Source organism: Lissotriton helveticus, chromosome 1_1, assembly GCF_964261635.1.
Source record: "Lissotriton helveticus chromosome 1_1, aLisHel1.1, whole genome shotgun sequence".
Classification (NCBI taxonomy): Eukaryota; Metazoa; Chordata; class Amphibia; order Caudata; family Salamandridae; genus Lissotriton; species Lissotriton helveticus.
The window spans coordinates 1,394,166,492-1,394,451,405 of record NC_136057.1 but is presented as its reverse complement, the minus strand read 5'-3'; the positions used below and the strand labels follow the sequence as shown (position 1 = coordinate 1,394,451,405).

Sequence of the window (284,914 nt, the reverse complement as noted above, 5' to 3'; positions counted from 1 at the left end):
GGTGACATTTATTCTGTTATGCACCCCTCTCGTGACGTGACAGGTGCTCCTTCTGCGTCCCGCCGTGCTTCTGCTAAGCATTTTTCTGATTGGTCCTCCGCCCTGGGACTCTGCGACACGTGGAGGGTATGGAATCCCCGGCAGGAACAGTACACTCACACCTCTGCTGCCCACCACACTCATTTGCGTATTGACCTGCTCCTAATACCTGCCCCTGACTGTTCGTTGATATCCGGAGCCACTATTTTGACCTGGGGCATTTCGGATCATTCTCTTGTCTCCCTCCGGCTTGGGAATGCCCCAGGGAGCATTCGTATGACTTGGAGACTGAACGCCTGGTTTTTACAAGACGAGGAATTCGTTGAGTCGCTCAGACAGGAACTGAAGCACTATCTCATGCTCAATACAGGGTCGGTCCCCTCGCCGGGCACTTTATGGGAGGCCGGTAAGGCCACCATCAGGGGTGTAGCCAGAGGTTTAGTCCATGCGAAGCGCACGGCTCGGGACACCCGTCTTGTGCAGCTGGAGTCTCACGCTGCCCGGCGGGAGTCAACTCAGGGTACTGCTGGGGGTACGGAATCTTCCCGACAGCTCGCGCTAATTCGGGATGAGATCTGTCAGATATCCCTAGAGGCTGCCAAATTGCTCTGTCGTTCTTCGGTGGCTCGGGTATATGGCTGGGGAGATAAAAACGTCAAATTACTACACAACTTAATTTCATACCCCAAGGCCACCTGCATCATTCCAGAGGTCTGCGACGGGAATGGTGTCCTCCATTGCACCTCTCCGACTGTCGCTCGAGACTTTGCGGAGTACTGCGCCAATCTCTATAAGGACCGCCCCCGAGGCCCCCTAACTGCACTCTTGTCGGAGGCGGGGACCTATCTGCCGCGCCTTTCCCAAACGGTCTCTGAGACTCTTGATCTCCCGTTCTCTCCAGAAGAAATGAATGAGGCCATTTCTCACTTACACTCTGGTAAGACGCCGGGATTAGATGGCTATCCACAAGAATTCTACGCGACATTCCGCGAATTGCTGGTCCCGATTATAGTGGATCTGTTTCACCACGTGGTGGAGAAGAGGTCCTTTCCCCACTAAACGGATGTGGTCACTATTGTGGTGCTCCCGAAGACGCAACCACCCTCTATTGACTGTGCAGACTACCACCCATCAATACAGAGGTGAAAATCTTCGCTACTGCGTTAGCCCAATGCCTCCGTCCTCTCTTACGGGATTTGGTCCATCTGGACCGATGCGGTTTTATGCCTTCCCGGGGTACGCGGCACTGTATTCGCCATCTCCATCTCGCACTTGCACACCGCCACCATCTCAATCCATACTTAGCCCTGCTTTTCATTGATTTTGAAAAAGCCTTTGATACGGTGGTCTGGGCCTACTTGGACGAGGTGCTGGAGGTGATGGGGCTCGGCCTGCCTTTCCGGCGCCTTATTCACGTTATGTACTCCTGCCCTACAGCGAGGGTCCTGGTCAACGGTGTGCTGTCTGGGGCGTTTCCTATACGGAGGGGCACTCACCAGGGGTGTCTGCTCTCGCCGCTCTCATTTGCGCTATCGATGGAGCCTCTGGCATTCCTAATATGCCAAGACAACTGCATCTGGGGCTGGGAGTGGGACCCGGGACGGGTCGATAAGATCGCCCTTTAAGTCTGGTGGACCCTGAGAAGTCTGGCCCACGCTGCTTGGAGGTCCTCTCCAATTTCGAACGGGTGTCGGGCCTTCGGCTCAACCCGGCGAAGACCACTCTGGTCCCTCTCCACTCATCCCGTGCCTGTTTTGACTGGCAGACAACCATCCCCCTGCGCAGACAATCTTTCAATTACCTGGAGATCTGGGTTGCCCTGCTTCCAGAGCTCGAATGGGTCTTGAACATAACACCCCTACTCACCAAAACCAAGGCGGATCTTAGAAAATAGCAATCTCTTCCTCTTAACCCCCTGGGTAGAAGTGCCCCCTTTAAAGTGATGGTTCTCCCCCGGTTCCTGTATATTCTGCAGAATCTTTCCTTTCACCTCCCGGCGAGCTGGTTTCGGGTGTTTAACAGCTTTTTGACCCGGTTTTTATAGGGGGCAAGAGGTCGCAGATGTCTTTGGCGCACTGTCGCATATTTCCTTATGATGGGGGTATGGGAGCCACCAACCTTCATCTCTATTATCTTGCCACAGAACTTATCGTGATCCACGATTGGTTCACAGGCAGCTGATCCAACCCAGCATACCAGGTGGAACTCCAAGCAATAGATTCTCCGCAGCTTCAGGCCTACTTATACGGAATCTCCGTTCCGAGGGACTTACCCCCACCCCCCCATCGCTCGGTCAGTCCTCTTGGTTTGGGGAACACCTCTGCGGCATATGAGATGGGACCGGAGACTTACCAGGCAGACGCCCCTGTGGTGTGGCACGTGGCTGCAGGAGACCTCATCCCTCCAGGACTTCCAGTGGTGGGACCACATAGGGATCTCGCTTTTCTGGGATGTTTGGGTGTGGGACCATATCAGATCCTTTGCTGACCTGCAGCAGCGCTATTCCCTCCACTCTTCCCAATTTTACAAATACTTGCAGCTTAGGCGTGCCCTGGGAGTGCACCTCTCCTCCCCACCTCCCGTTCCGAGTTTAGCCCTCTGGAAGCCCAGGTAATGATGGGGGATTCGGGTAGGGGGGGGTTCCCAGATATACCGCTCCCTTGTGAATAATAGTCCTGCATCCTTGGACGCGCTGCGAATCCGTTGGGAAGGTTGGGTGGGCCCCTTGGAGGCGGCAGATTGGAGGGACGCCCTCATGGCCCCCAAGACCCTGACGACGTCATCCAAACTGCGTTTAGTCCAACTCTATTATTTGCACGTGGCTTATCTTACCCCGACGCGCTTATATAAAGCCCAGCTGTGGCCTGCCCTGACCTGCACTTCTTGCGACCATGCCCCCGCGGATTTCTACCATATGGTCTGGCAGTGCCCTGTCCTTACTCCATTCTGGGTGGGTGTGGAACTGGAGCTCTCCCAGACCCTGGGGTGGACCGTCCCCCATGACCCAGTGCGCCTGCTTTTTGGTGTATTTGACGGCCTAGATGGCTCTCCGGCTGACAAGCGTTTCCTCGGGATAGCGGTGGGGAAGCCAGATATAGCGGCACTATGGTCCCAGGCAAAGTCCCCATCTGTGAGGAGGTAGAGATGGGTGTAGACTGGTGTGGGATGCAGGAGGAACCCCTCTTTGAAGCCCGGGGATGCCCCAAACTCTTTAGAAAGATATTTGGCAAATGGTTCAACTTGTTGTCATGAGGGGTGGGTGCATGTTGTCCCCGTTTCTGGACCATCCTATGTATGATGTTCCCCCTGCAAAGTGATTCGTAAATCTTGTTGCTGTATATCTGGATGAACAGTGTGATATTATGCTTGATTTTGATGCCAATATGAATTTGTGGTTTGCTCAAGTTTTAATAAAGTTGATTATAAAAAAAATAGATCTGTTGCGAAATAGGGGAGCGCCGGACTGAGCTCGAAGCAAGAGTTAATAATGTGGAAACAGACGTGGTTGACAATCTCACGCAGACTAAAGCACAAGAAAAGCAGATTGTTTATAGTCAGTGGAAACTGGAGGAATAGGAAAACGGCCAGCGACATAATAACCTGGGTTCTGGGTATTCCTGAAGGAAAGGAAAGATCAGACATTAAGGGCTATATGTTATATCTTTTTTGCCAAGCTTTCCCGGAACTTGCTGACTGGGAACAAGAGGTTCAGCAAATCCACAGGACACTTTTTTTCTTGAGACAGCCGGTCAGAGAAAGTTCCAAACCAAGGGCTTTCTTGGTTTTCTTTGGGAACTTCCTTCTAAGGTAGTTAATATTTGAATAAGCCGGACCTGAGGCTAAGCGAAATGTTGGAGATGTTGCGTTCTTTGTCAGACCAGGCTGCTTCACGTCACAGCCCAAAGGCGGTGGCAACTACGTCAACTGGTTAATTCCTTTCAGGATAAGGGGGCCCAAGCTTTTCTAAACAACCTGGTGTATCTGAAGGTGGTCTGGCAGGGCGAGACCAAATTCTTTACCTCGGAAATAAAAGCCAAAGAATTTGACGGGGCTTAAACCATAAAACCACAGTGGGTTAGGCCGAGCTAAGAAGACCCTAATATATTTAGTTAATCTTTTGTTTTCCTTTTTTCTTTTTCCTTTCTCTGCCTGTTTGTTCCAATATAGAGGTTTGAGAAGAGATAAACTATGGGAGCAAGTTTGAGGGCCTTTAGGAATCTTTTGGAGTTAGAATAAAGAATCCCCTTACTCTTGTAATTAAACTACAATGTTCACAGAATACTTACGGTTTATGTAAATCGCGCTCCATCTGCACACAGACAGATGTGCGGTACAGATACTTCCCAGAGATTGGGAGGAGGGAGGGGTTAGGGGAGGCGGTGGGTCGTGAGGGGGATGGGTAGCGTTGGGCACAGGGGAGGCTGGGGGGCACTGGTGTATCCTTGGGGGATTAGGGTAGAACACTAAAATGATGCTCAGAGAAGGAACCAACAAAAAAAAAGTGAGTTGATTGGAATAAGGTTAAAAGACGGTATGGAAAGTCTTTAACAATCAACACTAAAAATGGGAGGAAAAATTGAGCTGGCCAGCTTATTAGGCCCAAATGGGTAGGATTACTATCTGCTTAGTCAATTTAGGGGGTTTAATTAATAGAAGTAAGCATTTAAGGGTCATGGAGATCATAAGAACTATAGCTACTGATATAATCTGCCTTCAAGAGACACATATCTCATGGGGTGAAAGGGGGTTAATTGCGGTTAAGGGCTATACACTATTGGCTTGCTCCTCCCAGAGCACTAACGTAAGAGGGGTCGCTATTTTAGTCGGAAATAAACTAGGGCTGGCGAAATGAAAACTTGTTGATGCATGTGGAAGATCGGCCTTGGTGGAGCTAGAGGTTGGGATAACAATAAGCACTGTATATGGCTCAAATCAAGACGATCCGAAAGTACTGGAAGACTTGGAACTGGAATTAGCATCCTGGCCTACTCCCTTGATTATGTGTGGAGATTTAAACCTTCATCAAGCAGTAGGGCGGACCGCGACTAGTGGATATCAAGGAAGGAAACCTAGAGTTTATAGGGCTCTATCCTTACTCATTTCTAGCCATGGACTGACTGATGTTTGGGATTTTAAGTTTACATCGGATCCTGCTTACACATATTATTTGTGCCCTCATAAAAAAATATGTCCGCTTGGACTATTTCTTGATATCACAGCAGATTCTTGCTGAGGCAGGAATAAAAAAAAATTCGAAACTGATGTCTGACTACAATCCCCTGATTCTCAAGGTAATGATCTAACCGAATTTAAAGCAATGATGTCAATGGTTGTTTGATGGGAAAAATTGGTAGACCCGAATTCCATTGATCGTATTAAGAATTGGATAAATGACTATTTTAATACTAAACGATATAGCACATTGCTTATCATGGTATTGGACGCCTTTCAGGCAGGGCTAAGGGTGGGGAGATCTTTTTGTCTCGCACATTAGGAAACGACAGCATTTGGAGAACAGGAGGTTATTAGCAAAACTGACTGAGCTTGAGAAGGAACATTTGGTAAAGCTAATGCAAGGGGGGGACATAACCCAAACCCAGCTACAAATTACGCTGACCAAGGCAGAAATAAATGCATACTACACCCGCAAAATTGCAGCAGAATACCAGACCCGTAGGACTGAGAGTTATGAGTTCGGGGAAGCAGCTGGGAAGCTCTTAGCTCTACGGATAAGACAAAAGACGCATAAGAGCCAGATATTTTCAATAAAAAAGAAGATGACATACAGATCCGGACAATGTAATAAAAGTTTTTAATAAGTTTGATCAGGATGTTTATAATGTGGGTGGTAAGGGGCCATTAGGTGTTCCCCAGGAGTGGTACCGATATGAAGAAAGAAGTAAGCTAGATTCTGTTGCCTGGGAGGAGCTAGAATCTAACTTCTTATTGGAAGAGGTGCAAAATGCTATACAACAGCTCCCCTCGGGAAAAGCAGCCGGCCCAAACAAGATCCCAATGGAGTTTTTTACAAAACATTTCAAGTAGTATTAGCCCCCTTGCTATTGGATCCATTCTTAGGGGTACAATATACTGGCCGCCCACCTGAGTCCTGGAAGGGCACTAATATTAACGTCTTTCCTAAAAAAGACAAGCCTCCTGATAATCATACCTCTTATCGACCTACCTCCCTAATAAATACAGAAGCAAAAATGTATTCTAGAACTTGGCAATCAGTCTATGGAGGGTCATAGCCCATTTGGTCATGCCATGACAAGATGATTTTTATACCGGTAAGGGTACAACAGACCACATGAGACGAACTGTGGCACTGTTTGACATCGCTAGAGAAACAGATGGGCAGCTGGCTATGATCTTTCCTCAAAACTGAAAAAGCATTTCATCAGGTGGCATGGGAGTACTTATGGGGGCCCTGGCAGCTAAAGGGGTTGCCCCAGTGCGATAACGGCCGTTAAGGCAATGTATGCAGATCCGTATGCCAGACTTCAGTTAATGGGCAAAGAACCAGATACTATAATAGTGGCTAGAGGCACAAGGCAGGGGTGTCCATGCTACCCTGTATTATTTGCTCTTTACATTGACCCGTTTATCGAGCAGATATTACATAATCAAGTAATCACCCCGGTTGTTACCAGGGGGTAGAAAACCAAAGTATTAACATATGCTGACGATATTGCCTTAATAACATCTAACCCCGAGACAGCTGTAAAAGAATTCGACATTTTGGCAGAAATATATGGTCGTGAGTCAGGATATTCAATGAATAAAATGAAGACACAGATAATATGTACAGACAATATTTCCTTTCAGGACGCTCAGAGAGTAGCCACTGCCACATATTTGGGGGTAAAGATAAATCCAAAGGTAGAGACGATAATCCAGATTAATTTTGACCCATTGACTAGTAAAATGGCATCCGATCTGAGGTTTATGAATACACTACATTTGACTATCATTGGTGTCCTTAACATGGTAATGTTACCTAAGCTTCTATATTTGTTTACGTCCCTGACCGTGGAAATTGAAGGATCTATACTGAAGACACTGGACTCTATTTTTAGCAATTTTATCTTGCAGTATGGCAAGATTAGAAAATCCCTGACATTTCTTACTCTCCCTCAAACCCGAACTGGGTGGGCTGCCCCATATCTTACTTTTTACTGCTGAGCCGCATTACTACAACAAATTAACATTTTTTTTTTTTTTTTTTAGAGGCTCCAGCAAGCGGTTTGTAGGGACCGGGAGTCTTCCAAGTATTTATGAACTTGCAGTTGGAGAGGGGGCAAGGGCTTTGCTTCTTCGCCAACTAGAACCCAGCTACTTCAAGAAGGTGCAATTCAAAATTATTATCAATGTCTGGAAAACCTGGGGGAAAATCCGAAAGCTCATGATGATTGAAAAGTACTCCAGGTATACACCACTCTGGCGCTCTGCTTCCCCCCCCCCCCCCCCCCGGCTTTCTATGATATAATGGGGAAACAATGTGAGCAGCTTGGCCTTATAACAATTGGGGACATCCACTCAATAGACCATTTGTATTCCTTTTCTGAACTACAGAGGGATCTTCTGGATCTCTCTGCAATGTATCTTCTGGGGAGGCAGAATACGCTTGTGAGCTGTCTGAGCAGGGTATTCCCTTCCACTGTGACCATGTGCCTTCAACAACATCCTTGTGGCCCTCAGAAAAGAGGAGGAACAAATGTAACCAGTCATCAAGAGACGGGTAGACCTGGATACCTCCAGAGTGAAGTATACTCACCAATGGTGCTAGAATCTTCAAGATCAACCTGGGAGCTAAAATTATCCAAAAGGGAAGTATTTCAAATTGCTAGTGTTTCTCCTAAGCAAAACCTGAGACGCTTCTTGGAGTCTTGACACACTGGTACCTGAAGGTAGACATTAGGAGATCGATTGTCTTAAAAAAAATCTTCTGTTTTGATCAGTGTTATTATGGATTTCAAAGTTACTATTTTGAATATCTTATGTTGTACACACGTAATGACCACTTTTAGATTAAGAACTGGTTAAAAATCCGTTCATGGTTCCTGCACCACAAAAAGACAGAGTAACACCCTTGTTAATGTTCTCCCAGCACTAAGATTATGCTTTTTTCTAAACTATCCTGAACACCACTTTGAAGTGCCTACTGATGTCGAGGGACATAAGGAACTGGAGTGTGAATGACATGTTAAAGAAACTCTGCTGAACTGTAGTAACTTGATACCCTGAGCGGATTAAACCCATCACCCGTTTATCCATGTAGCTGAATTTCAAATGTTGAAAAAAGGATTTCACTGATCCCCATATTTCTGAGTAGGATCCATAACATACTCAGGTCTTGGAAGGAAGGGTTCATTGGGAAGTTGAAACTTATGGAAATGTATCTGAAGAAGGGTTCCCTGACCATGACACCTGCCTTTAACAAGTTTCTGCAGCAGAAGCTGGACCAGAGACTCTAAGTCTTATACTTTTATGTATATCAGTTCCCTGTCTGGTACTAACCTTTTCACAAACTCCTCCAACTGAGGGATTTGTTCCTGAAAACGACAGGTGTATTAAGAGAGATTGATGTCTACCTTCCAGACTCTCCTCCACATGTGCCTCCGAGTGGCTATCACTGCAACAGATGTCGCTACTTGACATACACCGACTATCAAAAGGAGACCGTCAACAAAAAACTGACTTGTTGCTCCATTCGTGGCAAAGTTGAAGAATAGCCCGAACCTCGCTGCAACTGATCAGCAAAGAATTATAAATCACATAGAAGATGTTGAGTAGAATAGGACATATATGCACTCGGTCAAAGCGCAAATTTCAAAGCAGCATAGGTTTGTTTCACCCCATCTCCATCTTCTTATCCACTCAGTCTGAAGGTGCTGAATACGCAGACATAAGAGTGCCTTGCATAGAGATGCCTGCCCTGAGGGTGTCCACTTTCAAAGTTATTGGAAGTTCTTCAGCAACCCCCCTCCAGTGGGTAAAGGCTCGGGCCTTTAGCGCTGGATCAGGCCTTTAATGGCCGAGAGAGCCCACTCGGTCGGACTCTAAGGCTAGATTATGGCTTTTATACAGGGACAGGTATTCTGAAACTCGTTTTCTGGAGGGCTGAATACAACTTATCTTCTTCCCCAGGTGGCTCTGAAAAGTTTATATTTTGCCTCAATCGCTGGAGCACTTCTACCAGTTTAAGTATCTGGACAAAGCAATCTCTGAATTCTGCCTCTTCCTCCAACCCGCCACCATCATCCTTTGGAGAAGATATTCAGTGTTACTCGGGGCTAGAGCGCCTCTGTTCTTGAGTGCAGCCACCACTGCCAGGTCTAATAATATTAATGTCTGCCTGCAAGCCAGAAATGTGCAAGTCTGCAGGCTACTTAACTTGCTGCACAGTGCGTGCTTTCGGAGAGCCCTCCGGCTCCAAATCGCCCCAAGTAACACTGAATATCTTCTCCAATTTGCGCTTTGACCGAGTGCATATATGTCCTATTCTACTCAACATCTACTCAACATCTTCTATGTGATTGAATGGATGACCTTTTACTCCTACACCTTGTATGCCATTGCCTTATGTAACATTTCCTATACACTCATTTACACATGTATGATTGTGCAGTGTGAGTGTGTAAATTGGTATAAGTCGCTGTATGAAACAAAATTAATCTAAGAGATAGTGGTTATTGAGACTTGAGGAGCACTGTCAAATGGTGGTTGTGTGTGAATCTGTGGCGGAGGTAGTCATGGGGGGGGGGGGGGGGGGCAACAAATATTGTCACACAGGGCACCACCAGTGCTAAAGCCAGCCCTGATGGTGAGAAAGGAATGAAAAAGAGGAAATAACCCGCTACTCAGGGCTACAGTCACCATTGGTGCAGCACGGGGAGTGCATTGGGGCCAACATCACCCCAATTGTGGGCAGTACTGTTTTTGGTCAATTCTGTTCTTGTTTGATGCTGTTTTTTTATTTAGGCCCATATTTAGTGTGGATTTCGAGCTACAGAAGAGCACCCCTGGAATGATCTGATGATCCCTGCAACCTGTGATCACCTCTGCCACTCCCCACATCCTTGCTATATAGTTTTGGACAGGGGCTCAGCTTCAAAACATTTTGCTTGGGTGAGGTGGGCTCAGAGCAAGAAAGCTTTAAGACCTCTGACCTAATGTATCAAGACATGTTTTAGTAGGGTACTCTTTAGCCATGATACTAAGATACTTGACATCCAAGCTCCGCTTTACCACCTCACCTCGGTATGCTGGAAATAAGCACTATATTCTAAAGATGGGCAGAGCCCACAACACAGTAACATTTCCATGGGAAGGACAGCCTGTTGGCCTTGTCAAAAGAATCACTTCCACCCTAATTGTGGTAAATTGGACTAGTTGGAAATGTAGGACTAGGAGACCTGGTTTTTAATCCTGGCCTCCCAGTTGGCGAAATTGTGTGCTCTTGGGGGTAAACAATTTTTGAACTTATCCCACTGCTCCGATTTGGACTATTTAGAATTATTGTAAAAACTGCTATTAAGGGAGCAGTTTAAAAAAATGGACTAGATAGTACCTGGAGGAGGCAAAAAGTGCCCAATCTCAAGGTATATTCTTCAAAATGCAATACAGTGATGAATGTATAGCATTTGCAACACTTAGCAGTGTGCTGCAGCCTCAGATCTTCTACTTTAACCAATCACACACTCCCTGTGCCTTATTCAGCCTTCTGAAACGGGCTCAATGAAAGAAATAAACAGCAGTGACATGCACCCTGGACAGTTACCCATCATGGCGTTCATTAACGCATGCAGGGCTGTTTATTGACAAGTGGCTGGATTTGCATCTCAATGGCGAAACATGTTCCTTAAGTTACATTGTGGAGGACTTCTCCTGTGCTGCTACTCTTTTCTTCTAGCCACCAATAGGTACCCCTTTCGCAGCTCATAAGTGACTAAAAGAGAAGGTTGCTTGTCTTTTGAGAGGGTTAGAAGTGGCAGGGAACCAAAATGTGAGGCAATGGGTGTCCTGCAGTGCCTCTGTCTGGGCAGCTGGAGAGGAGCCATGATTGCAGGACAAACCTGCCAAAGACAAACCTGTAGACCACCCAACCTCGCTACCTTTGTCTTGTACTCCGTGACTGTGACCTACTTCGCATTATGTGCACTTTTTGGTGGTGTGGCTGTGCTTTCCTTTGTGCCTGGGCCTTTCCTCTTTGTTGGTGTGCCCCCAGGGTTCCCTTCTTCTCTCTCACTGCCCTTCACCCTGCTCTCTGTCTTTACCTTGCAACTTGGTGTCTGTTCCTGACCCTCTATTTGTTCCTGTCCACCTGCTTCCTGCATCCGCTGGCTTCCTTCCCCAGAGTGCCCTGTGCACCAGTGCTTAATTTGTAAAATAATAAGTGCCAGGGCCCTGACCAGGAGGCCACCCCAGCTTGCACCACCCATGGCTGCCAAAACAACTACTAACCATCTCTCTCGCCTGGAAGAGCAACAATTCAGATTATTCCAGGTCCCCAAAGATAAAAGAATGGCTGGGGAGACCGGTATTAGTAATTATTAACGCATATTGCATGCACATACAACCATTGTTCTGCTCATCTCCAAATGACATGAGCAGCGCCACCATGTGGCAGACTCTCATAAGTACGGTGTTGACAATTAAGTGCCGGTGCTGAGCAACGGAAACCACCGGCTCAAATTGAGCACTGCTGTGAACAGCATTCTCTGCACGAGCCATATCCTATACATTCCTTGTTCATGCCATGTCGCCTATGCCCTGCAGTCTCTGCCAGTACTACGCCGTGCTTACTATGCCCTGAATACTTCACTTGCGCCACTTTCCATGCCCCCCTCCCTTGCACTGAGCTTGTGCGCAGCTTTAAGAGCGAATGGTGTGTTTGAGGAAGAACAGTGGTGCAACCCTGGTGAAGAGAATGAGAATCTCTGCTTTGCTGAAGCAATCCCCCTTTTTCGTCCTGCTGTTCCTCTTTTACGCACTTTAACCACAAGCTTGAATTTCATCCTTCCTAAAAAAAAGCACACTGTTCAGAGAACATATTTCGAGTTGTCTTGTAGTCAGTCACTCTGTGGACATTATAGCTTCTGTTTATTACTTTGTTTCTCTCGTTTTTTTTGTGACTCCATTTCTAGATCTGGCTTTACAGCATTACTGTCACCATCCCTTATGCGATGAACACAAAAGGACTTTATGATGGCTGAGAGAGATTCGCTTTCCCGAAAGCTGGTTTTCTTGAGTACACATTTTGATTGGGCAAAGGTTTTATGCTTTTGCTGAAAACAAGCGCCTGTATTCACTTTTTGCCTTATGTGAAATCTCATTCTTAACCCCTTCCGTAGGGTGACCAACTGGCATTGGTGCAAATTCAGGACGGTGAGTGTAAAAATTCAGGACAAAGGGTCAAAACTCAGGACACAAATTCCGCCCTTTCACCCTATCCATCTGTACACTCATCCATCCACTCTTCTACCCATCCATCCATTCACTCATCCATCCAACCATTTACCCTTTCACCCATCCAGCCATCCTTTCACTTACTCATCCATCCACCCAGTCACTCATCCTTCCACCCATCCACCCTTTCAGTCATCCATCATCCTCCCTTTCTCTCTCCATCGACTTTTTCACTTAGCAATCCTTCCTTCCATCCATCCACCCACCCATCCATCTACTCATCCGCTCATGAATCCATCCATTGACCCTATCACTCATCCATCCTTTCTCTCATCCATTTATCCTTTCACTCCTTCACTCATCTATTCATCATTTTGTCCATCTACCTTCCCTTTCACTCACTCATCCACCCTTTCACTCATCCGTCCATCCATTCGCCCTTGCACTTATCAATTCTTCAATCCATCCATCATTTCACTCATCCGTCCACCCACTCACTCATCATCCACCTTTTCACTCATCCATCCTTTCACTCATCCGTCCACCTTTTTACCCATCCAGCTACCCTTCCACCCATACATCCAGCTATTTCCCTTTTCTCTCTTCCATCCTTCCACTCACTCATCAATCCATCCATCCTCTCCCATTATCCATCTATTCAGTCTTTCATTCATCCATTCACCCTTTCACTAATTCATCCAGCCATCCCTTCACTTACTCACTCGCCCACCTTTTCATATTAATTTTGAGCTGAGCCTTTTTGAGAAGAGGCCCATCAAGAACTTCACCCTCGCTGCAGGAGCCATTCCAGGACTGGGACAGAAGCCACCCAGGGCAGAGACAGGATCCACCACAGGCTGAGGGGGGGACAGCAGCCACCACAGGTGGGGGGTGGGGCAGGAGCCACCACAGGTGGGGGGTGGGGCAGGAGCCACCACAGGGGGGGGACAGGAGCCATCACAGGCGGAGGGGGCAGGAGCCACCCCATGGGGGGAACAGGATCCACCAGGGTGGGCACAGGGTGGGCATGCGGTATTCTAGTGTAATGCTGGTCTCTTCCAGGGTGAGGGAGGGCTCCTCACCCCCTCCTGGACAAGACAACGAGAAGGCAGGCTCTGTTTCCAAAATGTTAGTTTTGCCTCCCTCACCCCCACATTGATGTACAGTACTGAAAGGAGATACGCCAAGAGAACTGATTTAACTGATTGCCCTCCATACTTTGTTAATCAGTGTGGGTGCGATTGTGCCATTTCTTTATTGTATTACAATATAGACTGCGTGTTTGAAGAATCGAGGTTTGTATACAATTTAATGACAGTAATTAAGCTCTGTGAAGAGAACCATGTGCTGCCTTGGTGTAATCAGGGCCGGTTCTAGGATGTCTGGGGCCCTGGGCAGAAAGGGAATGTGTCATACCAATTGCAGATACAAGACGCATTCAGTGCTGTTTGCATCTGAACAGATGCCCCTGCTCCTGAAGCTGCAGCCCCTCCCTCTGTCACCTACAAGCACCTCTTAACAGTTCATCAAGGGCTGAAGGTGTGAGGGTTGCCATCCCGCTGTGCCTCTCCAATGCTGATGGGTATTTGAGCTTTTGTACAGCATCGGAGTCTGTTACACCCGACCTCAACAGCATCGGAGTCAAGAAGGGAGGTGGGGGCCAGCTGTGCCAGTTGTGCGACCAGTTAAAATTACGGACAAATGGCGTCCGTTAAAGAATCCTTCACGGACAACGGACAGACGGCCGAAATTACGGACTGTCCGTGAAATTTACGGACGGTTGGTCACCCTACCCTTCCGTGCTCCTGTCGGCCGACAGGAGCACTTCCTCCCTGGTGCTGTGAACGACCATTGGCCGTCGCAGCCCCGCCCACCCTTTAGAACGCGACACTGTGGCGGAATTGCCACTGCGGTTAAGGAGTTAAAACAGGAAGATTGAACTGGTTATGGTGACAAGCCACTGATCAAGGCTCTAAGCCTGATTGGCTCCTATGGGAAAGTTTTATTTAGTTTTTTTTAAATTTGTCTTTTTTGATTTTCAGCAAGTTATACAGATATTTGATTTTGACAATAATGTTATGTATAGCATTTCAATAACATTTACTAGAGCCGCGTTGGTGGGGTGCCAAGCAGTAGCGTATCCAATAAACTTAAAACAGTATTAACATTTTACGTCCCTGTCAATAAAAGAAAAAATTGCAACGCACAACTAATAAACTGCTAAATATTCAGAGCTATTCGATCTCGTCTACCTTGCATTTGTGTTCTGGATCTGGCTGTTTAGATATCACAGGTGAGCAATTGTGTGCGTCATAAATAGTATTGGGGGGAGGGACTCTGCCCCGCGTAATCGTGTCTCTGTTGTAGGCCAGAACGGTACCGGAGACAAATATACAGTCTGTAGGGGCGCACTATATAGGCAATCATCTGTTAATACATTATGTTAGGTGTGCAGGGCGAGGGTGTGTTTCAAGGCGTAGTTGAGTTTGTTGTGTTCAGTCTAGTTTCTATGAATGTCAAGTACTCACGCCATTGTATAGAATTAGCTTGCAAAGGCATACGTGGTGTATTGATTGCTCGGGCTGCATGTTCTGCAACCAGTGCTCTGCGGAGATCCAGTAGCCATGATTGTATGTTCGGGCCCGTGTGAGATTTCCAGGTCATAGCTATTTTTCGTTTTGCCAGTCCTAAAGCCAAGTCTAGAAATGTATTAAGGTTCTTGCGTGAGGTGGTGCGCTTCGTGATTCCAAACAGGAAATATGGGCCCTGAGCTATTATTAGGGTGCTCGCCGCCTCTGTTATTGTCGCCGCTATCTCATTCCAGTATGCTTGAAGGCGGGTGCATGCCCAGACCATATGGAGGAACTTTGCTTCTGGGGCTAGGCATCTAGGGCAAATGTCAGTGGAGGTAGGGTACGTGTGCCAGTCTATGTGGTGTTAAGTAAGTATGATGTAAATAGTTGAATTGCGTGTATTTCAGCAGGGCATTCGTGGATATGATTTTGGGATAACTTATGCATTGTATCCATTGCTTATGGGTAATAGTTATTGACAATGCAGAGTCCCAGTCTGTTCGCAGTAGTGCCAATAGAGACGCGGAGTCAAGTCTAAGGGAATTATATATTGCTTTTACCGCAGGTGGCCCCGCCCATGTGTTAATAATGTTTGTAATGATTGAGATGTGACGGGTAAAATGCGGGTGTCACCCCATGTCTGGAGGAATTGTTGGGTTAGCAACGCGTGAAGCAGGAAAAGTCCCCTGCGGTATCCCAAAGTTGTCCATTAAGTCCTCAAGATTTTATAGTTGCGAATCTACGAATAGGTCGCCCCAGTTATCCAGTGACAGACAAACGAGTCCGGGAGAACTTCAAGTGGTAGATTGGGGGCGTATGGCACAGGTTGGCCTCTGGGTAGTACATATTTTAGCCTGCTGCATCTTGGTGCTTGCATTAACACGTTACCCAGTTTCCTCTGCAGTGTGGTGGTGGACCCTGAGAGCCATTCTATCACAGCTGGTTGCCGCAGTGGCAGCGCCCAAGTAGCCAGCTCGGTTAGATTACTGCTCGTGAGCATCTCATTGGCCACTGCAATTGTGCTGCAGCGTAGTCATTTTCATAATTTGGCTTTGAGACCTGGGCATGGTCTTTCAGCAGTTCCATTAATTCCTGCAGGGTGGTAGTCTGTCCACGTAGGTAGATTAATGCATTGTCTGCATGAAGAGAAGCTATGTGCCACTGGTTATCCACCCTTATGCCCCAATCAAGTACGCGTTGGTGCAATTTACATGCCAAAGGCTCCATGGCCTGTGCAAATAAAATGGGCGAGAGAGGGCAGCCCTGCCTAGTGCCCCTTTCAATCGCGAATGACGGAGAGATGATGCGACTGGTTTTAACTCTAGCCTGTGGTTTAGTATATAGTATGCTTACCCATTTAAAAAAAATTGGGCCCATGCCAAATCTCGCTAGCACAGCCAATAAATATTGCCAACTCAAGGTGTTGAACGCCTTCTCAATGTCCAGGGCAGCTATCCAAGGTGTATCTAGTTCTGTGCAGGCCCAGTTTAACAATTCGAAACTGCCATGCAGGTTTAGGCCAGCGTTTCTCCCCGGGATGAAGCCATTTTGATGTTCATATATCAGTATGGGTACAGTTTCCATCAGCCTATTGGCCAATGTGTTACCTAAAATTTTGTAATCTGCATATAGCAGTGACAAAGGGTGATACAAGACCATTTGGAGTGGGTCTCTACCCGGTTTGGGTAGCACAACCAGTGTTGCTTCACACAGGGAGGATGGAGGTTCACCCGTTTCAAATGCTTTCCCATAAACCTTAAGAAGTCGAGGAATAAGTTGCTCGGAATAAAACTCTGAAGGCCAACCGTCTGTCCCCGGGGTCTTGCCCATTGCCAATTGCTTGATGGAGTCAGAAATTTTACCTACAGTAATGGGATCTTCTAGCAAATCGTATTGAGGTTGCGTTACTTGCGGAAGCCGGATGTGTGATAAGAATTGCTGGATGAGAGGGTGATCGCTAGTGTCAGGAGCTTTACACAGAGAAGTATAATAATTATGAAAGGAGTCCTTGATTGCTTCCTGGGTGTTCACTAAGCAGCCCTCTGCAGTATATATCACCATAATGTGTGGTTGTGAGGTCAGTTTTTAATAGCCATGCTAACATGTTTCCAGACTTGTCCCTGTAGGAGAGTAGGGTCTGCTTCCTATGGTTACCCCCACTTTTTGCTGTGATTCTCTGGTTTTTCTACTTCAGTGTGGCTGTGGACCTGCTAATCAGGCCCACAGTCCAGCTGTCCTCTCTCTAAATTGATACCATGTACTTTAGGTACATACCAGATTGGTTACTGGGTCACCCTTGTGAGCCCCTGTATAGTGTACCATAGGTACCCAGGGCATAGGTGCACCCTAGGCCTACCAGGGGCTGCAGCATGTATTGTGCCACCCCTGGTTTGCCTTCCAAACTGACACCACAGGTCTGTTCACACAGCCTGGGTAAGGTGGTGTAATCACCCCTTACTTAGATATAGTATACCTATATCTATATATACATATAGACACATATACACCTATAAGTCACTCCTATGGCAGATCTCGACAATCCTGAAGGTAGAGTGCTTGGTTTTATGTGAGAGGGTGCCCTAGCATGAGCTGAACCCCCCTGCAGCTTTCAGAACCATCTCCTTATAGCTGTTCTATGATATAGCCATACCATATACTCTTAAGTGCATTATAATCCTCGTGGTTAATGCTTCATCAAAACATGTTGTGTAAGGTGTCAAACACTTTGGAATACTAACCCCCCCCGCCAGTCCTGGCGGCGGGGGTAGCATTCCACCCTTCTAGAGGGAGAAGACATGTAGTTGCTGGTTTACCCGGTTAAAGTTAAACAGAGCCTCAGCATCACAAAATGGTTGCTGCTGCCACAGACACGAGTCTGACCTTCTGGTGCTGGACGAATCTCCGGCAGGGGAGGCCTGGACAATAGGTTTCCTGTCCAAGTAGGTGTCAGCACCTCCCCAGACAGGCTTTTGTGTATTGGGGCAGGGAGGGCTGCATTCAGTGAATGCTTTCCAAACACTGCCTGGGGCACACAAGGTGCTCCATGCATTTCCCAGTTCAAACCGGTTGCTGGGGCACTCTGCCCCAGCTCTGACACGAAGCTGGACAAAGGGAAAGGGGTGTAACCACCCCCTTCCCAGGTCCACCCATAGGAGGGACCTTAAGGGTAGTCCAGCCCCTAAACTTAGTATAAGTATAGGAGCCCAGTCACTAGTACTTTAGATTACCCTGGACGAAACTTTGACCCCGACCTTCGATCACAGCAAAGCTGAGACACGTGGCAGACGCGAGAGACGTGGGACCGGAACTTCTGGACATCCTGCATTTTGCAAGCTGCACTCACTTCACAAGGTAATTCAAAGTCGTGCATTGGGGGTGCTTGAAGCCCCAGACCCGGGCACTATTTGCACTGAAGCTCAGAGGCCCCCACTCCACGAGTGACCCCTGGGTCCCGCTTTTGCATTTCAGCTCGATGCATCTTCGCGGTTCCTAGTCCGTTGGCTAGTGAGCCCCCCGAAGACTTTCTTGTGAATCTAACTTGCTTTCCTGGTTGCTCCAACTTCCCTACAAAGGAGAAATTCCTCAGACCTTGCTGGTCTGCACCGAAGCCAATCTCGACATCCTACGTAGGTTGCGTCTGCCAAGGCTTGTTGGGTCCAGTCCGGATACCGACACCGCAGTCAACTAGATCCTTCGTGAGACAGCTCAAATACAGCTCCTGGTCGTCTTTGACGCCTCCTGGTCCTCATGGCTCAAGAGACAAACTTCACATCTTCACCTGAAATCACACGACATCTGGTGGCATCTTTCTATCGCCACCCTGGTCACTGGCAAGTGACCCAGACTCTGTCCCTTCTGCTTTCAGGTTCTACAGACCTTCGACCCACCCTTGGATCCACCCGGACACTTTTACTTTGGTCGCCTGCAGCATTTCTTTGCAGCTCTCCATTGAAAAGGACGACGAAACCCGACACGAAAAGACACCTATGCACCTGGCTTCCCTGGGTGAGGTAACCCGAGAACTCAGGTGCTCCCGTGGGTCTTGACTCTCAAAGTGTCCTAGTTTAAAAGGGTTCCATCGTAGTCCATCCGGAAGTGTCCTTAAATTGTAAATTTGTAACTTCTTCGTTTCCCATAGAAAGTCAATGGTAACCCGTGGCTGTGTTTAGACACTGCACGCGTCTGCCGTGGGCCTCCTACTTCCTAACCTTTCGTTGTTTAGAGTAGCCCCAGCGATTCCACAGGCCCCAGGCCTGCTTTCTAATTCTCACGTGGTTCTTATACCACTATTTCAGTATATGGTTTGTGAGGCCCCTAGGGCATAACGTATACTTTGCAACTTATTGTATGCTAATTGAGTAACGTATATTGTACTTTTACCTCTGACCTCATAAAGAGTGCAGAGGGGTTGTGTTTAGAATAAATACATATATATTTGATATATACCTTGTGCGGTGTCCTTTCATTTGGTACTCCAGGGATTATAATTGGTAAACCAACTTGCTTAATACGCTCTCTGAAGTCTTAGCCTGATGACTGCTGGTCCATGCTACCACTAGGATAGCTTTCTATAAGGTTGACTTTACAACCACCATCAATAAGGGTCGATTAGACTGGTGCAAGGTGCCCACTAGAACTAGTGGACATCATATGCCAGGCTAACTTCTCACAGTCCCCCTCAGTATGCCGTCGGGCTAGTTCTGGTTTATAATCCAATGCGCAAAGACTTTCTAGTGATTCCTTGTATGCCAGATGAACCTCGGCTAGTAAGGGAATGACATGAGGATCCGTGGGCTAGAGCTGCTCGCATCTTTGTATTTCTAACTCAAGTTTCTGGAGTTCTTTTGTGAGAGACTTATGGGTGCCATAGGGGTGCCTGCGAAGGACAGATTTGCATGCGTCCCATTCAACCCCTGCATGTGAAGCTGTGCCCAAGTTAGTCTGGAAATATGAGGTAATGGATTGAGATAGGAAGGTGCGAAATACCACGTCATTTAGTGCGGCAAGGGGGAGACGCCAAGTTGGGATCCTGGCTCTTTGTGCTCCCCATGAAAGCCACAATTGCAGTATACTGTGATCTGAGATCGTAAGCGCCAAGTATTCAGCGTGCACCACCCTGGGCAATGCATTGACCGAGCAATATATTGCTTCTATCCTTGTGTGGAAGTCGTGGGTCGTGGAGTAGTGTGAATAAGTATGCTTACTACGCCAAGTTTCACACAGTTGCATATTAATAGTCCAGTCCCTCATGTATTGTGCTAATTTAATGGATTGTGCTCCGGGGAGTGGCGGACGCGAGCGATCTAGGATAGGGTTATGTACGCAATTGTAGTCTCTCCCCCAGTATGTTGGGGCCTTAGGGTCAGTAAGTAAGGATGGTGTAATTGTCTGTAGGATTGAAGCTTGCCCTGAGTTTGGAGCATACAAGGAGACCAGTGTCAGTAGGAAGCCATTTAGGAGACCCTCTAAGATTGTCGTGTCGGTCTGGGTGTGCAGTATCTTCAAAGGAACGCCCAGAGCCACCCTTATGAGAGTGACCCTGCCATACCCCAAGTATGTGGTACCTATAACTGTACCCCTCCTTCGTACACGTAGAGATGTGAGAGTTTGTGTAGTGAGATGTGTTTCTTGTATCAATGCAACTGATATCTTATGACTGTGTAATTACTGGTAGACTTTGTGGCGTTTAGCGCAACCTGTCTCCCTGCACATTCCAGGTTAATAAAATATAATAATTATTTGGCATGTAATAGACGATGATAAGTGAAAGAGTGGAAGCGGGCCTACAACCTCTTCACCACCATCCTCAGCAAGTTTCCTCCAACCAATCCCCACCACCTGACCACAATTGCAGCAACAATATCAGCCATCCTGATTCTTTTGTACATTATAGAAGGAAGAACAGATCGCAGTTAGAAATAAAAATACCCAGCTCCCTACCCCAGGCCAGCTTGCCAACAGGCAATTGGCCATCTACACTGAAATGCAATCAGTTCAAACAATAAATACCAATAGGAGAAATAACATTCAATAATATCTTAGGTCGGAAGTAAAATGCAAATGAGCGGAGAGAGAGGAAGAGAAGAGAAGAAAATATAGAGGTGGTATTTCAGCCACTTAAGTTTTCAGGGGTGTGGGGAGTAGCAGATCTGCCCATTATTTGCAAGTAGGCTGCCGTGTAGAATTCAAGCCAGCAATGAAGATGTTTCCATTGTGCAGTCGGCACTCAAAGAGGGGGGGTGCACCGCCTCCCACGACGGTGAGGAGTATACAGTGGTCCGCCATGATCATATAGGTTACCAACTGAGGAGTCACTCAAGATCTACTGCAGTCTGTGGGGTGACCACTGGGGCCCCTCCCAGCAATGCTGTGTGTTGCCTGTCAGTTAAAGACAATGTTCGATCCAGCACCCACTGGTATTATCATATAAGAATAGGTGTACTGCAGGTAGAGTTGGCAGTTGGCAAGAAAGTTAAGGAGGGTGGGGCATCTGTTACGGGCAGCGTGCACAGCTGATAATGGTCAATGTAGCACCCATTTCATTCCCTTAAGTAGACAGAGTCAGCGACCCGGCGGAAGCACCATTTTGGTAGTCCCTGGTGGAATTAGTGAGAAGTGAGGGAGGCCCTGGGAGGAGCCCCAGCAGACGACAGGCGCTGCAAACATGGCCAACGACACCAACCAAGCCACGCACCTGCTCATGTGTCTACGAGGTCTAGAAAGACAGCCATTCCCTCTAGCCCGTCGGGAGCGGTCCGCAAAAAAGGCAAAGGCCTAGCCGGCGAGGACTTACGGGCGTTGCAGCCAGCTGGGTGAGGACACGTTGCAGGGCTGTAGAGTGCCAATTCCCCGCGCCACTCAAACAAAGACGGTCATGAATATCCGAGTACATCGGTCAAGTGCAGACAGGTGGGCAACGCAGTTCGGTCACCGCAGGTGCCCTCCAGGTCGCGTTCTTCCATAGGGGTCAGCTGTGTTTCGGCGTTGCCAGTGTAATGTCCTCCGGCGCGGGGTAGCGGTGCAGTCTACCTGCGCCGGAGAGGTCACGTTAGCGCTGGCGCGTGTCGTCACGGGTCAGCTACATAATAAAGGGAGCGTGGTCCGGCAAGTTAGTCGGAGCTGCATAAGAAGCACAGCAAGGTGTCCGGAGTCTTTATTATCGCCGCAGCGCTGTTGCCACGTGCGCGAGCGACCCCCACCACACTGGCGACGAGGGGCAGAAACGACCCCAGGTGGTGCTGGATAATGGCCTAATTAGCTGGTGATTAAGGTTTTTCTCCGTGCCTTTGTTCTGGGCTCCAGGCCCACGGAGTGTGACCGGACCTCTTGCTGGCCTGCTGGGTGCCCCAGGGTGAGTCTGCTGTGTCTGTAGCAGCCCCTGATGCCCCTGAAAGTGCCTTACGAGCGAGGTTGGCCTTGGTTGCACACCCGGAGAAGCTCTCGCCTGCATGTGCCCTAGCAGCCTGTTGGAACAGGAAAGGAAGGAAGAAGGTGAAGAAGAAGGACAGACACCACGCTGAGGCTGAAGATATACAAGCCACTGGGGAAGTCCCGGATAGCATCACCGTCACCCTCGGCCTGGCAGCTGCGAACGCGCCCAGGAGGTACGCAGTGCACGTGCTGCGAGGTGTAACTGCGTTTGCGCCAAGATGGCGTCGATCCCCGTCATGGAGCCTTTCGTGGTGGACGGAGCACCCTCCTCCCTTGCCCCGCGATGGAGAGACTGGACCGACCGCCTCCAGATCTACTTTGAAGGGGCGGGCATAGCATAGGAAAGGTGCAGAGCCCTACTCCTCCACCTCGAAGGTAAAGACATCCACCGTATCTACAAAACCTTGGTAGAAGCCACACCCAAAACATATTTCACGCTTCTCAACGCCCTAAACACGCACTTCGAGCCGATAGCGAACAGAGACTACGAGAGGTTCATTTTTCGCCAGGCCAAGCAAGAAGCGGAGGAATCATTGGACGTGTTCCCCGGACGATTAAAGAAGTTGGCCAGCACGTGCGGATTCCGCGACGAACAGGAGGAAATTCGAGGTCAGATAATTCAAGGATGTTACTCGTCCAAACTCAGAGTAAACATTCTTCAGGAAGACGGCAAGCCACTAGCGGGCATCCTCACCCTGGGCCAATCGAAGGAACTGTCGAAAGCCAGAGCCTCTCACATGGAAGCGGCCCTCCACGACCCATCAAGATGGAACAAGTCAATATGGAGGAGAAGGCGAACGTGGTGAGGCCAAAAGGGCGCCAAAACGCAGGGAGAAGACAGCCGGTCAAGACGAAGGAATGCGGCTACTACTGCGGAGGCCCACCCCATCGCATGCAAGACTGCCCGGCAAGAGGAAAGAAGTGCAGTGCGTGTAGGTGGATGAACCACTTCGCAGCGGTATGCCAATCAGCAAAATCAAAAAAAAAGAAGCAGCACAGACTGTAGCTGAAAAACGAGACAGTGAAGATATGGATGACGACGTGGGTGACTACCCGGTCCACTATGTGTTTGCAGTTGATCAGCCACGACGGAAGAGACGACAACTTCTAAAGTGCAGAATCAAGGTTCACCATCAGGAGGTGAGAGCTAACTATTGACACAGGGGCATTGATTGAACTGATGGCCGCCAATGTATACCACCAACTAAGTACACCCCCACCCCTACGTGAGGCAAGGATCAGAGTATTTGCGTACGGCCAGAAGACACCCTTCCCACTTATGGGATGCTTCAAAACTGAGCTACAACACCAAGATCTCAAGATTCCCACTACAGTGTACGTGACAAAAGAAGGCAGCGGGATGCTAATAAGTGGACAATCAGCTGAACAGCTGAGACTAATATCCTTCGCCATGGCGGTGCAGGAAGAAGAACTAGAGGCCATCATGGAGGAGTTCGAAGACGTTTTCAAAGGTATAGGATGCCTGAAAGGGAAGGAAGTCTCACTCCACATCGACCCGTCAGTCCAACCAGTGGCGCTGAGGCACTGGCGCATTGCATTCCACCTGCGGAAGAAGGTTGAGGAAGAATTGGAGGCACTGGAGAAGCAAGGTATTATTGAAAAGGTCAGCGGACCCACCCCGTGGGTGTCCCCAATCGTAGTGGCACGGAAACCGAAACAGCCGGGGTAAGTCTGCATCTGTGTGGACATGGGCCTCTCAAACGCCGCGGTGAAGAGGGAACGTCACCTGACCCCCAACCATCAACGACATACTGGGAGAACTGAACGGCGCTAGGTGGTTCTCAAAGATGGACCTCCGGTCCGGTTATCACCAACTACCACTACCCGGACTCCAGATACATCACCACATTCTCTACACACGTCGGTCTCAGGAGATACCGACGCCTCAATTTTGGAATCTCAAGTGCAGCAGAGGTGTTTCAAAACACCATCCGTGAAGTCCTGAGCGGACTCCCAGGGGTTTTGAATGTAAGTGATGATCTACTCATATATGCGTCATCAATAGAAGACCACCACAAGAGACTGCGGGGGTTCCTCCAAAGGATCAAAGAATCTGGATTGACCTTACACTGAGAGAAATGTCAATTTTTGAAGAACAAAATCAGTTTTTCTGGCTACACCTTCTCGGACCAAGGAGTGGCCCCAGATCCAGACAAGGTGTGAGATGTACAAGAAGCCCCTGCCCCATCTAATATCTCGGAGATAAGAAGCTTCCTGGGAATGGTGAACTTCTGCGGACGTTTCGTCCCTGACCTGTCCTATCTCTTGAAACCCCTCAGGGAGCTGACAAAATCATCCACCACTTGGCAGTGGGGCCCCGAACAGGAACAGGCCTTCAAAGCCACCAAATCAGCCCTATCAGCAGATATGACCCTGTCATACTTTAACCCTACCAGATCTACCAACGTCGCAGTGGACGCCAGTCCATATGGACTTGGAGCTGTGCTCACACAATTGCAAGGAAATGGAGAATGGGCCCCATAGCGTACGCAAGCCGTTCACTGACGAACACAGAACAGAGATACTCGCAAATAGAGCGAGAAGCGATTGCCATCCACTGGGCCTGTCGGCACTTCCACATCTATGTATACAGCCATCCATTCACGGTATCCACAGACCACAAACCCCTCATCCCTCTGTTTCAAGGGTCAGCGTCCAAACCTCCACCGAGGATTGAAAAATGGATCCTTCAACTGCAGGGATATGACTATCGGGTGGAGTACAAATCGGGCTCATCTAATCCAGCGGACTACCTCTCGAGGCATCCCCGAGCGGCCACCAAAGCAGAGGAAGAGGATGCGGAAGACACTGAAGAAAATGTCTGGCTTGTGTTGGAAAGATCCTGACCTCTGCCTATCAGCCTTGAGGCTATCGTTGAAGCCACCCGGAACGATGAATGCCTACAACTGACCATGCAGGCTGTCCAATCGAATGACTGGCGCCCCATTCAGTCCACCATGATCAGACGGACGCCGCGAGCAAAGGCCGTTTTAGAATCAATGGTGCGAGTCAAAGAGGAACTTTCCGTCGACGGCCGAGGCTCTCTGCTCCGAGGGCCCCGACTGGTGATGCCGTTGAGCCTGACTCAGCAAGCAATAGACCTTGCACACCGGGGACATCAAGGCATGGTAAAGACCAAGAGCCGGCTGAGAGCTAAGGTGTGGTTCCCAGGATTGGACACACTGGTGGAACAGACCGTCAGAACATGCATATGGTGCCAAGCAGTGGGGCAACCAGATCGCCCTCACCCCGTCATCACAGAAGATAACCCCCAACGGCTATGGGAGTGCGTGACCGTAGACTTTGGACACCTCCCGGATGGCCGCTATGCATTAGTAATCATCGACAATTTCACAAAGTACCCGGAGGTTGAAATTGTGGGGAGTCAGATGGCCACGGAGGTCATCACCAAATTCGAGAAGACCATTGCAACCACGGGATATTCGAAGTGGTGAAGACAGACAACGGTCCACCCTTCCATGGACAAGAGTTTGCGGACCATCTAAAGACAAGGGGAATTGAGCACCGGAAGGTGACCCCGCGCTGGCCCCAAGCCAATGGGGAAGTAGAGAGATTCATGCGTACTCTCAACAAAACAATACGCATAGCGCATGCCGATGGGTCATCACTGGAGAGGGCCATATACAGTTTCCAGCGGGAATACCGTCTGACGCCCTATCTCACAACCGAGGCAGCCCCAGGACCGGCAACCATGGGCCGAGTGGTGAGAGACACCATCCCGCATCACCCAAACTGGACCCCATCTCAGATCGATGTTGGAAAGACCCTAGCCAATCGGACCAACTCCAATAACCAGGCCAGTGCCATACGACGGGTCCAGAAGTCTGTCATTCAAGTGAAAGACAAGGTATACATCAAGGACAGATACCCTGGGAGCAAATTCCGGCTTCCGTTTGAACACAAACCGTGGACAGCCATCCGCAGAACTGGCACCATGGTGACAGCACGGAGAGGTACAGAAGTGGTCACCCTCAACATTTCTTTCTTCAAGAAGGTGCACGCCGGAACTCCGGAACTGCCGGCGTCAGACTACCAGGATGCCAGACCATGTCAACCGGTGGTGGAAGAGGGCCCAGAGGGACCAAGAATGCCCCCCACTGAGAATGAGAACATGCTAGACCAGGACATTCTGCCACTACCGGGAACGCCAGCGGGGAGTCTGCCGAGCTCTCCGTCGAGATCCCTGGAGAGTAAAGTCTCGCAAGAAATGACCCCTTCACTGCCATCATCACGGGGAGAACACTCCAGGCATGGACTGAGAAGAAACCCGGCTCCATCCTCCAGGCTGGCCGACTTCATGGTGTAATGATCCGGGGACTGGATTTCTAGTGACTGGTAATAGATAATAGATCCAAATGATCACTGTTATTTAGATATGTTTGTGTGTTTAATAAAGGTTGGAAGGAATGTAATGTCCTCCGGCGCGGGGTAACGGTGCAGTCTACCCGCGCCGGAGAGGTCACTTTAGCCCTCACGCGCCAGCTACATAATAAAGGGGGTGTGGCCCGGCAAGTTAGTCGGAGCTGCGTAAGAAGCAAAGCAAGGTGTCCGGGATCTTTATTATCGCCGCAGCGCTGTTGCCATGTGTGCGAGCGGCCCCCACATCCCCACCACAGCCAGCACCAGGCATGCCTGCAAGGGGTACCACGAGGTGGGACCTGCAGCCCGGGCACTGACCAGAGAGGACATTTCGGAATCACACAATAACAGACTGCTAACGCCGCACATGTAGTAGCAGGCACGGTTTTCGAGGCGGGGTTGAGCAATCAGCGTAGATCCTCTGTGGCAGGCGCACCACAAGCCCCGCAGCTCTCGAAGGCGATAGGCGCATAATCACAGCGGGGGAAGCGCTCAGCAAGCGCTGATTCCAGCCACGTCCGGGTAGGCCTCCATCACCTGAGCTCCGTGGCCGCAGGCCAAATCGGTGCTGATCCCCCATCGCCGCAGCCATATTTCAAGAACGCTGGACAGCATAAACTCACGAGGTGCACCACAGCATCAGCGTTGCATGTAGCGGGCGGTTGCGGTGTTTATTCAGGATATTTAGGCAGGCCTCTTGTGGAGCTTAGTTCTGTGCGTCCGCCGGCGCTGGCATCTTGGTCACGCCCCCCTTCATTTGGGAAAGTTATGTAAGCTGCCAAAGGACTGATCTGTTCATTATGAAAATTAATGGCAAAGACCGTAGGCCTGGCATTTGTTTTGAAAAGCATATGCTAACTCCAATAGGTGTTCAAGGGTGGATTGTTATTACAATGTGTTAAAGCTTGTATTTTGTTACTGGGAATCTCACAGATTACCATAGTAGGCAACAGGTTTGGTGTTGGTCACCCGCTGTGACAAACTCTCAGGGTAAAAGATGTGCACTATTCAAAGCCTTGTTCAGCCTTTTTTGGAAGGGTTGTATATTGCTTAGCAAGTGGTGTAACAAAAGCCCCCGCGGTGGGGGGGGGGGGGGGGGGGGGGGGGGGGGGGGGGGGGGGGGGGGGGGGCTCCAAGCTCCAGGGACCCTTCCGGCACTGGCAGGCCTCAGGGCTGAAACCTTTGGACTGGGTACGGACCGTGGGGGACTCCCTGCATGTACTTTGCAGGAGGAGCCCCATAAGTTTCATTACGCCACTGGTCTTTGCCAATATTTTTATTGTGAAAAACCACCCAAAAAGGAAGTTGGCCTGGCTTATTTATTGCAAACAAAATCTGTTAACCCCTTGGCCGCGGCGGTAATTCAGCCGCGGCGCTGGGGGGGGGGGGTGTTAGGGGGCGTAGTAGGTATTGCGATTGGCGTTCCCACGCAACACTCATAGATTTTGATGCTGCCCAAGATTTGCAAAACCATGTAAACCTGGGGCAGCACCAACACTTTACGCCTCCCCACAGCAGGTTTAACGAGGAGAAATGTTTTCATTTCTCCTTTATTCCTCTTTTCAGGTCTGTTGCATCCTGCAGCACACATAGAAAGAGGAAAACCCCTCTCAGGATTGTTTTTTTTTTTTTTGTAAAATTTTTATTTTTGATTTGCAAAAAAGAAGAAACAGACAAACATAGGGCTGCGGAGGAACCGCACATTACTCCAGATCAGGGCAAAGCATTGTGCACATATCAGCAGTGACCCAGACTATAGTACAAGCATATCCAGGCCAGGAGCGAGACAACATAGTATCTAGGCCACAGTACCAGCGGCTTACAAGCCCATCAGTAGGCCAGGCCGTCCAGGAGAACCAGAGCTGCAATAAATTGGGCCCCAATCCTCCAAGTTCCACACAGGCGGTGCAGATAATCAGTCCGCGGACCCTCCACAGCCCATAAACCATGACAACCAACTGCCCCATCCCACCCCCACCCTCCCCCCTGGTGGTGACGCCATTCACTCAGCACTCATTCCACATCCATATTATACTTGAAAGAGGTGCATCGATCTCAATGAAGCCGGGCATACCGCCGAGGGTAACCCCTTAGAGAGAAAGTCAACCAGGGGACCCCACTGATATCGGAAATTCCTATACTGGCCAAGGAAGATGTCCGCCACTCTTTCCAAACTGAGCAACCTCCAAAGTCGTGCATGCCATAGTGACACCGCCGGGGCATCCTTCTTTTTCCAGGCCGCAGCCAGCGTGAGCTTCGCAGCGCCGAGGCAGAGCCACAAAATCTTCTTATCGGCCCTGGTCTGATAAACCAGGCCAGGGTCACGCAGCCCTAGCAGGACACAAGCCATAGACTCATCAATGGGATAAGTCAGCACTTCCTTTATATGTGAGAGGATTTCCTCCCAATACGGACGGATCACCGGGCAGTCCCACCAGACGTGGCGGAAGTCTCCCAAAAGTCCGCAGCCCCTCCAGCACTTATCCGAGGTCGCCGGGAAAATGCGGTGAAGCCTAGTCGGGCACATATACCATTGCATGACCGTCTTGAGGTGGGCTTCCCTCAGGTGCAAGGAATGATTAAAGGTTGTCAGGTCCCGCCAAAGCGCCGACCATTCCACATCCGAAATGTCTCGCCCCAGCATTTCTTCCCATTGCCCCATATAACGAGGTCGAGGAGCTACCGTCGATTTGAGCAACAACTGGTATATGAAGGAAATGGCCCCCTTCATGGCGGACGTGCGTAATATAAAGGCTTCAAACGGTGTCGGCGGTCTCGTAGCCGCTTCCACCACCCCAGGTGACGTAGCCCAGTGAAGCAGCTGAACATGCCGGAATTGTTCAGACTGGGGGACCCCATAATCTCTCATACAATTAGTGAAAGTGAGGGTGTCCAGGCCGTGGAACAGATGGGTCAACGCCCGACACCCCCCCTCCCTCCACACCGCAAACGGCCCTTCATGAAGCGCCGGAGGGAAAGCCGGGTTGTAATGCAAGGGCGTAAATGGCGAAGGGAACGTGGTCCAACGGTCATCCGCCGCTAGCGAGTCCCACACCTTCAACACTGTGCTCGTAGGAGTGCTTATATATGCGTTGAGAGGGCGGTCCTTCTTCGGTTTCCAGGCTAAGTCCCAGATCGACCTGCCGGCAACGCATCGGTCCATATGGAGCCAATGTTTCTCGGAGGTTTGTTGCGACCACTCCACCAACACTCGCAGTTGCGCCGCCTTGTAATATAACTGCAGATCAGGGAGCCCGACTTCACCCTCAGATCTCGGCCGACGGAGAACCGCATAGGAGACCCGTGCCTGACCCCCTTGCCAAATGAAGCGCAATACATGGGTCTTGAGCCGTCGAAAGAAATCGCTGTCTATGGGGATAGGCAATGCCTGGAACAAATATAAAAATTTAGGGAGGAGAACCATTTTCACGGCATGAACTCTGCCCAGCCACGACAGAAATTTTGGTTTCCACCTGTCCAGTTCCGTCCGGGTCTTCGCCAACAAAGATGGGAAATTGGCCTGGAACAGCCCGCCCACTGTCGGAGTCAGATGGACCCCTAGGTAGACGATTGAACCTGTGGCCCAGGCCAGCGGAGTCAGCGGCCGTACCCGATTCCTCTCGACCTCCGAAAGGGTAAGATTCAGGATGTAGGACTTGCCATAGTTGACCTTAAAACCGGCCACGGCCTCAAACTCCAATAAGACCTCCCGGATGCACTGCAGCGAGATTTCCGGATCAGTAATAGAGAACAAGACGTCGTCCGCAAAGAGCGAAATCTTGTGCTGTTCCCCCGCGAACGGCAGACCTCGGATCCCGAAGTGCTCCCGCACCGCTACCGCCAGCGGCTCGATGCTCAGCGCGAACAGCAGGGGGGACAGAGGACAACCCTGTCTAGTGCCCCGAGCGTGAGTAAAGAACGCCGACATATGACCATTCACCGTCACCCGGGACCGGGGGCAGCAGAAATTAGCCTTCACCATAGTGATGAAAGCCTCCGAGAAACCAAAGGCAGTCATGGTATTGAACAGAAATCCCCAGTCCACCCTATCGAAGGCCTTCTCGGCATCCAGGCCCACTAGGACTGCCGGAATACGAAATCTTTCTGCCTTCTCTATTAGATGCACCACCCGACGAGTGTTATCATGCGTCTGGCGCCCCTTGATGAAGCCAGACTGGTCTGGATGGATTAGCGCCGGCATAAGGTCTTGTAGCCTACGTGCCAGGATCGCCGAGTATAGTTTGGCGTCCAAATTAAGAAGCGCTATCGGGCGAAAGGAGGCGCATTGCGCTGGATCCTTCCCCGGCTTTGGCAAGACCGTAATCATCGCCTCCGCCAAGGAGCCAGTAGAGGAACCGGAGGAAGCCATGTCATTAAAAAGGGTTACCAAGAAATCGCAGATCTCGGAAGCGTAGGATTTATAAAACACAGCGGTGTAACCGTCTGGGCCAGGTGCTTTGTGAAGCTTCAAGTTCGCAATAGCATCTAACACCTCCTCCCTGGTAATCGGGGCCCCTAAAAGCTCGTTCCATTCCCTGGACACCTGCGGAAGGTGCAGACGCCCCAGGTACTCCCTCTGGGCAGCTGCTCCCAGCCTTTCCCCCCCGTATAGATCCGAGTAAAATCGTCCGAAAATGGCCGCCTTTGTTTCGTCCCGATGCTGCAACTGACCCACAGAGTCGCGGATCCCCCCAATGTACTCACGTTCCCGCCTGTCGCGAAGCTGTCGGGCCAGGTGCCTCCCCACCTTGTTACCACAGGAGTAGGACTGTCGGCCCAATCTCAGTAGTGTGAACTCCGCCCTGTTATTGTAATGTGCCCTCAGTTTCCCCCGTACCGCCGTGAGAGGCCGGAGGGTCACCCTCGAGGGGTTAAGTTTATGCGCCCGCTCGAGAGATGCCAGCTCAGTCTCCAGGGCCTCCCGATCCTTGCGGCGCAACCTATTAAGTTGTGCATTAAGGCCCAAGCACGTGCCCCTGACGGACGCCTTAAAGGCATCCCATGTGTTGGATACCGAGGTATCGGACGGCGGATTGAGGGTAAAGAACTCCCTAATGGCCACCCGCAGCGCCTTGTTAGAATCCTCGTCCCGAAGTACCGAAGCTGGGAAATACCATTTCCGTTGCCCGGTGTCTGCCGACGACCAGCGCAGAGTAAGCACCAGCATGCTGTGGTCCGAGACCGAGATGGGCAGTATGGTGGAGTCACGGACATCTCCTCTAAGAGCCTGGCTGAGGAATATATGATCCAATCGTGAATATGAGTGGTGTACATGAGAAAGAAACGTGTAATCTCTGGACGTTGGATGCATAAACCGCCACCCATCAACCAACCCCAGTTCCGCAATCTTTTGCCGTGACAGCTCAGAGAACACACCAGTATCCGCCCTGCGAGCGCCTGAACAATCCAGCGCCCTGTCCCACACCAAATTACAGTCCCCCATGAGGAACAACCGCCCTTCTACAAAATCACTCACTTTATGCAACAGGTCTTGTAAGAACTTATTCTGGCCAGCATTAGGAATATACATCACAACAAAAGTACAAAGCCTCCCCTGCACCAGCCCTTTCACCATCAACCAACGGCCCTCCCTATCCGTGCGTACCGCCACAGGTTGAAAAAGCAGCGAAGTATGGAAGAGGAGGGCCACCCCCTTATGCTTCGTGGACGCAGAGGATCTGTATATTAGGGGATATGCCTTATGCTTAAGACGCAGCTCATCTTTGCGAGCAAGGTGAGTCTCCTGAAGTCCCACTATATCCAATTGGTGGTCAGTTATATACTTCCATACCTTTTGCCTTTTCTGCGGGGAGTTCAGCCCCTTAACATTCCAGGTCCCTAAGCTAACAGGCATCGTGAGACACAAAACTAGAATCCTCTATGACTCTGGAACATGCCCACCACCCCCGCCAGAAGGAACCCTGGTCACAGCACATATGAAAAGCATACTCCCGCCAACCCTCCTCCCCACAATTCCAACCTTGAGCCCCATGCAAAATCACCCCGCAACTCTCACACCAACAGCGCCTCCCACCCATCCTCTCACCATCACATGACACAACCCACAACAAGCCCGCGTCACCACCAGAACCCCCCCACACCCCCAACCCCAACACCCCAAACAGCCCCCCCAAGACCCTCCCCCCCCCGGAAACCCCCAGACAACCCATCCAAAGTCCACAAAAGTCCTCCCAGGGCTGGCGAGGAGACATCAGCCGAAGTCCCCTGTAGGCCGAAGGAAAAGGAAACAGTGAAAGCGTAAACAAAACATTAACAATGAAGAAAATACTCATCAGTCCCAGTGGTCCACAGGTCACGAAGTCACGACCACTTCGGGGACTGGTCAGGAAGACCATCTCGGTTCCTCCCAAGGTCACGGTCTGGGGAGTCTTCTCCGAAAGTACATCCATTCACCCAGACCGGGGGGGTCCATGCCCCTCCAGCGCCGATCCGCAGAATCAAGTCACCGTCACGCCGCTCCAGAGCTGGCCTGTGACGCCGGCACCGTCGCTGAAGCCACTGACGCCACTGCACTCCCCCTCTCCTGCTGACTGGCATCGCGGTCCGGGCGCCCCCTCGCCGGAGAGGACCCCACTCTATGCCACGAGGAAGACCGACGCCGCCTCCGAGATGGGGATGCATTCGACCCCTGGGACGGGGCAACCTCCTCCAAACCCAAGAGCTCCTTCGCCTCCCGAAGGGAGCGCATCTGCATCAGACGATTCTGCCACCTGAAGATGATCCTGAACGGGTGCCCCCAAGAGTAGGCGATGTTGCGTTCCCGCAAAAAGGAAGTCACCGGCCGAAAATCCCTCCTCTTCTGAAGCGTAGACGCAGCAAGGTCCTGGAAAAGCTGGGGATGATGGCCCCGAAAGTGCAGCGAATCGATGGCCCTAGCCTTCCGGAGGATGCGCTCCTTCAATTGAAAGTCATGGACACAGACAAGGATGTCAGGGGGCGGCCCCCCCCCTCTCCTGGGCAAACCAACGCGATGGACCCTATCCATCTGGATAGTCTTCACCTCATCCTCATCCAGGATCTGCAGCAACAGCTCCTGCACATAGCCTCGCAGGTCACCCGACTCACCATCCCACGGTACCGCTTTAATGCGAATGTTATTCCGCCGGGAGCGGTTCTCAAGATCTTCCATGTGTGTCTGTAGGTCCAAGTTCTGCTCCGTGAGGCGAATGACATCTTGCTGGAGTAAGTGGACATCATTGGCCGTGCTCAAATCATGGTCCTCAAGAGTCGCCACCCTTTCTCCAATCCCATCAACATCTCGCCGGACTTCCCGGAGATCAGAGGCCAGCTGCGCCCGCAGCTCAGAGATGTCCTCCTTGATGGAAGCAAAAAGTTCGGTCATAAAAGCCTTAGTGGCCGGGACCTCGTCATCGGGTATCCCAGGCGACCCACTTGCACCGGGGGACGCCGGCTGCTGCGACGATCTAGCCGCGCCGTCCTTCAGAACGCGTCCCTTGCGGGCCTGGTTAGCCATAATGCCGGGCGCCTTGCACCAGGGCAAACGCTCCACTAATCACCACCAGAACCAAGCAGTACCCTGATCCGGGCCTGCAGATGCAGCAGTTGGCCCCGGCGGGCAGTCCCACTCCGTGTCCACCACACAGCTCCTGGCCAGAAGCTCCCGGCGAATCTCCGGCGTCCAGATACCAGGAGGCAGGAGAGCGCAAAGCCCAGGAGTCAGGAGGCCCCCAGGCAGCTACGATAAGCCCTAGGTAGGCGGTGCACGAAGGCAATCCAGACAGCAAAAGCCCATGAGCGAGCGCTACGCACTGAAACAGTCGGCTGAGCCAGGCAAAATGGCGGCGCCACGCTCCTCAACCAGAGCACCTCCGGGCCTCCAGGTACGCACCCCCAACAGCACCCCTAGTCCGCACCAGCTCGCAGCGTAGGACTGGAGCCTCCTCTGGGAGTCCGGTCACAGGTAATGGGCAGCCGCAGTCCCCTCGGGTCACACACCACCTAGACGGGCCCCAAACGCAGCCTGTAAAGTCCTGCAACAGCGTAGGAGGCCGCGCCAGCCTCGATCGCTTCCGCCTCGCTTGAACTGCTGACCACCGTTAACACCCCCACATGGTCGGCGCCCGTCTCCACGCGTCGAGTCCAGCAGCTCCTGACCGGGTAAATGCGGCCTCTGGGAAGCGCCCGGGGCCTCCACCACACCTCCCGGCCTGTGCTCCCGGGTCCCCACACTTCTCGCAAATCAGTTCTTTCCGTCTCGTGGGTACACCCCCACAGCACTAGCGGCGCCGTGCCAGACCATAGAAGGGCCCAGGGCAAGCACCACCCCAGGGGCAGTCACGAAGTCGCCGCCACACCAGGAGCCGGCAGCTCTCCCAAGACGTCCCTCGATGGGCCCCTTCCGCGGGCCGGGCTCCCTCCGCACCTCCCCTGTCCAGAGCGGGGGGTCACTCACCAGGATTAGGCCTCCTGGGGCCCTCGCGGAGCCCGGTCCCTGCCGCTCCACAGATGCACCTCTGGATCCCGGCGGGCTCAGTGGTGCCGCCCCCCGCCGAGGCCTCCGGGACCTCTCTGCTCTCCAGGCCGCCACTCGCCGGCACCTTCAGGCTCCACCGGAGCTCGCAGCCGCCCCACGCTGCCTCCGCCGACAGCCCGCAGCCCAGGCGGTCCGATGCCAGATGACCCAGGGCGGGGCGGGGCGCAGAAAGGACCCCCTCCGTCGCGGTGGGCCCCGCGTCACGCCGGGCCGGCCTCCGCTAATCAAGACCGGGGATCCGCAGGCCGCAGAGCTCCGCCTGTCTCGCAGCCTCCCTGGGCGATCCTTCTCCCCGCCGACGGCACCGCGCTCCACCGCAGCGTACCGGCGACCTCCGCCCCCGAGTAGGGGCCGAGCTGGGCACCAGGTGCCGCGCTGTTAGCAGCTTTGCTGGATCGGCGCCGGAGAGACAAGGAAAAGCGTCCTACTCCGACGCCATCTTGGCCACGCCCCCTCAGGATTGTTTTTATGCAGGAAGGTGCCCCTCAAGCACAAAAAACAATCCTGCCTATGTTAGTGCTAGGCAGAAATTTATGCACCAATGCTGGGGGAAAGGACAGCACTGCACCATATTTTATAAATGTGGAGCGTTCCTGCCCTTTCACATTGGCCTAGGGAAGCGCAGCAAGAAGAATTGCGGCCCTTTGTTTTTTGTTGACTACGCCCCAACGCTCACTGACCTTTAGTTTGCTAAACACTGTTTAATTTATTGCCCCAATGTAAAAATGATTTGCTGTGGGAATTAGGGGCGTTTATGGTTGTCGATAGTTGGTAATGATGAGCAGGACCAAGTTCTAGAAATTTTTGTCAGGAGGGGGGTCCTTACGCCTGAAATATTTTGGCAGGGGGGTCTCGTCATCAAAAAGTTTAAAGACATCTGGCCTAAGGGCACATGCTCCCCACCCAATCCAGGCGCTGCTCTCTAGCACAAGAGCAGCACCAGCATTGGTCTGAGCAGCCTTGCTTGCCGCACAGACGGTGCCTGGCAGCCTGTGGGGTTTCTCCAACTCAGCTGTACAATACAGCCAGGTTGGAGAAACATAAGTGCGCATGTGTTTTTGGCAGGCCTGAGACGGCGGCCACACAAATATGCGCACTTTTAAGTGCAGAGTACTCCTACCTGCCCTGCTCTGCCCTGCCCTCGCCTGGCCAGGCCCGCCCCTCCTGTCAGAAGTAAGTAACTCAAACGGAGATAAATAAAACGATAATAACAACGTGTTATTATTGTTTTATTTATCCTGTGCTGGGAGTGGGGAGATGCTCTTCTGCCATTACGGAGGAGCCGCCCCTGCTCTTCTTAAATACCATGACAGGTACACCAGTCAAAGTTTTAGCTTAGCATTGGGGTGCTGTGAGGAGAACGACAGGACATGGGCCGGTAATTCACCATGCCTCTTTCACGTTCACGGTCTTCCGCTCTCCGACATCGGCGGCTGGGACCCAATGGAGAAGGAGTTAACACTAACCAATGCCTCCTTCTCACAGAAAGAAGGGCATTGTCCAGGGCAGGATGGCGAATGGACTTTGTCGATGAAAGCGGAAGAGGAGGGACCGTCAGTACGTACGAAGAGGGAATCCCAGAAAGAGGAAAGAGGAAACCCGGAAGACGCGGAGTGTTGGAGGAGCACAGCCGTGACGGAGAACGAAGACGCCATGCCGACGAAAGAAGAGCGCCCAGCTGATGCTAGGAAGGAGGAGGAAGACACTGGCAAGGGCGACAGTCCGGATGACTGGTATTAAGACTGGTGGACGCCCCCGGGGATGGCCTTCAAGCCACCGCAACTCAGGAGAGTTGCAGTAGATGACTCTGGCAGGGGGCTGGAAATCCAAGGGTCTGGCAAAAGGGAGGAGGAAGGGGTCACGAAGGGACACCACCCTGAAACAGTGCACTACTACAACCTGTCATCTACCTTCCGGATTACCCATAACCTCCTGAGATGGAGGCTGGAACAGGCTTTGGGGAAAATTCACCCCTGAAATGTCACATGCTGAGTTAGACCTTGTTTCTTTGTTTTCTTGTTTTCGTGGGCCACACAGTCTATTCCCTGAAACGAAGGGATAGGCTGAACCCGGAGAAAAGGGAGCGAGATGTTAAAACAGGACTATATACCTAGTCTTTTGGCCGTCATGTTCCCAAGCCCTTCTCTCGTTTCTAACTCCCTGCAGTTTGTTGTGGTGACTGTAGAAGCCCAACAACAGGGTCAATATACTTACTGCTGCTTTCTTCTCTTTTGGAGACTCAGGGGGACATCGTCCTGACAGCCTGACAGAAGACACCTGGAAAGGAAGAAGGAAAGAGAAGAGTGACTGTTTGGAACCTCAGGGAATGTCCCTACCCTTTCTGTTCTGAAGTATTGCTTTGTATCATTTCAATAAATCGACGCCAAGATTGAGCCGCACATCAAGCCGCCTAGATTCTGTTTCCGCCCATCCCTCCCACAGGTGGTGTCAGAAGTGAGATCCAAAGAAATGGAGGCCGCAGTACTGTGTCAGTGTGTGTACAATGACATAGGTGCATCAACAAATACGGAGGTGGATTCGCCATCATCCACAAAGAAACCATCCACTGCACCACTGCCGCAGACAATACAACTCGATCATGGAACACCTCAATTTCCAACCCCAAATTAGCAAAACCACCATCAGAGGCACCCTCACCTACAGACCTCCAGGAACACGCCCAGTTTCTGTGCCGCCACCCCGAATTCATCGCCCGGATCGCCATTGACTCCAAACACTACATCTTCCTTGGATACCTAAATTTTAATCTCAACTACATCAACACTACCAACCTACTCGAAAGAATGAACAACATTGTCTTCACCCAACTAGTCACCAACCCCACACACAACGCAGGTAACACGCTCGACCCCATCTTCACGGCCATCGACAGTGTCAGTTACAGCCATGTCACCAAACTCACCTGGACAAATCATGCCACATACACCTTACCATCACAGGATCCCGGGCAATGCAACCAAGCCTCCCAGTACCTCACACCGCAGCTGCAACATTGTATAAGAGAGCCAGTGGAAAGACGCCCTCACACCCTGACACTGCAACCAACCTAGAACAGGCTGTCAAGAACTTCTCTGCCTAGATCACTGATTGCACCGACAGAGTCCCCCCCCATCAATCCCTCCAAACTCAAGAAACCCACCAAACAGGCTAGTTGGTACACCACAGAACTGAGAACTGAGAACTGTGAAACTCAACTGCAAGTGACTAGAAAGGAAATGGCACACCAACAAGGAGCCCACAGAACAAGACACCCTCAAGTCATCCCTCACCCAATACTACCAACTACTGAAAGAGATGAAGAGAAGCGCCGTAGCCAACCACAATAAATCCTGCTCTAACCACAGGAAAGAACTGTTTAACATTGTCAAAGAGTTTCACAACCCCTCAGCCACTGAAAACATTATCCCCTCTTCTCAGGAACTCTGCGTCACCCTGGAGGACTTCTTTCATGACAAGTACTCCAACCACTACAAACACTTCAAACCCCAACCCACCGCCTCCCTCAGCCTCCTCGCTCCCACAGATGCAATCCCCGATGCTATCTCAGACCACCTGATAACCACCTGGGACCAGCCCCTCTCACAGAACACCACAGCCATCATAATCTCCATCCACTTAGGATCACCCATGGACCCTGTCCCCACTACATTTTCAACCTCTGGAACAGAATATTTGCAGCAGGCTCACCACCCTCTTCATCTCATCCATAACCACAACCTCCTTGCTTGAAGTATAGAAACACGCAGAAGAAACCTTCTGATGATCCCAGTGAACTCAAGAACTACTCTCCCATCTCTCTGCTCCCCTTCTCCACCAAAGGCCTTGAAATGCCATAATTCGCCAACTCATAGAACACCTGGAGCTCAAGAATGTTCTGGACACCTCCCAACTTGGATTTCGCAACAACCACCGCACCAAAGTCATCCTGATTGCTGCCATTGACAATATCAGAACCCTCCTTGACTGGGGAGAAATGGCGGCCCGATCCTCCTCAAACTCTCAGCAGCATTCAATACTGTATCCCACCACACTTATAAAGAGGCTTCATCACATCGGAATCCAAGGAGATGCCATCAAATGGATTGCATCCTTCCTCACCAGAAGAACCCAGAGAATCTGCCTACCACCTTTCACCTCGGAACCCAAGAACATCATCTGTGGCGTTCCTCAAGGTTCGTTCCATAGCCCTCCCATGTTCAACATCTACATGACCCCCCTTGGCCAACATCGGCAGAACCCATGGAATGAACATCATACCCTATTCAGACAACACCCAGCTCATCCTCCCACTATCAGGAAACCCCTCCACCACGAAGACTAACTTCCACAGGTGCATGACTCGCATCGCCAACTGGATGAATACCAACTGCCTGAAACTCAATACAGACAAAACCAAAGTGCTGATCTTCGGGAACAACATCTCCCAGTGAAACATCTCCTGGTGGCCGACTGAACTGGGACCAGCACCCACTCCAGCAGACCACGCTCGCAACCATGGCATCATCCTGGACAGCAAGCTCAACATGAAAAACCAGATCAAAGCAGTATTTTCCGCCTACTTCTTTCACACTTCGCATGCTTTGTAAGATCTTCAAATGGCCCCTGTCAACACCGGATGAATCATAACTCAAGCCCTGGTCACCATCTGGCTGGGCTACAGCAACACACTCTGCAAAGGAATCCCCACCCATCCCGTAAAGGGACTATAGACCATACAAAATTTAGCGGCTAAACTCATCCTCGACATCCCCAAATAGACCCACGCCACCCCCACCTCAAGAAGCTCCAGTGGCTCCCCATTCAGAAGAAGTGTCAATTTAAAATGCTGATCCACATCTACAAGGCCCTTCAAAATCAAGGAGCAGCATACATCAACCACTGCCTGAACTTCCACCAACCCTCCAGACACCTGTGCTTCATTTCCCTCTCCCTCGCACATACAACCTGCATCCGCTTAAGCAACAGTGGAGGACGCTCCTTCTCCTACCTCGCGGCGAAATCCTGAAACCTCCTTCACCTATGGCCCTCGTCCTCTCTTCTCGATTTCAGTAAAGGACCCAAGACCTGGCTGTACAACGGAACCCCTTATCAGCTATGTTCTCAGTGCCTGGATACCCTTGCAGGTGATTAGCCACGCTCTATCAATCCTGTTTGATTGATTGATTGTTTAATTGAAGCACTGCCTACACTCATTACACATTCATTTATTAGAAGCGAGTGCAGGGATTCAGGGTGTGCCATGCCTTTACATCTTCTTCGGATATTCACTATAATCCAGGCTGCGGTGTTCTGTGATTAGGTATGCCAAGATACACAAGGAGTTTCGATAGTCTGATCTAGATATGAGAGCTTGGACCACGGTTTTCCACAAAGAGATAAGTATAAAAGTAAAGATGTTATTAAGGGTTGTAAGAGTTTGAAAACAGATTGCTGCCCTATGATATTTTTTTCGAAAATCAAAGCAGATTATCAAACTAGAAAGCAAGTTTTCTGTCAGAAGTGGTGGGAACAGGAGGAGTACCAAGTTCTTCCGACCACCATTGAGGTGTCCAAATAAGAGAGTTTTTACCAAAGTGAAGGCTTACAGTCTCCTGCCGTTCAGTTTTTGGCTGTTTTGTTTTATCCAGATTGCAGCTACAGTCATGCAATTGCAGAAGGAATATTTATTAGCTTCTAGTTCTTCAGATATACACAATTATCTGCGTATTATCAGGGTATGAGACAATGTTGAAGAAGAATGATTTTTTAGAGAGTAGAAGGAGGACATATATATATTGAAAAGGGTAATAATGAGGGGAGATGCCACATTAAAGAGAGAAAGGTGCCAAATGAAAATGAGGGCAAGTGATGTTATGAGATCCCGCTAAGGCATTGAGATCCGTCCATCAGAAAGGAGCAAAACCATTTAACAGCCGATCTACAAATATCTAAGTCAAGAAGCCTAGAGATGAGAATTTGATGAGAAACCATATCAAAGGTAGCTGACAAATTCAAGAGGATCAGGGTGGCTGATCCGCCATGGTCTAAGATCACCTGTAACTGTTAGCAATACCTATTCAGTGCAATGATGTTGTCTAAAACTCGAATAAAAGGGACCAAGGGAGTTTTATTTCAGATAAAATGGAAGCTGTGAATTAATTGATTTATCCAGGACTTTTGCTGTCAAAGGAAGTAAAAGTATGGAGTGATAATTTGAAAGTAGGGTAGGAGCAGTTGACGGCTTCTCCAGCAATGGACAGACCATAGTTGATTTAGGTACAGAAGCTGTCTACAAAGAGAAATTACAGAGGCTGGTGAGGATAGGCGCAACCTCACTTAGTGCAAATTTTATGCCATGTGGGATAAAAGGATCTTGCGGTGAGCCTGATTTAATACCTTTGAGCCGTTCAGATACCTGAGTATCAGACAATGGAAGGGATTTCTCTAAAGATGGCTCAATAGGGGAAGTAGAAGTTCTATTGCGGAACTTGAAACAATCTGATGAGGGGAAGTCAGAGAAGACTTTATGGATACTTTGAATCTTTACCTTGAAGAAAATGGCAAGATTCTGACAGTGCTCTTGTGAGGGCTGAATGGTATTTCCATCTACATTAGGATTATTAGGTTGCCTTCCTAGGGCAAGCAGCTCCTGGGAGGGACATTTAGAGTTAGTAATTAAAGAGGTGTAGCAGGATGATTTAGCAGCTATAACGAGCTGCGTATATTTAGCAATAGCATTCTTGTAATTGGTTTAGGATATTTCATCATCATGTTTTCTCCACATCCTCTTGTGTGTTTTGCACTCTTGTTTAGTCATTGTAAGTTGATCTGTGGATCAGGGAATAGAAGGCTACTCTGTTCTTGTCTTGAGTAGGCGCTTGGGGGGAGGGGAGGATATAGTATAAAGAGCTTCATTGCGTCAATGATCATGCTCGGAAACAGGTCGGTACCAGTAGTTGGAGTACAGCAGTGCAGGAGAGTCTATCCTCCTCATAAGATAGAGTCTATATAGGTGAGTAAGGAATGTTCTTAACCATTAGTAGATCCTCCGTAGACCTGGGCATAGAATACCATCAACAGGGCAATCTCAGACGTCTTGATGACTGTCTGTTTAAAGGTTTGTAGCCTTTTGAAGTACATTGTTGGTGCCATAGTTGGGCCCATAGACAAATGGCCAATAGATGTTCCCATTTTCCCTCACCCTTGCTAATCTTACCCTTTCAATGAGAGCAGAGCTCAGTTGTGGCATCTTAGTCTGGGTGGGGAAATAATATGACATTTTACAAGACTCTGTCAGGAGAAAGCTATTGTTACAGGTATGTAACTTTTGTCTGTAGGCTACTCGTGGTCTTCAAATGCTTCCAAGTACCAAAATGTTGGCATGATCATGGGAGAAAGGTAGAGGGAAACTATTCCTCATCCTTTATTGATTGCTGGGTTTGCACACTGTAGTGAAACAAGGAGCACAGTTAAGGGAGAGGTTCAGCAGCCAGTTGTCTCTCTGTGGCAGCTCTTCATCGCATAGCATCATGGGAATTCTGACTATTACCTCCTTGGATTTGGGTTAGCACCAGTGCTTAATTTGTAAAAAAAAAATAAGTGCTAGGACCCTTGTCAGGAGGCCACGGCAGCTTGCACTACACATTGCCACTGTTGGCGCTGCCAATGGCAGTACTTACACAACTCCTAACCATCACACTGCAACAAATGTGACAGTTAAGACTGTTAGAGGCCCCCAAAGCTATAAGAATGACTTGGGAGGTAGGTATTAGTTGTTTGCAATGTATATTGAATTAGTAAACAACACTTTTTATGTTAATTTTTAAATTACACAAATGGCACCACCATGTGGCAGCTGTCATAAGTGCCAGTGTTGGCAATTAAGGGCGGGCGCGAGCACCAGAAACCACCAGCTCAAATTAAGCACTGCTTAGCTCCTCCAGGAAAGTGGAAATCATCACTGGTACTACACCCAGGTAGCTGGCCTGCACCTGATAACGAGGAATGCGCACTGTACATTGGTGTACACCGAGGTGTACTACGGTTCCTTACTCCACATTGGTGTGCTATGATCTTCACACACTACACTGTTGAGCATAACTGTATGTTATCACTCTGTACTAGTGTTGAGAACTGTTCACTCTTATACAGTTCTCTGCACTGTTGATTGCTGTTGTAGGCTCCTGTAAAAGTTTAGTTGTACACAGCAACACACCCTTATACAATGCTTTACACAACGGTACACGTCAGTACAACACCCTATAGTTTCACACTGCTGTACAACACCGCATGCAGGTGCACTGCCCTAAAAAATGCAGCATCCCTGAACTCTGTGCAGTTTATCACCCCAGGCTATAGCTATACACCCATAAAGACATGAAACCTCGTGTGTTGGCTTCACTGAGGTATGAGGTACCACAAAAAGGATGCTATACATGTAATAATTAGTACTGTTATTATTATTAAAGTGCTTACTGTCCCATCCTTGTAGCTTAAAATATTTATAAATTAAAGATGTAATTATTAGGCCACACTGGCAGTCCTTGATTTATCGACTTCATAAGGATAGGAAGCTCGTTCAATCTTATTATTTTTTTGCAGATTTATATAGTGCAAACTCGACTCGAAGGTATTGGAGCACTTTACATGAGCACCTGTTAGGTTACACAAGGACACATTCATTTTTGCTTAGGCACGGGAGATTACGTGATTTGCCCAGAATCACACGATGCTAAGCCGACGCCGAGACTCGAATCTAGTTTCCCAGGTCGATAGTCTGTAGCTCTAGCCCTGAGGCCACATTCTGTCTCCCATGACCTACAGGTTCTCTGAAGTGTGAATTCAGCCAATTGACAGTGCCGGATTCTACCCTGCGGAGGCCCCAAGGCAGTCAACATTTTGGAGCCCTCCATGCAAAATATTTCCTACTACCTAATGCAGCGTTTGTTTTACAAACTGCCAGCAGATGAGCTTTTAAGAGACAAACTTTTATGTGAATCTGATGTCTCTGGTTTATGTACTTTAAGTTGTTAATGGTACATTAAAGTTCTACAGTATTTTCTCTATTGAGTCTTTAATGTAAAGTTTTTCATTTCTTTGAGTTGATTCATTTTTTCTATCTTTTGGAAGCAATATTTAAGAAAGCTTGATTGTAATTTTCTTTCAAGATCAAATCACTATTACTTTGATCCGTTGTTGCAGGCCTCTAAAACGAATGGGGCCCATAGGCCAGTGCCTACTTTGCCTATTTGGTAATCCGGAACTGCAAATTAGCTAATTTAACAGCTATAGAATCTGTGGTCTGCTGTTTGCACACCAGTTCCTGCAACAGGGTTGTTACAACACTGAGCTAGCTTTCTTTGCAGTAGGATGGTTATACCACTGAACTACTTTATCAGGATCAGATGTTGTAATCTGAAGATTACCCACCAGATTCAGCAGCAGGGCCCTTATTCCAGTGAGCTGTCTCACCAGGATGGAGGAACCTATAACCTAAGGTTGTGCACCAGTTTCAACAGCAAGATACTTATACCACTGAACTATGTATCAGGACTAAACCTGTGAGCTAAAGAGCACACACCAATCTCTCCAAAAACAGGCATGCTAAATCCCTTCACTCCGCTCTCTTACCCTCCTACTAACGCACAGAAGCTGCTGAACAGCTGGTAACTCGTGAGTGTGAACTCAAAAACTGGTGTCTCTAGTAGAACCGGTTTTCTGAGACTCCAAGAGACAACGCTGTCTGGTTGAGAGTATGTTAAAGTAACGCGACGAAGCACCATTCAAAAAAGTGTGCATGCAAGGTTTAGAACAAGGGCCACGCCCCCTGTTGGTGTGGCACTGATGTCAAACAAGTGCCTGGGGGGAAAAATGAGAAATCCTAGCCCGATTATGCAGTACGCATTGCTGCAGTCGTGCTGTGCAATGCTATGCACGCTGCCAAACATGCCTATTCTAGTACTGGTGGTAGGTGCACAATTCCCGTGGATATATGTAGAGATAAAGAGCAGGATCACATGGGGCAGGGTTAAAAAGAAATGCACTGGCTGTGGGGTTTGGTGTCGGCCAGGAGATATCGGGTGGATCTTTTCCGACATGGATGGTGATGGTCTGTTGCTAGTTGAGGTTGGTGATGGTCTGTTACTAGGTGAGGTTGGTGGTGGTCTGTTACTAGGTGAGGTTGGTGATGATCTGTTACTAGGTAAGGTTGGTGATGATCTGTTACTAGGTGAGGTTGGTGATGGTCTGTTCCTAGTTGAAGTTGGTGATAGTCTGTTATGAGGGGAGATTGGTGATGGTCTTTTACTAGGTGAGGTTGGTGATGGTCTGTTACTAGTTGACGTTGGCGATGGTCTGTTACAAGTTGAGGTTGGTGATGGTCTGTTACTAGGTGAGGTTAGCGATGGTCTGTTACTAGGTGAGGTTGGTGATGATCTGTTACTAGGTAAGGTTGGCGATGGTCTGTTACTAGGTGAGGTTGGTGATGGTCTGTTACTAGTTGAGGTTGGTGATGGTCTGTTACTAGGGGAGGTTGGTGATGGTCTTTTACTAGGTGAGGTTGGTGATGGTCTGTTACTAGGTGAGGTTGGTGGTGGTCTGCTACTAGGTGAGGTTGGTGATGATCTGCTACTAGGTGAGGTTGGTGATGGTCTGTTACTAAGTGAGGTTGGTGATGATCTGTTACTAGGTGAGGTTGGTTATGGTCTGTTACGGTCTGTTACTAGTTGAAGTTGGTGATGGTCTGTTACTAGGTGAGGTTTGTGATGGCCTGTTACTAGGTGAGTTTGGTGATGGTCTGTTGCTAGTTGAGGCTGATGATGGTCTGTTACTAGGTGAGGTTGGTGTGGTCTGTTACTAGATAAGGTTGGTGATGGTCTGTTACTAGGTGAGGTTGGTGATGGTATGTTACTAGTTGAGGTTGGTGATGGTCTGTTACTAGGTGAGGTTGGTGATGGTCTGTTACTAGTTGAGGTTGGTGGTGGTCTGTTACTAGGTGAGGTTGGTGATGGTCTGTTACTAGGTGAGGTTGATGATGATCTGTTACTAGGTGAGGTTGGTGATGATCTGTTCCTAGTTGAAGTTGGTGATGGTCTGTTACTAGGGGAGATTGGTGATGGTCTTTTACCAGGTGAGGTTGGTGATGATCTGTTACTAGTTGACGTTGGCGATGGTCTGTTACAAGTTGAGGTTGGTGATGGTCTGTTACTAGGTGAGGTTGGCGATGGTCTGTTACTAGGTGAGGTTGGTGATGGTCTGTTACTAGTTGAAGTTGGTGATAGTCTGTTACTATGTGCGGTTGGTGATGGTCTGTTGCTAGTTGAGGTTGGTGATGGTCTGTTACTAGTTGACGTTGGCGATGGTCTGTTACAAGTTGTGGTTGGTGATGGTCTGTTACTAGGTGAGTTGGTGGAGGTCTATTACTAGGTGAGGTTGGTGATGGTCTGTTACTAGTTGAGGTTTGTGATGGTCTGTTACTAGGTGAGGTTGGTGATGCTCTGCTACTAGGTGAGGTTGGTGATGGTCTGTTACTAAGTGAGGTTGGTGATGGCCTGTTACTAGGTGAGGTTGGTGATGGTCTATTACTAGTTGAAGTTGGTGATGATCTGTTACTAGGCGAGGTTGGTGATTGTCTTTTACTAGGTGAAGTGGTTGGTGATGGTCTGTTACTAGGTGAGGTTGGTGATGGTATGTTACTGAGTGAGATTGGTAATGGTCTGCTACTAGGTGAGGTTGGTGATGGTCTGTTACTAGTTGAGGTTGGTGATGGTCTGTTACTAGGTGAGGTTGGTGATGATCTGTTGCTAGTTGAAGTTGGTGATGGTCTGTTACTAGATGAGGTTGGTGATGGTTTGTTACTAGGTGGGGTTGGTGATGGTATGTTACTAGTGGAGGTTGGTGATGGTCTGTTACTAGGTGAGGTTGGTGATGGTCTGTTACTAGGTGAGGTTGGTGATGGTCTGTTACTAGGGGAGATTGGTGATGGTCTTTTACCAGGTGAGGTTGGTGATGGTCTGTTACTAGTTGACGTTGGCGATGGTCTGTTACTAGGTGAGGTTGGTGATGATCTGTTGCTAGTTGAAGTTGGTGATGGTCTGTTACTAGGTGAGGTTGGTGATGGTCTGTTACTAGGTGAGGTTGGTGATGATCTGTTACTAGGTGAGGTTGGTGATGATCTGTTCCTAGTTGAAGTTGGTTATGGTCTGTTACTAGGGGAGATTGGTGATGGTCTTTTACCAGGTGAGGTTGGTGATGGTCTGTTACTAGTTGACGTTGGCGATGGTCTGTTACAAGTTGAGGTTGGTGATGGTCTGTTACTAGGAGAGGTTGACGATGGTCTGTTACTAGGTGAGGTTGGTGATGGTCTGTTACTAAGTAAGGTTGGCGATGGTCTGTTACTATGTGAGGTTGATGATGGTCTGTTACTAGTTGAAGTTGGTGATAGTCTGTTACTAGGTGAGGTTGGTGATGGTCTGTTGCTAGTTGAGGTTGGTGATGGTCTGTTACTAGGTGAGGTTGGTGGAGGTCTATTACTAGGTGAGGTTGGTGATGGTCTGTTACTAGTTGAGGTTTGTGATGGTCTGTTACTAGGTGAGGTTGGTGATGGTCTGTTACTAGGGGAGGTTGGTGATGGTCTTTTACTAGGTGACGTTGGTGATGGTCTGTTTCTAGGTGAGGTTGATGGTGGTCTGCTACTAGGTGAGGTTGGTGATGGTCTGTTACTAAGTGAGGTTGGTGATGGTCTGTTACTAGGTGAGGTTGGTGATGGTCTATTACTAGTTGAAGTTGGTGATGATCTGTTACTAGGCGAGGTTGGTGATTGTCTTTTACTAGGTGAAGTGGTTGGTGATGGTCTGTTACTAGGCGAGGTTGGTGATGGTATGTTACTGAGTGAGATTGGTAATGGTCGGTTACTAGGTGAAGTTGGTGATGATCTGTTGCTAGTTGAAGTTGGTGATGCTCTGTTACTAGGTGAGGTTGGTGATGGTCTTTTACTAGGTGAGGTTGGTGATGGTGTGCTACTAGGTGAGGTTGGTGATGGTCTGTTACTAGGTGAGGTTGGCAATGGTCTGTTGCAAAGTGAGGTTGGTGGTGGTTTTTACTAGGTGAGGTTGGTGATGGTCTTTTACTAGGTGAGGTTGGTGATGATCTGTTACTAGGTGAGGTTGGTGATGGTCTGTTCCTAGTTGAAGTTGGTGATGGTCTGTTACGAGGGGAGATTGGTGATGGTCTTTTACTAGGTGAGGTTGGTGATGGTCTGTTACAAGTTGACGTTGGCGATGGTCTGTTACAAGTTGAGGTTGGTGATGGTCTGTTACTAGGTGAGGTTAGCGATGGTCTGTTACTAGGTGAGGTTGGTGATGATCTGTTACTAGGTAAGGTTGGCGATGGTCTGTTACTAGGTGAGGTTGGTGATGGTCTGTTACTAGTTGAAGTTGGTGATAGTCTGTTACTATGTGAGGTTGGTGAGGGTCTGTTGCTAGTTGAGGTTGGTGATGGTCTGTTACTAGTTGAAGTTGGTGATAGTCTGTTACTATGTGAGGTTAGTGATGGTCTGTTGCTAGTTGAGGTTGGTGATGGTCTGTTACTAGGTGAGGTTGGTGATGGTCTGTTGCTAGTTAAGGTTGGTGATGGTCTGTTACTAGGTGAGGTTGGTGATGGTCTGTTACTAGTTGAGGTTGGTGATGGTCTGTTACTAGGGGAGGTTGGTGATGGTCTTTTACTAGGTGAGGTTGGCGATGGTCTGTTACTAAATGAGGTTGGTGATGATCTGTTACTAGGTGAGGTTGGTTATGGTCCGTTACTAGTTGAAGTTGGTGATGGTCTGTTACTAGGTGAGGTTTGTGATGGCCTGTTACTAGGTGAGTTTGGTGATGGTCTATTGCTAGTTGAGGCTGGTGATGGTCTGTTACTAGGTGAGGTTGGTGTGGTCTGTTACTAGATGAGGTTGGTGATGGTCTGTTACTAGGTGAGGTTGGTGATGATCCTTACTAGGTGATGGGCACACTAATGGTGGGGGTGTTTATTGCACCTGGGTGTCTGACAAAAAAGTATTCCTAATCATATGTGTGGCTCAGCAGGAATTATGTTGTTGTTTTCCAGGTCTTGAAAAGTGAGGTGGGGTCGTGTATGGTGGCATTCCTGAGGTAGGCGCTATACACCGAAACGCGCGTTGAACAAATTTCATTCAAGCCACAATGAAGAGATTGAATTAAAGTTGTAATAATATGTGAATTCCTAAGACTTATCTGTGAATGTATAAACTATCTGACTGATTGAGAACAAGGGTTATTTAACTGAACAACAAAATTGAATCACAAGACCAAGAAACTGAGTTTTTGTCATTGCGGCCCTTGAGTCCAGAAGTGGCCTAGTGAAAATAAGAATATAACCGTATATGCATACTATTGATCTATTATTGTATTGTTTGAAATATTTTAAAATGAAAGTTGTTGTAGACAAGAGGATATGTTTTAGTGTATGGATGCATGTATGTATGGATATGTGGCTGTATATGCTCGGATAATTGGGTTGATGTCGGAAGTGTGAATGAGAGAGGGTTTGAATTACATTTTTTTAAGCTTTACAGTTGTTTTGTTTAGGATGACATATTTTTTATCATTTACGAGATGTATTCACATGAATGTAAATAGGAAAAGTATTTTGTGAATCTATTGATTAAATTATGAAATGGTTATTGCACAGAAGAAAAAAATATATATATATTTAATACAACACACAATTCCTTGGGCCGTACATTGATGTGTGAATTGGAGACTGAATGGAGCGTTGTAAAGTAAAGAGTTAGGTTGCCGGGGAAGTCCGTTTCTAAGATATTCTAGTACTTGTGTCTTTGGTGCATGTGTTATTTCAGTATGAATAAATATTATTATGAAGAAACCACAATGAAGAAAATAAGTTCTTACAAATTTTATTTGTATCTAATTTAAAATAAAAATAACAGGATAAAGATTGCTGGTGGTTTCATGTTTTTTTAATTTTTATTTTCTGGCTAGTGAGTAAGGAATGGGGCTAGGGTAGCGTTTAGTGTACATGAGGGAGTTTGAAATGTATTTTCGTCCAAAGGAATTTGTTACATACGTTTTAGTTTTTGTATTCCGTCTAATTTTAGTTGACATTTTTGTTAACGAGGATGCCATAAAAGTTTTTTTTAATACAACATTGGTCATTTGCAAAAACTCTTACAGAATGAGTTTTTGAAATACAATCTTGCATCTACCAATGAGAGACTGATGCAGTTGTGCTCACCTATCCAAAGCTATTGATATTCTCTTTGAGTGAGATCCAGGCAATGAAAATGCAGAATGGTGTGCCTTATTTAGAAGAGTTTCTGGAATTGTGTTAGGTGCTTGTCAACCACAAATGTTGCATTGTAAAAGTCAAAGATTAGATGTAAGCTAGAGGGTACCTTACGAAACTGTGTAAGGAAGTTAATGGATTTGATCAAATATGTCCATTTTGCGTGTATGGATTAATCAGCAGCTGGTGGTGTGGGCGTGCCTTCAGAATATGAGCTCCATTTTGCTAGAAAATATTGCATTGTAGCATTTATATTGCACTTACGGCCACTATGTAGGCTTACCTGCATGGGTAGACTACTACGCCGTGCGGGGTGTGTGGTTGAAAGAGGGTTGTATTTTGTGAGCCTATGTTGGAAGCGGTTTGGTGTCGGTCATGAATGACGAGAGAGGTTGCCCTCATCGTGTCTTGGGTCACAGCCCTTGACAGCGTTGTGGTGGGAAGAAGTGTGAGGGATAAAGTGCACTCAGAATACATTGACTTGGCCCCTCGATTTACTTTTAAAGCAGCCATGATGTATATACATGGTGCTGGGCCATCCAGAAGCAACCAAGGTCTGTAGCACTGTTGAGCAACCAGGGCATAGGTTATCTGGTTTGGGTGGGAGAAGACTTGCTGAAAGGGGACTAAACCATAGAGGCAACTACATCACTATCCTAGCCAGAACAGATATTGGGTGCCAGGCGCATTTAAACCAAAAAGGGGAGTGATTGTTGAAGGATGAGCAATCCAAATAACATCATACACAAGGCATATGCACCATAAAGTGAGTATAATAATGGCAAATGGTGAAATAAGAGCAGAAAATGAAGTTGATAATAAGAGCAGCAGCCATACAGTGTTTAAGGCAGAGATAGTGCATAAGGCAGTACAAATACACCAGAGTGAGATAAGTGGTGGAAGCCTGAGCTAAATTTACACAATCAGTAAAGGCACCTATGCTTAATTTGTAGATAAATATGTGCCAGGGCTCTAATCAGGAGGCCTCTGCAGCTTGCACCACCCATAACCACTGCCAGCGTTGCCAATGACAGTGTCTACACAACTACCAACCAGCGCACTGCTACAAGTGTGACAATTCAGCCTATTTCAAGCCCCCAAAGCTATCAAAACAGCTTGGGCAGCAGGAATTAGTTGTTTTTAATTCATTCTGAATAAATAAACAATTGCTGTTCTGTTCATCTCTAAATTATACAAACAGGGCCACCATGAGGCAGCTGCCATAAGTGCTGGTGCCGACAATTAAGTGCCGATGCCGAGCACTGGAAACCACTGGCTCAAATTAATCACTGAAAGACACAGACCTAAACTATTGGCGGTAGGCTAAAAGTCCATTGTTTTCACTAAGGGTTCGAAATCCAATCCCCGCAAGCTCCAAAAGGATCCCATAGCCAGAAAAATAGTTGAGCGAGGTCTGTTTGAATTGTGGCTCTGACCTAGCAAGACTGGCGCCTTGCACATACGAGAGCCTGACATGAAGTGCTTGGTTGTTTGCCTCCCCGACCGAAGCAGCCCACCCCAAGTTGCAGATCTCAGAGGCTCTTACTATCTCCCTAGTTTGCACCAGGAGGTATCTTTTTTTTAGTTTTCCTCCTAGACAATTTCCACTTGCACTGTAAGCACAGAACTGGCATCTCGGGGTTGAAAAGTAATTGTTGAGAAAAGGATGTTTACACTGCTTCTAAACCTCACCAGTCTTAGCCCCACTCTTCTGGGACCTGATAGCCTATCTAAAATGCAGCTTTTATGTCTCCACAAGTTAACTATCATTCCAAACTGCTCTGTCAACCTCTTCTCACTTACCTTCCTCCCACAACCAAAATTAACTCTCGCCTTCCTTTTGCAAGAGGTATGTGATGCAATCAGCCTCTCTGTAAGCAACCTCCACCCAGCTCAGCGTCTTATTGAGTCTGCCCCGGAGAGGTCTGCTATAGCCAGGGTACCTGAACGTATGTGATTGTGCGGCAGCAGTGTTTTTTGCATAATTGTAGATCTGCAAACATTGTTTACCACGCATGCGTTACAACACATGTCATTACATTGTGGTCATTACAATGACCGCTTTGTTACATCGCATACCATTAGAACGCAAGTCATTACAACGACTTGCTTTAGGGGGCAGAAGGTGTTGGATTTAAAATCCAACACCTTTCCTACTGTTGCACAGACTGGAGTTGGAAAAGTAAATTATACTATTCCAAAATCCAGCAGCCCCCCTACAGCAAGTTGTTGTAATGACTTGCGTTGTAATGGTATGCGATGTAACAACGCTGTTGTTGCAATGACCGCATTGTACTGGCATGAGTTGTAAATGCATGCATTGTAACGTGGCCTGGTTGTAGATTTGAGCAATTGCCACATAATCCATCATCTGCTGCATAATATGAAGATTTTAAGAAAAAAAGTTTCTAACTCAACAGTTCAAAAGTCACTAAAAATGAGGCGACAAATGTTGCCGTGCAGTAGAAGGCCCTTTGCAAAGGCTGACTGGTCATCTTTCTGTTGCTTATTGCTATATTTGAGTGTTAAATTGGTACTATGAGGTGCAGTATATACACACACAAAAGGAAGTAAGGTGAGTACAAATCACAAATGTTAAGTATTTATGAAGCTATGTCTGGAGCACATTCCCTTTGTAAAAACTGCACTCACTCACAGCAAGTTGTGGAATGCTTCATCATAGGGCTGCTGAGATAGGCACCCCCTTTGCCCTTGATTTTAAAGATATGCCTAACATTCCCTATCTGGCAGAGCCTAATGTGTAAAAATAAATTGCAGGGGCCCAAAGTTTTTCGTGAACGCTCACTGCTGACGCTGCACAATGCAGAGGTTGCCAAACACCAAGGCTGCCTAGTTTTGATTCTATCTCATGTTATGTTATGTTACTGGGTATTTATAAAGTGCACAGCTACTCCCAAGAGTGTCCCGGCGCTAGAAACACCCTAACAGACCGGTGCTCACAACGGCGGGTAGACCTCATTCTAATGTTGGAAAAGCCACGTTTTTATATTTCTCCTGAGACTAAGGAGATCCTGCGCCTGTCTTAGGAAGGACAGCAGGCTGTTCCATAGCTGAGAGGCCGTCACCTGAAAGGAGCGACCCCCCCATGGGAGTGTGAGAGAATTTTGGAACAGTCATCAGCCACTGGGTTGAGGACCTCAAAGTTCTGAGTGGGGCATAGTGCTGAATTATGTTCCTAATATAAAGAGCCCCTATGTTATGGAAGGCCTTAAAGGCCAGTACTATGGCTTTGAAGTTTATCCTTTTTTTCACCGGGAGCCAGTGCAGGGACTTCAGGTGAGGAGTCATGTGTGTCCTGCGGCCTACCATAAGTATTGCTCTAGCTGCTGCATTTTGCACCACCTGCAGGCGGCTCAATAGGTAGTCTGGGAGGCCGAAGTACAGAACATTGACATAATCCAGCCTAGATGTAATCAGGGCCTGGACGACTGTTTTTCTATGTGAGACTGGAAGTAGCGGAAGGAAGTTCCTCAACATTGCACATGCCGGTCACTGTTTGGACCTGGAACTACATAGACATGTCAGCGTCCAGTTTCCTCCCAAGGTTTTTCACAGTGGTTACTGGACTTGCTGGCGGGGACATGTTCTGAGGCCACCATTGGTGGCATTCCTCGCCTGGGTTATGGCCCAAAAAAATAAGGGGAGGCCTAATTGTATTGGGGCTGGGTGGGTGCACTCTGAGAGTGCTTTGATGTCTGCACTGGGGCCACATATGGTGTCCCTGTGCATAGTGCAGTCCAAACCAGTTGCAGGGGCTACCAGCCTCTGCTCGGGTGCAAAACTGGACCAAGGAAATAGGTAGCCACCCCTCTTTCCAAACCCTCCCATAGGTGGGTCCCCAGAGTATGTCCAACCCCTTTTCTTAGTATAAGTAAGGGAACCCTGGCAACGGATTAGATTACACCCGGACAAAACTCTGAAACTGAATTCTGGAACTTCAACGCTCTACTAACGACTAGAGGACAGAAGAATCTCCCTTGGGGTCAAGGAGTAACTCCCCTGTTCAGACAGGCACCAACGAAGCATTTGCCTGTTTGCATCTCCGAAGCTCCAGCCGGACTCCAAAGTAATTGCAGCCCAGGAAGAGAATTTCCTGATTTCTCGAAGGCCAACCCGAGTACTCAGCAAAGCTGAGACCCGCAGCCCTCACGAGTGACGTGGAACCAGAAAACCTGGACACCGTGCACATTTGCTAATGCATCGACTTCCCGATTTTTCCCGAAGTTGTGAATTGGGTTACTTGTAGCCCAAGCCCCCAGCACCATCTGCATTGAAGAGTATCAGCCTACACTCCACGAGTATTCCGTGAGCCCGTTTTTGAATTTCCACTCAAGGCTCCTTCACGATCCCTGGTCTGTCGACTGGTGGGTCCCCACAAAGATAACTCTACTTTTCCTTGGGCTTCCGTGGTTGCTCCAGACGTGCCCTGGCTCCCTACCAAGTGGTGAGCCCCTCAGACCTTGCTGGTCTGCACCGAAGCCATTCTCTGCTTTCTGCGTGGGTTGCTGTTGACAAGGCTTGTTGGGTCCAATCCGGAAACAGACACTGCAGCAATCGACATCCCTCATGGGCAGCTCGATTCCAGAACCTGGTTGTTGTCGACGCCTCCTGGTCCTCACGGCTGAAGAGTTAACCTTCACCTTTTTCACCTGCAGGCACCCGACATCGTAAGGCATCCGTCTATCGTCTTCCTGGTCACTGGCAAGTGATCCAGACTCTGTCCCCTCTGCTTTTTGGTTCTTCTCATCTTCGATCTAGGCTTGGATCACACCGGACACTTTCCACTTGGATGCCAGCAGCACTTCGCAGCAGATCGCCATTGAAGACGAAATCGACATCAAAAGACACCTATGCACCCGGCTTCCCGTGGGTGTTGACTCTAGAACCTCCTAGTTCTAAAGGGGTTTTCTCCAAGTCCTCTTCTAAGTGTCCTTTATCCTTAAATTCTAACCGCGACTTTCCCCATAGAAGTTAATGGTGATTCGCGGCTGTGTTTAGACGCTGCACGCGTCCCCGTGGGTCCCCTGTGCCACTACCTTGTGTGGTTCCTGGTGGCCCCAGCGGTTCTAAAGGCTCTAGGCCTTGTATCTATGCAAGCTGTGGTTCTTATACCACTTTCTTAATATATGGTTTGGTACGCCCCTAGGGCTCAACGTATAGTGTGCTAATATACTGTGTGTTATTGAGTTTACTGAATGTACTTTTGCCTCTAGCCTCATAAAGAGACTAGAGGGATGTGTTTAGAATAAATACATATATTTTATATATATACCTGGTGTGGTTCTCCTTTCATTTGGTCATTCACGAGATTATAGACTGGTAAAATAAGCTGATTTACATTCCTCCAAGACTTAGCCTGAAGGCTGCTCTCCACAGCTACCACAAGGATAGCTTTCTATAAAGGTTGTCTTTAACCTACCATCAATAAGGGTCGTTTGGACTGGTGCAAGGTGCCCACTAGAATAGTGGACAGCATATGCCAGGCCAACTTCTCAAGTGGGCGAGCCAGGAAATTTAATAGAAGAGCCGGACCAGAACTGAAACAGGTTTCTAGCTATGCTCTAAGAGCCAAAGAGTGATTCGCCATGCAAATCATGCAAAAAATGTCAAGTAAAAATATAAAGACTTAAATTAAAATAGATGATTTCTTCGAAACTATAGTACACTAGATAACAGTTTGTTGACTTCAGTTAAAAGTAATTGTTATTAAACTTACTTGCTGATAGATACTTCTAACTGCTGATTGCTCACCTTAAGAATATCCTCAGGCCCCAGACTGAATCCAGAACATTTAGACGGCGTGGTGCCTTGGCCTTTCCATTGCGAGACAGTATCATCAACAGTTCAGGCCTTTCAAGGCTACTCCAGTGAGTTGGTGTTCTGCCCACACCAAGGCCTACCCGTACAGGCACTCCTATCCTGTCGGAGATGGGGATCAAGCAGACATTACACAGGCCAACAAACTTTTTAGTCTCCGGACACTCCGGCATCCGCCTTCAACCTGCTTTAGTTTGCCCTTAGCAGCAAATGCTCACTCTGTGTGGGCAGGATCAGATTGTTACTCCAAGGGTGGCATAAGGTAATATCAAATAGGTGGGTCCTCCAGATTGTTCAATGAGGCTAGGCCCTGCCGTTCCTTTTCGACCCATCGCACTGTCCACCCACATCAGAACATCTCCCAGAGGAGCACTTGTCCATCTTGATCCAAAATGTGCAGGCTCTTTCGGTCAAAGGAGCCATGGAGAGGAGCCCCGTACAGAAAATAGGGATTGGTTATTACTCGTGTTATTTCCTTGTGCCAAAGCAGGACAGAGATCTTCATCCCATTTTAGATCCCTGCCCAATGAATAACTTCTTGCAGCCAGAGAAATTCAAAATTCTCTCGCTTGCCCAGGTTCTGTCTACCTGGGATCCAGGCATCTGGATGGTATGTTTGGACCTGCAGGATACTTACTTTTATGTACCTGTCCTGCAGCCCTGCAAGCTCTACTTGTAGTTTCAGGTGGGCCAGGAGCAATTTCAATTTGCTGTGCTCCCTTTCGGCCTCACCAGTGCCCTCAGGGGTGTTCACTGAGGCGATAACACACCTTCGGAGGTTGGGGATCCCTGTTTTCCCCTACCTTGAAGGCTGGCTGTTGAAGGTGAACTTGACACATTCAGTCATAGACCACATCCAGATGATGAAGGCCCTTCTTACATCATTGGGGTTTGTGATCAATGTGCTAAAGTTGCACTTGACTACTTCATAGACTCCCTTCCTTTGCAGTCAACCAGAATATGGTGCAGTTTGAACCTTGTGTCCACCACGAGTTAAGGACATTCAAGCTGTGATCCCTCAGTCCAGGTTTTTGTAGGAGACTGCAAAGACATCCAGTGGTGGCTCAACAGCAGTTGACAAATCTCTCGCCCTAAACACCCCTCCCCCACTCCCCCCCCCCTTCCCCGCGAGCGGACGACGGTGACAGATGTGTCACTGCTGGGATCAGGAGGCCATTTAGGAGAGATGGAGATCAGAGGACTTTTTTGCTCATGGGCAACACCACCACCATTTGGTACAGCAACAAGCAGGACAGTGTGTGGTTCTACATCCTGTGCCAAGAGGCACTTTCTCTGGAGCTAGCTACAGCACTAGGGTATTTCATTGGTCATGAACCACATTTAAATACCAGGACAAATGGGCAGATCTGGCAGCGCCTGGTACATCATGAATGGCAGTTATACCCCAAGGTGGCACAGGGCATCTTCCAGCAATGGAGAGAATCCTGGCTTGATCTTTTCACCAGTGCCAAAAACTCAAAACGTCAACATTGTTTTGCAAGCTGGAGTTAACAAAAAGGATCTCTCTCTGAGGCTCATCCCAGATGCAGTGGATCACTGGACTCCTTTACAATTTTCTGCTGCTGCCTCTCATGCCCAGTGTTTCTGAAGAGGATCAAGAATGTCAAAGTAACTGTTTAGCAAAACTCCTCCTAAATACAGGAAAGGGCACATGCAAACATGCAATTAAGAACTTCCCTAACATGCCTACTTGCCTGCCAACAGTGAAACTATAGTGTAAATCCTCAGGCAACCTATATCTTTATTTGTAAGTGATTACATAATTAACAGAGCTCGAATGCAGTAAATGTTAAAGAAATGGCAAAATTATTTTATTATTACTGTACAGCTATTGTAAACAAATTCAACATATACATAATACTTATATAAATACAGCCCTAGACGAAGATACACAAGTTGGGGGACCGTTGAACTGGGTGTGGGCCAGAGTCAAAGAAAGCCTATGAACTGAGAAAGGAGCTTGCTGTCTCTTCGAGCAACCTCTAGAGCAGTGCTTGAAATGGAAAATTAGAAGAGCAGGTACTCTGTACCAGAGTTCCTACTTGTTTCTGGGAAGTGCTGGTACTCTCCAATTAAAATGTTTACATTTCTCTTAAGAAGTGCTGGTACTCTCCCTCTCAAAATAAAACAGGGGCAGGACTCTGTACCGCTGCACTTAAAGCACTGCTCTAGAGTGCCCTAAGTCAGTGGAGCCGATGTGTCTAAGAGCAATCCCAGTTTAGTTAATCAAAGGAACACTGCCTTTGGTGTACTGTCTCCCCCCTCTGCTCCCCTCTCTTCCTCAGCTGCCAATCTAAACTCCACAGGCAGGGCATGGCGGTTAGGCCCTACTCTGCTCCTACTCATCTGGAGTCAGACTGACTTCCATATGGTTGGTCCTTCATAACCTTATCTGTGCAGCACTAAAGTGATTATTATTGCCAAAGGGCAGCAGCAAGGCTCATGTATCCTCACATCTAAGGTCAGTTGCTGCGTAACACTGTGTGGGACTGATTTTCAGACGTGCCTACCCATGGGCTCGCGGCCTGTGACCTCAAGATGCACCTCACTACTGCTTCTGTGAAGGGAGGGGTGCGGCCTACAGTAGACCTTGGACGGCTCCTCATGGATGCGCGTGTGATTGGTCCTCTCTGACAGGCAGGGACTTCCTAAGGATTTCAGGGATGTATTTTGGGAGGCCCCGATTGTAACAGTTTTGAATTTATGATACAATTTTAGCTCTTTCATGCCGTCCTAGGCCAGGTCGCTGACATGCACAGGCACACTTGTCCACATTCTAAATGTGTTTACATCTAATTTTCAGGGATAGTGACGTGTGCTTTAACCGCTACCGCGTTTTCCCGCTGTGCGCTGGAATTTCAAAAATGGCCTGTTTATGACAAAGCCAGCTCGTCATCCGCGTAGCGCAGGTAATGCCCATGACGAGCTGGCTTTGTCACCCGCATCGAAGGGGTTAAATATTATGATTCAGGAGCAGGTCATAATCTTTGAGACCTCCTGCGTTTCTCATCTGTGAGGTCCTGTTTTGATCTAAAAGAAACAGTTTTTATGGCTGTTGCATGGTGTTGAAAACCAAACATTTCTCAGCCATATGTGTGCAATAGACTCCAAGACATCAACCACATTGAAAATAAAAATAAATTAAAGGAAAGCGTATTTAAAAAAATCTGTTAAATAAAAAAAAAATGTTTTAATTATTCACGGTCATCAGGGCAAGAGCAAAGTTGGCTATATCCGGGGCCCGCTTTGCCCATACCTTAAAACGCCTCGGCTGACAGGGGTGTTTGAGGCGCAGTAAATAAATTAGTATACACAACGGTAATAGTGTATATGCGAGACTTCCGACGAATGGCTCGGCTACAGTTCACCATACAAAGACCTTAAATAAACCCTGGTTGACCGAGTCCCCCCGCTGCACAGTACAGGGAAGGAAGCTGAGTTCCGCCGAACGAGAGAAAGGGAACAGCAGTATTGAGAAAACGCTAGTCTTATATAACTGTAGAATTGATTGCATAAGATAACGTGTGGCCCGAGAAGACATGGCACCCGAGTGTTGGAGCCAGGGTGCACGGCGGGGAGTCTGCCAACATGGTGGCCGCGAGAATCTGCCTGTGAAGGTGCCAGCTCAGGAAATGCAGGCCGGCGGCCTTGTCAAACTCGCTTCCAATAAATGCGCGTTTTTCTTTACGAGGGAAACACAACATTCAGGAAGGAAGCGGGCTGATGTGCAATCCGCCTCTGGTGTGTCTCCGGCTCCAGGCGGCTGCGGATGGACACTGCGATGAGGACAGCGAGGCTCGAGTCCCTGCACGTCACAGACGACCCCTGGGAAGAGGACGCGCGAGGACCCCGCCAGGTGCGTCAGCGTGCAAAATGGCAGCGAGGGCTGAGGCTAGGGAGGTAAACAGAGGGACAGACATCTCTTAAGAGGGAAAGGGGGCGAGACATCGCATATGTAAAGCGCTCTGACACCTTCGGGTAGAGTTCGCGCTATATAAAATCGCATTAAATAAATAAATAAAAATCCCTTTCACAAGGCTGCACAGAGTTACTTTTCTAGGTAAAGATGTTACAAAGAAAACCTATCTAGATAGGGGAGTTAGTGGTCTGGACGGGTTTACCTCCACTGGATAAGCGTGTGAGTCACGTTTTCTTGGTCTGTGAGTGAAAGTCGCTCCCTCAGAGGTGAGGAAATTGCCCCTGGAGAGGAGTTTGTGAGATAAACATCCAGACAAAGGGTGTGTGAGTGACATCCTCTTTCTAAGGGTGTGTGCGACCAATTCAGTTTAGGTAGTGTAATGTTCTATGCAGTTTCCCCACAGAGGACTCTTCACAAGTAGCTGTGGTCGATTCTTTTATTTAAACAAACAATGTACGCTAACACAGAGCGCCGAGCGTCTACCAGCCAGCTCCGGTCGCTTCTCCCACTCCGTCTCTCTCGCGCGCTTTTCTCCTTCTCACTGCGCATGCGCTAGTGTTGCGTTCCAGCTCCGGCGCGCCTCGTCATCACGTCGGGCGTCGGAGACTAGAGCGCAACACTACATATCTCCTTCTTTTCCAATAACAAAACATTTATTAAGTCCCAACATCAATAGTCACTCATATCATAGTCTTTGAATCGAGAGCGCATGGTGACCGCCCTCCCGGCACGGGTACATCTTACCGGTGTGTGTTCTTCTCTGTTATCTTCACCGGGAAGACACCTTACTCTCTTGTGAGTGTCCGCTTCCTTCTCCCCAGCCGGGGCCGCGTTCACCATTTCTCTTCCAGGTGCCCTTGCTTGCTCATTCTCTTCCCTATTCTCTTGAGTAGATCTTTCCTTTGGGTTCTCATTCTCCATCCCAGTCTCTTCCTCGTCGTACGTTTGCTCCTGGTCATCATCCTCTTCCTCCTTGGCAACTGGCCACTGCAGGATCCTGTTGACTTTTACCATGCGGTCTTGGGACCACACTCTCCCATCACTGAGCAAGGCCGCTCGTCCACGTACTTCTTGCACCTGTAGGGGTTTGCTGTACCTGCTTTCACCTTTTCTTTGGAGAGTCGCTAGCTTGACTCTAACCCACTCCCCTTTTTCCAGAGCCGTGTCCATGGTGTTGTGCCTTTTGTTGTAATGCGCCGCATACACCTTTTGAGCCTTCTCCAGGTTGTATTGAACTACCGCCGGTGACCATTTGCTCGTCACCGTTTTTTCTCTCCATACCACATTGTCTCTTGTAAAGGGGAGTCTGCCTCTCAGGATTTGGAAGGGGCTGTATCCTAGCGCAGTTGGTGTTATCCTGTAGGCCCATAACATGCTCTGAACTTCCAGTTCCCAATCTTTCCCTTGAGTTATGGCAGCTTGTATGGATCCCATCAGTACACAGTTAAACCGTTCCACCTGACCATTGCAAGCAGGGTGATACACTGCTGTGTGTTTCGACTTTATCCCATTCCTCTCCATGTATTTGTTCCATTTGTCCGATGTGAACTGCGGTCCGTTGTCGCTTAATATTGTTCTCGGTATTCCTTCCCTCAAGAACAGGGAGGTGAGGAATCTCAGTACCGTGTCCGTGTCCATGGTTTCATGCACCTCAATCTCTGGCCATTTAGAGTATTTATCAATGACCACGCATATGTATTTGGCTATGCCCATGTTGTCGAGGACAGGCCCTAAGATGTCTACTGCAATGTCTTCCCAGGGATTCTGGGGTCGTTCGAATTTTCCTAATGCTGGTCTCAGGGGTCTTAGTATTTTATCAGCTCCTTGGCACTGGCCACATTCCCTCACTTGCCTTTCAATCTGGCTGTCCATTCTCGGCCACCAATACATTTGCTTCGCTCTCAACTTTGTTTTGACGATTCTGAGGTGACCTTCGTGGAGTTGATTCAGAAGCAGGGGAATTAGAGTCCTTGGAGGAATTACCTTGTCCCCTCGGTACATGAAAATGCCAGAGTCGCTCATCGATAGCTCCTCCCGTATCTCATAGTACTTCCTCAGGTCCTCCTTGAGGTGTCTCTTCTCCGGCCATCCCGAGATCAAGTATTGTTTAACTTCCTCCATTTCTCCATCTCCCTCATAGGCCAGGGTCCACTCCTGCCTGCTGATGGCTTTCTCCGCATCCTCCATCACTGCCACCATCTCGTCCGAGTCAGGCGAATCCGCAGGTGCTTCCTCCATGGCCGAGGCTCGGCTGAGATAATCTGCCACTTTATTACGTGTCCCTGGCAGGTACTCCACATCATATGTGTAGTCCAAGAGCTTGAGTGTCATCTTCGCGATGCGTGGCGTGGCTGTGCCGTGGCCACTTGAGGTTAGCACTTTGACCAGAGGCTTATGGTCCGTCTGCAGTTTGAAGCGGGTGCCGCAGACAAATTGCCTAAATTTTCCCATGGCCCAAGAAACCGCCAGCATTTCTTTCTCGATGACGCTGTATTTCTGCTCTGTGGGAGACAGCGCTCTGGATGCGAAACTGAGCGTCTCCACCGTGCCATCCTCTCTTTCCTGTGCCAGCACTGCTCCCAGTCCCCTCTCGCTAGCGTCCGTAGTCAGGATGGTGTTGCTCTTGGGGTCATATCCATGCAGCGGCACTGCGCCACTGATGTCCAGCTTCAACTTTTCAAATTCATTCTGTGCCTCTTCATCCCATGTGAACTGCGACTTGTCTCTGATAAGCTGGCGAAGTTTGTGAGTTTTGGTGGCAAAGTGTCTTACGAATTTACTATAGTACTCCGCCATCCCGAGGAATGACCTCACTTCCTCCTTATTGACCGGGGCTCTTGCATCGCAAATGGCTTCCACGTTTTGTCTTTTAGGGGATATTCCATGGTTCCCTATTTCGTGCCCTAGATATGTGACGGATGACATGCCCAGCTTGCATTTACTCCACTCGTCCGTGAGACCTCTTTCTTGAAGTACAGTGAGTACCTTTGCCAGCTTCTCATCATGATCTACCCGACTGGTTCCCATGATCAGGATGTCGTCCTGAAAGTACTGGACACCTGGTAAGTCCTTGAATAGGCGGTGCATCAATTTCTGGAACACCGCAGCCGCCGAGGCCAGCCCAAACGGCATGCGGCGAAATTGATAACACCCAAATGGTGTGATGAACGAGGTGAGTTTCCTGCTTGACGGGTGTAAGTCAATCTGATGATACGCTGACGTAAGGTCTATTGTGGAGAACCAGGATACTCCCTTTGTTCTAGCCAACATTTCCTCGATCCTAGGAAGGGGGAACTTTTCTACAATTAAGCACTTGTTGAGCTCACGGAGGTCCACACATAAGCGTACCTTGCCATTGGGCTTCCTGGCCACGACCAAGGGGGCCAACCATTCTGAGCTGTCTATTGGTTCTATTATCCCTTGTTCTTCCAATCTTTTGAGTTCCAGCTGGACTGCCTCTTTCACAGCAATAGGGATGTTTCTGACTTTGTGGGACACTGGTCTGGCATCTTCCCTGAGGAGTATTTTGTGCACGAACTTGTCCAGCTTACCCACCGTGCCTCCGAACACTTTGGGGAAGGCCTGCTTTATTTTGTCTTGCTGTGGCCATGTATCGTCATCTGTCAGCAGGATTTTCTCTTTGCCCCCCGGATCTAGCTTGATGCCCAAATCGCCTTGGTCTCTCCAGCCTAGCACTGAGGGTCCCCTCTCCGCAACATACAGCTTGCAGTTCGCAGACCTGCCTCTGAATTCAAACTTCAAGGTGCGGAAGCCAACCATGGGGATTGCATTCTCAGTGTATGAAATGGGACGTATGTCCGGTGGATCTAGTCGTGGACCCAGGAGGGGAACAAAGTCTGCCTCCCAAACCGACCGTTGGACAATGGAGTACGGGGACCCCGAGTCAATTGCAATGTGGACTCTCACTCCTCCTATCAGCATGTCCGTGCGTGGTTTGTCCGAACGTTCGCCTGCTACCTCCAACACCTGCTCCTCGATGCACAGCACCATGTCGTCTTCCTCCAGGTCTTCTTCAGCCGGGGCCTCCGACGAGGACTGCCCTATGTACTTCACCATAGTTCTCTTCCCCTTCTTGCGGCACACTTTCTCAAAATGGCCGACTATGCCGCAGAAGGAGCACCTGGCGCGAAACGCCGGACATCTTTTGTCTTGCGCTGAATGATCTGCGCTCCCACACCTGTAGCATGAAAATTTGCTGTCCGAGTGTTGTTTACCGGGAGTAGCTTGTTTTCCTGTCCACCTTGAATCTTGCCTTCTTTCTCCTGTGGCTCCTTTGTACCTCGTGGATGAGTACGCGTCGTCTTTCTTGTTGACCATCTGCCTCTGCGCTCCTTCCTTTTTCGCTGAGTCTGCACATCTTTTCGAGAGTTCAGCTTTCTTTGCCATTGCGATAACGTCTTTGAGCGACATTTCACCCTGTGCCCACAACTTGTCCTGGACCGACCTGTTCGTGGTGTGCATGACAATTTGGTCTTTGATATATTCATCCTGTAGTTGTCCATATTTGCACGTGATAGCTAGTCGTCTCAAGGCTGCCACATAATCATCTATCGACTCTCCTTGCTCCTGTTTTCTTTGTTGGAAGTTGTAACGGTCGACCGATACGCATACTGCCGGGCGAAAATGGTTGTCTAGGTCTTCTAAGGCATTCTTGAAGACGTCATCGGCTGCAGGTGGCCTCTCTGCCGGTACTATGTTCGTATACACACGTACACCTTCCGGGCCCAGGTTATGCAGCAGTAACCTTTTCTTCCTAGCGCTGGGGAATGGCTCACCGTTTTCATCCTCCAGGGCCTCCACGTAGTTCTTGAAATACTCCCTCCAGTCCTCCCACTTCATCAGGGGTTCCCCTGGTCTGGGTAGGAAGGGGACGGGCACTGTGAGAGATGTCATTTGATTGCTCATTCTAGGCGCTGTGTCTGGCCCTCCGTCCTGGTTCCCAGGGCTGCCCGGAGCGCTGGGGTTATCTTCTCTATCAGAGTTGTCCCCTTGGCTATTGGGACTGCCAGGTGCGCTGATTGGTTTGTCTCGCGTGGTGCTGGGGAGGTGTACTTTTCCTTCCTCCCTATCACTGTCTACTTTCTCTGCCAGGGTATCAGCTAAGTGACTCTCTGCGCAGTGCAGGTTTTATCTTGTCCCTGGGTGGCCGGGCTTCCACCTATGCAGATTGCTGGTGTGTCGCGCTGCTGCCACGCTCTGTTGTAAATAGCGTTGAATGTCTGGGCGCGCCCCTGCCCCGTGTCTGACCTGTTGTGTTACACGTGTCCTTGATGCAGCTACTCTGGTGTTGCTGTGTGGGGGGTGGGGTAATCCCATCCTCGTCGCCACTGTAATGTTCTATGCAGTTTCCCCACAGAGGACTCTTCACAAGTAGCTGTGGTCGATTCTTTTATTTAAACAAACAATGTACGCTAACACAGAGCGCCGAGCGTCTACCAGCCAGCTCCGGTCGCTTCTCCCACTCCGTCTCTCTCGCGCGCTTTTCTCCTTCTCACTGCGCAAGCGCTAGTGTTGCGTTCCAGCTCCGGCGCGCCTCGTCATCACGTCGGGCGTCGGAGACTAGAGCGCAACACTACAGGTAGGGCGTTGAACTGCCTTCACTAGACAGAGAGAGAGAGAGAATGTGTAACCTCTGCTAGGTATGTGGGACTCACTCTAGAGAGGAATGACCACTAAATAGTAGTTTGTGGGCGTTACCTCAGGTTAAGTGTGCGTGAGAATGGCATCCTTAATGCACAGGAATGTGAGTGTGATCTCTAGGTAACTGTGAGTTGTACCTCGACTTCTTCAACATTGCTCTTTATTCAGTTTTTCACAATACAAATAATGATACAGGAAACTGAGGGGCTTATTTACAAGGCTCTTGCACCAATTTTACGTCATTTTTACCATGGGAAAAGTGACGCAAAAGTGGCGCAAGTGGCTGGTAAATCTGCCCCTCAGTGTCTCAAGCTGAAACATTCTCGTAAGGGAAGACGAGAATAGCAACAGTTTGCTGACAGTCCGTGTATCACAATCCCACAACATACCCAAAGGATGCTTTACGCGTGTTATGACTACATACCTGCCAACTTGAAGAACAATCTCATCGTGTGCGGAGGGGGCTTGGCCTTGAAGGGTGCGGGGCCTCGTGCTATGAAGTACTAGGAGGCACTTTTGAACTGCCAACAAAAAAATAAATCTCGACCAGTCCGAGCTAAAGAATTACAGGCCCATATCTTTGCTTCCTTGGATGAGCAAAGTTTTGGAAAAACACGTTAATGCCACTTTGGTAGATTTCATCGAAACTAACCATCTACTAGATGTTTCCCAAACTGGCTTCCGGCCCAGGCACGGAACAGAAACCGCGCTGTTGGCAGTGACGGAGGAGGCACGAAAGATCTTGGACCAGGGAGGTTCAGCAGCCATAATACTCCTGGATCTCAGTGCCGCCTTCGACCCTGTCAACCATAGTACGCTTCTTTCACGGCTTTCTGACATTGGGATTGTGGGCACGGCCTTTTCTTGGTTGGAATCATTTCTCACTGACCGCTCTTTTCCGGTGTTTGAGGGTTCTGCCATCTCCCCAAGGAAATTTCTTCCTTGCGGTGTCCCCCAGGGCTCATCTCTGAGCCCTACATTGTTTAATGTCTACATGGGGCCACTAGCTGAGGTAGTTCGTCCATTTGGTCTCAAAATAATAACATACGCGGACGATACCCAGCTAGTGGTCTCCCTCAACCAACATGATATAAACCCAGACAATCTTAGGACCTGCTTGGAAGCAGTCTCAAACTGGATGACACATTCATACCTGAAATTGAACGGTGACAAAACCGAGTTAATGCTCCTGGGCAATCCTTCCCCATTGGCTCTTAGCTTATCTTGGCCCCCTTCCTTGGGTTTGCCTCCCTTACCCAGAGATAAAATCAAGAGTTTGGGCATATGGCTCGATAAAAGTCTGAGCTTTAATGCCCAAGCCACCAAACTCTCGGCAACCTGTTTTGGCCTTCTTAAGCTAATCCAGAAGATCCTTCCCCTTCTACCGTTTGAAGCTAGGAAAATAGTGGTTCAGGGTCTGATCCTATCCAGATTGGACTTTGGAAACGCCCTGTACCTAGGCACCCCCCAACTTACTCTGAATATTCTTCAGGTGGCGCAGAATGCGGCAGCCCGGACTCTTCTTCAAATTCCTAGGCGTGTATCAACGAAGGCCGGCCTGCGTACTTTACACTGGTTACCAGTTAGGCGCAGAATTGAGTTTAAGGCATTCTGCATCTCCCACCAAGCATTCTGAAAAACCGGGCCCCTCATGAACCACTCTCTGATTACCCCTCAGAAACCAGTAAGACACCTCAGGTCATCTTGTTCCTCACTGGCAACAGTCCCTAGGATTAAAAAATCCAGAAGTGGAGGCCGTTCTTTTTCTTACAATGCCCCCAAACTGTGGAACTCCCTCCCCATCAACTTACGTGCAGAATCCAACCTACTTAGTTTTCGCAAACAGTTGAAAACTTTACTATTCTCTTACCCTGACTAACTTTTCTGTTTCCAGCTTGCATAGTCTGTAGCGCTGGGACGCCTCAGGGTAGCCATCGCGCTTCATAAATTGTCATTTCATTTCATTCATTTCATTCATTTCATTCATTCATTCATTTCATTTCATTCATTCAAGCCATGCCTTCCCTGGACCGGAAACAAGCCTCCTAGGACCAGTTTCTGGCATTCCAGCCATCTTCAGCCAGGCTTGCTTGAATCCAGTGGCAAAGTGAGCAAGGGACTCACGTCTGAGCATACCCTGCCAACTTATGGCGAACAAAGCGGTACAAAAGGGGGTGGTGATGGACGGAGCATCTGAACCAATCATACACTCACACCCAGTCAACAGATCTGGGTTTAATCCATCCCCGTTCTTTAGCCCACTCAGACATGGCCATATGCAAATCAGTCTGACCCTGTGCCTCATGGGAACAGTCCAGCCCGAACTGCCAAGCCATGCCTTCCCTGGACCGGAAACAAGCTTCCTAGGACCGGTTTCTGGCATTCCAGCCGTCTTCAGCCAGGCTTGCTTGAATCCAGTGGCAAAGTGAGCAAGGTTACAGCAGCAGCAAAGCACTTGTGTCAGACGTATAGTGTACAGTTGAGCTTAACGAAGAGCAGCAAAAATAAAAAGATTTAAAAAAGTCCAACCTCATTCAGGATCAGCACTGCTTGCTAACACTGAGCTCCGAGAAGAGAAAGAAAGAATCTAGAGCTATCACGGATTCACAGTGTTTCAGCCAGCAACAATTTTAGTTGGTGACTCGGGTTGGGGGGGCGGGTTGTGTTCGACTTGGTTTCCAACGGCAACACAAATGTGTCTTACAGCATGCATGCCTGTCCTGAGCCCCACCTTCTTAAGACATAGAGAACGTCCACTTCAGCCCTGGCCCACTTCAGCAGGTCCCCCAAATACAAAGTCATGTCAAGGGCCTTGAAGAACCGCCATGCCTAACCTTGTATGTACAAGACAAGGACAAGGTCAATAAACCTCATTAAGTATTTGGATCTCTTCTGTCGGGACGTTAGGCCCATCAAGGTAGACGTAGGATCTAGGGTTGTCGTTTGCCAGTCAGCTCTACAACGACCTCCAGTACTTCTTCCCAGTATTGTGATATAAGAAGACACTGCCACACCATGTGGTAAAATCCTGGGTGCTGGCAGCAAACACATCCGTCCCCCTCCCCCTTGTACATTCTGGCTATGCGCCTGGGGTCGAGGCATGTCTGGTGTAAGTAATTGAACTGTGTATGCTTCAGACGAGTGTTTTGTGAGACCATGTGAACAAACTCCAACACTCTAGTCCACTGTCTTTCTGGGGTTTATGCCCAAATATTGTTTCGAGCTGGCCTTCAAGGCCAATGTTGAGGTACCATGTAGGAACTGCAGTGAGCTATACAGTATAGTGAAAGCTCTCCTCTCCTGTTAATGGGTAAGCAATGACTGGAGAAAGGGGGCCAAAGGGGGTTCTATACCGCTCAAACCCTGTCCGTCTCAGCATGGTCACTAGCACATTATACGTTATGAAATGACCTGACCCCGGTCCAAACTCGTCCTGGAGATCCTTATAAGTGTGAAGGGTCGCATATATGTGGAGTCCACCCATCTCAGACATACCAGCCTCTAACCAAGGAGTTTTTTGGTGTGTGGTATGTAAATATTGGAATGGTGAAGTGGACCAAAGAGGCAGGCCTTGTGCATAAAGATGCCTACAGTCTCTAGGGTTTATGTACCATCACCAGCAGTATACGGCTGTTTCCCTAGTTTATGGGCCCAAGGTCTCCTCCTCACCATTGCTATCAATCAATGGTAGTCTCCCAAACACAATTTCCCTCTCCGGGTCTAGCCCAGGGCTCACCCATCGAGTCACCCTCTGCAGCTGAGCAGTTCATAATTTGGGGCACTTAGTCCACCTGTCATGATCGGATTTTGTAGTTTCCTAAGGGCCTTTTGCCTCTTGCCAGACCCACAGCTCATAAACAATCTTGTCCTGCACTGTAAAGATCTTCTTAGGGATTTTAACTGGTAGAACTGAGAAGTAGACCAGCCTGAGAAGTATCTACTTCCTAGATATCGCTATCCTCCCCATTGGGGACAGAGGCAGGGAAACTCAGAATTTCACAGACTGCCTTGTTGTAGTGATCGAGTGGGACGAGGCATGGCATTTTTGTAACGCGGTCACTGATATTTACAGTCCGGCAGGTGAAACGTGACCTATTGGCCCGGTATTCACCATTGAAGAGGGTTGCAGGTACAAGGGACGACAGCAACCACTCAATATGGTGCAGTAGAAATTAAGAGGTAAAGACTGGTTCCCCAAATGCGTTTATGAAGTTGCCTAGAGAGTGTTGGCAACAAAACATGGTGGCCTTTCGTGGGTGAAAGTGGTCATATACATGCCCGTTTTTTAACCTTAGGACACTCGCAGCACTCAATAAAGTATGTCTTGCATGGGAGCAGTACCTCATTTTAATTGTGAGAATAGTTTCTCTTATTCATGGTTGGGGCCCAGTGGGCACTGAGTGAGCTACACAGACTCAGTGTTGTTTGAAACAGTTTTTTTATTTATTCTCTGTTTAATTTTTCACCTCTGAGGAAGTACAAGCACACACTTTCTTTTCCTTTCTGGCCATGTAAGCAACCGATGATGATAACGTGGGCATACTGGTGAGTACCATCCAGCAGCTCCCCGGGTTTGCATACATGAGGTGCTTTCTGGCCTTCTCTCACATTTTTTGTCTTTAATTTGTTATACACATTTGTGTGAGGGGTTTGAAGTCACTATATACTGTGTATACAGGCTGTGGTTACTGGCGTTTGTTTAAACTGTACAGCACGGACCAGCAGGTCTTTTGCTACTAGCAGGCCTTGCTAGGAACGTTTTAAAGTGCAGTATAAGCTCCCTTGATTCCCAAAGTATTAATTGGTCTGTTCGATAGGAGTCAGATTTTGTAGTGTTTTTTGGTAGTAATTGATCTGCCCAGATATCCCTCTATTGGAGCAGGATCCATGCGATACACATTCACCCCCAGGTACTTGAAGGAGTGAGGCCTTAGTTCGATCCCTTCCAGGGTAAGCTCTTTGTACACCTCCTCAGACATGCCTCTGAGGGGGAATAGACACAACTTGCTCCGGTTGGTCCTCAACCATGAGTTGTCCAAGAAGTCAGCTAGAACTTCATCACCTCTGGGACTCCCTCCAGGTCCCTTGGGATATATATGAGGGTTTTATCAGCATGCAGTGAGATTATCTGCTAATGATCTCCTGGGCATATTCCCCAGGCTACATCTCTCCTGCGCAGTATACATGTCAGTTCCATAGCTATGGCATAAACGAGGGGCGATAAGGGGCACCCCTGCCTTTTGCCGCTGCTGATCGGGAATTGTTCAGTTATCACCCTGCCAGTCTGTACCCATGCCACCGATTTTGGAAATAACAGCTAGAGCCATTGTCTAAAGTTAGGGACTATCCCAAAAATCCTCTAAAGCTGTCAAGAGGTATTGCCACCCCAGAGTGTCAGAGGCCTTCTCGATATCTAGAGAAAGTGCTATGTCACAAGAATTATTTGCTTGGTCGTTGTCTATCAAATTAAAGCAGGCGGTTGAGGAACTTATTCTTGCCCTGCACAAAGGCATTTTGGTCCGGATGTATTATCTCAGTCGCCATACTGAGAAGACTGCAAGTATTTTCCCCAGGATTTTGGATTTTGTAATCCAGGTTCAGCATCACCAGTGAGCGGTATGACTTTACGTCCGGGGCATCTCGCCCAGGTTGTGGTAGAACCCCTATGAGTGCCTTGCGCAGCAACCCTAGCAGTGCACCCACCTGTTTGGAGGTTGTCTACACTTGAGAAGTTAAGGGGCTACAGCAGTTCTACATGTTTTGTAGAATTCAGACGGAAACCCATCTGTGCCAGGCATTTTATTCCGTTCCATCTGGTCTATAGCCTCCCTCAGCACGGGTTTCTCCAGTGTCGACCTCTGTAGAGGGTTCTTTCGGGGCATGGCTATGCTGCTGAGATAAGCCAACAGTCGGGCGTGGTTGTAATTGAGGGGTGCAGTGTACAGGATGCAATAGTGTTCTGCAAATACGGAGTTTATGTGGACCTGTTGTTGGCGGCAGTTCCCTTGGTGAGTCTAACCACTCCTATTGGTTTCCTTTCGGAATCTCTTCTCAACAGCCAGGCTCACATCCGGCCTGATTAGTTGCCCTCAGCGTGCTGTTACGCCACATAAGTTTTGTAGTCCACCTTTCCCAGCCTCAAAGTCAGATCCTTATGTGACTTCGTAAGATCGCTGATGAACCAGGGGTCGGCAGACCCCTGTGTAAGCCTGATCTCCTTCCTGCACTTGTATTTTCGGTGTCCAAGATATCTCTGGTTAGGCCTAACAAGACCCCATATGTGGTCATAATGTAAATCCCCCGTAGCACCACCTTCATTGCCTCCCACTTCACAGTCGCGTCACCTGCAGTGCCCTCGTTTTCAATGAGGAAGTCAGTTGTAGTCTTGTCCAGCGTCTTTTTAAATGGTGGATCGCTAATGCGCAGATATTCAGTTTCCATAAGGGTATCTGCAGTCTGAGCCTACCCCACGCCGATACTAGTTTTAGAGGCTTATGTTCAGCCCACGTTTAATCCAGGTATTCCGTAGACTGCATCCTGTCACCCATCATGCGATTGTGCACGAAGAGGTCTAAGCATGTATGCAGTTCATGCATGTCTGAGTAATATGAGTATTCCCTTTGGTGTGGGTGCTCATTTCCCCAGATATCACAGAGTCGCCATCTTTTGATCCATCCTTGGAAATATGACGCTAAAGTCGTGCTTTGGGTACCAGGAAGGGTGGGCTGTCTATATCTGAGCCTGAGACACACGTGAAATCCCCACCCAAGAGACAAAATGCTGTCACAGTTTGCAAATTAAGTCGGGTGTAAGAGAGTCCAAAATTGTAACTTAGGGAGCTCAGTAGGGAGAAAGCATGGCAATATCTGATCGCCTTACATAGGATTGAATAATTGCATGGACACTTCTGTATTATGCTGCATATATGTGACCTCGTAGGTACCTAGAATGGCCCTGTGTTTCTGTGGGTGAGGGCGTATCATACAGATATGGGGAGGTGGAATCGGGTGTAAGGGAAGAAATCGTAGCAGTTAAATGATTATTCGTCTGCCTGTCGAATGGACTGTTCGGTTGGGCCTGACGCTCCAGGGGCGCATGCTCCCAGCCAATTGTGGAAAGGACCCCATATATCTTTAGGGGCAACATTTCCCAAAAAACGTTCAGGTGTTCTTGACGAAATGGACCCAATCTTTAACTAAAGGAGGGTTTGATCTCCCCCACTTCAAAGCAACTCTACGCTTCGCTAGCAGAAGCAACATGGCAAGGAGTCTGCGAGTATCGACCAGGGCATCTTTGACATATCCTGGCGTGGGTTCTAGACGGTCCATAAGAATTTTGTTTATTTTGTGAAAGATTTCAATCCAATATGTGGCGATTGAGGGACACTCCCAGGCTACGTGTAGGAAGGTGGCTTGGTCCATGTGACACCTCCAGCATTTTTCGTCACTTCGGACGCCCATACGGTGCAGCTGTTTAGGTGTTCTGTAATATTGATTTAAGAATTTAAAATGGATTGGTCTGAGTTTGTAATTGTGAGATAGCTGCTCGAGTTGTGCACAGCAGAATTGCCATTGCTCCTCTGTAATTTGTGGGTGCAATTTGGTGTTCCAGATTTCTCTAGTTTTTGATCTCGTCACTAGATAATGCTTTTGCATGGACGCGTACAGCCGCTTGATTAAATTGTGTGGTGCAGGAGTGGTGATGATGTGCTCTAGAGCTTGCAGAATGGGTGGGGGTCCAGGGAACGTGCTGTGCAATTGGCGACATGTGGCGCGAATGTGGTGACACAACAGTATTTCAGAGAAGTTGGGAGGCAGTGTGTCGTCCGGGGATCATGGCTCGATAAACGCATCTTCAGGATATTATCTGCATATTTAGTGAGGCCTAGCCGCCCTGGTCGTCTAGTGTGGGCATTTTTGGATTTTTGGACAGAGGTATCGAAGAGGCGAACAGTATCTCAGTCCTAGCTCTCGCACGCCCTCCCAGGCCAACCTTAACGTTTCCGTTGTGTCTATAACATGTCGGGGGCGTTTATAAGGCCTGTATACGGCCACTTCCAGGGGAATGGGCGTGCTGATATCAAGCTACGCTGCCACATGGGACTGGAATAGAGTCGGGTGCATCCAGTGGTGAAGGAACTGTGCTTGTGCACGGTAGGCATAGGGAGGTATTTCAGGCGCCCCCAGCCCACCTTGATCCTGCGGAATCGTCAGTGTTTCCCAAGCAGCCCTGGCCTGTCCGCCCGCCCACACCAGCGAAATCATTAATTAATGCATGGTGCTGAAGAATGTTTGAGTGAGTGGAAGTCGAAGATTTACAAAGATATAAAGAAATTTGGGGAGAACAATCATTTTTGCTATCGCTATTCTGCACGCCAGAGACAGTGGAAGTCTGGCCCAAAGCTTGAGCTACCCCTCAAGTCAGGTGATAGCATGACTAAGGTTCATGCTCCACAGTTCTTGGGTGTCCCTACTAGGCCAGATTCCCAGATATTATAACTTGGCCATCCGCCCATTTGAGAGGATAGTCGAGTTCGAAAGATTTAGTGTTGTCAGTCAGGGGAAATATGGTGGATTTCTTCCAATTGATCAGAATGCCCGAGATGCCGTCGAATTTGGTAATCTCCCAGAGAGTTGGGAGTAAATTTTCTTGGGCATTGTTGATATAAAGTGTGATTTCGCCCGCGTACAGCGAGCCGATTATTCCCCAAGATGAAAAACCCAGGCCCCTAGCTGCATGGTGCTGTCTGAGTCGTGCCGCAAGTGGTTCCATCGCTATCGTGAAGAGTAGAGGGGAGAGAGGGCTTCCTTGTATGGTTGCGCGGGTAATGGTGAATGCATTAGAGATTTGGCCATTTACTCCGAGTCACACGGTGAGATTTGAATATAGCAGTTTAATTTGCTGCATGAAGACATTGTTGCCACTTTGACCTCGTCCTATGGGTCCTCTAGTTAAGGTTATATAAAACTGAGTTTAGAGGTGGCGACTCTAGGCAAGGATGCGGAGGCTAACTTTTTAGGCAGATGTGCTGAAAAAAGACCACTAGTTAGAAGCGTGTGTGGCTGGGTTTGGGAATGGTTTCTAGGCTGCGAAGTGTTAAAGTGATCTCCTTTAGGTAAGGGTGTGTAATGGTGACATTGGATAGATGGGAATGTGAACTAGCAGGCACAAGTTAGAGTATTTTTTTTAAGCTCCACGGCAAACTCAGGATTCTATCCCATCTCATCTTGTAGAGAGATGCCCTCTGGTCTAGAGGCCCGAACCTCGGTCACTGTACCATGCCTAAACTTCATTTTTTTACGAAAAAGACTGACCAGAGAGCCAGGAGGAATGTGCGAAACTCTGGATTCCAGACTCTGGCTCGATGAGGTGCAACTAACGGTCTTCTTTATGGGAAGATAGGGAGAGGATCCTTTGATAAGCAGAGCCCTCACCCTAATGGTCGTTGGGACTTTGGGAGCAGTAATGCATGCAGAGGCAGATGTTGGTTGCCTGGGGACTTTCCATTCCGAGACCTCCACTGGTCAGAAGGATTCTCTTGCTGAGCTTAGTAAGGATGTGAGCACTACAAGGAAGCACCAAGTTTCCCAAGTATGTATTGCCCAGGAGTCATGAATGTCACTCACCACAGTGGAGCTATATGCTGGCATTTCCCAGCTCCACTCATGAAGAGACAGCTATGTTCACTGAGTCAATCTGAATTGGCTAAGTCTTGGGTTATAAAGGGGAATTGGGATATTTTCATTCTTTCACCTCTTCTGATTCTTGCAGAAGGCTAAGATTTTGTCCTTTCTTGGGAATTTCTCTTTGCAGATCAGTCTACAAGAGGCTCCGAAGGGGCTGCTCCATTTTATTCATCACTATTGCAATAGAAGGTTTCTTCTTCAGAGAATCTTTGACACTATCACTCAGTATCATAGAGATGATGATTCTAAGTTACTGAGGTGTCGATTCTGAGGTATTGAGATGACGCCTAATCCATCACCATAATTACTGTCAAAAACACAAGTTGTGGGTACAGGACAGACGGTCTGGTCAACAGCCCACAGTTTGGGGTTTACGTGCCCTAGCAGGACTACACAGAAGCCTTGTCATGTTTGCCTGAACAAGGAAAAACCAAGTGCAGGAAATCTACTTTTTCTGTAAGATCACCCAGGACGTTTTACCTTTTGCTGAGCCCTATTTTTTTCTGGCTTTAGAACTCTGTGAATATTACCTCTGCTAACTAATAGTAAAGCGACTGTACTCCTCTTTTGAACATGGTTGCAGTGGCACACTCTTAATTGATATATTTAATTTGCCTATAAGTCCCTAGTGTATGGTACAAAGCATACTCAGGGCTTGAAGTTAAATGCGACCAGTCGACTGCAGCACCTATTGTGCCATCCACAACAGTGTCAGTGTAGAGATGGCTTCAGGACTACCCTGTGTAGCTTGAGCAGTGTAAAATATGCAATTCGACCTGTCAAAATAAACCCTTTTGTCAGGTCAAAACCTCCCTTTTAAATATTAATAAATCACCCCTATGTATGCCTTGTAGCCACCAAGGCAGGGCACATAGAATTCGAATTAGGAAACACAGAAATTTGATGTTAACATGTTCTTCCAGTCACTAGCCCCCAAAAGCTATACATACTGTTGCAGGTTTGGCTGCCCTGTCCTATGTTGAAGACCAGAGTACAGATTGAAACCCTAATACTGTATTTTAGGAATGGGACTAGCTAGATAGAAAATAATTGAATGACTATTTTTAATAGTAATACAAATCTAATTCAATGGTTAAGTTGGAGTTTTAATAAATATTAGGGAAAAGTAGCTTATTCAAAATTACCCTTTCCCCGCCTGAAGTTCCTGGAGGCTAATTTGCATTTGCTCTCCAGTTTCTCCCAGCCAGCAATTAGCATTTGGATAGGTTTGAAAAGGGTGTGAATTTTCTCCCAGAAGCTACACAATAAGTTACTGTGATTGTTAACTTCTTTAAGCTCAGTAGAAGGGTAGGGGCTGTGGGCATCTTTTTTAACACTATGGTGTAAAATTCTGCTGGAGTGTCAAGTTCTGAATGAGAGGCCTGCTGGGTTTTACATGTAACACTTAGGGCACACTTGAAAAGGAAGAGCACAGGATTCTGGGACATTTCTGGTGTATTCCATGTCTGGTTGCTGAACAACCCTTCCTTTGTCTTACCAGATGTCGGTTTCTGCGTTTAGTGTGGCTACAGTGGCTGCTTCAAACTTGAGTTTAGTGTTAAGTGTGGGAGGACACTAGTATTACAATAGTACACTCCCCACATACACCTTCGCCATCTTGAAAATGCCTAAAGTGGGTGGGGTGACCCCTGGCCACTTTTACCAGATTGGGTAGGGCCTGCCCAGGAGTCATTCTCACCTTCTAGCTAGTGCCCGAAATAACCCTGGCACTTCCACACACCCACTTCAGAACACTTTCTACCTGCAGAAGATCAGTAAACAACTGGACCTGCTGTTTCTGACCTGACAGAACCCCTGAAAGACCAGACCTTCTCCCTCTTGCACCCAGGAAAAAAACATGGTCTCCAAGTGTTATAAAGCAGACCTCCTGTTCAAGTAACAGGGATACAACAAGCTATGAGAGGCCTTTCCTGTAACTACCCAGCTGACCAGTGGCAACTGGACCTGGACTGGGCCCTGCCTGTGGACTCTGCCCAACCCCTGTGAGGCTTTAAGTGCTTCCCCTGAGGTATTGGTGCTTTAGAAGTGTGCCTCGGCAGTGGTTGGGACTTAAATGACAAAGTCAGAAGTCGAATACCGTACAGGGTGGGATTGTAACACACAAATCTACTCCCCCTGCTGCACCACTTATTCCTGATGCACCTACTGCACCCACTGTAAAACCATCTGCACCTTTGGCCAAACTTACTAATACTCCAAGAGTGGGCGTCTCAGCAAAGCCAAAAGAGGGCGGTCGGGTCCTATCCGTCGCTGACTCTTCTGGGGAACGCAGAATTGATCTGCCCCCGGAAACTAGCCCGTATCTGGTAGTCCTGACAGGGGTTCCCGAAATAAGTAATCCCAGTCTGGAATCGTTTATGTCCCTAAGAAATAAAGTGACTGATTGGCTCAATAAAAATAGAACACTCCCTCGCCATATTACCAGCGAAATATTGATAGTACGCAGGCTGTCTTGGGTGGGGTGGGGCACAGGCCTAAAACCATAACTGGCGATTGCGGGTTGGTAAATTTCAAGGACCCCCGCACTGTGGAGCATATCTGTAATTGGAGGTACCATAGTCCTGGGGCAACCATCCAACCCCTCCCACTGTCATACTTCTATCCCCCAATCTACTTGCCAGATACTGAAGGTGACTGGACCTTGGTAACGCACCGAGGTGCGGGTAGGGCTGAGAGGGGCTGGTACGCGCAACCACATGCGCAGAGCAAAATACGTACCCAAAATAGGTTCAGTAGCCTGGAAATGGTCGATTGACTACAGCACAGCCGGGTGGAAACCCTTGGCACCTCCCAAAGTAGGAGTAATGCTGATCCTGGGGGAGTTGCTGAGTCAACTAGTAGCCAATTGTCTAGTGATCCTCTCGATCCTCATTTGTATACTCAGGGGACTATTACAGGAAAGGGTGATGACGCATTGGGGAGAACTGCGCCAGGTCATATACTGGAGTCCCTCCGAGAATCTGTAAGTGAAGGTGTCCTAATGGGGAGTGGTGTCACCTGCCTAAATGCTAGCAAATCGAAATTTCTGACAATATTGTCATGGAATGTGGCAGGCCTACCCAATAAATTGACTTGCCCAGAGTGGGGTTCCTTTGTGGATCTTTCAAGAGACCTGGGCTAGGGATGAACAATACAGAGTGGGATTTGCCGCATTTCATGTACCCGCTCATGGGGGGGGGAAGGGGCAACCGTCAGGGGGCCTTACCAGCTGGGTCGGTCTGCATTTGGGCTGCATGGCTGAGACCCTGTCTACATATTCCGATGATGTTCAGTGTGTAGTCCTGAACTGGCCAAATTCTTTTAAGCTTGCTATCGTGAATGTTTATTCTCGTCCGGTAAACATAGGCAGTGAGTCCACCACCATCGATGAGTTATCGCATTTTTTGAGTACTATTACTAGTGAAACTCATAGAACAAAAAAAACAAAAAAAGTTAGATACTTTGACCAGGACGAACCTGGCTGGTGTATTAGAACCGTGCTGCATTGCAGCCAGCCTAGAATTGTGAGTAGGTCCTGGTCTACCTAAAACATTGACTATCATTGGCACTTTTAAAACTTTAAATATTCAAATCTTTGGTTCCCCTTATTAGAGTTTTTGACATTTTGGTGTTATTTTATTAAATCTTACTCTTTTTTCCTAATTTTGTTTGGGATTTGTTTGGTTGCATTTTTGTCTTTATTACTGTTTTGTTACTGTATAAATACTTTACACATTGCTCTAAGTTAAGCCTGTCTCCTCTGTACCATAGCTGGCAGGGGGTTGTGCTCAGGTTAATTTAGTGACTTTAAGGGTTCACCCTGACAAGGTCTTTTAATTATTCCTTGAATCCCGACCCCAAATAATATTCCAATTTCTTACACTGAAGAGAACTGACTAGAAGGCTAATCAATGAATATCAGCTCTGGAAAAACCTAAGGCCTGGGTAGGCTTGTCATCAACCACACTACACTGTGAAAACGAAAGGAATGTTGGGTAAAATCCCAGTCAGCCAAATTCAAGAAAGACTGATAGAGGTTGTGTCAGCACACTAAAGTGCTGGGAGAACCCCAAAGGAACTAGACAGGAGCACAATGTATCTCAGTACTGTGGGAGCACAAATACATCAGGAAGGAGTCTTAATGAACATGTTTTAGTACTAGGGGAAACATAAGTGAACTGTCTGGCCAGGGTTCTACAAAGAATCCTGAAAATAGATGAGACCTCAGCCTTTGCCATCCCGCTTCACAGCAGAGACTCCACACGTAGTACAACACCCATCAAAGCCTAGGCGAGAATCGTGTGAGAGAAGTGCAGAAAAACTCTTTCTTCCAATGATTCCAGTCTTTTTCTGTTAGATACTGCTGGCTTTTTGACTTTGCCAATTAAGAAACCACTAACTGGTGTCTCAGTGCGTGTGTTGTTTTTAAGGAACGCGAGCCCCTCTCCTACAGTAACACTTCAAGGGACACAGAGTGAAATGTAGTTCTGGATATTCTTTCATGTAAGCCTAGGATCAGGCATCACCACACCAGTTGGGTAAGACCAGCCATGGTTTTCCATGGGATGAAAGTGAATTGCTTTTTTAATGTTGGCAGTGTGACCTTTTGGAAGCTTTGAATTGACCACTCACTTCAGAGGCTGTAGCAAAACTCCAGATTAAGTGTGCCCCCACACACACACATCTTCAAGGTGTTATATCTGATGGTGTTTCAGATGGAAATGTATGACTTTACACATGCATACTTCACTTGTCTGTCACCTGCAAGACTGGCACATAGACCACATCACCAGACAGACCATTGAGGGATCTTCTGTGTAGCCTCTTAATCACAGAGCACAGCTTTGTGAGGCTCACAAAAGAAAGAACACAGCTCAAAGTCTGAAGTTGAAGGGAAGACAGACAAACCCACAAACATGTGGGGTGATACATGGTAGTGCGTGACCGACTGCAAAACTGTGGGTGGGAATGTGACCCCGCAAAGCAAAGAACCGTGTATTTGTCTATGAAAGGACTGGGGCGGACTGACCTCCTGGTAGCTCCCAAGGACATAACTGAACACCCAAAGACTCTTCTTGTAAAGCACTCCAATTGTAACTGGTCTGGTACTGTACATAGTGAATGCTGATTATTTGTTGAAACTTGGAAATGACTGACGGTGCGGAACAAGAGCCCTCCGGTGAAAGATGAGGAAGATGGCATTGGCTCCAAGGACTAACTTCGAGATTAAGCACAAGGGGTATTGTCTACTGGTAAAGCCAGATTTGGGAAGACCAGAGAGACTCTGTCTGCTCTGGAAACACAAGCCAGAGACACCCGCACAGGGAATCTGTGAAGTTTTGCAAACTGTAAACCGTGCTTGCCTGCACAAGGCAATTGACTCTCAACAAGCCCTCAGCAGTGACTGAAAGCAAGAAGGAACCTAGCGCTGGAAGTTGTGCTGCATGACTGAAGTGGGAAGAAGCCTCTAGCGCCACTTGTGAGTATTGTGCAGAAACTTTCAATGACTGTCTATGCAGAATTGAGTAGCAATGTGGATTTATTTTTACAACATTGTGGGCCTGATTCCCAAACTGCACTATGTAGTATGTTTAGTACTACAAAACATCATACAAACGGTAAGATTTGCCTGTACTTATATGTACTGATTTCTCTGCCTTGACTGGAGTGCTGCGGCAGCAAATGATGGACGGGATGCTAAATGAATCAAGCATTCACCCTCAGACAAGAGATCTGGATTAAATCCATCGTTCTTTAGCTCGCTTCGCCACCCCAGTTTGGACCCAGCCATATGCAAATCAGTCTTGACCCTGTTCCTCATGGGAACAGTCTAGCCCAAACTGCCAAGCCCTGTCCCACAAAGAAGCATCCTGGGACCAGTTTCGGGGTAACACACCTCATCAGGCAAGCTACAGTGGTACAGCGAGCAAGGGACCCACGTCTGGGCATACCCAGCACCCTTAGGACGAAAAGTGCTGCACCAACAAATGATTGATGGAATGCTGAATGAATCTCCTCACATGTAAATATAGATTTTAGTAGTAAATGTGGGATGGACACAGGGGAGTGGGTGGTAAATGGGGAAGACTTACTATTAAAGGGGATGGGATTAGGGAGGAGTAAATGGGGTTTAGGGATGGGGGGGGCGTCATCCACCCACACAAAAGTAAGCCATTAGCTTTACTCTATGGTGGAGATATGTAACTTACACTTTTGTAGTAAGTTTGCACTTGGAGTTTAGTAAGTTTGCACTCGGAAGTTGTAAATACTAAGAGTATTAAACTTACTACAAAGTGTAAACTTACTCAAAAGTGTAACACCTTTGTGAGTCAGGCCATATAACTTTGAAGTGATTGATACAATTATTGTCGTTATGACCTTATTTTAATCATAAAATATGTTCGATTTTACTAAATTTGTCTGAGAGCTTTACCGAGTGGTTTCTTAATTCAAGTGTAGTGTTGGTACCACCAACTCTTTAAAACAATCTATGGTGTATCCCCTCGTCTCGGTTTTGCTATTGTACGAGGTAGACCAGGCTTTCTTAGAGAAGCAGGGTTTTCCTGACTAGGAGCACATTTTGCACATTGGTGAGGGAATGTGTCCCACCGAGCAACCCGACTTTCTGTTACATGTACCTGAGGTATATAAGGCCTACTGTACCAAGGGAGCCTTTGTATGAGTAGACTCTGCCACCTGTACCACTGTGCAGGTCTCCTTCTGCTAACTAAATGTTATACTGGCTTGCTGTTAATGCAACATCCACTGAAAATGTTCCTAAGGTGAGCCCTGAGACGTTCCTAAAGTGATCCCAGAGACATTCCAAAAGTGAGCCCAGAGACATTCCTAAGGTGATCCCTGAGACATTCCTACAGTGAGCCATGAGACATTCCTAAGGTGATCCCTGAGACATTCCTACAGTGAGCCATGAGACATTCCTAAGGTGATCCATGAGACATTCCTACAGTGAGCCATGAGACATTCCTAAGGTGATCCCTGAGACATTCCTAAGGTGATCCCTGAGACATTCCTAAGGTGATCCCTGAGACATTCCTAAGGTGATCCCTGAGACATTCCTAAGGTGATCCCTGAGATATTCCTAAAGTGAGCCATGAGACATTCCTAAGGTGATCCCTGAGATATTCCTAAAGTGAGCCATGAGACATTCCTAAGGTGATCCCTGAGATATTCCTAAAGTGAGCCTAGAGACATTCCTAAGGTGATCCCTGAGATATTCCTAAAGTGAGCCATGAGACATTCCTAAGGTGATCCCTGAGATATTCCTAAAGTGAGCCATGAGACATTCCTAAGGTGATCCCTGAGATATTCCTAAAGTGAGCCCAGAGACATTCCTAAGGTGAGCTGTGAGACTTTCCTATAGTGAGCCCAGAGACATTCCTAGAGTGAGCCCTGAGACATTCCTAAGGTGAGCCCTGAGACATTCCTAAAGTGAGCCGTGAGACATTCCTACAGTGAGCCCTGAGACATTCCTAAGGTGAGCCGTGAGACATTCCTAAAGTGAGCCCTGAGACATTCCTAAGGTGAGCCGTGAGACATTCCTAGAGTGAGCCCAGAGACATTCCTAGAGTGAGCCCAGAGACATTCCTAGAGTGAGCCCAGAGACATTCCTATAGTGAGCCGTGAGACATTCCTAAAGTGAGCCCAGAGACATTCCTAGAGTGAGCCCTGAGACATTCCTAAGGTGAGCCGTGAGACATTCCTAAAGTGAGCCCAGAGACATTCCTAAAGTGAGCCCTGAGACATTCCTAGAGAGAGCCCTAGGACATTCCTCAAATGAGCCCTGAGATATTCCTAAAGTGAGTCCTGAGACATTCCTCATGTGAGCCCAGAGACTCACCTTGGAGTGTTTGGGGGGGGTTGGGGGGGTGGCCGGTGACAGAAAGCATCATAGGGGGGCGCCTTGGACTATTGTTTATGGTGCACCCCACAAACTTAATTGTTACCTGGATTACTTCAAATAAGTTTTTGACAACACCCAATAATGGTTATCGTTTTATTGTTCTCGGAAAATAAAACGGCTGTACATCCACAAACTCCTGAACTGTCTTATTGGCTGCTAATCAATTTCTGGCGCACACTGACAGTGGGATTTCTACATCTGCAGGAAGAAAAAGTGCTCCTCTGTTCTGGTCTTCAGAATAGATATGTTGGGGAGTAAAGAATCTGAGGTACTGGGTTTTTAAGAACTGGCACAGAACCGGCAACCCAGCGGTGTCAGGGTACACCCAGAGACCTCGAGTTCTTCCTGATTCAGACCTACAGAAACTCAGAATCTTCTAGGTGAAGTCAAGGATCGATTTTATTGGCTGCAACCAAGGTAACAAGTGTCCTAGAAGTACAACACACGGGGAGTATATTCTCAGGAGACTGCTCGAATTTACCAAGTCAGGCTTCTCTCTTTATACAGAATATTCGGCTTCAGGCAAACATTCTTCGAATTTTCAATATATCATTTACAGGTTTTGGTTACAAAAGAAAAGCAGAGTCATGATGACATGTACATATTTCATGTCGTGCTGCCCACAACAAATCATCCGGCAAGGCCCAACATTTCATCAGATATCGGTGGACCCCCAATAAAAACGGGTACCTCCCCATCATAAAGAAAATGAAGAAAAGGAGTGGAGACAGATGTGAGCGAGATACGGCAGGTGTGCGCGCTGAAATGGTTTTATGGCTTATTGAGCCTTGATGCTATCTTGCTCGGCCACTGGGAGGGGAACTGACCTAACGAGTTTGGCCTGGGGCAATGGTTTCAACTTGTATAGGTCAAAGAAAAGTCGATTAAGGAGTATGTGTCCTTGTGGAATTGAATTCAGCTGGATTAAGGCCTATGTAAAGGGCAACACATAAATGGAAGCCAAGGGTTCAGAACGCAAATGACGATTTCGAGGTGAAATCGTCACTCGAATGTGCTGAAAATATATGTACATGTTGCGCTCGTCATTCTCGGTCTTTTGATACCAAATTCGTCATACTTCGACGAAGTTTTAATTCTCGAGTCCAGAACGATTATACGAATCCAGAATTTTCAGAACCACTAACCCTCCTTTTGCCCTTACATAGGCAATTAATCTATCCTCATGTTAGTCTGAGTCCAGATCTATATTCCTAAAGTCATTGAGATGTTGCTGTAACATCATTCTAGTACTTAGTTCATCTCTTGACACAGGCTTCCTTACACATGATGTAACACAGAGGCCACATATTGCAGGAGCACACTGTATGCACAGACAGAACAGGAAAAGAATGGCTAAGACCATCCCAATGACCATTAGAATTTTCCATCCCCAGGCAGATATCAGTTCCCAGAACCATCCCATTAACAACCAATCTCCTTTATCCACATGAATAGATTCGGAAATCTTATGTAGTTTGGAGATGGCCTGGTACACCGTTGGAGCGTTATCTGGGATGAAAATGCAGCAGCTAGATTGGATCAATCTGCATACCCCACCTCGGTCTGCAAGTATAACATCTAAAGCGACCCGGTTCTGAAGGGTCATAAGTCGATCCGACTGGAGCTCAGCAGTCAAGTTACTAAGGGCACCAGCAGTTTCGGTCACGGTGGACTCAACTACCCTTGTCAATTGCCTTATGTTCCTACTGTTAGCCATGGATCCCCAGAACGGCAGAAAACCCTTTGCAAAGTCCCCAAATTCTTGACCTGCAGTGTCTTCTTCACTCAAAACACCTCTAACTATCCTTGTCCGGTGGTAGTCTGCCGCTGCTGTGTAGGTGGGAGGCAACAGGAATGAAACAAAACATGAGCCCGAAAAGTCAGGGGGCAACCATGTATAGGCTCTATCATGGCAGATGAAATAAGTACCCTTAGCTGCTAAAAACGCAGGGGAAGTCTGAGACCCAAAAACATACGTTTCTGTACAGACACTTCTCCCTAACTGAGCTCTGGGATTCTTGCCAATACCTTGCAGACACAGGTTACCCTGATGGGGTACAATCCAGATCGGGGAAGACCTCTTTGCTTGCTGTTTCTTACTTAAAGTAGCTCCATATCCGGTCACGTTCCAACCTACATATGCAAGTATCTCATCATCTCAGTATCTTCATAAGAAATTACTTCCTTAATCATGTCAACTATACCTTTGACTAGGGCGCTAGTCTTGAGGTTGTCTTTTACAGAACGTAGGGGTTGGACTTCTCGTGCATATATGAACATTGTTCTGTATGCCCACACAGAGCCATTATGACTGAAAGGCAGAACTAGATAAGGGATACCTTTATCCGAAGTGTGAGGCATAAGACCACACACCCAACAGTTAGTTGTGTTCATTACTAGTTGGTGTTGGTGCAAAAGCTGAACGAAGGAGTTATTAATGAACTCTAACCTTCTATTGGATTCATGGTCAGGAAGAGGGTGAAAAGAATGAGAGGAAACAGTAGGAGGAGGTATGGGCGATGCAGTGGGTGCAAATGTTACACGAAAAGAGAATAAAACGTTACTTATTAAAAATATCATCATACTGAATAACATACAAATGCACAACATTAAAAAACTTTTCTTTGTCATCACTTTGCATAATTTGCGCTTAAAGTTTGTTCGTTTGGCTGGTCTCTCCACATCGGGAAACTCCATCCTCTCTAAAGTGCTGCCCGCGGTGGGAGGTTGCCTCTGCTAGGGGATGCTTCTGTCAGTCTAGGGCAACTCCCTTGGACCAACCAGAACTACCGACCTAACGTCGTCAGCTGCACCCCAAAGACTTTAATCAACCGCGGCCCTAGCAGCGGAACCCGGATGGCGGTTCGAAAAACAAAAAATAAGCAAGTTTCCTAGATGGGAGAGCTGCGCTTTCCAAAAATAGTACTTTGGAGGGGAAAACATGTATTTATTTGTCCATAGGTTTTGGTCTCAATTTGCAAGAGAAATTGTTTTATTAGTTCGTTTTTCTCGGTCTTAAATTATATCGTTGTTTCCCAGGTATTGTCTGATCCGGAAACAAAAGGTCAGGCTCTGCAGTGTTCAATAGCTTGGATGGTGGCACAGCCTTGTGCGAAATGTTCAGAGGTTTCTGGTTCAGAGTCAGTTCTTTTTACGTGCAAATCATTAAAAGGGACGGCATGTGACACGGTATCAGGTTCTGGGTCAGTGACACCCTTCTGGACCCACTGGTCATGAGGCAGAGGAAAAGGGATTTTCTTACAATGGATCCCGTGGACCCAGTTGGCCTTCCCCTCCACCCGAACCGCAGATCTTGTAGAAAGAAGGACGAGGTGAGGCCCGGTCCACCTGGGCTGGTCATTCTTCGTTCTTTGAAAGTTTCTGACAAGAATCCAGGAACCAGGGTCAATGGCGTGACCCGGAGTCTCAGAGACCGGAGGCAGGGTGTTGTGGACCTGTTGATGCAAAACACGCAATTTAGCCGTCAATTCATACAGATAATCGAGCAAAACAGGGTGTTCCAGTTCACTAAATTTTGTGGGTCTAGGCACTCCCCATATATTGGCTGGCCGGCCAAAAACGATCTCATATGGACTAAGTTTCACTCGTGAATGCACAGTCATTCTGGTGGACAGGAGTGCTAAGGGTAGAGCATCAGGCCATTTAAGACCTGTGCTCGCTTGGATTTTGGCCAGTTTGAGTTTTAAAGTGCCATTGTAACATTCTACTAATCCAGCTGATTGGGGGTGATTTGCAGCGTGGAACTTCTGTCGAATACCTAGCCCTTCACACACTCTCTTCATCACACGACCCACAAATTCACTTCCATTGTCAGACCAGACCATTCTAGGCATTCCGAACCTGGGGAAGTACTCTTTCACAAGGGCTTTTGCTGTGGACAAGGCAGTATTGTCTTTTAGGGAATAGGCTTCTACCCATCTTGAAAAAGCACAAACAACAACGAGTACGTATTTTAAATTGTTGCACCTCTCCATGTGGATGAAATCTAGCTGCAAAACCTCGAACGGATACGTAGGAGGTGCAAAGTGACCAGCTGGAGTTGGGGTTCCCCTACCAGGATTGTGTTTCAAACATACCATGCAATTCTTGACAACATTCTCTGCACACTTGGGAATCCCTGAATTCTTCCATACTGAAGCCAACAACTCGCAAATCCCTTTCACGCTGATATGAGCCATTCCATGAGCCATTGTAACTACTGCAAGCACGTACGCATCGGGTAACAACCATCTCTGGTGTTCAGACAATTCAACCCAACAACCATTTGCATCCAGCCTACCCGTACTTTCTCTCCACATGCTCAACTCTTTCTCTGTAGCCTCAGCTTGGATAGATTTCACACTTTCCATCGTGTCCTCACACATTCCCACATCACCAACCCATCTTGCAGGTCCTGCAACATACATCCAGCTCATCACATTCTTTGCAGTTTCTTTCGCGATTTCATCAGCGAATGCATTTCCACGACCAACATCATCAGTCACCTTCTTGTGAGCACTACATTTCACAATCGCCATTTGCAGAGGCAAGGTCAGTGATTCAAGAAGCTCATTCACCAACTGACCATGCTGAATCTTAGCTCCATGCGAAGTCAGGAATCCACGTTCTCTCCACAACCGCCCAAAACTGTGAGCCACTCCAAATGTGTACTGACTATCAGTGTAGATAGTCACTTTCATTCCCTTGGACAATACACATGCTCTCGTGAGTGCAATTAATTCTGCTGCTTGAGCCGAATTATGTGGGACACGTGCAGCTTCAACAACTGTATGCAAAGTCGTGACAGCATATGCTGCAGTTGTGTCACCACTCGGGAGCTTGAAGCATGAACCATCCACCCATAATGTACCATCACATTCAGCAAGAGGAGTATCGGATAGGTCTACTCTCCCTTTCGTCTCCTCCTCTGCTCTGAGAAAACAATCGTGCTGTTCTGAAACATCTGATTCCTCTGCAATTGGCAACAATGTGGCTAGATTCAAAGTACTGCACCTTTTTATGTGCACATGACTCGCTAACAGTGTCAATTCGTAACTGGACAATCGAGCACTAGTTAAGTGCTGTGTCTTGGTTCTATTTAACAACGTGTCTACTGCATGTGGGACCATCACGACCAGTGTGTTATTCATTACTAGACCAGCAGACTGTTGAATAGAAACAGCTGCTGCTGCTGTGGCTCTTAAACAACTTGGCAATGCTTTAGCTACCAGATCCAAAGTCGATGAAAAATAGGCACATGGACGCTGCCTACCTCCAAACAACTGAGTCAACACAGACAATGCACAGCCCTCTTTCTCGTGGACATACAATGTGAAAGGCTTACTGTAGTCGGGGGTACCCAACACAGGAGCCGAACATAATGCTGTGCGCAATGCGAGAAAACTTTTCTGACACTCTTCAGACCAAGGAATGGGATTGGGTGTGCCTTTACATGTTAATGCCACCAAAGGTTTGGCCAATAATGAAAAATTTGGAATCCACTGTCTACAGTACGATGTAATGCCCAAGAAAGCACGCACTTCTCTCTGTGTTCGTGGCACACTCAATTTCGCTATTGCCTGAATTCTTTCTGGGGTCAGTTTCCTTCCCTCCTTCGATAAGAGGTGACCTAAGTAGGTCACTTCTTGTCGGCAGTATTGCAGTTTGGAAAGTGACACCTTATGATGTAAATCACACAGATGGCGTAACAATGACGTTGTTGCTTTCTTACAAATTTTCTCAGTATCTGCAGCAATAAGTAAATCGTCAACATACTGTACAAGAGTAGCACCTTTAGGCAAAACAATCGTATCAAGCTGTGTTTTTAGAGCTTGACTATATATTGATGGACTTTCACAGTAGCCCTGAGGAGCGCGTTTAAAGCGGAAGCTGCGGCCTCCTAAACTGAAGGAAAAAATATCCCTGCTTTCCTCGGCAATCGGGATGCTGAAGAAAGCATTCTTCAGGTCAATCACCGAAAACCAAGAGGCAGAAGCTGGAATCATAGTCAATAATGTGGTAATGTCGGGGACAACTGGGAATTGTGGCACAACTATTTTATTGACCTCTCTAAGATCAATCACGAATCTGTACACGGGTGGCTGAGAAGGGTCAGTTCGTTTTAAAACAGGCAGAACAGGACTATTGCAAACGTTGCCTCGTGTTTCTTCAATCACATCCTTTTCAATTAATTCATAAACGATCGCTAGCAACGCTTTTTCACCTTCACTAGAAAGTCGGCATTGGGGAATTCGTGGCATTTTCACATTGGCTTTCAATGTTACAACATATGGTGGTATTTCTAGAAGACCCACATCATTAGGACCCGCGGCCCAAAGGATATCTGGAAGAAACGACAGTTCTGCTGGAAGTTTATCTTTTGACAGGTACATGGGAGAAACCACTTTCTTACCTAAAGTAAGTGGTACTCCTGAAGGAGAACAGTACAAAGTTGCATATAATCGTTTTAGCAAATCCAATCCTAGCAAGTTTTCACCACAACCTGTTGTCAGAATGAGGGGTGCTTCGAATTCGCAAGGACCAACAGAAAGAGACAAAGGGTCAGAAATCGGATTTCTAACTGGGGCGCCAGAAAAACCTACGGAAACGTTCGTTTCGCCAGACAAAGGTGCGCCAGGGAGTTTGGAGTGCATAATAGAACTCTTCATAGCACCAGTATCCAAAAGAAAAGGTTCCGACACACCTGATGTAATCACCTCAACGTATGGTCCACTCTGATCTACTGGAACTGAAACAAATCCCTCTCTTTGTCTATGGCTGTCCTAGCAATCATAAGTTTCCCAATTCTCACTTTCTGTATAGTAATCATCAACATAGTATTGAGCTGTTCTGTCAGATGTGTTGTTCTGCTGATCGAACCTATTCATAGAATTTTGTGGTGGAAGTGGACGTGCGTTTTGGGGGACGTTTCCACGTCCTCTACCTCTAGAGGCTTGCTGAACACCTCGACCTCTTGTGTTTGAACCACCATTTGCACGCTGTAACAGAATTGGACAATTATTCTTAAAATGACCTTCTTCCTTGCAATATAAACACTGATTGGGGCCTACAGTGACACGTGGCTGAGTATACTCGACTCTTTGCGAGTTCCTTTGATATTGTTGAGGGTGCTGAAAGTTATTCTGATAGTTATTCTGACCATTTTTATTCTGATTACCACCACCACGTGGCGGATATGCTTGTTGTAACAAAACCTTCGTTTTCAACTCCTTAGTTTTCTTTTCTGCTCTGTCTTTCTCGTCTTTGTCCCTATTTTCGTAGTACTGTGCTGTAGCTAATATCTGCGCTGAAGACGAAACTGCCCAAGAACTTTCTGAATCCTTTAACTTTTTACACAATTCTGGAAGTAGATTGTGCACGAATTTATCGACGAACAATCTCTGACCACCTTCGGTGGTCATATCCTGACCACTGTGATCGACAAATGTTTCTTCAAACCTGGTGAAGAAATCTGAGACAGTTTCTTCTTTCTTCTGCTTGCATGCAGACAACTTGTCCCAATTTACACGTATTGCAGGCATTATCGTTTTCATGTAATCTACTATTTTACCGGGGAGTTCTGCTATCAAAGGCTCAGGCTTGGCACCACCAATTTGTCGGGCATCTGTGGCAGCAATATTAGCCCATGAGTCACCCAACTCTTGATCGTGATCTGTATGGCGAATTTTACTCCATAAAGGCTGTGGAACAACATTCCCAAATAGCATATCGATATCGGCTAAATTCATTATACATGACCCAGCAGTTTGTGACAACTCTTTGTAATACCCTGCAGGATTTTTACGCGGATCAGGTAACGTCTGTTTGAGTGCTAAAACTTCAGCTCGCTTCCATGGGACATGTACCCATACACGCTGAAAATGTGGCAGAATAGGGGGGTTAGCAGTCGTGTCGCCCTCTCTCCATTGTGGGGGAACTTCCCTCATAGGGTATTGTCGCGCCTTTTTCCTACCAGATGCACTAGGCTCAGATTGTGACCCAGAACTGTTCCCCTTACACGATAGGATAACAATATTTCAATCGCTTTCTCGACATCGGGACCTACAATCATACCCTCTCCAAACTTAAACCGTACATGACACAATTCCTGCGGGATGCATTCTAAATCATTGTCTTCCAAATCCTCACAAAGGAAAACACACATCTGTTCGAAAACATATCTCTGCGTCGGTGCTTCCCATTGATGGAAGACTTCCATGACAGACTCTATATCATATTTTACAGTGTCCATAACCCATTTTCGTGCTAAACGATTCAATGAGTCTCTCTCTTGATAGTCAGGCAGTCGACTTCGCAACTGTCTGCGTTCCATGTTAGGGGTCGTGGTAGGCGACCCGAAAAGAGGCGAGAAAAGGTTAGTGACAGTGCTGGCCATTTTCTGCAGAATGGAAGGTGAAACTGAAGGAAGAACGGGTGGAAGAACGGGGTGAGACAAGGCAGGGTCAGAAGCAATAGCAGAGGGATCTTTAGGAGAAACAGAAGGTGCACTAGGCGAAGTGGTAGAAAACACAGGTGAAACAGAGGTGATCGGTGGGCCTTGAGGAGGCTGTACCAGGGAAGTATGAGCCAGCTGAAGAGTAGCTGGTGGGTGCTGTAGAGAAGCAGGAGGCAATGCAATTACAGGTTGCGCAACTAAAGGCTGCGGAGGTGCCGTAGCATTCTGTGCATAGGGGGGTGGCGAACTTAACAGGTGTGACATTAACTGATCTTTTTCATGCTCTTTTGCTGCATCTTGCTTAAGACGCGGCAAAACTGGATAGCATTTATCTATTGCCATTTTACGTTGCCTGTGCAACTGCTCACTCATCTGCTCTTCTTCATTGTCTTTAAACTGTATAGCAGCTTGCATTACTGAAAGTCCCCCTTCTCTCTTATTTTTCTTAGCTAATTTGATTTCCTTTTGTTTGGCTTCTTTACGCCATAGGCGGAAAGAGTCAAACATTGCCGGCCGGGCTTTCTTTTTGAACAGTTTAACTTCGAGGTTATCTAAGATTTCGGTATCAAAGCTACCATATTGGGGCAATTTTAAAACACCATCTTTTCTGGTGTATTTGATCCACACTTCATTGTATGTGATGGGGCCTACCCCATGTTTCACATATAACTCGTAAGTTGGAGTTCCAACCGGAGGAACCGGACATGAGTCCTCCAATCGGGAGTCCCTATTATTACCACCAAGACAAAACAAATTTCCAAGTCTAAGACTAGGCATCTTCGCTCTCTAGTCTAGTTCCAAACTTCGAAGGATTATCGATTATGATAGTTCTTGTGAATACACAAGTCCCTCGGTTTTGGTGCTTGCAAGTACCAAATCAAAACCATCCCAAGGGATACCAAAAACGACGAAACCAACTAAGGACTGGGAGACGCTCCACTTATACTTAACTGAAATATCGATGACTTCACCAGAAGACTCGTCTCAGTGTTTCGCTCTACCAAACTTCAAGGGTCCAAATCAGGGCGATAGCCAGGGCAGCAGTCCTTCGTAGCCATTGGGAAGCGGGGAACCTCGCAGCAAAGACCTTCGGACCACGTCGACATGCAGGGGTCGTTGAAGTGGTTGGCCGTCCTCCGAAATTTCCACACGAAGCTCCTCACGAACCTCTGGCTGGGCTGGTACCACTGGAATCGCCCCAAACGTTGGGCGCCAACTGAGGTACTGGGTTTTTAAGAACTGGCACAGAACCGGCAACCCAGCGGTGTCAGGGTACACCCAGAGACCTCTAGTTCTTCCTGATTCAGACCTACAGAAACTCAGAGTCTTCTAGGTGAAGTCAAGGATCGATTTTATTGGCTGCAACCAAGGTAACAAGTGTCCTAGAAGTACAACACACGGGGAGTATATTCTCAGGAGACTGCTCGAATTTACCAAGTCAGGCTTCTCTCTTTATACAGAATATTCGGCTTCAGGCAAACATTCTTCGAATTTGCAATATATCATTTACAGGTTTTGGTTACAAAAGAAAAGCAGAGTCATGATGACATGTACATATTTCATGTTGTGCTGCCCACAACAAATCATCCGGCAAGGCCCAACATTTCATCAGATATCGGTGGACCCCCAATAAAAACGGGTACCTCCCCATCATAAAGAAAATGAAGAAAAGGAGTGGAGACAGATGTGAGCGAGATACGGCAGGTGTGCGCGCTGAAATGGTTTTATGGCTTGTTGAGCCTTAATGCTATCTTGCTCGGCCACTGGGAGGGGAACTGACCTAACGAGTTTGGCCTGGGGCAATGGTTTCAACTTGTATAGGTCAAAGAAAAGTCGATTAAGGAGTATGTGTCCTTGTGGAATTGAATTCAGCTGGATTAAGGCCTATGTAAAGGGCAACACATAAATGGAAGCCAAGGGTTCAGAACGCAAATGACGATTTCGAGGTGAAATCGTCACTCGAATGTGCTGAAAATATATGTACATGTTGCGCTCGTCATTCTCGGTCTTTTGATACCAAATTTGTCATACTTCGACGAAGTTTTAATTCTCGAGTCAGAACGATTATACGAATCCAGAATTTTCAGAACCACAAATCTAAGGGGCAGGCCTTCTTGGCTTAGACCGATTTAGCTTTAGTATTAATCCATGCGCTGTCCACATGGTGATGCTTTTACAGCACTTTGAGAGTTGTCAGTGCAGGATGTATTTATGGCTAAATGATGGGCAGCGTCAGGGAAAAATGTTCAACAGCAAGGTGCAGGAGACAGTCTGATATGGCCTCATGTAAGTCAAAACTTGTCCGATTGACTATCTTATTATTCTGGAATATGGAACAAAAGCAAATCAGCACATATGCGAAATGAGGGTGAGGCTGGTTGCAAGGGTTGGGGAGTGGAAGGTAGATTATGGGTCGGGGCACTTAGCAGAGGTATCACATCTTCTAGGCAGTGGTGGTTGGTATGTGAAGTGTTGGAAAGGTTGCATATGTATAACAGAGACAAGATGGATATATTTATTGCAGTAGAGGGGGGAAACAAATGAGACATTTTGTGTGTTGCTAGTGGGAGTGATCAAGTGGGCCAAGATTGAGCATTTACAGTCATGGGGGGTGGGAGCATGAATGAACCATGGCCAGTGGCGTAACGAACCTTGAGGGGGCCCCCCTGCAGGGTACGTGAAGGGCCCCCCTCCCGGACTCAATCTAGTGCTCCCCAGTAGAAGTGCGGTGCTGATGGGGCCCCCTGGACGGTGAGGGCCCCCCCAACGCCGCAGGGGCTGCAGGGGCCTGTGTTACGCCCCTGACCATGGCGTCTTATGAGAGGCCCATCAGATGCCTTCGAGGCGAGCGGGTGGACACCCCTGCTGCTACTGACGCTCTGACTCCTTACCTTGGAGAGAGGTTAGATATACCTTGAAATGGTGAAGCTATCGCTGGAGGAGAGACATCCCCCGGGGATGCGAGGTGAATCCTAACCAGATTGTGATTGACGGAAAGGCGGGTACAGCTCATCTATTTAAAGGTTGAAGTTGGGGATACCACACCAATTCGCAGAAGGTCAGACGACAAGAGACAGTCGGAGAGACCCACTTCAATAGAGTTGATCTTCCACCTGGGCGCAGGGAAGGAGTGGATGGCTCACAAGCACCTGCCACGCGCCCCTGTGCCCTCTCCCTCCAGAAGTGGATGGGAGCAAGTCACGTGGGAGGTAGACACTGCACAATGCCCTGGCACATGCACCGAGAAGAATTGAAAATCCAAGCAAGGGTTGCGAGAGCAGGGTCAGAGCATGCTCCGGCTGGGCCTGGGGGAGAAGAGAAAGCACAACTGCCCCATGGCAGGCCTGTCACAGAGGTGGGCTGGACCACGGGTAGAGAACAGTAACGAAGCAATGGTGTCAGTGAAAGAGAGGACATTCCCCCACCACCATCCCTTGTTAGTAATAAGAATCAGCCACAAATTGTGGTGTTGATGAGGTTGCCCGCGGCACACTCACTGTGCCCACTCAAGAGAGCAGCCACCCTGGTGCCACATTAGGCACAGCAACATGTCTAGTGGTTGGGACTCTCCGGTGTCCCCAAAGTCCGGCGCGGGCCACGCGTCACTTGCGGCGCAGCAGAGGATGGGGGCAAGGTACTTATACCTGCCTCCGCCCATATGGCTTTCCTTTCGTGCCTTCTGGTCACGCCGAGCAGAAGTGTCACAAGATGGAACTATGGGCACATGATGGATGTTGTTGCCGCACGGTCCTCACTATTGACAGCATCAAGGATTTACTACAAATTACCACTGAGACGGACCAATTTAGGTATCCCAGCTAGCAGATCAAGTTAGTTAACCCAGCCTAGGGGTCGGAGGGGAGGACATGTCCAGACAAATATTGCTTTCATTTCAGTTAATTTGATTTCAACACTGGGACTGGGGCCACTACTCCTTCCACAGTGCAGCGTGAGAAGGAAAAGAAAGTGTATAGAAAGCACAAGAGTTGAATATGGTTAAACTAACCAAGGGACTGACTGGGTGATGCACCTAGGACAAGTACCCACTGGTACTGGATATGACGTATTATTGGTTCAATAGAGCTGCAGCAATAAAACGGTTGAGGTGCAAAACTTAGTGGCCAGTTAACTGGAATGTGCTCTCAGCAAAACCAGAGTGTACCATAGGACGCTTCTCTTTAAAGTTAGAGACTGCTCTATGGGAGGTACAGCCATTAGGTGTAGGAGTGGTTGCCCTAGAAAGTAGACAGGCTTCTCAAGGTGCGGGGAACACTTTTGTGGAGGACAATGGCTGTCAAAGAGTATTAAAGCAATTCACAATTCTATAAGTTAGGAGAGGGCAGGCAAGATTTGAGCTTTCAGTTACCCAAACTTTCTCCAGGAAAAAGCTTCCTTGTCTGCATCCCGGCAATATCTGGCAGAATTTGGGTGCTGGGCAAACCACGCCAAGGTGGGTGCAGCAGTACGGCAACACAGCAGCCTCCTAAAGTCTGCAGTTAGAGTGGGGGTGGATTTGGTACATATTGTTCCCCTGTCCTCACCTCCCAGAAGCTTTTCCATGCTCTTGCCTGCATTCTGGTATACTTTAGCAGAAGTTTAGCACTAGCCTACTAGGGTGGGGACATCACTAGGGTGACTCAGCTGCTAAAGATCATAGTCAGATGGTGCCAGGCTTGCAGACATGGTGACTTGAAGCAGAATGCTGGAAGGATGACTGTGGGTAAAGGGTTCCAGCAATGAAGCTATTATACCCCGCAGCCCTTTAGCCAGGTGGGTTGCGTTAGTTTGTCATTCTGAAAAGTGTGCTGTGGCTTCTACAGGTTCAGAAATTGGTTTTGGAGCAGAGATGATGATTATCACCAGAACCAATCTGGCATCCTTAGTTAAGAAGGGGCAGGACATTTTATTCATATGTTTTACTCTTAGTTCTCACTATGCAAAGGCATTGGCAGCTTTTCTGCACACTAGTATACCTTTAGCAAAGGTCTGGCTATGGGCTACATACGCTAAGGTGGGGACAGTATGGCGACATACAGCTGCAGATCGCAGTCAGGTTGACAGGTTGCAGGCAATAAGGACATGATATGTTGCAGAATAATTGAGTACACTTGGGGGACTTCAGGCCTCACCCCCTGTTTTTACATCCAATTTTGTCTTGTTTTTGGAGGGAGAGGATCACTGGGCGTCCTCAAATGGACATGACACAGCTTAAATTCGATACATGCCTACATTTCACTTGCTGGTGCGGCACATGGTAGTCAGACTGAACCCTGATATTTGGGACCATCCAAGTAATGGGGGCAAACAAGGGCTAAGTCAGTCCCCAAATAAAAATGCACAAATTTGCACACAGTGCGCAATGGATTGTGTCACACAGAGCTGTGGTTACGAAGAGAGCTGTCGTTTTAAATCCCCTAGGGGTCCTATATCTTGCTGTTGCTGTACTCCCACACAAATGGAGGTCAGCGGATAAAGATATGGGTGTTGTGTTGGCCACAAACAATTACTTATTTAAACAAAGGGACATACTTTGGAACTCTGGTTAAAGAGGAGAACGGTAGTTCCCAGCTTCCAGGGAGGCCATTCGTACTTTCCTACAGAAGGATAAATAAAGCCAAGTACAAGCCCACCAAGCAGGAAAGATTGGTTTAACTCAAATTCAAAATCTTTAAAATAAGAAGGGCTTGGTAAATGAGGCATGGCCTCGTTAGCGCAAACACAACATGGTACCCCGATAGGGAAGGGGCACACCTGCCAGAGGTTGATAGGGAATTGGTCCAGCTGGAAGGACTGGTATCTGCAGGTTGCAGGAGGTTATGGAGCCTGCCATGGTGGGGGGCCCCGAAATGATGGCGGTCACATCCAGGGCTTTGGCAGAGTTACAGGGTGATCCGGAGGCTGAATGGTACATAGAGGTACCCTCTTCAGGAGCACAATACAGGTGCATATGCCAAACAACCCCAGAAGTCTTTACAAAAGGACCCTGGGGGAAAATGACGGCACCCAGCTCGTTTTTCGGGTGGTTGTAAGCCTGGGCAACTTGGGGCTTGCCTGATCACGCTCCGCCCCTAAAAATTCATGAGTAAAGGGATGGACTCGTTGTCCATTGTATTTAAGGGGGATAATCCCCACTAAATGGTAGCACTGATTGGGTTGGCCACGGTGCAGTTGGCTCATCAGCAGCAGGGCAGCTTAGGTCAGTCACCGCTGCCTGCCCATGGATCGCCCTTAAGTTGACCCACCGCGTTGGCATATTTCTTGTATGAAATAAAACCTGCAGCAACAAGTTTTCCAACCAACATTTCTTGTGTGTTTATTTATTGATGTGCATGCTATGTTCTTCATGCGGGGTGAGTGGCCCATATTGGCACTCTGGACTCTCACACTTCTGTGCCCCGGTGCCACTGCTCCTGCTGTACGAGTGAGAGCACCATGCAGAGGGAGAGCAGCAGCAGCCAAGGGTGGAGAGAGGAAGGAGTGGAAAAGTAGAGGCCGACCTAGGGGTAGGAAAGAGGGGCAGGAGTCAGCCTGGTTGTGGGATGGCAGATTTGAGCAGGAGGCAGGCCAGGCCCGGAGAGGGAGGCACCCGAGGCCGGGCCTGCCGAGGAGGGCTGGGCCTGGCAGGAGAGGCTGCCAGCACAGGAGGGCCGCAGTGGGTGGATGCTGCCCAGGGTTGATTGTTGAGGTCTGCTGTGAAAGCGACACCCCTCCCCTCGCGCGCCTTCCCTCCCTCTCTCTCACTCCTGCACTGGGCTGCCTCAGCTTGGAATTAGGGATCGGTAAATAAGCCAGATCCGGGTGTGAGGCGAGAGCTGCGCGCAGAGGGAGAGACCGCAGAGACCGAGGCGGACGTGCTCCCGAGCTGCGGCCTGAGACCAGCCCCTGCAAGGTAACCTGTCCCCCTCCTTCGGCCTCCCCCGCCCCGCCTGTCCGTCTCGCCACAAGGTGGAATTTGCTTCATTTCCTGGTATTTGAAGTTTTCTTTATAACTGTCCTGATCCAGAGACGCGGGGTGCATTTTGGGGGTTTCGGTGTTCTAGAGACCGGGGCTCGGTTTCCCCAAGCTGGACGGAGCGGCTAAGAAGTTCGTCTCTTCGTCATTCTGCAGAACAGCTGGCGCGGGTGAGGTGCTGCTGCACCGCAGAGGTGTCGGTGTTTGAATGCAGATGGGGTGGGGTCGGAGGCGTCTCATACATACTATCTTAAAGGGCTGTCAGCGGGTGCATTGGCGCGTTCAATCTGCCCATCTGATATAACAGCTGCGATCAAATGTTAATTAACAGCAGGCAAGGTAGCTCATCGGGTTGAGCGCTTCCGCCGGAGATCAGTGTAAACTTCAGGTCACGGCTCCCGGGCCTGGTGTGATAGCTTGAGGGGTCCGTGCGCCTGTAGCGAAGTCTGTGTGTAACATGGAAGTCATCTGTTCGTTTTCTCTGGCGTGCATGCGTCGATCCATGTGCTTTAAAGTGCGCGCAGCAGGCACCTGGGCAACCAGCACATCACGAATCCCGGAAAGGTCGACTCAGCCTGTCATGCCGGCTATTTAAACCCGTCACTGCATGCGCTGTTATAAAATGCTCAATATATTGTTCGCTCTATTGGATGTTGGGTTTCAGGTTGTGCCCGGGGCTGGGTTTTCCTGCGTACCTGGGTGTGGGGAGCTGAGAGGCGGTGCACGTCCTGGAATGCCAGCCGCGCATAAGGCATACGTGTATTTCCACAGCCTGGTCACAGTTGCTGGCGCACCAGGAACAGCGGCCGGAGCGGCGCCAGAGCCCCCGCCGCCCACCCTAGCTGTCACTTCACAGGCCGCTCTCTAGGGAGCGGGTCTTTGTCCACAGACCCTCACCCCGGCTGTCATTTGTGGAGCTGGGGGCTTTACTCACAGGCCCCATCGGCTCCTCCACGTTTAATAGGATTGTCCTATTGGTATGATAGTTTTACCGAGGTGGCCCCCTGTGGAGGGACACCCGAGACCCCTTCCGTAGCTGGCCCCAGTAAGGGCTAAGGATGTCTTAAAGGCCGGGGGCTGTTTCCAGACGCCCCCTCCCAGGTGCCCCCATGTGTACGGTTGCCGCATAGACCCTGGACCGCAGCCGGCGGTCCTCGCTTGCGATGGGCATTGCTCCCGCTGTCTGTCACCATCTGTTTCCTGTCTCTAAGAGGTGGGAAGCCCCCTGACTGTCCTTTCACGAGGGTGGGTGGCGGGAAGACCTCCCCTCACACGGGTGGTGCCTCTGGAGGTAGTAGTCTTACCGACACTGAGGGTCGGCCCCTGCTGCACCGAGGGGTGGGGCGGGGAGCTGTCCACAAGCTCTCCTCGGCTGTTGACAGTGGACAGCCACCAGCAGACTCCCCTCCCCTCCCCCGCAGGCAGCTGGCCACACCCCCAGCATCTCCCCTGCCCGCCCTCCCTCCTCGGGGACTGCTCGCCACCGGACTCCTAGGATGCGTTCAGAGATGCACGGGCCTGTTAGGGGTGAGGTTGTTTCCCACAAGCCGCCCCGCGCCCAAGACCGCCCTAAGCTCTTGCCTCGGAGCTGGCCTTTTGTCACCTGTCCGCTTCCTCCTGTTTTCCAGTAACAGGTCCTCGACTTTTTATAGGTCCAGGAATGGCATTCTATTATATCCGATTAATTTCGAGTGCCTCTGTAAAAACCCATTTAAACTCTCCCAAACAGCCAGCCAGAAGGAGAGGTTAAAGATGATATGGTGTAAAGAGTAATGTAACATATAGGAAGAAAATTCAGTGTATGTGTAAAACCCATGCAAGCACTCCTGAACAGCCAGCGAGTGTGGCCAACAACGATAAAGCGCTAATAATAATAATACATCTGATTAGTACCTGGAGGGAGGAAGGGGTATTGTTTGTACTGGTGAGGCCCAGTTCTGAGCAGCGGCGGACCAGTGTTTATTGGTCGCCACATGCTATGTCGAGTTGCCCTCGTGCCTGCAGTGGTTGGATGTGGAGTGAGCTGTGGATTGGCTTGGTGCTGGACAGTGGCAAAAAGAACAATTGATGGACAGAAGGCAGAACAAAGTCATACATTCACCCCAGTACAGAGATCTGGGCCTAAATCCATCGTTTTTTTTGCTCCCCATGCCATTCCAGTTTGAACCCAGCCATATGCAAATCAGTCTTGACCCTGCGCCCAATGGGAACAGCCAAGCCCGAACTGTCAGGCCAGGTGGACAGTGGCTGGACTCAGTGTTGGTTGTTGGTTGGACCCAGTTCAGAGCCCTGGCGTGACCATTTGCTGAGCCTGGCCAGACAATATGCTGCATCATGGTTGGACCATGCGCTGAGCTGGGGCTGAACCCACTGCTGAGATGTGTCGGGATCCATTGCTGAATGGTGACTATCTCGTGGTTGGCAGGTGATGGCCCTGAGCTGAGGCTTGGCTGGGGTTGGTGTTGATCTGTGGCAGTAGCAGTTGCGGAGCTCTGGCTGGAGCTTTGCATATTGGCTTCTATCCAGCATTCTCTTGATGTCCCGGGGCCCTCCTACTATGGGTCCTTAGTAACTGGGCCAAGTACTGACCCATCCAGCACTTGACAATCAGTGGTAGCACAAGTCAAGCGTTCCAAGGTTCTTCTAATGGAGGTAGGTGTCACACTTACACAGGCTCACGACTCAAAATGCAGTCAGTAACAACAATAAGGTGAGCGTGGGGCGCCTATCCTTTAGGAGACCATGGTGTCAACACTGCAGAGGACATTTCCAATTTACACCAGTAACACGATATTTCTTTAGAGCAGATGATATATCTATGTAGGGACAGAGGCTGGAGGGCTTGCAGGATCTGGGAGAGTGAGGTATGTGCTGATTTCATTAGGGACCAATATGAGACATTGGGTGAAAGCCAGAAGAATGTGGTAGTCCCTCAGAAGGAAACATGTTAGGAATGCACTTTTCAGGATTTCCCCAGCACAATACCCCTGTTTATTTCCAGAATTTCCCCAGTATGTACACTGCCTTTCTAGGGTACCACTGTCACCCGTTCCAGTAGTAAATCCCTGGGGTGGGTCGAAGCTAGAAAATACCATAAGCTTACAGTTGGCTCTCCAGAAAGCTAAAAGAGAGCAGAAGGTTAAGGCCAGAAGTTTGAGAGGGAGAAGCAGAGAAAGGCTCACCTAGAACTAGAGGAGCATAGGTGGGAGATACAGGAGGGATGGGCACAGGAATAAAAATTGAGAGCGTGGAAAGAGAAATTAAGAGAGGGTGAGGAGACGGAAAAGGAAAGGGAAAGAGCAGGAGAGGGAAAGGATTGACCTTGAGAAAAATAAGCATAGAATAGCTGCAGGTGCAACTCCATCAGGGAGGAGCGACTACACTTCCAATTTGGGCCAGGTAATGGCCAAGATTCCAGGAGAGCTTGTACATGTGCATATGGAAGGCCAGGATATCTTGAAATGGTTTATGAGCTTTCAAGTCGCGTGCCTTGATTGAGGTGTCTAAGGCAGGTGCCTTAATTGGGTGCTAGTCTTTGGAAGGTGCAGCCATTCTTGGAAGGATGCCTGTGGCAGATCAGTTGGACTATGATAGCAAGAAGGAAGCTCTGATTAGATGGTTTTTGGATGTGCCCAGCTTAGAACCTTCATAGGTTTTGGGACTGCAAGATAGCGGATGGTATTCCGTTGGATTCAAGGTTTATTGCCTGACTGGAATGAGAGGGTGAGAAGGATAGAGGTCAAGGACTTTTTCCCTTAACAATTTGATGGTGACAGAGCAACTCAAGGATGAGTGCTCTACCACAGTTTTGTACCCTTTTGTACCGCTTTTGGCCGCCATAAGTGTGGCAGGGTATGCTCAGATGTGAGTCCCTTGCTCACTTTGCCACTGGATTCAAGCAAGCCGGGCTGAAGACGGCTGTAATGCCAGAAACCGGTCCTCGGAAGCTTGTTTCTGGTCCAGGGAAGGCAAGGCTTGGCAGTTCGGGCTGGACTGTTCCCATGAGGCACAGGGTCAGACTGATTTGCATATAGCCATGTCTGACCTGAGCTGGCAGAGTGGGCTAAAGAACGGTGATGGATCAAACCCAGATCTTTTGACTGGGTGTGAGTGTTTGATTGGTTCAGATGCTCCGTCCATCACCACCTCCTTTTGTACCACTACCACAGTTAGTCAACACAAGTCCAATTTGACAGAGAGGGATGCAGAAAACCTTGCCGTGTTTGCTGACAAGTGGTTAGCTAACAGAGTTAAAAAAAAGAGGTAGAGCAGTATGCTTCTAAGCAACAAGGATAGTGAAATACTTCACACACTAGTTCAAAACCAAAGGGTAAGGCCAGGGTACTTCCAGAGGGACCCAAGGAAGGTCCAGGTGAAATGGGAAGGGTAATGATGTGTTTGCCAAGAAGCATCGTGAGAAGGTGGGACAGGAAGGACCTTCCAAGTCTAAGGTGTTGACAACAGGTGGGACACTACAGAAGAGACTCCGGTGACAGACCCTGTAACACCAGCACTAGTGATTGTTGAGCACCAGCACAGTGGAGAAGTGTGGCTCAATGGTTAGAGCAGCAGACCCTGATGCAGAGGTCTAGCCCGGGACCAGGGTTCAATTCCCCGCCTCGGCGGGTCTTGGGCTCAAAAATTCCACGGACCTGATAATTCTCGCCTCGGTGCCTATTCCAATCATGGAGTCCCACTCTGCAACTCTGGGCAATAGCTTGCTTAATCTTCACAACGGCCCCCACAACGCTATGGATGCCTGGCCTCCACCTTGGGGGTGCCCAGGAGTGGACACCTCACAGGGAAAGCAGGATGGGTTCCACAGCGGTATTCGTACAAGCGCCTTGAGACCCTTGCGGGTGAGTAGTGCGCTATACAAGTATCAATTTACATTGCTGGTGTGCTTCACATGGGTGAAGGGACCTGAGGGGGTCCTGTTGCACTCAACTGAGTTTCTATGGATGAGTGGGATCCAGATGCTCTGATGTACATTCATCCTGACATGATGGAGTTTGTGTAGGAAGTTAGTATCAATGAGAGGCAGGTGCCTGCCCTGAGAGAAATTGGTGCTTTCAGGACCTTGGTTGGGAGGACGTATCTCAAACCCAAGGAAATTCTCCCTGGTACCAAGCATACAGGTTTGGTAGCCAGTGGTGAGGATATGGAGAATCTGCTTTCATGGGTTGAGATAGAAATCAATGGCAAGGTGACCATAGTAAATGTAAGGGTGAGAAAGAAGGAAGATGCTGGTTGGTGTTGCCTCTTGGGCAATGATTTGATAACTCCTATGTGGCTTGGACGGAACCAGTTGTGTTGATCAGAGCACAGGCTGTGCAGCAGTGTCAGAATGAGGCTGGGACAATTCCTAATTTGCAGAGACCAGGGCAAGGTTGTTTGCAGGAAAGGGCAGACTCTGGGAAGGCACAGGCTGTGGAGGTCATTGTTACTGTATCGCTATTGCTCTAGAGGGAGAGGCGGATGAGTCTGCCGACGTGGACCAGGTGCTGTAGACTGGGTCGTTTCCAGAGCTACAGGGTTTGCTACCTGCTGGGGGCCTACCTGGGAGGATTTCTGCAAGGCACAACAGGAAGGACTTTGGAAAGAATCCCAGGACCAGGTCAGCAAAGGCATGGTTGGAAATCACAATGTTTGCTAAATGGATGGCCTACTTGATAGTTCTGGTGGTCTTACTACAAACAGCTAATTGCGAGCATAAATAACTTTGTCCTGTGTATTTGACTAAAAAGCCAGACGTAGATTGTGTGATTTTCTTTATATATTAGGGATTGGTACGCTCCTGGCATTTTTGATCCCTTTTAGATCCTCTATGTAGAGATAACTACTAGATTGCCTACAGATTGATTCCTCAAAAAGAAGTAAGGTTCCATCACCTTGAACTGTAGGGACATCCAGTGCGGGTTCCACTTACTCTAATCGGAAAAAATTCGGAAGGAATCTCAGAGTCTCCAGAGAAGGATTTGGTAGATTATCTGATTGGCCTCAGGATGTTGATGACTCAATACATTAGTCAGGCGAATGGAAAACCTTCAGGCGAGCCATGTATTTATGAAGGACTGCTGGTATGTTCTGAAAGCTGCGCTGACTGGGTATCAAGATGGTCAGGAGGTGTTGGTGTTGAAGCCTATTTTTCCAAGGCCTTTGGAGGGCAAATGGTGTGGGGCATACAAGGTAGTTCAGAAGATTTCAGATGTTAACAGCTTGGTGGTCACAGGTGCCACACCGGAACCAAATAGGGTGTTCCATGTGAACCGGCTAAAGCCTTGCCTCCGGCGGGATTGCACAATGAGTGTCATGGCTCTGCAGTGGAGTCAGAGGAAGACAGTGAGCCTCTTTCTTATCTACTACACTGTGGGAGGGGTTCTGTTGGCCCCTGAGTTAACACCTGAGCAGTGGAGAGAGTGTTGATAGGTATTGGAACTGTTTTCCAACCTTTTCTCACAGGCTGTAAGGTTGACGCATGTCTGCTCGATGGCCTTGAACAGTCTTACCTGACCCAAGGACAGCTGGCAATTCCAGCGGGTAAGGACACACTTTTTGAGGCTCCAGTCTCTACATGGTGAGGGCCCATGACCTCCTGTGGACTGCCCCTAATGTCACGTCAGCCTTCTCAGTCTCTGGACGGCCACCTTGATGTTCGACATTCCAGTTCAGTTCTGCCAGTGATCAGTATGTGTTCCCAACAGTTGCCTTATTGCAATGAGTCAGGGCGATGGCCCTAGCTCTACGATGTCTACCTTCCAGTAACATCGGGTCACACTATGGCCCACATGCAGACCACAGCTGTGCCTTTACTGAGACCCCCTTCTCAGAACACTAGGGAGGATCAGCTCCGGCACACACATAGGAAATGGCCCGACTTTAACTGTGGTCCCTTCCTGGGACAAAGTGGGGGGCTTCGACTGACTTGGCGCACTCATGGGTAATGGACCAGATTACACTGTGGCCCCTTCCTATACATGGGGGTCACATATTTTGGCAGAATTGGTCAAATAGCCCTCACATCTGCAATGGTCCTTACCGGACTTAAAATCTCACTTTGCTCAGCAGGATTCCCATGATGGGACCTACGCTCCCTCCAGGTGCTCTCCTCCTCCTCACTGGGCTTACTAGTCTTGTCATATAGGTGGACTTATGTGCTCTCCTACTCACAAGGTACTCTGGTCTTGGCTCGCAGGCAGAAGGCTGATGCACCAGGCTCAGGGCAAGTGGTCTTGGCTTCTTGGGTGATGGCCCCTCGCCCAGCAGGGAGACTGGCAGACCTTGGTCCTCAGCCCTGGTTCCAACAGCAAGAAGTTTTGGCTGTCTTCTCTCTCCTGACAAGACAGTGATGTTCAACCAAGTACTGGACTCATGATATCCATTCGGCTGGGGGGAGAAGGGGAGGGGCTGGGGAGCACATCCACGTCCACACATGGAACTTTTCCTTCCCAACAAGCACAAAGTCACAACTGTAGTCATCTCTTGACTTTGACATACTGCTAGTTGTGATGACTGTTGAGACAACCAGTCTCTACTACTGTCACTCTCACCCTCCACACATTTGTCTTCTGCGGGCTTCCTGTGGGAAAGGCTGGGATGATACCCTTTCAGTCAACTGGCCAGCCACCAGATATTTAAAGGTGGAAGGCCCCAGACTGGGGGCTGTTTTCTCCCTCCAGAGCCCAGAACATTGGTTTTATATTGGTTCACCTGACTCTGCCCAAGTCTTGCTCTAAGCACCAAGATCAGAACATTCTCTGCCCTGTGTGCCTCAGGAGCATGAGAAGCTCTCAGGAGCATGAACACTACCAATCAGGATAGAAGCTTGGACAGAGCCCCATGCTGCTGGATTAGCCAGCACCCGTGCTCTGTCAAACTGCATAACTGCATCTTGCAGTTCATCAGTTGTAGAAAGTGTGATGCTCTCATGAGTATGCATCCTTCTAAGGTCAAAGCCTATCAGACAGCACAGCTGTCTGGCTTGCTAAAGACATCTTGGGGACATTCAGAAAGCTGATCTAGGAATGCATTCTGCCCTTTGCATACCATTGCTTACCACTGGCTTTGTGGATTGTAACTCACTTTTCTGGTTTTCTATTTGCTGGATTTATGTGCTTTAGGCTGTCCAGCTTGAATTCATCCCTCCCATTGCCCAAACAATGTTTACTACATTCTTCCACAAACTCGCTTTCTGTAAACAGGCCTTTAAATCTTGTTCTTATGTTGTCACATTTGCAGTGCATTCAGGCTCTGTCTTCCAAGGGAGCTTGGTGTTCACTTTTCTTTCTCTGATTTCAAAGTGGGAGAATTTATGCGACAATCCTGCTGAGTATCCAAGTCAGAGGAGACGGTGTAGGTTGTTTTTTTGTGTTTTTTGGCACACAACAACACATTTAAATAAATTAACTGTGCTGATGTTTCAGAATATGTCAGAATTAGTACAAATGAAGCACATTTCTTTTGTAATTCTGAAGTGTGTTGAAAACAAATCTTTGAATAAAATCAAAACGCATCAATACACTAGATGATGACATTTGCGTGCAGTAAAACCTCTTTTCGGTGCAAATGTAATGGTCACTTCAATTGAAAATGTGTTGTCTGTAATGACAGGGTGTTCCCACACCATGCATACTCCACACTATGTCTCTCCATTCCACTCTATGTCCTTCCTCTCTATACGACCCCACTCCATTCTATGATATGCCACTCTAATCTAAGCTCCTCTACTCTAAGATACTCTACGACACGCCCTAAATGCCACTCCAATCTATGCCACTCACTCCATGAGACAACATTAAACTCCACTCGATGCCCCTCCACTGTACTGACTCCACTCTACCCCACTCTAATCTACCCTACTCCACGACATGCGACTCCACACCAGTTCAATCTATGCCACAACACAACACTCCACTCTACGCTCCTGCACTCCACACCACTTATCCCAATCCACTCTACCCCACACCAGTCTACCCCTCCTAACTCCAATCTATTCCACTTCAGTGTACCCCAATCTACTCCACACCACTTCACTACAGTATACCCCAATCTGCTCCACTCCAATCTTCTCCACTCCACTCAATCTCCCCACTTTAATCCAGTCTACCCCACTCCACTCCACTTCGCTACAGACTCTACCCCAATATACCCCTCTCCAATCTACTCCACTCTACCACAGTCTATCCCACCCCGCTCTACCCCATTCCAATAAACCCACTCCCTCTACCCTACTCCACCCAATCTACCCAACTCTACTCCAATCTACCCCACCCCAATTTACCCACCCCACTCTACCCTGCTCTAACCCAGGCTAACCCCACTCCACTGCAATCTGCCCCACTCCACCCAATCTTTCACATTCTACTCAAATCTGCCCCACTCTGCTCCAGTCTACATAGTCTATCCCACTCCACTCCGATCCACCACATTCCAGTCTATCCCGATCCAACCCACTCCACTCCAACCTTCCCCATTCCACTCCAATTGCCCCCACTCCACTTCAAACTCCACTGCAATCTATCCAACTCTTCTCCACTCCAATCTTCCCCACTCCACTCCCATCTACCCCACTCCACCACAATCTACCCCAATCCAATCTACCATAATCTTCCCCATTCCACTCCACTCCAATCCATCTCACTACAATCCACCCAACCTACCCCACTCTTTTCCACTTAAATATACCCCATTCCACCTCACTCCCTCCACTCTAATCTACCCCTCTCCACCCTACTCCAACCCTCTCTACCCCATCCCACTCCTATCTGCCCACTCCACTTCAAACTCCACTGCATTCTATCCATCTCCTCTCCACTCCAATCTACCCCACTCCACCACAATCTACCCCAGTCTAATCCACTCCACTCTATCTCACTCCAACCCACCCAATCTACCCCACTCCTCTCCACTTTAATCTAACCCACTCCACTCTACCTCACTCCACTCCAATCTACCCTACTCCAATTCACGAATCCCCAATCTATTGCACTCCAATCCAACCCACTCCAACCTACCACTCTCCACTCCACTCCAATCTACTCCACTCCTCTCCAGCATACCCCAGTTTACTCCACCCTCCCCACTACAATCTACCCCACCCCACTCTATCCTACTCCAGTCCAACCCACTCCCCTCCAAAGTACCCCACTCCAATCCAATCTACTCCACACCAACTACACCACTCCAATTCCCCCACTCCATACCAGTCTACCCTACTCTAAACTACCAAATCTACCCAACTCCACCCTAATCTACCCTACTACACTCCACTACAATCTACCCCAATCTACCCCACTCCAGTCTACTCCACTCCATTCCACTTTCCCCTGGTTTATCTCACCCCGCTCCAATCTCAACTCCACTCCAATATATCCAACTCCACTCTACCCCACTCTACTGTACCCCACTCCAATCTAACCTCTCCAATCCACCCAATCTACCCCACTGCACTCTACCCCAATCTACCTCACTCCATTCCATTCTACACAATCAACCCCCTCCACATGCCGCCAAAATCTACCCCCACTAGAGTCCAATTTAACCCGTTCAACTCCAATACACCTTACTCCATCCCACTCCATTCTACCCTGCCTCAAGCCACCTCATACTACTTGACTCCAATCCACCCACTCCAGTCTACCCCACTCCAATCTACCCTAATCTACTCCACTCCAATCTTCTCTACTCCAGTTTACCCCACCTTAACCCAAACCAGTCTTCCCCACCCCATCCCAATTACAATTACAATACAATACATAATACACCCAATCTACCCCCCTCCGCTGCATTCAACTCTTCCCCAATCTACCCCAATATATCCCACTTGATTCTACCCATATCTTCCCCACTCCAGTCTACCCCACTCCACCCAAATCGACTCCACTTCACCCCAATCTACCCCCTCCAATCTACTCCAATCCACACTACCCCACTCTACTCCAGTTTACCCCACTCCACCCCATACCAATCAACCCCACTCCACTCTACCCCACTTTCCCAATCTACCCCACTCCACCCTAATCTAGCACACCCCAATTACCCCATTCTACCCCACCCCATTCCATTGTACCCTATTATAATCCACCCAATTTACCCCACTACACTCTACTGTACAGACTATACCTCATTCTATCCCACTCCAATCTACCCCAATCCACCCCACTCTTCCCCAATCTACCCACTACACTCCAATCTACCCCGGTATCTCCCACTCCACTCTGCCCCAATCTACCCTACACCTATCTAAACCACTCCAATCTACTCCACTCTAATCTACCCCACTCCACTCTACCCTACCCCATCCCAATCTTTCACACAACTCTATCTACCCCGTCTGAAATATGCCACTCCTTTCTATCTCACTTCTATCTATCTATGCCACTCCAATCCAATCTACCCAACCTCTCGCCAATCTACCCTGTCATAATCCACCCAATCTATCCTACTCCAATCTACTCAACTCCACTCTACCCTACCCCAATATACCCCACTCCACCATACCCTGATCTACCCCACTCCAATCGACCTAACTCCACTCCAATCTAACCCACTCTCCCTGATCTACTCTACTTCACCCCAATCTACCCCACTCTGATCTACCCCAGTCTACTCCACTCCAATCTACACCGCTCATTGCCAATCTACCCCACTTTACCCCACTCCACCCCATCCCAATCTGCTCCACTCCCCAATCTACCCCCTCCAGCCCAATCTATTCCACTCCAAACTATCCCAATCTACCACCACTCCATTCCATTCTACCCTACTATAAACCCCCCAGTCTACCCTACTCCAATCTACCACACTCCGCTTTACTTGACTCCACTCCAGTCTACCCCAGTCCACTTCAGTCAACCACAATCCACCCCACTCTCCTCCAATCCACCCCAATCCACTCAATTCGACCCCAATATATCCCACACTACTCTACCCCAATCTACCCTACTCTTACCTAGCTCACTCCAATCTACTGCATTCTAATGTACCCCAATCTATTCCACTCCAATCTACCTCGCTCTACCCAATCTACCCCAGTTCAATCTGCCCTACTCCAAATCTACCACGCTCCGAGACGTTTTAAGGCATGGACAAATTTGGCTCTGGCCCTGGGCCCCAGCCTTTCAGGAGGCCCCCGGATAGAGCCAGCCCTGTTCTGCAGAGTCTTGCCCGGATGAGCTTGAATAATTCTTAAACAGATTATTTTCAATACCATCTTCCTTTAACGTGGGTGATGTGTGAGAGTCTTATAACAGACATTTTGCAGAGAAATGTTGTGTTTATGTTTTCATGCAAAATCCATAAAAAATAGTTTCTTTTAGATCACAATAGGGCCTCACATGAAAAATGGGAGGGTGTCAGAGAGATTATTTGCAATAATATTAGTGAGCTGCTGCTTTGTTACAATATTGAAAACCTATGTCACTATTCCTGAATATTAGATGCAAACACATTTAGAATATGGGTGAGTGTGACCTGGCAAAGAGCGCATGAAAGAGCTGAAACTGAATCATAAATTCAAAGCTGTTCGGAACAGGGGCCCCCCAAATCCTTAAAATGTTCCTGACCATGCTGATCTACCCAGCTCCCCCACTTTAACCTCCCCCTCTCTACCCCCACTCCACTCAATGCCAATTTTCCCCACTCCACCCCAATCTACCCTATTCCATTCTACTCCATTCTACCGCACCCCACCCCACTAACTTTTAGCCATGCTGAACAGCAGCCACTCTTGTACATAATGGCTAAAACAGATGTTTGCCTCGTTGGTTGTAGTCTAGTATAGGGGCCCGGTTGTGCTGATTTCAGGCCCCGTGGTCCCTTTAGGGCCAGCAGTGCTCAAGGTATTGCAGTTACTTTCACCGGCCCCTCCACCTATATCCGAGTAGGACACATCCACCCGCGCTAGCTCTGCGGCTGTGGGGGTCCCTTGTGCGGACCCTAGGCCCAAATACTTTGACTGGCCCATTTTCAGGTAAGGTTTCCTTTAAGTTTCAAATCATTGAAAAGAATAACTTTGCCTCTCAAATGCCTGTGGCCCTGCAGTGACCGTAGAGTAAGTGCGCGTAGTGTTTCTTGGTTCTGCGGGTTTGTTGGTGATATATGAGTGCTTTCGGACATCAGGCTTGTAGCACTGATTCTGGGTGCTGAGGGGCCTGGCTGTGATCTGGCTCTGAACCCACAGAGATACTTGATAGCACTCCCCTGGTGGAGTTTGTTTGCTAGTACTCGACATCACTGAGCCTAAAGTGACACTCAGGAACTTGGGATACTTCCTCTTGTCTGTGAGTGGATTTCTTTTAGGTATTTCAGTAAACACAAGCACAGTCTAATGACCCTGACCCATTGCCAAGGGATTATTCCCTACAAACAGCACCTCTCTATACTTGACGTCACCCACAGGCCTCACTCAGTTATAGCATTAATGGTGCCTAGGGAGGACAGCATTATAAGATTTGGCGCTATATCTGAGCCCTGGCGCAAAGACATTCTGGTTTCGTTGTTGAACCTTGTTTATACTTTTTACATTATTTACTTTGTAGTGTAAATGACGACCTATATTTTGTCTAAAGTGTTTATATAGCGATGGACATTGTAGAAAGCTTTTTCTGATTGTCTTATACTGAGTTCCTAACCCATAAGCATCTCTTAGATGGTTGACTTTTCGCTCTCACTACCCCAAGAGTATCAATTCCAAATTATAATCTCTTGCACATTAGAGCAGGGCGGTAGTACTCAAAGCCCTGGCACACCATTAGTCAAGTGGCTGAGCACTTAAAAATATATTATTCGGTGAATTCAGGCACTTACTTCTGTTAATATATCTGTTGTTATATGTTATATTTTGTTATGTTAATATACCTTTTTAAGCGCACGAATACCCGGAGGTGTCTTGGCGCTCCCAAATTAATCCAGTAAAAAAAATACATTATTTACTGTTCGTCATCATACAATACGAAGTGCAGTTTAAAGTGTCATAATGTGCCTAGTGTAAAAAAAAGTAAGCCACTGAGCTAGAGTTTCACCCACGCCCGCTGGCTTTGTCAAGATCATGTGGTCTAATCACATGCTCCCTTTTATCCCAGTATACCACATTATTCACAGCTGCCATACATCAACACTGTGACATCACAGGAAGTTCATAGTACAGCCATGTTGCTGCATTGTGGGTGATTGAGGTTCCCACTACAGTACGTAGGAAATTATCATAAAAGGTACAAACAGTTTCATGAAAAAGAAAAGTCCTAACCCTCACCAAACAGAACAAATTAACCCTTGTGTTATAACGTATATAACTGTTAATGCTCAAAACATGTACATCCCCAGAGTAAAGCAGCCCTTGTTTTACCAGAGGCAATGACAGGAAAACTGTCCAGCAGCCAAAAACTGTCTGCAGACCCGGAGAAAAGCTCCCAAGCTCCTCAGCGGAAATCACGCGTGTTTATGAGGGTTATGAATGAGCCCCACCAGGCCCGGACTGGCCGTTGCGGGCACCGGGCAATCCACCGGTGCGCCGCCGTGGGGCGCCATGGGCGACCGTTTGTGAGGCCTGTTCACAGAAGCCGCCTTGCTAGTCAGCATTCTTTCTTAAGCCTTCTACAGGTGTGCTAAGAGAAGGCAGGAGTTCTAAAATGGAGGGTGCCTGTATTGTGCAGGCAAAACTACACATCAGCGACCCGAACCCCTTCCTAGCATGTAATTCAGCCGACCAGCTTTCATATGTACGAATATATTTACTTCCGGTGCTTCGACAGACCAGGCCACATTCGTGAGTAAATCTAACTGAGTTGAGGGACAACACTCCATGGCCATAAGTCAAGGGAAATGTACTTTAATTAACCGTAATAAGAATGTTTAGATCAGTCTCCTTTAGTTCCAAGATTTTGTATTCCATCCGGACTTTGAAGGGAGCCAGGGTTGCCTCTGGTTGGGTTGGATTGTAAGTGGCAGATTGCTTCAGGTGTTTATTATGTGCATCATTCAGAAAGGGGAGTTCAACAGAGCGAACGTGATCTGGTGGTATCCAGTGCTTAATTTGTAAACAAAAAAGTGCTGGGGCCCTCGTGATGAGGCCACCGCAGTTTGCACCACACATTGTCACTGCCAGTGCTCTGCCAGTGACAGAACGTACACAACTACTAACCGTCACACTCACTGCTACAAGTGTGAGAATTCAGACTGTTGAAGGACGCAGTGTGAGAAATCAGACTGTTGAAGGACGCAGTGTGAGAAATCAGACTGTTGAAGGCCGCAGTGTGAGAAATCAGACTGTTGAAGGCCGCAGTGTGAGAAATAAGACTGTTGAAGGCCGCAGTGTGAGAATTCAGACTGTTGAAGGCCGCAGTGTGAGAATGCAGACTGTTCAAAGCCACAGTGTGAGAATTCAGACTGGTGAAGGCCGCAGTGTGAGAATTCCGATTGTTCAAGGCCGCAGTGTGAGAATTCCGATTGGTCAAGGCCGCAGTGCGAGAAATCAGACTGTTGAAGGCCGCAGTGTGAGAATTCAGACTGTTGAAGCCGCTGTGTGAGAATTCAGACTGTTGAAGGCCGCAGTGTGAGAATTCAGACAGTAGGAAGGCCGCAGTGTGAGAATTCAGACTGTTGAAGCCGCGGTGCGAGAATTCAGACTGTTGAAGGCCGCAGTGTGAGAATTCAGACTGTTGAAGCCGCAGTGCAAGAATTCAGACTGTTGAAGGCCGCAGTGTGAGAATTCGGTCTGTTGAAGCCGCAGTGCGAGAATTCAGACTGTTGAAGGCCGCAGTGTGAGAATTCGGTCTGTTCAACGCCCCCAAGCTTTACAAATGGTTTGGGTGGCTGCTATTTTTTTTTTTAAACATGTATTGAATTAATAAATAACTGCTATCCTGCTCATCTTTAAATGAGCATCTGTTCCAAGTGCCGGTGCTGGCAATTAAGTGCCAGTGCAGAGCACAGGAAACCCACCGGCTCAAATTAAGCACTGCTGGTGGTATTTAAGAAATCCCATGGGCGCTCATACCAAGCAGGCTGACACTGCACAATGGAGGGTACAGGAGAGATGTGTTGTATCTACCCTACGCCAATGAGCTGAGATGGCCTAGCCTCTAGCTACCCTGGGCTCCCGAGAGCCGGTGCAGGAGTGTCTTTCCGTTACTGAAATGCGTCAGTGAGAAAGGAGAAACACGCGAGCGAGATTTAGGACTGCTGGGAGGAAAGCCCGCGCTGCAGGACGGCGTGTCCTCTGCTGCTGGTTGCCACATGCATCCTGAGTCATTTGCATTAATTCCATCTTCACTTTCTACGGCCACACCTTCACGTAAATCATGTTTAAGTGAAGAGTCAGCAAGGTGGGCGTCGGCTGAACACCGGTAACTGTTGGCACAGAGGGCGGATACCGGAAAACATTCCGCGCGCATTGGTGATCATTGCCCAAAAATATGTCGTGAAAACCTGGAAACACACTGCTGCGCCCTTCGGATCGCTTAGTAGGTGTTCCTGGATGCTGATGTGCAGGGCTCGAGTCAGGGTCCCCCCACTTATGTTACCGGGAGTTCGAGGACTGGAGCAAATGGAGCCACACATTCACTCTTTGGCCTCTCTGGGGCAAGATCGGAGCTCATTCAGAACGCTGCTCACGCGCTGGCTTCTCTGATACAATCGCATCTAAGGGGTGAGCGAGGAGAGGCAATGAGTCTGATGGTGCAAGCCACCTTTCGTGACGTCACTTCCTATCGTGATGTCAGCGTCCCGCAACTTCTTTTTTTTAGGACTTGTGCCCTGCTGATGTCGTCGTCGCTTCACTGTTTTTTTCACGGGCCCCGTGCAGTGTCAGAGAGCCCCTGCCGTGACTCTTTGCTCCTGCACCGCCTTTGCCAGTGTATAACTGGACTGCAGTGACAATGGAGAACCAGATCCCCCAAAGGGGGCGCTACCTGACACCCCTGGAATCACTACACCATTGTCAAGGCAAATCGGTACTCGTAAGCGTCAGTGGCTCATGTTTCAGCGCTCCGCCTTTCAACAGTGTCCTAGACTCTGAAGTCTTTCACGGGTTACCCTCTGGTTTGGCCTAGGGTACTGGAATAATGGTCTGTTCTTCAAAGGTGGCGCAGGGCTAACATGGATGCTTTTGTATAGGACCCGCTCATTTCCCAGTTTGTGGGCGCTAGTGGTTTTCCGTGTTTCTTACACTCCAGGACACAACACCATAGTTTGTGGCGGTGTTCTCAGAGGCAAAAACAACAGTTGATGGACAGAATGCAGATCAATGTCATACATTCACCCCAGTACAGACATCTGGGCCTAAATCCATCGTATATTTGCACTCCACACCACCCCAGTTCAGACATGGCCATATGCAAATCAGCCTTGACCCTGTGCCTCATGGGAACAGTCCAGCCCGAACTGCCAAGCCATGTCTTCCCTGGACCGGAATCAAGCATCCTAGGACTGGTTTCTGACTATCAGCCGTCATCAGCCAGGATAGCTTGACTCCAGTGGTGTGGAGAAACAACAGTTGATGGACAGAATGCAGATCAATGTCATGTCTGAACTGGGGTGGCAGAGTGGGCTAAAGAACGGTGATGGATTAAACCCAGATCTGTTGACTGGGTGTGAGTGTTTGATTGGTTCAGATGCTCCGTGCATCACCACCCCCTTTTGTACCGCTTTGTTCGCCATAAGTTGGCAGGGTATGCTCAGACGTGAGTCCCTTGCTCACTTTGCCACTGGATTCAAGCAAGCCTGGCTGAAGACGGCTGAAATGCCAGAAACCGGTGCTAGGAAGCCTGTTTCTGGTCCAGGGAAGGCATGGCTTGGCAGTTCGGGCTGGACTGTTCCCATGAGGCACAGGCTCAGATTTGCATATGGCCATGTCTGAACTGGGGTGGCAGAGTGGGCTAAAGAACGGTGATGGATTAAACCCAGATCTGTTGACTGGGTGTGAGTGTTTGATTGGTTCAGATGCTCCGTCCATCACCACCCCCTTTTGTACCGCGGTGTTCTCAGAGGAGCATGAGTGCTTCCGGATGCACAGTGACCTCGGGATGCTGCAGGCCCGAGGCCCTGGGGGACAGAAGGTTCATATTCTAAGGCGGGTTTCCTGATCCTGCCTGCCTGCCTGCACAGTCATGCAACAAGCTGTCTTCTGGGGAGCTGGGTTGAACTCTCTTGATCTTGAGATGCCCTTGCCAGCTAATTACCCGAAGAGTTTGTGCAGTTTGTCGGACTTGAAGAATTGCACAAGAATGGGTTGAACTCTATGGTGATGATGGATGCTTGAGAAACGTGTCTCCTCGATGGGCGCTTACGGCTGCTTTGAACTTTCTGCCTTGTGAGTTATGTGTATTTGTAAATGTCAGTTTGTATAGCAGTGTGGCCTCTTGCCTCCGCTGCGGCGAGCACTGGCAAAATTACTTCAACTGGGCTGTTTTTAGATCGTCTCTAAATTCCAAGTGGACTAAAATCTTTCAAGCACTCCGTAAAATGGAGTCTTGAACGGAGATATGTTTGGCTCAAGCCTGGTATTGATTAAATAGATGTGTTTGCAGAGGAAGTAACTGGAGGAAGAAAGGGGTCGAGATTTACATGAGGTCTGTGCGCAAGTTGTTGCTAAACACAGGCCCAGTTCGGTGGCAAGTCCTATGTCAAAAGAATGGGCCTTGAGTTGCCCCACACATGTCAGACTTGCTCTAGACGTGGCACGTTTCTGTCGCTCACAGGTTCTGTCCTCAAAGGCTGGATCTGGTTTCCAGTTGAGTGAGTTTGTGCCATCCAGGGGTGTGCACTCGAAGGACAAAGCATGCTGGCCCAAACTTCCTGCTTGGCGAGTTTTTGCCATCCTTGTGGCAGCTTTTCAAAGGGTGTACCATGCCGGATTCTTGGATTTGCACAGGTATTTTTGGCCACTCTAAAGTTTTTGAAGTGCGGGCAGTGCTGTATTTAACTTTTTGCCCGTGGGGTCTGGGCATCCTTTGCCCTGCCGTTGAAAAGCACACTGTGGAGTGTTGGAGTCCCTGGCCCAGGGTTTTGGGCATTCTTGTGTTTCTGACCAGCTTTCAGTAACATATTGAAGTTTCTTCCCTGTGAACGTTCCTCATCCTTCACTCCTCAAAGGGCATAAAATGCTGGTTTGTGCATTTGCTTTCTGCCACCCTTGTCCTGTCTCTTCGAAGAGCCTGCAATGCTGCTTTTAACCCCGAATTCGGTTAGTGGCAGAGGGAAGAATTTTGCGGTTTTACTTGTTCCTGAACTGATGCAACGACGAGACTGAGAACTGGTCCAACCAGTTCTCCCTGCGGGCCGACGTGGTGACACCGCGTTCCTTTGCGTGGAACACTCTTTGTGGTGTCTGCACCCATGCGAGGCAAGCCATTGATGGGGAGTACATTCCTGGTGTATCGTGAAAGGTAGAAGAGGCAACCTCCAATGGGAGCCGCTCAAGAGCATCCTAAGGCTTCCCACTCTAGGTGCCAGGAACTCACCTTTCTAAGTATTTGCCTTATTTAGCACAAACCGGTCACCTATCGGCCATGCCAGGGTTCTTTGATGTCCTGAGTTAAGCAAACAGAAGTATAAGACAAAAGTGGTGGGTGATGATGAAGATATAGGGGATCAAAAGTTTAATTCGACACTTCGGATAGTAAGTTCTATGGAGGGGCACGCTAGCGGTCTAGGCCATCTGATGGGCAGTTTGAGTCGGCCCAAGAGAAGGGCTTGCTCCCCATCCAGGCTTGCTCTGTTACGGTGCTTCGTAGTTCGTATTAACACTCAAGGAGCTTCTTTGGAAATCCTCAGCATGGAGAGGTTTCTTGAGATCAGGTCATTTTAAGGTTGGCTCAGTAGGGATGCAGCACCTGTGGCCCTGCAAGCTGCCACCCAGAGTTTGCGGCTTCATTTGCCTTTGAAGAGTTAAAATGTTACTGCTGAACCTGTGATTCCTTATTGTATTATACGAAGAGGCCATCACTCCAGGGAGCGGGTGACTGTCAGAGCCGAGCTGCACTGAACCAGAAACCCATGGACTACCTTTGAGGCAGTGTTTATGTGTTGATATGTTTTCTCTATATGTTCAGGTTTAGGCTGGACGTCTGGTTTTGGGCTCAGTGTTGCAAGCTGATCAGGGTTTTGCTAGACTAATAAACATGATGTAGTTACCTGGTGGGCCAAGGGTCAGGGTTGGTTGATCTCTACTCAGAGACTAGTTTGTCAGAGCAGATGAACCTCTAATAAATAGTACAGTTAGAAATTGATAACTCTGACCACCGTGATTGAGGCTGGAAGGTCAGATCTTTAAAAAGGCTCGCTGCTGCTTCGGTATCGGGGCAGTTCTTAGATTTTAGTGCCAGGCGACTGGTACCATCTTCTTCTCCACAACAATCCGCATCAAGACCTCTGTTTTGGATCTTTTGGGGCTGAGACCATTTCCTTCATTTAATAATAGATATGTGTTGGTGCTGTGAAAACTGCTGGGTTTCATGGATCGTTCTCCAGGTGTAGTCGTACACTGGTCATCTGTGCATATTTTGAATCGCATTGCATGTGGTCTGTTTGTATTGTTTGTGCCAGAGTTTGCATTTTTATTTATTCGTTTTGGAGTTTTATACAGAGGCAGCATATCTCTGCTTGACCGCGTCAGAGTGATGGTGGGAAATATGGTGGCCAGTGTCAGGCCATTAATGCAACAGGTGACTCCTCCAGTGAAGGTTTTGTCTTCAAAGCGTCGGTCCTGCGTTGATGACACTAAGCTATGAGAAGGTGTTTCTGAGAGCTCCTGGGTGAGGGGTCTTCCTGGAGATCGCCAATTGCAATTGGACCTTATTTCTCCTAATCCGGATCGAAGTGAAGGGTCTCAGTGGTCCAGTTTTTTTGTGAGTGATCCAAACCAGGGAAGAGTTGAGGAGGTGGGGTTGTAGGCCTGATCCAACATGAATAATTCAAAGAGTGCCATAGACAGGTGATATTCCTTGAACTTGCTTTTGAGACGTTGGCTCTGGATGTGGGCCAGCAATGGTGAGGTAGCTTGGGGTGCACAGTGGAACACTTTATTGGGAGGGTTTGAGCATCTAAATAGTAATAGTAGTCTTTGGTCCATTTCTTAAATCCTCTCACATCAGCTAGATAATACAACTAAAGCCCCTGGTGTTCCGGGGTAGGAGGAGTTAGTCTAGGACACATATACAATTAATGCAGTTTAACACCAAATGACTCCATACCTCTTTTTTAAGAGGAGTGCACCTGTCTTACTGGGGATGTAAATAACAGCGACCATAAGACATCTCATAACCGTTCACATAAACTAGGTTTAATGTTAAGTGAGTATCCTGGTCCTTAGTAATATGACTTAAAGGCTGCCACCCAGCCGCCATCTTATTTCCCAGAAAATGCTCTCTAAGACCCAGGCATAATGGCTGGTCGCAGAGCTCTTCTCCTACCTCCACAACACTTGTTTGCACAGGGACTGCAATTGTAAGTGTTGCGCACCCAGTAATTACCAGGCGTGATAAAGATCGCACTTTCAGTTACATTTCGGCAGGTCAAACCTGCTGTGGTACAAAGCCCCGCTTGTCACTAGGACATTGATATTTTGGAATATTACCCATAGCACTAAAATCCGCATGCTATATCTCGTTACTGAGGAAAAAAAGTACTTGCACTCAGTGGCGGCTTCCATGTACCGATGACGGGGAGGGGGTGTGGAACGGGGGACGCAAAAATGTAAAAAATAAAACTCTTAACTTGAGGCGTGATACAATGTCCTCCTCCACCAGCCGTCTCACTTCTGCAGGACCCAGACAACTCCCCTAACCAATCCTGGTGCTGCTCTCACCAGTATGAGAGCAGCGTCTGGATTGGTTGTATCGGCTTCACTTAGTGCTTTCAAGAGCACTGAAGGCCTGCGCTTTCTCAAACCCAGCTGTGGGGTCAGGGAAGTTTAAAATGAGCATGTCTGGCTGGCCGTCGCAAGACGGTCGGCCAAAGAGACATGCGCATTTTAAAGTGTTCAGATCCCTGCTGCCACTTGGCAGCCCCCCCGTCCTACCGCTCAGTTCAGGACGCTTTAGTTGCTGAAAAATAAAATGGTAATTAATAAACTTAATTACCATTTTATTTTCCTGCTGTGGCCTGTGGGGCGACGCTCCTCCATTCGAACGGAGATGCCGCCTCTGCTTGCACTGGATAAACCCCATATCCTTTGGTGTCAGATTTTACCAGTTGCAATAAATACTGACTACCGCACCGAGGCACTCATAATCAGCCACTTGTGTAAAAGGCCAAGCTAACATCAGGGAGGATGTAAAACCTGGCCTTATGGCACCGAGGTACCCTTGGCGCATTCATGATTTGACTCCCTCCTTGTTGAGGCGCAAGCTTGCCTAGAAGATTGGATCCTAAACAGAGATGGTACAAAAGAACAATGAAGGCCAATGGGAATCTCTGGATTTGCCTCCTTGGAATGGTTTGACTTGGCATGGAGGATGCTGCCATGTATAGCCTTCTACTGCCTGCAGAAGTCCTGGAGTATCTCGTATACTGCCCGCACCACGCAGATACGCTGCTCCGCACCACGCAGGGACGCTGCTCCACCACCATGGGAGCCTACTCTAGCTCCATGCTTTAGCTGTAGGAAATGTGTTCCACTTACTTGTACCGAGAGAATGACCCATGCTTCCCTTTCTAGTAGTGTCTGTGGAAGCACTGTTCCACGTCTGTGACCGAGTACTCATACCATGCTCCAACCTTGTACTCCTTGAAAGACCTGTGCTCCACTTCGTTGTACCTAGGGCATGAATGGTGCAAAGCCTCTTTGTACCGAGTGACTGAGACATGCTCCACCAGGGGCTCTGCTTGCCTGACCACATGCATAAACCATGCGCCCTCCCCATGCACTCTGAAGGAATTGTGCTCCAACACCTTGTACTGCCCGTGTTAACCTTGCTCCACCTCCTTGTACCGAGCGAGCCAACCATTCTGAACTTTCTTGTACTGCCAGCGGGGACCAGGCTCCACCTCATTCTACTTCCTGCCAGAGGAGCACTTTCACTTTTCGAATGCTGCCTAAAAGTTTGTTCTCCATTGCCTTGTTAAAGCTTAGCAAATAATTTGAATACATGTGATGGTGCACACCTTTCTGCCCAGAAGGGCTGCCCACCTCTCAAATTTTGAAACCAGCAGAGGTGGTTGTTCTGCAAACACAGCTCTTTAGAATCACTAAGTGGGATAACTGGTGTACAGCCTGTTTGAGCAATTGTTTCTTCCTAGAGTCTATGCAGATATCTGTGGGACAGGATTGCGGGAGAGCTGGTGTGGTTGGTAGAAAGGAAAGACTTTGTAGTAGTTTGACACCATGAAGATAAAAGTTACTGCTTTAGTATCGATATTTCCTCTGTATACATAATCTTCCCTCAGATTCCCCAGTTTATGAATGCTCCTTCCTTGCTTCACACTGGTCCAGAGATCTTTCTCCCATAGCAGATGCTCTCCAGTGCTGGTGCTATGCTGCTCCATCAGCAACTGATGTCAGCAGAGACTATTAGATCGATGACATCAGTGCTCGCCTTCTACTGAGTGATATACTAGCAGCCCCTACTCCCCTCAGTGCGGTGGTGTCATGAGGTGGGATGTGGAGGGGGTTGGAAGCAAGAGTCCTTAGAGGAGGGTGGAGACTAGATCTGCTGCAACTGTTGACACCTCCCAGATTTGTCCTTGCCTCAAACAGAGTGGTCTATTTGCTGTGTCATTTGGACTGACTTAGACAGTTCAGTTGTTTGGACTGCACATCCTTAGAATAACCTGCCTTGCCATAGAGGCCAGGCCAAGGGTGCAAGCCATTGCTCTGCTGTTCTTCAAATGTTCCAAGTGGAGTTGTCCTTCTCACTTAAAAACTGTTCCTTGTCAAAGAGCCTGAGCATAGTCTGAACATCTCCCGAAAATCCAGTGCATCAAATCCAAACATTCCGACTCAGCATGGCAGCCCCAGCCATAAACTGGGCAACCATGTCCGAAGAGTCAAAGCCCCACTCCAGGATCTGTCTTTAATGTATATGTTCTACATCATCACACACCAAGTCAGGGAAAGGCTTCTTCATATGACCAAGCAGACTGGCAATCACACATTTCACCAGTTCCCATAAGTCAAATACATATAGCCCTAAAAGGCAGGTGGCATAAGATGTGTAGAGAGTCAGACTACGGGAGGCAAAACCTTCGCGACCCAAGGTGTTAAGCATCTTCGACTCCTGGAAAGGTGATAGGCTATACTTTAAAGATACAAATTGAACAATCAGAATCTCTGGTGATAAAATGTGTGGATTACTTGGAGAGAGGTCATGAGCAGCTCCGTTCAGCTATTGTTTACTGTGGTTCATCTGGGTTTAGGCTTTGGTTAACATGGTTGTCCACCAGCACTGGTATAATCCCAACACACTTTACAAATGTTAACATGCTCACTCCAAATCCCAACTCTCCTATATGACCTCTTTAGGGTCGAACTTGCTAGCCCATGCGTCTCGCTTGCAAGACTCTGTTGTTCACAAAAAGAGCTTGGAGACCGCCCGTTGCTTACGTATTGTTTGCTTGCGTGGCACTCTTCTTTACAGCCTCCTAATTGATCAAGGCAGGCCTAACATAATTTCTTATCCTTTCTGTGGAGCAGGGACAAATGCACCGATTGATTCAACATAACCAGTGCCTGACCGCTGCTCCCGATGTGATTGAGGTACTATTTTGTTCTGTTTACTTATAGTGCCCTGCAAATAGAAGGCATATGACTGGCAAAAACGTGCCCAGCAGGACAAACAAAAAAGCTAAGATTTATTTTCTATAGTTAACTTTCTTTTATTTGGGCAAGTCTTTTCTCACTTTGCACTCACGTTTCTTTTGTTTTTGCTTGTGGGCGCTGATGAAGATTATTTAATTGCAAAGCAACATTGTTTCTTTCTTATGTGTAATTTCTTAAATCCATTCCAAAACAATCTGCCCCACTCCAATCTAAAACAATCTTTCCCACTCTAATCTGCCCCAATCCAAACCAATCTACCTCACGCCAATCTGCCTCTCTCCAATCCAAAACAATATGCCCCACTCAATCCAAAACAATATGCCCAACTTCAATCTGCTCCACTCCAATCCAAAACAATCTGCCCTACTCCAATCCAAAACAATATGCCACACTCCAATCAGCTCCACTGTAATCAACCCCACTCCAGTCTGCTCCACTCCAATCCAAAACAATCTTCCCCACTCCAATCTGCCCCAATTCAAACCAATCTACCTCACGCCAATCTGCCTCTCTCCAATCCAAAACAATATGCCCAACTCCAATCTGCTCCACTCCAATCCAAAACAATCTGCCCCACTCCAATCCAAAACAATATGCCCAACTCCAATCTGCTCAACTCCAATCCAAAACAATCTGCCCCACTCCAATCCAAAACAATCTGCCCCACTCCAATCCAAAACAATTTGCCCCACTCCAATCAGCTCCACTGTAATCAACCCCACTCCAGTCTGCCCCGTTCCAATCCAAAACAATCTGCACCACACCAACCCCCTTTCTGTTTTTGTGCTTGCACGCACGTACTTCTTTAATTTTTACTTTACCTCTCTAAACTGTTCGTCAGACGTTAGGAATAGTTAAGTAAAACAGTCCACGTGGCAGCCGGTGCATCATGGTGCCTGAAAAACATTCCAGGGTGTGCACACATGGCAGACATCTTGGCTATTTGATTGAAATGGTTGACAGGCATTTCAGAACAGTGATGTAAAAATATATAAGCATTCAGAAAGCCAATAAGTCAACACTTGCCTTTTAAAGGCAAGACTTATTGGCCTGTCAATGCTTCCTTTACACTTTAGATGAGGTGGACTGCTATAGAGTGTATACGCCCTTTTCAAAGCTTGTTCACTGTGCAGTTGGTTGATTTTGCGAACCAGTGCGCTAGCACTAGCCTCCTGTGCCAAGTCTGTGCCTGTTTTACTCCTAGATTTCCTACCACCATCCTGTACTCTTTAAATGTGTTTTGGCGCTGGTACAGTCACATCAATGAACACAGGGGAGAGAGCTCTTTGTTCTGAGTAGGTGAGGCACAACGACTTGCTTCCCACCACAGCTTCCTGCCTTATTCAACATATACTTTTAGCATCTGCCTGCACAGAGCCTCAGCTGTCTTTTGTAAGTGCTCATGTTATCAGTACATAGCCAGAAGTGACAAGTGGAGAAGTCTCAAGGCAGCTAGGGCTTATTTAGAGGTCAAGGAGATGCCTCCCAGATGAGCTTCATGGCTTCTCCCGCTTCTGGTCCCCTTTGGTCATTTTGCAGATTGCATGCAGCCCAATTCTCCATAGATGTCGCAAGGGATCATAACTGCATTTTGGATTATACACATTGCGGCTTCCAGAGGGGGTGTGAACAGCAGGAACTGGCGAGTTCATTTACGGTTTTCTCTTTCCCATCTACCGCCATACCCTTTCTCCTGTTTCCCTTCCCTTTCCCAGATTTCCATTTGGGGTTTTGAAAGATTTGTTTGTTTTGACCAGAGTGATGTTAATTGTTAACAAGCATTGGAACAGCCACTATTCCTCACATATCTAATGAGAGTGCTGAGCTGTTGGCTTTGCCAATGTGTGTCTGTAAAGTATTGTTAAAAAAAATTAAAGAAAAACATTTCAAAATACTGGCAGAAAAGCAAACACAAATCTTATCATATCCCAAAACTGTACATTGATATTAATTATTTACATTGTTATAAATACCATAGTCTATATTTTTATTCAAATACGTTTCACTGAGGAAATTCTGAACAAAATAAAAAAAAAAGAATAGGGTTGTGTGAGAATTTAAAGGGAAATGCTTTTCAAAACCTAATTTACTTTCCACAGGATTTAGCCATTGGGTCTTCTGCAGTAGCCCAGGAAACAGATTTATAGGTCTCGATGGGAAGTGTCATGCTAAGTACACTTTCTGCTTCAGAGGCTTGCTGAGTGAGTGCAGCAGATGGCCCATACCCCAGCAACATAAAAGTATTTGTGTGATAAAGCTTTTTCTTTCATGCAAGTTATAGAAAGCATGGGATAACGCAAAAACAACTCTCAATTCCTGTTCTTCAGCCATAACCCAGCAAAAATCACTCTGTTGCTGCGCTTTTACACACAAGCTGGGAGCAGTGAGCAGCGACATGGCATGGCAGGGGTCGAAACAGGCTTGGGGGAAGCACAAGAGGAAGATAACTAGAGAATACAAGCACTCTTGGAGAGTGCTGAATGAAAAAGAAAAACATTAGTTCCCTAAATGTGAACTGTGGAAGGATACAAGTCAGCCAATCAAAGGAACCGTAAAGAGGTTATGGTCCAGGTGAGGAACAAACACAAGAAGAGAAAGGCCAGCACTGAATAAGAAGCAAGCAAATGAGAGTTACAAACACAGCCAAACACTGGTATGCAATCGGAGGGCTGAAAAAGAATATAAAGAGAATCGTTTTTGTATAATTATGAAAGACACTACATTTTACTGGAACAACTATAGAAAGGTTTAAAGGGAAAATCCTTACATCTTTTCATAACCATGAAAACAGCAAAAGTGCAATTTAAAACCTATCTTTCTGGTTTTTAAATTGGGCACATTTTAGAGTAATTAGTAGCTTCTAATCAATGTATCTCAAGTGTATAATACTTTGAAGAATAATCCTAGCACAAAAAAAGTGGCCCTGACTCGGCCCTCAAAATTTGCAAATTGCCCAGAGTCACTATGCGGCTTACTTATTTCACCCAAGTGCTATTCTATGCAACCACTCCCTGGCAGTTCAGATTGTCCAGTCCCTGGCAGTTCACCTTGTCTAAAGGGAACTCATAATTTTGGTAAGATTTGTCTCTGCTTAACCCTCCTAATATACAAAAAATAAGTTATCCTGCTGGCATTCTAATTAGAGGGGCAAATTAATAAGCAACCATCAAATCCATACAGGTAGATGACAGCAGTAGGGGAAACTGGCTTGTATGTAGAGAGATACTGGCTCCAGTACTCTCAACCTTTCACCTGTCGCTAAACTGCAAATCAACGTCCTAAATTCTCTTCAGCAGTTGGAGGGGAGTCGTGTGGCAGTGTGTGCTATACAAGAAAATGTGGTATTTCATCAATTACCACAGACCTTTCTTATGAAGGGAATGCTAAACCCACTGTTGTATCCAGAGTGGCTCCCTTGAACTGAGTACTTCAGGATGACTGCAAGGTGGGAACTTGCGTAATCATTGAGCAATCTGTATGGCATGTATATTGTGTCTAGAAACACTCTGGGGCTCCGCTTGGTCTTCTGAGGAGCCTGGACATTAATGTTGATGCAAGGCTCTGCCCATGTCATTGGGAAACCATAATGGGTCACAAGAAATGGCTGGACCTTGGTAACGAACTGTGATGTTTTGGTAAGATCAGATGCTAGAGTCCTCTACTGATAATGGTGCGTGTCTGACTTGGCCCTTTGTGGCTAAAGTTCCTTAAACTTTTTGCCTTCCTCCTATACCTTTTTCTGACATTATGTTGCCGACATAGATGCTTTGGGCACTTTGCCACTGCTGATCAGTACCAAAGTGTAAGTGCTCCCTGTATAAAGTGTTATGGAAATTGGTTGTCCATAAATGGTATGTTTGCCTTGCTAGTAAAGTCCCTAGTAAAGTGCACTATGTGTGCCAGGGCTGGTAATGCAAATGCTACTCGTGGGCCTGCAGCACTAATTGTGCCACCCACACAAGTAGCCCTAAAAAGAGAACTCAGGCCTGCCACTGCAGTGCCTGTGCACAGTTTGCTAACTGACTTGTTGTCCTGACAAGTGCACCCACTTGCCAGGCCTTACCCTTCCCTTTCCATGCACATCAGACACCCCTATGGTAGGTCCAAGGTACCCCCCTGGGCAGGGCGCAGTGTCTGTGAAAGGTAGGACATGTACTGAGGTGTGTACCATGTCCTGGCAGTGAAATACTCTCCATTTCGTTTTTCATTGTTGCAAGGCCATCCTGCCCATAAGACAGAATGGGGAAGGCTGTGTAATATGTTTCCAGCCTATGTTCCCATAGGCCTAAGATGGAGAGATGAAGTTTAGTGTGCCTGAACTCACAATTTAATAACACATCTTTTTCTGAAGGTGGTTTTTGCATTGTGTGTTTAGAAACCAAGCTTTTAGAAGTGGCTGGTTTCTTTGTTCCACCATTCTGTGTGTCTCTGCCTGGTTGTGGATTGACTGTCTGGATTTAAACGTGATAGGATCTGGGAAATGTCTTGACCCTGGGGAGGAGGTGAGACAGCAACAGGCTGACTTGCATCTGGGGTGTAGGGGGAAGGAGTAGCCCCTGGGCTGCTGCAATAAAAGAAAAGCTCCATCTCCTGCTGAGTGATTGAGGAACCAGACCACCACTAATCAAAGGAAGGCGGTGTCACTGGCAGGGAGACACTCAGAACTATATTTGGACAGGGGTCAGTGCCCCCCTGAACACAAAGACTTCAAAGACATTCAGGGGTATAACTATGAGAGCTGAAACCCCTGAACTTTGGACTGATCATGACTGAAAAGGATTGAAACTACTTCGTGGTCAAGAGGAACCTCTGCCAAGAAAGAACAGCTGAAGAGACTGAAGGGAAGGGCTGACCCTTGCTGTGTGTTCTGGGCCCGGCCGGCAGTTTGCTGATTTAACTAAGTAGAGGCTAAGGGACTTTGCTGTGTGCTGTGTCCCCCTGCTTGAAAGGACTTTGCTGTGTGTCCTGAAGTAACCTGTCCCCAAGGGCCCGAGGAGAGCTGGCTCCCTGTTGGGGAAACTCAGGAACATCAAAGTTTCCAAGTGTGTCTCAGCGGCGCTGTGCGTGTGTGCTTTTTGCAGCCTGAGACCTTCGTAAGCATTTGCCGGGACTGCGTGGCCCGAAACTTAACCGAGTCTCAGCGACGCTTTGTGCGTGTGCAACCTGAGACTGCCGTTGGGGTCCTTGGTGCTGGTTGGAAAGTGCCCCGTGACTGCAGTGCCCCTGCAGCTTGAATCATCGCCCACACTGCTGTGAAGTACTTGTGGCCCGAGCCGTCATGGTAACGGAGGCTGCGGATCAAGATCGCCGCCGACGACCCGAGCCGCAACGTGCTGAAGGATTTCGTAAAGCTAAGAAAGTAGTGAGATAATCGTGATCGTTGATCGCAAGAGGAATCTGCCCAAGATCGTCAGCAATGGAGAAGGCAGTTCCGTAACCTGTCCGGCTACAACGTTGCTTTGCATCTGAGCTGCGTCGTCATCGGGAGCGCCCAGTAGGACGTCCAACATGCATGGGGAGAGAGAGAGAGAGCGAGGCAGCGCATCCCCCAGTTAAGGCTTGGACTCTGGTCAGAAGCCGCAAGCGTGTGTGGCCTGGGGAGGCGCAGGAGTGCTCGCGGCTCTCTCCCGCTGCATCTCATTAGCCACGCTGAGTCCTCGAGCAGCCCGGACCTGCCCGGCAGCACTGGGTCCGCACTCGGAAGTTCAGGACCCTTTGTCTGTGGTTGGGGCCTAGTAGTGCCCGTGCTAATCGTGTCGATTGGCCTGGTATTATTCCTGTATTACGAACTGCCTTATTACTTGCATTAGGGATTGTATTATTCGTGCATTACGAACTGCCTGATTACGTGCATTAAGGAGTTCGTTATACTTGTATTGCGAACTGCCTTATTATGTGCATTGCAGATTGAATTATTCTCGCAATACGAACTGCCGTTATGCTTGCATTATGAAGTGCGTTATACTTGCAATAAAGAGTGCGTTATGCTTGCATTACGAACTGCCTTATTATGTGCATTGAGGATTTAATTATTCTCGCATTATGAGCTGCCTTATTACTTGCATTAAGGAGTGCGTTATACGTGCATTGCGAACTGCCTGATTACGTGCATTGAGGAATGCATTATTCTTGCATTACGAAGTGCCTGATTAGGTGCATTGAGGATTGCATTATTCTTGCATTACTAACTGCCTGATTACTTGCATTGAGGATTGCATTATTCTTGCATTATGAACTGCATTAGTCTGAGAATACAAACTGCATTACGAACTGCATAGCATTGCATTACGACTGCATTTGAACATCGTGAACTGCTCATTAATACCGCAAGAACCTACAAGTGTTTGTTGGCCTAATAACTGGCAAAGTGAAATATTACGAATACGCATATGTTGGAATTTTATCATATTTTTCTTCTTGATAAAGATACCGCTATTTTCATACATCAGTGTGGTGTCCATTTGCGGTGTTATCACTGTGTCACTGGGAGTGTGGTTGTAACTACTTTACACATTGCCTTGAAGATAAGCCTGGCTGCTCGTGCCAAGCTACCAAGGGGTGAGATGGGGTTATCAAAGAAGGTGTTCCTCCTTTCCCTGACTAGAAACAAGGGTCCCTCTTTGGACTAAGGTAACTGCCTCAGCCAACTAGAGACCCCCAGTTCTAACAGTGCTCTTGGCCCACAAACTGACATGTGCAAGTGACCATGTAGCTCCGTCAAATATAAACTGTACCTTTCCTGGTTGAAGCTCACGTTTGAGGCTCGTCTCCATAGAAAGTTACTTAACAGTAACTACATTTGTCCAGCATTGGTATCCTTCATAGATTCACATGCTTGGATCTTTTCTGTAATGGAGCTGAGAGCCCCACAGTGATAATACAAGAGAAATAAATTCAAATTTCTTTTGAAACATATGGGAAACATATTTTTAGTAACCCATTCACCTGATTAGATAAGGCTCGAAATCCAGCCAACAAGATGGGAGCTACACATCCCCAGAGGCAACCATACTTCAGATATTCTTATAGTCTATATGGTTGTTGTTTATTATAGCACAATGTTGAAAGGAGAAAATAACAAACCTCTGATAGGGAAGTTGGGAGGTTCGCATGTGAATGCTGGAGGAGTGTAGCTATAGTTAAGTAACTTTTGTCTTCACCAACCATGGATCTTTTGTAGATTCACATGCTTGAATCAAAATAGCAGGACTAGCAACACTAGTAGCATATTACAGAGCTATTCATCCTTCATGAAATCACATTAATACTGAATCAGTTACCATAAATGAAAAAGAGGAGCAAGCGGCTTACATCAGTGACAGAGATGTTGAAGGACTGCCTTGCCCACTACTGAATCTCTGGATGCTTATGTATCCAGGAAAATATGTGGCAGCTCTACCAAGTTGCTGTCCTGCACGTCATCTATGGAAACCCTAGAGCAAAACACGGCCACAGCTGCCACTCTTCTGATGCAATGAGCCAACTCCAAGGTGCATGAATGATTAACTAGCTTTGAAGTGGCAGGAAGTAATGGTAAATCCTTCCAGTTATTCCTTGTTTGAAGATGGGTTGTCCTTTCTGAGGAGGCCACACAGGCAGAAATGCTCTGGAAAGTCCTTTATCAAACTGTTTGGTGATTCTTGTTGCCAAAAAGTCAGTTGAATCTGAGGAACAATGACATCTTGAAATTGCATTAGATGGACCTTAAAGGAAGCTTGCTTGAGCTTGGACCAGTCCAGTCCAAGAGGTATGATAACACGTAATGTAGTTCTGCTGACTCTTGGCAAAAGCTGCTCCACCATCAGCGAAATGCCATGATTGATCACCCATTCTCAAAGATGCTGTGATTCTTCTGAAAGTGCATGGGACTTCTTTCTTGTTTCTTGCTTGTTTATGTAAAACATAGTCGTCATGTTGACTGTCCTCCTCAGAATGGCGAGTTGATCGTGTTGGCGGAAATGATTGCAGCCCTCTCATGGCTATTTTCAGTTTCAGCACCACATCCATCTAGAAATAAGATTTCCAGCACCTACCTGGGCGGCTGTGGTTTAAAACACATGCCTCCGCCATGCTGGATGTCACCTTTCACCATTCCAAAGCTGTCCTTATTTGAAGTGTGATTCGAATCTGATACTTGGAAGCTCGGGTCACCACAAGCCACACTCTATCCAACCCCCCTGATGTCGGAATTCTTTCCTGCAATGGAAAAGGCTTCCCCACCGCTTTTTCCAGAACATCCTTAGAAGCTGTACATGCGCCGTAGCTTATAAGTAGGATATGGCTATATTGAGCAAAAGGCTCCGCATTTGGAAAAGATATACGTATCCTTCTATTGATGATGACTTGGCCGTTTGGAATGTATTGCCCTTGACAAGCCAGCTGTCTATGCTGGGGATATATTTGATGTCCTTTTCTCCTCCAAAATGAGGACTCCATTTGTAAAGATTCTTGCTACTTACTTGAGGCCGAAGAGCAGCAACCTGAATTGATGGTGGTAATGAGCTACTTCAAAGCGCAGATGCTGTGTCAGGGATTCACCGGGATGTGGAAATAAATACATGTCCTGCAAATCCTCTTACTGCAGCAGCTGAATGACCTCTCGCCGCATGACCACCCTAAAGTATCATTTCCACAGGTGCTTGTTGGCCTGTTTGAAATTTAAGATGACCCCGTTTTTGGATACCGATCATGACGGATGTGAGAGTACCGAATGATGATTTTTACCGATCCACCGAATATCTTCCCCTGATGAAGTGCATCTAGCACGAAATGCGTTGGGAGTATAAAGGAATTGGTATTGAATTAAAATGAGATGAAAAGCTCTGGATTGTATATATAACGACATGAATGTGGATATTGGAATTCTGACTGTGATGCAACAGTTGAATTAATTGAATTTCGCAAACGATGAGGATTAAATACAATTGAAACCACTTTGGATTACATTGATTCATTTAGAATACGTAAGTTAACCACATTGGAAACTTTTGTCCCACAAAGGAGTGCGACGGGCCATATTGTCACGTTTTGCCAATGTCATCCATGTTATCACTGAAATCTAAGATGGGCCACTACTTGCATAACTTCTGCCAAACAAGAAAACATCCAGAGCAAAATCCTGTATTTTGCTGGTATTTGGTGATCATTGACACAGTGTCTACTTGAAAAAGTTGCAGATGTTGATGGGTATTCTTCTGGGGCGGGTGCGTGATGGTTTTTTAACCCATTTGAGGTAATACCGCTAGTACACTGGAACTAATGCCCCTTCTCTGAGGTAAATGCCACCCATTGATCTTAGAAAGTGAAGATTATTCCTTCCACCAGACTTAGTGAGATAGTGAAAGTATGTGAATTACGCAGGCCTGCAGCATATCAATTTGCAGCATGTGGTTTCTTGTTGTTGGATTTGATGCCACCTCTCTTGTGGGGCTGCTACCTGGTGTTGAAGGCGGATGATGAATGTCACTGGGGTGTGTAATAGAAATGGCAAGAAATATGGTGCTTACTGAGGTTGTTGCTTTTCAAACCTTGGTGGTTGATATCTGACCCCACAAACTGGTATTCCTCTGCCCCTTGTGCCATGGTTAAGAACTGGACACCTCTATTGTAGTATTCGAAATGATCAGGCTGCTTAACAACAGATTTCTATTGACTGTAATGTCTCATTCATATGTCTCCTGCAAAGGTTTTCCTCATCAAAGAATCTATCCATAGTACAGTGTTGTACCGCATGCTGAAAAGATGTTGAATGCAGCCAGCTCGGGCGCAGCAAATCTCATGCTCTCGCCATCTGAGGGAAACCGGTAGAAGCCATATTGGCTGCCCTGCACCAATGCTTTCTCCCCTTCTTGCAGGATGTCTCTTGCCTCTTGTCCTCAGGTTACAGATCTAAACAGGAAGCAATGTCCACCCACGTCCGCATGTCAAAGAATCTTGCAGTGGCTTGTGCAATTGTCGCTTTTATCGAAATAGCTGCTAGAGTAAGCTCTCTTTTGACAATACTACCTATCTTCCTTCCTTCATCTCCCTGTCGGGGAAGCTGCACAAGAGAAGGTGGGATTAAGGGAGCGACGATGTGTGGCTTACATTACAACAGACTTTGCTTACGGATAATCAGTCATTATCAAATTCACTCTGATGCTCAGCATGGGTTGTCGCTGATATTGAGACTCTTGATAATAGTCATCGTATGGTTGGTCAAAGTGGGGTTAACCAAATCTTCTGTGTGACACCTCCTCTTCAGCCTGTCAGGTTGTTCCTCACTTTCTCCAGTTTGATATTATTATTCTTTCTCCGTTTCTTCTTCCCGGTACTTCACGTGAAATGGAGTTGGAATAGCTAAGGGCGCAAATTGCTCTGAAATTCTAATCTGAGACTTATCCTGAGGTTTCAAAGATCTTCAAGGTCCATTGGAGGATTTTAAAACTAACTTTGTATGTAAACTGTCCAGGTGAGGTCAGATGAGGTTGGCGATTGCAGCTTTGGCAATGATGTCATCATCATGGACATCCTGTTGATGAAGGAAGCAGAGATGTAGCGGAAGTCAATGAGGGTGCTGTAGTTCATGGTGCATCGATCACAAACGATGCAGTGGCTTCGCTGGAGGCAGGTCAGCAGCGACAGCAGGCTGAGTCATCCGTGGTAGCAGCAGACATTGTCCTAGATAAACTCATTGTCGACTGTCATCAATGGTAACTTGGATTTCCTTTTCAAAATAAAAGACATCTTAGAAAATATTTTGTCATTCTCTCCTGATGTCTATTGTACTTTTAAAAACAGATTTTATTGAATTTTCAAAGTATCTCGCCGGTAATTGCCCGACATGAACCATTTGCATATAGGATGGTAGCATATTACCAATTTTGGAATAATCGTTAGGTACATTTTCTATGCATAACAAACGTAAAAACTAAATTTTTACGCAGACTGTCTCTCCCCACCTACATTGACAAACATTTTTAAAATTCAGATACACAGTAAAAATAAAAGGAAGACACAATATCAAATGAGATGGTCATGGCCAAGTAAGTGTTGCTTGTAACGGTCCCCCCCCTATATCTTCCCCAGTCTATTGTACTTTTTTAACAGTCGTTTAGGCTGTTCTCCTGTTGTGGAAGACAATTGTCTGCCAGACTTTACCTTGTCAGACTGTCCCCGGACACCTATCTTGCACAGGATAATGCTTTTTTATATATAGTGTAAATTACGATAAATTAAAACATTGGCCAAAAGCACAACCAATCACAGGGCAAAGCAAGATGAGGTGGCCAACTCTAGCAGCGGTTTCCAATGTGTCAAAAAACGAACAAACAGCAAAGGGTGTCCAAGTGACAGGGCTGGTGGGGGATGCAAACCTGCTTTCCTAGTAGAGAAGAAACATTCTTGCATGAGCTCCTATCAAATTGCAAGGTGGTCTTTTCATACGTGCTCTAGCACAAGGATGGTGTTTTAGACATGCAAGTCTGAGGCGGGCAGCATTCCCTGGCCTGACCCCAGTGTGCGGCTAAACAGCTGACCTTTCAAAGCCTTGGGGGTTTAGGTGGAGGCCGCTTGGTTCTGTGTGCATTCTTAGTTAGTCGTTTCTAGGTTTCGCCTGGCCGTAGCACTGCGCAGCAGTGCTCGCGCAGGCGAAATCTTTTGATCTACAGTACAGGGCTTAATCCCGCCTCTCTTTTCCATTGGCTAGCTCCATAAATGGAGGCTAGCCATTGGAAGAGATGGTTGTCAATCACTCTTTCCCCCGTCACGACGCGATTCGGGGGCGTTTCCGTGTCTTTTTTAAGTCCTGCCCCCCACACCCTCCCTCTCGTCGAGGAGTTATTGTGCCGTTGTTGTGCCTTGTTTATCCCCCGCCCTCCCTCCCGTTGTCCGTGCCTTCTCCCTCCGGCCCGCCCACGGCGGGAGCCAGTGTGATGCTGAGAAGTTCTTGTGACCTGCAGTGGACCGCGTGAGATGCAGTGGGGAGTTTAAATTAATTAACTGAGGTGGTCGCACTTGATAGTCTTTAATGGGTGGACGCGCGCATTCTGTCCATAAGTGTATTTCAAAATTGGTAGTTCACAGTCTGGGAGGGCGGCGTTTCATGGGTGTGTTTTACGTGAAGGGGCTACGGCTTATGATTGAGGGGTGTTTCTATGCAATATATTTATATTTGTACTCATTATTGATTCTGGCGTGTGTGACTTATTTTGTTTTAAATCTCTTCAAGCAGTAGTTTAGACGGGGGGTGGGGTGAGAGTTGCATTTGGGCTGCAATTCATGAGTAGTCCTTGGGCTGAACTAAGGAATCTATCTGCATTTACTGCTCCGGCGTCAGTTCAAGTTCAGTCTGCCCTCACGAGTTGGATAGGTGTCGGTGGGGCTGGTCTGCAGCGCCTTTAGTTGGTATGGGGGTGCTCTTCATAATTGAGTCTACTAAGTTCAAATTTATCACTTTTTTGGGGGGGTACGTTACGGTTAAATGATTCTTGAAGTTTGAGAACTGCTGCTGGGTTTTCGGCGAGGTACGGACACCCCCTCTGCCCTCTTTTAGGCTGCACATGGGCTGGCTTTGTGTCTGAAGGGGGTCGTCGGACCTGTGGCTCGTTCACTCTTTTCTCTTGATTGCATTCAGATGTGGCCAGTCCTACACGCCTCGCCTCGCCTCCCTCGGGTTCGCGCATTATGGGACCCCATCCCTTGCAGGGTTTACCAACACTCGTCGTAGGCTCCTGCGCCTATCGTGTGCTATTGAGAGCCGGAGGCGGGGGAGGGGGCTCAAAAGGCCCAGCAAACGGGTCTCGAGCCAAAGTAAATGCTGAGGCTGGTGGTGGCTGCTTTTAAATGTCTTGCTTTTTTGTGAGGTGTGGGGGGCGGGGTTCCAGTGCCTCGAACAAAGAGGCAGGAGGCGCACAAAGGGGGTGTTGCAAACTCCAGCATCTGTTCCTAGGCCTGGCAGCCCCAAGCCGGGAGAAGGTGGCAGTGACGTTAGCGTACTTCTTATGTTTGCTTTATTTCCGTGGAATTTTTTTCAAGTACCTATATTTTTGCAAAGAAATTAAGCAAAGGGAAACTTTTCACTCCCATCTCTTTTGTACATGGTAATTTATCTTTTTTTTTGTTTTTAAACCCTTAGTTTAAGAAGTGTTTGTTAAAGAGTAACACCACTCACCTTTTTATCTAATTGTCTAAAACTATTTAAATATTCATTAAGCATTGTAGATCGTAACATTGGGATTCATGTTTAAATCTTCTCTTCTTTGGAATACTGAACATGGTGGGGTAACAGTTCAATGTTTCTGAAGAAGTCAACAATGATGTCATGTGGCAACCCAATGACCCAGCTCTGATGTAGAATAATGTATGACGTTGATGGTGGCTAGGGAGTGAAAGGCCAATCCTAATACAAATGGTGGCGCCAGCACCTCACCCTGGAAGCCACATCTCCAAAGGTTTAGGGTACATTGGTGTTAGGAAGATGCGTGGGCACAGAGTTTGAACAAGTCTTAATATGAAAAACACAAAGTGAAGCTCTGCATATTACATATATTAATGCTTTATAAGGGCAAAGTGTATTTTTAGTGTAAAATTGGCGTTTTCTGTTTGGAAGAGGTAATTGAAGTAAATCATATGTTTATTTAGATTGATGTCCTCTTTAAAGGAATGGTAGAAGCCATTTTATTTGCCATATAATTCCTTGGGTCTATTTTAATTTCTTTACAGGATGTAGTGGGCGAACTGTTGAGTAGGTGCCACCTGGTGGAAGCTGCACTTTCCCAAACTCCAGGAGCATGCGCAATGTCACTATAAATAAGCTAATGGCACTGGCCATCACATGTTGCACCACTTTTAACATTTTGACATTTAATTTTTTTGTGTGAATTCAGCCTAATTTATATTGTTACATATGTTGAGTTGTGGTGGTTTTGAGAGTGGGTGTGTGTGTGTGTGGCTCTGGGTGTGTGTGTGTGTGTGGCTCTGGGTGTGTGTGTGTGTGTGGCTCTGGGTGTGTGTGTGGCTCTGGGTGTGTGTGTGAGGCTCTGGGTGTGTGTGGCTGGCTCTGGGTGTGTGTGGCTGGCTCTGGGTGTGTGGCTCTGGGTGTGTGTGTGGTAGTCATTGCTGTCTGCTGAGCTCGTCCGTAGGGTACAATAGGTCTCACATTTGCGAGAGATTAAGCTATTGGCAATGTAAATGACAATGTCATTTATTTATCTGTTTTCAAAACCAACACATAGATACAAATTTTGTCATTTACAATGCCAATAGCTCTAACTTTTCCAAAGGCGAAACCGTTGCATTGTAAATGCTTGTTTGGATCTTGGCTTCAGCGAGGGAGGGACTATGCACGTGCTTCTATTACTAGATGCTTTGAGTTTGCTCCCAGGTTATATTGTGCAGTACTGTAACATTGGTATAGTGCTTTACATCCCAGTCGAAACACCAAAGCGCTTTCAGATGAGCAAGTCAAACACTTCTGTAAGAGGAGTGAGAGAGACACAGTGGCATTTGCTTTCAACGTTAAAAACAACTTTATTTGGTGAAATTATATCACCATAAAAGCATGCTAACCAAGGGGAATCAATACAAGCTGCAGTTAGTTGTCAGAATTAAACAATAAAAATAAAACATTTCATGAACATTCAGTACGACACAACGTGTATTATACTTTAAAAATAATGCATATACCAAGTGACCGGATGCCTAAAATGCAATGCACTGATATATCAAATAAATAGTAAAGGGCAAGTTGCAAAATCCTAACAGGATGCGGACATTTCAAACAAATGAGTAAAGTGCATGAAGCTATTAAACATAAAAGAACAGGGTATGTAACAGGCTATAATTAATCATCAAAGTTTTCGTATTGCAGAGTGTCCAAAAATGCATACGCCTTTCTTTTCCTTATTGCTAATAGTATAAACAGAATGACAGCATTGATAACTTTTTTATTGCACAGGCCACATATAAAGTTAAAAGCATGTCGGTAATGGAAAAACATATTAGATAAAAACTGAGGTTTTAAAATGAATTTTCGGATATCTTTATAAAAACGACAAAAAAGGATAAAATGCATCGTGAATTGAGGTGTTTTACCATCACATGGGCAAAACGGGAGTTTATGGCACCACTTTTCCCTTTTGGAGAAGGCTTAGAAGTAGTGAAGTGTGCCTAATCTATGTTGGGGTAACTAAAACCTGTGTTCTAAATTCCTAACCTGTGTTAAGTACATTGGTACGCCCCTTACAGGTATAATTTCACAGTAAGAAATAACACTATGCATTTGGCTAGCTCCAGCCTCCCTTACACATTCTGCAGAATTCATGTATCTTAGCTTTAAGTCTCTTTTGCTAAAATCTTGGATAGCTACAGGGTTCTTTCTATCAGTATCTATCTTACAGAATTTCAAAAGGGTATAGATATGCTCCAGCATTTGCTTTCACTTACCCTCACTGGTCATGTGGATAAGCCGCACATTGTTGGAAATTGTGTGTGTATATGTGCACAGAGATCTATAGAAGAATTGTTTTTGGGAAGTGTGATTTGCACTGCATTTAAGCATATAGTAATGCAGAGAGTGATCTATGTGTGAAGGGTTAAGGTGTTGTGTTTGATGTCTGAAGGGAGCTTCAGACATGCCAAGGCACACTTTTCGATGTAGGTGGAGGTCGCAGGGATTGGGTAGCTTGTTCTTAAGTATGTTAAACGTTTCCCCTGACTCATGTTGGAGGGCTGTGGTGTTGAAGGTTGGAGGAATCGCAAGAGTTTGATATATTGTGTAATCTTCAGAGTCACTCAGGTTGAGACTTGCACTGTTTTGGTTGCATTGGACTGGGTAGAACAGAGCTGAAAGCATGATCCTCCTCCCAGGTGTTCAGGTGTAGTTTATTGGTGTGATGGGCACTCTGGCTAAACCAAACAGATATGAAGTTGATATGGGCTGGAAGCTGGAGGCTCTTTAATATTCCTTTTTTTCAAACATTAAAATGGAGTTAATTTGCCCAGACATGCATAAAAGAAAATGTGACCCAAGAAACCTCACATAAGCTAGGATAGTCTGGTTTTTCATGACGATGCCATGCTTACCCTGCTATTGCTTGTGCTATGTACAGATCGGTATTATATTTCATTTGACCCAGTATTCATTTATTTGAAGGGTTTTCTATAGCATCGTGATCCTCTTTTTGCATTTGCTTGGGTTCAATTTACCATGCAGCAGTACATTCTTTGGTCACTGTGGAAAAAGTAAGCATTTTGACTTAGCTCGTTCGGGCTAAGAGTAGGGCTTAATAGTGCTTAGTTATATGTGGGATATTGCGTGGCATAAACATTCTAAATCATTTCTGTTTCTCTTCATCTTGCCCTGTCATTCCTGGCGTCAATGACTTGGCTGAAAAGTTGTCTTCTGAGATTCTCCTTCATAGGATCTTCATTAATGTCCATAAGCACGGAATATCTCAGCCAAGGTGCACAATCCTTTTTGGTATTTCTCATAAAATAAGTCAGTGTTTATTAATGTAATGAAGATGATTGATCTTGTGCTTGAGGTAAGGGATCTTCCCTTTTTCTTGCTACAGAGGAAAGAATGATCCAGGACTAGAAGGAATACACCCAAGAGTCTGAGAGGAGATACGTGCAGTTTTCATCAGTAATTTCCCAAGCTTAGGGGTTATTTAGGACTTTGCGGACAATACTTAACTCTACCAATACAGCTGATGCATATACTCTGCTGGCCCGACGGACGAGAGCCTACCATATTTCGAGATATCTGCCTGTCTGGCTAGGATCTCTTGGCAGAGGGCCGCCTCCATACCAGCACCTCTGAAGCTGTAATTTTACCCATTGAACACCATGTCACAAGCAGCCAATCAGCAAAAGGAGGAGTTTGGTTTGAAAAAAACAAAACTCTAAAGACCCTACACACGCTGGAAGTTTTCTCCCAGGATGTGGGTGACATTGTTATTTTTTTAAGTTTGTTCAGGCACACCCGGCTTTTCCTGGCAGTACCTAACAGGAAAAACGTTTGCCAGAATGACCACCCTAAATAAGGTGCACAGTCTGATACTATGGCCTAATGTCTGTAGGTCTAATGGTCTAAGGTTTCAGATTGAAACATGACGGGTTGTCTGACTCTAAGTAAAGCGGACTAATCCTGAGATAGTCAGACAGGGCACGCTGCTAGGTTTGCGGCAGACTACACTGTTTGCCAAATTCTAAATAACTCCATAAATCTTTGAGTAATCATTCTGAGCTTGTGCTTTTCTTGATGACAACTGGAAGCCAATAGTAGCAGCAACATAAATGAAGGGAACAAAGTAAGTCGGGCATTTTTAGTGGGGTATGGCAAACACATGTTTAGGAAGATTATGGAATCTATTCTTAGAACTGTATTGTTAAACGTTGGGATAAAGACAGACACAATCAGATTAATTCACATGGAAAAAGGCTTCATGTGTATTTCGAGCACTCGCATGCCAAGTGTTTTTGAGATGGTAAGGCTTATGGATCTAGGAAACCAGCTGTACAGTGTCAGTCCATTAACTAAACTGTCTCTGCACCTAGCTGACACAGTCAGACATGCGGTCATACAACCCATATCATGATTTACATAGTTCATTTGTCTGGACTTTTCTACAAGAGAAATTCTTTATTAAGGAATGAGAAAGGAGGGCTCATCAGAGTGAGCTGCGCGGGAAACTTCTCGCCGTTACTAGTACCTTTCTTACCTGACGGCTTTTCTTTAAACGGTTTGAGGGATTCCTGACACTCGGATTAGTTGCTGTACCCGCAGTGGAGCCGGGAATGCTCCTTGACTGGTGTCGTCTATATCGCCGGATCTCCCGCAGTGCTTGGCGTTTCCCGGGCTCTACCTTCGAGCGGTCTGCAGGTGTGGGCGGCAGACTGCGTTGGGCTGCTCCCGGCGCGCACGGCGTGGAGGCGGCGCCTGGTTTCCAGCGTACGATCACGAAGAAGCCGAGACCGAAGACGCGGGCGGCGGCTGCCATCACAGGGGGAGCACCCGAAACGCCGGCAGTTCAGGATAGTAGTACGGGTCTTGAGGCCGGCGACACTGTTATGGATAACGCTGCTATGGCATCTGTTTCAGAAAAATTAAATGAGACCGGAGGAACTCCCAAAATTCCGGGAATGTTTAAAAAAAAAATCAACTTAAAGGCAGGCAGCAATCTCTAGATGTCATAAATACCCCCCAGAGTACTAATAGAGATACGACTGCTGATGTGACTCTTTTGGCCCTTGCAACCCAAACGGAAGGTGTAACACCACTTGTACAGTCTGGAGAGGGGCCGCCAATAATTCTGGTCCCGGAAAAGGCATTAGCGACACCTGCTTCTGGAGGGCAGATAAATCCAGAAGAATTTTTGCGAGGGGCTGGAGGCTCGTCCACAACTAAAAAAGGGGGCACAGTGGCAGGCCCTAATGATTTATTTGAAGCAGCTGGCGATACAGACTCAATTGATTCTTGCGGTAATTATTACTCTATATCAGATCTTTCTAATGCCTTGGAGACTGAGAGTCTTGAGGGGGATTGGAGAGATGACAGAAGGTTGACTAGTGCAACTAGCTCAGTACAGCTAGAGGATGATGATACCACACCGTCAAGGAGGGAAGAGTGGGGCGCAGAGGAGAGTACTGTGCGCAAAATTACAGAGGACAGTGGAAGGCCTAATTTTTCTCTTGGAGATGGAGATGGAAGTGAAAATCAAGGATCTCCAATATTGGGCCACTCTGGCTCACCTGCTAAGGATTTGGCAGAGGGTCATCATGACCCTGAAATTACACTAAATACAATTTATCAAGCAATGCTACAGCATCGTGATGAGACGAAGGCGGAGAACCTGCGAACGCAAGGAGCGGTTCGCAGGCTTCAAAATATTGTTCGACCAGTTGTCAGGACTTGTAATGAGATGGTGGCTAGCGTAGTGGAGGCAGAAGGAATAATTTCTGCAATTGAAGACGAAATGGTTCATCATAAAACTCAGATCTCCTCCCTAGTGGCTTTACGTGAAGATATTAACTGGAAACTAATTGATTTAGAGCACAGATCTAGGAGGAATAATCTGCGAGTCCTGGGTATTCCGGAAGGAAGTGAGGGAAGCAATATTCGCAAATTTGTTACGGAACTGTTCACAGAAGCCTTCCCCGAGTTAACCCAGTGGCAGTGGGATACAGAACTACAAAGGGCTCACTGATTCCCTTTCCAACAGAAGAACACTAGAGGGACTACAAATGTCAAGCCAAGAGCTATATTAATATGTTTGAATAATTTCCTTTCACGTGAAGCATTATATGACCTAGCTAGACCTGACCGTAAGCGAAAGGGGAAAGGGTTTGAATTCTTTGTCCGGCCTGACTATTGCCAGGCTACGGTGCAGCAGAGATGGCAACTTCGTCAGCTCATACCCCTCTTTCAGGCCAAAGGTGCACAGGCATACCTTCTCAATTCCTCTAAACTTAAGATAATACACAAGGAGAAAACGCATTTCCTGATCTCAGAGAGTAGTGCCAAAGAGTTCTTGGCTTCTATTTAGCGAAATATTAATGTAACTATAGCTATATAGATCTTTTTTTTGTATAGATTTCTTTAGTTTAGTGAGTTTTTCACCTTGTGACTTTTGTTCTTTTTGCCGTCAAGAGGCTAGGTGCGATCGGCGTGACGCATCATGCCTCTCTTTCCATCACTGAGAGGGACTATTCAGTCCCCTTGCCTTCTTTGGGTGGGAGCTAGGGTGGGTGAGGGTGGGGTGAGGGTGGGGTCTTGGGTGGGCAGCGAGTGGGGCAAGCAAGAGCAGAGCAGGTTCTTTAAATGTAAGAAAATGTTGTAATTTGTTAATTAAATATTTCTACACTGTTGAGATTAATGTTTTGGTTCTAAGAGAAGGTTTCACATATTATAAATCACTGTTTGGAAACTACCAGGTGCATGATAATGGTTAAACTTAGGGTTTGTAGCAACAGACATTGGCTTAATGATTTAGGCTTGGAAGTTGTGGGCTGTACCCGACAAGGCATTACCAGAAGAGGTGTGGCAATTATGAAAATGCGGGGAGGAGGGATCTGTAAACAAGTAAAAGCCGATTCTTATGGTCGATGGGTGATTAGTGAAATTCTTATTGGAGGCTTGTCTTGGACTATTTGTGCTATCTATGGTCCTAATCTAGACGACCCAGAAATGTTGAATCACCTTAGTATTGAGCTTGCTGGATGGTCCGCTCCATTAATACTATGTGGAGATTTTAATATTCACCTTAAGGGGCACTTTGATATAGCCAGTGATCTCTTGTACCCAGGTGAAAAAAAGAAGGTGTACAAAGCTATGAGAGGGTTAGTTAAGGAATTTGGTTTATCAGATGTAGGTCATGTTAAAAGTACGGGTGCCCCTGGCTGTACGTTTTTCTCAGCTCCCCACCAGAAATGTGTCTGTTTGGATTATTTTTTTATTACCTCCAGATTGCTTAAGAATTCTAGGTTTGATATCTTTCCTAAAATAATTTTGGACCATAACCCTATTATGTGGGAGATAGAATTAGAACTAAGTGGTACTCCTATTGCCCGTCTGTGGACGTTTGAACGCAAACTATTAGCTGATCCACTTTATATTAAACATATGGGGAGGTGGATTACTGAATTTTTGGAGCTTAATCGCGGATCCACGTCTGCACAGATGGTTTGGGACGCTTTTAAGTCTGGGGTACGTGGGGAGACGTTGTCTTATTCAATTAATAATCAAAGGAAATCCCGTGAGCAACTAGCACTTCAGTTTAAGTAATTACAGGAACTTGAATCTAAACTTATAATAGCCATAAGGTCCTCTCAAGATACGGAACAAATAATGCTGGATTTGGCCATTCATAAACTAGGCTTTATGAGAATTTTGCTAGAAAATTAGCAGCACAGATAGCAGTTCATCGCTCGCAAGTTTATAAGATGGGAGAAAATGCAGGTCACATACTAGCCAAAAAGATTCGACAAAAGGAGGCTATCAATTGCATAGATAGTATTCAGGACGAGGTAGGACAAAGTCATGAAAAATCTGAAGAAATCCTGGAGGTTTTCAGACAATATTATAGTAAATTATATAAGGATGAGGTAATAGCCTATTCATCAGATTCTCTTCTGGATTTTAGTGGTAGTACTGAGATATCTAAAATAACGTTAGATCAGGTCGCAGATCTAGAGAAAGATATAACATGGGAAGAAACGGAGGCTGACATTCTTTCTCTCGCATTAGGAAAGGCCGTGGGCCCGGATGGTATTTCGTTAGAATTCTTTAGGATTTTTCAGCATCTTTTGAAGGAACTTTTGATGTTAACTTTCCAAGAAGCACAGAAGGGCACTGCACCGGAATCCTGGCGACATTAAAAAATGTTGGCCTTTCTGAAAAAAGATTAAATACCTTCCCTGCCTGTCTCTTATAGACCGATATCTTTAATCAATGCTGATAGTAAGATTTATTCAAAGATTTTAGCCTCTCGGATCTCAGGTATAATTCCATCTATTGTCTCTCACTTCCAGCATGGATTTATCCCAAACCGTGACACCGCTGATCACATCCGTCGCCTAATTGCTCGTGTGGACTCGGCTCAGGCAACTGAGACGGCAATGGGAATTACCCTGTTGGATGCCGAAAAGGCATTCGACAGGGTAGCCTGGCCGTACCTATGGGATTTGCTTTATCAGAAGGGTTTTGGTCCAAAGATGATCTCTGCGTTAAAGGTTCTCTATGTCTCCCCAACTGCCTCTATTAAGCTGGCCGGTCAGGAATCCGTTCCTTATTCTATTTCTCGTGGAACACGGCAAGGGTGTCCGTGCTCCCCGTTACTATTTGCCCTTTATATTGATATATTTCTAAATAAGCTAAATCAAGCTGAGAATATCAAGCCAGTTCAAGTTTCTCGTATGAATTATAGGGCTTTCGCTTATGCGGATGATATAGTTATAGTAACTACAGATATCCAGAGGGAAATACCAATAATAGAGGACCTAGCAACTCAGTTTGGATCCTTCTCAGGGTACAAACTGAACATTTCCAAGACTCAAATACTGTATGTTGGCCAGGATCCCCCGGCCCATATTAGAATTGTGACAGAAGTCACATACTTAGGCATTAAAATTGCATTACCACTCTCTACTATCCCGGAATTAAATTTAAACACGGTTCTGAAAAAAGTAAACTCAATGCTGGAGAGAATAGATCATTTTCATTTATCGCTATATGGTCGTGCCAATGTTATAAAAATGTCGGTACTGCCCAAGTTCTTATATATGTTTCGTGCTATACCGCTTGAATTCCCTCCTAGCTGTTTTATGCAGCTAGAAAGGATGTCAGCAAGACTTCTATGGGGCTACAGGCGCCAGAGGCTGGGGTATACCGCATTTTCTGTTTTATTATTTGGCCTCCGTTTTTCAGTTTATTAACCCATTGGTGATTGGTGAAAGGGCACGGATTCTATCGAGCCACTCCCCGTCTATTTATGAATTTGCACTCGGGGAGGAATGTCGCGGTTGTTTACTTAAAGTGATAGAACCTAGCTATTTGAAAAAAAACGAAATTTAAGATATTGAAATCAGCCTACGTGGCATGGAGATTAGTTAAGCGACAGCTTGGTATCGCAAAGATCAATACTTATACACCTTTCGTAGCACCAGGTATCCTCCCCCCAATTTTTCTTGATCCTGTAATTAATAGATGGCGTATGAATGGAATCCAGTATTTGGGTGATGTAATGCTTGACGGACGCCTTGTTTCTTTGCTGAGCTGCAAAATAAATATAACCTAGTAGAAAGTGTTTTTTTAAAATATTTACAGATCCGCAGTTATATCAATGCTTTGGGTTCTCAGGCGGAATCTCAATTGAGGAGAATTCCCCTTATCAATAGCATGTTCAGAAAAACACCGATAGGACAATATTATAAATTCCTTATTTTTTCATGTCCAGATAATGTAGAGGTATTTCAAACTGAATGGTCAATAAAGCTAGGTAGGAATATAATTAACATAGAGGAATCAATTAGTTTAGCAAATAGAATTTTAATCACAGGAAGGTCGCGCTCACAACATTATATGGCTTTATATGATCTTTATTACACGCCTGGCAAGATATCTAAATGGGGGACGATGGTTGGGACCACGTGCAGTAGATGTGGGGAATTTGCGGCCGATGCACTACATATGTTTTTCCTGTGTCCAAAATTGTCTGACTTATTTTCTTCTATTGAAAAATTTCTGGGTGTATTATTGGGGTCAACGGTCATTATAACGGTGGAATCGGTATTGATAGGTGTAACTTCAGATATACTTTACGAAGCTAGGAAAAGCTTTTTGTTCATTTGTATGGCGTTTGTGCGCGCTTGCATCACGCATGATTGGATTAGTTCTATTCCTCCGTCTTTTGAGACGTGGCGTGCTCGCCTTTTAGCCATGTATAATTTGGAAATGGCTATATACAGGACTAAGGGCCGGCAAAAAGGTTCATGGGAATGAAGATCTGGGCTCCGGTTTCGAACTGGATGACCATTCCATCTTTTTTTTTTTTTAATCTATATGCATTTTCTTGATCCTGCATTGTATTATGTTATCTTTTCATGTAACTCCTGTTGTATTGTGCTCTGCTCTCCTTGCATAAAATGGGATAAAAACTCAATAAAAATATATTTTTTTTTAAAAGGAAGGAGAAAGGACAAGTATGGGTGTTACAAGGCTTAAATTAAGGTAGTACATGCAAACTCATAAACGCCAACAAAGTCCTGTGGTTTTGGCTATACACACAGATTTTCCATGATGCTTCCCATATTAGAAACACAAAACATCATTGCTTAAAAGTAAAACACCAGACTACGTGCATTTTTCTGCTAAGAAAAAGAAATGAAACTCGCCTGCATTGTATTCAGGGGGGTGTGCAGTCGAGGGATCTGAATTCCTAAATTCTGGTTCCCAGAATCAGGATTTGCAGATTTCCACTAACACAAGTCCACCTACTTGTAGCTAAGTACACATTCCAATGTCAGTGGGGCCGATGAGAGGTGAAGGTGGGTTTTAGAGGATGTTAGGGGTGGCAACTCTAACTCTGAACAGGACGCGCTAGGGAGGGATTCGGGAACAATTTATGGAGGGTATTTTGGAGACATGTAAATAGCTTATTGAAATTCTTTCCTTTCTCTCAATTATAGAACCACGAGCAAGTGATTAATATAGCGGCTCCTAATTGCTTCGGAGACTCGACCTTTGAGTTCTTTCCAAATGTATTCAGGATTTCCAAAAAGAGTGTATGCAGTGTGATAAACGCATCCTTTTCTGCTGAGAGGATAGTCTATCAGAATGTCTCTCTCAGAAGAAGTTGGTCTGGCCCAATCCATGCTTTCATATTAAGTCCACCTTTGGCCTCTTTACCAGTTCCCCATATTTTTACGATATGATCAGAAACTTCTGTTGCTGCACATATTGGAATTATGACTTGTGGGGATTTTATCACACTTTGTAAATATCACGTGTGATATGAGTTACCTTCCTGCACCAATAACAAAGCCATTTGATCTTTTCCTTATTCTGAAGAAGACCCTGTTAATAATTACAAGAGGTCAAAACTGCACAGACGTTTATGGACACACAAATGTTAACCGTCCCATTTTAAAAATGTTGGTAGTCGAGCATCACAATGAAAGAAACTGATGAAGGTTTTTTTCAGGGACACCATCTGAGTAACTAGTTTGAATCGGTTTTTACATACGCATGGTGTATCCCGCCATAGGAGGGGGAGTGTTTAGGTCAATAAATTGATGAACCAGTGTAAACTGATCTTGATTTTTTTTTTGCAGAGTTTTATATAGCGCGAACTAGAACCGAACCGAATCAGTTATCAGAGCGCTTTACATAGCACCAGTTACGTTACATGAGGACACACTTTCATTTTAGGCACGGGGAGATTAAGTGATTTGCCCAGAATCACAGGGGGTTTTTGGCGCCGTTACCGAGACTCGAACCCAGATCCCCAGGTCCGAGGTCGAGCGCCTTAGCCGTTAGGCCAACCCCTCTAGAAGATTACCATGTTATTCATTTCAATGACTTTTTTTTAAAAACTAAAACTGTAAATAAACAGGTTGCATGTGATAATTAATGTGTATATGTAATGGTATTGGGGTGTGGAAATTGGGCTGTTTTAATGATTTGGTTGGAAAAATCTCACAAACACAGTATATGTAATATTTCTTTATAAACCATTCCGGATTAAGGGCTAGATGTACAAAGAATGAATGCTTTTTGTAATGTACAGACATCAAATTACGATACAGTAACTTGATACCGAAACGAAGTTTGGGTTTGCGAACAAAAACAGAATCCCTGTTTGGAAAGGGTATGTTAAGGGCCTCCATTCAAAATAGGGAATTTGAATGTTAAGAACTAATGTTATGCGACCGAAAGGCGCTCGCAAAACATTCACATTTTACCCATCAAAAGTTGATGGTAATCCATTCGTAAATGGGAAGGGATCCCTTTGGGATGCCTTCCCCTTTAAGAATGTTTGAAACAATATTTTAAAATACCAGACAGTGATCCCACGGACCACTGCCTACTCTTAAAAAATAACAAGCATTTACAATGCAATGGTTTTGCCTTTGTTAAAGTTAGAGCTATTGGCATTGCTCTTGACATTATATTTATTTATGTTTTTTTAACATAAATAAATGGCATTGCCATTTACAATGCCACTAGCTTTATCTCTCGCAAATGACACACACAAACACACACAGAGCCCCCCCACACACACACCCATACAGAGCCCCCCCACACACACCCACACAGCCCCCCACACACACAGCCACACAAAGCTTCCCACACACACAGCCACACAAAGCTTCCCACACACACAGCTACACAGAGCCCTCCACACACACCCACACAGCACAAGCAGGCAACAGGGGCACACGGAGGCACAAGCAGTGGGTGCATCGGTGGAGCTGAGTGGTGGGTGCATCGGTGGAGCTGTGTCGGTGGAGCTGTGTGGTGGGTGCATCGGTGGAGCTGTGTGGTGGGTGCATCGGTGGAGCTGTGTGGTGGGTGCATCGGTGGAACTGTGTCGGTGGAGCTGTGTGGTGGGTGCATCGGTGGAGCTTGAGTGCTACCTCCTGCACCATCAGTAGCAGACATATTAAAATGGCACAGATGGTCGCTTTGGATCAGTCAATCTGTGGTGGACATTTTTGAGTTTCTTAAAGCATAAGAAAATTAATTCAAAGATAACCATCAAGGATGCGCTCGCCATCGCGGATCCATCTGGGAGAGAGAAAAAACCATTGGCAAAGTCCAACAGATTTCACAAGCAAGACCTACGGGCTTTGTCAATGCCTGTTGACAGAAATATAGGCTTTGAAGTCAAGACATGTTAAATGATGTTGGTTTATAAACCAGTTCTGAGTGTAACATACTTGACTTGGGACCACTTAGCAGAGTTGTAACTAACTGCTCCCCTACCCAACATATGTCAGAGGCAAGTTATACATCGGTAGTCTTAAATGTAATAAATACAAAGTTTGATAATGGCAATATCATACTGGAAAATGTGGACTAAATAACAATACGGATTACTAAATTAAAACACCAAAGCTTTTATTGGCAGTTTATTTCCTTGAAGTTTGTCCACATCTGATTTACTTCCTTACAAGCACTTTAAATGAACTCACCTACAAACGGTCTGGAGAAGGTCTTTAACAATAGTGCTCTCAAGGATGCAGCGTTTCTATAGGTTCAAAGGGACACAGTTACTGACAACTGAGTGAAGTAAAGACGACGGCAAGCGTTTCAACATTGACTTCATTCTGGTTGCCAATGACAAGGAAAATTTTCAAGGCCTGCCTCTGCATAATGTGATCAGGTCCTGACAACGTTTTCCATACAACTCACCATTCATAGAACGGACACACAGAGACATAAGACCAGAGGATGAGTGTAACCCGCAAAACACTTGTAAAGTGTTGTCGTGGAAATGAATGAAAGTAATTGGGCGACCAAAATAAAATAAAATACAAAGTATGTCATTGATAATGTTCTTTTGATGCGGGTTCTACCGGAATAGAAATTCTTAAGGATTTGTTGAGAGCAAGAGCACGAGGAATCTTCACAGACGGAATGTCCATTCTAAACATGCAAAGGGTGCTTCCATTAACTCCAGCACATGCTTTGCAAAACTTTAAAGCAGAAGCTCCAACTCGCAAGCATAGAGTTTCACTTTTACCTCTGCCCCTCCTTGCTCAATGACAATCAACGCTCTCTAAAGTCAGCCTGCTTAAACCGAAGTACGGCCGCCGGGGTCAGGTCTGCGGGAGGACATGACGAGCGACGAGTGAAGGTAGGAGACAGGGGGAGAGAGGTTGGGGCAGGAAGGCAGGGGAAGAGAGGAGGGAAAAAAAAAAAAAACAAATCGACTCACCTGCACCTTGCGACGGCGGCACTTCTCCGGTCTCCCTCTTCGGCATGGGAGACCGGCAACGTCGACAATCTCTCTGGCACTTCTCCGGTCTCCCTCTTCGGCATGGGAGACCGGCAACGTCCTCCGCATCTCCCGGGGTTCCCTCCAGGCCACGGGAGCCCCGCGGGCGCCGCCATACTTCTTGCCGTCTTCCTTCTTCCCCCGGGCTGCGGGGGGCGGGCACTTCCGGCCGGCCGCGCTAGGATTGGCCGGCCGGCCAGTCACGGGGCGGGAAACGGGGGAGGAGAGACGCAGAAGTGCCGGCAATGCCGGACCAGACTCGGGGGCGTTCCCGGCGTCGCGTGACGTCGGCAAAAGCCAAAGAATGTCAGGAACGCCCCCGTGTCTGGTCCGGCATTGACGGACAGGCCCCTCATCCAATGGCTAGGCTCCATTTACGGAGCCAGCCAATGAATGACGAGGGCCGACCCAAAGCACACTACAGTTCTCATCAAGTTTTCGCCTGCGCGAAAAAGATGCGCAGAGCGCATCTTTTTGGCGAGGCAAAACCTAAAAATGAAACGCTTCATTTTGTCTTTTGAAACACATCCCATTTTCCTTTGTGGAAAATGGGCTGCATTTTATTTAAAAGCAATCACAGATATAGTGGTCTGCTGACCCAAGCAGGCCTCCATCCACCTGATGGCAGCCAATCATAGTGGGCCAGAAATTGTGACCTACCTCATTAATATTCATTAGGTAGGTCTACTTGCGACCCACTAGGAATAGCTAGTTTAGAAATCAGGGCCAGATTTCACTTTAGTACATCAGTAATAGCGATTACCAAATAGCAATTCACAAAAAAACTCTCTTTGGTCATCTTTATTACTAATGTTTGTGCATTTAGCCCTAACTTCTAAATATTGCACCAGAAGATGACTAGCCACAAGACTGTAAATAAATGGTGGACGAGTATAGTCCTGTCATACTAATGTGGATCCATGATCCTTTAAATGAGGATTGTCCTTGGTCATACTTTGTGATTCTCACAAGTACACCATGTTGAATTATAGAAGGTATTTTACATGGTTCGATATTGTCTGTTCCTTTCCAAGATAATAATAAATTAATTGAATGCAAATTTGTGAGGTAATGCGTCAAATGTGGTGATAATGCAAAACTGAGTAATATGAAGGGTGGGGAAAGCCAGTGGTGGATGAGCACAAATGGCAAGAAGTGTACGTTCATGAATTTGGGTCACAATAATACAAAGGCAAGTAAGTAAGCGTTGTGGTACTTGAAAGTAATGCCCAAAGGATCTGGGAGTACTTGTAAACAGCAAGCTAAATACCTGTGTACAATACCATACTGTGACTATTAACCACTTCCATGCTGATGTCGGCCATTGGCCGACGGCTGCACTACCTCGCTAGTGCTGCCGTCGGCCAATGGCCGACGCGGCCCCGCCCGTTTTGCGGAAGCAGGGTATGTAAAGACCTGTATAGAAAGGTAATTTTAGCAACATGCAAATTCTTTCATGATTATACTGCCATTCTGTTAAGCTACTTGTGCAAAGTGGGTGTATCCTAAAGCAACCATTTGATCTTTTTTTGACACAGATGGCATCTGCAAACGACTCACGGCAGGCTCCCAAGGATGCAGCCGATCAGAACTTTGACTACATGTTTAAGCTGCTGATCATCGGGAACAGTAGTGTCGGCAAGACCTCCTTCCTCTTCCGCTACGCCGACGATTCTTTCACCTCTGCCTTTGTCAGCACTGTCGGCATTGACTTCAAAGTGAAAACTGTCTACAGGAATGAAAAGAGAGTAAAGCTGCAGATATGGGTAAGCAAAAAAAGCGGTGATTTCTACGTCACAAGGTTGAATTATCATCAAGGCCAGCCCAGCCTTCTGTCCTTCTGAGGTCAGAAAGTTGAGTACAATCAAGCACTCCATTATAAAGTGCATAAGGATACTGCTTTGGTGGTCACACAAAAGGGCCAGAGGGGAGTGTTTAAAAGACCAAATGTGCGTCCCTCCACAACAACCAAATCAAAGCACAACCGTGTGCACAAGGTCTTAGAAATCAATTCATTATAATGGCTTCAAGTATGTCTTGTTGTTCTGCGTCTGTCAACAATAACTTGTATTTAGGATGAAGACCCACACCCACACTTAGGTGGCATGCTTCATCACTGGTTCCCTCTTCACACCACAGACTGAAATTTCTGGTGTCGGCTACAACTCCCTCCAAAAAGAAAAGGAGGGGAGGAGCTTTTGGAGTCTTGTTTAATATGATTGAGGTGCCTTAGTGGGCAAGGGGTGTGTGTGGTTGAGGTGTGCAGAGGAATAGGCCACATTATAACGCATGCGTTCAGAACGCATGCCATTACACCGCGGTCATTACATAGACTGCGTTGTTACATCGCATAGCATTACAACGCAAGTCATTACACCGACTTGCTGTAAGGGGGCGCTGGATGTTGGAATTGTATAATTTACTATGCCAAATCCAGTCTGTGCAACAGTAAGAAAGGTGTTGGATTTAAAATCCAACACCTTCTGCCCCCTACAGCAAGTCGTTGTAACGGCTTGCGTTGTAATGGCATGCGGGGTAAATGATGTTTCCCTGTGCAGAATAGTGTAGTGAATTTGAAGTGATGAAACTACCTCATGGTGGGTTAATAAATAGCTTTATTAAGTGTCCTCAATGGGTAGATGAAAGCTAACAGGGGGTGAGTACCTTCAACTCAATCAAAAAAAGGTGTCAATATGTTTCTTCTCATCAAATGACCTTCCTTATAAGGAGGTTCTAGGCATTCTTCAGCACCAGGTAGTCACTCTTATGAGATATAATCTCGTACCAGGAGGAGTGTCAGTCCAAAAAGTCACTAAAAAAATCTCTAATGTGAGGGAGAGAGTGCGCAGTAGTCAGAGTGAAGGCTGCTTCCCTGCTATGGTCTGCTGTTTAAAAAGACGTTATTGTCAGAGTGAGTAGACTTTATTTCATGCCTTGGAGAACAGTTAGACACAAAGCTTCCAAGGGGACGGTTGACATCTTGGAATGCACGTATAGATACAGCCCTTCCATTAATGTTACTCAGTTAAGACTCTGCTTGTTTACATTAGTCTTCTTGATTATGACTTGTGACTCAATGCAAGTGACTCAGAATTTCTCTTTGTCCTTCTTTATTTCATGTAACTTTTTAGCCTTCATCTGGTCTGTCAGTAAAGGCTAGAGTGAAGGCCATACACTTGTCTTTTGCATAGAGAAACCACAATAGCATTTGTAGAGTATTTTCACTCGTATGTTTTTGCAATGATCTCAGCATGCATAATAATTACACACATTGGTTTGCATAGTGAGCACAAGATCTCCGATTAATGATACATAAAGTTTATATATGTCATTTTCATTTGATCTACAATGCATAATGTTTCTCTGTCTCCAGTCTTTCACATTTTTACAGGTGATCCCGGTGGACTATTACCACACAACCATGGGTCATTGTCTGTATTATTTGAAAAATATTCTTTTTATTTTTATTTTCTCATTTTATCACATTGCAGGGTCACTACCTAATAGACTGTGCCTGAAGAATGCCCATAACCTCTCTCTCTCTCTCTCTCTCTCTCTATATATATATATATATATATATATATATATATAGTCATTTGATGGGCAGAAACATGTTGACTCCTTTTTAGGTCGAGCAGACGTTAAGATCTGTTGCTGGCGTGTCTGGGGGAATGTGAGACGGTGTCCATGCACGAGCCTCTGCCGTCTCCGATTTGCCGTCGAGGGCGCGCACGGCGCTGTGCACATCCCCTGCCTGCCATTCACATGCTCTCGCAATCACACACAGGCAAAGTCACGCATGCTCACACACATTCCCACGCGCACACACTCACCCCCCCCCCCCCCCCCCCCCCGGCATACACACAGGCAGGCATACACACAGGCAGGCAGGCACACACACGCATGCACGCACCCCCCTCCCCCACCACTCACGGGGCTCACGCGCGTGCACACAGATCCCCCCCTCCACTCACCGTGCACGCACCCCCCTCCCCCACCACTCACGGGGCTCACGCGCGCACACACAGATCCCCCCCCTCCACTCACCGTGCTCTTTTCCGGCGCATCTCCACACGCGGGGCACTTCTCAGGATTTTCGCGCTACCGCGGGGCTCTCCCTCCATGATGGGAGCCCCGCAACAACGAGCATCACCGGCCTCTTCCGGCCGCGTCACAGGCCCCGCCCATGTCACGGGCAAGGATGCCTGACTTCCTGTTTTCGCCCCCGCCGGCAAAACTGCTTCTTCGGCGTAAACTGGTTTTAATTGCCGCGGCCTTTCGGTACTTTTAATAAATCCGCTTTTTGGATTAGATGCCAATTACCAGTTTATTTTATTTATGCTAAAATCATGGCCTTAAAATTCAACCTAGACCCGCTAATCTTTGGCACGTTTTACTAGTCGCCTCTGTTTTGAACCTGCGCTTTTAGTTTGTGTTTCTAACAGTCCTTTTGGAAGTTATTTTATAAATGAGGCTTCCTGGTTTGGAAAGTAAGTAACTTTCCCAATTGCAGCTTGGTGGTGATATCATCGCAGGCCTGGCCCTCATTAATGAAGTCAGTGTTACTTAAACAAATTAAGTTAGTGAGCTTCTACAAAGCAACTGTGCTGTAACTGCAATTACACTTTTATAGAGATTTGCCTTCCTGTTTGGGGGGACGCACTTGAACACGTGCACTACGCAGACTCCAGGCCACACTGTACTATGTTGGTTAGGGCTATTGTCTGACATGTAGCACTGACTGTGACCTCACAGGAGCCTAACAAGTCATTACACACCCCCCACATCAGTGACTGGTTTTCGACTTCTCAATTTTGTAACTGGGTGTGTACCGAGGCAAGGGCACGTCCAGGTCACATCTGATGTCTCTTGATGCTATTTTAAGGTATTTCTTAAGCGCTAGCCCTCAATATCAAAGTGGTCTCTTGGCGCTATACATCAGACACAGGGTGCAGTGCACCATTCCTCGCTCTTGTACAACTCTCTGTAGCCTTGAAACAAAGTTTGTGCTCTGTAAATCCACACAGACTCCCACACGAACTAAGATAAATATAATAGTAAGGAAGGGATGTATTCTACTGTAAAGGTTTTTATAGATATGAAAAATAGTGTAGTGGGGTTGAGGAGATGGCGGCACACCCAGCACCACAAGCAGTGCCCATGGGATCCCTCCAGAGGTTTCACTAGTGCTTACTATCCATATGCCTCATACTACTCTCATCCGCACTCACAAACCTTCTAGCACACACTGCTCTTCTCCGCAACACTCTCCATCCTTCTCACTAACACTGCTCTTATCCTCCTCACTCTGTCCTTCTGCATCACACTGCTCTTCTCCCCCTCCTTCTACTACAATCTCCCTCACACTGCTCATCTACACCTATCTACTTCATTATACCTAATACAAACAAATAATCTTACCTTCATGCTACCTCACACTACTCTTCTACTTCTCACACTCCTTTCATATCCCTCCTACTACTCTCTACGCCTCTCTCCTTCCTTATGCCTCATACTGCTCTCCATACTTTCCTTACTTCAAAATCACGCTAATCTCCTCCACGCTTTTTTCCTTCTACCTCGCACTACTCTCCCCACTACACTTTCTCTTGCCTCATGCTACTTTCCCTTCACTATACTTCATTAACCCTCACGCTATTCTTCTACTCACTCTGTCCCAAATCTTAAACACTGCTCTTCTCCTAACGCTATGCGTTAAACTAGTTTAGGGTAGAGCCTGCATGCGCCCCTTTGGGACACTATTGTATTCAATAAAGGATTTTCAGCCCGCTTATTGCTTACCATTTGTTGACTCCAGTCTCAGTCTTCTAACCGGCCAGCGAAGCCCAAACGCCAGTTCAGTTTGCCTTGGTGGAGCAGGGACCATGCACGGATGAATCAAACTTAATCAGTGCTCTTACACTGCTCAAGACGTGATTCAGCTAGTATTTCTTTGTCTCCTCCCCTCCCTTAGACTATGCTTTCCTCACCTGGCTCTGCCGGTCTTTGAGCTTTGAGCATAGTAACTCGTAAATGCTGTAAAGTGACATGATCAGAGCCACCAGACCCGTGATACCTGTGCCAAAGATCCTGAATGCTGATTAAGAAGCCCCGCGGGCCTTCCAACAACAAAACTTGCTCTAATGTTGTCCACTGTACAGTCGGTCTGTGATGTCATACTCCTCTGACGTTAGTGAACAGAATACGGGTATGTTTTGAAGCAAATGGCAGGTTGTAAGACCCCCTGGCCTTTACATATCGCCTTGATGCGAACGCGCTGCTCTGCCTGTAACAATATGGGTTGCCAGCTGGAGGGGGCGTGGCTGTACATACCTGTGTGCCCTAAATAATGGAGGGCATGATTGGCAATATATGCTTGATTAAAAGGATGTAAAGCCTGCCGGGATTCGTACACCTATTGGAGATCTCTGCAGTGGATGCAGTAGTCCACTGAGCTATCTTACTAACAACGATATATGTGATGTGTTGTTCCTGCGTATGCCTCCTCTCGTTTTGGTAGAAATAATACAGCTCTTGGGATTTTTTTTTTTAAATCACCCTTTCGCAAGTGTTGATGAACGGGCACATTATGTTCCTCGTCTGTGTTCCAAAATCTCTTATGTGTATGCACCAGCTGTTGGCTGGCAAGTGATGCTCATTTGGTCATTTTAACGCTCCCCTCTGGCCTTTTTTGTGCGATTATCCAAATAATTATTTCGATAGCAGTTCAGCGTGTTCTGTGACGTGCAGTTTCACTTTCGCGTTATACGAATGAGAGATTTCCCAGCGTGCACAGAATAATGAATACATTTTAAAGTTATGTTGAATTGAAAAACTACTGAAACAGCTGGCCGCCTCTAACACGTCTCCACGTCAGAATTCACGTTTCTGCCTAGCAGGTACAATGTGACATGCAGTGCTGGGTTTAATAAGGGGCAAGACATGTTGTCTGCAGCTCTATGTACCCTTTTGAAGAACCGGGGGACCAGGCAGTTGTTTTGGGGGCGCTGCTTCCCATTTATATGACCCTCCCACCCCACAATGCCAAGGTTAGTAGCCGGGCAGAAGGTAATAGAACACGTGAGAGCTGTCACCGAAACCAGCAGGCGCCACACCACACTATTGACCGTGGGTTCTTTATTTCTCTGAAGGAAGGCGTCTCGAGGCCTCACTGCGTGGAATCCCCGCCGCTCCCTCCAAGGCTGCCACGCCGCACCGCTGGGAGGGGCCTCGACAAACCTACCCACATCGCAAACAATGTCCATGCTTGTTCTCACCTCGGGTAGGGGCGCGAGCTCTCCCACTGAGTCACGGAGGATTAGTCGTGAGATGTATGTGAGTTGTGACCCGCTGCTTGCTTAGAGCTTGCGGCTGTCCTTCCTTAGGTGAAACCGGTTTTGAAATTCCTACAGTGACGCCCGGGGCACCACCTTAACAACCAGGAGCCACAGGCTTCCTGCATTTTTTATTTCTTTGAGTTTTGCATAGTCCTCCTTTCCGTCACTAAAGAGGGTTCAATGACAGAATATCGAGAAATCAAATATCCTGATGCATAAATATCGTGTCTAAAATATCGCAACAAAAATATCGTATCATACTAATATGGTTAGAAAGACAAAATATCGATTTATAACAGAAATCTTTAATAGTAATAGTAAATATTACATATTTAAATATATATCATAACTGTACTGTAAAATAAATAAATGTAAGTAACATTTTATACTATATATAAATATATATTTACATAAACATACTCACGTAAATATATATGTAGTATATTTATATATACCTGACATTACTCTATTAAAAAAATCATATTTATAAAAAAAAAAATTACATTTACTAATGCAAAACACATATATACATAAAATAATAAAAAAAATTACACGGAAAAAATAAATTTTCAAAAAATATATACAAAGGGACAGATGTACTACCATTTTACTTTGTGCTTCGCAATTTGCGACTAATTGCGAGTTGCAAATTGCAAGGTGCAAAATAAAATGTACAACAGTGTTTAACACTGTTTGCGATTCCCAATGGGGTCGCAAATTGCGAGGCTCATTCATATATATGAACCTCTCCCAATTTGCGAGCCCATTGGGAATGACAGGCCCTCCCAGGGATGGTGGTCTGCTGGGCTCAGCAGACCACCATGTCTGGGACTGCTTTGAAATATAGCAGTTTTTTTTAATGCAGCCCGTTTTTAGGTTTCGCTTGGCGTTTACTGCGCAAGCAGTATCGCGCAGGCGAAATCTTTTGATTTTCAGTACGGGGCTTTAACCTGCCTCTGTCTTCCATTGGCTAGCTCCATAAATGGAGGCTAGCCATTGGAAGAGAGATGTGCCAGTAAATGTTGGAGCAGATTCGTGGGCGTTCCGGTGATTTTTTCATAGCTCCGCCCCTTTTAGAACGTCATGGGGCGGTGGGCGGTGTTTTAAAAAAAAATTTTTTAAAGGTTTGTTTTGGTCATTTCTCCGAAGATGGCCAACCTCGAGATAAGTGGTCCTGTGGTCTCCGCGCCACGTCACCCTCCTGGAAGGCACCGCAACTTGGGAAGTCTGCCTGGCATCGGCCGCACCTAAGCTTGAAGGACACGAAGGTATTGTGTGCGAAGCGAGCTGCATTTCAGCCCGCGCTGTGTGCTCCAAATTGCATGCCAATCCTGACCGTCCTTCTATGTTTTAAAGAACTGTGCGCTTCCATGTTGCTGAAGGAAGTGCGCTAAAGACTGTACGCTGCTATTTTGGTAAAGCGAGTACGCCCCTATCTTGCTGGAACGAGTGCACTGCGAACTGTGCGCCTTGTAGCTGGCATTCGAGCGCCTGGAGCGCAGCGTACACCCCTCCGGTATCTCAAGCCAGCCGGACACGTCACCCGGTACGCCACGCCCCCCTTCGCTTTGGGCCAGAGAGACTGTGCGCATCGTCATAATTAAGTTAACTGAGCCTGAAGTGTGTGCAACATACGCTGGCTCCCCGGAGGCTGGTACGCCTCATAGTGTGCTTTGAACAGTGCGCTTTCAGTACGGCTGCCAATACGCCTCGTACCCCTTGTCTGGACCAGCCGCGGTATACGCGTCTCACGCGAGATGCGTGAGACTTGGTAGGACTTTGTTCCGGTGATCGTACGGAGCGCACAGGAGCGCTCCAAAGGGCCCAGACCTTCAACTAACAGTGTATTAAGTAGTACACAGTGCCGTGCTGGTAGTTACCCCGAGCTGTTTGTCATCCCTACTCCCAGATTGCAGTCCCACTTCGCATCAGCTGCTTCCTTTGATGTGGACTGGATCTAATCATTCGCCGCCCAGCCACCTCGGATTTACTCGCTACAGGAAACCTCTTGGCTGGGATTTACCTACCTTTTCACGCCGTGTTCCCCTGCCCTACCCCTATTCCTTTCACCGGAGGTCCAGACTCATGGTTTCCTGCTCCCGCCCTCCCCGCACGGACTTCTCTGCCCCAGTGTCAGCAGGTACCCAATTGCTGTCCCAGGACACCCTGGTTTAATTTGTTTTTCCTTCTTGGCTCTATCTCTATTCATTATCCCTCGCCGACTCCTCCTGATTCTATAGAGCACTTTTCAAGAATTTTTGTAACCATCATCCATTTGCGAGAGATTAAGCTATTGGCATTGTAAATGACAATGCCATTAATTTATCTGTTTTCAAAACCAACACATAAATAAAAAAATTGTCATTTACAATGCCAATAGCTCTAACTTTTACAAAGGCGAAACCGTTGCATTGTAAATTCTTGTTCTTAAAGGTAAACGGGATGCATTTAAAAAAAATGAACTGAAACCTTTTCGTTTAATTTTTTAAGAGCAGGCAGTGGTCCCTGGGACCACTGCCTGCCATAAAAAAATGTTTCGCATTGCATTTGCAGAGGGTAAGGGGTCCCCTTGGGACCCCTTCCAATTTGTGAAAGTTTTGCCACCTACTTGAAGTAGGTGGTAATTGAGAGTGTTTTGCGACCGCAATTGCGGTCGCAAAACATTAGTACATGGTTTTGAAACTCAATATTTGGAAGGGAACGCCCCTTCCAAATAGCGAGTCGCAAAACCTATTTAGCGAGTCGCAAATAAATTGCGACTCGCTAAATAGGCTTAGTACATGGCCATTGATGTTTTTGCATTCGCAACCTGGTTCGTAACCCGTTTTGCGCATGCAAAAATGGGTCGTACATCTTGCCCAAAATTATATATATATCTATACAAATATACTATAAAACTAAATAACTAAAAAAATAATATTACATATATTTAAACAATAGTAAAAAAGTAGTAACATCTGTGAAAAATAGATATACTATTTCTACTGCAATGTATACAACAGTAGGGAAAGCGCTGGACTCAGAAGGGGTAACATTTACTATTCCCACTCCAGTCTGTGCAGCAGTAGGGAAAGTTTTGGACACCAGAGGGGTAACATTTACTATTTCCATTCCAATCTGTGCAACAGTAGGGTAAGCGTTGAAGACGGGAGGAGAAACAATTACTATTCTCACTCCAGTCTGTGCAGCAGTAGGGAACGTTTTGGACACCTGAGGGGTAACATTTACTATTCCCACTCCAGCCTGTACGTCAGTAGGGAAAGAGATGGACACGGAAGGGCTAGAATCTACTATTCCCAATCCAGTCTGTGCAACAGTAGTGAAAGTGTTGGACTCCGAAGAGGTCAAAAAATACTATTCCCATTCCAGTCTGTGCAACAGTAGGGAAAGTGTTGGACACCGGAGGGGTAACATTTACTATTCCCACCCCAGTCTGGGCAACAATAAGAAAAACATTAGACATCAAGGGGTAAATTGTACTATTCCTGCTCCATTCTATGCAACAGTAGGGAAAGCGTTGGAAACCGGAGTAGTAAAATTCACTATCCCCACTCCAGTCTGTGCAACAGTAAGAAAGTTGTTGGACACCTAAGGGGTAAAATTTACTATTCTCACTCCAGTCTGTGCAAAAGTAGGGCAAGTGTTGAACTCTAGAGGGGTAACATTTATTATTCCCACTCCAGTCTGTGCAACAGTGGGGAGAGTGTTGGACTCCGGAGGGGCACAATTTACTAGTCCCACTCCAGTCTGTGCAATAGTAAGTAAAGTGTTGGGCACCAAATAGGTCAACTTTACGATTCCCACTCCATTCTGTGCAATAGAAGGGAAAGCATTGGACTCCAGATGGGTAAAATTTACTATTGCCACTCCAGTCGGTGCAACAGTAGGGAAAGGGTTGGACGTCGGAAGGGTAAGATCTACTATTCCCACTCCAGTCTGTAAAACAGTAGGCAAAGTGTTGGACTCAGAAGGCATAAGATTTATTATTCCCACTCCAGCCTATGCAACAGCAGGGAAAGCGTTGGACACTGAAGGGGTAAAATGTACTATTCCCACACCAGTCTGTGCAACAGTAGGGAAAGCGTTGGACACTAGAGGGGTAAAATTTACTATTCCCACTCCAGTCTGTGTAACAGTAGGGAGAGCGTTGAACACCTGGAGTGGTCAAATTTACTATTCCCACTCCATTCCGTGTAGCAGTAGAGAAACAGTAGTTCACTTCAAACAAATAATATATTTGAACAACTCTATTAACTAACCAAAAATGTAATATAAAAATGTTGTCTAAATTAAAAAAATAAACACATTACATAATTATTTTCATTTTTATAATTCTCAATTAAAGCAAATATTAATGTAATTAAAATGCTACACTATATTCCCACAAACATAACAGCCAACAATTAAAATGTAATTGAAATAAAAAAGTATAACACAATTAACATTTAAAGTCATAAATAAAACAATTATTAATAAATGAATACATCATTTTAATTCATTATTACCTAAATAACGTCCCACCCTATTCTCATAAAAACACAACAAAGCACACCTAATATATAACATACACCTTAAATTATTAAATAATTTACAAAAGTATCAATAAATGACATATATTACAATACCAATAATAAATTAATGTTTTACTTAATTACATTTCCACCCTATTCCCCTACAAACTAAACAACCCACACCTAAAATGGAACTTAAAACATATAACACAATTTAGACAATTAACAATTAAATAATGTATACAAAATTATTAATTATCAACAAATGATTTCTTAATTAACTTCCCACCCTGTACACCTACAGACCCAACAACCGGCACCTAAAATATAACTTGAAAAATATAATAATTACACAATTTACATAATTAACTATCAGTTAAACAAAACAATTGATAGTACATGAATAATTAATTAATTATACTTAATTAACTTTCTACCCCTACAATCTCAACTACCCTGCACCTAAAATATATCCTAAAGATATTACAATTATGCAATTTACATAATGAGTTAGTAATTAAACAATTAATAATAAATCAATATTTAATTATTAATTTATTTGACTTAATTAGCTTCCCACCCCTACAAACAACAACCCGTACTTAAAATATAATTACAAAAATATATTATTACATAATTTACATAATTAATTATTAATTAAAAATAATTAATTATAATTATTTAATTTCGCACCCCGTACCCCTGCAAACCTCACTACCAGCTAGGAAACTATAAATTACAAATAACAATTACATTAAATGTAAAAATGGCTACAAATTACAAACTATATTTGAAAACATTAACGACAGCTATCGAGATTTTTTTTATCATATTTGTGCATCACAATATTTCTGTATCACAATATTAAATTTCTATATTTGTGTGATCCGATATTTTTGACTCAATATTTTGTCCAAATACTGACTCCTGTGCACCAAGTTATGTGGCGGTTGCTGTGGGAGGTGTGTGCTATTGCAGGCCAGTGCATTCTAATGGCTAAAACAAAAACGTTCCCAAATCATTATCGCGCTGTGACAGTAAAGGGCACGTGACCCAGGCGGATATCTGGTTAACAAAGGTCTCTGTTTCCATTTCCCTCTGTAGTGCAAGAGCCTAATCTAAAGAAGTTTTGAAAATTAGCTCATGATTTGGACATGCAGAAGGCTAGTAACCCCTTTCCCCGCCCCACCTATACCAAGTTTCCCACAGTGTTATGTTCTCTCCCTCCGTGTTATGTTCTCTCCCTCCGACCCCAGCTCAAAGACTGTAGCATCTCACTTATCCAGTCCACAGATAGCCCCAGGTATACTGCTAAACCAATATCACAGAGGGCATGCACATCGTAGCTAGATGACGCGTGGCATCGAAGAGTGGAGAGCCATCAATCAGTTGCCCAACCATCACTAACCTGGCCAAAGGATTACATCACTATACACCTAAATATGCCCACATATACAGAGTAATAATAATGTTGTACTGCAGTTTTATTATCTTCAAGCACTGTAAAAAGCAGGTGTTGATAAGCCCCAATTGAATAGTACTGTTTCCCACGACCTTGAAATGATGGAAGGCTGAATTGGTCTTCCCGGGATCCGAAGATGTGACCTGCAGGGCAGAACAGCTGTAAGGAGCAGTTGTTTCACCCAGTATGGGATCTTGCAAGCACATACCCTGGATTGGTATACTGACTAAGAATAATTGCCATGAGCCATTGCCCTTAGTTGGAGTGCATCCGGATGTTGAAATCTTAAAAAACAGAGTAAGTTTAGCAGCTGATTGGCATTAATGAGATCCTCATATCAAAGACTATAAAGACATCGCTAACACTAAAAAGAAATCCCTGCGTTCATGACAATGTCTTGGATGTCTTGTCTATAATACTATTATAAAGGAAGAACTTTGAGGCTTTGAGGCGGGTAAACTCGGGAACCACAGCGCCAATCCACACACCCGATACATCGTTGGAATCCTCAGGGTGTGCAGATGGACATAGGCTATATAAAGTTAAAAAATACGTTATATTTAAAAAATTTACATTATAAAAAAAGTAGTCCCCTCGAAGTAGAGCCGGCCGCGACCTGCGTGCTGACGTCAGGAGCACGGGGAGGAGCGGCGTCCAGGAGCGGCGGACATGGCACGGGGGAGGAGCGGTGACGAGCGGCGAGGAGCGGTGGACTGAGGAGCGGCGGCTGAGGTAAGGCAGCGGGGGTCGGGGCAGGCGGAGGACGGGGTGATGTAAGGCTCCAAACTACCACGATCACGCTCATAACAGCTCAGGAAGTTTAACTGCAGAGCGCCAGCGTTTCAGCGTTTCGGCTTTAAGGGTCATTAGGTTAACACGCGGGCATTATGTTACCATGCTGGAATCTCGGCACGCTGAGCTCCGTCAAGGGTAAACCCCGCTCAAAGAGACCCCACAGGCGAAAGTGATCCGTCAACCTTGGAGCCGTGTTTAAATGTGCCTTCTTTTCGTGGTACTTTTCATGTGGACGGGGAAAGCCAACAGCCCGAAGCGCACTGCTGTGACTATCATATGTCGTATTTTTAAGGCTCCGGGGGACAATGTCGGTGCAGGCGGGGGTCGGGGCGGGCGGGGACGGGGAAAGCAAGCAGCCCGAAGGAAAGCCAGGAAATATGGTTCGGTTTATTCCCACTCTAAACACATGGAAATGGTAATTTCCAGGCGAAGGCTGGAGTAATAGCTGCAATACAGTGAGACGGTTTTACATTATAGTGCACTGCTGCGACTATCATATGTCGCCTTTTTAAGGCTCCGGGGACAATGTCGAGGCAGGCGGGGGTCGGGGCAGGCGGGGGACGGGTCGGGCGGGGCCCGAAATGCTGGACAATGTCAGGGCAGGCGGGGGTCGGGGAAGCCTGATTGCTCCCGGACAAGGTCGGGACGGGCTGCTAGTAGAGTTATATAAGTAGACCCTCAAACTGATATGGCATTTCACTAGACCAATACTAATAATGTATTGATGTTGCAGATATACTATAGCATTTCGGATCCTCTCAAAACGATTCATAAGATACCAACTAAAAGAATTATCAACAAGCCTTGGCAAAGCCAATAGATCTTGTCTATGCAAGAGTTAACGACTTTGCCAGTGTCTTTTAACCGTGTTGCAGAGCAGCGCGGCTAAAAGTGATCAAAAAGCTCTATGACGCAACCAGAGCTGGTCACGTCATTGCGCTTTTTTTCTTATGGCTGGTGGGAGGGGCAACATGAACAACACATGGGAGTGTGGGAAGGAAGGACAACGAGAGGGAGGGTGGGATCGTTTGTGGGAAAGGCAGCTTTAAATTGATGATGTAAATACTGTAAAGTGCAATAACAATTAAAGTGGACAAGTGGGGGAGAGACAGGGTGGGGAACAAGCAACACAGATCACAAGGGGGTGAGAGGTTAAGAAGCAAAACAGACAAGGATGACTGGGCAATAATAAAAAATAAGAAAATAGTACCTAAATCACAGCGCGATCAGCAGAAGGACAGCAATCAAGCTGAAGCAATCAGTACTTGGTCCATGCTCCAGCCGAAAGAAGAGGAAGTGAAGCCGGCTGGCTCAGGCCAATTAGAAGGTAGAAAATAAGAGTCATAATAAAGCCAAAAAATGGGCAGGCTGCAGGCACCTTGTTGTATACAATATTTCTCATAAGCGATAGCGCATGCAGCGCATGAAGTGTCACAGGTGAGCCCTAAAACAGGACAAGGATTTTAATGCGTGCCGCCTGTCATTTGTGAAGTTTAAAAGATACTAGGGAATGCCCAAATATTTGTCATAGTATTACATACCTTATTAACCTTTTCATCTGCAGAGCAGACAATAACTTGGAGGGAAAGTGAGCCATGGCCCAGAAAGCACAGGAGAAAGCAAGAGAGAAATACCAATATTATTGAGCATTCTGTTCCAATACTCCTTGCCTCCTGAAGGAAGGACAAACATTGTCTCTTTTCATGCTAGCTATCTCCCTTTCAGCGTGAACATGTGTGTTCTAAAGTTTCTTATGAAGTTTTCATTCATTGTTGCTTTAAGCCTTTGATTGCCTCTTTTCTATACCTCTAATTATTTCCCCCAAATTGTGTGATCCTGGAGTCCCCTACAGGTGTCCTTTGAGAAGCAGATTTGTAATTTCTTGGCACAGGTCTGTTCCCTGCATGGTAAACCAGCATGCACTCCTACCCGAGTGCCCAACTGCATACATTTCTGGTATCCTGCCTTTATTTTAGGCACTGGTGTCATACTAATCTAGCATGTGTGCATAGGCCTCTGCAAGGTCCAGGGCCTGTCCTGTAACCTAGAGGGACGTACAAAGCATGCCCTCTTATTGAATCGAGGACTATAGTGCCTGTCCTGGGGTTAGCACATAACGCGATGGCAGCAGTATATCCTTTTTTGTGATCATGTATAGTTAACCAGACCTTCTTATCTGTGTGAGTGAGTAAGTAGTATTCTGTCTCAGCTTGTGTAAAGTTCTGCTGCTAGTGAAACCCAGAAGCTTGTGCTGACAATCCATGTGTATGTCTAGTACATGTGCACTAGTACATGTGCATGTATAATATGCAAGTAATGCAGGTGTGGTAATAGGACTTTCTGTGTGTGCGTATCAATCTGAGTACAACGTATGTGACAACTTGCATAGACGGTGGAAGTGTGTTGCCTGCATTCCTGTTGCTGGAAGATGAAAATCCTGGCACTTTAGTGTGCAGGAGGGACACCTGGCTACCTTTGGAAAGTTTACAACAGGCTATTGATTAGTTCTTTCGAAGCACTGTCATCTGGTTGATGGTAAGTATGAGGGTTGGGACTGCAGTTTCTGTTGTGCAAGGTGGGGAAGTTTCTAGGCCTGCCCTTTTGTTTGTCTCTTATTACTGTGTCAGGAAGGCTACTGATAGCCAGGTGCAGAAACCTCACAGTTCAGTTCAGTGTGCCCGTGTTTTGCTTGCTACAGCTTGGAGACAGTTCCAATGCTACCTGCTGCGAGAAGTATTACTTTACCCCAATGGTCTTCAAACTTTTTAATGCTGTGTCCGCTCTTGTGTAAAACAATTTAATTTGCCCCCCTGAATGACAAACCTATTTTATCACATATATCCTATATACAATTGGAAGCTCTGAACATATTTAACAAGCCAAACATTGTATTTATGTTCAGTTATTCCTTAAAAACATGCACACAATCAAATACTTGCTTGCCAACAGTCTTTTGGCAGCCAGATTTACCTAAAAGTGTATAAGTATCCACAGTGTGATCCTTCATCAGAAAAAGAGGGGAGGTTTTAGAGAGTTTGGTTGCCTTCGGCCCACTTGCTTTGACACCAATTCACAGCAAATTACTGGTGGCACATTACCCAGTGGCTCGCTGCCAATCTATTTTATTTTGCAGTTTTCATGTTGTCTCTTCTCCCCAGGAGCATAATAAATGCTTCTCTTGGCCAGAGCCAGGTGCCCTCACTAAAATAAATTAAGCAACATGGCTAGGGGGTCCTGCCCCACTGTCAAAGACCTTTGCTTTACACAAAGGCTGTTTTTAGAGAGCAGCTTGAGAAGAAGAACTTGAAATAGAACCATCCTAAACAGGTTATGAACTGTGCTGCAACTACCTTGCTGTGTGCTTCGGCCCATGCTGGGTTGCTGTTGCCTTGATAGGTGCATTGGTTTGGCTTGGGATGCAACTGCCTTGCCATTGGCTGGATTGAGCTGCAAGTGCGTTGCCACGCATACGTACTGACCCAGAAGTGGGCTGCGACTGCCAAAGACAGCAGTTCGCAGCACCAGAGCTTGCATAGTGGCATCCGTCTATCCAGGGAGACCATGACTCAGACTGAACCATACCCCTTCCGAGACCACAGCAGAGAAAGCAAGCAAGCACGACAGACGTCCGCCTATGATCAGGATAAAGCAGTTGCAACGTACTACAGCGAGTGTAAGGACTTAACCCCATCGCTGCAGGGCTAATTCCCCCGCGACGCAGGGGGGGGGGAGGTGGGCCGCGCACGGCGCTGTGGTGCTGATGACGAACTCGGCTCGTCATGCAGCACGGTGGTGCTGTGCTGATGACGAGCTGAGCTCGTCATGGCCACGCCCGCTCAATGGAACGCCCAGCACAGCGGGGTATTATGTATTAGCTCAGCTCGTCATCAGCACAGCGCTACCGTGCTGATGACGAGCTGAGCTCGTCATCAGCACGCAAGAGGTTAAAAAACTTTTCTCTTCCCAGTACAACAAAAAACAAATGTGAAATGGTTACACTTCTGGGGAACGTAATCTGCACCTGACCCTTACATCTGCTCCTGCCGCAATTTACTGAGGGGCTATACTATATAGGGTCAGGGCTTTAAATGAGCACCGGCAGTTTTTAAAAGGGGGTCTCTATCAGGTTCTGTTTTGTGCCCTGGCACAGGCGGTCCGTTTTTTCCGGACTGCAGTGACAGAGGCACATCGATGTGCGCTGCTCACACTGCTCACTTCTCACTGGTGGAGAAGTTACGTCATGATGTCATGCGTGGTGAGCGTTGTAAGGGAAGGGAAATCCTTGAAAGCAAGCCATTTTCTCTCTGGATTTCCCTTCTCTTATTGAAACTCAGGAGCAACAACATCGTCGTGGTGTCACCAGGGCTTTAAGTGGAAGCTTTTTCATTATTATATACAACAAGCCCTAGTTGCTGCTCCTTTACCATATGCAACTAACAACCACTGAATAAGCCAATAGTCCTGACTTCTTGTAGGTATGATTTTACTTGTTGTATGATATATCTGGATGCAATGACAGAAACAGCAAAATACAAGCTGGGTGGCACAGATTATTAACGTACGTGTTTTTAAGCCACACCCTTATTATATCGACCACGCCCCTTTGAAAGATCCCCCCCAGTTTTTTCGTCCCACTTAAAGCCCTGTATAGGGTCATCTGGGTGGGAGAGAGAGCACAGTGAGGAAGAAGGGTTATAGCACCCTCAGGGGAACCGTGAATCAGGAAACTGCCCTGTACTCTTAAATTGGATGGTGCAGTATTTAATCCTGCAGTGTTAGGAAAAGTACTTTCTTTTACAAAAAGACAAGCTCTGGGCTGGATATCAAGTTGTGTCTGCTGATTAATTGTTGAGTTCTGTACTCCTGCCCCACCCCACCCTGCCACCAACTCTACCTCGGTATGACATCTGTGATTGCTTGACCTCATTACTTTGTGAGTCCAGTCCAGAAAAGGTAGTACTCAGTATTCTGAGGCATAGGAGGAAGGACCCCAGGGCACCAGTGGCTAACGATTTCAACCACCATGGTTGGAGCTTAGCCTCCCTTGTCCGCCCTGTGCCCTGCCAAATGGGGTACGAAATAAGTGTTGTTCATTTCCTATTCCATGTAGGATAATAGAGCAGATGCTTCAAGCTGGTGATGCAGGAGGGGCTTTTAACTACTGATTGGCTGCAAGGCAAATGGCACACACACATATGTTGGTATTTTGTATTTGCAGGTCTCTCGTTCCTTTGTAAGGCCTGTGCAAAGTGTCATTTGCTGTCTTTCGGGCATGATGAGCAGGAATCTACTCAGTCTCAGTGCCACCAAGACAGAGATTCTGATTAATAGCTGGAAAATTCTGTGTGAACCAGCTTTTTATCTTTCCTAGATTGGCCCTTCACCATCACAAGCATCAAAATCCATGGATTTTGTTTTGATAGAGGTGCTTTTGGGTGAAATAGATAAATGTATTGGTGTCTTCTTGCCTTTGACCAAATGAGGGTTTTGAAAAAGATCCTTGACTTTCTGCTCTGTTCTTTGTGAGGACGAGTGGCAGAAGCGTGTATCCTATCAAGATAAGACAAGAACTGGGGAACATCATTTACAACTAAACTTTTATCACGCACTACCATTACAACGCAGGAATTACAACGAAAGTCGTTACAACGACTTTCGCTGGAGGGCGCTGTTGGATAGGGAATAGTTTAATTTTCTATCCAACACCTACGCTACTATCCACGGGGACTGGAGTTGGAATAGAAAATTAAACTATTCCACTATCCAGCGCCCCCCAGCGCAAGTCGTTGTAATGACTTGCGTTGTAATACCTGCGTTGTAAAGGCATGCGTGGTAAAAGCATGCGTTGAAGCGTCATACATCCCAAGAACAACGTCTGTTACCTATAGCTGTCAGTTGTGAGAATTCAGAATTTGTAGACTGATCAGAATATGGCAGCAAGACTTGTCTGTATCTTACGTACATTTAAGAATGTTTCAGAGGCTCGAAGGCACCTCATTTGACTTACCTTTGCTCATAAATTCCAGTTTAAGCAGTGCTGTAACCTACCCTCCTCAGTGGCTCAATTACAATTTGTGAGACTTGCCTTGTGCGACCTGCCTTTTTTTGTTGCTGGAGCCAGCTGCATTCACTCACGAATCCATTGTTCTGCCTTGTCCCATCATCTACGTTCTGAATATTAGCATCTATTGATGATTCCCTGCTTTAAGTATGCGCATCTTAAAGGCAGGGCTTGCCTAGTTATGGCCCTGCTGCTCAGACTCAGTCATAGAACTTCCCCCATTAGATTGCAAACCATGGTTTCTCCAGTACAGCTCTCAAGGGCCATTTGTTCTGCTACATTTTTTTTTTACCTTATTTGCTCCACACTTCTTAGGGTTCTTCTGAGACAGCCACATGCGCAGTCTATCTATTGTTACAAACAACGCTTAAAACAGGCTCAGAGCTCATCCATTGCTTACCACTGGTTGGCTTCCCCATCACTCTTGCTTCCTTGCTTCTGATTGGTCAGTGCCTTCTGCTCCTTCCTCCTGAGGCTTCAGCGTTGCCTCTTCCGTGGAGCATGGGCCTGGTACAGCTTCTGCCTCCGGTCAGTGTCCTTCCACTGGCCACAAGCCTCTGCAGGTATGTTTGTTATTACTTTTTGAATGCACTCTCAAAGGGCACATGTGTCTGCAGTCCGTCCCCCTCCCCCACCACACCCTCATGTTGCTTGTCCCTCCGCCCTCCTCCCACTGCCATTATGTTGATGATTCCTACCTCCTCCACACACCTCCTTCGTGTTGCTTGTCCCCCCCACCTCCCCTGTCGATTGTTGGTGCTTCCGCCCTCCTCGTCTGCACTTCCCTCATGTTGCTGTGCAGCATGGCTTAAAGTAAAAACAAATTAAAAGCACTATGAGCTTACAGTGTAACATCAGAATGAATAATTCAACCCTTCCTCACTTGTGGGTACTTGCTCACAGTGTAAACAAATGAGGCATAGTCACCTTTAATTACCTTTCAGAAGGACTAACAATGTGAGGAAAATGAGTCACCCTTGAGTTACCAATATTGTCCTGAGCTATTAAACATCAATAGAACCTATACGTTTTCTTTTCTTTCAACTATGTTGACCTAAACACTTCTTTGACAAAGCCAATAGACCTTGCATAGACGAAACCTATTAGGTTTGCCAATTCTTGTTTAGTTCAAGCGCCAAGATTGTCTTGGATAAACGGGATGACGATTATGTAACTCGCTCCTGGCTCATTTAATGTGGCACTCCCCAGATGTGCATTATTTGGCAGTGTGTTAGACCAGCATTAGACTCCCAGAAGGTCTTACTCCGAAACAGTAATGTTGCTGAACTTCAGCACTGATTCTCCAGCACTAGTGCCTTACCATTTACGAGGTAAGACTCTGACATTGATGTCTCCTTGTTTAAAGTCCTTTCACATATGCAAACAAAGGATGGCTCCTCCCTGCAGATTATATATACACAGTGCTGTATTTACTCTAGCATATTTAGCTAAATCAATATGTTTCTACACAATTTTTGTAAGTGATGCAGAAGATTTGTTTAAATGGGGAATCCGAGTAAGAGCGAAGGCAAGTTATGGGGGAGATGGGCAATCTCTGGATTGCTCCAGTTTTTTCCTCATGTGACAATTTGCTTTTTTTTTTTTTAATGCTTTTAAGATTTGGATGTGTGACATAAAATGTGTGTGCCACATTATCTTCAGCTAATGTACCTTTATGGACGTGATCTTCATACGTTTGCATTTCATGTTATTTGCAACACACACTCTACTGTTCTATGTACACCACTTCACATGTCAGCTGAAGCAACATGTTCCAGAGGACGCACGTCTGTCCTCTCGGGTTGCCGGGCCTGTATACAGTTCATCCAAATCACCAAGTTCTAAAACTTCAGGAGAGCCTGTCTACTAAAACGACATGTTTTCATTCTGGGCTGCAAAATGGAGGCTGATAGGGTTCCATGAGTTATAAAAGACAGGTTGAACAAATCAATGTATGGAAGACTCTTTGCCCACTTTCTGCCAGTTAGAACCATTGTGACTTTGGAAAGCCTGAACTTTCAGAGCACTCTGTGGATAAGTGAGAGATGTGAAAAAGTGAATAGAAATGTCTTGCACTTGCTGGCCCTGCATACCTCCTCCTTATATCCCTGAGGACTGGAAGCGGATGCCAGGTTTGAACATGTTTTATTTTCCTTTGGTGTAGTACCTTCATGTTGCAATCTTTCATAAAGGCAGGAACGCTCTTCATGAGTTCTATAAAGTGTCTCTGTCGTTTGATTCTGGAGGGAAACTGTGGTGCGGTGCCCATTGCTCGAGAAGGTGTGCTTCCCGAGATAACATGATGTATTTTATTTTGTCTCTGTCTGCATTGCTATGTGAAACAGTCATGATGTGGTTTCTCAAAATTTTGACTGACGTATAAAAATAGGTGGAGTACGGACTTCAGGGCTCGCTTTTACTGTGTGGCTGTAGAACTGACCGCTTTATCGAGGTCCCGTAAAATGGCATACCTAAAACCTTTGGTCGATGATCACACCATAACCATGAAAGGCATAATCAAGAGTCCTTTCTCAGGGATCCTCTCGTAGCTATACAGAAGAAATTGCTGTCTGCTGCATCAGGTGCTACTCTCTTTATTTAGTTTAAGTTGCCTCTCAATTTTTCAATGAGCGTTTAAGATTCTTCTAGATTTTCATTGAGTATCCATTCCAGGAGTGATTTCCCTTATGTTAGATTTCAGTCATATTTGGATACGGTTGACTTCCCAGTACATGTCCTAATGCCTAGTCATTCAGAGGTCACCACATTCCTGTGAGGTCGATGTAAATCTGCAGTTTCATTGGTGGGGACACAAGCTGATGCTGGACTCAAGCAATAAGAACTACATCTCGGAACCATTTTAGCAGCACTAGTTAAAGGGCTCCATGGCATTTGGACTGTTCCCTGCATCCTCTAATGTTCCGATGTGGTTTGCGAGTCAGCAGCATACGCCTGTGCTACAGTTGGTGATCATCGTCACCCAAGTTGACGCTGAGTTGCCGTAAAGAGTTGGTGACAGCACTGCTTCTTGTACCACACCACCTGAGATGGACGTAGCCTTGGAGAAAAGGACTGAAGTTTTGCCTGCTTGATTAGCGAAGAATTGATGTGAAAAACTAGAGTCCTGCCCACCAAATCATTAGGAAGACTCGCTGATGAAAGGAATATTTTGGTTGTCCATTCTGCAGGGTGCATCACGTTAGAGGAGAATCCCTGGCATTGAATGTTTTGCCCTAATGCTCACAGGGGTAGCCTCAATCCATCTATGTGGACATTAGCCTAATTGGAAGTTGACTAGTTGGTTGGTGGTTGTTCTAGGATTTTTGTAAGGAAACCAGAGATATGCCTGAGGTTTGCCATTATAGCATGTTTAAGTCACAAGGATTGGTGTGGCATAACTGAAACTGTTGGATATCCTTACAATTGGGGATGTTGATAATAATGAGCCTTGGCATACACAGGGCTGGTGCTATAGGCCTGTTATAGAAGGTGTTGATAAGTGTCCAACATGGCATGCTCTGGGCTGTTGCAAAAGGCCTATTATACAGGGAGTAGTTAATACTCTAACTCCTTATGCCCAGAATTTTCACACTCGAATTGCCATAAACCGATGTTGTACGTCAGCTTGGCACATAAGCTTCCTATATGAGGCGTGTAAGACAGTGAGATAATATAATCCAGTTTGTAATGTGCATCGTTTTTTGAACTGGTCACAGATAGAATGTTGATTATGCTTATGTTTTGTATACACAAAGCTTTTAGACTAGTCTTGCTGTCAAAGGGTTTAGTCTTTTTAAGAGTCATTATGCACCGGGCTCTTGGAATAGGACTTTCCCAGAGCATGCTTAAAGGTTATGGGTCTGATATCTGTTGGCCACTTGAGAAAGGCCTGCCACAGAAGTTGTTGCTATTACAGTGATCTGCCATACTGTAGTAGCCCTGCCACAGAAGGTGTTGTTAATAGGAATCTTCCAGCGCTTAGAGCTCTTGTAAGAGCCCTTCCATAGAAGGCTTTGATGCAGTTTGGCTGGAGAGACTGAGGTCTGCTGAAGTTGTGAGGCTGGTTAAAAATGTGGTACGGCTGCATAGCGCACCTTTGTGTTACTTTGGGAAACTATCAATGCAAATCGTGATGTGTTGGATAGAAAATCCCATCAGGCTTGACTTACAAAAGTAATGCAAACCCGGCGCAAAGCGTTAGTAAACCTGGGCCCATCTCTTATATAAACAGTATCTGAACTGCACTTCTTTCATATTTTGCTGCCCCTCTTCTAAGAAAAGGCTTAGACTGGAAGGTTCTCAATGTCAGTGATTTAACGGGAGGAGGAGGGCTGTTGTGTCTGCTAAGCAACCCAACCTCTTCTAATTCTATCCTTGAGGCGTTGTGCAGGGAGTCTGATATCCTAGAAGTGTAACATCCTTCGAGAAGGCAGAAACCTTGGCTACAACATGAAGTCATTTATTTCAGCCACCCGGAGAATCGATGCACTCAGTGCTCCAGTTTCGTCCTCGCTGAGTTAGATGGCGGTACACACCGAGATCTGGGCTGCAGAGGCTGAATTTCCAACAGGTTTAAACTTCCAGCCTCCTGCAGGCGGGGGCTGGGGGGTGGTTCAGCTCACCGTCACCTCGAACAGATGGAGCTGTTTGTAAATGCGTGCTCAGCAGAGCGAGGCTGTTAATATAAAAGCCTCCTGTGACGTGACAGCGCCACTGAGGCAACATGCTCCAGGCCAATTTCCTTTTTCCATAGGAACAGGACGTACCTCGCTGGGGATGTGACTGGTCTCTCTACAGACAGGGCCGGCTTTAGCACTGGTGGCGGCCGTGGCGCCCAGTGCAACAATGTTTGTTGGTGTCCCCCCAGTGTCCACCATAACCACTCTCTCCCAGATGAGTTTAATTAGTTTTATAGAGCTGCTGCCACTCATACCACTGTAGGGTGTCAGAGCACTTTACATCACACTCTACACAGAGACAATCAATCATACGTGTGTAAATCAGTGTATAGGAAATGTTACATAAGGCAGAGGACTACAAGGTGTAGGAGTCACATCATGTCATCCATACTGGTAGGTAGTACAGTTTAACCGTGCTTGGTCTGGAGAACCACAAACTCAGAATTTAAAACTTAACACCATGATTGGGGGTTCTCTTTAATCATAAGATTTGGTTTCTATACAAATGAACCCTTTATGCAACATTAGGATGATGAAAGACTGGGGGGAAACATCATAACACTTTGAACTATACTTTGCAGTTTACATGCAGCTCTTTGATGGCACTTAATAGCTCACTGTTCTATGTAAGTTGAGCGGTACACGGGCTAGACGACGTTCACCCACTGTTTTCACTGGGTGGACGATGTCTCCATTGCCAAGAAGTTGGGCCCCATAAAATATGCTGAACTTGTTCCTGGTGTAATTTTCGGACACCTGGACGCATTCAGCAGTGCCTGCACGTTATCTGCTTTTCCTTCCCAGCAGCAACGTGAAGGCAGGGAGGGGGCTTTTATAAAAAAATCTTTTAGCTCCTTTTAAATGTTTTTTACCTCCAGCTACGCCCAAGACAAAGACCAAATTTAAGTGCCCATCAGCTCTCCTTTTCTCCCTGCTCGATCCTGGCTGGAAGCTATCTGGAGCCTCGTGCCTAGATGCCATGTACTTCACAAGTACTTAAGAGAAACTATGATTGGAGGCAGGGCCGGACTGGGAACAAAAACCGGCCCTGGCATAGTGCTCTGCATCCCCCCCCCCTGCCGCTCCCGGGGGGTTGTGGGTGCCGCCGAGCTCTTTGCCAGGGCCGATTTTCGGCCTTTTTTGTTACAGGGCCGATTTTGCAGCTATGCTGCAAAAACGGCCCTATAACCAAACCGGCCCCACTCCCGTGCGGCGCACCGGGGGATTGCCCAGTGCCCGCTACGACCAGTCCGGCCCTGATTGGAGGCAAGCTTTCGACTTTATTCAATCCCTTTATATAAAAATATGCATGTGCTGTAAGAATGTCATAAGGGCTACAGAAGTATGTACGCAAATAACATTTTAAAAACCGCTATTTAAAAAAAAAATATTTTAGAGCGCTCCTCATCCCAATGTAGGGTGTCAGAGCCCTTTACATCATATGTGTACACATTATACATTGAAAATAAATAATACAAGTGTGTAAATCAATGTACAGAATGTGTTACATTAAACAGTGTAGGTTACAACGTGTAGTAGTCATACAACATGATGTCACTTGCATACTTCCCGGTGCGCCGCATGGGTGTGGGCCGGTTTTGGGCCCCTGGGGGCCGTTTTTGTTACAGGGCCGTTTATGCAGCATAGCTGCAAAATCGGCCCTGTACCAAAATCAAATCGGCCGAAAACCGGCCCCGGCAAAGAGCTCGCTCGGTGGCACCTCCAACCCCCAGAGTGGGAAGTGGGTGGGGTGCCGGCCGAGCACTTTGCCAGGGCCGGTTGTGGTTCCTAGTCCGGCCCTGCTCTGGATGCATACCAAACCCTAGAGGTGACTAGCTTTGTATCCCGATGGCAGTTACTAGGGCCCATCCAGATTCACGCCTTATCAATACGCGGGTTACTTTGCCTCAAATGTGACAACGTGTTTTGTTGGCCAATCCTTCTCAATTATGAGTGGGGCAAACTCCTATGTTTCTGCCAGCGGAGCCTCCACTGACTCCACCATTGGAAATCATTGATCGAGAGCATGTCGGACATTGACAGACGCCAGACCATCTGCCCTATTTAGGGTGGATCTTCCAATTACATATTTTTACTGTGTGGTATTGCAAGGAAAAGTCTAGCGGTTCGGTAAAGGAAATCAGAGAATCATACAAAATACCCACGCGTGCGGTGAGAATCTGCTAGGGCGTTAAGCCATTCGTTTTTTAATAAAACTCCTGTTTGTTTTTTGGAGAAAAAAAAATCTTTGCTGAGTTGCCACACAAAGCATCACAAAGGCTCCTGTGAAGATCTGTAAATATGGCGAGCGGTCATCTTGCAGGTTTGCAGATGTTATGACTTCCACCAGCCTGGTGGGATGGCGAGTTGCCCACCCAACCCCTAAATGTGCCTGTTGTGATATTCTCTGTACCCTACTAATCCTTGACTCTTTTCATGCTTGGAGGTGACAGGCTCCCTAAAACTGCACCAGTCCCTGAGCCAATAATGAGTATCCTTTCACGCTGCTCCAAATTCCAATAATAAGTACATATTTACCTCTCTCCTCTCGGTCTGCTGGATAAGAGGTAAAGGGATTTAAAGGCCCTAATTTCTGAACCAGTACTCATTGTGTCCCCCTCACATTATAGCTGCCTAGTTTAGGCTTCCACAATCCTCCACCTGCCTCCTAGCAGTAAGCTACTCTGCCATTAGTGAACTTAAAAAGAGAGAAGGCCCATTTGGGGTAGGAGTGCCCCTTTTGTTTGAATGCCCCCGAAATGCACCAAGTGTCAGCACGCCCCAACCGCAAGACCTGCCATTTTGGAGGAATGGTAACTATTTATCTCCATCCAATGACTCTTTAGAACCATGCACTCGAACAGGTGAAAAGCACCTCGCGAGGGCCATTAGGCCTCTCTGACTCGGCCAGGTGCTTCCAACGCTGCGCGCGCGCCAGCAGGAGCCCGGTGTCCCCAGCTGTTCGCCGTCGACCAGAGGCGCTGCGCAGCACGGTTGCCAGAGTAACTGAGATCCGCATCTCGTGGCCCTGACATAAAAGCTCAGCTATTAACGGCTCCCTGGACGTCACTTCCCGCATTGGTATTCTGCGCAAACACTACCCACGTCAGAACACGCGGCTATTTTCCACAATAACAATACAAGTGGGAAGCAATCTTACGAAAACACATTTGCTCGGTTTATATTGTACCACTATTTAATTCAACGGCACAAAAATACCGTACCTGCATGGTAAAACCATCCTGCAAGTGAAAAAATAGCGTCTACCCCGAAAAAAACTATTTTAGCTACAAGTTGCTCACCACAGTGACTCTTATTTTTAAAAAACCTAATCTACTTCATCCAGGCAAACAGGGATGTCTTGTGGGTAGGACAGTGGTCTGAAGCATGTTTTGCACAAAATACAAACGCCTTTAAAGGGACTAACAGCATGAAGGCTGTGCCTAGTCTCGCGCTCCTGAAACATCCATCTTTTCTCTGTGTAATAGCAAATACTAACGGGAGAAAGGGGATTGAGGGCATTTGTCTGGATTTAGAGGGACGAAGGACAAACTGGTATTACAATTATGAACTTTTAATTACCTTTTTATGTTCAGACACAAGCAGCAGTTTTAAAGCCTTAATGCAATTACCCAGTTTTACTTACTTTTATGCTCAGACGCAAGTAACAGTTTTAAAGCCCTAATGTAGTTGCTAACTTTTACTTACTTTTATGGTCAGGCACAGGCAACAGTTTTAAAGCCCTAATTATCAGTGCTGGGAAGGGAATGATAGTCCGTTAATTTAACCAAAGATATTTTTTTCAAGTTGGCTGCGACAAAGTGTCTGCTCAACACAAGGGCTAGTCCACAAAGCTGCTTCCCAGATCACATTATGTTGGGTGGGCACCAACTCTCTTTTGGCCCTGGCCTGACCACATGATCGTGAACCTTCTAAGGAGGAACGGGTGGGTGTGGCTACTGCTCAACCCTCCGTGACAATAGCCTTTCTGAGCCAAGGTCAGCAAGTCTAGCTAAAAGTGTATCTGAACTATGACTGACTTCCTACATTCTACGAAGAACCTAAGGGGAGGCGAGTGAGAGAGAGAGAGAGAGTAAAAGTGATGGCCCAAAATAAAAAAGTCTTTCAATCTCCAAATCGAGAATTGTTGGTGTCCATTTATAGAAGTATCTTGGCTGGTTCCGTTGAGCTGATCTGAAAGCTACAATGCCCCACATCTGAACACCATCTTCATACGCTTTTTAAGACAAGGTTTTGCACTGGTAGAAGAGCCATCCATCAAATTAGGAACCATGAGTGCTGATACAGTAAGACCCTCAAGACCCAAGCCAACGTATTAAAAAATGACTCAAATACTTAGTTATCTTGGCTTTTTGTTTGCAAAATAAGCTGCTTAGGTTTCACTCCTAGAGTAATAAACGATATCCATGGATTAGTTTACACACAATTTCTAATCTTTGTAAAACTTTAAGTGCTAAGCATGTGACCACGCCAAACGTTTGAAAACAAAGACAGCACTTATCTTGACAAGGTGATGCAGTGGTTAATTTTTGTTTTTTTTATTGCAAACATGCCACACAAAAAGAAGAAGAAAAGGAAACATGTTTCCGCCTGCATCTAGTGCCATCAAAACATAAATAAACATGACATTAAAAAGAAATATCCATTGGGGACGATTTTAATAGATCTCTATAAGTGCTTCCTAGAAGACAGGAGTATGTAGAACAGGTATAGAAACCTTTCATATTTACTTCACTTCACAGCAAAATAGGATTATTATCAATGTAAAGAAAAATTATTATTGACTTCAAATTACTGTAAAAACCCAAAAGGCGATAGGAGGAATGCTTGTAAATAGTCTTTCCCACAGGCTATCCCCCTTGATAGCATTCCAGCTCTCTACAATAAACAACAAGGTGACGCATGGAATTCTTGAATTAATCCCATAATTTTATGCCCAACCTGCCACTCTAAGCATAGGTCTGCCTTATGCAAATCAGTACTGACTCTGCTCCTCTTTGGAACAGTCCATCCCAAACTGCCAGGCAAGGCACACGTAACCATACTATTTTCACCCTATTTGAGCTTTACCAGGAGGGTGTAGCTTGAGTCTTAAGGCACAGTGAGCATTAAACCAACATCTGGGCTTAAATGTGGTACTAGATCATCAACTACAACAAAAAATTTGATATTTGGGATGCTTAGATTAATCCCAGCCACTGAATCTCCCTCAGGCCCTCATTTTACTCCATCATTTTTTACCCACCATGCCATTGTAGACAGAGGGCCGCCTTATGCAAATCAGAGGTGACTCTGCTCCAGATGGGAGCAATCTATGCCAAAATGTTGGCAAGGTCATCTTTAGATGGGAACTGGAGCAACTCGACCAGTGTTTGGCCTTGTCAGGCCTCCTCAATCATCACCAACTGAGTTTGTCTACAGCAATGCCTTCTACATAGGAATTGCTGCATCCCTTCTAGAGAGACTTCAGACCATACATAATCCCGAAGCCAGACTCATCTTTGGCCTACCCCAACGAACCCACAATACACCCCACCTCAGTCAACTCCACTGGCCCCCAATATAGAAGAGATGCAAATGTAAGCTGACAACCCACACAAACTAGGTTGTACACAACCAAGGACCAGCCTAAATTAACCACAAGCTGAACTTCCACCAACTGTCAAGAAGACAACGCTCTGCCTAACTCTCACTTGCCCTACTCCCTGCATCTATTGAAGCAGAAGTGGAGGACGCTTCTTTTCCCAATTCACAGTTAAGAACTGTAACAGCCTCCCCACGCACCTCCGGATCATCACCTCACTTTCTGAATTCCGAATGACCCTCAAGACCTGGCTGTTCAAAATAGCTTCGGGACCTGCAAGCTCCTGGATACCCTATCGGGTGATTAGCCACGCTTTATAAATCCTGATTGATTGATTGATTGATCAGTGAGGTACTGCTTGAATCCTGTGACACAAGGAAGAAACCCACATTTGCGCATACATTGCCCAACTGTGTTATTAAATCGAATGGAGGAAGGGAAGCCTCTAAAGAGAAGGCATTTTTCTTCTGAAAAGGTCATACTACACACTCACACCCACCATCACCACCACAACCTTAATATTGAAACATACATCATCTCAGCAGAGATATAACTCATAAGCCAGTGAGACTCAGATACTGACTAAAAACCATCCTCCCACAAATACACCTAGGCAGAACCCCTAATATCTAACAAGATATCTCACTGATCTACTGATGATCAATGAAACAGCGATTAGCCACTCTCCCTTGGTACTTTCCCATCCAGAGGTCTCTGTTACATGGTCCAAGACTGTCTTTGATTAAATCGACTCCAGAACAGGAACCAACTGAGTCTGGAAGATAAAAATGACTACGCTGTTTATAGAAATTTATAAATGTAACACTTGTACTATAGTTAATCACAATAGCACCCTGACAGAAATCGACATAGAGATGCTGACAGTGGCACAATGAAACAAGAAAACGGAGCCAGGGAGATACCATTGACTTCTCTGTAATGTGGAGACATCCTTTCTAGGACAGAAAGACAAAGATGAGGAAGTCAGTGACACTGTGACATTTTGTCCCAAACCACCTAGCAAACATCACAGTAAACAGGAAGTGGAGGCAAAAGCATCAAGAGACAGAGACTCACAACTCCCTCCAAACAGAAACCTTTTGGCACCAGAAGACTCCTCCAACTACACATACATGGGTTCTGGAGTTGGTCATCACACCTGATTTCCCCAACCAAGACTTTCCACAAGGAAACCATTACCCTGCTGCAGAAGCCCCAGCCACCACTACAGGCTGCTCCATAATAAACCAATCAATGGAGAGCAAGTATCCAACAGACTTCACTTATAGGTGTTGAGGTTAGTTGCAATAGCCATCCCGCTTATGTACTTACATCCACGATTGGCAAAGTTCACTCTGCAAATCCAAGACCGGCAACTGCGCCAAAACCTGTGGCGACGGTAGAAAGGGTGATGTACAAAAAACACTGATGATAATATTACATTAACATAGGAGCTGCCTAAGACAAAAGTGTATTATCAAATCACCCAGGCTCTGTTGTATTTGGGGAGAACATTGGGCAACCTTTATCTATCGGTTTATTGAAAGGATCTGAGTAGTCCTGTTTCTTCCTGGTCTTCTCACACCCTATCCCACACAGATCATTAAATCAGTTGAAGCAACTCGTGATTCAGACCAATAAATAGTCACATATTTGTAATACTTCAGGTAACCTAATGGGAAGTCACGTAACGGAGAGTCAACAAACCAAGCCTTTAAAATGGCTTGATTTGGGAAATGATTATGGGAGAAGACTTCCCAGAACAGGCTGTCTCCACTCTGTACCCAGATCGTCAATTGTCTTGAGAGGATGTAATTACCTATGCGTTAATAAAACTGATGAAACAATGATGGCAGAGAGAGTGGTTTATCTACACCGTGGATGCCCCCGCAAATGGGAGAACATTTGGGGGACCTGGAACAAGTACCGAGGTTATTTATGTGAACCACCAACACTGGAGGGGGCGAGTGAGTCTGAGTAAGAGATGGGAGGGAGGGACGGACTCCGAGGAAGTACCACTGGGAATGTATTTCCTACCGCTAATTATGCTGATGAATATATTGTCGCAAATGTCTAATGCATACTATCATACCCAATGTCTGTGCAATTGATTGTCATGTGCCCTGCATTGTTTTCAATAAAAACATTATAAAAAAAAAAAACTGACGTAACCCCCTTTACTCTCTGATCTTGAAAACCAGAGCACTGTGTTCTCGTTGTCCTGACCTGTTCTTTTCCTTCCCTAAAGGACACTGCTGGTCAGGAGCGGTACCGGACGATCACAACTGCCTACTATCGAGGGGCCATGGGCTTCCTGCTGATGTATGACATTTCCAACCAGGACTCCTTCGGAGCAGTGCAGGACTGGTAAGTTCAAATAATGTAGTCTACTGCTGCAATGGAGAGGTTTTAACCCCTTCGACGCTCATGACGAGCTGAGTTCGTCATGAGTTACGCCTCTCGTACGCTCATGACGAGCTCAGCTCGTCATGTAACGCGGGTTTTTCAAAACCGCCGCGTACAGCGGGAAAACCGCTAGCGCGCATGCGGTTTAGGAGCGTGAGCATTCTAAACCACACTGATGTTATCTCAGTTATTGAGTCTTTGAAAGGTTTACCAGGTAGGCTTTCAGAATTTTATCAATATGGTTTTGGGTCCAAGTAAAGGACACTTCAGGACATAGGACCGCTTACTCTATCAATCACTCAAAAATCTTTATTCAAATAATTATTTGTCCATAAAAGCAATTTTAAAATAGATAGCATAGAAGAATCTTCATAAATACATTGTAAAAAAGTAATATAAAAACCGGATAGTTTATACAATTTATACAGTCAATGTCTCAGTCCAATTTATACTCAATATTTCGCTATGCATAAATATATAAGCTAAAATACCAAGAAAATCCACAAAAAATACATTTCTTAAGAACAGTTGTACCTACTTACTCATAAACAGGTTCTTGCCTTGAAGAGATAGTTTAGGATTAGAAGTGCCCGGTACTCATGTACTGGTGATTGGCAGTCACACCTAGAGATTTTCCAGATGGATTTTGATGCAAGTTCCTGGTGCCTAGTACATAGATACCATCAAACAAGGCTAGGACTACCCCGGAGAGTGTTTCTAGGGATTGGAAATCTATGCACCTTTCTGGGATCAGAGATGATATACATTTAATCAGATGTACCCCAACATGAGCTGTGGATGAACGCTGTGCTCTATATACAAGAAAGGGAAGGCATCAGGAGAACAAATGGTATGCAGTCTGGATTCAGGCCCAACCACAGACAGAAACAGCACCCATCGCCACAGATGACTTTTGCATGATCCTTGAAAGAGGGGATAAGGCAGCCTACATTCTCCTGGACCTCTCTGCAGCATTTGACACAGTTTCACACCCCATCCTCATCAGGCACCTGCATACGATTGGCAGCCAAGAACCTGCTCTGCACGGGATCTGCTCATTCTTAACGGATAGAACACAAGCAATCACCCTGGCTCCCTACTCCTCCAAAGGCCACAAACTTATCTGCAGAGTGCCTTAAGGTCAGTTTCTCAGCCTTACACTTTTCAATGATCCTTATGGCCAATGTCATCCTCACACACAATATCAACATGCTCTCCTACGCTGACGACACACAACTCATACTCTCCCTCTCGGATAAGACCCCCAACACAAGAAACAAGTTCACTGCCTGCATGACCAAAGTCACTAACTGGATGAAACCACACTGTTTCAAGTTCAACACAGATAGGACTGAAATAGTGATCTTCAGCAAGAACACCTTATCATTGGATTACAGTTGGTTGCTAGCCAAACCTAGACCCTCTCCCAGCGCCTATGCCAGGAAGCTTGGAATAATCATCAATGGCAAACTGAACCCAACTGCACAAGTGAATGCCAACACTTCATCCTTCTTTCAGAACCTGAAGATGCTTAGGGAGATCTTCAAATGGAACCCAGGAAACACAAAAAAACTCACTTAGGCCCTAGTCACCTGCAAGTTCGACTATGGCAACAACCAATATGCTGGAATCACCAAACAAGTAACTAGAAGACAACAAACCGTCCAGGACTTGGCAGCCAGATTTATCCTAACCTACCACACAAAACTCAAATCACACCACACCTCAGGGAGCTCCACTAGCTGCCGATACAAAAACACTCTCATTTCAAACTCCTCGCACATACATTCAAGGCACTAAACAGCTTGGGCCACACCTACCTGAACAGTTGTATCTCCTTCTACCCACCACCCAGACACCTTCACACTGCAAGAATTCTACTCAAACACATTCCACATATAAACAGAACCAGATCAGGGGGACATAACTCCTAAAGCATGGAACGGCATCCCGCTCCACATCAGAGTCTCTTCCCGCTTCTCAAATTTGTCAAGAAGCTGAACAACTGGCTTTTTAATTAATCAACCTTTCATGGGCAGGACCTGCTCCGCACTAGGATACACTCGCTTGTGGTGGTGCATTTTACAAATACACATAACAGCAAATTGAGGAGACCACTTCAATACTCCATAACAAAGGATAAATCCCTTTAGTTACAAGTGATAAACATTATGAAGGACCAGGACTGTGAGATTAAAAGAGTGGTGGGGCTGGGGTGGGAAGTGCGTGGAAGAACACCATCAAAAGCAGACTTACTACACCAATAAAGTGACAAATAAGTTAGGTGACCTGCAAGAGAAGTAATGGAGAAGAGATTGATGTTACAGACTGTTTACAACAGAAAGAGGGTTTGTGGATGGTGAAGTTGATTTTTCGAGAAGCTGAGAAGGAGCATGGTGAACTGCTCCACACAATATGTTGGAAATTACCCACTGCCACTTTACATCGAGACAAGTTAGGATAGTCACCAACTGTTGCTGGTCTGATATATACAATGTAAGTATTTGAACTATATCAAGTGGAATCCTGCAGTTACTGCAATTCTCGAGGCTCCATCAGAGCCACTGCCCCTTCAACATCGTCTAATCTCCCAAGGTCACCTTGCATCGCTCTTTTAGTACTGGGAAGGAGTCTGAAGTATTAATTACTAAGGATTTGTCTATGACAGACACCAGCCCCTATCATGAAAAGGAGCTATAATCAACTTTGCTTCATGGGGACTGTATTCAGGTAGGTCAGTGATTATGACTAAGGATGGTAGGGAGGCATGTCTCAGCTGTAGGTATCTATAAAACTGGGCTTGTTCCAGCCCTAACTCTTCTTGTAACTCAGTAAATGATTTAATGTCAATATCAACCCACAACCTGACACAGGGAGGTGATACTCAAGAATTCCCAACCTCGGAAGCCCTCTAGCGATGACACAGCAGGACAAAAGGGCTCAAAGCCACAGGGGTGTCTCACCAGTCAATCTACCTTCCCACTGGAGATTCCTGAGCGCTGAATTCCAAATTTTTAAGGCAGCATTTATCAAAGAGTTCATGCTGTGGCAGTCTACCCAATACATATAGTGAAGGGTGGATTGCTTAGTCATTAAGAACCAATAGATGGGACCCCCTTTAGTATGATAATACATAGATCTTCGCCAACGCCCCGCCCTATGCTGATTTGCAGCATTTGTTGTAAGCCACTTTGTTGTTAGCCCCACAAGAAACGGAAAAAGCTTGAAGATTGCCACTTTGGATCGGGCAGTGCACAGGGCGCCACAATCTCTAAAGCCGGCTGGATGTAGCTACTGCGACCTCAACAACATTGATCGACTCATCAACTATGTGGCGTTGGTCAGTAGTTAATTGTGGTGTCTGTACAGCTGAAATATATGTTTCAGTGTCTGCCATTGAGCAAACCTGCGTATTAGCATAGAGCACTTCATAATAAGCAATGAATATATTTGCCATCCCCTCAGGTGTTGTATGTGTAATACCTGACTCATCCTCAATATGTGTGATGTGTTGATTTCAATCAGTATGTTGGCTCAGCCTATGAAGTAGGTTGTCTGTATTATTGCCATGGTAATAGATCCAGCACTGTGATGTTTGGCAGAGTTTCTTGGCTTCATTGGTTTTAGGTTGTCTGAGCGCCAAAGTGGCACATAAAGCACCTCCTCCGAGATCCCTGCCTGATATTTATGCTCAGCGCTCTGCACCATCCGATCCAAAGTGGCAATCTTTAAGCTTTTTCCGTTTCTTGTGGGATCGGTTTGAGATCACTGTTCTTTTTGTGAATGCACTTTACGCTGCCCACAGTTTCAACTCAATACCCACGGAGCCAGTGTTTTCCTGCAATAAGTTTGTTGAGGCCTTTCGTATTGCCTCTCGCAAAGGCTGTTGGGCCAACCACCAAGCTCTTAGGTGCACAAGTAACGAAAAGCCGGGGAGGTCTTGGTTAGCGTGTAATTTCAAGTTGACATGGTTGGAAAGACCCAGTGCATGTAAAAATATTTTAAATATGAATTGCAATTGCAGATGAGTGGTGGGTACCATATAATACCCAAGCTGGGAAAGGGTCCAGTATACCCCTTACAGGAAGGTATTACCGCCTGCCTTATGATGGAAATGACGCCAGACATTGCCGAGGCCCAGCACCTCGCTAAACGTGCCCAACAGGTTTACCAAGGACAGAGTTTGTGATGTTGGTCCTGCCCGGTCGAGGGCAATATTCATTAGGCCATTTAAATCATCACCAATAATAGTGAGTCCTGAGGGCCTGATAGCACAGCCTCACTGAGACCCATGAAGAGTCACTGAATGAGGCAGGGGTAAGGCATATACCGAGCAAAGAACACTAGGGGAGCTCCATGACCCGGCCAGCAAAAGATACCACTCCATGTCATAGAGATGTGCTCAGTCCACTATAAAAGTGAGCCACGTGTGAATAATAATAGCCACCACTCTGGAACCCCTGTGAAATCCTGCATGGTAGGTTGTGTTAAAGCCATATCGTCAACCAGGGACCGACAATGGTTCCCTATGAGGTGGGTCTCTTGAAGAAGGAGCACGTCTGTGCCTTGTTGTTTGCCTCCCCTCTTGACCTCGTTAAGAAGCACATTTACATTTCAGGTAGGGCAAAGGAGTGGGGCGTCAGTATTTCGGGATGTCATGACTAGAAGCTAAACAAAGAGTCACAGGAGTGGACAGGGTCTAGGTATAATCGCATTGTGAAACAAGATGTGTTAACGAACTCAACAAAAGCTTATAACTATCGCTCTGCCCCTCCCCATATTTCAAACACTGAAGTACCTCGCATAAAACAAGCATTGGCATAGCCAATAGGCCTCGCTTTTGGGACCTGATAAGTATTTTGTTATGCAGCACAATATCCTTGGTGAAAAAACATCGACTGTTGCATGGCTAATCACTTATAAGGTCCCAAAGGCGAGACCTATTGGCTATGCTAATGCTTGTTATATTGTGTGAGGATCTAGACCGCAGAGGAGCTCAAGCCGTACCGGAATGCGGTAGAGGAACTACTGATGCTTGACAAAGACCTCACTTTTCCGTGGTTCAGACACATCCATTCCTGGTGTAAGTTGGGCCTAGGAACCTCCTGGTCTGATCTAAGTTCCCTAAACAGTGCTTCAAAGAAACATCTAAAATCTCTTTACTGGGAGTATATCCTAGCTAGCCTCCATCGAACCCACATTTTAGGGAGACTGACAGACCAGTTTCTGCTTATTTGAAGCTTTCTTAGACATCCCGCAACAGCAACTGCCGAAATTCTTGTACTTAAAATTTCGATATGGCACACTTGAAATAGAGTTGTCCAAGTGGTACGCAGGCTGGAGTGCCGACCCCAGCAACAACTGCTCAATGTGTTGCCTGTTGTCTAAAGAAAATATGTCATGTTCTGTTCTTCTGTCCTGCCAACATCAATCCCAGGGCTAAATGGATTAGTCCACTATGTAATTGCTAGGCAATAGACGCCACCTTGAAGCTTTAAAGGTGCTGAAGGGACATACATCAACCTACACTGTGGCCACCTTAGGCAAATATGTATTAGCAGTAGGGTTGCTAAGAAAAGAAAAAGACCAAAAATGTTAAGACGCAAAGACTAGATTGACCGGTTTTAGGCCAGATTATACTAAGCATAGCAGCTCCCTCTCTCGCTGCCAGTCCAACCAAAAGAAGTGCTTACCTTTGCACAATGTTGACGGAAGCAAACAAGGGATGCCCTTTTCAGGTCTCGCCTGGCGAACGCAGCGCGAAGCTCTGCCACCAGCGAGAAGTATTGTTACTGAGTTGCCTCTCATGCGAGACAGGAGATGGGCACGCGTAGGCTGCAGTCCGGACTGGAAATGTGGATGCGCCGCGGTCATCTCCTGTCCCCCTTCCGTCCACGCAAGCGAGCTGCATGACGTAACTGCGCCAACAAACACACACACACGCACCAGCCGCCCCCAGGCAGTGCACCCGTACTCGTCTCCCTAAACGCGAGCATGGCGTGCTTTTGCTAAAACAATACCGCCATACTACATGCCGCGCTACACCCGCTTATAGTATTGGCTATCAGCAGTTGCTGCCTTAAAACATGCTATTGGCAGCTGTAGGGCGCGCTCACGGGATGTTCTCAGCAGCGAAAGCAAGAGTCACAGATCAATGGCACAGAGCGGACGCTGCAGCCATGACTGTCCGCATGATTCCAGCCATTCGGAAGAGTCGCGATCGATTGGGTATTTGATAGTGTGCTGCTAGGGTCAGGACTGTGTGCTCAGTGATAAACACAGAACATTAACGTGGTTTTGGGCTGGAGGAGGTGTAATGGCTTGCACAGATTGATAGAGTGCTGCTCAGTTGGGTGATATTGTAGGGATGACAACAGGGGTTCTAATTATTCAGGGGGCGCAGTCGTCAGGGTGGGTGGGTGTGGAGGTGTCATATGACCTCACCCCGCGGAGTGAATCGGGAATACGTTAATAAAAAACAGAAAGTGAAAAACACCTCTCCTTGTGAGCGGGGGGGGCTAAGAGGAGCCCCTTCTCTTCTCAAAACAACTTGCCGGTGGCTGGGCTGGGGACTGGACAAGGGCCAGCCATAACATGGAGTTCCACCCGCGGCAGGGGGTGGGACTACATACATTTCTCCTCAGTGTACCGAGAATGCCACTGCCTGAGCAGAACCGCCCCTCCATAAACCCGGACACTGCATTTGATTTATTGTGCCCCATTCAGTCTTAGAGCAGCGCACCAACGCTCTGTGACCATAATACAAACGGCCCGGCCATCCCCATCGCTGGCTACCCTGGGGGCAGCCCCATGGCAGCTAAACACATCGACATGAGCCCCTGGTCCGACTCGGCCCGCTCTAGTTCTATGCGTCCTGCGCCAACAAACACACACGCATCAGCCGCCTCCAGCAGTGCACGCGTACATGGCGTGCTGCCGCTTTCACTCCCTCTGGCGTTTTAGCCCACGTCCAGGTTCTCCCGCCCGCTGTGGCCCCCCACTCTTCCTCCCTCGCAGCTCTCTCCCCTCTTCTCCCAGCCTCCTCTTCGACCCCCTCTTGTCTTCCTCCCTGCCCCTTGAGACACCTTCCTCCCCCCTTTGACTACCTTGTGCCTCTCCCCGGCGTAGCCCCTCACTGCTCGGTGACCCTCAGCAGAGAGCAGCCCTCGCACGGCCACGAGGATGGAGAACACACGGCCTTGCTGCTGAAGAGAACCGACGTTGGGCAGAATGTAGGTACTGCTGGGATCTCCTGAGGGCATCATGGAACCCCACGGAGACTCCTGGGGGTTAGACAGGGGACACCTCTTAAACCGACAAAGGAGAAACATCTGTGATCTCCGAGGGGGCTGGACGGAGGTGCAGCAATGAGCATGAATGACTCGGACAGGACAGTGACCTGCTGCAACCCCTACCACTACAGTCGTCTGTGCGGGCCAGGTAAGCTGGTGACGGGGGTTGGGTGTTATGGGAGAGAGGGATGTGGTTGGAGGAAGAGACTAACGCAGTGTTTTGGGAGGTAATGTAGTTTTCATTCGAGTCCTCGTGGGGCATAGTAAATGCTTCTGATGGTGGGCAGTGTCTCTAGAGTAGTGATGAGCCCTGTGTCCACGAGCGAGAGGACATAGCAGTGTCAGGACAAGGAACAGGGAACATTCCTCCCCCCTCTAAATTCTGAGTAGCTTGATGTATTTGGCCTTGGGTTGGATTTCATTCTTATCGAGAATGTTCTTAAATAGAGATGGGGAAAGCTAAGGAAACTACTGAGCAATACGCAGTTTAATACAATATCCCGGACTAAGGAATCCCCAAGTGAAATCTTAGTTCCATTGACCCTGCAAACATAATTAACATTAGACTGTCAAAGTACTGTTCTAATTGTAGGTTGTGTTTAGGCTGCCAAAACTAATACCAAAACAGTTTAAAGCACCTGCAATGACGTGGGGCTTTCAAATATTTTCAAGCTGCGTGAACACAAACTCAACAACATGCCCAACCAAATATGTTTTCTCATTACTGGAACATGGAGTACTTACTGTTCAAAATTATGTAATGAATGTATAGCGATGCGATAAGTGTGGTTACTGGCCTGAACAGGGACATATAAACAGCTATGTACATATAAGGGGGATGTCAGAAAGTGGATTATTAGTGTTTGAAAGGGCACCTTTACCAGCTTAATAAACATACCCTTGTTAGGTTTCAGTGGAGTTCTAAGATAAAAGCTGTTCAGCCCCTTGTAACAGTTGCAGAATCTGCAGGCAGTTCCACAGAGAAATGTGTGTTAAGTTCAAAGAGTACAAAGCATGTTAAAGTAAAAAAGCATACTAAAATTACCAAGCCATTTTAGAACAAGCATTTGCACTGCAATAGGTCTCGCATTTGCTAGAGTTTGAGCTATTGGCATTGTAAATGATAATGCCATTTATTTATATGTTGGTTTCAAAACAGATAAAAAAGGCATTGTCATTAACAATGCCAATAGCTTAAACTTTCGCAAATGCGAGACCTATTGCATTGCAAATGCTTGTTAAAAATGTTTTTACTTCTTTTAAGAAATTCGATTCATTCTACATTATGTATAAACCATATTACCTACTACTACTTTAGTGTGGACCTGATTAGCTGGGTGGCTGCTATAGCTTATTTCTGAATTTTCTATTTTTTTGCATCTGCATACCGACACTGTAGCTTGACTTAGAGGAGTTGTTTGACTGGCTATTATCCCAGTCCGATTTAAACACAATAGCTACTTTACTTTGGCCAGCCCATCGATGGAACAGCCCAACTTTACCTATTTTACTTGTTGACACATGGCGTGTACTATTTTTAATCTCTCCACTAGATCTTTAAGAAGTATGAACAACCTTTTATCACATAAGAAGCACACCAATTGTATTAGCACTTTATTTAGCATTCTACTCTCTGAATGGTTGACATCGCTTAATCATGATAATTTATATCTTGTACACTATGACTGCCTTCTTTGTTGTCATACTCTAAATAATATGTGCTTGCTTATTGCTTTTAATAGAAATGTCTAATGAATGATTGTATGTTTTATGGATAATTTAGATGCCAGTATTTTATTTTAAGGCTCGTGCACAAGCTCTTAAGAGCCCCGCCAAACTTTGGCTCGGCTTTCCCTGTTACATTGTTGGCTTGCCAATCTCTACTCATATGACATTCACCAGCTGATGGCTAAGAAATGTGCCCTGCAGTCAAGAGGAACTGAAGCCTGTCAGGCATGAACAGACCAGAGCGTTCGTCATCATACCAGTCACAGCGGTGGCCCTGTAACCGGTTCCCACTATCGCTCAGTCTGACCAGTAGTCGGTCTTACCTCCTCCGCGGCTGCTGCAAATCCTACTGGTCTCACTTTTACCATATAGAACCGCCTAAGGAGCTTGCACCGCCAGGTTCTTGAGTAACTCACATCATTCCAACCTCCTGCTATGCAAAAACGTTTAAACTATTTGGAAGGACACCCTCGTCCAGGTCCATGTGCATACTCCACAGCCAATCAGCATTCCGGAGTTCTGCACGGTGCACTACGGTTGGGTGAGGTGTCGCAAGTGCTTCAATCCTAGGTCATCTTACACAATCAAACCCGGCCCTCCCAGACGATTCCCACATTGTGTCTATCCATAGGCTTTGTTAGTTGTTATGTTCTTCATAACTGTTCGAGACTCTCAAGTTGGCCCACATTAGTCCCATTTTTCCCAATCTAACAAACTACAAAGGAAAAAAAAGGAACTGGTCATTTATGCAAACGAAACAACATCATAAGAAGAAAAACGTAATTTGCTTAATCGGAAACGATGCCCTGCAAACATGTGTTGATCCAACAACTCAACAGGCTGGTATTTAAACAAGCTCTGAAAGACAAGCGCTGCCCCATGGCCGTGAAAGGGGAACGGGGTATGGCTTCGAGGCAATCAGCATTCCGGAGTTCTGTACGGTGCACTAGGCTTGGGTGAGGTGTCGCAAGTGTTCGAATCCTAGGTCATCTTACAGAATCAAACCTGGCCCTCCCAGACAACTCCCACATTGCGCCCATCCATGGGCTTGGTTCGTTGTTATGTACTTCATAACTGTTCGGGACTCTCAAGTTGGCGCACATTAGTCCCATTTTTCCCAATCTAACAAACTACAAAGGAAAAAAACGACACCGACGCGATTGTAAATTTAATTACGTGAGAGAACCCTGGGAACACAAACCATAATAATAAACAAAGAAGAAGAATCGAGGTAGTCAGGGCCCGGCCTGCCTGACCGTAAAATGGCGGACGCCGCTGACATCAATACCCTCACTGAGCAGATATAACAAAGACACCACCCAAAATGGCAGCAGCAAGTAAGGGAAAGTAAAAGAGGACAACCAGGCTATGGAAAGAGAAAAGAGCTTTCAGGCCTAGGATAGCCGCAGCAAACAAAGGCAACTGAAAGAGGACAGTCAGGCTATTTGAAAGTGAGAAGGGCATACAGCTCTCAGTTAAGCCAGATAACAGGCGGCCATCTTGAAATAACCATAAACAAAAACAGACACTGGAAGAAAGAATCACTAAAAGGACAACACAGACTAAATAATTAGACAAAAATAAAAAATAAAAATAAAAATATATATAATTAAACATACACTCCATACCAATCAACAATTATGACGGACAATTACTTAGAGCGTAAAGGCATGAACGCTCATGTCATAACATACCCATCCTAATTATCCAAGAACGCAGCCAAAAAATTAAAACGTAATCTATTGAGGAAAAACCCTGACACGCTGATCTTGGACCCCTCTCTTAGCACAGATAGAGGTATTATCGTGAATGACTTGATATTCTTCACTAGAAGAACGGCGATCTGGCGCAATGCCATTACAAAAATGCTTAACATAAAAAGTATAACCAACATCCCACATGGCACAAAACTTATGAGCAAACCATCACCAAGGTGCAGAGCGGACCTATGCATAACTATATATAAGAACAGAATAGTGCTCATTCAAGCAGCTGACAGTGAATTAGAAAAATTCGACAACTTGTTCTCAACCTTAAAAGGAAGTGTAGAAAACTCAAGAGCTCAACTACACCTGACACCACAAAAAGACACAATAGACCCCTACAGTACTACCAACACAGACTGCGTACCAACTATAAACCTTCAGGATCCACTACATCCAACACATCAAGGAGACATAATAGGAAAAGGAGGAACGCAATCGGGGAATGTTACAGTAAGAACCGAATTGGACACACAATATGCAAACATAATCCGGGAAGTCTCTCAGAAGGAAGATTCAACGCCTCTCCACAATATCAGGAAGGATACAGGAAGAATTGAATTGGATACACGATATGAGAATGGCATCCTGAAACCTTCGCAGAGGGAAGATTCTACACCTCTCGACATGGACAGGTCATCGCCGATGAGTATGGCACCCAATGAAAATACAGAAACAACTGGTATAGAAGATAGCACGACTCTCTTACCCCACGCTACCACAACACAAAGGTCATCTAGAAAGGCACAAAAGAGTTATCCCCCGAACATGGTAGTAAGAGCACTAGCAGAGAGAGCGGCTTGAACAGAGGCAGAGCAGACAACCGAACTATTGACAAAAAGAGAAGGTGTCCGATGAAGAGGACAAAACTTAAACACGGGAACTCAAAACAAGGATATAGAAATAAGAGGGTGAAAGCACTTAATACCTCATCCCAGACTCTAAGAGAAATCAAAGAGCTTCAAACACAAGTGGATAATATTCTAAGCACATTACAAGCAATGAAAAAGGTGCTTGAAATCACAGTAAGCACTCACACCAAAGTCGAGCACATCCGAGAAGTTCTACTTAATTCTCAAAGAAAGGGCAATATGATGGCAATGCCATTATCAAACAGGCAAAATCGACCTGATAGGAACCTTAATTACCTATCGGATGAAGAAACGCTATCCTTACTACGGGAATATGAGCCTACAGACCTCGATAGAGGGGAGGAAATTAGAACAGTCCAGATCGATGCTAATAGAACATCAAGACTAAATGAAAGGAAACCCAATCTTAACAACTTACTGCAAGTCCAACTAATCTCCGACTCACAGAATATTAGCACAAGGAACACAGGGAAACCTCTGAAATGCCTACTTCTCAACTGTCGGTCCGCAGCAAAACATGCATCAGACATAGCTGACCTCATCATGAACAAGGAAATTGATGTGACAATCCTGACAGAAACGTGGCTATCGGAATCCTCGTTTCCTTGTATGGACCTACTTGTACCCCCACAGTATAGTATTGTGAGACTTGATAGACCAATAAAGACAGGGGGTGGGGTTGCCTGCATTTACAGATCGGATATAGAGGTCAGCCAAGCTCAATCAGAACCACCCGAATCCTGTGAACACCTAAGTCTCAAGATAAGATCAGCAGATAATCAAAGATGCAACCTGCATGCGCTTTACCACCCACCAGGTAATAATATGACTTTCATAGACCAGTTAATAGAAATCATCACCACCAACGCCAATACTGAAACTAATAACATTGTTCTAGGGGACTTTAACTTACACTGGAATGACAACGATGACAAACAGGTTAATGCTCTTGAAGACCTTCTAGCGGAGCTAAACCTCAACCAAGCATGCACACAGCCAACACACGCGAAAGGAGCCACGTTAGACTGGATAATCTCAAAAACCAACAGTACCTCAATTCTAGCAATTGAGCCGTGCGACTGGTCAGATCACCATGCCATAACCTTCCTGATAAACACAATGAAAAAGAACAAGACCATACAACCTACCAGACACAAGAAATGGATGCGAGATACTAAAGATCCGAATATGGAATTACTAGTAGAAAGCTGTGAGGAGAACCTAATCCCACCGCACAACTTGCTGAAAGTGGAAGATCTTACAGATCATTACACTACAACAGTAACGAATATAGTCAACACCACGAAGCCACTAAAACTGAAAAGAGTCACAGAGAAGATTAAAAATCCATGGTTCAGTGGAACACTGAATGAAGAAAGGCGTAAACTAAGACTGGCGGAAAGAAAATGGAGACAACACCCATCATCTCCCGAACTGAAATCCCTCAGAAGAATCAGGAGCGAATATAACAAAAAGATCCTAAATTCCAAAAAGGAATTTATCAGATCTGAACTAGATAATGCCAAAAACAGACCTCGGAAACTATTCGAGATTTTAAAACAGCAATCCAATAAAGTGGTCAAAACCGCCCAAGATACTACAAAAACTCAACTAAGTTGTGAAGAGTTCTCAACATTCTTCACAGACAAGGCCAACACACTGGAAAGAGAGCTCAGGAAAGAAGCTGACAACATTGGCAATATTGACAAACAAACATCCTCAACGGTCAATATCACCTTGGAAAATACCCATAATAGGACAAAAAACAAGGCACTATGGGATAACTTCAAAATACTTGACCAAAATACCATCGCCAAAACACTATCAGACATCAAACCTAGCAACCACTATTATGATCCACTCCCCTCGAAATGCCTCAAAGAAATAAACCATATTGTGATTCCCATATGGACGAAAATAATAAACGCCTCCCTATCCCAAGGGATCCTTCCAGATTGCCTAAAAACAGGTCAAGTCGTTCCCATCATCAAAAAACCCACAGCGGACCCAGCAGATCCAAATAACTTTCGCCCAGTGACCAACATCCCTATCCTTGCCAAACTAATAGAGAAATGTGTACAAAACCAATTAAGCCAACACATTACTAACTTCTCGCTACTAGACGACTGCCAGTCAGGATTCAGAACAGGACACAGCACAGAAACAGCGATCCTACATATTGTCGATGATGCACTACAGGCATTAGACCTTAATCAGACATGTCTACTTATCCTCCTTGACCTATCATTAGCATTTGACACGGTAAATCATGAAAAATTACTGAACAGGCTCCATGACAGGATGGGACTGTCTGGAAATGTGCTAAAATGGTTTGAATCATTCCTTCAGAATAGAACGCAAAGATTCCTGGTCAACCAATCACTCTCACCATCATGCCCTAACTCAATTGGAGTCCCTCAAGGTTCTACATGATCTCCATCACTGTTTAACCTTTACATCGAACCTTTCACAGAAATCCTTCGAAATTCCAAAATATCCTATCACATGTACGCGGATGACACGCAGATTTACATCAAGATCACATCCATGGAAGACATCAAGAGAATGAATGAGGCCTTAAAAATGTCATTACAATGGCTAACTGACAATCATCTGAAACTAAACGCACAAAAAACAGAATTCTTACTAATCACACCACCAAAGAAACACACAGAAGTGAAGGAATGGTCCAATATGATCACAGCGTTAAACTGCACCCCTAACCTAGTTGGCTCAGCGAAATCACTAGGAATCACACCTGATGAGAACCTAGACATGAAAGCCCACATCAAATCAATGGTAAAAAGAGCCCGCTATCACCTGAACTACATTAGAAAAATGAAACCATTCATATCTAAGGCGGATCTCAAATTGGCAGTTCAATCACTAGTTATCGCAAGGATTGAATATGGATGTACAACGCTAGCAGGTCTACCAAAAATTTCAACAGCACCACTAAAGGCATGTTCCAATGCAGCTGCAAGACTGATCACCGGATCGAGGAAATTTGAGCACATATCACCACACCTGAAAGCATTAAACTGGCTACCTTACGAGGCCAGAATCCAGCTAAAAATGGCATGCATAACCCACAAAACGCTCCTCCACAATACACCTAGTTACCTTGCTCAGAAAATTAAAATATCTGGAGGAAACAGACCGGCCAGGAGTGCAAAGGAGCTGGTGTTGAGACCAGCCATCTTCCGGAAGAAGAAAACTTACGATAGAGCTTTCTCAGGAGCAGCCCCCAGGATCTGGAATTCACTTCCTCCAAACATTAGAAAAATTCCAGACACAGCATCCTTTAAGAAGGAAACTAAGATCTTCCTAATGAGTAAGTTCCTTCCATAGGCAAGGCTCGGGACTATAGAATACATGAGCAAGGACTGGAACTAAATATGCACAAGAAATAGACACTTAGGATCTATCGATTCTGTTACACATTATATTTAGCTATATACTAAATCTATGTCATACTTTATATATATTTTTCTGTATAACTATTAATTGATATTATCATTCTATTGCTGTATATGTACCTACCTCATAACACTGTGAACGTTTACTATAACAGTGCTTGTCTATAACTACCTCATGTAATGTGAAGCGGTCTGATACCAAAGGGTCATGTTCGCGCTATAGAAAACTCTTAAAATAAATAAATAAACAAGCGCGGCCCCACGGCCGCGAAAGTGGAACGGGGGCGCGGCTTCGAGGCAATCAGCATTCCGGAGTATGTAACGGTGCACTAAGGTTGAGTTAGGTGTCGCAAGTGCTCCAATCCTAGGTCATCTTACACAATCAAACGTGGCCCTCCCAGACGACTCCCACATCACGTCCATCCATGTGCTTGGTTGTTATGTACTTCATAAATGTTCGGGACTCTCAAGTTGGCGCCCATTAGTCCCATTTTTCCCAATCTATTAAACTACAAAGGACAAAATCGAAACTGGTCATTTATGCAAATGAAACGACATCATAAAAAGAAAAACGTAATTCGCTTAATGGGAAACAATGCCCTACAAACATTAGTTGATCTAACAACTCAACAGGCTGGTATTTAAACAAGCGCTGAAAGACATGCGCAGCCCCACGGCCGCTAAAGGGGAACGGGGGCGTGGCTTCGAGGCTCAGTGCATGTCCAGGGTTTACCTTGCAGGTGCGATAATTGCAAAAAGATGGCGCCGCTGCTCGCTCCCGCAAGGTAAACGCCGTACATGCACGAGTACTAATTGGAAACAGTGCAAAATATGCACGAGTTTCCACAAAAGCCCGGAGTGATTCCAAGAGGTCACTTCAAAGCAGCGCTTGCGTGCTGCGTAGGCAAGACCTAAACAGACTGCTGATGCTTCTCCCCCAGATGAGGTGGATACTTATACTCTCCCTAGGATATCTCAACAAAGCAATGGAAAAACATAATAACCTGCCATAAAAAAACAAGTTGAACATAACAAATATGCTAAAGGAATACACAGCAACTGTCTGTACAAGCTCGAGCACAAAATGGCATTTAACCGCCTGTGTTAGACAATCATGTATGGCTAAAAAGGGAACCAAGTGCGCACCCAGATGAATGACAATGTTCATAGAATGGAGGCTTAAAACCCAGTGTGTCGTATGTGGTCACTCAGGGCTGGTCCACTAAAAGAGATCATGGCATAAGGACTGTTAATGTCAAGTGAGAGTAGCATCCTGTTCCAAGCCTGGTGGGGGCGATGGTGAAGTACTTTCTTGAATCAATTGTCCAGAGGAACTCATACCCTCTGCACTGCCTTTGTTAGTCATGTTGGGTCTCTGTGTATTCAAGGGTCAGAGCTTCGCCCCGCACGCCACCCACAGCGGTGGGATCTCTTACGCAAACAGATGTTGTGGCAGTGTATCGCCGCAAAGGAGTCTGATTCTGACGCCTGTTTCTGACACAGTGGTCAGGCCTCTCCTCCACCCACTGCCAGGCAAGTTCTGGGCTATTTAAAAAAAAAGCGACTGGGATTGAAAAATAACTTTGAGTTTGCAGGGAAGAGTAGCATATATTGTAGGCCCATGTTTCTTCATTTTTGTTTGACTGAGTCAAGAGTTTTCTGCTAGTTTTTTTTTTTTTTTTTTGTTTTTAAACCTTTATTGTACAGAAAGCGCTCACAGATACGGGCCTACAACCCATCGGGCCGGCCACCACAATAAAAGAAACATAACAGGCAATACAGAAGCTCCCACAGGACATCACAGCAATCCATATGAGAAGCAAAGGCAAGAAGCCACCGAGCAACCATCACGTGCAGGATGAGAGAAGGTTGATTTTATAATAGAAGAAAGGGTGTCTCAGAATAAAAGCAATCCGTAAAGTCCAGAGGGCCGTGGTGGGCCGCGAACAAGCAGCAGTATCGAACACAGGAAAAGTCAAAAAGAACAGGTACATTTTGGCAAAGGCAGAACGTGAGTCCCACAGTAATAAGCAATTGCAACCGCTGCCCAGCGCCCTCCCACCACCACGAAAACACACAATAATACACAGAACTAAAAATAGGCTTTCAAAACAAAGAGCCCTCTGCCACAACAACCCGGGGGAGGAAAGAAAAAGGGGGGAGAGAGGAAAAAAAAGGGGGGGGAAAAGACATAGGAAAAAAAGGGGGAAAAGTAAGAACGCAGCATCACTGCACGCGCCCCACGGCTAACGAAGCACTCAAGAATAGAGCAGCACATGGAACCAGTGGTAACAGGAGGAATGAATGCGTAGTAAACCGTGACGGCAGGAATACCAGAAGGCCCATGCTAGCAAAAACACCCCAGGGGGCCACATGCCGACACCGCGTTCCGAAAAAAGAGGATACATAAGAGCCATAAAACCAAAAAAAGGAATGAGGGGGAAACACAATACAACAGACCCCCCCCCACCCCGCACATCCCACCCTGCACCCCTGCAGAAGGCTATGGCCTACCCCCCGGCAGCGTGCCTGTCGCCCTAATCAGAACCCGAAATATAGAAGAGATAAAAGTAAGCAAGAATCACAAAGACAAAAAAAGAAGGGAAAACAGGGAAGTAGCAACGGGAGAGGAGCCATATAATCAAAACCCCATCAGCTCCCACCCTCCCGTCCGAAAATACTCAGAACCCACGGGAAAATAATAAGCACAAGGATAAACTTCCAGGAACATGAAGGAGAATCGAACATAGTCATACAGTCACAAACGGATCATCCGATCATACCGCAAGATAACAGTCCACCGAGGCGAGTTCATCTCAACCCTGTCCTTGTTTATCCCAAGCTGTAGTCGTCCAACGCACAAGGAACCAGATCATGTGGAACAGGAGGTGAATAACAGGGAGTCCGATCGGCAATCCACACAAGTCATATCGATTGCGACCCGGATGAACAGGAAAGGACGGCAACCACCTCAGGCAATGCAGGCACAGTTCCGACGACAATATGAGGGAAGCCGATCCGGCGGAGCAACGACAGGATCTTCGTTCGGCCATTCGAGGCAAAAAGGGAAAGGGAGATCCAACAAGGCCGGTCCGGACGGGACCCGGCCGGCGGACCCCCTGTACAGGGGGGAGCACAGGATGAAGGAGGGCAGCGGACATCCGTACATGCACACCAACGGCAGCCGCCGGGTCCACGACCTCCAGGAAAGTTCCAGCAGCACACAACAGAGATGAAGCCGCACACACCGGGGGGGGCTCAGCAGGCCCGGCAAAATGATCCTCCTCCAGGTCAATGATAGGCGCGGCCATGGGAGCACTCCAGGAGCGCAAGGCGGCGAGGATGTCGCCAAGCGTAGGCTCACCTTTACGGTATTCAGCAAACGTGCCATGCGGCGGACCAGCGTCGCCAGTCTCGGCCAGTCCGAGAGACATGGGGTCGGCCGCCATCTTAGAAGCCCGGCGGGGCCGCGGCAAACTCCGACCCCCGTCCGGACATCAGCGGGGCAAACAGGATACAGCCGACCACCAGCAGAGGCACCACCAGAGCAGGAAGGGGGGCCACCAGAAGAAGGCGGGTCGCCGGCTCCCCACACGCTACCGGCTCCGTTCTCCGAGTCCGGGCGGAGGGACTCAAAATGGCCGGACCGGAGAACAAAGGGGAGACGGGCCACATACACGGTCAACCCCGTCCATGGAAGGCAGCGCCCCAACACCAGGCCGCAGGACCGCCGGATCAGGCCCGGATAGCCGTAATCGGTCTAATTGCACATCGGCCTCTCCGACCGAACCCACACCGCCACCAAGGGCCGGCCACCGCGCTCCGCCCCGCCCGGGCGCCGCCAAGGAGTGTCAGGCCCGCTCGCTCCGGAGGCCCCGAAGCAGACAAGGGTGCAGCCCAGGATCCGCGGCACCCAGGAACAAACGGATCAAACGGTAAGTGCCTGTGAAATGTCGTAGTTCCATAGTCTATCAAAGAATACTTCCCGGGGCAGGATAAAACACAGGATAGACGTTCCAGACAGGAAAGCGAACGGAGCCGAGCTAAAACGCGGCCATCTCGGACGCGAGCTTGGCTCCTCCCCTTTTCTGCTAGTTTTGAACATCCCTCTTTTAGTCCTTAAAGACCATTATGTTGCTGAACTCATTCGTGATGTTGCCTTTTTTGCAAGCAGGACGAAGAACTTGGTCTTGATCCTGTAAATTCAAGAATCTGGCAATAAGAGGTCTGGCATAGGGCCCATGGGGGTGGAGGGGGACTTGGCCCAAAGGCCTGATAAGCATGCTCCAAAAGAAGACAGTGCGACAACTCCTGTTCCTCTCCACAAAGGTCCCCAGTCTGGTCATTAATAATCAGCCTTGGTCCGATCCCTCTACCCCCTCTGGAAAGCCCACAAATCTCAGGTTGGTACAGCAGGAGTGGCCCTCTGTACCCTCCAGACGCAGATGGAGGGTATGTGACTCTGTTCACAGCTAAGTCAAAGCACTTTTAATCTCCTTGACAGAGATTGACTTCCACCTTTTTGTCCCACCCGGCATGTTCACCGCCCAGTTGTCTGTCTACTAGGGTTAAATATAGGGCATTCAGAGACAGGGGTAGTAAGATATCAGGTCGCAATCAACAGTCGGGTCTCCCCACAACACCTTGTGCGTAGGGGGAAGACCTTCTTCATACTGCATCCATTTTTCGTTGTGAGCACAAGCCTCTCTAGCCTAAGCTGACCACATTGGACATGCACAGTGTCCCTGAAGCCTCTGTCGTTGCTCACAGTACTGCAGGGTTGACCAAGGTGGTAAAGAGCAGGCGGGAAACATAGGTAATTAGAGAGGGAGAGACACTAAGAGCAACTGCCTTATATCAGGAGGCAATATATATCTGTTCCCAGGCAGTCCTCCATGGTTGAATCCCTCTGATGCAGCAAGTAGGGAACGACCTGCAAAAGAGCCAAGAGCTGCACAGAAGGCCAATAATAGTAATAATGGAGGAGCATCTTAGTCCTGGTGCCTGGAACCCAGCCGTCAGCCCTCTAGTAAAATTGAATAGGTGCTAGCCATCCCCTTCATCTATAAATGACAGCGAACAACCGTATCTCTAACTCAGAACAGTAATTAAAGTTATACTGCCCACGTGGCCCCCTAGTCTGCAGTGTCAGAGGCACCATGGCTCTGAGCGGGATCTTCCAAGGCTTCCAGGCAGCTGTCTCTGTCAGGTACCCACAGCAGCAGTGTGCCAATCCGACTCCCCAGTGAGTACCCAGTAAAATTCTCCAGTTGGGTATCGGCTGGAGCGCTGTTAGGAAGCATCCGCCATTTTGGCTGCATGGCCACGCCCCTAAGATCTTGTAGTTCTGGACTCTCACTTGAATGTGAAACAATTTTCCTTGTTCAGTATTGGGGCTAGGCAGCCTCCTTCCAGGAAAGGGTCAGTGTTTTGCAAAGAGAACCTTCAAAATGTGTCAGTCATCAGAAACCTGATGTGCTAGCAAATGTTTAGGAGGGGGTGGAGAATGCTGCCTTTGCCCCGAGGATACCGGGAGGAATGTGTTCTGATGACTGGGTATGTACTGAGTTTTCACTTCCGTCGTAGGATCTTATCTTGACTATAGGCATTCCCAGTAGCCTGCCGCCCTCCCCAGCTACTCTCTTAATAAACTTTAATATGTTCAAATCACTAATGGTAGAACAGGACTTCACCACAGGATATTGTATTACATTCGTAACACCTTCCTTGCCTTCATTGGTTTCCCATACAACAGTGCATTTACTTTAAAGTTCCTTACATATTCCATCATGCAGTGTATGTGACGTTCCCCATTTTGCTTCTGAACAATCCGCCCTATGCTACTGCGTGCACCTCATGTTCATTTTTAAGGCTTTTGCATGTTCTGCAGTAGGAGTGACAGTTAACTGAGGGTTTGTCCTTCTTCATTTCGGCCATCATTGCTTAGAGTGCCAAGTTTACCCAAAAGAAACACCACCACACAATCCTATGTGTTCCGCTTTAAAAAAAGGCTTTATTCTTGTGCTGTAGAATTCTTAAATATCTACACTTTATAGTCTTGCCTCATAACGTTATCTGTGGAGGCGCGTTGTTGAATTTCAGGAAGTAACTTAATTTGATTGAGCATTACCATATGACATACACAAGTTTCTCCCACAACTCTTAAATGTGCTGTACATGCCTCATAACCACAAAATAGGGTCCACTGAATTTTGGGAGGACTGGTGGATGAAGAGTCTTTTCAGGGTTTTGGCTGGCCGATTGTATGATTTCCCTCCTTCTGGCTCTGGAAGGTTTGATACTGGCAGACATTGAAGCCACTTCTTGATTTCAATGTGGGGTTGACACTCCTGCAGGTCTCTGCATTCGTGTTTGCTCTCTGGTAGTGAATCTTCACTGTCCTATATTTATTTATTTATAGAGTTTTATATAGCGCGAACAAGACCCGTGGGTATCAGAGCGCTTAACATAGAAGATTACAGATTGACATTATAGTAGCAATTATAACAACAAAACAGATATGAGGTAGAAGGTGATATGCTATCTAGGGTGATTTAGATAAATATATTCTTAACGCCTGTGCCATTAGCATTGAGAGGTGCATAAGGTTTAGCTTGTGTCATAGTCATATAGTCGGCTCGGTGAGGTAGGGTTGCATAGTATTATCAGTACAATTACCTGAGTAATTCGCAATGAGAGTTGAATGAGTTTAGCTAGTAGCAAGGATCATAAGGAAAAGCAAAGTAAGGTAGAGGTAATATCTTTTCAGGTGTGAGATACAGAGTAGAGAACACATAGATATGAGGTAGCAGTAAAGTGTACAGCCGGGGTTTGAGCGGTAATCGGTCATTTGTCCTATTGATCTTCAGATTATTCATGATGAGTCTGAGCCTCTTTTGGCGTAAATGTTCATACCAGTGGTCTGTAGGGATCTTTATGTAGGGAATTTACTCATCATGTGGTTCTTCAGTTCCCGTTTAAATGTTGCAGTGTTTTTAATCTTCCTGATGTTAGGAGGGAGTGAATTCCAGACTCTGGGGGCGGCTCCGGAGAATGCTCGGTCATAGGTCTTTTTCTTTCGGAAGAAGGCCGGCTTCAATAGCAACTCTTTAGCGCTTCTAGTTGGTCTGTTACCTCCCGATAGCTTAATTTTCTTGGCTAGATATCTAGGCGTGTTGTAGTGGACCGCTTTGTGGGTAATGCAGGCTATCTTCATTTTAATTCTAGCTTCATAAGGTAACCAGTTTAGTGCCTTCAGGTGAGGAGATATGTGGTCGAATTTACTCGTTCCCGTGATGAGTCTTGCCGCTGCGTTGAGACAGGCTTTTAGTGGTGCAGTCGATGTTTTCGGTAAGCCAGCTAACGTGGTGCAGCCATATTCGATCCTTGAAATAACTAGCGATTGGATAGCAAGTTTTAGATCCGCTTCTGAGATAAAGGGTTTCAGTTTTCTTAGATAGTTCAAGTGGAAACGGGCGCTCTTAGCCATTGAGTTGATGTGTTCTTTCATGTCGAGGTTCTCGTCTAATGTAATTCCTAGTGATTTGGCTGAGTTAACTAGGGTCGGAGTGCAGTTAAGCGCAGTCACCAATTTAGCCCATTCCTTTACCTCTGGTTGACTCCTTGTCGGTGAGATTAACAGGAATTCTGTTTTGTTGGCATTAAGTTTCAGATGATTGGCTGTTAGCCATTGCAGCGCTTTCTTTAGAGTTGCATTCATTAGGTCAATGTCATCACTGCAGGCGATCTTCATATATATTTGCGTGTCGTCTGCATACATGTGGTAGGAGATCTGTGATTTTCGAAGAATCTCCGTGAGGGGTTCTACATACAAGTTGAAAAGATCTGGGGATAATGTTGAACCTTGAGGTACCCCTATTGCGTTAGGGCATGGGGAGGAGATTGCTTGGTTGACCAGGAATAGTTGAGTCCTGTTCTGCAGGAAGGAATTAAACCATTTCAGTACGTTTCCAGATAAACCCATCCTGTCTTGTAGCCTGATCATCAGGATCTCATGATTTACTGTGTCAAATGCAGATGACAAGTCTAGAAGGATCAGTAGACACGCATGATTTTGGTCAAGGGCTTGTAGGGCGTCATCAACAATATGTAGGATCGCAGTTTCAGTACTGTGCCCTGTTCTGAAACCTGATTGGCAGTCATCAAGTAATGAGAATTTAGCGATGTGTTGACTCAGTTGGCCCTGCACGCATTTCTCAATAAGTTTGGCGAGTAAAGGGATGTTGGTCACTGGTCGATAGTTATTCGGGTCTGTTGCATCCGCTGTCGGTTTTTTGATGATGGGAACTACCTGCCCCGTTTTTAGGCAGTCAGGGAGGGTCCCTTGTGCAAGTGAGGCATTTATTATCTCAGTCCAGATCGGAACTAGAGTTTGGCTGATTTCTCTTACACATTTTGCCGGTAACGGGTCTTGATAGTGGTTGTTCGGTCTAAGTTCCGCTAGTGTTTTGGCGATCTTTCCCTGGTCATATAGTTCAAATGTGTCCCAATTTGCCTTATTTTTTGTTTGGAGATCTTCCGTTGTCACATGAGCCTCATTTTCAGATGAGGGAAGGGTCGTGAGATTAGCCGCTGCACTTGTGAGTTCAACTTCTAGCAGTTTGGTTTTGTCCGTGAAAAATGAGGAGAATTCCTCGCAGCTTATGGGATTTTTTGGGTTCTCTTGTGCCGTTTTGGTTAGTTTATTTGACTGTTGTTTTAGGATTTCAAAGAGTTTTCGTGGTCTGTTTTTGGCATTGTCCAGTTCAGCCCTTATAAATTCTTTTTTGGAGTTGATTATCTTTTTGTTATATTGTTTCCTTGTTTTTCTGAGGGCTTTCAGCTCGGGGGAGGATGGATGTTGTCTCCATTTCCTTTCAGCCATTCTCAGTTTTCGCCTGTCCTCGTTCAGTGCCTCATTAAACCAAGGATTTTTTGGCTTTTCCGAGACTCTTTTCAGTTTTTGAGGCAATGTGTCATTAACTATCTTACAGATCGAAGTTATGTAGAGATCCGTCAGCTCATTGACATTCTGCCTGTTGTTACCAGGCTTCAGGTCTTTCTCACATCTTTCGACCAAACGTTCAATATTAGCTTCTTTTGTATCTCGTATCAATTTTTTGAACTTACGGGGTTGCACGGTTCTGCCCTTTTTCATTATAGGTATTGCGAATGTTATGGCGTGATGGTCCGACCAATCACACGGGTCTATAGCGAGGATTGATGTCTCTTTGTTTCTTGAAATAATCCAGTCTAATGTCGCTCCTTGTGAGTGAGTGGGCTGGGTGCATGCTTGTGTAAGGTTTAGCTCGTAGAGGAAGTCTTTGATCGAGTTAACCAATTTGTCATTGTCGTCGTCCCAGTGGAGGTTAAAGTCCCCTAGGAATATGTTGTTGGCATCCGGGTTAGAGTTAGCAGTTATGATCTCTATAAGATGCTCTGTGAACTTTGCGTTATCTCCAGGTGGGTGGTAGAACGCATGTAGGTTATAGCTTTGATTTTTTGGTAATCTTACGTTAAGACCAAGGTATTCACAGGATTCTATAGGGTCGGATTGGAATTGGTTGACCTCGATCTCTGAGCGGTGAATGCACGCTATACCTCCTCCCACTTTCCTCGGTCTGTCTAATCTGACAATATTATATTGTGGTGGTACTAGGAGATCCATGGAAGGAGAGGATGATTCACTGAGCCATGTTTCCGTGAGGATAGCTAGGTCGATTTCCTTGTTAATGATTAGGGCGGCTATGTCTGATGCATGTTTCGTTGCTGAACGACAGTTGAGTAGTAGGCAGTTCAAGGTTTTCTGTGAGTTAGCGCTCTTTACATTTTTGGTTTCGGTTGCAGTTATCTGGATATGTTGTAAGTTGTGGTGGATTACTTTCCTATCATTCTTTCTGGACGATCTATTAGAGTCAATAGGTACAATTTCGATATTCTCTTCCTTTCTCGGAGCCTGTTGTTCATAAGATCGAAGTAGGGCCAGGGCTTCTTCGTTTGGTAAGGGATTGTTCCTGTTTGGTCTGTTGGGTCGGAGTACAAGATTCTGGATGTGTGAGACCTTAGTGTGCGTATTTATCGTCATCTCCCAGATTTTCCCGATTGTCTGTGAGACTTTCATCGAGTCTTGTGCCAGGTTGCTTATTAGTTTCTTGAGCTCCTTGACTTCTTTCTGTGTTCGGGATGATTTCTTATGTGAGATAGATCTGGCTGTTAGCGTTCTGCATTTTGCTCTCCTCCGTGAATGGTCTGTTCTCATTGCCACATATCTTGCCGTTGTATCCTTAATTTGGTTGTGATTCCTGGCTCTATTAGGGGTGTCGCCCTTTTTTCCTGTGTTGTTAGGTGTAGGGGGTGTTTTTGTGGGTAAGGATCTATATGTTTGGCTTTGGTGATGACCACTTTATCCTTAGCTATCCTGGCTGATGTTATGTTATGTTATGTTATGTATTTATAGAGCGCGACAGCTGCCCCAGCAACGGGGCGTCCCGGCGCTAAGAACCATATCATAACCAACTGAGAAGGGGAAAAAGGAGGCCTACAGGGAGGGGAAGAGGTGAGTTTTAATAGCTTTGCGAAAAGCTAATAGGTTGTCGAGGCAGCGGATGTGGAGGGGAAGGGAGTTCCATAACTTTGCCCCCAGCAGTCTGAATGAACGTCCTCCGATGCGACAGAACTTAGTGTGGGGGACCAAGACTAGGTGGTGCCCTCTGGAGCGGAGGTTGCGTTGGGGGTTGTAGGGCGTTAACAGCGGACGTAGGAGCTCGGGGCCCTCAGTTTTCAGAATTTTAAAGGCAATGGTGAGGGCCTTGAATTGGATGCGGGCTTCCACGGGCAGCCAGTGAAGTCTGTGAATGGTCGCTCTTGCAGAGCACCTTCTAGGCAGGCCTACTATTGCCCTGGCCGCAGAATTCTGTATACGTTGAAATCTCTTGGTTTCAGCCTTGTTAGCGCCTAGCAACAGGACACTCGCGTAGTCCAGCCGGGCAAGGATGGTCGATTGTACAATGAGTTGCCGCGTTTTGGGGTCAAAGAAGCCTAGGATGGGATTAAGGCTTCTCAGTAGCCCAATACAAGTCGCGGCTACTTTTTTAGTGTGGGACTGGAAGTTTAGCGCAGAGTCCAGCCATACTCCTAGGTTCTTTGCCAGAGTTTTTGGGGGAGGGGCTGGGCCCAATGAGGGGGGCCACCAGAGGTCACTCCAGCAGTTGGGGTTCTTGCCCAGGAGCAGCACCTCGGTTTTTCCTGCATTAAGTTGAAGGCAATTTGCAGTCATCCAGTTGGCGACGGCGGCCAGTCCATCCCTGAATCTAGTGGCATCGGGGGAGGGCGCCTCATTGAGGGTGATAGCGAACTGTGTGTCGTCGGCGTGCAACACCATTGTGAGATCCCACTTTTTGGCTACTTCCGCCAGAGGCTGCATATATAAATTAAAAAGGGATGGACTGAGGGCAGAGCCCTGTGGGACTCCTTGTCCTATAGCTTGAGGTTGGGAGATAAAAGGGGGAGCTGACACCCGGAAGGACCTATTCGTGAGGAACGATCGGAACCATTCCAGTGCTAAGTCTTGGATCCCGATATTTTCCAGGCGTTTTAGAAGGATATCATGGGAGACCGTATCAAAGGCCGCGCTGAGATCGAGCAGTATCAGCGCAGCACTTTACCGGTGTCCATGATTTTCCGCAAATGCTCCGTGGAGGAAAGGAGAGCGGACTCCGTACTATGGCCCGGCCTGAACCCGATGAGGAGTGATACTCTGAAACCGGTCCCAGAAGGCTTGTTTATGGTCCAGGGAGGACTTGGCTTGGCAGTTCGGACTGGACTGTTCCCATGAGGCACAGGGTCAAGACTGATTTGCATATGGCTGGGTCTAGAACTGGGGTGGCATGGCGAGCAAAAGAAAGATGGATTTTCCGTCCATCATTTGTCTGCCTTTCAATCCATCCTTAGGCCACTCTGAGGCGGCATGTTTAGGATAGGCTTACCCTACCCTTAATTGGGAAGAACACTCCGTCAGGTGGAAGTAAAGGGTCAAAGTCGACAATGAATCTCACAACGAAAGAGACGTTCCCATTGGCACCAAAGATTTTGGATCTGAAGTTGTATGTGCAGTGCCAGTTATCCTTAGTGCCAACGCTTTTTGCCGGAGGACGATTTTACTTGCAAGATAGAACAAAGGTACTGGGTTGGGTTTCTGGAAAATCTCGGCCAAAAACACAATAAATGTATCATCAGAACAAAATTAAATGAAATCGACTGATGAGCACCTCTGAAATCAGTTAGTAAGGCATTAAGGGCCAGATGTAGGTAATTTTATTTTACCACTTCTTAAATACCGAATCATACCGATTCGGTATTTAAGAAGTGGTAAAATAGAGGGGGGGGATGTAGGTATTTCAGAATCGGTAAATACAGAATCGTTAAGATTCGGTATTTACCGAATCTGTAAATACCGATTCGGTAATGCCCATTGATTCCTATGGGAATTGAAGCCCATAGGAATCAATGGGCATTACCGAATCGGTATTTACAGATTCTGTAAATACCGATTCCAGCAAGGGTGCAGGGGGTGTCACTTTGGCACCCTCTAGCACCCCAAATACAGGCATGTGTGCCATGTGGCACACAGACATGCATGCCCTAAGGGCATGTCTGTCTGTCACATGGCTTAGGTGTGCATGCACACCTGGATTCAGTATTTTACCACCCAATTGGATTGGGTGGTAAAATACCGAATCTGTAAGGCCTGTGGGACTCAGAAGAGTCCCACCTACATCTTGAAGTTACCGAATCGGTAAAAATACCGATTCGGTAAATTTACAGATTCGGTACGTTTACCGAATCGGTAAAATAGGGCCCCTACATGCCAATTCCTGAATACCGGTCGGTAACGGCCGAAATCGGCCGTTACCGACCGGTATTTGGGCTCCTACATCTGGCCCTCAGTGTCTTACCATCAGCAGCGAAACAAGGGATGGATTCCGCATTATTGGTATTCTTAGCATCCCCAGACTAGTCTGTTAAAAGTGACCAATGCAGATTTCCTCTGGATAACAGTGGGTGAAAGATAGGGCATCATGTGTGGGTGTATAACATTATAGTCAGACTATCTAACAGAGTTTGATTCTTTGAGTACTTTGGGACTCTCTTTTGGACCTACCTCTGTTTTTGTCTCGGCCCGGGACTGCTGCTGGGGGCCTGCCTTCATTGTTTGCGGAGCTTGGGGAGGGCTCTGTGCCCACAACACCTGTTCTTTGTGCCGGCTGCTCGCGGGGTCGCCCTGTGCCTGAAGACTCCATCTCCCAGGCTCCCCCGAGCGGCGCACACCATCAACGCCAGCACAAGTGTCCGGAGGCGCTTACATCACACCGGCGCCTCCCGCAGCGCGGGGGCAGGCCCGTCCGCGCCCGTCGGAGCCTGAAGGAGGCTGGGTTGGGCCCATCCCCTAACATCTTGCCCCAGAACTGGTATTTTACTGTTATATATTTTGTATTTTTGTGGGCATTGGTTCAATCAAGTGATTCCGGTTATATCAGGAAGTTATCACACGGTATACACCATGAGTAAAAGAAAGAAGACTCATGTTGATGTCAAGGGTCCCCAAGATTCACAAACCGGGGGCCAATCCTCATTGCTCTCGTACTTAGTGGGAGTTATGGGTGTGATAGAAAAACAGATCATAAATGTGGAAGAGACATTGGGGAAAGAGATAGGTAATCTGGATGTAGAACCTAAAGCACCCACGCAACCCCAGGATGTCCCAGAGAGAGAGAATCACACGCAGGATAGAGCTAAAAATGGATGTGTACAACAGCTTTTAGTGGACATCGAAGCAAGTTCCTCAGATGAAGAAGTAGAGGCTCAACCCCTGAATAAACGCTCTAGGAATCCCGTAAGCACGGTGGGGGCAATAACAATCCCACGATAAATACAAGTATTGTTCACATTAGCCTTCCTAAGGAGCCTCCCAATAGAAAAAGGCTCAAGGGGAAACAACCTGCCGTACAAACGCATACTTGCAGGATTAATAAAAACCCCGGTAAGACTAATCTGCCTACCCAAACAGAGCGTAATATAATTGCGATTGAAAACCTTACGAAGGGCATAGATACTCTCCGTTGCACCCTGGTCGAGGCATTACAGTCCCTGGCCAATAGAATGTCCAACTTGGAGGCGGTGGTTAAAGAGAAACACCATACAACAAGAGCAGACAATGAAAGTGGGCTAAGGCCCGGTACCCAAGAGAAAGTTACATTTAATTCACAGCCCATAGTTGATCTATCCACGGTAAATCTAACTGCTTTATCTGTGGATAATACATAAACAAATTCAAGATTTAAGAATAGTAGAAACATACCAAAAGTGCATTCTGACCCAATAAACCCTTCAACCAAGGCACCCGATTCCAATGAGATTGAAAGTCTTGTAACCACTTCTAAGGATCCAATTAATTTCAACAATTCGGCCAGGAGGGATTATTTAGACTTACCTCCTATTGCCACTCCATACGTGCTGGTATTGGCCAATGTACCCATATTAGCACCAGCAAAGCATGAAACCTGGAGGGAACTTAGGAAAAAGTCCCTATACTGGCTGGGAAAGCAAACCGGGTTAAACAATGAATTGTTTAATTGTTTTAAAATGACAAGAAGGGTAGCGTGGGTGGGGAGGGAAAAGAAGACCTCGCCCGGAGACTGCTTTGTCCTGACCTTCAGTGATCCTAGACTTGTACATGATATTTTGTCAAGAACTAGATGTATCCCTACACATCATAATTGTATAAGTATTAATCCATTGGGGGCTTTCTATCCCCCACGTCCACTTACAGGCAGGACTCCCATATACCATCAGGGCAGAACACAACAAGCCACATACACACCAAGGTGGAGTATACCCCTACATAATAATTATGAGGCTCTATCAGGTATGGACGACCAAGATTGACAGGGGAAGAACAGAAGGGGGGAGAAATCCATGGAGACAATCAACTTGCTATTGATAGACCAAATGGGCATCCGCCGCAGGAAAGTGTAGAAAGTTTTGATATAAAAAATGAGGACAAGGTTAAATTAGATGTAGTTGTTAACAATGCCCGAAGTAGGACATTTTTAGATAAAAAACTTAAAGTACAGAGGCATCAAGTAGATCCTCCAACGAAGACAGGACCAGTACTCAATAAGGGAATAAAAGATGGCACAATTATAGTGAACCACGAAAGGGTACCCCCAAAAGTGATAAAACCTAATGAGAATATCCTATGCTGGAATGTCGCGGGGCTTTTAGACAAAGTAACCCACCCCCCATGGCTGGATATAGTAACTAAATACAGTATACTTTGCCTTCAGGAAACGTGGTCCATTAAAGAACTACACATCAATGGGTATCAAACTTTTCATACACCGGCCATCGCTAGATTACAAGGCAGAAATAAAGGGGGGCTGTGTATGTATGTTTCAACCTCAGGGGGGAATCACAGTATTTAAATCTATGTCAATGGAGTACTACCAGATCCTACTAGTTACCTGGGGAGACGTACTAAATATGGCGATAATACATTTTTATAATAACTTCCCAACATCCTCATTGGAAAATGTTATAAATAATCTTATGAGCAATCTACTTAGATTGGAGGAACAGGTGTCCGGAGACATTGTTTTGCTTTGGGTGGGTGATTTCAACTGTACCTTATGCCCCCGCGGTGCCGATGGTATTTGCGGACTAGGGGACAATAAGGAGGATACCCCCACCCACTTCACTCACTCCAAACTAGGGGATTTGCTAAATAACTTGATTTTCCATTTTAATTTGTCATACGCTAACAAACTATGTTCACCTATTATTATCGATTTTGCCCTTTTATCCCTGAGGCATTCAGGGCTAGTATTATCTTGGGGAATACTCGATACTATGATGAGTGAACATTACCCTATCTCCCTTGGTATAAAATATAAGGGGGGTGTCCAAAAATCAATGGGAAACGTTTCCTATAAAACCCCGATCAGCCTGGGTAGTAGAAACGGATATTCCATTAAATGGGATAAATTGGAGCCTGTGGTCTTTCTTCAAAATTTGGTGATAAATACTTACGACCACATGCTAATTTGCCTCTCACATGAGGAGGAAACCCACATAGTCCTTGATTCCTTCAATAAAATCATGGCGGTATCAAAAAAATTACTAACAAGGGAATACCGCCATAGTACAAACAAAGCCCATAGCTGGTTCGATGAAGGTTGCACTAAGGCACTTACTACTTTGAAACGTGCCCTACATAACTCCCCAAGATCAATTGAACTAGTTCGGCAATCCAGAAAATCTTATCATACCGCCATAACTACCAGGAAAAAAACAATTAAAGAGGAAAGCATGGTTGGCATTACATGAAACCTCTCAAAGAAAAGATAATATAGCTTTCTGGAAAGCGGTTAACGCTGCGTTCCTACAAAGTAAGGAGGCAGATGTAATTGATCTTGCAATTACAGGCGAAACTTGGGTGACACACTTTAAAGGCCTTTATGATAAGGCTAATATAAACGACCCTGGAAAAGTTACAGATAACGTAATTGGCACATTTGACGACAATAATCCATATAGCGTGTTTCCCCTGGATATTGTATTTGAGTGTGAGGAGGTTATAAGGGCAATTAAGGAAAGCTCCTCAGGAAAGGCACCCGGACCGGACTGCGTCCCGAATGACGTATATAAATCTGAAACTGTATTCACCTGATAGAGGCACTTTGGACCAGGCGCTGTTTTCCTAGGCGCACTCACCGTGCTTCAACGTCCAACTCCTCGCTGCACCCGCTCCGCAGGTGCCGCTTCGCACAGGAGTGCGTGGAGCTTTGTTAATCGGGGAAGAGGAGCAGCAAGGCGGCGGTTAGGGCGAGAGGCTCGGCGGGGCTGCGAGCGTGCGGGGACTCCAGCAACCAGGAGTCCCTGCGAGACCAGGGAGACCAGCATCCGGTCCGCTCTCCCTGCCGGCCGCCCACCGCCCATTTCGCCCCTATATTACAGCTTCTAACTCCCGCAGCGCGGGACGCAGCTCGGGGCGAAGACCGGGCTAAGAGCGGGCCGTTTGAGGCCGTTCGAGGACAGAGAGGACTGGACTGGGCCACCCCCTTTCGCCCTTCATTTGCTGTCTAGGAACATTGGCTTATTATATTTACTACCTCTCTTTTTCTTTCTTCCTTTATTTAAGTGGCTAGGAGGTGTGTACAGCTTTTTAAAGTATGTGTTTCCGGTTAACCCGGAGTAGGGCCGCTAAGGGTGACCCACCAATTAATGGCCCCATGGATGATTTTATTACTCGCACTAACCTGGCCATAGATAATGAAATTTCGAAATTACAGACTCGTGTTTCCCTGGAGTTGGCAGCTGCTAGAAGGTTGTCCCTGGATATCGAAAACTCGAAAAAATCTTCCTTGGGCAACATAGCATCTGCCATTACCCCTAAGCGTTTGGCCCTTCCACAGTGTTTACTTACACAAGCAGATGTCCATTGTACCCCGGTCCAATCCACCTCTTCCATGGTTATGTGCCCATTAACCCAGCCAGGTGATTTGACCATACCCGTGGTTATTTTTAATCACCAAGCCAGCCCTAATCCTCCCTCAATGGTAACTCCAACTACACCAGTATGTAATAATGGTAAACCACCTAAAAGGAAACGCAACCCCAAGTCCGCTTACTCCCGTGAGAAGGCTAAGATTGCGGTGGCACACCAGTGGAATTTGGGTAGCGTACCTGTGCCCATTGTATCAGGAGAGTGTACACTTCGTGCACAGACCCAACAAGAGGGGGATGAAGGGGGTCAAACTTTTGTTTCTACTTCTATCACTGCAGAGGATGAGAGCTTGCATTTAGAGGGCAATGAAGGGAAGGATAGGGAATTCATAGGTATAGTTTGGGAAACCTTAAAGAAACTTCTCTCTCCCCTAGATCTCAGACTCTCGCGTATCGAGAACAATTTGCTAGAGATGGAAAAGAGCATAATTGCCTTAGCCACTCTTGGCTTGAGAAGTCTAGAAAACCAAGGCCTCCGAGTAGAACACCCAATATCGCAAGTTCCACAACACCCCCCTTCAGTACCAGCCATAGTTCGACCTGTCCCTAAACCTCGGACTGTGGGTGTGGATCAAAATATTTCTGCTCTTACATCTGGGATTCCTAAGCCCTCCATCTCTCAAACTTTTGTAACATCCAATACTAGTGCTCCCTTAAGACCCGTTGCTACTGAAGCTGTTCGCCATCCAACTCAGGGTCCATGCATTAAGAACAATTTTAGAGGGGGTTACATCGATCTTCCACCTGAGGCCAATGACTATGTAGTTGTACTGACGGGCGTCCCTCAGATTAGAAATGGTCAGCACGAGAACCATTGGTCTCTGAAAAACAAAATAATGCACTGGCTCAATGTGAACAGGCCAATACCAAATGGTCGTAGAAGCAGAGTTTTAACGGTTCGCCGTGTTTCCTGGGTAGGTCCCTCGAAGAAAACAAGTCCAGGAGACTGTATAGTGGTGACCTTTGATGACCCTCTTACGGCTCACCACGTCTGCACTTGGCCCTTTGGCGAAGGTTCCCCTATCATTCCTAGGCCATTGTCCTTCTTCTACCCACCACGTCCTATTCATACTCAGGAGGGCGACTGGTCATTGGTGCGACATCATACATGGAGGAACCACTCGAATAACTACCAAACCCTCCCTGGTCGTTGGCATGGGCTTCCAACAACGAATAGGTATGGTGGCCTAGAAGACGTAGACTGACTCCCAAGGCAATCCGCTCCTATAGTAGCTAAGAAGATTCTATCACCCCTAGCTTTAGGGATCACAGAGTGTACAGGATCTATCGCTACCAACATCCCAGCTTTAGAAGAAACATTGCAAGCTCTGTCAAAAGAGGGGGGGTTGAACTCCTCCCTAAGCTATTTAGAATTTCAAGTTGTAGCGCAACATCGGGGTGCTTCTCCCATGATTTCCCCGCCACCCTTCCAGAAGCCCCCAGTAGTTGAGAAGTGGACTAGTGTAGCCAGGGTTCCTATCCATTCACAGTATGAGCCCCCCCAAATGTCTAATAGAGTGGTTGCTGTGGAGGCAGGCCCGGAGCCTTCTTTAAATACTTCTTTTATATCTATCTGTTCACTGAGTCGAGAAATCCCAGACAAACCCTTCATAAAGATCTTAAGTTGGAATGTGGCAGGGCTTACCCGCAACTTTGACATTCCGGAGTGGAATGCTTTCGTGAACCCTTTTGACATTTGCCTCCTGCAAGAAACGTGGTGCACAGAACCAAGGCACAGAGTAGGTTTCACAACCTATATTATTCCAGCTTCCCAACGTCTTGGCAGTAAAGGTCGCCCGTCTGGCGGTCTTCTTATATGGGTCCGCATTGCATTGGGTCTAAAAATAAGCTATAAGGCTACCCAATCTCCTGATCTTCAGAGGGTATCCATACATTGCCAGGGGGGTAGGAAGCTAGAATTGTTTAACCTATACCTAAGGGGGGGCTAGGGGAGGGGTGTCAATGCTACCTTCTACAGGATTAAATCGCGAACTTGAAAACTGTGGTATTGACTCCTACGTCCTCCTTGCTGGCGATTTTAACTGCTGTTTTGAGCCACTGGCTAGGGAAGACATTCTGGACACTTGGGAGGATGAGGCAAGGAGAGGTATCCCCACGCTGTCTTTAGATCCGATTCAAAAATGGTCACAGAGTGCAATAGACATCAATGCACTCTGTATGGAACATGATCTGAGAGCAACTAATGGCCGTTCCAAATCGGATCTTAGGGATGTGCACACCTATAATAGGGTGGGACATACCTCTAGAATAGATTACATTATGCTGAATTATAACTTATGGCCATTTCATCAGGACATGGAAGTTATATTGACCTGTGATAGTGACCATTATTCTCTTTCTTTAACCCTCACCGCACCATGGTATGACAGAATCTCAGCCAAGCCCGCTTACCCGTGGAAAACTTCCCATGAATTTGTTCCTTCTAATTGTGGTAGGAGGTTAAAATGGGCTAAAGTAGCAGCGGATGAGGGAAGGATGATGCAAGCAAGGTCCATAATGTCAGCTGTGGGGTTAAGCTTTGACGATCCGGGAACCTCTGGACAGGGTGTTTTATCAACATTTACAGATACCATTGAGGCTCTAAGCGAACTATTTATTATTCCCCAAAACAGGGTGAGGTCTGTATATAGAGGCGCTTCTATAGCAAGAGATAAGTGGTATTCCTCAAAATGCCGGGTTGCCAAAGGTGAACTTATAGCTGCAGTGAAGTCAAAGGACCCGGGCAGTATTGGTCTTGCCAGGAAACTTTATAAAAAAACTGTTGCCATGGCAAAGGAGGTTCACGAACATAATTTTTGGAGTGAGCTAATGGAGGCGAGTGCTAGGAAAGACTCTAAGGGGTTCTGGGATCTGATGAGAGCCAGGGACAAACCCATTGATTTACAATTCACTTGCAACATTCCTGGAGAGGTCTGGTTTGCCCATTTTTCTAAGTTGTATTCTGTTCCAGCAGGAGTGCAACCAACTATGGGTCTTCTATCCAGACCCCCAGAGGTCCTTGCAATCGATGACTGCCCCTTTAGTATTAAGGAAGTAGAGGGGGCGATCAGGTCTCTAGTTATTAATAAGGCTGCTGGCCCAGATGGAATTCCGGGTGATCTCCTTAAGGTAAACCCATATCTGTGGAGCAGACTGATTGCCTCACTCCTGAATGAGGTCGTGCTGGGAGGTTCTTTTCCTGATTCTTGGAGGGGCGCTGAGGTCGTCCCGATTTTTAAGAAAGGCTGTCGGGACGACCCAGCTAACTACCGCCCAATTAGCCTGCTTGACTCGACACAAAAGGTGGCGGGTAAAGTAGTCCTAGGTAGAATTCTCCAATGGGCCGAAGAGAATCAGGTCTTGTCGGACTTCCAGGCGGGATTTAGAGCGGGGACAGGTACAATTGAGCAGACATTCCGCCTCTTAATGCTGTATTGGAAAGTGGTTGTATTGGGTGGGGGCAGTCTGTATTTAGTCTTTATAGACTTGCGGACTGCCTTTGACCTGGTCCCACGAGCCCAATTGTGGAATGTCTTAGATGGGCTGGGTATTCCCCCTTATCTGTTGCGTTTGCTAATTAAGTTTCACGAGAACAACTTTGCCCAGATTAAGTGGGGAGTTTAGGGGGAAAAAACATCCCGTATTCCTGTAGATAGGGGCGTCCGCCAGGGTTGTGTGCTAGCTTCCACTCTGTTTTCACTCTATGTTAACGGAGTGGTGGGGCATCTTCTTCAACAACCATCTGATGCACCAACCCTGGCTGGTAGGAAAATTCCTACGCTCCTGTTTGCTGATGACACTCTCCTCATCTCAAAATCCCCAACAGGCATCCAAAAGTTGCTTTCCAGCTTTAAGGTCTTCTGTGACACCAAGGGCCTTTCGATAAACATAAGCAAAACCAAATTCCTTGTTCTCAATCCCCCTAGGAAATCTGTCATCCCTCCTGTTTTAGACCTAGCCCCACTTGAAAGAGTCAAGGAGTTTGATTGCTTGGGCATTCGAATCTGCGACACCATGAACTGGAAGGCCCACCATCAAAAGGTCTTTTTGACTCACAAGAGGGTCACGGGGGCCCTGTTAAAAGAACAACGTGCCTCATCTCTTAAACCTATCGGGGCACTATTGGATATTTATAGAGCGAGAGTGGTGAGTGCAGCACTGTACGGTGCGGAACTGTGGGGTACTCAGAGAGTTAACACCTTAACTTACCTCGAAAATAACTTCCATAAAGATCTTATGAAGTTACCCCACAGTACCCCGACACTCCCCCTCTTGCTTGACGCAGGCACACGTCCAATAGGTGAGCAAGCTAGGTTACGCCCCCTCTTATTATGGGCCCGGATATGGAATGTTCCAGAGCTGAATAGCTATGCTGATGCCCTAAGTGATCTCCTATCCCTATCAGGCTGGCATAAGGTAATCTGGCTTAGGGAGGTCAAGCAGCTCCTATATGATCTGGGCTTGGGAGACGATTGGGTCAATAGGACAGCCCCACCCAAACAGTTGCTTAAGAAAATCTACTGGTCCTGGGTGGCAAATGAGAGAATGTCCAATCCTAAGCATTGTAAATCTGCTGTCGAGTTTCTCTTGTTTAAGGAACTCCCCTATAGAGAACCATATTTGGATCTAATTTGTAATACGGTAGACAGATCATTGTATTTCAAATTCAGGGTAGGAGTTCTTCCTTTGGGGCTGCTAACATCTACCTGGAAACCACCTTTACAAACCATCCCAGATTGCCCCTTCTGTGACTCAAGGGACGAGTCCATCGCACATCTGTTGTTTGAGTGCTACGCCTATGCAGCACCCAGGTCAAGATGGCTGAAGCCATTATGTAGGTCTCTGGGTACCAGATCGCATGTAGAAGCTTTGCGCATATTACGATCAGATGCTCGTCCCTTTTACGCTTGTTGCTTGGCAAAATTCTTGGGCTGGGCTTGGCGGATAAGATCTGCCAAGAAACTGCTGCTCCAATAATGTGCTCCAGCTAAAGTTTGTTTAAATTTGTCCCAAAGTCTGATTCTAAACTCATTTCTTAATGTTTTTGATGTCTTGCTGATCAGCTCACTATTTATTGTCAAACTGCTTTTACCTTTTATATTCTGTAATGTAATGCTTTTATGATATGTTTATATATCGAAATAAAGCTATTCAAACAATAAATCTGAGATCGACCTATGGGCACCTTTGCTAACCAATGTGCTAAATTGTTAAATAGGCCTGGATTTATCCCAACTTGGCCAGACGCTATCGTGATCCCGATCCATAAAAAAGGGGATAGGAATGACCTCACCTGCTACCGTCCTTTATCGTTATTAGATGCATTGATGAAGGTGGCAGGACGGATAATTTTAAACAGGGTTCAGGAGTGGGCGGAGGAGAATGATGTTATCTCTAACCTACAATATGGGTTCCGGGCGGGTAAAGGAAAAATAGAACAGGGCCTTAAGCTAGCATTAGTTATAGCCAAATACACACAGGCTAAGAAGGGAAACCTTTTTGTCACTTTTGTGGACTTAACAGACCCTCCAGCTTTTCGCGATTTCGCGATTTGCAAAAAAATCGCGAAATCGGGTGAGTAGCGCGATGGCCGCGATATTTACAATTCTTGCCGCGATAAGTGTCATCAAAACAAACATTGCCCTTTTATTGGCTGTTTGCGCACATGTTACGACTGCCGCCGTCCAGCCGTCAAATACCTGCTGCCTCCCACTTAATAAGATCTAATCCTTTAGCCTATGTGGCTTTGATGTGCAAATGCAGCTGGCGCCTCGCTCCGGGACAGGACATTTACTCTCACCATGACGCCTGAGGCTCAGAGAGAGTGTAGGTCGGCTCAGGCTGCGGAAGGATGTTATCCGTTTTCTGCAGCCCGTGCATTTCTTGGCACTAATGTCTAGGGAAAGATTGCTTAAGAAATGTACAAGTGCAGGTGGACTGAGTGAGGAGTGCCTGGTGAGCACGCTCCATGCCGTACTGTCTTTTGTTGAATTTTATTGTTCGTGTAACACTGCTCTTATTGTGATGTCTCAGCAAACGCTTGCCTTGTCAGAAAGCAGGATTAGGAAATGGCTGTTTGACTTGAAAGGAGTGTTTTGTGTATGTGGGCTTCTGTCCATGTCTGTGGGTCAGAGAGTGGTCTGCGATCCGTCAGATAATTTTTATTTAGTTAGTTGTTAGTGAAGCCCCTGGCGTTTTTTTTGTCCTGGGAAAATGTCCTGCTACATTTCAGTGTTTGGGAAGGTGGGAGATTTGCAAAATAAGTCAAAACACTGGTAAGGAAATTATGTTTATTTTTCTGGTACGTGGGATCTGCAAATTGTGAATTTATTACTTTTTTCTGCCTTTTTTAGATTATTTCTCCAGTGATTTCATAAATACAACTTTGAACCTTAAATTACATTTCTTAAGTTTTTCCAATGCCTTTAGTGAAATTTGCAAAGTTTTGCACAATATTTCAAGGACATTTGTGGAAAGCAAATCCTGCAATTTTTTACACATTTAGTTTTCATTTTTTAAGAAGATTATCTGTTCCAAACTGCCAAGGGAACCTGCCTGTCAATCATTAATTAAAAAAAGAAAGGTTCACAAAAACTGGCAGATATTAATATTTGAGAACATTTACAGCTAAGAACTCATAAGTATTTTTACTTTCTTTGGTCCTCCGCTCCTGACCAGGCTCCCCTCCACGCAACGCAAATAGCAGTGGGGCGCCCTAAGCAGACCCTCCAGGATTTCACAATTTCGCGAAACCGGCACTTTTGTAAAAATGCCGCAATTTTTACAAAAGGGCCAGCGAAATCTGCACTTTTGTAGAAATCGCGGCATTTTTAGAAAAGCTGCTATATCCTGGGGGTCTGCTAAATTGCCAATTAAGCTAGCGCATTCACAGACAGTTTGTGACGCAAAGCGCCTCAGCAAATCTGCTCTGGGGAGTAGAGTTCAGAAAGTTAGCATTTACAATACACATACACGCCAAAGGGTTCTTGCACTCCAGCCATTCCCTCGGTATCAGGAGCAGGGAGAAGGCCTCGAGGCGCATTAGGCGTGTCAGCAGGACAGGGCACGCCTGGGTCATATTTACATTTGCAAATCTGCAAGTGAAAATAACCCACTTAAAAAGCAGTACCCGGGTTTATCGCTTACTGGTAGTACTGGCTTGTGCTTGTAAAAAAAGTCTTGTGTCCGTAATTCAGGATAATCTGTGGAGGTAATGTGTTTCCAAAGGCTTAGCGAATATACTTGATTGGGGATGGGAGGGGGGGGGGGCATTTTTAAGTGGCTGAGCTCAGGTCGCTCGTGTGTGCTTCTGGCATCATTGGGCTGTTTCAGGTTATGGTCTTTGTCATAGATCCTGTTGGGGACATTACCACTTTATCAGTTGTTGAATTGCACTTTCCACATAAGTAGCACCGCTCTGTCTGGAAGTGGTATTTCCCAGTGACCTCTAAACAATGCGACGGAGGCTCTTTACAATGCCCTTTGCAGATTTCGATGGTGTTGTGATGAACAGAGGTAGTTTCTCGCAGTTTCTTGGTTTATAGCTCAGGTAGCAGGTTAAATGTATTTCACACTGGTCGCTGCTTCGGAGAGGCCGTCGATAGATCACTGCATTTTTAACCCGTAGACAGTGCTGGGACTGCCCCCCCCCCCCACTTGTCAGTTCGTAGTTCCTGCACAGGTCTTTTCTCCATGGCTATGGTTAGGGCCAGGCTAAAGGATGAAGTTAGGATTACAATAGGAACAGGATCAGGATCAGGATAATGAATAGTTATGGTTAATATATGGGAAAAGGTCACGCTTATGACTGTATTGGGGTCAGCATAGGATTAGATGGCGTGAGGTTACGGTCATGTTAGGCTAACGGTAGAGGTTAGGATTGGAGAGGGCCAGCTCTTAAAGTTTAGATAATTTTAGAGTTATATTTGGGTAAAGGTATGGAACATGATTTTGGTCAATTTAGGTTGTGTAGTTAGGTTTATGAAAATGGTTAAGATGAGGTAACACTTGGGTATGATTTAGAAAATGGGTTACGGTCAGACGTTAGGTTGGGATTTAGCTTATTGTTTAGGATTTAAAATACATTCTAAGTAGAGCAGAGAGAACCACTCAAAACCAGTATAAGATTTCCACAAAAAAAAATGTTATCACCTACATTTTTTTTATTGAAGTATCGATTGCAAAGCGCACCCAGACAAACACGATATTTTCAATCTAAAGGTTTTCACCTAAAATATTTATCTGTAGCAGTTTTTTTCTTCTGAAGTGAGTTAAGAGGAAATGACAAACTAACACAAATGTATAATGCAAATGACAACAGCAACTTTCGTCCTCTCTGGAAGAGCCAATAAACAGACCCTCCAGGATTTCGCGATTTCAGATGAAGAATTGCAATTCCAATGGATAACAGCCTTCACCTGTGGGCTGCTTCCTCTATTCCATATTCCAGGTTGCCTATTCAAAGTGGAATACTCTACTAAAACAGTTTCCATTGATTTAAGGCTGAAAATGAATGAATATGAGTAAAATAAAGTGCCGCAAAAATGCCGCTAAATTTCCATATTTGTGCCGCTAAATTTCCATATTTGTGCCGCTAAATTTGCGAATCCATGCCGCTATATCCTGGGGGGTCTGACTTAAGCTCCGCTTTCGATTGGGTGGATCACGAGAAATTATGGATGATACTTAGCGAAGTTGGTATAGATAGACAAATCCTTTCATTCATCAAGGGATTGTATAGGGGGGCGGGTGCTAGTGTACGGTATGGCAGGAAGGGTGAGTGTTCAGAGAAGTTTGATATAAGGAGGGGCGTGAGACAGGGATGCATTTTAGCACCCCTTCTCTTCACCCTGTATATTAATTATATTGGTCAACATCTCAGCGAATTTCAGTATGACTACCCAAACGTAAGGGGCATCCCGATACCAATCCTTCTGTATGCGGATGATGCCGCAATAATATCCCGGACCAGGGTTGACCTCCAAAGGGCAGTAGCTAAATTTACTGAATATATGAATGACAGAGGGCTAAAAGTTAATGTTTCCAAAACTCACTCTATGTCCTGTGGAATTGGGACAAAGAGGACTCTGTGTCCAATTTTTCTGGATGGGAACAAGATCGAGAGTATCGACAGATTTTCCTATCTAGGAATCAATTTTGATAGAAAGGGTACCTGGCAGGCAGCTGTGACTGCAAAGAAACTAGCCTTCTCCAGGGCCATAGGAGCGCTGACAAACTTCGCTGAAAAATTGGGTGGAAGACCGGTTGGAGAACTTTTACAAATTTATAAATCAAAATGTGTCTCCACCGGTACTTACGGGGCGGGTATTTGGGGGACTGAACAAGCAGAGCAGATTCAACTCTGCGAGAACCACCTAATTCGCTATTTATTAGCAGCCCCCAAATCCATAGCTACCTATATCTCCCATACCGAAGTGGGCCTACCCTACATCTCTGATATTATTAAAATCTCCCCCTTACTATTGTGGCATAAAGTTTGGGTAACACCCGAGACAAGTCTAAATAGAGAAGTCATCATAGACTGCCTCAAGCTAGATGGAGTGGTCAACATAAAATGGCTCAATTATGTAAAACAAATGTTAAATGAGATCGGGCACCCGGAATTCTTCGCAAATCCTCTGAGCATGGAAGCTGTGTCTAGAAATTAATTGAAAAAGAAGGCCCTTGAGCATTTAGATAATAAGAGGTGGCTTCTGGAAAAGGTCAAATGTACAGTTGCAGACAACCAGTTAATTACCATCAGTGAAGGGGTTCAACCTTATTTGTTATTAGAGTCAAGTTGTTATACTTGTATGCTGTTGACCCGCTTCCGCACTGACACCTTTTATAGATTGATAACTTTTCCAGAAGGTAATGATTGGTCATGGGAAAGGGTAATTTGTCAATGTGACGATACTTCACACCAGTCAAATATTCACTGGGTATTGTTCTGCAAGCTTTACCTGATACAGAGGAAGAGATTTTTGAAACCCATATTAAAGGCCTGGGGGCTACGTAGCTGTAGAGTGGCATTCCTGAAGTTAAAACAGCTAGAGAATGAATATGTTATCAAGGCAGTATCCTCTTTTTTAAAACATCTTATTAGATTTCGGAACACTATATAATGTACATGGCCATTGAATTTTTTCTATCTTAGAAAGTGACCTGAAAGATTGTACATAGTATATAATGAAACTGTAAATATTCTAAATTGAATATGTATATACATATGTCCTATCCGTCCTATCCTCGATATTGGTTACACAAAATGAATTGTGTGGAGTGATCCCCTGGATAACTTTTGGTCCTGTATGAATTGTATTATAGTATTCCCTTTTATATTGCTAATTTTTAAATGTATAGATTTCTTTTAACATTGTCTTTTAAATGTACGCTTTTATGGTTTTTGCTATTTAAAATCGAATAAAGCTTAATTGATTTGATTTGATTTGAGTACAGAACGGTGTAAATAAACCTGTATCTTAAAAGGAAGCTTGTTAATTTGGAGCGCAAACTAAAAAAAATCAACCTTTTTGGTGTGCGAGGTAACTAGTTCAGTGTAAACCAGTGTCTTGAGATAACGAGCAAAATATGAAGCACTCTTTATATGTATCCTAACACACTAGACACAATATTTGGGGACGTTCATGGTGGGGTATTGCGGACAGTAGCTTAAGTTACAAGCTGTTTGATTTTGGTGAGTCCTATGAGTGGTCAGAGTTTTCTCGGTCACAGCATCTTGAGCATACAGTTTATAGATGCAAGCTGGTTTAAATAGATTAGCAACATATAATTTAACTGTAATATTAGGGGTGGTTTGAGAACTCCTCTTCGTATTATAGCATATACTACTTGAGACCCTTACCAAAGCACTTGCCATTTGAACTTCATGAGACATCTCCATGTTTGCAGAGTAAACGTTCCTGTTTGGAGCGTGGGTTTGGGTTGGCTTCTGTAGGTATCCTGGGATTCTTGTTCCAGAATCCTTACATTTGATGCGGAGGGCTTGGTTAGATCCTAAAATCCACTGGAGTGCTTTGCAAAAGATTTGATCCTGATGTGTTTTTTTAGGTTGGACGCCAGCTGGCCCGTCTGACGGATTTTGTTCCTATTGCGTTTTAAAAGGGGGTGTGGAAGATGGTGCAATCAAAAGTTTTTTTTTTATCATGCATTGTCCTCAATCATTTCAGATCTACTTATTTGCTCAATTGAAGACATTTGAACACTTTAGGAGCGAATGTTTGGTATAAGGCAATAATTATCCATTTGTTTAATTGATGTTGGAGCTCTGTCAAAGACTTCAGCAACAGTAATGTGTCTGAGTAATTGACGTCACCCAACACTGAACACCGCCTTTTTGTAATACTGATGGAAGGAAACTTGCTTCCTTTATGTATTTTTACAATTAGTGCTGTTGATTTTGATCCTGTAACAAATTAGCTTATTAGTTGAGGGACACAGAGCGTAACTACCCACCTCAAGAAGTAACTACAGTCTTTGTCGGGGTGAACTCTCAAAGTATCTAAATTAATCTGAACTCATCCCCCTGGTAGCTATTGCACAGAGCAGACACGCTTAATTTAGAGGCAATGTGTTAAGTACTTAGGCAGTACTAAAACAGTAATAAAGTCAATATGCAAAATAATAAAGATCCCAAAACGATTTTAAAAAACCAGAGCAAAATGTAATAAACAAAATGACAGCAAGATAACAAAATTCCAATAAGGGGAACCGGATCTATGATTTTTAAAGGTTTAGGTAGAAACAGCGCTAAGAAGCACAAAGTGACAATCAAGGGCCGCTTTACAGTGGGACCAAGGCACAATTCAACACTGATTGCGATGGAGTGTGAGTTGGATACTCCAACCAGGGTGGTCCTGGTTGAAGATTTAACTTTAAACTATTTAGTACCAATAGACCAAAGGAGTAAATTTATAAAACCGCCAGGTCCGCAGGAGAGGCAATAAGAGCCTCATAGGGTGGCAGGCAGAGGCCAACAGGAGGCTCCAGTCTAGGTTCAGTTACCACCGGTCAACCAGGCAGTTGCAGGAATAGGCCTATTGTAGCTTGTTGTGTAGTTTAACGGGAGGTCAGCCTTATGACCCTTGGGACCTACATCATTGTCCTAGGTACAAAGGGGAGAGCATGTACCGTCTTCTACACTCTTCTCCAGTCTCAGACAGCAGGTGCAGTCCGCTTCTGATCTTTCTCAGTTCCAGGAGTATTCTGAGGTGGGTACCTGCTGGATATGCAATAGCACAAGTTTGTGGTTGGGAATGGCCCCTGGTGTTGTCCTAATCGATAAGGTAAAGGTTCCTGGGACTAATTCTACCAAATTTCGAATTTTGTAGATGGCCAAAGTCTTAAGTCACACTAAACTTGGTCTCTGAGGGCTGTGTGTGTGTGTGGGGGGTGGGGGGAGGGTTGTGCTACGGTAATACTGGTGTCCGCTCATTTCTAACACTACAATTCCATTTTAGACAGTCGTTGTACCTCCAACAAACTCAGATAAAATCAAAGCTGAGCTTTCAGCAACTAGACCGAGGATACACACAAAGTATTTTGGCATTCTGGTTCCCTCTTTTGAAGCGTGCCCCAGATGTTATATGTAAACCCAGAAGACCATGTCAAAGAAAGTGATTGTGGCTTGTTAAGCTGGCAGGACAAAATGAAGGACCCTACCCAAATGTCATTTACCATTTACTTGGGACATGAGAGGTCTCTTTGAAGTGTGCCCTAGCGGCCATATGAAAATCCCAGGAGACCTTTCAAGCAGGATGTGACATTCAAGAAGGGCTTGAACATGCTAATGTCAAAGGAAAGGCTCCCAGTTCACAGGGATCATCGCTGCTCACTCAGTTCAGCCTAGTGTTTTGGACCTGGGAGCAAGTTTACACCTCATTCATGCTCATTTAAATGCTAGTTACTGGGTGGTCGAAATGAGAGAGAAATATGCAGAGTTCAAGGCATATGAGCTGCAGATTGTATAATTATGCATAGATTGCCATCTGGTGTTGGGCTCGGATGTTTGCATGTTGTTTTTGTCTTCAAAGAAGTCTTGTAGTCACGAGGTTGGTGACTCCTTCTTCGGTCGACAGTGCGCCTGAGCTTCGGCTCCATTGTTAGATTGTTTTTTCCACCATCAAACCATCCGGGATCCTCAAGCTCGATGCCGGAACATACAGCGAGGCACAGGTTCCATTCCAGACATCTTCCATCCAGGTGCCGACAACCTTCCGGAGCCAGAATAGATTCCGGACTCCGAAGTAGACGTCTCCGACACCGAGGATGACATCACCCCGGCTCAAAGGTAACCCTGGGCGAAGGACTTCGCCACGCCCACGAAGTGGGCGTAGTGTTGCCTACTTCGCCCTTTGCAAAGTAGGCGTAGCAGGCAACACTATGCCCACTCTGTGGCCGTAGCGAAGTTGCCCGCCACCCCCCTCCCTCCCGCCCTCCCGAACATAGCTAATTTAAGTATATGCGCAAATAAAAATAAATAAAAGGCACTTACCTTATCCGCTGCGTCCTGGGGCTTCCTCTGCTCGTTCACGCCACCGTCTTGATAACCAATGCGCATGCGCGGCCGCCGGCGCATGCGCATTTCTCGCGAGAAATACTGCTTGTACGACAATCATAATCATTCCGTCCTCATACTCATGCACAGTGACATACATGTCCCACCTCACACCCAAAGCATGAGGCACCAGTCTCCTCCACATGCTCCAAGCACTGTGAAGCACGAGTTCCACCTCACGCCCTAAGCTCAGTGAAGCATCAGTCCCTACTATTTCCCCTTACATAGTGTTTCCCTATTCCCTCATCATCCCCCAAACACAGGCTAGTTGTTCAAGCCTCACACCATAAGGACACTTCAAGAGCCGTGTGACAAGGCTGTATCCCGATTTTGGAAAAGGGGGGTGGTGATGGACAGAGTTTCTGAATTATGCAGAATACTCTTACCAAGTCAAGAGATCATGGTTTTAATCCATCCACGTTTTTTAGCTCAATGCACCATCCCAGCTCAGAACCTGGCTATATGCAAATTAGTCTGTTCCTGTCCCAGTGCATGATGGGAACAGGGCAAACCAAACTACCAAGCCATTTCTTATACTGGTAAGGAAACAAGCTTCCGGGGACCGGTTTCTGGCATCACAGCCTTCTTCGGCCCGGCTTGCTTGAATCCTGATGGTGCAATGAGCAAGGGACTCACGTCTGAGCATACCCTCCCACACATAGTGTGGATAAACCGATTTTGGAAAAGGGGGGTGGTGATGGACAGAGTTTCTGAATTATGCAGAATACTCTTACCAAGTCAAGAGATCATGGTTTTAATCCATCCACGTTTTTTAGCTCAGTGCACCATCCCAGCTCAGAACCTGGCTATATGCAAATTAGTCTGTTCCTGTCCCAGTGCATGATGGGAACAGGGCAAACCAAACTACCAAGCCAATTCTTATACTGGTAAGGAAACAAGCTTCCGGGGACCGGTTTCTGGCATCACAGCCTTCTTCGGCCCGGCTTGCTTGAATCCTGATGGTGCAATGAGCAAGGGACTCACGTCTGAGCATACCCTCCCACACATAGTGTGGATAAACCGATTTTGGAAAAGGGGGGTGGTGATGGACAGAGTTTCTGAATTATGCAGAATACTCTTACCAAGTCAAGAGATCATGGTTTTAATCCATCCACGTTTTTTAGCTCAATGCACCATCCCAGCTCAGAACCTGGCTATATGCAAATTAGTCTGTTCCTGTCCCAGTGCATGATGGGAACAGGGCAAACCAAACTACCAAGCCAATTCTTATACTGGTAAGGAAACAAGCTTCCGGGGACCGGTTTCTGGCATCACAGCCTTCTTCGGCCCGGCTTGCTTGAATCCTGATGGTGCAATGAGCAAGGGACTCACGTCTGAGCATACCCTCCCACACATAGTGTGGATAAACCGATTTTGGAAAAGGGGGGTGGTGATGGACAGAGTTTCTGAATTATGCAGAATACTCTTACCAAGTCAAGAGATCATGGTTTTAATCCATCCACGTTTTTTAGCTCAATGCACCATCCCAGCTCAGAACCTGGCTATATGCAAATTAGTCTGTTCCTGTCCCAGTGCATGATGGGAACAGGGCAAACCAAACTACCAAGCCAATTCTTATACTGGTAAGGAAACAAGCTTCCGGGGACCGGTTTCTGGCATCACAGCCTTCTTCGGCCCGGCTTGCTTGAATCCTGATGGTGCAATGAGCAAGGGACTCACGTCTGAGCATACCCTCCCACACATAGTGTGGATAAACCGATTTTGGAAAAGGGGGGTGGTGATGGACAGAGTTTCTGAATTATGCAGAATACTCTTACCAAGTCAAGAGATCATGGTTTTAATCCATCCACGTTTTTTAGCTCAATGCACCATTCCAGCTCAGAACCTGGCTATATGCAAATTAGTCTGTTCCTGTCCCAGTGCATGATGGGAACAGGGCAAACCAAACTACCAAGCCAATTCTTATACTGGTAAGGAAACAAGCTTCCGGGGACCGGTTTCTGGCATCACAGCCTTCTTCGGCCCGGCTTGCTTGAATCCTGATGGTGCAATGAGCAAGGGACTCACGTCTGAGCATACCCTCCCACACATAGTGTGGATAAACCGATTTTGGAAAAGGGGGGTGGTGATGGACAGAGTTTCTGAATTATGCAGAATACTCTTACCAAGTCAAGAGATCATGGTTTTAATCCATCCACGTTTTTTAGCTCAATGCACCATCCCAGCGTGGAACCTGGCTATATGCAAATTAGTCTGTTCCTGTCCCAGTGCATGATGGGAACAGGGCAAACCAAACTACCAAGCCAATTCTTATACTGGTAAGGAAACAAGCTTCCGGGGACCGGTTTCTGGCATCACAGCCTTCTTCGGCCCGGCTTGCTTGAATCCTGATGGTGCAATGAGCAAGGGACTCACGTCTGAGCATACCCTCCCACACATAGTGTGGATAAACCGATTTTGGAAAAGGGGGGTGGTGATGGACAGAGTTTCTGAATTATGCAGAATACTCTTACCAAGTCAAGAGATCATGGTTTTAATCCACCCACGTTTTTTAGCTCAATGCACCATCCCAGCTCAGAACCTGGCTATATGCAAATTAGTCTGTTCCTGTCCCAGTGCATGATGGGAACAGGGCAAACCAAACTACCAAGCCAATTCTTATACTGGTAAGGAAACAAGCTTTCGGGGACCGGTTTCTGGCATCACAGCCTTCTTCGGCCCGGCTTGCTTGAATCCTGATGGTGCAATGAGCAAGGGACTCACGTCTGAGCATACCCTCCCACACATAGTGTGGATAAACCGATTTTGGAAAAGGGGGGTGGTGATGGACAGAGTTTCTGAATTATGCAGAATACTCTTACCAAGTCAAGAGATCATGGTTTTAATCCATCCACGTTTTTTAGCTCAATGCACCATCCCAGCTCAGAACCTGGCTATATGCAAATTAGTCTGTTCCTGTCCCAGTGCATGATGGGAACAGGGCAAACCAAACTACCAAGCCAATTCTTATACTGGTAAGGAAACAAGCTTCCGGGGACCGGTTTCTGGCATCACAGCCTTCTTCGGCCCGGCTTGCTTGAATCCTGATGGTGCAATGAGCAAGGGACTCACGTCTGAGCATACCCTCCCACACATAGTGTGGATAAACCGATTTTGGAAAAGGGGGGTGGTGATGGACAGAGTTTCTGAATTATGCAGAATACTCTTACCAAGTCAAGAGATCATGGTTTTAATCCAGCCACGTTTTTTAGCTCAATGCACCATCCCAGCTCAGAACCTGGCTATATGCAAATTAGTCTGTTCCTGTCCCAGTGCATGATGGGAACAGGGCAAACCAAACTACCAAGCCAATTCTTATACTGGTAAGGAAACAAGCTTCCGGGGACCGGTTTCTGGCATCACAGCCTTCTTCGGCCCGGCTTGCTTGAATCCTGATGGTGCAATGAGCAAGGGACTCACGTCTGAGCATACCCTCCCACACATAGTGTGGATAAACCGATTTTGGAAAAGGGGGGTGGTGATGGACAGAGTTTCTGAATTATGCAGAATACTCTTACCAAGTCAAGAGATCATGGTTTTAATCCATCCACGTTTTTTAGCTCAATGCACCATCCCAGCTCAGAACCTGGCTATATGCAAATTAGTCTGTTCCTGTCCCAGTGCATGATGGGAACAGGGCAAACCAAACTACCAAGCCAATTCTTATACTGGTAAGGAAACAAGCTTCCGGGGACCGGTTTCTGGCATCACAGCCTTCTTCGGCCCGGCTTGCTTGAATCCTGATGGTGCAATGAGCAAGGGACTCACGTCTGAGCATACCCTCCCACACATAGTGTGGATAAACCGATTTTGGAAAAGGGGGGTGGTGATGGACAGAGTTTCTGAATTATGCAGAATACTCTTACCAAGTCAAGAGATCATGGTTTTAATCCAGCCACGTTTTTTAGCTCAATGCACCATCCCAGCTCAGAACCTGGCTATATGCAAATTAGTCTGTTCCTGTCCCAGTGCATGATGGGAACAGGGCAAACCAAACTACCAAGCCAATTCTTATACTTATCCCTTGCTCATTGCACCATCAGGATTCAAGCAAGCCGGGCCGAAGAAGGCTGTGATGCCAGAAACCGGTCCCCGGAAGCTTGTTTCCTTCCCAGTATAAGAATTGGCTTGGTAGTTTGGTTTGCCCTGTTCCCATCATGCACTGGGACAGGAACAGACTAATTTGCATATAGCCAGGTTCTGAGCTGGGATGGTGCAGTGAGCTAAAAACGGTGATGGATTAAAACCATGATCTCTTGACTTGGTAAGAGTATTCTGCATCATTCAGAAACTCTGTCCATCACCACCCCCCTTTTCCAAAATCGGTTCTATCCACACTATGTGTGGGAGGGTATACTCAGACGTGAGTCCCTTGCTCGTTGCACCATCAGGATTCAAGCAAGCCGGGCCGAAGAAGGCTGTGATGCCAGAAACCGGTCCCCGGAAGCTTGTTTCCTTCCCAGTATAAGAATTGGCTTGGTAGTTTGGTTTGCCCTGTTCCCATCATGCACTGGGACAGGAACAGACTAATTTGCATATAGCCAGGTTCTGAGCTGGGATGGTGCAGTGAGCTAAAAAACGGTGATGGATTAAAACCATGATCTCTTGACTTGGTAAGAGTATTCTGCATCATTCAGAAACTCTGTCCATCACCACCCCCCTTTTCCAAAACAAGGCTGTATCCCTCCACCCTTTACCTCTTCATTTGTTCCCACGGATGCTGCCAACTCCTTCACAACATCAGGTAAGAAGCATGGTAGAAGAAGTGCGCGCACATATCGGAATCTGTTTCCCAGGTTGCAGGAATCCAGTGGCAGGATAGATGTTGGGCATTGAGCACCCAACAGGAGCAAAAACCCCACAACTTCTAACTGAAGAAGGACATTGGAAAAGGGGAAATCTTTTACTGGCATAAAAAAGAAGGTGAGAGACACATGTTACATTCTAGAAGGACCTTCTTGACAACATGGCAGGTCCCAAAGATGGCAACAGAAGAATCCAGTAGTCAAGATGAGTGAGGCACTGGAGCCAATATGAGTGGCACCAGAGAATCCCCGCAGAAGGAAGATCAGAGGCAAGCCCACACCCTGAACACATGGGCAATCATAGCTGCCAGGAAGAGCTGGGTTCCCTCACCTGCCACTGCCGCACTGGGGCTAGTGGAGGAGATGGATTGATGCTGGTGGCAGGCACACACAGTTGTTGTGTTATCTCTGCTGTAAATATCGACCCAAAGCATTGAGCTGTGTGGACGCTGTAAAGTGACAATTTCTAATTCACGACAAGAAACTTCACAGGAGGCTGCCTTGTTGGGCACTGAGAACAGGACACCTGAAGTAATACACCTTCATATGGTGTGAGTCTTCTGTCTTTCTTGTCGTCCATTTTTAAGTCTAACTTCTTACTAGACTCCGTTGCCTCAACCTTCCTGTGGGTGGAAACAACATAGGACGAGACTTGACTGTTCCATCAGAGGCAGGCCACAGATACTACAAGCCCTAGAAATCCGAGCTACCCACTCTCCCCAAATGTCTAATGCTGTAGACCTTAATTTAATGGCACAATGTCTGAACAGGCCTCCCTCACGTCTTCCCTTCCTTTACCACTAGCACTTACACATTGCTTGTACCCGCCACAAGGACAAAGTGGTAACTCCTCACACCCGTAGCAGAGTGCACGCCCAAACCCTCCTTATAACCAGAAGCTCATGCAAGGAGCCGTCATTCATCTGCTCCCCAGACACTTAGCAAGCAGGACCTGCCACTCACTTCTCCTACTCACCGTATATTGAAGGGCACCCAACCCCAATAAACTTCCAGAACAGGATATTCTCCTCACATGATCCCCAGCTCCACCCCAACAGTGTGTGGGATCTGTGAGATTGATGAATAGTGACGAGATTTACAGAGTGCTCCACCTGCTGGATTCCCTTTGCTGGTTATGGAGTCACATGGAATGAACTTGGAGAGAGCTCTGCAAAGCTTTGCAGCAGTTAATAAGGTGCACTTGTGTGCAGTGGGCGGAGAATACTGTAAAATCATTCACCTTCAAGCTCGACAAACAGGCTGCCGCCTTTAATCTGGAAGACCACTATGGTGTTCCTGGAGGATAGAGATCGAACATCTTCTGTAAACATTCATAGCCGGAGCCTGTGATGGCACAGCGAATGGCATGGAGCACCTTAAACTAAATTTTCAGTCTTAGCAGCGACCTACGAATGGAACTACGGGCTTCAGCGACGTGATCTTATTTCTTAAATTGTTTATTCAGACGAATGTCCTCTGCATGGTGCCTCATGTCTCAGGGCAATGGGCACTTTCGCTGAGTGCCCAACTGCGTGTATCTGGTATTCTGGATTTTTGATTTTCAATCTAGCTTGTGACCTGAAGGGGCGCACCCTCGTTGACAGTCAGTGGACTACTGGTGAATATATCTCTTTACATTGCGGATTTTACTCCGCGATGCAAACACAATGCGGTTGTTACAACGACCGTGTTGTCACAATGCACTACCTTTACAACGCAAGTCGTCACAACGACTTGCGCTAGATGGCACGCTGGACTTAGGAACAGTATAATTTACTATTCCAACTCCAGTGTGTGCAACACTAGGGAAAGTGTTGGAATAGTAAATCATACTATTCCTTATCCTAGAGCGCTATCTAACCCAAGTCATTGTAACGACTTGCGTTATAAAGGTAGTGCGTTGTGACAACGCGGTTGTTGTAACAACTGCGTTGTGCTTACATCGCGGAGTAAAATCCGCGATGTAAACTTTGTTTCCCACTACCGGTAGTTGCCACGGGCATGAGCCTATGTGCTGGGTTTATAATTTGTGTATGCATTAGACCATTACAGACATAGCTGCCAAGGTTTCAGATTGCTTAGTTGCGACATTTTCATAATTTCAGTGTAATTATGAGTGACATCCAACGACTATGAGTGGCACTTTCTCACGAGCAAAATCAAGCAATGAAGACGAGGGATTAGGAGGGGGTAACAGAGGCTGGGCCCATGTATTTGCAGAGCTGCGTAAACCTGTAGAAGTGCCCCTTCCTTGCACTTCCAGCCCCCCTCTTCAGATTTCGCCACCACCTCGTCATTCAATCTGTGTGTTGCAAAATGGCTACTGTCTTAAGGCTCTACAAGGAACCAATGTAAGAACCACAGAGGTTGCTTCTGTGCAGGAAAAGGGTGGTTATCATTATATTGTTAAAATATAAAATATCGGAATGAGTATATACTGTGCCACTAGTGTGGTTTTATAGCGCTGTCAAGTGATCTTACTTCAAAAAAAGGGTAATAGTGGACCAGAGAACAAAGTCTGTTTATAAGGCTGTTGATATGGAAGTGACTGAACATCCTTGATTCAGGCTGAATTCTCCCTAACAGGAGCATGCAATCCTCTGGGTCACTACCTGTAAATAAAATATGCTCATCCATACTGACCCTTCACTGTGCTCGTTCACAACAAAAGGAGCTCCTAGCTGCTGTTTATATTTTATTTTACCTTTTCATCAGAAAATGTAATTCTTTTTTCTCATCCAAAACACACTCCACTTAGCAATTTGATTAAAAAGGTAGGAATGAAAACGGTTTGGACTGTTGTAGGCTTGTTTCAGCGCAGTCCTTCAGCACTGACATTCCACATGTAGGACTGCCAATGTGACACGAACCAACACTGCCGTCTAGTGCGGCTGCTGCAAATGTAATGTGGAAGGGTGGCGTGGGGGAGTCGTTGGGGATTAAAAAAATAAAAAGACTGACCTGCCACTTCCACTGCAGCCCGCCTCGGTGCTCCCATCATCCCGGCAGTCCATTGGTCACAAAGCACAGCCTCCCCACCCAATCCAAATGCTGCTCTCATGCTATACCTAGCATAAGAGAAGTTCCAGGATTGGCCTGAGCGGACTGGTCTGAGGCTCGCTCAGGCACAGGGAGGCTGTGCCTTTTCGCCACCTGGCTGTGCAACACAGCTGAGTTGGAGAAACATAAGTGCGCATGTCGTTTTGGCCGTTCTAAGACAGCTGGCCAAACCGACATATGCACTTACAGTGCCCACCACTCCTCCTCCCTGCCATGGCCCAGCCCCACCCTAGACACCATCATTCTGCTCAGTCAGACAGTGATAAATAAAATTATAATAACATTGTTTTAATATTTTATTTATCATCTGCTGGCTCTGAGCAGTGGGGCGACGCTCCTCTGCCATCATTATTCGAGGAGCCGCCCCATGTCTAGTAATAGGGCCAGTACGTGTCTCTGAAAGTGCTCCTCAGTCTTCTGCTGCAGCACCCTTGTCCCTGTGGGACAAGGATCTATAGGTGGTGAGTCAAAGCTGGCCAGACCCCTGACCGCATTCTTCATAAAGAAGTAGCTGATGTAACAAGGTCTTGCAGTTTTAATTAAAAGCAGATTAAGAAAGGGACTCTTCGAGCAAGGGTTTCAAATTGCAACATCTTAACTTTCCCACTTTCATTCTTCACTAGAAACAGAAAAACCCAGCTGAACCCAAATGTAAACCCTACTGAAAAACACAACACACGACCTAAATTAGAGCCTTAGATCCAACACTGCCTACTCTAACAAACTACCTACATATGCGGTTCACTACTGTGGGGAACTTTCATTTCACAAATGAGAAACACTGGAGGCAAACACTCCAATCTAATCTTAATATGTTTACCAAAGAATACAGGCACGCGCAAACCTTGCTGCGCCATTTATCCTCTTTGACCTTCAGCAGCTTTCGACTCTATGATCTATGAAACCTAACATACCGCATACACCACACAGAAACTGGAAATAATGGTCCGGAAAGGATCGCCATCTTCATTTCTGGTGGCACCCACATGATTTTCTTATTTCTTTACTGCTCCCTGTTTCCTTTTACTGCTGAAAGTGTACCCCAGCTCACTTGGGCCTCTCATCTATTCATTTAGACTAACATTTTTATAAGAATGCACATAGTTAAATTGTCAAAAATTATCAATCATGAAAGAGAACGTTAGAAAAGTTGTGTGCAAAATGAAATGTAGCTTCTGCCACTCTGCAAAAGTTAAATGGCCACCTTTCACCTGTTGACTACCATTTTCTTTCTCCTGATAACTGCTTATGGACGAGGGAGCTGTTAGTTGTTTTCAGAGTGCACAAAAATCAATGGGGGCTACTCACAAACTGCATTTTGTATCAGGTTCAGTAGTGCTATAGTGGTACTACTCACATATTACAAAATGCTGTTCACTAACCTATGTGCTTAGGACTCCGCCTCTCCTATCTTTAAAGTGCGGAGATCACATGTGTGCCTATTTTTTAGTAGTAAATATTGGAGGGACGGAGTAGTGGCTGAAGAATGGGTACAACTTACTACCCAAATGGGAGGGGTTTATGGAGGGGTAAGTATGGATTTAGGTAGGGCTAAGGAGTGGCTTAGGGAGAGTCATGCATTCACCCACAAAAAATGAAACCCATTCCTATTCACAAATTGAGCTTCAAAAGATATTGGGGCACATGTATCAAAAATTTTGCGTTCCCAAACAGGCCGATTCACAGAATCTGCCCATTTGCGAACGCAAAAAAGGCTTTTCCCATGTATCAAACCCTATTTTAGCAATTCGATAACCTGTTACTGAATCGCAAAATGGGTTTGCGATTCGGTATTTGGAAGGGGTGTGTTTAAGGCGTCTTTTTCAAATACCGAATCGCAGCGGTATGCATGAATGTTTTGTGACCATGGATGCAGTCGCGAATCATTTGCATTTTACCACCAACTTCAAGTTGGTGGTAACTCATTCGCAAATGGTAAGGGGTTCCCAAGGCACCCCTTCCCTTTTGGGAATGGTGGCGAAAACGTTTTTTGAGAGCAGGCACTGGTCCCATGGACTACAGCTTGTTCTAAAAAAACTGAAAAGAAAACTTTTCATTTTTCTTTTTTAAACTCAACCCGTTTTCCTTTCATGAAAACGGGCTGCATTTAGAAAAAAATGATTGCTTTACTGAAAGAGCAATCATTGACAAGGGGGTCTTCTGACCCCAGCAGACCACCATCCCAGTGATTCTAGGGGTTGCAAATTGCAACCTACCTCATTAATATTCATGAGGTAGGTCGATTTGCGACCCCCTAGGAATCACTAAATGAAACTCTTGGAGTTTCATACATTAGGAATAGCGATTGCCTAATTGTGATTCGTAGGAAATCGCAATTAGGTAACCACTATTCCTAATGGTGATACACCTGGCCCATTATGGCCAAAAATTATTCAAAATATTTGTAAATGTACTCTGACTCATACTTGCAGTAAGTCCACCGTGACACTTGATCAACCACTGACACTGTAACACCCTCCCATAGAAATATTGGGAGACAGAGACCTAAAATAACAACTTTTTAAAAGTATATATACATTTAATTTAATGCTAACAATGACATATATGCACTTAAATACATTTTAGTGTATTATAAAATAATTTAACAGGTATTTTAAAATGTATAAATCAATGTAACTTTAAATTCCACTGCAGAGGTCACTGAAGGGCAATATATATCTGACTCTTTCCAGAGTAGGGGCACTCATCCTATTGCTATTTGCCCTGGCCATGGAGCCACTGGCTGTCAAACTGTGACTCCTTGGAACACAATGGGAAATACCAACCTGTGGCATGCTGCACATAGTGTCCCTATACGCAGTGGATTCTCTGCTCCGCATTAAAGACGCACAAACAGACCTTTCCTCTCTTAGGTAGCTCCTGGAGGGCTTTTCTGTAATCTTAGGTCTACATGTGAAGTGGTCCAAATCTTGCATCTTTCCTTTCACATCAGGATATGGAATACCTCCACACATACAGATCGACAAGAATTTGCAGCACAAGGCCATGTCATTTAGAGATCTGGAAATTAATAAATACCATTTTGTTGAGGATCCTAGGGATGGCAACTTAAGGAGAGCGCCCCATTCGTTTTGCGTGCAATTCGTACTGGGTTATCTTATCCTAGTGGTGATGTGCGGGGTAGCATTTGTTAAGATAGTGGCACTTCTGGATTTATTGTATCATTTCGCCAACATCCCGTTACCCCACCGCTCCCTAGCTGCTTTTTTAAAGACCTCAATCAAATGCTCAGAAAAACTTTATGTAATGGCTTTATATGCCAAGTCACTCTTTCCACCCTTGGAATCCCTGTAGAATCTGGAGGCCTCAGCCCCCCTGACTTTGAACAATATTATTCAGCGGCCCAGCTTTAATGGGTGGCCTGGCTAGGTGGCTAGCAAGTCATTCCTAGTCAGAAAAGGTTGTAGCACCTTCATTTATAGATATGGATTCTTCCACTTTTTGATACTCTCTCCCAGACGCCCACCGTCTCGAACCCCCCCACCCATTGCGTGTTACAGCCTTGTCATGATCATTGCTCTTATCCTCGACACTATTCTCCTACTTGGATTACAGATTAGGAATAGCTGGAATCCTTACTGCCCAGGCTAATTTATGGGCTGAAAGAGGTCTATCCAAGGTATGTGACCTATTTACTAATAATGAATCGATGGAGTTCAAAACATTAGTGAATGATTACGAGATACCCCCTGACCACTTCCTCGCTTCCATATAAATGAAGCAAGTGCTCTGAGATGTACTTAGAAGTTTACTCCTGGAGCCCATACGCTCGAAGTGTATCAGAAACTGTTGACCATGGGGGATAGTCATAGTCTGATCAAAGGTTTCTACAGAGCACATTTACAACACGGTGATCGGAATAGGACTTCTCTTAGCTGGAAGTGGGATTCAGATTTTTCTCGACCATTTCATAATGCCAAATGGCAAAGGGCATTGAGATACCCATATAAAATGTCAAAATACATCCCGTTCAGCATGTTGAACAGAGCATACATGACACGTAAACATATTAGCAGGATATACCCTGGTGCGAATTCGGATTGTCCCCGTTGTCATGAATCAGATGACAATCTGCCCCATATGCTCTGGACTTGCAGTTCTTTAATCCATTACAGGACTAAAATTAGAGATATTTCCCCTCACAATAGGCTGACCGCTGGTCAATTCGCTAGACTGCATAATACTGAGGCTCGTCCCTCTGCCCAAAACTGACACAGCTGCAAAAAAGTTTATCAATTTTTGGTTCAAAGGAGCATTATGATAAACTGTAAGAGCCCCTCTTCTCCCGCAGTAGAGACTTAGGGTAAAGTCTTACATTTTTGGCTGATATCGGAGCGTACCCAACTCTACAGTGAGGAGTAGGCAGGCTTGATGAAGCATTTTATAATAGAGGCATGGAATTTACTGATGGAAGAAGTTCAATCCCTTCATTACTCCACCACTCAAATTACTTTAATATTTTTACTGTACTATTTCAACACTAATCCTTTATGGGTTCTGGAGTAGCGTGCTACACACCGAAAAAGCGCTTTGACGCCTCGTCAGACATAGTAAGCGCTATATAAATGCAATTACAATAGAATACAATACTATAGTCTATAGTTATACCCTTAGCTGTGTTCTTTCATTTCCCTTAAAGCTGTAAATGGCCTATTTAAGACAGACGTCGCGGATTTAAGGGCCTATATAGTTGATATTATTGAGCGCATTGATATGACACAATGTTTATACAGACTCCTGGAGGAGGTGAGGGTTAGTGGGAGTTTTGTGTTTATCTTTTCCAATGAAGAAAGTAAGTGCACATTGTCATTTGCATTTTGCAATTCTGTGTTTTCTGTTTAGTTATCAACTAGCCGGATTTGCCATAAAATCCATCACCTACTGTATAATTTGCTGATTTTAACAAACAGATTGTTTCTATCTCAAACCGATCACAAGTTACTAAAAAGCTAGCAAAGCTGGTTGCTGTTCAATTAAAAGCCTTCAAACATATTGACTAGTCAATTTTAAGTTGCTTATTCCTTTGTTTGAGCGTTAATCTGGAACTAAAGAGTTGAATAATTTGCCCAGACAGTGTTAACGTGTGTACAGATGACAAAATAATGAAGTAATACTATCAAAAGATGTCCTGCATTATGCTGCATAATTTGTGTTTTGTTGCCACACAATGTTGTCAATGCTGCCTCATACTTTGGTTCTTCCCTGTCGTATAATTCCAGTATGTATGTATGTATTAGATATTTATTGAGCGCATATATCACCCATAGGTCTCATACCGCTAGCCGAAAAAGCAGAAAACTAGAAAAGGACAGGGCAGAGCGTTAGAATAACCATGTTTTGAGAGCTTTACGTAATGTTTTGTAGTTGGTTTCTAGGCGGAGCTGTACAGGTAGTGCGTTCCATAGCTCAGGTGCGATTCTGGAGAAGGACCTACAGCTGTTCCTTACAGTGCGGACCTTGGGGATGGTTAAAAAGTGTTTGCTGTTAGAGCGAAGGGTTCTAACTGGCTGGTATTTGGTCAGTTTCTTTGCAAGATAGATTGGTCCTTTATTGTTGAGAGTTTTATGTACCAAGCAACATAGCTTGAAATTAATCCTCTTTCTGATAGGGAGCCAGTGGAGAGTCTTTAGACTGAGAGCCGATGGAGAACGGGGAGGGGGGGGGGCTAGATTTAAGAGCAGCCTAGCCGCGGTGTTCTGCAGAGTCTGAAGCTTGGACAAAAGTTTTTCGTTTATAGATGCAAACAGCGCATTTCCATAGTCCAGGTGATTAATGATTCATCCCTGAACAAGGGGCATACGAGAACAAAGGGGAATCAATTTAAATATTTTTCTGAGAGATCGCATTAGGCCGTAGCTTGTACGTAACACGAAATGTACGTGGTCGGCCATGGAGAGTTTCTTTTCCATTACCACTCCTACATTGCGGACTGCTGTCTTGGGTGGGGGGCACAACCCCAGTGAGGGCGGCCACCAGTCGGAGGACCAGAAGTGTTGAGCATCACCAAAGAGCATGATCTCTGTCTTGATCGCATTGAGCAGGAGATGGTTGTTAGACTTCCAGTCTTTAACAGTTGACATACACAGTTTAAATCTGTGTTGTGTATTGGTGTGATCAGGACCGAGAGTGATTAATAGTTGGGTATCGTCGGCGTAAGACACAGTGTCAAAACCATGTGCTCTGATTTTTTTAGCCAAAGATGACACATATAGGTTAAAACGTGTAGGGCTTAGAATTGATCCCTGGGAGACTGTCTGGCATCTAGAGAGAGCTTGGTTTTATCGAATATCTAGACCAGAGCCGTTTCGGTGCTGTGATGAGACCGGAAACCTAACTGTGATGGATCTAGGAGGTTGTTACTTTCTAGATGTTGAGATAGTTGGTTATTAATCATTGACTCCATTACTTTGCCAAACAGGGGTAGAAGAGAAATTGGTCTATAGTTAGATAGTTGTTTGGGGTCAGCTGATGGTTTTTTCAAAATCGGTCTAACAACTGCTATTTTCCAGTGTGAAGGTACTGTGGATTGTGATAGTGAAAGGTTAAGAATTTTGGTTAGATTGGGAATAAGAGCTAGTCCAATCTTGGATACACTCTGAGAGGATGCTGGGTCAGTCGGTGAGCCAGATTTCATCTTTCTTAATGTTGCTGCGGTATCTTCCTCTGTTATTGTACTGAATTCTTTGAGGGAGTTGGTATACCTGGGGAGAGTTTCAACAGGACTTTGCTGTGGTGACGTGTTTATCGATTGGGGGAATAATTTGTGGATGTCATTTATTTTGTTTACGAAAAAAGCTGAAAGGGAGTCCACCCACTCCTGGGAGGCAGTGTGAGATGGCAGGCAGGTGGGTGGGTTGGTAAATTCCTTCACAATCTTATATAGCTCTTTATGAGAATTGGAGGCTTGTTTTATTCTGTTTCCTAGATAGGCGCTCTTGGCCATGGCTATGTTTTCCATGCAGTGGTGATGTAATGTTTTGTAATGATGTCTGTCCGTAATATCTTTTGTTAGTCTCCATTTGTGTTACGCCTTCCTTACGGCGAGTTTCTCGCTTTTTAAGTCAGGGGTGTACCAGGGGGACAGTTTCTTCGGGCATTTAGTTTTTTTCTTAGGAGCAATACTGTCAAGGGACGTGCTGATAGCTATCTCAAACCTTTTGGCTGCCTGGTTGACATTAGTCATTTCGGACTGAGAAAGGGGAACAAAGTTTGTAGTGAAAGATTCTAGATTTATCCAGTGGCCCTGCTTATTATGAAAGACTTGCTAAGTATTCTGCTCCATGTTACTTGTGAAGAAATTTCATATATACCGGCGGCAATAGGATTTGCCAATGAAAATATATTCAAAAACAGCATTAATGTGACTTTAAATTTTGCAAAAATAATAAAATTCCTTTTCATTTATTCCTTAAATAACTTTAAGTAAGTTTTAATGCATTATAAATAAATATTAACACTGTTTTACAAACTAATTTTAATGAAATATCTGTACATTTTTTGTATTTTTTTGTTACATATATAAATATAAAACACATTTTCATTAATGTGTCCGTATGCGGCACATTTAAGCAGTTTTTACCTTTTTTAAAATAAAAAATGACCCATTAGTCCATATTTACCAAAAGATACATTTGGCTGGAAACACCAATATAATACATCCGCGGCCCAAATAAGGAAAATAATTTCCAAAGGTAGGAAAGATGGCGCAGCTGGGCCTAGCGGTATTCCGCCGGCCCTCTTTAAACTCGAACCAGAATACTGGGCTGACATGTTGATCCCCCTCTATTCGTCCGTCAATAACTCTCAGCGCTTTCCTGCCTCATGGAGGGGCTCAATCATTTCACCGATTTACAAGGCGGGGGATAGAACATTCCCAAACAACTACCGCCTGATTGCACTCCTTGACATTGAGGCTAAATACTTTGCAGGCCTCCTATTGATCCAGCTGCGAGAATGGGCGCAAACCTAAGCTTAATACCATCCAGCCAAACAGGATTTTGTAAAGACATGGGTACAACAACTAACCTGATAGCCATTTCGCTACTCATTGACAAGGCTAGGGCGACCAAACAGGCTCTCCACCTCTGTTTTGTGGACTTCAAGGCGGCCTTTGACAATGTCAACCGAGGAATCCTCTGGCGAAAACTGGCCTCCTGGGGGATCCCCTCGCCTCTACTAAGCCTCCTGATTGAATTGCACACGAACACGTGGGTCCAGGTAAAGCTTGGGAACGGATCGCACCTCTCTAGGCGTATTCCTACCACAAAGGGCCTAAAGCAGGGGTGCGTGTTAGCTCCAACCCTTTTCAATCTATTTACAGCTGACCTGCCACCTGCCCTAGAGGCTTGCAATTCCCATGCCCCCCGCTTAGGGGGCAAAGCGCTGCCCAGCATATCCTACGCGGACGATGTGGTCCTGGTTAGCCACACGAAAGTTGGTCTTCAAAATCTTATTAACACGCTTCATGGTTATGCCGCCGAAAACCTGCTAGAAGTGAATATCAGCAAGACGAAAGTTCTATCCATAACTGGGAACAAAAAGTCGCACACTTGGTCGCTTGGCACAAAAGTAATTTCAAACTGCTCTGAATATAAATATCTTGGGATCCTAGTTGACAAAGGCGGCCGCTTCCTAAACCAACTAGAGGCCATCAAGAGGAAAGGCATGCTAATAACCACGACACTGAAACAGCTAAAATCCAACTTGAGGGGTGAGACTCTACTGCCACTACTTCGAGTAGCTAAAATCAAAATAGAGTCATCAATTACGTACGGCAGCGAGGCCCTAAGAGAAACTGACGCAAAACATCTGGACACATCTATTTTAAAGGCCTATAGACTTCTCTTCAACTTGCCATCCTATACTTCGCAAGCCCAGATTCGGCTAGAATTTGGCCTGACATGCCAAACGCTTGCACGAAGAGGGTCATACATTAAGTGCTGGCATAAATTAAAGAACTCTTCGGAAAACACCTTGAACCGACAGCTCTGGCAAGACATGATTGGTTCATCCAGAATGCCGGCGAAAAAATACTTAGAGGAGTCCCTGACCATCACAGGACTGAAAGAGCTATGGGAGACTCCTCTATCGCACGCGCAATTCAAGCACATAGTGAACAAGAGCTTAAAGAGACACTCGCATGTCGAGGACAAAGCCGCTTTTTCTCATAGGCACCATGCCTGGATGACCCTGTGTACCTATAAAACACCGGGGCTCCAAGCATATTTTGGCCTGGGGTATGGCCGGAAAACTAAAGAAGCCCTTTTAAAATATAGGCTAGGGATCCTACCGGCCATCCCTCACCTACCACCGTGGCTGAGACTGAACCACGGGTCCAAATGCCGGCTTTGCGGTATAGGGTTCGAAGACTTAGAACATCTACTATGCATTTGTTCGAGGATGAATGAGGAAAGAGTAGCCCTGTTGAAAACAGCTTTTAACGAACTAGGAGTCCGCACACGCAGACAAGCCGTCCTCGCCTGTTTTGATCCTGGTCTCCCGCCACTAAACGGGAAGCTGGTGAAATTCCTGAAACTAGCAGAACAGAAACAAACAATCGAGGCACTTGGATAAGAGGAAACCTCAGGCTTATATCAAGCTACCATGAACAACACGCCCCACCCGCATTTATACTGTTTTTTACCTTTTTCATTCTTCTTAATCAAAATTCTTGCTTTCAAAGTTTTCCTTTAACTTCTCTTGTGGAGACTTGTTTTTAAATGCATTTTTTGTAATGGTTTTTATTAACCTAAAAACAATAAAAATGTACTTACAATATAATACATTCTATACTCTATACTAAAGGAACATCTTCACGGAAAATGTAGCCGCTGATATACTGTGCAGTAACAGTGCCAAAATGGCACTGCACATTTAAGAATTGCAGAAGTTGCCACCCTTCTCATCGTGCAATACAGCGTTTGTGAGGCAATTCCCGTTGGCACATTTTTTAAAGTGTAAGGCTCAGTGCTTTTAAATCATTTCTGCTCAGATCTCAGGAACAGGGATATGAGGGCTCTTTACGGATTGTAGAGAATACCCATGACAGTGAAGTAGTATTACATGTAAGTATCTTTTCCTTCACTATCATAGAATTCTCTCTAAAATCCATAAATAGTTAAACTACAATTATCAAGATAAGTAAAGCCCACCCCAGAGGAGGGTCAAAGTAATAGGTGAAAAGAGCTAATGTTTAAGCAAATATTTAGGTTGTAAGTCCGTGTGTCACAATCAATACAGTATAAGTTAGTGAAAGTATAACATGATTTGCAAGTTGCTGCTCTGCAGATTTCTGGAAAATTGACATTCATCATTAAAGCAGCTGAAGGGGCTATTCTTCAGGTGAAATGTATCTTGGGTGCATGCCCAGTAATTAAATGTTAGAGTTATGTATACATGTATTAGCGTCCTACGTAAAATGTTTGCAAATTACCCAGCCAATCAGACTGCTTTACTTGCAGGCTGCAGCTGGCATTACAGGCAGAGAAGGAGCACTCCGTGGCTGCCAGCTCCTATCGTCCCCCCGGGGCGGTGCTTGAGCCCTGTCTAACCTGCTGTTTTATTGTTTAACCCCTTGGCCGCGGTGGTAATTCCGCCGCGGCGCTAGGGTGCAGGGGGGCCGCGCGGCGCCGCCATGCACGTGACGGAACCACTCCGTCACGAGCTGCGGTGGCGCTGTGCTTGGACGGAATGGTTCCGTCACGGCCCCACCCGCTCAATAGGACGCGCCACGCAGGCGCATAATCAGCGCCGCGCAGGCGCGGCGGCAGGGCCATGACGGAACCATTCCGTCACCAGCACAGCGCCACCGTGGCTCGTGACGCAATGGTTCCGTCACGAGCACGCAAAGGGTTAATGTCTGACTCAACAAGAGGTCAATCGCTTCCTCAGCAGCACAGCTCTGTTTATTGTAAGCAAGACAGTCTCTTAGTGGTGCTGTGCCATCCCCTCCCCATCCTCAGTTAAAGGAAATGTAAGCCCTAACAGCCTTGGTAAACCTTTCAAAAAGTATATAAAGTTAAATGTTATTTTATTTTTTTTACTGGGCATTTGGGAGTAGTTTTCCTTTAAGTGAAGGAAGGAAAGTGGTTGGAACGGAGCCGTGATGAAGGATGTATCGCCACAATGAGAATTGATCAATGCGTTTGATCAGAGCAGAACTGCTGGGCCGCTTTGCGAAAGTATCCTCACGTGGTCGATTGAAATCGAGAAGGGGCTGCACCTTATCGATTTTGACCAGCAATGTGAGGATTAATGATGCCAGCAGACCACCATACACCTCTGGCAACCTTAACCTGCAGGATCTGGACCACACTGATTTCAAATGTCCCCTACTTGACTGATATAATTGAAATGCGTCCTGATGGTGAGCCTATATTTATAATGGATCAAACGCTGTCAACATATAATACGGGTCCGGCCATATTTGGTTCATTTGTACCATGTGGGTCCTTTTGACCTGTGATACACATAGTTATACATTATGCTTAAATATCATGATTGGTTGAGCAACAAGCAGCACAGCTTTTCCGCCCGACCGAAATTCCATGTACATTTTGTCTCTATATATGTTCTAATTTTGATTAAAACTTGTCTCAATATATAATATTTGTTCAAATCACAATACTAATGTTGTCATAGGGATGGGATCACTGTGGTTTGAAATATTACTGTTACACCAGGCCCCTAGTAACCTCTTGGGTTTCCATTCTACTATAAATACACATTCAAACGAGTTCTGAGCATGTTATGATAGAGAAACTCAGTTTACTTTCATGATATTCTAAGTTATCACTGTTTCCACGATGCAAAACAATGAGCTATCTCTGCAGCTTAACAAAACCCTAGTAGGCCGCGTTGCATCTACATTCCTTTACAGACCACACCCGTAGCAGTCCTGAAAGATACTGAGGAGGTGTTTGTCAAAAGAATGGTTTTTTAATCCAAACAATCATTTTATTGTATTGATATTTACATGTGGGTTTCCATACACCTTGTAAAGCCTGAAGAGTTTTCCATTCCTGAAATGGAACCCCCACCGAATCTGTAACATCAAACTTTATTACTTTCGAAAATACAATTCTAGTAATCCCCAGCAGAGCATATCAGGGCAGCTCAAGCTCAGACAAAGGGTTAAATGGGGGGTTTCTTCTGATATTCTATCGAAGGACCTATGCAAGAATTGATCCGATTGATTGTTGAAGACGATACAGTATAAATACTTCATTTATTGAATAGTTATTATAATCATCACAATGTAATATTTTAAATCACAAAAACATTTTAGTGCTTTACTCTAATATGTCCCTCACCTGTACCAATGTTGTAAATACAGAAAGATTGCCTCAAAACAGTGGCTACGATTCACAGTAAGCTTTTATTGTTCATGTAAATGTATGTACTATAACGTCTCGAGATCAGCATAGTTTTATTTCTGTATTGATACCGAGGGCTGCGGAGGGCGATCCACCAGTACTTGCAATATTGGTGGGCGTGGAGGCTAATTTGTTGCATTCTTTAAAGCAATTTAAAGTGTTAAGGATATTATATGCGATTATATTTTTATGGTTATTAACACTATTCATAAATAAATAAATGAAAATGAAAATGCAGTGTAACCCACCCAATGATTTCCTGCTCGCTAAATGCAATGTGCATTAAGTATACATCATAGTTATAATAACCCAGCGTAGACAAGCATTCAGGTTTGCAACGCTAGACCTTCTTGGGAAGAGACTGTGTGTTGGTGCCTTGTGCTGGGAAGAGATTCTTGAAGAATTTGACAATATTCTCTTGTCTGTCCTGGATATGCGCAGGGCGACTCAGATCAAGACCTACTCGTGGGACAACGCCCAAGTGATACTGGTCGGCAACAAGTGTGACCTGGAGGACGATCGCCTAATTCCTACTGAGGATGGGAAGCGGCTGGCAGACGAACTAGGTGAGGCAACTATGCATGATACATTGTGTCTTTTTCATATGAATGCAGACTCAGAGTAAAGTGGAACCCGGTGGTTAAGTGCCGACGTGCAACAAGCCCACGGGGTATATAACGCTGTGGATGCACTTCCTTTTCACTAATACTGACTGTCCGTGCTTAAATTTGCTCTTACGGGGCTACTCACCTGCGGGAAACAACCTTTACAACGCAACTTTTACAACGCACTACCATTACAACGAAACTTTTACAACACAACATCCATTACAACACATGCAATTACAACGCAACCATTACAACGCATGCAATTACAACGCACACCACTACAACGCATGTCATTACAACTCAGTCATTACAACGCATACCATTACAACGCATAACATTACCATCTAACACTTACCCTACTGTTGCACCCCCTGGAGTTAGAATAGTAATTTTTACCCCTACACTATCCAACACTTACCCTACTGTTGCACCCCCTGGAGTTAGAATAGTAATTTTTACCCCTACACTATCCAATCCTTACCAAACATGCAATGTAATGTTATGCGTTGTAATGGTATGCGTTGTAATGGAATGCATTGTAAATGTAGTTTTTAAAATTTCGTTGTATTGGCATGCGTTGTAATGGATATTGCGTTGTAAAAAATGCGTTGTAAAGTTATGCGTTGTAAAAGTGTGCGTTGTTACGTCATACATCCCTCACCTACACCAGTTCCATCCATGCCTTGCAGACTATAGGAGCCCGGGCATCTGTTGGCGATGTGGCAGGCCATCAAAGGTATAGAATAGCAGGCAAACTACCACTATTTTTAGTTACCCATTTCTAGTAACTGAAGAAATGGCAGGCTGTGGATGTGAACTTGTTTTGTAGAAATAATATGTTACATCAGGCTTATTGTGTGATTGTTTCCTTTTTCCTTGTTAAAGACACGGAGGCGAGTATTATGCTTTTATTTTTTGCTTTAATTCAATAGGAGCCAGGTAATTAAATGGTTAACAGACAGTAAAGAAAAAAACTACTCATCCCAGCATACCTCGGTGATGAACTACAAACGGAGGCCACACAGATGATACACTAGTGTCTCTATAAATAGCCCCCCAAAATCATTGTCCTTCCTCTTTCTTATTGTGTGAGGCTTGTCGTCCAGTTACCAAAGGGAAAATAATAAAGAAGATGCAGATAAACAGAAGAAAAAAAAACTAAAATCTGTTTCAGTTGGTCTATATCATCAATTCGGTTGGGGAATCATTGTTTGAGGATCTGCAATAAGACACGGGCAGTAATAATCACAATGAGTGTGTGTGAAAAAGAAAAAAAACATATTGACAGTGGCGGGATAATACTTGCCTCCGTGTGTTTAGTAAAATTGGGATTTTCCTACATGTTTAATTGGAAAATCCGCACTTTATGTCCAGGCTTGAGGCTGGTACTCTGCTTATTTTAAAGCAAATCAGCTACTGCAAAAGAAGCAAAACTGGTTTGCCATAAAATGTTTTGAAAGTAGAATTTAAAAACCAGTTGTCTACTGCCAGAATATCTACCAGTGATGCTTTAGAAGCCATGGCCCTCAAGAAGAATGAGGACCAAAAATGGAAATATTCAATGCCGCTTTGGGACATGACACATTTCAGCCATATTGCCAAAGTGGGGGAAGACACAGGAAAATGTAATTCATTAAGGAAAATAAGTAATTGACCGGAAGAAGTCCTGAAAGAAGCCTTCCTGGATTCATATTCCTTAAGACATTAAATGATGCACAGCTTTGGAGACTGTTGGAAAGCAAGATACGCCACGGAAGAAATCATCATTTTAGTTCTTCTGGAGATAGCGAAGTATATTCCCGAAGGAGTAAACTGCCTGCCTGAAAGATCAAAAGCCCTGATGTCAGAAATGTGTTTAAATGAAATAAGACATAGTAATATCGTCAGTTTTGCAGACAACACTTTGCGAGATAAATTGGCATTATCAAGCCAACTTGTGAACTTAAAACACATCATTAACATCCCATACAACTGTTTATTTAGAGGCGGTGAAATACTTAGCCTTATTCCTTGGAGGAGTTTGTGGATGAGTGGGTGTTCTCCCACCGGCTTACATACGATATAAATATGCTGTACAGAAACTGCTGATCTATTTGTATTGACCGTTCTGTAAGACGTGCCTGAAGCTGCTAGGTTACCCAGAAAATTAACTATGGTAGTATTATTTGATGAAAAGGGATCCAAATGGGATCCCAAACACCAGCGAGACCAAGAATTCCAGGCTGACTTTTACACCCTAGAAGTTCCTGGTGCCCAGGATTTGGCAATGAAATAGACGGTGTCGACAAAAGCCTGAGACAGACCAACTTGGCCTGGGACCTTCCATGCCATCAATTGTAGCTGACCTGAAAGTATTGGGTTTGTGAAAGTTGCTGTTGGGATTGTGCAGCAGATCCAGAAAGTAGGTAAGGAAAATTGGCGTCGTTGTTGTCATTTACAGGAGATACAGAAACACGATAAGGGAAGGCCAAAAGGGAGTTATTATAACTATGGATGACTGTTCCCTATGTGTATTCAACAGACAACGTGACCTCATGAGGGAGGGGGTATCCAGTTAAAGAGCTTATTGGGAGTTACATTTTCTCTGGCTTGTTCCGCCATTTAAAAAATGTTGGTTCCGAGACCCATTGCACCAAGAAGTGTGTCTTGACAGGCGGACCATGCTCTGTCAATACCTCCTTTAGGCTATTGTTATATCTAGAGAAAAAGGACAAGAATTTATTTTTGAACAATGGCAGAAGTAGGGAGAACCCTGTTTCCCACAAGAGGTCTAGGGCATTCAGATTTTAGTTTGTTTATATTTGGTTTGTCAAGTGGTTGTCAAATCCTGTTTTTCATATAGTCCTCCACATGAGGAGAAGTAGACCAATCTGAGGACAGTGGGTGAAAAAGCAGTCAGAGGGGTCTAACAAGAGTTCCCCAAAGAAATCCAATATTTCAAGATGGGAAATGCCATCACCTGTTGCAATGATAGCTACTAAACTTCCATTTGCTTGTGTTTAGAGGGAGGAAACCAAGTGGAATCAGTCTGATCTTGAATATCAGAATCAGTGTATGGAGTATATACAATGACATTAGAGTCATCATCATCATCAGAGAAAAGCATATCGTTATCCAAATGTTTTTTTTTTGCCCGTTCTCCAACACTAGCAAAGTGGGTCGTGTAGCACAGCACCTTCCTGCGGAGATTAACCATCTCCAATCATGGCCCTGGCAACGTCAGTAACCCTGTTAGCAGTTAGTTCTGGTGAAGTTACTGGCCCTGTGAAATAGAAACTTAGCCCATTGAAAAAGATGTCTTTAAAGGTTTAGTGGAAAAATTAACCATCTAAGAATCAGAGCTTATATTTGGTGTTTTGCAAGGAAGACTGCTACTACCACCAGTAAGGGTCTGGGCCAGAATTGCTTGATGGACGCTCCTGCCGATGTCCTTCACAATAGAATGCATGGAGGAATTCAGAGCTGTGAATACAGAAGAACTTTTACATTGTTATTTTTGTTCAAATATCTTTATTGCTTATTTAAAAAGTAATACATTTGTAGTACAGTAGCAATACAGCAAATTGGACTTCAATATACAAGAAATAGTAACGAAGAATTTTAAAAAAGAATGTCATTGCCAAGAACTACTTAAACTGGAATAATAGGAATACAAAAATTACCATTTTTAAAAGATCAGATAAATATCTTGACGAGTAATACATATTAGAAATCCATCAAATATTGAATATAGATCCCAGAAGTATGGAACAAATGAGGCAACAATATATATCGCAACAGAGACATATGGTAGTAGTATTGCTTGATGGATAAGAAACATCAGGGAAAGAAGAAAGGAAAAGAGAAGAACAGGAAAGAGAAGAAAGAATACAAGCGAAAAGGGGAAGAAGGGACACCTGCTTCATCACGAAGAAAATATATAAAGACATGGAATCAAACGGATTTTGATCTGAGAGGACAAGTTCATATAGTTATCCAGAGACCGCCAAACATTACTAGAGATTGAAGGTGAATAATGCTTCTTTTCAACAAAAGTATGAGCTCCATGAAGATATGAAACCCAGGCCCACCAGTTATGATAAGACAGGAGATGAAAATATTTCCATTCTATGAGTATAATTTTAACAGAAATGGATAAAAGCAAGCCTAGGAACTTCACTTCCGTATTGTGAAGAGGTAAAGGGAAAACTGCAGCCCATGGGCCTAGCAAAATCATAGGTAAAGAGAGAACTATAGATGTATTAAAGATTAGTAATAAATGTTTTTGTATGAGGCCCCAAAAATAATTTAATAGCGTACATAAGTTGATGGGTGCCTGGTGCCAAATTACAATTCCAACAAAGACCACTATCTCGCAACTTCAACTTATGTAAACTAGCAGGGGTGCAATGTAGAAGATTTAATGTCAAGAATTTAGATTGGATTAATGAAGGAGCAATTTTATTACGTAGGGATAATTTCCCAATCAACTCCCAAGTATCTTGTGAAATATGCTTGAAAACGTCGTCTTCAAAATGGTGAGCCCATTTATCATAAGTAAATGTTGAATGCGAAGTGACTGGAGCGGATAAAAATATAGTATGACCTGAATGTGTCCACATGGACAAAAGTGAGACGATAACCGTATCATAAAAAAGGGGTATTTTAGAAAGTTTAACCTTTAGTTTAAAAAAAGAATAGAAATCCATATCGCTGAGATCGTATTTCCTGGCTAAAAAAAGAAAAAGGAAGAGGATCATGATTAGTGTCATAGAGGTCTTTCACCAATCTGATACCTTTGACGGCCCACAAAGAATCTGTGCTAGGATCAATTTCAGTATGAAGTTTAGAATTGAACCATAAAGATGACCATTTTGATTTATGAATAGGTTTGAAAACTTTCCTATCAATATATTTGAATGCATTAATCGTGTCTGAGATAATACGTTGAGAATGAGCTAAGCCAAGCTTCCACAGGAAGGAGCAGAAAAAGGAGCACATAGCTCCCGTTCAATAAGAATCCAAGGAAGTGTATGTTGAGAATCCGGTAAGAACCATAGTGCACTTTGAGAGCATAGAAAGGAGATTTGGTATAGATTCCAATCTGGAATATTACAACCACCCATGATAGAGGGTTTCATAAGGTATTTATAAGCAATTCTAGCTCTCTTATCGTTCCATAGGAATCTCGAAGAAATTGAATCAATCTCATGAAAGAAAACAGAGGAAAGCTTTAAAGGTAGCATTTTAGAACGTTTACATTGTTTTAAATTTGATTTCAAAACCTCATTGTGTCCATTTCTTCATCAGCTATCTGGCCTGCCATTTGTTTTTATAATTGTAATGACCACTTGCCAGTAGATGGCAGCAAAGCATAGAACAAGACACGATAATATCCCCTGGCAGAGGAATATTTGCAGTCTGTGGAAATAACCGGTATGGAAAAACTCCCAAATCAACTAATTGATTGCACGAACAAAGTAATCCTCTGAGGGAAACCCCCGAACGCCCCGCTGCACATTTGAAAAGCTGCACATCAGTCAGTACCCAGCTCGTGAAGGAGCAATTGGTGCTCTTGTAAAGCGCTCTGCTACCGGCTTCGGGCCGAAGTCGGTCTATATACAACTAAAGAAAAAAAAGAAAAAGTGCGCTGCGCAATGCATGAAAGGCACCGCTCGTAAAAATTGACCGTCAAGAATGGTACAATTTATGGATTATAAATGATATGGGAAAAAAAATGCAAACAAGATAAAAATAAACAAAACAAAATATAATTAAAGGCAATGTAATGAAAATAAAAAGGCCTTCTCTGGCTGACTGCTAGCAGCAAGAAAGAAGAAGGACAAGGATTGAGGATATTATTTATAGAGATGTAACACCTAAGTCGCCTCCATCTGTAGTTCATCACCCAGGCCTGCTGGGATGCGTAGTTTTCTCTTTACTGTTCTGTTCACTTAATAATTACCTGGCTGCTATTGGATTAAAGCAAGAAAGAAAAGCATAATACGAGCCTCCAGGTTTGACATAAAATGTATTCACGCATAATTTGGCCCTAATCTAATGCATAATTCCAGTGGTCTTCCCAATAAGTAATCAGAATATTACCTCCTCAATCGTCTTCATCTCCAGAGGGAGGATGTTTCCAAACAGATGTCAGACCTGACCCCATGAACTACCAAGGAAAGAGTCAAAACAACCATAACAACCAGTAGCTGCTGGCAGGGAATGGGGGTGGGGAGGCGGAACAAAATACCAAAAAGAATAAAATACCACTTACCTCTTCCGTCGGCCGCGTCTCTCCTCCGCAGTCCCGAACCAGGTAGCACACAGGCTCCCAAAAGCCAACCACAATGCTGCAATACAGCTTTGTGATTGGCCTGAGCGCCATGGATCGGTGCTCAGACGGAGACAGGGGGCATGGGCATGTTCCCCACGAGGCTGTGTAATGCAGCCTGGTGGGAAACATACAAAGTGCACATGACTGTATGGCCTGGCCAAGACGACCGGCCAAGAGGTCAGGCACACTTGGAGTGTTCAAACCACTCCTCCCCTTGTGCAACTAGCTTCTCCTTAACTGAGCCGCGAACCTGCGAAAAATAATATGATAATAACTATGTTATTATTATTTTATTTATCCTGCTCTGAGAGTAGTGGGGCAACGCTCCTCCGCCTTAGAAGAGGAGCCGCCCCTGATAACAACCCAGTGCTCACCGAAGAAGAGTAATGTAGTAAATAAATTAAGTAGGCAGCAAGACACGTCTTCAGGATATTAAAATAGGTTTATTAAGTTACACAGGATAAGACAGCAGAGCATCAAAACCCCACAGCTGACCAGACCAACTGCCAAGGCTGGAATCCACACACACCAGATAGAACACACTTAGGAACTATGGGAGATAGAGAAGGTAGGAACACTAAGAAAGGACTACAGACACCAAGTAGTCATAATGAACCAAGTAAGAATATACAACAAGTAACCTAACAGTAGGATAGCCAACAGCACCTTCCGAAGGGAGAGCCCCATAACAAACTAAATCAGGCATGAAACAGCAAATCAGCAATTAAAAAACAAGCCAAGAGGTAGCTCTAACCACTAAAAAAAGTACAAAGAACACTATAGGGAACAAGCATGTAAGACAAGAACCACCCTGAACCGTAGTGGCGGAGAAAAGAAGAGACCTGGCGATCAAGGGGGATGCCAGCAACGCCAACCCCCAAGATGAGGTATGAACAACCCATGCCCCATCTGAAGCAATGCATACACTCCATCCTGAGAAATGAAAGTAGGTAAAAGCAGAGAGCACTGTGTACCAGCATGACAACTAAAAAAGTGGCAAAGATAAATCTAGTACCTAGGGACAAGCTGACCGCCCTAAGGCCACAGGGAATCCTGTAAGAACAGCAGACCTTGACCATGAGAAAAATTTGAAGTTGCTGACAAACCGTGCACCAGGCACCGCTCCCAGGAAGACACTGGAAAGTACCAGGCGAACCCCCATGCCATGAATCACTGCTTACTTGGAAAGAAGAGCCAAGGAAGTCATTCAGGAACACTTCAGTGTCAATACAACCCCATCATGTCTCAGAACACCTGGAGCAATCAGAGAGCTGGGCATGCATCGCTGACACCAGAGCCAGGATCCGCCTGCTGAGGACACTGTAAATGCAGTGAGTGCCACCAGTGGGAATCCAAACCCCATGAGGATCGAACCGAGATGGAACGGACCTGAACCCCAACATCCACCCTTAACCCTCATACTATCAGGCCATTCCACATTGAAGAAGAGTAAGAACCACAGCATAAGCCGCAAACTCTTAGCCACACCATGTGTGATTGCCAAAATACCCTGGTGCTTCATCTTAGGACTAGTCCCTACCCTAGGGCATCATAAAAAACAATGACCCCAGAGCGTGAAGGGGTGGGGGGATGTAATGGGGTGTTCCATGGAGAGCAAGAGGTTGTATGATGGTACAATACATGCCTCAACAACACATACCTGAACCACGCGATCTCAACCATGACCAGGTCTTTACCATGGACGCCTTTACCATGCAATTTTGTGGTAAAGACATGATTGGTAAAGGGACATGTGTGGTAAAGATCACCCCCTGCCCCCAGCCCTGAAAACTATCCTTTTTCCTCCACCGAGCCTGAAAAACTGTCCACACGCCCTAAAAACTACCCCGACCCAAGCCCCCCCGCCTTGGTCCCTAACAATTGACCCCTACACCTGTAAACTACCCCAACTGAGACCCCCCGCCCTGAGGCCTAAAACTGACACAGCCCTGAAAACCATCCCTTGACCCCCCTGCCCCCTGAGCCCTAAAAACTGACTCCACACCCTAAAAACCACCCCGCCCTGAGCCCTAAACACTGACCCCTACTCCTGAAAACTACCCCGACTACCCTCCCCTCCCCTAAGCCCTAATACCCGGCCCCCTGCCCTGTAAAAAACCTGACCCCTAAAAACTACCCTCACCCCGAAAAACTACCCACACCGGTTCCAGCCCTACTTACTAACCATGTCCTCTCCCAATCCTTCTGCTTCCTGCCTGCCCATTCCAGCCTCTAAACTACATTTGTATGGTTAAGGAAAGCGTGGTGCAGCTTGTGGGGAAACAGCACGCGTGGCTTAGCCTGCATTGTTAAGGCTGTTTCCCAGTGCAGGAAGGTGAGCCAGTCAGAACCTGTGCCCACAAAGCATCCTACAGGCAGACAAGAATCCCCTGCACTGGTTTGACCAAAGCTGCAGGGACTGCATGAAAACCATCTTCATATACCAGTGCTTAGATTAGGAAAGGCAGTAAGGTTGCCTCAAGACTGAAAAACAGGAGGACGACAGGACAAGGTTGCCTTTTAAGGAATAGGAAAAAAAGCGGACAGGTTAAATGGAAATAAAGTAGTTTTATTTGTGGATTAGGGGCCATATATATCAACATTCCGTTTAGCGAATCCTAAATAGCGAATTTTAAGGAATCGCTATTTAGAAATCGCAAAATGGTATGGATGTAGAAATGCACTTCTTTTTAGCGATTTCTTAACATTCCTTAATTGCGATTAGCAAATTGCTAATCGCAATTAAGGAATAATTTCCCATTCATTTCTATGGGCCAGGAGGCCCATAGGAATGAAGGGGAAATGTGCGATTCGCAATTTGCTAATCGCAAATTGAGAATATTTTCAAGAGTGCAGGGGTGTCCAAAGGACACCCTGTTGCACCCCTGAAATCTGCATGGGTGCACATGTGGCGCGCATACATGCCCTAAGGGCATGTATGTGCGTCACATGGCACTTTGAAAAATGAAACAATATGCATTTTGAAAGGAATTCGCAACTTACCACCAACTAGAAGTTGGTGGTAATTTGCGATTCCTTAAGGCCAATTTGCTATTTTTTTTAGCTTCTTACATTGCATTTAAGGAATCGCAAAATTTGCGATTCCTTAAATGCAATCGCAAGATAAGGAATCGCATATTTTGTGATTCCTTATTTTTAAAGCAGATTTGCTTGATGCATACCATTTGTCCAAATTGCATTCGCAAACGCCGAAATTCAGCGAATTTCGGCATTTGCGAACTCAATTTGGCTTGATACATATGGCCCTAGGTGAGGTAATCTAGTCTCATGGTCGAAGTAAACCCTAGTTCATTAGGACTGTGATGAGGAAGACAGACAAGGAGGTGATATATGAGAAGGTCAGAATTGCAATTTACTGAATGAAGTCGTTTTGCTTCAGGACCATTCTGGAGCCGGACAGTCAACGCCTGGATATTAGATGTGACATTGTAACCTGTGACGATAGGAGGCGGTTCAGTTGTGAACATACTATAGTTATATAGTAAGTTCACCTGCAGGTCCACCCAAGGCACTTTCTCTGACCCTATTCAGAACAAAATGAATGCAGTGAGAATGAGGTAGGTTTGCACAAGTACAATTCTACTATTTATGGAAGATGTGAGGCTGTCTCATCCATCATAAAAAAATGGTAGGGAGGAGAAAATGTCGAATAGGCATTTATCAGCCTGGGAGTCGGAACCGATGTACAAGCCACTGGAATTATGCGATTGTGCGGCCGTGGCGATTTTTGCATAATTTTAGTTTTGCTGCATTGGCCGCATAATCCATCATCTGCTGCATAATCTGCAGATTTTAACAAAAAAAGAATTTTTTTTGTAGCGCAAAAACAGTTCAAAAGGTAGTTAAAATGCAATGACGCGTTGCCGCGCAGTGGAAGGACCTTTGCAAAGTTTGACTGGTCGCCCTTCGGTAGCTTATTATTATATTTGGGTGGTAAACTGGTACTAATGAGGTACAACTGATGCTTAGACCGTGTTGACAAGTTTACACATGACTAAATAATGAACTAGTGCTATCACAAAATGTGACCCATAACTTGGCTTTTCTTGCCACATAATTTATTTAACTGTGCCGCATAATTCGAGTGGCCGTGCCAAAATATTATCAAGAGGGGCACCGTTTGTTGTTACAGCTCCAGCCACTTTGGTTGTCTGTACAGACTGTCCTGGAAACCGATCAGGTCTTTGGAAATAGGCTGATTTACAGAGTAGTAGGAGAAGTAGCAAGCTTCCTGGACAGTGAATGGCAATTGGAACATGTGTTACATTTTGGCATTCACATCTGTTTTGGAGTAAATATAAGGTTTGCAATCTACCAAGCATTAGTTTTCCACAGGGAAAGGTAACAACCACTGGTAACAGATCACACCACCCACCACAAGAATATACTTCTGGAAGGAAATGTTACCCACGTGTAATCCCAGTTCCTCATAATGGCATGAACATTGAATAGTCCTGCCCATTCGTGGGATGAATAAAGTTACTTACCTCAAATCGTCCAGCGTTGATATCATCATTCCCCTGTTGTCAGGCTGGGGATCCTTGGTTATCAACGTTAAAACAGCAATGGGAGTGCATAAATACAAACCAACTCATACAAAAAGTCAAAGACTATATATAATCTGTCCATCTCATGTGTGACCCAAAATCAGTTTAAGGAGAAGTGAGAATCTATGAGCTCAACTCGTCTCATGGGCTCAAACTGATAGATTTTGGAAGCTCAACAGTAGCACATAATTTCTGAAACCCCAGTAAAGGGAAGGAATACGGGCCACAGCTAAACCTATGAACGATCCCTTGTTAGAATTCTGTGCACTTTTTGACAACCAATAAATGTGGAGGTCTCTCCATCAGATTTTGAATGTGAAAAGAGTGTACATAAAGAAGCATACTCGTTCAGGTAAGCCACGGGAAACCACCTTGGCAGGTTTTGAGAGTACTTTATGTTTGCAGCATGTGTGGCCGTAGATCGACATGCTTAGCACACTCCTGCCATCTAGTGTTAGGCTTGGAAGTTTGCAAGTTGCTTTTATTTGAAGAAATATTTCGAGTCACAAGAAATGAATGGTAGGACTCCTCGTCTTCTTGTCGATTGAGCCACCGACTACATGTTTCGGCCATCCAGTTAGGATGTGCACTGAGTGGGCTCCAACGTCATTGTGTTCTTATCACTGTTTTTCCGCAGCAACGGTTGGGTACTCCCCGCCGCACTGATGAAGGTTTCATCAGGGCTTTAAGTGGGCCGGGTCCTTCCGGTGTGTTCTACATTCATGGTAGGAATGCTTTGGGAACAAGCTTTTCTGCTCAAAGCTCCAAAAGAGAAAAGTTGAAAGGTTGATGGAATTACTTGCCGAGTCTGAATAAACTTTAAATCGGCAATGAAAACTATCCTCCACGAAACACAGAAATTTGCAAGACTTGTGTGAATCGGAACATTGAATTAACCAGGGCACAAGTCCTAAAAAAAGAAGTGGGGGGACGCGGTCACTGGAAGTGACGTCACGACCGAAAGTGACGTCACGAAAGGGAGCTCCGATCTCGTCCCAGAGAGGCCAAAAAGGTGAAGTCCAGCTGTTTGGCAGGGGGCACGGCGTCCACCCTGTAAAATAAGTGGGGGGAAGCCGTCCACCCGCGTGGTACCCCGACTCGAGCCCTGGAAATAGCCATCTTCAAGTACCATCAACATGTGCAAGTCTTTCTTGATTAAAGGAAGAATTTCTTGAAGTTTGATCATGCAATTTTTTTTCTTTAGATCTGTGTTGAAACTGCATTGATCTAGGAGTTGTCACTATTATCCATAATTGAATTGTTTAAGACAAGGGAGAATCGGGAATAAAATCCTCGACCTCACTGCACCTTAGGCGCCTTCTCTTTTGCGCTTTTCAGCTTCTCACTTCAACTCTAAACTATTAGGTTTTTCTGAATATCCTTTTTTTAGGAGGATCCTTATAAGTTCCAAGGGAAGTGCTCTTGAGACAATCTGATCTCCTAATTGGTATTTACTACAAGCAGCATAAATCTTGAAGAGAGACATTTCAAAATCTTCTAAGCCATTCTGTGGACAACAGGACACAACAGAAAGCACGAAGAAACAGCTGATGTCCCCCCTGTGTTAAAAAATGTAGGGTGGTGCCCACAAAGTAGGAATAAAAAAACAAGTAGAGATTTGTAGAGAAATGTGGCAGTTTGAGAGAAGTATATCTCCTTGTCTTTCCACCTTTTTAGACAGTTTATTTAAAAAAAAAAATCTTTTCTTTAATAAACATAAAACAACATTCAGCAGTTATGCCTGGACGGTTGCCTGACTCGAAACAAATACTAGCAAAATGTAGTTAGAGCATAAATCAGAAAAGGATGTACGTTGTTACAACGCATGCTTTTACCACGCATGCTGTAACAACGCAAGTTTTAAAACGCATTCCATTACAACGCATTACACTGGGGGGTGCTGGATAGTGAATAGTTTAATTTACTATTCCAACACCAGTCCCCGTGGACACTAGGGAAGGTGTTGGATAGTAAATTAAAACTATTCCCTATCCTAGAGCGCCCCCCAGTGTAATGCGTTGTAATGGTTTTCGTTTTAAAGTCTGCGTTGTAATAGCACTGCGTGCTAAAAGTTGCGTTATAAAGGTTGTTCCCCATCAGAAAATGAGGTGGACAGATTAAGATTATCTATTGCTTTTTTAGTGTTGTTGTTGTGTGTATAAATACTGCTATGTTAGCATTGATTACAACGTATTTCCAGCCAATAACTGTTAGTAAATCAAGCATGAGAATCTTTGAAAGTTCCAGGGCCGGTGAATCCAGAGCTTTTTCACAAAAGAGAACACTTTACTTTCAAAAAGCCTTATACAAAAAAATATGTCCACCCATGCATGACACTTTGTTAGGGTTTTTTGTTTACTAAACTTGCAGAGAACCAATTATGATATTGAAAAAAGGCACTAGGTGAACTAAGTAGCTGAGCAGGAGCTATTCCTGGCTATTCCATCATGCCATGTTATGGCAGCTACATCAGGTCAGTGTGAATATTGAACTTAAGTTGATACAATCCTAATAATGTCGGCGGAAAGGAAGGTGTCTTATTGACTTCAATGACGATTCCCATGATTGAGAACGAGGATTACAAGCAAGTATCTTTTCCTCCTGCACCATGAGATCTTCTTTCATAAACGTTAAATAGAATAGCAAGCCCATCCCTTGAGAGAGGGGTAGAAAAACATCTCAGTGGCATTACAGAATGCAGGACTAATTAATTCGAAATTATTCCATAAGGAAACTTGGCCTACTTCTGTGTACTCAAAGTCCCTTATCCAGACTATAAGGCCTGGCAAAGTGACCATCTTCAGGATACCAGCTTCAAAATATCTGAGATCAAATAATTGCTTAGAAGAGTTGTAATGACAGCTTTTTACATGAAGAATGGTCATTGTTTTTTGACCCTGTAAAAGACTTGCTAGGGATCTGATACTATAAAACTAAAGAGGAAGCAGTCTAGAAACTTTCCTTTATGTACGGGCTCATAATTAAATTGCTCCGGCTGTCTGAAATCCCTAGCGATGTCCAGGTGAAAATGCATGATTCGGTTGTCTAGCATGTGGAAATATCTCTCCACTGGAGAGAAACCATTTTTGAAGAAATGGGCACGGATGTTAATCGATCTATCTAAAAATCTGAGACCCCCTGAGAAGATTGGATGAAGTCTCACGACTTCTTGATTTTTATGAAACAACGAATACTGCTCTTGGGACCATAATGTCTGGATTTCACGTACTCTTCGAGCAGAAGTAATCGAAGATAGGAAGGATACCTCCATGACACGTGATTCCCTAAAGGTTGTGAGGACTACACTGAGTTACCATGGAGGTGGCTGCCTTCTAACACACAAACGGTGATGGGAGGAATGCTTGGAAATAGTCTAACCACTGGCAATCGCCTATTCCTACCCATTGTTTTTCTTCCTTTAGGGAATACTTTGTAATTGCCATCCAAGAAATGGTTGATAACTGGGATGGTGAAAAAGGCCTCATGGGAAGGACATCCAGTTTAGACTGTAAGCCCAGTGAGATGTACCGTGCTGATGGTGAACTGCAAATCATATTTTATGAAATGAAGCAGGCACGTAGGTGGATTGATATTTTTCTGTTTACACTAGATGCACACTTTTTTTCCAGCTGAAGACATGGGATTCTATAAATGAAGGATTCTTCAACTCTTTTAGAATGTTCGTGAATGCCTGCAAGAGATTTAAATGTCAATGCTGGAGGAATTTAGGGTTCACACTGGATGATGGTAGGGTGAATACCTGGACAGGACATTCAGCCTCCACAACTGTCTCTTGTAGTGTTCTCTCCAGCGTCTGAAGTGGTGCTGGAAACCACTGCTGTTGCAAACATTCATGTGCCATTATATTTGTCTTGGTTCTTGAGTATGTCCACTTGATAGGTACTAAGAGGATTCACAGATTCAGAAGAAAATTGTTGATACATTTCTCCGACCTGCTAATCGAGTGAGCTCTGCCCTTCATCCCTGACTGATGTGAAATCTGGCTTCTGCCTTTGTTTGTGGTGGCATGGAGATCCATTTAGAAAAATCTCCGTTCCCGAAGGTAATCAGTTTGCACTTTGTGACTTCTGACAAATTTTTGGTTGAGGTTGGAGAGTCCTGCAGAATAAACTAATAATTTCGAGGCTTCTGGCTACCAGTTGTCTCACACAGTTTGGCACCTCCAAGCAGTTCCCCCAACGTTGTTCCTAATTGCTTCTCAGATAGTACACTGTAGTGGTATAGTCTGAACCAAGAAGCACATGTCCTATTTGATGGAAGAAATTACTATGAAGCACTACCCTAAGGTCCGGCAGAGTGATGTGAGATCAAGAACCTTGTATCTGAGGTTCTCCAAGAGGGCCCTACATCCCATTAATGAGAACACCACCACAATGGGATCTGAGGACAAATGCTGATAGAGTGCAATTGCCTCATGTTGTCCTTTGGGTTACACTTGATTTAGTGTCAGCTTATCCTATACAACAAATCTCAGGAGTGAGCAGTGTGTTTTGCAGTAAGCATGTGAAAGGAGCCATCTGAGATCCATGGCACACATCAATTCTCTCTGTTGTAGTTGGGGAAAAACCTGACGTATAACCCGCATTCCAAACTTCTTAAGTTTGTGATTTTCAGAATGAGAATGGGTCTGATCTCTCCTTTGGCCCCCTTCTTTTAACCCAGAAGATATTGGGGTCAGTCCCTTTCGTTTGTACAAAGAAGACATTGATCCCGCTGCGTTATTCTGCAAGGTATGTTGAATCATAGGAGAACTGCCCATGTCTTGAAAATGTCGGTGCATCTTGAACCGGCACTGACTTCTATTCAGAGCCCCATTCATTTGGTGGGTGGAGTCCTCTTTGAGAAATCCCATGCCATCCAAGTATGTTGTGGCACAAGGAGCTAACAATGGTCAGAACTCCGCACCTGAAACGCACGCAGTTGTTTACGGCAGGTTGTCCTAGGTTAAACTTGACGGCCTCTCGCTGGCATTTTATAACAACTTTTCACAAGGCAATGGTTGTTCACACTCAACAATGTGCAGCAACACCAGAAGTGTAACCTTTTTACCCGCTTGCCTAAATCTCACGACCAGCTCATCAAATAAAACGTTACAACATGGTTCAACTCCCATTTATACAAGGCATGTATGGTCTTTCTTTGTTACCCGCTACAGTGTGAGGGATATGTATGTTTTAAACTAGATGGAGGAGCACCTTAGAAATTGACAATAATCTTTTCCTGGGGCAGCCATAACCGCTGGAAGTAGGTAGACTCAAATAGGTTTTATTTCAGCCTGGATACAGAATTTGCATAGATTACAGCAGTAGTGCGTTGGAGATGAAAAGTCATTTATCAGTTCCCTGTGATGAATGCTGCTTGTGTTGACCTGTGCATGCTTTTCAGATTCATCAATGTTCCTTGTTCACTATATTCATTCGGTCATCACTATTTCTGATAGATACATCTTCCTGCAAGTTCCTCAACTTATGAATATCCTTCCAGGCGCCTGTCTGTTCAGAAAACATTTCTCAAGCAGTAGTGCGAGGTGACATCATGCAGATTCAACCAGGACTTCACCTGTGGGATATGAGACGACATCAGAGTATATAAGGTGCCACCCACCCTGTTGGTGTCTGTTTCCGTTTCCCACTTCTCATCAATGCAGATCACGAGGTCTCGATGTTTCACCAATATAATTCCTCAGCATTTTGACAGCAACTAGCTCAAATGTCTCCTCCAAAAATGTCAGGCCTTTAACCTTGTCACAGATCCCCAAAGAATACGTCTGTGCTGGACCCAGGGGTCTCCGCATGTAGTGTGTAGGCTTCAGACATGACACTGCGGCCTGCAGCTTTGCACTTTGACGCACAGAAGTGCCACCAGGAAGCTAAAGGCCAAACCATTTTTGGCCAAGATCCGCAAGAATATGCCAGAGCGATCCCCATCTACTTCATGTGATCCTGCTGACAGGTGACACTACCTGAAAAGATCTTATCATAAAACAAATTAAAAAAAGCCAAAGGAAAGAAGTCACCTTCTTCCTCAAGGAAAGGGTCCCACTCCCAGGACCATTCAGAGTCTCAACACAATACCCTGTGGCTAGACTCTTTTTCATGATTGGGTAAGATGCCCACATCGAAAAGAGTTCCCACCTCCTTCGTCAGTCTCTGCTGGATTCCTTTAGGCTGGCTGCTGCACACTCTGGACCAATCCCCAAAGGTGATCACTTTGCTGCAGGTTTGGTGACTCCAGTGGCTCTAACATTTACACCTCCAGAGGCTGCGCTTCCTCAGGCTAGATGAGAACAAAATCAAAGCCTTCCAAGCCACTGACTAATGTTCGTTCGGAGCCGCTTTTATCGCTGACACATATGTTGCCCCCGGAGCCAACTACTTTCCTGATCTTGTAGCCATTGAAATCAGTTGATGTTATCAGTCTAGTGATGGGAAAAGGAAAGGCATGTTTTGTTGAGAAACCTTTGGCAGAACACTTTCCTAGGGCTCAGAGATTCTCAGGGATGAAAAAATAGCTTTCATCCGAGTTGCTCGACCTCAACACTGTCTCAATGCTTGATCAAGATTATGGCTGAATAGAAGATGGCGACTCAGGGCTAATAATCTCCTTCCCCACTATAACACTGTTGCTGGCTTGTGTCTGGAAACAAGTGGTCTGGGACAATCCTTACAACAGGCAGCTGCCCTCAGTGTACAAACAAACCTAAATCACAAATACACATACATTCAATACCTACAGCTCACACAATAAGCAACCCTCATGCCAAAAATTAACAAATATGAATGCCAAAGAGCTAGGATAACATATATGCTGCAACAACAACTTGCTGTAGGAGGCGTCCAACACCAGGGAATGTGTTGGATTTTAAATCCAACACTTTCCCTGCTGTTGCACTAATTAATACTATTCCTAAGTCCATCGCGCCCCCTACAGCAAGTCGTTGTTACGACATGCGATGTAATGGCACGTGTGGTAACACCGCAGTCGTTGCAATGGCTGCGTTGTAAAGCCATGCATGGTGAATGTATGCGTAGTAACGTCATAAATTCGTCTTTCGAGGCTGCATGGGAAGTATCCCTTTTGGGCCCAGCAGTTCACAGGAAAAGAGACGGATGTCATAGAGCTGCCCTGACTGACCCACAATGTACTCCCTTTCATGCTTCACAGTAAAGTCTCGTAGTGCAAGCGCCTTTCTCATAACTGAACACAAATGCCTTTCCCGTCGCACCTCCATGTATAGATTTGGAAAAACTGGACTCTCTGGGTTCTAAATTCTTTACTTCTTGGAGTCTCGCCCTCTGCTCAGCACACACCACCTATCTCCTGGGCAAGTACCATCACATTCTATAGGACTTAACAACATTTTGAGTCATCAGCCTACCAGACCACATGACAAAGCCATTCATTACTGGTCAGCAACGGTTAGGGTGCCTCTAAACTGATGTTGAAGTGCAGTCAGGACTCTCCGAACACCATGGGTCATTTATGGGTCCAGTCGTCATGCTGCAACACACTTGGATGCATTCAATTGGCTAATGAGAAGTCAAGGCAACCCCTATGGACATGCCCTTCAAAGGCGAGCAGCTGTTTGTAAAGAAGATCGACTTCTTCAGGGAACAATTCATGAACAGCAGAGCTAGGATTTACTCTCAGGGCATAGCCTCCTCAGCAGGACACTTCCACCAACAGGACAGGAAATGTGTGTTGCTATTCCAGGGCTATGCAATCCAAGCAGACACAACCTTCTCAGCCGACCCAAAACAAATATACTGCTCCATTCAGGGAAGGGGTGGATCTAGAGAGTGCTGTCACCATCATTTTCCAGTGGGCGGTGGAGTTTCCCCCACTTTTCCATTATTTGGGAAACAATTTCAATATATCACTAGCTCACCAAGCTAATCCACAATTGCTATGCCCTACCCTTTTTGGCACTGGCACCAGATCGCCCCCCTTCCACAAAGTTGTGCTCTCTGGCACATGGCTCATTTTTGGAGATGAACATTCTTTCCCTTCTGAACAAGGAGATGGTGCCTCTGGTTGAAAGGGACAGAGAAGGCTGCTCCATTTTACTTCTTGATTCCTTAGAAGGACAAATGTCTGACATCCATCCTGGATCTCGGCCTTCTGAGCTTTTCCATGTGGCAGGACAGGTTCAAGAGGTTGTCCTTGAACTACTTCTTGCTGGCCCTGAATGTGCGGGATTGGTTGGTGTGCTTAGATCTCCATGTCACCTTTGTCCACCCACAGACATTACATGAGGTTCATAGTAGGCTCCCAGAAACAACAGTTCACAGTCTTGCCATATGGGCAAACAACCACACGATGCATCTTTAGGACAATGTGAACAATTGTGTCATCTTCACTGAGATACTGAGATAGTCATAAATGGACAAGTTACTTACCTTCAGTAACACTCTTTCTGGAGGATACTCTAGTAACTGCAGATTCCTCACCATGTGAATATTCCTCAGGTGTCAGATAGTATCTGAGAACTTTACAGCAGTACTCCTGCACAACATGCCGCTCCATGCCAACATCATTCTGCTCTGGAAGTAACAAATGGAGCCGCATAGAAACACCACCCGTTTACGCTGACATAAGTTGCTTTCTAGACTGTCCACTCCCTCAAAAGCAAAGTCTATCAGCAGATTGGCACGACCAGTGTGCAGGTCTCTAAACTTGGTATATTTTATGATGCAATAGAGTTTAGATCACAGAAACTAGGAGGTGGGAGGGTCAGTGAGGAGTATGCGGTTGGATAGAGTATCCACCAGAAAGAGCATACTGAAGATAAGTTACTTGTTCTTCTAATGGCTACTTCTAACTGCAGATTCCTCGTCTTGTGAATATATATATATATATAAAAGCAGTACTTCCCAAGTGGTGGCTCTATGAACAAGCTCTGCAGGACCGAGCGGGCAAAATGCTCCTCTGGACGGGCCATCACTGTTGAGGCCAAAAGGGAGCACTGCATACTGAAATGCTCCTGCTCCTATAACTGCAGATAGTGCATGTTGGCCTGCAGGACAGGGATGTGGAAATAAGCATCCTGCAGGTCCAACGCTAACATTAATTCTCCAGGGCATACAGGATCTGGGCTAGTGTGAGCATTTTGAATTTGTCCATTCACAGGAAGGTGTTCATAGGGCACAGTTCTAAAATTGTTCAGTGCCAGGAAGTAACTGGAGTAACACCAAGTTCCTACCTCTAATGCTGGAATCCTCTCTATGGCTCTTTTGGCCCAGAAGGGCCTGTACTTTTCGCTTCAAGATAGACAGATAGTCCTCCATCAGACACCCTGATAGTTGAGGAAGGTGCTGTGGGGTGGAAAGAAATGAGAGTATGTAGCCCTGATGAATAATTTGGAGGGCCCACTTATCTGAAGTAATTGCATGCCACCCTTGGAGGAAATTATGGATCCTGCCTCCATCAGGATGCCTGAGCAGCTAAAGGTTTCTTTGGTTGCAGCAGCTAGGGGAGGCGGAGGGGTCTGCTGGGTTGGTGGTGTGCACTGGCATTGTAGGTACTGGAAAACACTTTCATAGTCCCAGAGAGTGTGAAATAGCTGGTGCAATTGTCTAGACAGGGCAGACGGAACCAAGGAGTGTGCTGTGGTCCTGCTGTCTTTAAACCGTTCCAGGGCCGAGTGTGCTTTTTTGCCAAAAAGGGAAAGTTGTCAAAAGGCATGTTCTTCCCCCCATTGAAATTACTGTGCTTTTTTAAATTCCAAGTCACTTTATTGTCACACACACTTAGGTTATGGGTTTCTTCACTTGGGTTCTTTGACTGCTCTCTTCTTCTCTTCTTAAAAATAACCCCTCACAAAATCTAAGTGTCGTAATGAAAAAGTTAATAAATATATGTGGAAATATACTTTTTGTATTTATTACAAAATAAATACTTGATTCGGCTGAATTGAGTTAAAGGAAAATCATTTGTTCAGGCTAATTTTTGCTGTGTCATAAACCCACTTGAGACAGATGTGCTCTGCATATACTTTCTTGATTAAATCTCCACATTTTTTGGGGGGTGATAATATGGAAATGTAACTGAAAATGAGTTCCATGTGAACACTTGCCATAAGTTAACAAATGTTGTCAAGTCTAGTAGGCGTAGTGGCAGCATTGAGCCACCTGGTGGTGCCGAAGAGCTATTGCTCTAGAAATATTGTTACCAAAGGTATATCTTTTTAGGTCGAGGACCGAAGGCTGGCTTGCCAGCCGGAAGTCGGAGAATTATTGTCTTTCAGTGAGGGTGCTTAAACCCGCCTCTCTCCTCGTCTCTCCTCCATTGGCTGGCTTCCTAAACGGAGGCCAGCCATTAGAGGAGAGAGGCGTCCCTCGAAAGAAGCTCCATCTCTTTCGGATTCGGGGGCGTGTTTTTGGCGTTCTTTCGCCCTGTGACATCATCCGTCACTCAGAACGCCTAAACACGCCCCCGAATCCGAAATTTTCGGAAGCTTTGCGGCCACCATTTTATTTTTTTGTTGTTGTCAGCTAGCCCGTCTAGGACCGTGCGCCCGCGTTACACATGGTCTGTCTTTGTTTTATTTTACCTCTCCCCTTTTGTCCTCCCCTCCTCAATGTGCCGTGTCTTTTTCCCGCCCCCCTCCCGCTGTCCGTGTGTTTGTTCCCCCCCCCCTCCCGCTGCTTGCAGTTCGCTCTCTTGGCGCCGCTGGTGCTTGTTTTTACGGTTTCCGAGGATTGACAAACCAGAAACAAAGTGTGAGGCTTTCTCCAGTGCCGCGGACAGAGAGCCCGGGCAGGGCTCTTTGTTTCACTTTTAAGAGAGTTCGGGGACAAGTGCACATAGGCTAGTGTTCAGCTTAGTAAGAATCGTATGTATCCCTGCTGCACGGACAGGCTCAGATAAGCATGGACCTGCAGCCCAGTGCCCTTTCCCTTACTCGTGCGTATGCCACATTTGGTAGCGGGATCTAATGTCTCCTATTGATGCATTTACTGGCTCTATGACTGTTGCATCCGTAACCGCTCCCCGTCTGCTGCAGCCCTCCCCCTTCTCCCCACCCCGGCTGCCCTTTGCCTGTCCTGCAGCAGCTCGTTCCCTAATTCATCATGCGGCACCTGGCCCAGGATCACACTATGCGTTGGAGAGTGGAAGGCAGGATTAAAGACCGTGTCCAGCTCGACTACCGGGTCTGTCCTGGCAGCAGATTCTCCAACCCCTTTCGGGAGAGGGGCCAGAGATACTTATTAAAATCAGTGTGCATTAAAGAAGGAAAGAGATGCATCTTTGTGATGCGTGTCCTGGCCTCGCTTGGCATGCACCCCCCCCGTTCTTCTCTTGGCCTGTGGAAGTGGACACTGGCACAAGCACCCTTGAATATCAGCATATCTGTGGCCTGAACGATCCCTTCCTACAAGCAGGCATTGCAGGCACTACTATTCAGATGCTCAGACTAATATCTGCCTGACTCCACCCCGGCCCTACCAGCCTGCCACAAAATATCGCTGAGTCCCTTTTGCTCACTCTGTCACTGCTCGGTGATTCCAAACTCCCCTTCTTATGAGAAGCCGATGCATGTGCTGACACTGCTTCAATTTCAAGAACACAGCAGCCGAAAACAAAAACTGCAGCATTTGCTTATTTTGCGTTTTGTCTTTTTCGGAATTGAACACACAAAAGTAACAACAAAGACACTAGCTTGTCGCCTATTGGTCCCTAGACACACCACGAGGTCAGCAGAGTGTAGATATAAATAAACCTTGACTGAAAAGCAAGCAGTGAAACATTCCTGCTGTCCGTGTAGCACGGTTGCCTTTTCCAGGGCTTTAAGTGGGATGAAAAAACTGGAGGTCTCTCAAAGGGACGTGGAAAATGTAATTAGGGGCGTGGCTTAAACATGTATGCTAAAAATCTGTACTTAGCATAGTGTGCCGCCCGACTTGTATTTTGCTGCTTCTGTAATTGCATCCAGATATATGATACAACAAGTAACATCATATCGACAAGAAGCCAGGACTATTGGCTTTGTCAGTGGTTTTTAGTTGCAAAACATAAATAATCAGCAACTATGGCTTGTATATAATATTGAAAAAGCTTCCACTTACAGACCTGGTGACGTCACGACAATGTTGTTGCTCCTGAGTCTTTAAGTCCAGAAAGAAAATAACTCTATAAAGGACTCCCCTTCCCCTACAACGCTCACCTGGCATGATGTCATGCTGTAACTTCTCCACTACTGAGAAGTGAGCGCTGTTAGTTGGCGCACATCCATGTGCCTGCTGTCACTGCAGTCCGGAAAAAAACAGACCGCCTGTGCCAGGGGACAAAACAGAGACCGATAGAGACACGTTTCGAGGCCTCCTTTAAACAAGCATTTACAATGCAATGGTCTCGGCATTGTTAAAGTTAGAGCTATTGGCATTGCTCATGACATTATTTTTATTTATGGTTTGGTTTTTAAAACATATAAACAAGCATTTACAATGCAATGGTCTCGGCATTATTAAAGGTAGAACTATTGGCATTGCTCATGACATTTTTTTCATTTTTTCTTTTAAAAACATAAATAAATGGTATTGTCATTTACAATGGCAATAGGTGAGCATTAGAGAGTAGTAGAGAGTATTCACGGACACAGAGCCGCGCACACACACACACACACACAGACAGAGCCGTGCACACACACACACACAGAGCCGCGCACAAACACACAGACAGAGCCGCGCACACACACACAGAGCCACGCACACACACACACACACAGACAGAGCCACGCACACACACACACAGACAAAGCCACGCACACTCACACACAGACAGAACCACGCGCACACACACACAGACAGAGCCACGCACACACACAGACAGAGCCGTCTGTCTGTGTGTGTGTGCGTGGCTCTGTCTGTGTGTGTGTGTGCGTGGCTCTGTGTCCGGGAATACTCTCTACTACTATCTAATGCTTTCCTATTGTTTTTTTAGGGCTCGGCTGAAACGCGCGGAAGCGCGTCTCCGCCGAGAACTTATTGTGGCCGTGTCTCCTTCCCAGGAGACAATCCTGGCCGCGCGCATCGCCTTGGAGGCAATTCCAAACTGACACGCGCACGCGAACGAGCGCTGCGGCCAGGCGCTGTCTCCTGGGAAGCACACACACAAGCGAGGTCACTGAGCTGCGTCCAGCAGAATGCAGGGATAAGCACCGAGGACACAGAGCCTGCTTGCTGCTCTCAAATTATTTCGGATAAACCGTGGATTCGTTTGGCCCTTGAAAGGACGACAGACACATTTGCCAGGCACCTCCTTAAACTGCACTGCACTCACGGCTTCAAAAGTCACAAACTAAAAGAGCACCGATATGAGGATTTTACTTGAGACGAGTCACAAACTAAAAAGCGCACTAATGCGATGAAATTACTTGGCACTATAAAATCATTTCATCCTGCCAACTAAGATATTGGTATTTCTTACTTCAGGAGACTTTCTGCTCGAATTAGGAACTTGCATTCCGAAGTGTTTTCAGGCAGACTGGGACAGTTTTGTAAATGGACATGTTCGCGCTTATCTGTTTATCGGAACCATAACAACCATAACAACCTTAAGGTAGGGCAGGCTCGCTCTCTGTGACCCTTGCGCCCCCATCTGTGTAACCCGCTCCGAAGGGTAATGAAATCGAATCAAGGGCACTTACCTCTTTATCTATATCCTTCCCTCCTAAAGGAAATCGTTTGCATCTACTTTAAGGTAAAATATGACCTACTTATAGGAACCCCTCCTCCCCTCGGTCCTTATCACACTACATTATGGATATGTCTTACCACAAACATATTCACTTTCCAATACGGGCTATTATTTCTCCAACTTCAAGATTCGCTCCTGCCAAATGAAGGAACCCATAGTCACTCAAAGACAACACAGATTACTACCCAACTTCCTTTTTGTGGTCTGGCTTGTCAGTGCAGCCGTCACCTAACAACTATTTGAGCATCACTGGAGAGACCGTGCTCCGCCCAGGTGCTTCCACAAAAAAAAACATAACTTACCCTTCACACAACTGTATTGTTCTTATTTATCCAGCTGGCCGAGCTAGAAACTTTCAGGGGGATACACATGATATGGTCATGTTGTAAAGGTGGCTTAGATAACTAGATGGCTGTCGATCATTCTGTCACTGTTCTATCTTTATCTCGTATTCTGTCTGTATCGTACTGCTCGCCCCCCCCCGTTTTCTCACTGAATCCTTTTCTTTAGCGCCCTCTTTTCTTCTCTGTTTCGTCTGTCTCTATCTAACTCATTTTCCCGCTCCTCTATCTCGCTCTCTTTGCCCCTTTAATTTGTTTCCACTTTTTTGTAACACTTTCTATTCCTCACTTTTCTCTCCCGCTGTCCCTCGTTATGCTTATGCCTCCGTGCTGGCTTCCTCATTCTCTCCCATGCCCCCCTCTCTTCGTCCCTGTTATGTTTCACTTTGCCCCTCTTTCTCCTACTCGTATTCTCTTCGCCCCTTCTTAATTTGTCTCCCATCCCCCGCCCTCTGGTTCTCTCTCACGTAAACACACCTAATGATTCCGTTTCTCTCCCTCTTAGTCTCAACCTCTCGTGTAACCTATCCTTGTCCTCGCCTTTGCCTAAAGCAGACACACGAGGGCGGGGAAGCCTTCTAGTGCGCTTTTCACATGCTACAAAGTGTGTATTCTTCAGATATATTGGCCAATAATAGGGTGCCCATGCGTCCCGGATTTGCCAGGACTGTCCCCGTTTTCCACCAGCTGTCCCGGCAGATGTCAGGGATTTGTCTTTAACATTCTGGTCACCCTACCAATAAGCACGTGTCGCGTTGCTATGTCCACGTTTGAAGTGGGGGCTCTAACTTTTGCAATGCCGAGACCGTTGCATTGTAAATGCTTGTTTTAAAATGTCATGAGCAATGCCAATAGCTCTACCTTTAATAATTCCGAGACCATTGCATTGTAAATGCTTGTTTTCTTTCCATTTGGAGGAGTTTGCATCAAAAATGCGAAAGGATTTAACCGTCCTTTACAATAAATTGTTATAAAAATATGCTGCAAGTGTAAAAGGCAAAACTTTATGAAAATATAGTTCCATCAAAGGGGATGTTAACAGTATTTTGGCGCCGGGAAACTGATAAGCGAAGCAGATGAGGAACAAGCATTGGTAAATGCAGGAAAATATGCTCCAGCCAATAGAAATGGAGGAAAGGTAAGTGGCACGCACAGGAACCAGTGAGAAGCCAGGAAAGAGAGGAGGCAGGATGTAAGTTCCTTTTAAGTTTATATTAAAAACAATAGATTTTTCAAGCACAGAGCAAGCGCTGTGCAGGCGAAACCTAAAAAGGGAAAGGCATAAATTGTTATAAAAATATGCTGCAAGTGTAAAAGGCAAAACTTTATGAAAATATAGTTCCATCAAAGGGGATGTTAACAGATGTTAACAGTATTTTGGCACCGGGAAACTGATAAGCGAAGCAGATGAGGAACAAGCATTGGTAAATGCAGGAAAATATGCTCCAGCCAATAGAAATGGAGGAAAGGTAAGTGGCACGCACAGGAACCAGTGAGAAGCCAGGAAAGAGAGGAGGCAGGATGTAAGTTCCTTTTAAGTTTATATTAAAAACAATAGATTTCTCAAGCACAGAGCAAGCGCTGTGCAGGCGAAACCAAAAAAGGGAAAGGCAAGGGGCCGAGAGAATCATACGGATGAGGAATTGTTTCTGAACTATGTGAGAAGGATTAAATTGTCTAATCCCTGCCACTCACATAGAGATATTTATGACTTTTCTTTCCTTTTCTTGAAGGTTTTGAATTTTTCGAAGCGAGTGCCAAGGAAAACATCAACGTCAAGCAAGTCTTTGAGCGCCTGGTGGACATCATCTGCGAGAAGATGAACGAGAGCCTGGATGGCCACCCTTCACCCACCAGCAACAACAAGAGCACGGTCCTCAGCGAGAACCCCCCCTCGTCACAGAGTGGCTGCGCCTGTTAGTGGTGCGAATGCTGCGGAGTACTGTTGCGGTCCGTACTACTGAAGCCAAAGCAAGGGAGGAGAAAGACTATGGGCTCTGGAGAGGATTATAACAAACCAAGGTCAACCTTCAAACCAGCTGGTTTAAGTCAAGCAGGCAAACTTAGGGGTCTGCATCCCAATCACAATAGCAGTGTGTGGTGGGCTGAAATCACCAGGCCTCGTGCCCCTCAATCTTTGCAGGTATTAGTTTCCAGCATGCAGTGTTTCTGAGGCCCACCTTTGCTTCTTTTAGACCTGACCCTTCCATCACTACAATGCACCGTGTTGCTATTTTCCACCACAGAGCTGTACTTTCTATGTATGGAAACAATGGGCGCCTTCATTCATTAGGAGGGTGACGTGGAGCTTCTTTGGCCTGTGGTTATTGCCAAGGCAGATCATACTTTGGTAAATAAAGGGACAAAGGGCCAAACAGATGATGTCCAGGGGCTCCTGACAGTGGCTGTGAAGACGTCCTGGTGCTGCATGTTTACAAGTATTACAGCCCTGCAGAAGTGCCAGTTTTGGGGCCTATGAATACAAGTGCCAGTACTCCTGCCCTCACAGTGCCACCCTGCTATGGCAGTGGTCTCAGCCCTGCCGTCTGTCTTCCCCTAACCACTCACCCGAACATAGCACGTGCCTCATAAAACCAATATGGCGGCCAAATCCAGTCAGCACGCAGTGCGTCATTGCCTGTGATCCTTTCTCTCTGTTCTTTCTCGCACCCTTTAACTTTACTGAAGCTCCCTGTGTGCCAGGGCATAGGCAGTGCCAGCTCAATACTCTGACAGGGCACGCTCCGAGCTCCCTTCCCTCCCAGAGACTGGCGCCCAGGAATAATTAGGCCAGGGGCTGTGTGGTTAAACTGCTGCATCCATTTTGGATGTGGAGAAAATCTCCCTTCCCCTGGATCTGTGCAGATGGTCATAGAGATGATGGGAGGGGGCATATCAGAGAAGAGCACTGTGTATGTAACAGGTACACTGCACGCAACTGTTTTGTTCGCTTTTTTGGGACTGGCCCACAGCAGTGTCTCTAAATGCACTAAGCCTGCATGACCTATTTCAGTGGTAAACACCGCCTCCACTCTCTCACTCATTGCATGGGGAACACCTTTTATCTCTGACCTCAGTTACTTTTCGAAGTGTTTCCTCACTTGCTTTCCCTGCAGCAAGGCATGCCAATGTTTGTGTACCCTAGGGGTGCTCTTTTTTTTTTTTAAAGTAAACTTTAAAACCAAGTGGCGCACTCTCCTCGATCCGCATTCAAAAGACAAATAAATGGTAAAACACTGGGCTGGCTTTTCATCTTGAACTCTGCAAGTGAGTGCCTGACTGTGACGCACGTTCCTGCACGCGCTTGCATTTGAGCCACTTCTTTCCGGTGGGGCTGCAGCCAACTCTGTGCGGCCTAGCTTCTCCAAACAGTGGTGTATGTACAGTAACGTCATCCACAGTTGATCCTAAACAATTGATAGACCCTTAAAGGATGCATGACCAGTTGATTTGTTTGGGCTCTGGATTTTTAGTATGAACCCTCTACACCCCACTGGCCTTGCCTAGGTCACGTTATCTAATAAAAAAAGATTGGCACTTGAAGTCTCTGTAGCATCTCTGAGCTCTAACTACAGCAGGGCAGCATCCTGAGCCAAGCAGCTGAAGGAAGACACTTTTCCTGCTGATCTCCACTAAACTCGAATTTTATTGACGAGGCAGCGTACTCATTAGCATCGTATGAAGTGTGCAGGGGCTGAAGATTGTCATCTGGTAGGCAGTGGGACATGCTGGCAGGAGTAATGTCTGCAAGCCTTCAGTTAGTGGCTGCTAGTTTTGACCCAATGGGAAGATCAACCTTATTTGAAGTAAATATTTAAATAGAAAAAGAGCTTAGACTTTCTTACCGCTCTGTGCATTATTCCTGCAAGCCCCCACCCAGTAAGTCACCATTCTGGAGTGTGTTCCAGAAACTTCAGCATGCTTACACTCCTAACAAGGATTCATGTGCAATATTGTTTATGGCTTAGTTTGAAGACTTTGCTTGGTTGAACATTTTCAGAATCGGGGTTCGTCGTTGAAAGTTAGCGTTTGGCAGTTAGCGTTTGGCAGTGGCCTTCACATACCGCCCGAAGGAGAGAAGCGCTGTATGTTACATGTCTGCATGAGTCCGGTAGGAACGTGAAATGCAAGCTTTGTATCGGTACCTGGGCTCTTTCGGTACACAATATGCTATGGTCCAACTAAACGACCCTCCCAGTCTTTGACTTCATGGTGGAGCAGTTCACACCCCACAGAGCTGTTGTGAGGACATGCTTCAAGTTGCCGCCACAATGGCATGTTTTTTTTATTTAACACGCCTACTTCTGCCATTGTGTGGATATGGAATATTTCCCTGTGACTGGGTCCTTTGTCTTTCAGACTCAAGCAGAAGGTTTTCCAAATGGTCACTTTAGATCATTAGGCCTCTCTTCCTTCGCAACATACTACGTAGAGCTGCGTGCAGCACCCTCGGCTTAGGCTCAAAACGACTGTATCTAGACAAATTCCAAGACGGAGTGCCTATCCTAAAGCTTGGTTTCTTTAAAGCTCAAATGGGACTGTTCTGTTCTTTCATCAGTGAGTGACCCAAAGGAATAGGAATGTAGCACTCTGCTCCCATCTCTTAAACCTAGTTGTAGTCTTTGCCACCCCTAGTTATGAATGTAAAAACAAACTTCAGTTTTTTGCGGAGTACCTTTGTCAACCCTTCTGCTGTTGCTGTCATTGAAGGGAGACTAACAATGCTGAATGCTCCTAAGGAATCTAAATAACATAAAGTCAGGTTTCTCAATTCTGAAGGAAAATATTTGCACTACAAGAACAGACGGGGGAACTGATATGTCCAAAAGAAAACATTGTGGCGGCTGGTGATCTTTGAACGTGGTGAGGCGTAATACCGACCAAGAGTTTACCTCATTTTAAAAAAGAGATTGCCTCACTCATACTCATTCCCCCTCACATTTACTCTCTTTCCCTTGACACTCTATAACTCACATTCTCACTTGCTCATTCTCACTCCCGTTTACTCATACAAAAACATACTCGTACTCACTGGCTATCATTCTTACTAACACACACACGCTCACTGACTGGGCCCGGGTGCAACTGCACTTACTGCACCATTGATAGCTACACCTGACTCACTTACACTCCCTCTCACAACCTCCAATCAGTCACTCATACTGACACACTAATACTGCTTTCCTCACTTCTTCGTACTCTCTTTAATTTATTCACATACATACTCTCAAACTCAGATTCTCACTCAAGTTCACTCTCATGACATGACACTCTCCAACACACCCACACACACATTCACTCAATCCCATTCACTCCCAATCACTCACAAACACACACACTCATAGAGAAAGAACTTTTTGTTTTTTACCTACCTTGCTTACTTAGCTGACAACTTGAGTGCTCCACGGCAGCAGCAGATCAGGAATCTGCTGCTGTTGGCCTATGGAACCTACAAGTCATAATTCCCAACGAGTATCAAGACAGAGCAGCAAGGGCCGGATTAAAAATAGAAAGAGCCATCTCAGTCCCGCTTCCAGCTTCTTGATGGAACTAGAAGCACAGCCCTATAAGAAGCTAGGATATGCCGGGGGATCCTGCCCCTGCTGCTTTGTGTGGCTTTTCATTGACTTCATGGATGCACTGATGTGTGCCCTGACAGCCACATTTTAGCAGATATACTAAGGCAAGCACAGTATGTCTGCTACATATATTGAATTGTGCCTGTGTGAGGGGATCGTAGTTGAACTACGCCCCTCAGACATGTGCAATCCAAACATCCAGCTACAGAGTATTTTACTCAGTTGCTGGATCATGCCCCACCCCCTCCTCCCCCTCCTGTCACCAGGAGCACGGACACGCGACAGACAGGGCTGACCTGCGCACTGGCACTGTTCATAAAAACACAAAACATGTGTTAATATGAATACTGCTGGATTGAAAAAATGCAAAGGGGCCTCATCGGATGAGAGGGGCTGTGCCCTGAAGACCCTGATAACGAGCCGCCACTGCTGTCAAGTAAGGCCCTCATCAGTGCATTCTGTGCGAAGCCAAGGTCAAGTTTCCAGCAAGGTCAGCATAGTTATGAAATACTCTACCTTGTTCTCAAACCGCTTTGTTATACTATGGAAGGCACAAGTTGGTCATTTAAAATGTCTAATGTTTTTAACTTTGAAACAATATACACTGGATGTATTTTAGCTTCTTCTTGAGGAGCAAGTTGTTTTGAATTGCTGATATCATTGTGCAAACCTGGAGCAGGCTGCCTCATTTTGCTCATTGGAAGCCAGTGAGCAAGGAACTGATCCTTCATTTTGTCATTCACGCTTACAAGAAACTAGACTGTCAACTGTGATATCATTTTCAGAGAAAGGGGAGAACATTACCCCCAAAAAATACGTTGGAAAGACTAGATAGGTTCAGAAAGGGCTGGTGAAAGTGCAGAAAGTTTGATATTTTTATTGGTGTCCCACACCTCGCCCCATTGGCCACTGCTTTTTTTTTTTTATAAATGGGCTCACTCTTGGCGCTTCACCTACAACAAAAAGTAACTTATTGGAAAATACACGAGATGGTGTATAGTGAGCTACATCCTTGACATGATTATCCTAGATTGTTTACCTCTTCTGGGGATCTATGGGATAGGACTAGTGTCGACAAGGTAGAAAAACAGATTCCACATAGCTTCGGCTATTACCAACTTGTTGGGGCTGTGACTAATTTTTGTGATTATGTCCACTAATACAGAGTGTCCATTTTTTTTCAGGGATCATTATCACAGCGAGGTTCAATTAAGAGAAAAAAATCTTCTTTTCTGGCTTTAAGTCAAAGGTCCAGTTAGGAGAGCAATTCTCTACTGCAATATCCAAAAAGTGGGTAAATATTTAGGGGCGGGGCCTTCACGTGGGCAAAATCATCTAACACTATTAATCCCCATGCTCCCATGCTTTAAAATTTATGCATTGTAGACTCACGCAAGAACTACCTGGATATAAGATGATTCCCCCACTCCATTTCTGTGTTCATTATACAAAACAAAAAGTGTAAGATGGACTTAAGTTAAAGGATAGATGTTCTGTTTCTGGAATCAAAATGATCTTTGGCCTAAAGGAAAGCTCTTCTATGCGGGGCCTATTCTTTGCCTTTCTAATATGAAATCCGCTCATGTCCAATTTATCATCCTGTAACTGTGTGACTTAAGAGACACTTTCTTACCAAAGACTTGAACCCTCATGATCTGTGTAATCTGAACACAGCTCTGCTGTGTAAACCTTTGCATTGTACACTGTGATAGCTAAGCTCATATCTAATATTGAAGACTCTGGCTCATCGAATTTGTGCATCTCGCGAGCTGCTCCGCTGTCAAACATTTCTGCCTATATGCTTGGAAGTGAGGGATAACTGTGTTATTCAGACCAGACCCTGTAAGACCTCAGTTCCCCCTTGAGCAACTCAAATGTTTCACATTGCCTGCCGTCTGTCTGTACGCATACTATCTACATGACATTTAGAAAAGCAACCCGTTGCTCTCTAAGGGTAGAATCTATGCATCCTGAGTAGTAGTGCATCTCTGACAATGCATAATTATTGCTCTTGACCTTGCTGCCTAAGACCAGAGTTTGTTCGATCTGTTAACACCATCATATAGGTTTTTTTCTAAAGGTCTACGAGAACTTTTGTGACCCCCTGCCTCTGATATGTTGTGGGCAGCAAAATGTGTGATCAGAAGGGTGTGAAACTTGAGCATAAATTACTGGAACCTGAAACTTAGTGCAAATTGTGATTTTCAAGTGAATATGGTATTGGCAAAATGTATGCTAAAAACTCAAAAGCCAGGGCCAGTAAATACAACTGCTACTTAACTTCCATCATTAATGTTTAAATAGTGACCAGATGCCCCAAGCAGAGCCAAAATGTGCCTTCTGGATATCAGCAAGCCCAGGCACTTAGTAGCACTTGAATCTCCAGGTACAAGCCCATCTCAATGAAAGAAATACTCTATACCACTGTGTTTTGCTGCTGATGTTTTTACAGGTCTTTCTGCAGCATGAAATGCTGTTTTGCCTCAATCCAATTCTGTGCATAATGCCTGAAACGGTATATGTTTACACGACTGGCGAATTGCGATCTTTTCCTACATCTTCTTGAACATAATCTATTGTGCTATGAAAAGTATCTGCACCATGTTTAGATGCTTCATTATACTTCAGTGAACAACAGCCAGGGAAAGCGTCCCATTTTACGTTTATCCAGTTAACTGCCTTGATCGGTAGGACAGTGGGAAGCGGTGTACTGCACTGTCCTGCTACATAAGCCCAGCCATTACATGGGACTGTTACTTCACAGTGAATGCCCCGGTTACTTACCAGTAATCTTCATTACTCCGAGTGTAGTCTTCTCGCCACATTACTGTCGTAGTGAACGACAACCCATGTGGCGAGAAAGACTTACGAGTAGGTAATGCCCCGGTTACTTACTGGTAATCTTTATTACTCCGAGTGTAGTCTTCTCGCCACATTACTGATGTAGTGAACCACATCCCATGTCGCGAGAAAGACTTACGAGTAGGTAATGCCCCGGTTACTTACTGGTAATCTTTATTACTCCGAGTATAGTCTTCCTCGCCACATGGGTTCTTGTTCACTACGTCAGTAATGTGGCGA

General features: G+C 46.1%; 1 protein-coding gene across 2 annotated transcripts; it reads left to right on the top strand.

Annotated features, from left to right (window-relative positions):
• Positions 1-60,321: 60,321 nt before the first annotated feature.
• On the top strand, positions 60,322-279,797 carry RAB3D (RAB3D, member RAS oncogene family). 2 transcript variants are annotated; one of them, XM_078684167.1, is made up of 5 exons: positions 60,322-60,403; positions 152,913-153,140; positions 184,073-184,191; positions 251,144-251,268; positions 277,988-279,495. In XM_078684167.1, the coding sequence occupies exons 1-5, from the start codon at positions 60,329-60,331 to the stop codon at positions 278,173-278,175; spliced, it is 735 nt and encodes a 244-aa protein (XP_078540293.1). In that variant the 5' UTR covers positions 60,322-60,328; the 3' UTR covers positions 278,176-279,495. The 2 variants fall into 2 exon arrangements, with proteins under 2 accessions (XP_078540293.1, XP_078540294.1); XM_078684168.1 differs by lacking the exon at positions 60,322-60,403 and adding an exon at positions 98,843-99,078 and having other exon boundaries at positions 277,988-279,797.
• Positions 279,798-284,914: the final 5,117 nt, after the last annotated feature.

Coding starts and splice junctions, on each gene's coding strand:
- RAB3D (XM_078684167.1), top strand. CDS start 60,329: ATGAGGACAGCGAGGCTCGAGTCCCTGCACGTCACAGACGACCCCTGG. Junction 184,192..251,143: donor TTCGGAGCAGTGCAGGACTG/GTAAGTTCAAAT, acceptor GGATATGCGCAG/GGCGACTCAGATCAAGACCT. Junction 251,269..277,987: donor GCGGCTGGCAGACGAACTAG/GTGAGGCAACTA, acceptor CTTTTCTTGAAG/GTTTTGAATTTTTCGAAGCG.